General features: G+C 37.0%; 2 protein-coding genes and 2 pseudogenes across 8 annotated transcripts in view; 1 reads left to right on the forward strand and 3 right to left on the reverse strand.

Moving 5' to 3' along the window:
* Nucleotides 1-480: 480 nt before the first annotated feature.
* Nucleotides 481-161,571, reverse strand: CNGB3 (cyclic nucleotide gated channel subunit beta 3). The gene is made up of 18 exons (XM_055286685.1): nt 161,443-161,571; nt 157,525-157,606; nt 144,427-144,553; nt 88,994-89,148; nt 86,090-86,242; nt 84,996-85,204; nt 71,981-72,031; nt 65,731-65,817; nt 62,564-62,628; nt 61,692-61,814; nt 50,689-50,830; nt 46,853-47,012; nt 43,904-44,001; nt 29,594-29,677; nt 23,108-23,226; nt 4,177-4,323; nt 3,762-3,936; nt 481-909 (listed from the first exon to the last, which is right to left on the reverse strand). The coding sequence occupies exons 1-18, from the start codon at nt 161,569-161,571 to the stop codon at nt 604-606; spliced, it is 2,412 nt and encodes an 803-aa protein (XP_055142660.1). The 3' UTR covers nt 481-603.
* Nucleotides 75,358-78,279, reverse strand: LOC129486573 (golgin subfamily A member 2-like; annotated as a pseudogene).
* On the reverse strand, nt 78,327-84,272 carry LOC129486991 (ubiquitin-conjugating enzyme E2 Q2-like; annotated as a pseudogene).
* Nucleotides 161,572-271,142: 109,571 nt separating the features above from the next.
* The window catches only part of CNBD1 (cyclic nucleotide binding domain containing 1), a 757,690-nt gene continuing 740,474 nt past the window's right edge, over nt 271,143-288,358 (forward strand). For 5 of the 7 annotated variants that reach the window (XM_055286698.2, XM_063643392.1, XM_055286704.2 and 2 more), the window contains exon 1: nt 271,144-271,310. In XM_055286698.2, the coding sequence (XP_055142673.1) occupies nt 271,223-271,310 (88 nt within the window). In that variant the 5' untranslated portion in view covers nt 271,144-271,222. Of the gene's footprint in view, nt 271,311-288,358 lie in introns of all 7 variants that reach the window. The other 2 variants (XM_055286700.2, XM_055286699.2) reach the window with 1 other exon arrangement.

A 288,358-nucleotide genomic window follows, 5' to 3' on the forward strand; every position in this document is an offset into this window, starting at 1 on the left:
GGTCTTCAGGGGACTGTTCCAAAAATCAGACTTCTCATTCAGGAGGCTTCATGATCTCTGCTTCCCTTCCGTCCCAGCTGCTGGGGATTTTTTGATATTACAGTGACTCATCATCCTCATTTGAATGAAAACAATCTGATTTTTGACCTATTACATTAAAATCTTATACCCCTTACACGTGTAAGAGGTGAAATTCATAAACCTAGAACAATTAGCCAGGCTTAAGAGTGCCAAAGAAGAAATTAAACACAATAAAAATTAAGAGAAAAGGTTAGTGAATCACAGCCAAGAGCAAGCTAATAAAACTGGAAGGAAGAAACATCATCAGGAAAGAACCAAAGGAAAAGGAAACTTACTACATACAATTAGAAGATATAGCAATTGCATAAAGTTAATGAAAACGGAGAATAAGGATGGCTTTTAATAATCTTCTTATTACCACTGCATGAAATCACACTCTCAGATAAGTCCTAGAAACTAAGCTAGGGATTTGCTTATCGTTTCTCAAGGGTCCCAGCAGGTTGTTTCCCCTCATTTAAGTTACAATCCTAGGTACGATCACTTTGGGAACTAGCTATATCACATCTAAAGATAATCAAATATTTATTGCTTAGCCTTTTCTTTGACTTCAATAGTAAGAACCTCTTCTCCGCCCTCAGCAGAAGGAGCCATGCTGATGATGAGTGATTGACGGGAAGTCCCTCTGGGTAAAACTGTCCTTCTAACTGACTGGGGCTCTTCCTCCACTGCAATAGGACTTGCTGTACATTCAGGTCTGTCCAGTGGCTTCTCTTCTGGCTCTCTTCCTTTATCTTTACCTTCATTTTCTTTTCCTTTATCTTCATTTTCTTTTTGTTTATCTTCACTTTCTTTTCCTTCTACCTCTCCTCCTTCAGAATTTTCTTTTTTCTGGAAGGAGCAATTACAAAGAACTGGTGTTGAAATCATAATTAAAAACATTGGATTGGATTTTGATTAGCATGCAGTGGCTAAGATCACCACCAAGACAGACTGTCTGAATTAAGTGAATCCAGGAATCATGTCTGCTTTGCTTCTGACTATCATTTGATGAAGTTCCTAGTGTACTAGAGAATGGACTTGTTGCCTTTGACTCATGATGTTAGTCTGAATTGCATTTTTTGTCTCTGCCAAGGAATTCTCTTCCTATTGGTCCTTATACTCTCTGAATTATTAGACTCAGTGCTCAGGACTCTGTTTTTGCTTTTTAAATATTTATTCTGTAGAGATAAAATTTTAAATATTTATTTTTAATAAAAACGTATTAACCAACACTATATAAAAGTACTGTAAAAAGTAGGGTTTTCCTCTTGCCTAAGCTCATGGGAGAACCTCAGGGAGAAACTTATCCCTTTCCTAGTACAATCTTTTCCATTTGTCCCACAGGTGCTTGACCTGTCATGTTTGTACCTATTGTGTTTAGCACTAGCTATAGAAATTTCATAGCAAAAGGTACACTATGCTCTTTACTGGTAATGCTTGGGATCAATTTGAGAAAGGCTTGCCCGAGATATGAATGTGCACAGATAAAGTTGAGATTCTTAACACATTTACTTATATATTTCTTTACTCTCATACATTTTTTATGCAAATTACTATTTCTATGCTGATGCAAATGAAGCATTTGGTTTATATTGGATCCCTAATTTTCACCACAGTGTTGTATGTGTGGAAAAGGAAAAGGCAAGTTTTCATCTTTTGTATGTGACTGACTTTATAATATGTGCTTTACTCATTTTCTGAAAGGTCCACAGCTACCCATTTCTACAGTTTTAGGGAAAACATAATGACTAGGTTCAGAAAACCTGAATCCCTGCTCTGTTTCTCACTATCTGCCCTCATAGACTAATTATGAGAATCAAAGAAATATGAAACCAAAAAAAAGAGAGAGAGAGACAGAAAAACAATAACATTTGAGTTTCTTTACATTTTTAGGAATTGAAAGGCAGCTTGGTGTAGGCCTGTAAGTCTGAACACCTGAGTAATAGCTTTCTGCTCTGTAACTAATTATGATCTCATCCAAATTCCTTGTCTGGTTTTCAGTTTCTTCATCTATAACATGAAAAGCTTGGATGAAACTTACAAAGTTATTTCAGGCTTTAAACATTTGTGATCTATAATAATTGAATATTTGTGAAAATGTTGATAAAATGGGTTATTTATTTATATATCCATATGTATGTCTGTATATATACAGTTGATTCTTATTATTCATGTAGTTTTGTTCTATAAATTTTCCACAAACAGCAAATTAGCAAGTACTGAACCATTGTTCTTGGAGGAAATACAGCATTAGGTTCCTATGAGATATTATGGTTATAATATTTTTGTCAATTTGTCAATATATAACTTTGTTTCATGTGTGTTTTTGTTTAGAGATACCCTATTTAATTTAATCAATTGATTAATTTGAGGTATTATTGATTCATTATATTGAACTCATGGAAGCAATACTGTAATGCCTGAATGCTCTAGCACACATACTTTCTCTGGAAGGCACATCACAGCATTTTGGCACTTAGGAGCACTAGACAGTATTTCAGGACTATGCTTGGGGGCTATTTTGAACAGCAAAATCACACACATGCCAAAAGCACAAAAACTTGGAAACCATGGCACTAAAAGGGTCACTCTTTTTTGTTGTTCTTGTTTTGGTTTGTCTGTTTGTTTGTTTTTTGAAACACAGTATCACTCTGTCGCCCAGGCTGGAATGCAGTGGTGTGATCTCGGCTCATTACAACCTTTGCCTCCCGGATTCAAGCGATTCTCTTGCCTCAGCCTCCCAAGTAGCTGGGACTACAGGTGTGTGCCACCATGCCTGGCTAATTTTTTGTGTTTTCAGTAGAGACAGGGTTTCACCATGTTAGCCAGAATGGTCTCGATCTCCTGACCTCGTGATCCACCTGCCTTGGCCTCCCAAAGTGCTGGGATTACAGGTGTGAGCCACCGTGCCCGGCCAAGGGTCATTCATTTATAGTATCAGAGCTGAAACAAGAAAGGAGAGTGCCTCTTTGTTCAACCTCAGCTGAAAATGTATGCATCAAGCAACTTAAAATTTTTTTTTTTTTTTTTTGAGACAGAGTCTCGCTCTGTCGCCCAGGCTGGAGTGCAGTGGCATGATCTCGGCTCACTACAAGCTCCGCCTCCCGGGTTCACGCCATTCTCCTGCCTCAGCCTCTCCGAGTAGCTGGGACTACAGGCGCCTGCCACCACGCCCGGCTAACTTTTTTTTGTATTTTTAGTAGAGACGAGGTTTCACCGTGGTCTCGATCTCCTGACCTCGTGATCCGCCCGCCTCGACCTCCCAAAGTACTGGGATTACAAGCATGAGCCACTGCGCCCGGCCAAGCAACTTAAATTTTTTGCCACCCTGCACGTGCTCTTGTGCACAAATGACCACAAAAGCACCATGAGTATTGATTTTAAGTTACTAATAAATTATAGTAAGTAGATTCACCAATATAGAATCTGCAAATAATCTATGAATAATGAGGGTATACTCTATTTATAAATACATGTATATGAAGGCCATCTATAAACATCCTGTGAGGGTTAAATGTGATGATATATGGGAATTCAGCAGTTTAAATAATAATGTACTATATATAAAGCAGGAATGATTAGTATTAGATTAGTCCAAATCATCCCAGTGTCTGAAATGGAATTAGAGTAGGCGTTTGTGTGTATATACTTAGTCTGGGGCCTTCTCCATGACAGCCCCTCCATTCATTCCACCTTGTTACCTGAGCTGCTTGTTCTCTCTTCAATTTGAGTAGTCTTGCAAGACTTGCTTTTCCTGTGCCTCCTAGGAGAGTTTTAAACAGTTTGGGTGTCTCTTCTTTCGGTGGGAAGAGGAAGGCAAGATCTTTTCTTGGAGGGGTTGCTTCTGCAGTCTTAGCCTTCTGCTTTAAAAGCACTCTGGATAGGAGAGAAAAGCTGTTTCAGGTAACTCTGTGAGAGTTCTGGCAAAATCTACCAGAAAAACTGCAATTTATCCTAACCTGTGTAGTTTCAATGGGTACCTACATTAATAGTTGTTTATTAAGCATATCTCACTGTGATCAAGTTTATCACAATCATAATATGGTTCTCCCTATCTCAGAGTTTACAAAGTAAAACCAACTCCATCCATCTCTAATGGGGTTTTAAAGGTTGTACCTGGCTTTCTTCATGAGGATCCTTTCAGAATCTGGGTAATGCACTAGAATTTCTTGGAGGGTCTTTTTGTCTAGAGTTAAAAGATTGGCAAACCCATGGGCCACCACATTGGCAGTTCGACGATTTCCTCCTCCTGCTGCTAGAAGGCTGTAAGAGAGAAAAGTAAGTCTTTGCCACCAGTTTCACTTTGCCTCCACTGAAATCTCTTTAAAAAAATAGCAACTATTATAAGTATTTATACTGCTTCAGAAATCATTCCCTAGAGGCGAGGGTCCAGGTGATTGTGCAGAGAGTGTCAAGATGTGGGAATAGAAATGGCTCGGTTTTCAATATATTTTTTTCTCTAACTCTCACCTCTAAGTCCCACAAATCAAGGATTTGTGGCTGTCAGTATCCTGTCAGATCCTTCATCCCAGATTCCAGAAATGCAGAATCCTTTTGGACTGGGTATCCCTCATTTGCTCCTTCAGATCCACTTTTCACCTCTACCCATGCTCTTTTGTTTCCCAGGAAGCTGACCTCTGTAGGCTTGCCCTCTGACTTCACTTGGGCTCAGCCATTGGAAAAGACTAATAGGAAATCAGAAAGCAGCAGAGAGTGGAATCGGAGCATTTATCTCCCCTGTTATTTTCCTGCCAAGCCTTAGGTTAGCAGTGGCTGCAGTTCTCTACCAAAATCTACAGTTCCTGACATATGGATGTCTTCTAGAAGTGAAATTCCCATCATTCTTGATGAGTTCTGGTAACTATACTCTCTTCTTTTCCTGTTCAGGCCTCACTGTAGTAACAATTCCTTTGCTGTTGCTAAATTTGAGATGCATTGCCACCTTTTGTTGGTGTAGTAGTCTGTTTTCACCGTGCTATAAAGATACTACCTGAGACTGGGTAATTTATAAACAAAGGATGTTTAATTAACTCAATTCTGCATCACTGGGGAGGCCTCAGGAAACGTACGGTCATGGTGGAAGGCAAATGGGAAGCAAGGCACATTTTATATGGCAGCAGGAGAGAGAGCAAGGAAGTGCCACACTTTAAAGCCAACAGCTCTCCTGGGAACTCATTCATTACCACGAGAATAGCACGGGGGGAACTGCCTTCATGATCCAGTCACTTCCCATCAGGTCCTTCCCTCAACATGTGGGGATTACAATTTGAGAAGAGATTTGGGTGGGGACACAGAGCCAAACCGTGTCAGTTGGGTACTCTTAGACTTTTCCTCGCATCTGTCAGTAATCCCTTTATTAAAGTTTACTCAATTGCCTCACTTGAGTGTGTCTGTTTCCCACCTGGGCTCTGGCTGATACAGCTCTCAACATCAAATGTGAAAGCCAGCCCTTCCTGAGGTCCTGGTCACCTCAGGTGCATCCAATCTCATCTCCTACTATACTCCAAAATCATCTTGTTTCTCAATGTCATAAGCTATTCTATAATACAGTCATTCACATACATCTCCCCACCTGGAATGCCAGGGCATTGTGGGCTTTATGTCTTGGAGGGATATAAAAGAGCATTTTGCATTTGAGAAATAATCAACAAAGAGTAGGGGAATAAACAGAAATGAATAAGATAAATGAATAAAAAGTCCGTCGTTACCAATGATCTGAGAAAGAAGGGTTGGTCTGCAAAAACAGAACAAGGGTCTGCATTGAGAGGATAACACAATAGATTGAAACCCTTGGAGTTAATCTGTTAGAAATTGAGAAAGAAGGATCACATTAACAAAAACAGTCTCTACAGGTGGAGAAGACTGAGAAAACACTCTGACCTTTGGAAGCGATGAGATATGAGAAGCTGCATGGGCCTTGTGCCTGAAGATTTATGTTATACAGTATGAACAACTCCCACTGTTGTTGCAGAAAAGGGGGCCTTGCAGTTGGCTGTTAATTGTTAAAAAAACTAATGCAGGGCTTTAGCTCTGACAGGTTAAGAGCTTGGAAGTCATTACTCCTGTCCTTACAACAAGAAAAAGCTGCACAATTGAAAAATTAACGACTTTTCTTAGACCCAGCAGAGGACTGAAGTCACAGGGCAAACTACCACCCCCAAATCTGGAGAGAGAGGTGAATCCATAAAACTACAGCCGTATCTGCTTATTGCAGCAGAAGCCCCTGGAGTCATAACTGGTAAGAATGCTTAAATGCTCATTTTAATAAATTGTTGGAGGCTGAATGTGGACTAGCATGAGAGTGAGAAACTCTCGGCGGCCATGCTTATAAAGTCACTCACAGTTTTGTGGGATTTACCACCAGGAACCTCATCAGGTTCTTAGGGTGAAGAGCCAAGGAAGATCCCCTCTTGGCTCTGGCAGGCGTAGGGGAAGATTAATCATTGTGAAATATACCCAGAGCATATTTGTTCTCCATACCGCAGGCCTACTACTTAGAGAAAAACACTTTACCAGAGCTTTGTGTTACCTGAGGGAAGAACATTTTTCCCAGTGCAGCCCCTTTAAGCCTTCCTGTCTTATCTAAGGGAGGTGGAAAGCTAAGAAACTCCTGTGAATGTCACAGCATTGGGACATACAAAAAACTGAAACTTAATCACAGAATTATAAATTGTTTCCCCTTCTCCATACCTTACCTCCACAGCAAGTCTCCTATATAATACTAACGAATTACAGCTGAAACAGCAGCAAGATGCAAACCCTCTCTGAGAAGCCTCTCTAAGCCCAGTCAACAGCGGAGACAAAGACAGGGAACTAGAAGGAGTTTGAGGCCTCTGGCACCAACCGCTATACCAAACGTTAAACACAGCCCGATTCCTAGCCAAATTACTATAAAATGTCACACTAGAGGCCTGTTTACCTCAGTCCATATAATTTGTTACATAATGTTTAGCTTTGAACCACAAAAAAACAAAAAAATATAAGGAATTCTAAAAGGGAAGAAAAAACAGTCCAAAGAAATAAGCAGCAGAAATAGACTGAAATATGACACAGATATTGGAGTTATTAGACAGGAAATCTTTTAAAACTATGATTAACATGTAATGCCAGCACTTTGGGAGGCTGAGATGGGTGGATCACTTGAGCTCAGAGTTCAAGACCAGCCTGGGCAACATGGTCAAACCCCCATCTCCACTAAAAATATAAAAATTTAGCCGGGCGTAGTGGCATGCCCTGTGGTACCAGCTACTTGTGAGGCTGAGGAGGGAGAATCGCTTGAGCTCAGGGGGTGGAGGTTGCAGTGAGCCAAGATCGCACCACTGCACTCTAGCCTGGGCAACAGAGGGAGACCCTATCTCAAAAAAGAAAAATGGCCTAGAACTCTTCAAAATTAATGTCAGATACAAAACCATAGATCCAGGAAGATAGGAGAACATTAAGCAAGATAAATACCAAAAGAAACAAAACAAACAAAAAAGCCCCAACTTCTGGGCATATCATATTCCAACTGTAGAAAACCAAAGACAAAACCTTGAAAGAATCCAGAGGGGGGAAATACCTAAAATAGAGAGAAACAAGGATAAGAGTTGTAGCAGATTTTTAAATTAGAAGCCACCCAAGAAAGACAGTGGAGTACAGTGTTTAAAGTGTTGCAAGAAAAAAACTACCAATTAGAATTCTATATTTAGGGAAATGACCCTTCAAAAGTAAAGAAGAAACAAAGTCATTGTCAGAAAAACAAAAACAGAGGGAATCAATTGCCAGTGGCCTTGCCCTGCAAAAAACGTTTAGAGTTCTTCAGGGAGAAGGAAAATTATATAGATCAGAAACTCAGGTCTACACAAAGAAAGGAAGGACATTTAAAAAGGTATAAATGAAAGTAAAATATTTTGTCTTTTTTTTTTTTTTTTTTTTTTTGAGATAGAGTTTTGCTGTTGTCACCCAGGCTGGAGTGCAATGGTACAATCTCGGCTTACTGCAACCTCTGCCTCCTGGGTTCAAGTGATTCTCCTGCCTCAGTCTCTTGAGTAGCTGGGATTTCAGGTGTCCACCACGACGCCTGGCTACTTTTCATATTTTTAGTAGAGACGCAGCTTCACCATGTTGGACAGGCTGGTCTTGAACTCTTGACCTCAGGTGATCTGCCCACCTTGGCCTCCCAAAGTGCTGGGATTACAGGCATGAGCCACCATGCTCGACAATTTTTTCTCATTCTTAATTGTTGTAAAAGACAACTGTTTAATAAAGTGGTAATGTGTTTGGTAATTATAACCTATGGATAAGTGAAATGAATGACAGCAGTGTCATAAGGGCTGAGAGGGAAGAATTGGAAACATTCTGTTGTAAGGCACCACATGTGAAGTGGCATAGTGTTATATGACGGTAGGTTCAGATTAGTTCAAAATGCATATTGAAAACTTTAGAGTAACCATTAAACTTTAAAAAATAAGTATAATTATTATGCTAAGAGAGAAAAAGAAAATGGAGTCATATAAAATGCCCAAAGCCAGAGAAGGAAGGAAAAAAGTGGGAGGAAACTGGTGTAAGGCCACTCATGGCTTCAAACTTGGCTTCAAACTTGGCTTCAAACATGGCTTCAAACTTGGCCACCTGCACCTAGCATTAATGACAGGGTCCAGGACTCTCCAGGCCACTTAAAAATTGACTTAGACCTGGCAAGGTGACTCACGCATGTAATCTCAGCACTTTGGGAGGCTGAGGCAGGCAGATTGCTGGAGCCCAGGAGTTCAAGACCAGACTGGCCAACATGGCAAAATCCCATCTCTACAAAAAAATACAAAAATTAGCTGGGCATCGTGGCACACGCCTGTAGTCCCAGCTACTCGGGAGGCTGAGGTAGAAGGATCACTTGAGCCTGGGAGGTCGAGGCTGCAGCGAGCGCCATGGTCACACCAATACACTCCAGACTGGGTGACAGAGTGAGACCTTGTCTCAAAAAAAAAAAAAAAGGAATTCTTCTTCTAAGGCAGAAAGTATATATTTGGAATCTTTAAATATGTTCTCAACGATTTTTTACATTTCAAATTTTTTCCTTTGTGGAAAACCACTAACTTTAGTCTTTTCCTAAGGTACTCTTAAGACAAGCTCCGCCTTTGTCAGAGAATACAAGGGAAATAAATTAGACCCCATCTATCTATGTATCTACATATCATTCTGTCTGTCCTCTGTTGTCACAACCATATCTTCACTCATTCATCTACTCAGGTTTCTTCTATCTACCTTCTTCCCTTTCTATGAAATTGATGTTAATATTTGAAGGACAATGATTGGATGAGTCTATTTCATTCACATTCCTGTTGTCATGGACACAGGGTAATCCAGTAGTTATGCAAGGCTGGATGGGATTGGGGAGGTTAATTTGAACCTGAGAACATCTGTATATGTATGTTAGACTATGAGAACAGAATGGAAATAACATATTTAAATGTCAGGTTATTTTGAGATTTCTCAAGTTTTAATTAAACTTGCCTACAGGTTACACGTTTGGAGTGCTTGATGGGTTTTTAAACGGAAGAAATAGTCTGTCTGCCAGATGGATTTTGCCCAAATTCTTTCAGCAACGTTTAAAATAGCATCTTTTTTTTTTTCATCTTGTCCACAAAATGCTTCTCCAGCATTCCACTCATGGAAAGTTTCACTCATTAAATAGCCTAAATATTCTCAGCCCCACATAGAGTTTCTGAAACAGCCCATGCTGGAGGACAAAGAGTTGAGGTTGCCATTGTTTCCCTAGGTGAAAATAGAGTGAGCAGAGCAATGGACCAGGAAACAAAGAAATGATTCTAATCCTAGAGTCACCTCTATTTGCTATGACCTTAGACAATAACATAAAGACTTTTTTGAGTTTCACTCTAATCATGTAAGTGTTTATTAAGTGCCTACCATGTATTCAGTACAGTGAAGTGGGGAAAAAGGAGAATTATTAAAGCATGGTGTGGTTTTGTGAAAAGAATACATACTTTGGAACCAGATAATCCTACCATCTATTGTGTTTCTGAACAGATTACTAATCTCTCCTATAGGAAACAAGGCCATATTTAATACCTACTATAGGTATCTGATTATCTTTAAGAAGAAATAGTACTAGTGTGCCAAAGTTGAGTACTAGTGTGCCAAAGTTGGGTGAATGAACAAAAGCAGGTGTGAGAATGTCATGGAGAAATGGTGTATTCAGGGACTATGTAAGATAACTTGTATATGCAAAACTCAGTAAATGTGAGGAACAAGTATACACACACAAACACACATACATTTTCACATATATATATAAATAGCATATATAACAGACATTTATATACATATACATTTGTGTGTATGTGTGTATATATATATTTATATTTTTTTCAGACAGAGCTAGAATATTAAGATAGTTCCTGATCAGTCATCCATTCCAAGCTTTGTCCAGGGCTGCCACATGTAGGATTACACATTGCGTGTTACATACAAACTGTAATGTGATTGGAGCCCTCTGGAATTGTGCAGTGTACAACCTGCACAGCTCTTTTCGGTACAGCTACTGTATCCAGAAAGAACTCACAAGGAAAAGTAGAATACAAAAGAGCATAAATTGAATGTAGGAGCAAAACAAAAACAAGAATGGGGACATAAAATGGAATTCATAAAAAAATGAACACTTTGTCACAGTGGGGCTTCAAATTTAGATGTAAGCCTTCTGTACCATAAAAATGGATCCAGTGTTGGCTTAAAGACAGGCAGAAATATCTCCTGAAGGGCTTAGTAAAAGGGCCATTCTGCGAAGTGGTAGAAAACTTCATATTCTTGCAATAGACACAACAATAAGCTTGCTAGGAGCATTTGTAATAGAGCCCCCGGTAAAGGTGATCAATCACTTTCAAGTAAAGTTCAGTAAGAGTGAGTTTATGGATGGAAGGAGATAGGTCAGTACAATGCATTCCAGATACCCAGCTCTCTCTTTGTTGCTCAGACATGATCAATGGTATACATTTAGAATATTCAGAGAAACAAACAATCTGTTTTAAACATTGTCTTTCTCAGCGAGGCTTTGATAAGTACTTTTTTGGATGCATCCGATATTGTACAGATGACTGTGCTTTGAAGGTCAGTCATGCAAGGGAAGATAAAGAATTCACTGTATAAATTGAAAAGAAAAGGAAAAAGATAAATTAGGAGTACATAGAAATAGCATAGTCTACAATGGGCTAGATACTCTGCCAACTTCTGGGGCTATAAAGATGATTAACACCTGCCCTCAAGCTGTTTGTAATCTAGGCATGGGCTAAGTGTGTATGCAGATAGCCAATTAGCAAATATTATTACTACTAAGAATATTGTAATAGTAACATTAATAGATAATATTATTGAGTGCTTACTATGAGCGAGATATTTTCCCAAGTTCTTTTTTATGTATTAATACACATAATACTTTTCAGTCTTATGAGGTGGTCATGTATTAGTGTTTCTCCATTTTGACTGATGAAGAAATGAAGTCTCAGTTGAGTAACTTGCCTGGAGATACATAGCTCATAAGTTGTGGCACATGGATGCAAACCTAGTCAGGCAGCATTCTTAAGCAGATGCAATTTAGAATGATTAATGCTTTAATAATTGTAAGAAATGAAAATGTTTCCTAAAATAAAGAAGGTTCTGGTCTAAATTCATTTTATCATGTAGAACTATTTCCATATATATATATATAAACTAACTCTACATGCTATCAATGGAAAGAACATCACATTCAATGCCGTGTAAGGGATTAAAACTCCAAATATTTGTTCTCATTAAGCAAATTTCCAACTGGGTTTTATTTGGGAAACATGAGGTTAGATAACCTGTGTAGACTTTTTCTGAGATATCCTTTTATCTTTGTCAACATTAATAGGAAACACTTTATTCCTTGACAACTTTAAAACTTGACTAAAAATAAATTCTAGCAAAACTTTTATGGCTAAGCAAATATCAGAGGATGTTCTAAGGCCACCTCTGCCTGGGATTTTTGCTCTTTGCAGATACTTTGATATTCATAAAACTACTGAATGGCAAACACATGTTAGCCTAGATTTTTTTTCTGTAAAACATTTTGGGGAATGTCTGCACATACAGATTTTTAACAAAATTAGAGAGTTTAGATATTACAGATGTAAAATGCTTAGCCCCTTTTCCCCTTAGCAGGTCTCGATTTCAGAATTGAATTGGCCTTAGAGAAGTGGATGAGCGATGAAGAATCTGGGTACAACTTCTAAGGAAGGAAAGAGGAGAAAAAGGATAATGTGGATGCTTTATTCCATGCTCTGTTTATTTATCTTCCTTCGCGTGCCCAGAAGAATACTTAACTATGGTACTTTGGCTGGAAAATACTGTATCAAAGAAGCCTATACTAATACACTAGCATAACTAAACGTTTCTTTGGAGTAAAAACCAGGTAACTATATCAAATATTTGACAAAGTTTACAGTTTTAAAGTTTTTTTTTAAAAGTAAATCCCTTTATTTTCCTATGTAATGACCATATCACTTTGGTGAGCTAGGTTTTTTGTTTTGTTTTGTTTTCTCTCTCCTTTGAGGTCTTTATTGCCACTAGGTACAAATGGCCATGAGAGGTGGTGGCTATAAGGGGCGAGTGGGGTTCCCCACTGAGGTGGAGCCTGATGGTGGCTGTCTGCCCATGGCTAGACCTCACCAGGCACGCTGAGGGCCAGGCCTGTCATCCAGCAGTGGTGAGGGTGGCAGGAGCATCACCAGCTTAGGATGCCAGGGCAGTACTTATCAATGAGCCCCTGGTAGTAGGGCTGCAGCTTGTCCACGTCTGGCAGCTCAGGGAAGTTGGTAAAATTGAACTCCTGGACCCAGGGCAGCATGGCCAGGTCCTGCTTGCTGCACCACTGCTAGTAGTCACCGCCTGTGTGCCAGGGCAGAAGGAGTGGAATCGGATCTTGTAGGATGCCTCCAGTGGGAGCGAGAACTTGTTGAACATCGTCACCTGGTACAAGTACTCATTATGGCCCCAGGACATGAGGACCCTGCCGAGCCCACAGTGGGGCTAATACATGCCCAGTTTTGTGCTGTATCGAGGATCCTGGAGGTCGGGATTGTCCTGAAAAGTAGAGTTACAAAACCACGGAGGTCTGGGGACAGCATCCAACGGGGAATGTGTCTCCAACGATCGCCCACTGGGGCTCCCCCAACAGGGCCAGGACCTTCCCTAGGTCATAGAAGCCCAACAAGCTGGAACCAGTCCTTGCCTGGGTGAGCTTTTCCGATGTCCTCCGCCATCTGGAAGGCTTGGAAGGAGTGGGGGAGTCTACACCTGAGTCTGATTCGTCCACCAGCCCATGTAGCAGGTCCACGGCCTCCATGACCTTCATTTTCTTGTAGGAAAAATCCCCAAACCAGGCGTGCTTGCTCCTGACGAAATCCACTGTGTGGTGCATGTGCATGAGCTTGTAGGTGGTAAAGACATGGTCCAGGAGGGGACCCAACACGTAGTTCTGGAAGCCGGCCTTGTCTTTGGCAGCCTCTGGGTCCACTTCAGATTGGTAGACCAGGGAAGCGTCTGGGTCCACTGTCACCTTCACCCTGAGAGGGATGCAAAGCGCAGGGCAGCGAGTGTGTCCCTGACCGGGACACCTGCTGAGGGATGTCTGCAGGCCCAGCCTCCCGCTTGCCCCTGGCTTTAGACAGCTTTTTTGTTTGTTTGTTTGTTTTGAGATGGAGTCTTGCTCTGTCGCCAGGCTGGAGTGCGGTGGTGCGATCTCGGCTCACTGCAACCTCCGACTCCCTGGTTTAAGCGATTCTCCTGCCTCCGCCTCCAGAGTAGCTGGGATTACCGGCACGTGCCACCACGCCAAGCTAATTTTTGTATTTTTTTTTTTTTTTTTTTTTAAGTAGAGACAGGGTTTCACCATGCTGACCAGGATGGTCTTGGTTTCCTGACCTCATGATCCGGCGGCCTGAGCCTCCCAAAAGTGCTGGGATTACAGGCGTGAGCCACCGCACCCGGCCGGTGAGGTAGGTTCTTAACCTATACTTACAGACATGGAACTGAGGTCCAGAATCAGTTAAGTGAATTGTTCAAGAACAAATACTTAAGAATTTCATCACTGAAATTAAAATCTAAGACAAGACCTGACTTCAAGTCAAGAGGTCTTTTCTTTAACCATAACTCTAGTGATGCCAATGAAGTTATTGCTGTTGTTTTAATGATACAGATTTGCCCATGGATATTAGGAAAAATAAGGGAGGAATCCAAACAGGCTGGTGTGATAATTCACGTCAAGGTATGACTCTCAGAATCTTTACTTCCTCTCTGCTGTTCCAAATGGTGGCAAAAAGCCTTGATTTAGCACTGGATAAAGTTACTTTAGGAGGAATCCTGAGGATATTTGAATGAATATTTAAGCAATGACACTGATGTATATTTGTTCAGTGGGATACTGTGGGACTTAGATGAGGTATGCTTTTCATGCTAAGCAAAAAGCTGCTATACAATCAAAGAGACTATATTCAAAAGGATGTAGTGAAAATGTAAATATGTATTCTTAACACAGGTAGTGCTCACAGGTTTGAGATAGGAAAAAAATGAAAATGAAGTTTTCTCTTTGAGTATTAATCAAGTCTTATCTCTGCTCATACTTTTAATCTCCTATTGTGTCTACTATTTCTGCCTTTTAGGAAAGGGGAAAAAAGGAATAACTGAGTTATTCTGATGAAGAGTAAGAATATGGAATTAAAATAGTCCAAAGACCTAGAAGTCTCCTCTTGTACCCCGATTTTAAAAACTGCATATTCAGAAGAAATAGACAATAATGGTTTAAAGGCTAAAATGAGTTTTAAGATGATTTGTCAAAATATTTGACCATTTCACATTGATATAAAGTAAATATCAAAAAAGAAATTCTCAGATAGGTGATTTGACTAATGTAATAGTGGAAAAGACAATTTAAATGTTTTGAATGACAAACAGATATCTAAAACATACAAGAATATATCAATCCCTGAATTCTACTCAATAACTTGTTATCTGTGATGAAAAAAGGATGGTGAACAATGAAAGAAATGCAGAAGGTAAATGATCACATTTATGAAAATAAACAGGCCCATAGGAAATTAATTCATTTAGCAAATATTTATGGAGGAACTATTATTTCCAGGCACTATTTAGAGAACTGCAAATTAAAATAACCTATTAAAATGCAATGGCAATGGGGATAATAAAGTAATATCAGTAATACTAAAGAAAAATAGCTATACATTGTGGTTTGTAATGCAAATTGGTTCAATTTTTTTCTGGAAAATAATCTGCCCATATATTACAAGAGTTATAGAAATGCTTCTACCTTTTGGCCTACTTATTCCAATTTTTGGGAATTAAACCTCAAATAAATAAAAGAAAAGAAAGTAATTTTACAAAGATAAGTATAGCAGTGTTATTCTTATAATGAAAACTGACAAAAAGGGCACAAGGCTGAATATGCATATTCACGACAAAAATGAATGTGCATTTGTACATTCACAAAGATAGAAAGATAATTACATTCACTTATTTATTCAATAACTATTTATTAGGCACTTATGTGGAAGAGCCACTGCCTTAAGGGCTCGGGATAGAGTATAGAACAAACCACACATGGTGTCTACCAGGACCCCTGGGGGCCTGTGTAAAGTGTCTTCATGCAAACTATAAAAATGGGGCTTTTCATGCACACGTATGTTTATTGCTGCTCTATTCACAAAAGCAAAGACTTGGAATGAACCCAAATGTCCATCAGTAATAGACTGGAAAAAGAAAATGTGGCACAAATACACCATGGAATACTATGCAGCCATAAAAAAGGATGAGTTCATGTCCTTTGCAGGGACGTGAATGAAGCTAGAAACCATCATTCTTAGCAAACTATCACAAGGAGAGAAAACCAAAACCGCATGTTCTCACTCATAAGTGGGAGTTGAACAACGAGAACACATGGACACAGGGAGGGGAACATCACACACTGGGGCCTGTCAGGGGGTGGGGGTCTGGGGGAGGGACAGCATTAGGAGAAATACCTAATGTAAATGAGTTGATGGGTGCAGCAAACCAACATGGCACACGTATACCTATGTAACAAACCTGCATGTTGTGCACATGTACCCCAGAATGTAAAGTATAATAAAAAACAATGTGGCTTTTCTGAGCATGTGCAGTCCTGTGCTTGGCTAGAAGAATGCCTCCTTTCACAGAGTGAAAGGTAACTGTGCATGAGAGGGAGCACAACAGCCAGGGCTCATGGCTCAGAAGTGGAGTGAGAACCGGGTTCCTGCCCTCCCGGTTCCTCTTCGGACATTCTGGTGCAGAGAACATTTGGCACAGCCATAGGTGGTAGTTCTGGTGCTTGCAATTTAGGAAGGAAGAAAAACATTGAAGAAATAAATAAATGCACTAATGCATGTATAGTTACAAAGATAAGTGCTCCAAAAGAAAGGAACATCATTGGATGAAAGTGTACAGCAAGGAGACCTGGGAGGGCCCTATAGTGGGGAATCCAGGAAGGCCTGAAACAAGTTGAGATCTTGGTAAAAGGGTGGGGAAAGCATCCAGGCAGAGGTAATAGAATGTGCAAAAAACTCCCTGTGACTGGATAGAGTGTGGTGCATTCAAGGAATGGGAAGACAATGGGTGTCTGGATTAAAGAGAGCAAGGATGGTTAGGCGCGGTGGCTCGTACCTGTAATCCAGCACTCTGGGAGGCCGAGGCAGGTGGATCATCTGAGGTCAGGAGTTCAAGAGTAGCCTGGCCAACATGGTGAAGCCCCGTCTCTACAAAAACACAAAAAGCCACGCACGATGGCGAGACCTATAATCCCAGTTACTTGGGAGACTGAGGTTGCAGAATCGCTTGAACATGGGAAGTGGAGGTTGCAGTGAGCCGAGATGGTGCCACTGAACTCCAGCCTGGGCGACAGAGTGAGACTCCATCTCAAATAAATAAAATAAAATAAAAAAATAAAATAAAATAGAGCAAGGCGAGTCAGGTGCAACCTGAAGTAGAGAGGTAGGCAGGGGCTAGACTCTACAGGATCTCATAGGTAAGGAAAATCACTTTGTTCTTATTCCTAAAAATGGCATGAAAACATTCAATGGTTTTAAGTGGGAGGGCAGTGATACGATCAGATCTGTGTTTCCAAAAGATCCCTCTGGCTGCAGAGTGGAGACTGATTGTGGAGGATATGGTTATTGGATTTGAGTGACTTGAAGTAAGCCACTGCAGTTGTCCAGTGAGAGATGGATGAACTGAAGTAGTGGCAGTGGAGAACATAAGATACAAATGATTTGAGACTTTCTTCGGTGGTAGGATTGACAGTTGTTGGAGGTGCAGTGGCCATGTAGGGTGAAGTAGAGTGTTAAGCATGCTTTTGTTTATCCCCAGTAAAATTTTGAAAGTGAACAATTTCAATAATTTGGTATTGTATTAGTTTTCTAGGGCTGCTATAACAAATTATCACAAAACAAGTGACCTACAACCACAAAAATTAATTATCTCACAGTTCTGGAGGCCAGAAGTCCAAAATCAAAATATCAGCAGGGCTGTGTTTCCTCTAAAGACTCCAGTGAAAAATCTTTTCTTGCCTCTTCCAGCTTCTAGTGCTGCCAGGCATTTCTTGGCTATGGCTGCATTACTTCAGTTTCTGCCCTCAGTCTTCACATGGCCTTCTCCTCTTATTTCTTTTATAAAGACACTTATAAAAAGTGTCCTTAGGAAAAAGAATGCTCTTTGTCATTGGACTTGGGGCCCTTCAAGATAATTCAGGATGATCTCATCTTGAGATCCTTAACTTAATTACATCTGCAAAGACCCTGACCCTTTTTTTCAAGTTGGGTCACATACACAAGTTCCTAGGATTAGGATATGGACTTATCTTTGTGGGAGACACCATTCAACCCACTACAGGCATCATGTCAATTATCCTTTACATAACCCTCAGTAGGGGTTTATAGGACTGACCTGTGTTCACACATCATTTGAGGACCACTGAAGTTTTGTTGCGGGAAGTCAGGGGCCCCAAACAGAGGGACCGGCTGAAGCCATGGCAGAAGAATGTGGATTGTGAAGATTTCATGGACATTTATTAGTTCCCCAAATTAATACTTTTATAATTTCTTACGCCTGTCTTTACTGCAATCTCTGAACATAAATTGTGAAGATTTCATGGACACTTATTACTTCCCCAATCAATACCCTTGTGATTTCCTGTGCCTGTCTTTACTTTAATCTCTTAATCCCATCATCTTCATAAGCTGAGGAGAATGTATGTCGCCTCAGGACCCTGTGATGATTGCGTTAACTGCACAAATTGTTGTACAGCATATGTGTTTGAACAATATGAAATCTGGGCACCTTGAAAAAAGAACAGGATAACAGCAATGTTCAGGGAACAAGAGAGATAACCTTAAACTGACCGCCGGTGAACCAGGCGGAACAGAGCCATATTTCTCTTCTTTCAAAAGCAAATGGGAGAAATATTGCTGAATTCTTTTTCTCAGCAAGGAGCATCCCTGAGAAAGAGAATGCATCCCTGAGTGTAGGCCTCTAAAATGGCCGCTTTGGGGGCAGCTGTCTTTTACGGTCACAGCTGTAGGGATGAAATAAGCCCCAGTCTCCCGTAGCACTCCCAGGCTTATTAGGATGAGGAAATTCCCGCCTAATAAATTTTGGTCAGACCGGTTGTCTGCTCTCAAACCCTGTCTTCTGATAAGATGTTATCAATGACAATGCGTGCCCGAAACTTCATTAGCAATTTTAATTTTGCCCCAGTCCTGTGGTCCTGTGATCTCGCCCTGCCTCCATTTGGCTTGTGATATTCTATTACCTTGTGAAGCATGTGATCTCTGTGACCCACACCCTGTTCGTACACTCCCTCCCCTTTTGAAAATCACTAATAAAAACTTGCTGGTTTTGCGGCTTGTGGGACATCACGGAACCTGGCGACATGTGATGTCTCCCCTGGACACCCAGATTTAAAATTTCTCTCTCTTGTCCTCTGTCCCTTTATTTCTCAGACCGGCCGACACTTAAGGAAAATAGAAAAGAACCTACAAGAAATATCGGGGGTGGATTTCGCCCGATAAAAGTTCAGCTTTTGATTCCCAAATAACCTCTAGTAATTGCCAAATCCAAAGGATGCACTGGTCTTTGTGAAAACTTTGTCCCCAAAGCATCCTGTACACACTCTCTTCCTGGGACACAATCCATACATTTAATCACCTGGTATTGAAGTCTCTTCTAAGGCCCTTGAGGACAGTGATTGTTTCTTGTTCTCCTTTGTACCCTCATGACTGGCACTGTGCCTGGCAAAGAAGGAATACATAGCCTTCTTTGAGTCACTTTCACACTATGCCATAAGGGGACCCAAATATAATTTTCTTTTGTTTCTATCAAATCACAATTAAGTACTTAATTAATTAAAAATTGCTGAAGAGCTGTTGCAAATTATTTTTGAATGGAGGCAAGATATAAGTAAAAATCACCACTTAGTGTATAATGTTTATGTAGGTGCTGGTGATATGAAGATGGATAAATTCTAGTTCTTTTTTTTTTTTTTTTTTTTTGTGACAGAGTCTTGCCCTGTCACCCAGGCTGGAGTGCAGTGGTGCGATCTGGGCTCACTGCAAGCTCTGCCTCCTGGGTTCAGGCTATTTTCCTGCCTCAGCCTCCCGAGTAGCTGGGACTACAGGTGCCCACCACCACGCCTGGCTAATTTTTTTTTTTTTTTTTTGTATTTTTAGTAGAGACGGGGTTTCACAGTGTTAGCCGGAACGGTCTTCATCTCCTGGCCTTGTGATCCACCCGCCTCAGCCTCCTAATGTGTTGGGATTACAGGCGTGAGCCACTGCGCCCAGCCTCTAGTTCTTATACTTTAGTAGCTCAGTCTGTTGGAGAGACCTGTCTGAACAAATTAATTGTAAATCAGTAGTAATTACTGTAATAAATGCATGAATGAGAGGCTATGGAAGCATAGAATAAAGAGTAACTAGTTGTTTTAGTGGTTAAAGATGGCTTCAAAAAGGTGGCATTTGAAGGAGGAATGAAAAATTTCCAGGGGGAGGATATTCCAAAGAGAGATGAAACCAATAGAAAATCCTATTGAAATCATAGTGGCAACACAAGAATAAAAACTCAGATGTGTTTTAAGGAAAATGACATTTTAACAGAAACAGAATGCAGACAGGAAGTGGTTAAATACATTCAGTGAATAAGACTTGGGACTAAACGTACGTGTAAGGAAAATGATGGAGTTGGAACCACCACAAGGCCATCTCTCAGTAGACCCTGGGTCTCTCTTTTAGAAATGGGGTATCTGCACTCTTCAGATGATAATTGGAAATGTGGTCTGGGTTTTCTCAATGACAGGCTGTAAATCTATATTTTAGTCAGGGTTTTGCTCTTTTGGATTAATATATAATGTCCTTGAAAGCCCTTAATTTTTTTCTTTATTTTTTTTCTCCTGAGGAAAAAGAACTCTTTTAAAGGCTCCATGATAGTGCTGCATTTAGCTCATTTTAACAAAGGTCACAGCATTTTTGAGTAGTAAACACTATTACTAGATCTTTCCAGTATCTGGATGTTTGGCAGGCATACCTCCAGCTCTGGAATAAATGACTAGAGCTTCAGGGGCGTATGACAGCTGTGGGCCTGTGAAGCCTGTGGGTATCTGGAAATAGGCAGATGCATCCTGTTTCCCCATAACCACAGCCAAAAAGAGAATCAAGGCAAAAAGCTCCCTTTTACTTGAATCAACCAAACTACTGAGCAAGTTTAAAGCTTGTCTGTTCTACTGGTTTCAATTTGGCCTTAGAAACCAAATGGGTAATAGGAGATTTATTTGAGAAGCTGCTGTCAGGAATCTAGGATTACTTTCAGTTGCAACTCAGAAACACCTGGATTCAATTCCTAGGGTATTTCCTCCTGTGATGATAATATCAGCAATTAACATACTTGTATTTATAAAGCTTATTCTTCAGGGAGTACTCAACCCTTGGGAAAGGTCAGCTAATTAATTTCTGCAGTGTTTCAGATTAAACTGTTGTATGTTTCATGACCTTGAAGATTACAGTGATTATTAAGTCACAAAATATTAAATCACTTTTGCAAGGACTCCCAGGAAGGAAATGATAGAAAACAGGCAAATAACTCAGGTCTTGTACATTCTGAGAAGTGTTTCCACCACTGCCCAAGAGCAAGATCCTCAGAGGATCACCTTAACAATAATCAGTCGTTAAACAAGGAGAAAAAAATTAAAAAGAGAAGCCACATTAACAACAGAGAAATAACATGCTTCAACATTCCAAAGAAACCCTAATGATGCTAATATGAAGTCATCTAAAATTATCCATATTTCTGGAACACGAAGATAACTTCTTAGCAGCTATGAAATTAGAGACTGGAAATTTCTTCTGTGATGTGGTATAAAGATCACTGGACCCCGATCCATGGAGACCCAGGTTTGAATGTTGTCCCTATAATTCATTAGCAATGGTGTCTTTGGCAAGATATAGTAGTTGGCATCTTGGGATAGCAATTTTCTCAGTTATGAAATGAATATATTAATAACTGCCTGACAGGGTACTCTTCTGCTCATCATATGAGCCAGTATCCCAGTTCCAGACACCATCATCTTTCGCTTGAGCCACCGCAGTTGACTTCTAACTGGTCTCTATTCATTCTTGCTCCTCTACTGTATCTTTTCCGCACAGCTGTTGAAGTCGTCTTTTAAAATAATAATTCAGAGTGTGCCATTCTTTTGCCTAAAACCCTCTACTGGCATTCATTCATATTTAGAAAAAGACATACATTCCTATCATGGCGTAAAAGACCATGTTATCTGGGTCTTGCTCACCTATTTGGCCTCATCTCCCCAGTGTTCTTATTCACTGTACTCCAGCCATATTGACCTTTCTACCCCTTGACCAGACACACTTGCTTTACCTCTAGCCCTTTGGTAATCAGAGAGGCTCTTCCCCCAATTCCGAATGGCTGATCCTTTACTCTTTCAAATCTCAGGTCAAATATTATCTCCCTAGAGAGGTCATTCCTGACCACTGCATCTGAGTTGTGTCCTGTTACTTTCTAACCATTTTTTCCTTCATAGTAGTTACTACAATGTGAATTCATCTTGTCTAGCTAATGAACTATTTATTATCAGTTTTCCCCGACTGGACTATAAGCTCTGTCAGGGGCCATATCTTGTCTAATATTTTTATATCGTTTATTCCTAGAGTTAAGAGCAATACCTGACAATCTAGCACGTACTAGGCACTCAATGAATATTTTTTGGTTGAATAATGAATAAATGTGATAATGCATATAGAAGTGTTTAGCCCACAAAATGCTTAAATTTGCTGTCTATATTTTTCCTCTTGGGGACTTTCTTATTCTGGGATAAACTTTTCCTGGCCAATAAGAAACAATGGTAAAAATAATTAATATTTATTGAGTTCTTAATAGATGCCAGGCAGTGTTCTAAGTGCTTTTAGTGAATTAACTCATTTACCAACACTTTAAGATATGTTCTATTATTATCCTAATTATTAAGGTGAGGAAACTGAGGAAGAGTGGGGACAAGTAACAGAGGAAAAAAGCCAGTAGTGGTGAAACTGGAGTTTAAACTCAGGAAATTTGGTCCGACAGCTATGATCACAGCACTAGCCTACTCAAGACCCCCTTGTTAGCAAGGCATTCAAGTCTTCCAACAATCTGGTAAGAATGAACCCTCCAAACCTCTTCTCTCATTAACTAATTCATTTGCACATCAATTCAACATATACTGGGAACCTGCTTTATGCCAGGCACTGCTCTAGGTCCTGGACTAAAGAGCTGAATGACCCAGTTCTTTTCCTCAAGTCTCTTTGTTGAAGGGATGAATAGAAATATGAAAATCCTTATTTTACGAATGCTCTCAGCACAATCAAACCTTTGATAAATCTGAGCAGGAACTTTACTTATTTTACTACCTAAGACTTTTCTTTTATAAGAAATGATGGACTTCAATATTTATGAAGTATCTTTCAGATACCTGATTTCTCCAAACACTGACCCAGCTTTCAGAGTAACCAGAACTTTAGTACCATCAGGGCCTCCAAGAACTTGGACTTCTCCATGCTTGATGATATACATTTCCTTGCCAATTTCTCCCTACATTTTAAATATAAAGAGGAAATGGTAGTTATTTTATTCTTGATAATTATGCTGTAAATTAAGAAATATAAACTCTTTTAGAGGAGTAAATATAAACGAAGGAAGCAAAGAACATTAGTGTAAAATTAATTATCTTAAGACTTAAAGTATTTACAGACATTGGTTGAACGTATCATGTGAAAGAAAATGATTGGGAAGATGATACTTCTCAACACGTGAGTACTGTTTGCCTCCCTTGGATACATGAAGATATTTCAGTTAGCACATTGCTTTAGGAAGGACCCTGTGTAGAGGAAGTAATTGATTTTAAGCATGGTCGAACCTGGCTTTGATGACCACCACTATGCTTGGAAGAAGTTGCTTGGTCTAGCCAAAGAGCATAGACTGCAGCCTTTCAAAGGTCAATTCTATTCTTCTACCCATGGCATTGAGGTCTGATTTGGGGAATTGGGGCATAGGAGATCTTTGAGTTATTATTAGTATTCCATAATGAGATAAAGCATTGATGCAACAGGTTGTTTTACTCAGTTATTGCCTATCTTTGGGGACTCTTGGGACCAGGGCAATGATCTTTGTTCAAGCCCTAAGAATTAAACTCCTGGAATGTTCACATAGCCACTGGTTAATGGTGTTATTCTGTATTCCTGAGCCAGTATAGCAGGATGTATCAGGCTGTCAACACTATTTAATATAATCACAAAGATTTATGATGTGTACCTCGTACATAGTTTGAAAGTCTGAATCATGTCTGGTAATGCAGCTATATGCCCCATTTAAGAACATTGGACCCAAGACTAACATGAGCTTCCCCCGGTGGAGATATTTTGCTCATGTTTCTGTGGTCCACTGGAGAGAAAAATGCATCTATGTGACCCTCATAGAAACAGGACCTAGTAAGCCTGCGTCTGATTTCTCTCGTGTTTGCCCATGTATATCTTTTTCTTGCTATTCCTGCATTTTATCCTTTGCTATAATAAATCTTAAGCCATAAATATAACTTTATTTTGAATTGTATGAGTTCTTACAAGTAAATCACCAAACTAGTGGGTAGTTACCAGGCCCTTGGAACACATCTTCTCACTCTAACTTCCAAAAAGAATAAATGTCTTACAAGAGACCTAAATGGCACTTAGGTCAAGAAAGGCTGTTAAACTCTAAATAGGCCAGATTGCATAACACTAGGCAAACTATTTGGCTAGTAGTACCTACATGTCTGAATGAGTAATGCCTTGATCACCTTGAGCTATTAAAAAAAAAAATAGCATTAATACAATAAATTCACTTACTTGGCTTAGGAGGGGACTGGGTTATTTGAGTTAATCAAATATTATCATTAACCATACTTTGAAAGAATTAGAATACACTAAAATCAACTCGAGATTAAAAGATTTTTTTATTTTTTATTTTTAAAAATATTTAGCCTACATCATTCTTCGGAAGAAAAAAAATATTGATTGTAGTTTACTCTCTGAGATGGCTGAGAGAATGTCTACTTTGTTCCAGTGCTGAATGCAGGCTTGACATATAGGATACACTCATTTATGAATAAGGAAAATATAACTTAACTGTTCTCTAGGAGATTTTAAAGTCTTTCCATACACCTAGGTTTATTTTCCTGAACATCAACTATTGTTGCTTTATAATTGCCGGGTTGTGTTTAAAGTTATCAGACTCCACCTTTTAGTTAACATCCAGGAAGCTGAAATTCTTATTTTATCTCCGCATTACTCTTACAAGGAAGGTAGAGTAAGTACTATTATTTCCTTTTTACAAAAATTAAAACAAAGGCACAGATTGGCTTAGCCAATTAGCTAAAGTTATATGACTCAGTAATTAGAAGCGAAGGAAGCCTAGAACCCACATCTCCTAACTGGGCAATGCAAGAGATATGTTTAAGTTTTGCACTGTGCAAAATACATTTTTAAATTAAAATTTTGGTTTTTTTTTTTTTTTTTTTTTTTTTTTGAGACAGGGTCTTGTTCTGTTGCCCAGGCTAGAGTGCAGTGGCATGATCTCAGCTCACTGCAACCTCTGCTTCCTGGGTTCAAGTGATCCTCCCACCTCAGCCTCCTGAGTAGCTGGGACCACAGGCATAAGCCACCATGTCTGGCTAATTTTTGTACTTTTTGTAGAGACAGGGTTTTGCCATGTTGTCCAGGCTTGTCTTGAACTCCTGGACTTATGTGATCCTGCCTCCTTGGCCTCCCAAAGTGTTGGGATTACAGTCATGAGCCACTGCACCTGGCCTGTGCAAAATATTAAGCATATATTTATACTGAAAAACAGATAAAAGTAGAAATTCCAATATAGATGGATCTTATATTTATTTACATACTATTAATGCTAATAACAATATCATGTCTTTGCATATTACTTTAAAAAATCATTACATTATCTGACATTTACATAGCTCCGTATTTTAATTGCTATATTTGTTCTAGCAGAACATGCTTCTTTATAGCTGTAAAGCATTTCATAGATATTAATTCATCTAATTCTTGCAAAAATCCAAGTGAAGTCAAGTAGGAAAGGTATCATTACTCTTATTTAAAAATTGGTAGTCGAGGTTTAAAAAATTAAGTGTCTTGAGCAAACTTATAAGGCTCGCAGGTGACAGCCGCCAGAACTAGCAGCACCTATGTCATCTGACTCTATATAATACATGAAGACAGACCATATCTAACGGTGATTCCAATATCAGAACTGATCTCTTAAAAACCAATAAAATAGCCATGAATGAATTAAGAAATAAGTCAAGATGTCGGAAAATCAGTTTTCCAAGAGATACTTTAGGAAGTAATGATGAGGACAGGGTCATATTCCTTATTCTTTGCATGAAGTAATTCTCAAAGAACTGGAATGATTTTTCAAAGGCAGTTATTACAACTGACTGGAGGTAGAAGTACATAATGGGTACTTAAATACGGTTCAGCTCTTTTAATTATTTTTTAATGATCATTTCAATAATTTTCCAAGGAGATCTGGCATAATCAACGAACCAAATCTTCCACTATTTCTTGCATATTTCTAGGCTAATTTAAGCCTTTTCTGCAAGTTTAATTAGCATTCAAATTAAGTAGACATTCCTCAGAGAATAAGGGCTGACAGTATGTGCAAAATAAGATTGAACCAAGCTCTGGTTGTTAGTGTGTGGACTAATTTGGAGAAAGTATGAAAAACCAAGAGCTTCATGTAGAGTGAGGTAACCCCTGGAGATAGTGCCCTTCAAAATTTCAGCGTTTCTGTGTAGGAAGCTATTTCTAAGGCTCATGAGGGCTTTATGACACTCAAGGGTACCCCATCAGAAAAGAGCAGTGCTACTCAAAGTGCGGTTCCTGGGTCAGCAGCATCAGCATCACTAGGAGCTTGTTTGCAGGTGCAAATTCACAGTTTACTGAGAATTCTTACTGCAGAAATATGAATCAGGATTTTGGGGAATGAGGTCCCAGAAATTTGTGCTTTAACAAGAGCTCTAGGTGATTTCTGCCCTGCCATATAGCATCTGAAGAAAACTCCCACTCTTTCAACCAGCGCAAGCTACCACTCAGTCAATTTCTGAACCATCCTGGGGATTAAGTAGGTCAGCAAACTTGGCCCCAAATGCTGTCATCTCTTAAATTATATAGATAACCTCAAATTGAACGTATTTTTTTCCTTCCCCTTGCCTTCAATATTTTGTGAAAACAATAAGCAAAACAAAGCTGAATTCAGCTGTCTCAAGTCCTGTAAGTAACAGCCTTTCTTCTCTGTCAATATCTACTATCATGTAAATCCACTCTTAAAGAAATGTGACTTGTCATTCTAGTGTCCCCTTGTTTCTCCCACCTACGTATTCCTTTTCCTGCCTCATTTGTCTCCACTGATGTTTTTGTTACTGAGTGATGAATGTGATATGAAGAAGAAATTAGAAATGAGAAGGCTGCATCTACTCTGCATTTCATACTTTGTTAAACAAATTTGCACTGCTTAGGGGCACAGGTGCTAAAGTTTATGTGAGTAATCACAATTTTCAATCTCTGTTGCCACTGGCCCCAAATGAAAGGACATGTTTTGGTGCATTAAAGTCATGTCATTTCAGTACACCACTGCCCCCAAGGGGTTCTTGGACTGCACTATGGCTTGTATTTCCCATTTTAATAAAATTGATTTCATATCACCAATCTGCCTTCTTTTAACTTGGACTAATTTGTGTGGGATTATATATTCTTGGTTCCCATTTTATCATAATCTCTCTTCCATTTTCCCCCTTCATCTCTGAAAGCTCATTCTCAGTTGCCTTCTCTGACTTTTCTTCATTGATCTCTTCCACGAACAACGGAGCTCTTCAAAGTTAGAGGCAAGGCCCTCTTCTCTGACCTTTCCTTGAGCTTTTCTTGAAGTCTGCTTCTTTTATATTACAGTTCCCAGTAACCCCTAGTTCCATCCTCTCTCATTAGACTGATTTTCACTGTGTACTTGGCATCTCCACCTGATGCCTTGAAGTACCTCATACTCCATTTGACTTTGTCTTTCACCACAGTCTCCATCACTCACTTGCTTTTGTTCCTTGGATATGCCAAGCTCCATCTTGCCTCTTGGCTCATGGCTCCAAGTCCTCATAAAAAATGCCATCCTGTCCACTTTTTTTTTAAACTAAAGAACTATTTATCTTTAGATTTTTCAAAGGTCACTCCTGACAACCTAATAACCTCCCCATCTCCCAACCCTGGATCTAAATTAAGTGTCTTTGCCACTACATACTCTTCTGGCAACTTCTATTTTCCCTTTATACAACTTAGCAGATTTTGGAATCATGCACTGACTTAATTTCACTTGTTTATTGCTTGTCTCTCCCATGAAGCCAGTGGTTCTCAGTTTTGGCTGCATTTTAGAATCACATAGGAGCTTTTAAATAATACTGGCATATGGCCTCCATCTAGACCAAATCAATCACTGAGGGGTGGAGCCCAGACATCTTCATTCAGGTGATTCTGATGTGCACTGTGAATTGAATACCACAGCACTAGAAAGGTAGGCCCGTAAAGGACAAGAACCATCTTTTTTTTTGCTCAGTGCCCGCCACTGTTTCTGGCTCATCATATTGAGAAGTATTTACTGAGTTTTGTGGAGTAAATCATTCTAAAATTGTTCTAACATTTACCTTATTATAGTTCTCTGCACTCCCTCTATAGACACAGTTCCTTCCTTTTTGCCTTAGCTCACACTTCTTTCCTCTACCCAGAATGCCTGTTTCCTCTTTTATTTGGTTTACTCCAATTCATTTTTCAAGACTTAGCTCAGAAACCATCTTCTCTAGGAAATCTTACCAGTAACCAGGAAGGACAGGTGCCCCTCCTTTATGTCCTACAACAGCTTGTGCTTGCTTTGACCATAGCATTTAACACATTATTTTGAAATGATAAAAGTGCCTCTCATCTTTATTCACTTGTGAACTCACCAAGGTCTTCGATCATCTTGCATTTTTTGAACTACTCATTTTTCTTTTTAAATTTTGATTATTGAGTTTATCTTTGATTTAGTCTCTCATGATATAATTCCCAGGGTCATCATTCCTTTCCTCTCCCTTCAAGTTAGTGATCAGAAATATGCAAAAATATTTATCTGAGAGGATGTTCATTTTATTTATAATAGCAAACATTTAAAAATTGATCCTGATACATCCATAGACTGAAATATCATGCAGCTTTAAAAAATCATATTGTAGATTACTTAATATATAAAGTGTTCATGTGATACAGTTACATGATAAAACATGTTTCAAAACATATGTACACTATGATGCCACTTTTATAACACAAGCTTTATCTATCTATCAGTCAGTATAAAAAGATAGGCCAAAATATATGAAGAGTGGTTATTACTGGATGGTGGTATTTATGTCCTTATGTTTTTATGTGTTTTCTATTTTAAAATAATGAACATGTATTATTTTGTAATCATAAAAAGCACAGTACAGTTTTTTAAAATGTGGCATTGATTATTCACTACTTGGGAGAGCAAAATGAAGGTAAATGATATTTTGCCGAAGACATAAAAAAGGCTGAACCTATCGCTTCTGTAACTTTTTCCTCCACTTTAAATATTTGAAATTAATAAGCTGTGACGATTGATAATTAACATTTATACAAAGCAGTTTTTCAGACTACCCACACTTCTATCCTATATAAGTAATGAAATCCATATTGTCTTGTTCCTTTGTGAACTCTGAGAGCACATTATTGCTGTACAGAGCTATGTATCATAATTATTTCTATACTATGGAATTCACCCTGAACAAATTTTGTTTAAACAATGCTCTTGACTTATGTCTGAAATCCTCAAATGCATTTATTAGTTGTGCATTTGAAAAATAGCATGCACTCACCTTTTTGCAGACAAAGTCACCAGGCAAATAGAGAATGGATTTCAATCTTAGCAACATGTCATAAATCATCTGTGTATCACAACCCTATATAAAAAGAAAAATAATTCTTATAGAAACAACTAAAAGGCCAATATTCCAAATGAATTCAAAACTCAATGAAAATGAACAGTAATATATATTGTTTGCATTAGCATAAAAATATTAACTGCCATTGGCTATGGACTTGTCATGACTCAAAATTTAGAAAAAAATACCTATAGTATAATGGCAAGAATTTAGAGCTTGCTCAGATAGACTTGGGTGTGAATCCTGCCTCTATTACATATTGCTACATAACCTCTCATGCCTCAGTTTCCTAACCTGTAAAATGGGGATAAAAATGGTACTTATAACAAAAACTTAATGTGGTACTTAATGATAGCTATTAATGATAATATACTAATAATAGATTGTTAGTATATTAGGACCAACATAGATCAAAATCTTTGCTAGATATTTTTCTTTCTTAAAACATGTTTCACACCATTGTTAGATATTATTATTTAACCTTGCAGGCTGGTCTATCTTTCTTCTCCAACTCAATTATCCTCTTAAGGCAGGGAAAAAAAAAGTACACAATAGATACAAAAGCAATATCTGTTGAGTGAATGATTGTTCATATTCGCTTTAATAGTGTAAGAAACACTGTTTGGCTATAGGTCTATATTTGTCATCTGTTTAAATAATTATATCTGTATGAGCTAAAGAAAAATCTTTAGGTGCTACAAAAAACTCACTTATATAGTACTTTTGAATCTTTTGCTTTCAACAAGTATATATTTTTTCATTTTCTCTCAGAGCTGCTAACATGTAACAGCTTTCCTCTTGTGGGTGGTCCTGTCCACCTCTTGAGGGAATTATGATTTTGCTGTGAACTAATTGTAGAGTCAGTGGCAGAGAAAGGAGAAGCAAAGAGTCTGCTTCCAATTTGTGGATCAGACAATCGTTCCTTTAGCAATCACCAGTTTTCTGTAATAGCTTCAGTAGCAGACGCTTGACCTAGATCCATATGAAATTTAGACTTCAGGGTTGCTTGACTGATAAGGCAAGCTAATAATTTATGATTGAAGTATCTCCAAGTAGCCATTGGTGAGAAGCATTCAGATGAATGTGGTATTAGAATTTTTAAAAATCACTTCAGAAAGTATAGCTTTTGGTTCTCTACGATAGAAAAAAAGGCCAAAGCCAGAAGACATATCTTCTTAATACAGTCTAACAAATACTGATGAGAAGCTGTTTTGAGCAAGGTTTTGTATGATAACCTTGGAGGAATTAAAGATGAAATAAAGTAAGTCTAGTTGGGGTGATCTTGTAAGTAAGCAGAAAAGCTGTAATTGATGGTAGAAGATAATCATGTCATAAAACTTTCCACAGATATCCGTAAAACTTATAAGATAAAGAGAGTTAATTTTGCTTGGGAGTGGGATGGGAGAGGGGGGAAGCACCAGGAAAGTGCTCGTTTGGGTAACAAAATTTGAATCATTTGAGGATGAGGATGATTTGTATTTGCAAAGATGCACAAAGGCCCTTTTATGCAGAGGGAAATTTACATTTTCTTTGCTTGTTATGTATTTGCTTTGGGCAAAGTATATACGTTTTATTTATATTTGTTTTAGTCCTACTATGTCTGATAGGTTACCATATTTGCTAAAGCAAATTACAAACATAATTTTTTTTCTAAAAGGCATGGTTCTTTTGTTTTTACTAAAAATTAAATAAATGGCCCAAGTGCTTAATTTCTTTAAATGCTGTCATCATTTCGGAATAATTTCACTTCAGAAATTGGTATTCTGATCCATTTAAAACTCACTTAGATAAAAGGCAAATAGACTTTGAATTGATTTTTGGATCTTCTCCACTAAAGAAAATTTGTGTCTTTGATATGGTAAAGAAAATCCACTTGAAATATGCTTGGAATTTCTTGAACATGTACATGTCTGGAATATTTCTGCAATGAAGGTAACTCTCAGTCACTCATGTCCATGGAGAAGATTTACATTGTAAATGATCAGAAATAGAAGATCTCAAAAGACCCACTTATATTTGTTTTCATATAAATAATTTGAATTTTTGGCACTAATTTTTAAGGTTTTAATTATAATTTGTAAATCAAAAATGAAATTTTTATTCCTTGAACAATGCCTATCAGAATGTATCTTAATGAAAATTCCCAACTATATTAAGCTGTATTCATGGGAAATATTAATGATTTTAAATATTGTTTTCCTGTGGCAGTAATTCTGATTTTAGATAAGTATATATATAATATAAAATTATACATGTATATATAATATGTACATATAATATATAATATAAAATATATATTATAAAAATTATATATAATTATTATATATAATTATATACATATAAAGTATATGTATTCTATTTTATATGATATAATTATATACATATAAAATCAGAATTACTGCCACAGTAATCAGAATATATGTATATACACACACATGCAAATATGTGTGTGTATAGTAAATTCTTATAATTTTACGTTGCCTTGGCACCAATTTTGAATATAAGTTTAACTTCCTCATACTGGAAGCGGGATCAGTCACTCTTGACAAGGTTTCCAGTTCTCTGCCTCTTCCCAGTTCCTCAGGGTGGTTGATCCAGATACCTGCTTTATACCACTGCCTCCTGGTGACCGTCTCTCTATGGTACAGCTGGATGCAATTGACTAGAATTGCCCCACTGACCCCCAGAGCCCACGTGGACGAGCAGATATTCCACAGTGACTACCTGTCAGTCACAGCAAGACCCCATGGAACTCATGTCTGCTTGCTGTAAACCAGCCTGTTAGAACTTCCCCTGGGTGAAACCTCCCTGGGTAACACCCTGGATCCCAAAAAGGCTTTGGCCCATTCTCTGTCTCTCCCCACTGGTTGAGCATGAGTGTTCCCCCTTCCCATTGGCCCTGTGAGGCACGCTGCCCTCTTCTGTCTGGGATCTGTAAGTAATAAAAATGCTTCTACTACTTCATGGGTTTTGTTGTGCTGCTTCCTCTGTGTCTCACCTGACTGACACATCCAAACCTAACTTTTTTTCCAGTACAGGGTTTTCCTAGGGAGTGGCTATCTTATAGGAATAAACTGGACACAGGTCAGATGAAAGCCACAAGGGCGTCGACCAATATAAACAAATTCTCTGTGAGAGAAATGTCTGTTCATGGTCAACCACCTAGGCATGAGCTCGTCAACCGGGATCAAGAAGTATCCCATGAAAGGCACACTGTGAACAGCCACCATCCATCCTCTGGAACCCCGTGAAGGCAAGGCTGGAGTTTATGGCCACTCTCCCAAGACAGAACCCAAGACCAAATGAGAGGAAATCCTAAAAATGTGGCAGCACAGTTGGCCTCCATATCCATGGATTCTACCTCCACGGGTTCAAACAACTGTGGATGGAGAATATTCAGAAAAAAAAAAAAAAGCAATACCACAATAAAATAATACAAACAAAAATACAGTATAACTACTATTTACATTGCATTTGGTATTATAAGTAAGCTATAGATGAGTTAAAGTATACAGGAGAATGTGGGTAGGTGATATGCAAATACTATGCCACAGATTTTGGTTTCCTCGGGGGTCCTGGAACCAATACCCTGTGGATACCACGGGATAGACTGTATTTTTTTCAATACTGAAAAAATTGGAAACAACATACTGTCAATCTATGGGCAGATAAAATATTGAATATTTGTAGATTGGAATATCATAAAGTGGTTAAAGTAAACTACAGATCGGCCGGGTGTGGTGGCTCGTGCCTGTAATCCCAGATTTTGGAGGCTGAGGTGGGCAGATTGCTTGAGCTCAGGAGTTTGAGACCAGCTTGGCCAACATGGCAAAACACCATCTCTACTAAAATTACAAAAATTAGATGAGTGTGGTGACACGTGCCTGTAATCCCAGCTACTTGGGAGGCTGAGGTGGCAAGATCGCTAGAACCTGGGAGGTGGAGGTTGCAGTGAGCCAAGATTGCACCACTGCTCTCTACCCTGGGTGATAGAGCGAGACCCTGTCTTAAAAAAATAAATTAATTAATTAAAAAATAAAAATAAAGATAAAAATAAAATAAACTATATACATTTAAATATATGATTAAACTCAACCAATAGTGTGTCTGAATATAGAATATATTCAGTACAATTCCACCTACAAAAGTCTAAACACACTACTAGCAGTTTATGTTTATATGGCTATAAAGTAAAATGATAAAGATGAGGAGTGGCAGGATATCCTCAGATGAGGGTCATCTTAGTGGCCACCTCTAGGGAGGGAGGAAGGAGAACGGGTCTGGGGAGAACTGATGAAACTTCAACTTTCATTTTTATTAATTTTAAATTTTAATAAAATAAAAGTGTCTCCCTTTGTGGAGAAATGTGTTTAGTCTTCTTTCCCCTTTTATCCTTTAGGTGGGCTCAGGGACAGATAGCACCAGTGAAGGAAATTGGATCAATGGGAAGCGTGAGACCAACCTAGGAGATAAGCCTGAACATAGATAAGCAAACAGTTAGCACTTTTCTCGGCAGGAATACACACAAGCACTTACATCAATAGCTTTCAGCTGATGGCTTGGATTTTGTCAGAGAAAAACATTTGAACCAATCTAAATATGACTTTTTATTAACATACTTGGATAGCACATGGATCAACTCGTGCAAACTGAATCTAGCAGCTGTATATAGTAAAAACTTAGAATTTAAGTTTCACCAATTAAGTGATTCTTTCCCTTAATGATTACTTCATGAAAAGATGCCACTAGCTTTGGGGCAGCTTTGGTTTAGGAGTAAATCTTTCTTATTTGGATTTAGGCCTAGTGAAATAAAGTTTGCATTATGATGTCATTATATTTTATAATGTGTTTGAGAACTATTATTATTCTCTTTTATTTCCTCCAGAAAAATGATTATTTTCTTGAGATATACATTGCTTCATTATTGTGTGATTAAAAATTACATCCTGGGGCTTTTCTCTCGGTAACCCAGCTCCATTTTGTTTACAGTTAGGACATTTTCTGATGTATGAAAAGACAGGATTGCTTTGTAAATGTCTCTTTTTTCTATAAAGTGAGAGTACCTGAGAAAGTATCAACATTAACATTATATTAGTACATAATATTTATATTATGTTTTACTGTCTTATCTTTACCTGTTTAATTCTTCCAGCCTCCCACTGATGCCTGGCATTAATGAATATATGGTCATCCCTCCTGGTTTTAGATAAGGACTGGAGTCCCAGGAAGCCTGTCGACTTTCTCTAAGGCCACACATGCGGTAGGTATTGGAGGAAGAGTATCACCAGAGTGTGTGTTTTTATCTACACTTGGAGCAACTTGAGATCAAAGTGTTTGTATTACTCACTCTTGTATCCTTAGTGTCTCACCAGGGTTTAGGGCATGTTGGATGCTAAATAAAAGTGGGCTGACATACAGAATGAAGCTGTTAGAAATTATTCCATTTTGGACAATGAGAAATTCAGTGCTGTATAGCTGTGTTACAGGTTTGAATGAGGATATTGGAGATTTGAATGGAGTTGGGAGAAATGTTATTTTGATTCATAACAGAGCCATGGGTTAGATGGTGGTTCTTGTACCCAGGAAATTCCACTTTTAATAATGGCAAGCTCTGAATACAATTGTAAAGTTGGTAAAATTTTTCCTTGGAATGCGTACCTTCTTAGTCCTATAGAATTTCTCCATTTCTAGGCTCATTTCTGCTTTCTTTGAAACAGAACTTAAGATATCATCAGTATTTTATAACTCACTGTGAATTTAAGTCACTCTCAAGTATAAGCAATGGTCTTCAGGGCTTTTTCCATCTCAGCCTGTTTATTACAAAAGGACGTGCTTTGTTCTATCTTAAACCCCTTTCTCATTAAACAAGTAAGTTATAGGTGATATGACTAGGGCAGGGAATTCTGAATTCAGTGCTTCATGCCATCGACTATGCGAGGCATGATACTGATTGGTGGCTGTTGGGACCAGCAAAGTCAAATGTGATAAAAAATTTGCAAAGTGCTGTGATGTCATAATTTTTAATATTACTTCTAAGTAATATTAGACCTAAACTTACAGTCAATATTTGCAACATTAGTAAAAATCACCTTCATCAAACTTTCTCTGAAAATTGGCAATAGTTCTACTTTTCTAGGAGTTTGGGTCAAAGTGGGAAGTCATGAGTTAGACAGAACCCTGAGGATGAATCTAATCCAGCAGTCCCCAGTCTTTTTGGCACCAGGGACCAGTTTTGTGGAAGACAATTTTTTCACCGACGGGCAGTTGTGGGGATGGTTCGGGATGATTCAAGCACATTACATTTATTGTGCATTTTCTTTTATTATTATTACATTGTAATATATAACAAAATGATTATACAACTCACCATAATGTAGAATCAGTGGGAGCCCTGAGCTTGTTTACCTGCAACTAGACAGTCCCATCTGGGGGTGATGGGAGACAGTGACGAATTATCAGGCATTAGATTCTCATAAGGCAAGTGCAACCTAGATCCCTCGCATGCATAGTTCACAATAGGGTTCTGCTCCTATGAGAATCTAATGCCACTGCTGATCTGACAGGAGGTGGGGCTTGGGTGGTAATGCCAGCAATGAGCAGTGGTTGTAAATACAGATGAAGCTGCTCTCACTGACCCACCACTCAACTCCTTTGCTGCCCAGTTCCCAACAGGCCACCAACTGGCATTGGTCTGTGGCCCTGGAGTGGGGATGCCTGATATAATCAATTTTTCTATGATCAGGCAGGGCCACAGGAAGAATCTGATTTTACCTGTGTAGAAACTCCCACATGGTTGCATCAGTTTTATTTCTCCATTTAATAATAACTATGTAATTTACTATATGCCAGGTCCTGATATAAGTGCTTCATATGTTTTGAGTCCCTTACAACCAAGTATGTTATCTCATTTATTTAGCGTCTTCCCTCCCTATCGGAGGGCTCCAGAGGGCAGAAACAACATGGCTGCAGTAGCTAGGCAGTAGCCCTCCATGTCTGGCTCAGTGCTTTAGACAGATCAACTGCTGAGGATGTATAGTTGAATGGAGTTCATTTAGATTATAAACTCACTATTCAAAATACTTTTTAAAAGTCTAGCAACAATGCTTTATTTCTGATACCATTAGGGTAAAAATAAAATTGGTAGAAATGAAGCACGAGTCTCACTGTAGTCTCACTCTCACGTTCTGATTTCAGGCCCTGTGGAGTAAATATGTGATGACATATCAGATGAGTAGGATGTCACTGCTGGGGATCTGCATGTGAGGGCTAGAAAGCATGCTGCCATTCCGGTTCTATTCCTGGCTCAGTCTGTCACTCACACACAAAACACCTTCCTTCTCATCCTTCCGTCCACAGAGGTCACAGCCTTTGCAGGCTCTCTTTGCCACACAATCGCAAACAATGAGTCAGAGATCCCAGTGAGGTGTCCTGTTGGGATGGGTTCTGCATAATTACCAGAGCAGCAAATAGACACATTGTGCCTTCCTTGTCAGACTGTAGTACTTTCCAATTTTGGTATCTCTGGGTCCAATTTTGGTATCTCTGGATCTCTGGTTTCCTACTGAACTGCGGGCGGTTTCTAAAGGATGAGATTCTAATAAAAGCCACTAGGTGGCGCAACAGAACTTTTATTAAAGTGTCTCTCATTTCTGGTAATGCAGTAGCAGAGGCAAAATGTGATTTCCCTAGCATTTAATTTGATAAAATATATTTAAAAATCGAGATCGAAATAATAAACCATCAGAAATGAGGTGAAATTGCCCAATCTCATAGAAATGAATCGCTCCTTATTAGCTTAATACTTGTGCTTGGGCCTGGAATAACGTGAAATCTGCAAGGAAGAGGAACCATTTTTGCGAAAAATTAATATATATATATATATAATTTGACTGTTCATCTCTGAGCTATTTCAAATCTCTGATCACACATGTTGAAGCAGCAAATCTTACTAATTAACCACAATTTATTGAAGCAAAGTTTTAGTGAAAATCTGTGACTCTAATTCCACCTGCTTTGATTAAGAGGAGAAAAAACCTACATGAGATTCAGAGGCTTTTCTTAGCAGGAAAGTAGAAAAGTGTATGTGACTGTAGGTATCTATCTGATGTGCCAAGTCTTAGTCTGTGAATATCGCCAAAGGATTGCCTTGGTCTTGATCTTTTTTTTTTTTTTTTTTTTTGAGACAGGGTCTCGCTCTGTTGCCCAGGCTGGCACAATCATGGCTCACCGCAGCCTCAACCTCCTGGGCTCAGGTGATCCTCTTGCCTTGGCCTCCTGAGTAGTAGGGACTACAGGCACCTGGCTAAATTTTCTATTATTTGTAAAGATGAGGTCTCACTATGTTGCCAGGCTGGTTTTGAACTCCTGGGCTCAGGCAATCCTCTTGCCTCCACCTCCCAAAGTGCTGGGATAACAGCCATGAGCTACCGCACTGGGCCAGCTTGACTTTTGACTCTAGTGAAACTTTTCCAGTTCCTTCCCACCTTATCAGTTATCCAGATAGGGTTGGTAGGGAACTGAAGGTAAGAATGATGGAGTGCTGTAAAGAAAGTCGTGCTCACACTGTCCCAGTGCTTAGAGCTCAATGACCTCAGTTAGGTAAGTTGTTTGCTGTCCGTAAAATGGGATAGTAACAAAGCTTTCATTGGAAGTGTATTAGATTGTTAGGGCTGCCATAACAAAGTTATACAGGCTGTGTGCTTTAAACAACAGAAGTTATTTTCTCACAGTTCTGGAGGCTAAAGGCTTAATTAAGATCAAGGCATCAGCAGGTCTGGTTTCTTCTGTGACCTCTCTGCTTGGCTTGCAGATGGCTACCTTCTCACTGTGTGGTTACTTGGCTTTTCCTCTGTGCACTTGCACTTGTGGTGTCTCTGTGTGTCCAAATTTCCTCTTCTTATAAAGACACCAGTCAAATTGAATTAGGATCCATCCTCCTAGCCTCATTTTAACTGAATCACCTGTTTCAGTAAACAGGTTAATACTTTTACACGCTTATGAGCTTTCGCCCAGGTGCCTCTAGTTTCTCACTCCATAGGCTCCTACGCGTCCTTCTAGATCCCACACCTGGACCATTCCCTCCTTTGTGCACTCAGCTCCCTGGGTGCATAGGTGGCTTTCGGTGAAGGGAGGAGACTGGTTCAGAAGCAGTGCAAGGATCAGTCAGGTATAAATTATGAGATGTAGGGTGGAGGATCACTCTTCATCCTATTTCCTTCCTAAGAAAATAAATTTGTGTAAATTGCTAAGACTATCTCTATGAAAATAAATTTAGAAAGATTCCATACCTACGTATTTTCTACTTCACTTGGCTTTACAAAAAAAAAAAAAAAAACTTTTTCATGTAACAGAAATATAAATGTAAATGGGTTCTTTCTGGAAAGAACTGTATCTTTAACAGAAATGTCAGGAAAGAATGAATCTAAGTTATATACAACATTAGCAAGATGTAAAGATTTAACCTTTTTTCTCAATCAGATGTTGCTGATTTGGTGGAGTACCAAAAAGTACGCATAGAAAGAAAAAAACTATGAGGCAAAAAACTGATATCTTCCCAAATAGGAGATAATCCCATAAAAGTCATTGGTATCTAATTTAAAGCATTTGTTTTCCTTTAGAAAAGAGTTACTGTCACTTACTCTCAATTAAGTTTGTCATTCAGGTATAACAAGTTTTATAATATTTTAAAACACTGTAAAGATAATTTAGCTTGGTGGCTTTCATACATTTCTGACCATACCTATAATAAGACATACATTTTCACTGTGCTTAGTACACACATAAATATGTATATGTGATTTTAAAAAGAAAACATACAAAAATTTTATAATACCTACTCTTATGTATGAGGCACTGTACTATTTTCTTTTTAAAATTTTTTATTTACTTTTTAATTTTTATTTAATTTCAATAGTTTTTGGGGAACAGGTGGTTTTTGGTTACACAGATAAGTTCTTTAGTGGTGATTTCTGAGATTTTGGTGCACCTGTCACCGAAACAGTGTACACTATACCCATTGTGTAGCCTTTTATCCTTCACCCCCTTCCCACCCTTCTCCCTGAGTCTCCAAAGCCCATTATATTATTCTTATGCCCCTGCATCCTCATAGCTTAGCTCCCACTTGTAAATGAGTATATACAATATTTGATTTTCTATTCCTGAGTTACTTCACTTAGAATAATGGTCTCCGGCCAGGCGTGGTGGCTCACGCCTGTAATCCCAGCACTTTGGGAGGCTGAGATGGGCAGATTAGGAGGTCAAGAGATTAAGACCATCCTGGCCAACATGGTGAAACCCTGTCTCTACTAAAAGTACAAAAATTAGCTGGGCATGGTGGCACTACTCAGGAGGCTGAGGCATGAGAATAGCTTGAACCTGGGAAGCACAGGTTGCAGTGAGCCGAGATTGTGCCACTGCACTACAGCCTGAGTGACAGAGCGAGACATTGTTTAAAAAACAAAAGACAACAAAAAAAGGAATAATGGTCTCCAACTCCAAGTTGCTGCAAATGCCATTATTTTGTTCCTTTTTATGGCTGACGGTTATTCCGTGGTATATTGGTGTGTATATACAAATACATCAATATGCAGTAGAGGTGTCTGCAACTTAGAAATGGAGTTTACAGTTGAGTGTTATTTTGCAGAACAATGTAGAGTAAGTCTCATTCCTTGTTCATATAACAGACTTTAGTATATGAAACTTCTGCTGCCCTTGAATTTATTTATTTTTCTCACAACTAAACATCCTCAGCATCTACACATTTTCTTTTCTGACCATTCTTTTTTTTTTGAAAATGGAGTAATAATTTACGTAAAATGAAATATACAGATCTTAAGGGACAGTTGGATCAATTTTGATAAATGTATACTCTTATGTACCTTCCCCGGCAAGACAAAAAACATTGCCATCACCATACAAAGTTCCCTCATGCTTCTTCCTAATCAATCTCCTCATCCCCATTCACCACCAGAAGCAATCATTAATCTGACTTCCACCATCACAGAACAATTTATGTTGCCCAGGCTGATCTTGAACTCCTGGGCTCAAACTATCATCCTGCCTCCACCTCCCAAAGTCCTGGGATTACTGGCATAAGCCATGGAACCTGGCCTGCAATATTTTCCTTTTGGACCTAGGTTTAGAATTTTACTTTTATGCTTGTTGACGTTAATCTTGTTGGCTTTGCTTATTGTTTCAAGGTATTCGGTAATTTTAAATTTTGTAATACATTTTATTATATTCCTTCTTTCTTTGTGTCATCTGCCATTTTGAAAATCACATCTTTTATATGATCATCAAAATATTGATGGAAATCTAGCACAGGACATAGCCAAGAAAAGAGTCCTAGAAGACTGACCTAACTCTAATAACTTAGAGTCATGGGTTAACCTAATGCTGGGGCTGACTATGCCTAACCATTCTACTATACAGCTTCTGCTTCTTCGTCTTTTTTCTAATATTATTGATTATATAATTTTAAGACATATCCTTCTGTCTGGATTACATTTTTTCTTCTTTCCAAACTTACATCTTAAGTGATCACATTGAGTCCTTTGACTTAAAATACACCAATATGCTGACAGGTCCAAATGTATTGCTCCAGCTTGGATGTCTCCCCTGAACTCAGATTTATAAACCAAACTACCTACATGAAATTTTCAGCTGGAATCTAACAGTCACCTCATCAAACGAACACATCTGTTTTTGTGCTGATATTAAAAGGACACCACAGACTGGGTAATTTATAAAAAATAGAAATTTATTTCTCACAGTTCTGAAGACCGAGAAGTCCAATATCAAGGCATTAGCAGGTTTGGTGTCTGGTGAGGGCTGCTCTTTCTTCCAAGATGGTGCCTTGTTGCTGCATCCTCCAGATGGGAGGAACACTGTGTCCTTACATAGTGGAAGACTAGGAGGGCAAGAGAGTTCATGCTTCCCCTTGAGATCTTTTATAATGGTGCTAAACCCATTCATGAGGGTAGAACCCTCAATACTCAATCACTTCCCAAAAGGCCACACGTCTTCATGCTGTTGCATTAGGGATTGAGTTTCCACATGATTTTTGAAGAGGACACCATTATCCAAATCATAGCAACATCCAAAAACAAAGAGTTGGTTTCCAGCCCACCCAACCTACACTTACTTTGAAGTTTCCTATTTTGCAAATGATATCTTTGTTCTTCTTGTTCCTCAGGCCTAAATCCTTGGAGTCATTTTTGGTCCCTTTCTGTCTCTTACCCTCTTCATGTAATCAAACAGGAAAAACTATGGGCTTTTTGGGTTTGAATATACCCAATATTTGGCCACTTCTCAAAAACTCTGCTTCAATAACCCTGGGTCTGTTCACCATCATCTCTTCCACAGATGGTTGTGATAACTTCCATTTGGCCTCCCTGCCTTCCACATTTACTTCCTAAGGCCTTTTCTTCACACAGCAGGAAAGATCCTGTTAAAACTGGTCTTGAATAGGTCATTTTCTGCTCAAGAGCCTCAGTGTCTTTGCAACTCAGAGTATAATTTAAAGTCTATAGATGGCTGGGCACAGTGGCTCATGCCTGTAATCCCAGCTACTTGGGAGGCTGAGGCAGGAGAATCACTTGAACCTGGGAGGCAGAGGTTGCAGTGGGCTGGGTTTGTGTCACTGTACTCCAGCCTGGACAACAGAGCAAGACTCTGTCTCTAAATAAATAAATAAATAAATAAATAAAGTCTGTAGATCCTCCAAGGCCCTCCATTAACTGCCACCTGCCTCAGCCTCCCTTTTTTTTCACTCTTCTCTGACTACTCCCACCACTCTGCCTTTGCTCCAGCCACTCTGGCTTCCTTGCAGTGTGTTTCCAGCTCAGGGCATCATGTCATCCATCCTCCCGTAATATTCCCTCCTGTCCTCGTTCCTTTCTCTCCTCTCCCATCTGCGTAGCTCACTCCCTTGCTTCTTGCAGTCCTCTGCTTAAGTGCTCAAATGCGTCTAATCAGAGAGGCCTTTCTTGCCAGTACCACCCTCATCCTTCTTAATCTGTGACATGGCTGGGATCTGTGTCTCCACCAAATCTTTTGTCGAATCGCCATCCCCAATGTTGGATGTGGAGCCTGGTGGGAGGTGATTAAATCACAGGGGCAGATTTCCTATGAATGGTTTAGCACCATCCCCTTTCGTACTGTCCTCATGACAGTGAGTGAGTTCTCACAATATCTGGCTGTTTAAAAGTGTATGACACTGACCACGCCTGCCTTGGTCCTGCTCCTGCTATATAAGATGCCTGCCCCTGCTTTGCCCTTTGCTGTGATCAAAAGCTCCCCGAAGCCTCCCCAGAAGCAGATGCCGCTGTGCTTCCTGTACAGCCTGCAGAACCATGACCAAATAAACATATTTTCTTTATAAATTACCCAGTCTCAGGTATTTTTTTTTTAATAGCAATGAGAGAACAACCTATACAACCTGCTTAACTTTGTTCATGGCGTTATCACCTCCACACATTTTATGTGTTTGTTTTTCATTCCCTTCTTCTGGAATTTAAGCTCCACTTGAGTAAGCATTTGTTTTCAACTATTATGTTCCCAGTGGCTAAAGTGGTGCCTGAAACATGGTGGGAACTTCATAAATACTTGTTGAATGAATTAATTGAATGGATGAGTCGGTGAATGCTATACCCAGAAGGAAATATTAGGTGAGAAAAATTTATATGTGATATAATGCATAAAAAGAGTAGTAAGACTTAAAACATTCAAAAAGTTAAAAATTTCTTTGTTATACTTTTTTTTTTCCTGAAACAAAAAGCTTCTAAATTAAAATTTGGCCATTTTAAGAGTCTAAATCCAAAGTATTTGTAACAGAAGACATGATTAGGTATAATTCTCTGATTGTCAGGCCATTTCAGAGCTATTCTGGAGCCTGATTTGTTGTGAATTGCCAAGGCACATTTATAGATGGGAGGTGATACATGTACTAGCAAAGACATAGAGCCATATAATTTAAATTATATTTGAATTAATGCAAGAAGAATCTGAAGAACTCTTCTTTTTTGACACTAATTAGAAGAGAAAGAGGGTTCTAAAGAATAAGCCGTCTGCTGAAGAGAGACCTGTAATTTATTTGATTCTTTAATTCCACATAAATTCTCTAGGTTATTTTGACTTTGTTAAAACATAAGGCAAACAAAACTCATAAATGCTGTATAAATCAAGAGCTTAGATTCCATAGAGAAATAGATACAGAGTCTTTCTATTAATTGTAAAAGCACTTGCCTTGAACAAGTCGACTTTGCTGATGATGCTGAAGTTCACATCGATGGCGAGGGCTAACTGGACTGTAGTTGGCAGGGTCTTAAGCAAATCAGACTCATCTTCATAAAGATAAACACATCAAACCCCAATGCAGAAAAATTAATGAAATAAGTCGCCAAGGTACAAGCAGAAAAATTTTAAAAATAAAGGAAACAAAATGCAAACACTTTTTATACATAATTAGATGCATCAGATTCTATATTTTCATTACTTCTATTGGACCTCCATACCTATTACAATAACACTATTATGCTTATGCAAGAAAAGAAGTATTTTTAACTCTGGATGACATACTGAATAATTCCAGAACATTATGCTTGCTGAAACTTTAGCTATGAAACGTAATGATCATAGCACAAAGGCTAGTGAACAAGCTAGCATGGCTGAAGGATCTAGTTCTTATTTTCTGATTCTATTGATTCCAGCCTTAGCATTCAAGGGATGGCAAATAATAATGAGCACCATGTGGCACTGGAGAGCTTACAGAGCTCTGTCACACCCATTATCTTATTTGACCCTTGTGACAACCGCAAGGGTAAATGTTCTCATTCCTACTTTGCAGAAAGAAGAAAAACAAAAAGAACTGAAGCCCTGAGAAGCTGTAAGTGACTTGCTCCATTGTGCATAATTAGTAGGTGGCTCAGCTGGGATGGAATCTAAAGGAAAAATGTGCTAGCAGAGTAAATTCAGATTATTGTTATTTACTTGCTTATTAACTCAATGAAGAATGTGAATACATTACAGATTTTCTACATGTGAATTAAATGATGGGCTTCAGGCTAATAAAATGTTCCGTAAACAAAATTGCCTATTCTTTTATTTTTCTTTTTTTAAAACCTTGTATTTTAAGTTCTGGGGTACATGTGCAAGTTTATTATATAGGTAAACTCATGTCACGGGGATTTGTTATACAGATTATTTCGTCACCCAGGTGTTAAGCTTAGTACCTATTCATCGTTTTTCCTGATCCTTTCCCTGCACCCAAACTCCACCCTCCGGTAGGCCAACGGTCTGTTTGTTCCCCTCCAGAAAATTCCCTATTCTTAATGTTTAGAATGCCAAGGGTTTCTGAGAGTTGATTTTTTTAAATGTTTTCTTATATTATTTAGAAAAGAGAGAAATTGCTGTATTACATCCCTATTTTGATTCAAATATAGATTCTAAATATGAAAATCCTTCATATATAAACACAGTTTATTGTTTCCGAGGGCTGTCTCTAGTTACCTCCTAAGCCAAGGAGTTGAATCATTATCTACCTTCGCTAAGGGGTGCGAGGGAAGAAGCCTGGCACCACTCCTTTTGTTGCTGTGCCTGCCCACTTCAGATGCCCTCAAGTAGCTGCAGATGTTCTAGAGAGAGGCATGTTGTTTGGTCATTCAGGAAGAGAGTCTAAACACGAGGCTGGAGTTTTAAGAGACTTAAAAGTGTCAGAAAGGTGAAGAAAAGACCCTACCATAATAACCAGTGGTTTCCGTCTGCTGTTAGGAACCTTTGTGATTTGAGAATTTCATTGTAATTTGCACTCTGGAGAATTTTTGGCTTCTTAGTAGCGCTAATTCCTATTTCATATGGTAAGAACAAACTAAAAGTTGAGTTTCATTATTGTCAACTAGCAGCACATTATCTGGAACTTATTTTACATCCCTCAGTAACAATTATTTTTAACTGCAGTAGTATAGTGGTATAGTTGTAGACACCATTAATTATTTAGCATCTCATGGAAGCAACTGTGTGCCCTGAGGCGGGATGAGAGTGGCCTGAAAGGTTGCTGCTTTCTATTAGTACAGTTGACCCTTGAACAACACGCGTTTGAATTACACAGGTCCACTTATACAAGGATTTTCTTCCGCCTCTGCTACCCCTGAGAGCAAAGCCAACTCCTTTTTCTCCTTCTCCTCAGCCTACTCAACAGTGAAGATGAGGAGGATGAAGACCTTTATGATGATCTACTCTCACTTAATGACTAGTAAGTATAGTTCTTTTCCTTATAATTTTCTTAATAACATTTTCTTTTCTCTAGTTTATTGTAAGAATATGGTATATAATACAGATAACATACAAAATGTGTGTTAATCGACTGTGTATGTTATCAGTAAGGCTTCCAGTCAACAGTAGGCTATTAGTAGTTCAGTTTTGGGGGAGTCAAAAGTTATATGTGGATTTCTTTCTCTTATTTTGAGACAGAGTCTGGCTCTGTTGTCTAGGCTGGAGTGTAGTGGTGCGTCACCACATTCTGCTAATTTTTGTATTTTTAGTAGAGATGGAGTTTTGCCATGTTGGCCAGGCTGGTCTTGAACTCCTGACCTCAAGTGATCTCCCTGCCTTGGCCTCCCAAAATGCTGAGGTTACAGGAGTGAGCCACCACACCCAGCCTCAAATGTTATATGTGGATTTCTGACTGTGGAGTGAGGGTTGGCATTGTTAACCCCCACTTGTTCAAGGGTCAACTGTACTGTGTTCTGGGTAAGAGTGATATTGCAGTAAGAGCAAGACTTTGGAAGAGAAGAGATGCAGGTCTGAGTTCTAGTTACACTGTGTGCTGGCTCTGTGTCTTTGCCCAAATTTCTCAGTTAGTAGCCTCCATTTTCTTCCCTTCAAAGGGATAGACAATGCCTAATTTTCCCACTTCCTTTTTTGTATGTGTGACTATATGAGACAATGTGTGTAATACCCAGCATCCAGAAGATGCTGATTAAAATTTAGCCTTTTCTCTTCCAAGGTTTTCAAAACCAGTAAGATATTTATATTTCAGGAAAAAAAAAAAAACCTGTAGCATTAAACGAATGCTTTAAGGATCATTTAGTTGTTTTTCAACCTTTTGTTCAAATCCAATTAGTCTCTGCTACCTTACAGAATTTTCATCATATGACAAGGTTTACAGGAATTTAATCGGTAATCTGCCATGCTTACCTAGCATTCGTTGAGAGTCCCATGTATATTCATACCAAGTCCGAACTCGCTTTTGCACAAGTTTAGGAATGGAGTAATTGTTCATGTAGGCAATGGTATCATCCATGCAGGCGCGGAAGTAGTTCTGATTGGCTGTAGCTGCTCCAATCACATCTCTCATCTAAAACCACAAATATGGTCACTCCATGCCCAGCAGAGGAAATGAGTTAATAAAAGTCAAATTACATGTTTTCCACATGATATACTCCCTTCTAATGCCCTGATTACTTGATTTTATTCATTCATTCATTTTTATTTTATTTATTCTTGCCCAGACTTAACTTTTCAGCAGTGGATCACTTGATTTTAAACATACTGATATTGGGTCCTAATATCACCCACTTCCATAAAATATTGGGCAAATTATATTCTCTCTCTGATCCAATAAGGACAACAATAAGACCTGTAGGACAAACCAAGTGAGAATTCAGCCATGTAATGCATAGGACTACACGTAATCTTCTTTGCAAACTTCTATTTTACTGCAGAAATGTTAGTATACATTGAAAAAATTATACAGCTGTGCTTATGCAAGGAATGTGCAATAAAAGTTGAGCAATTGTCTGGCAGAAATGGCTAGTCCATTTTGGTGAGTCTTACTTGGAATGCATCCTTCATAGATTATCCAGTGTGGCTGGCTATATAGACTCAATTCATCATGAAATTGCAACCTCTGTACTTCGCTTTGTGTTGTTTAGACAGATAAAATCAAATCTCATCATGCTTAAGGCACAGTATTCAGCAGAAGTTGAAATGTGCTGAAATTACTGAAGCATCATCTACTGCTGTGACAATTCTTAAGAAACTGTCAGGTTTTAGTTCTTGGATGTTTATAACTCACCCATAAAAACCCACTCTAGGTTAAAAGCTGATCTTTAAGGTCTCAGCACAAAAAAGATACATAGCTCGACTCTTCCTCTCACATAGAGGGAGGCAAGTGGCTGTAAATATGCTTTGACTGTGGGTTTATAATAGGGAGGAAAACCACGGCCTCACTTTCACACTCCTAAGACTTTGCTTGTTCATTTTAGTAGCTGTTGAGCCTTTTCTGCTTATGGAAAAACGACTCATTCTTTGAAGTCTAGCTCAAATGTCTCTTTTTAATTGTGATGCCCTCCTCAGTTTCCATTTTTAGAGTCAATAAATTCTTCTACATATTAAAACTATCTGCGGAGGAGCTATGCAGCTAGTCCAACTGTATATATCTTTTTGAGTCTCTTTCTCCTCAGTGGCTCTTCCAAATATTCCTCAACAACCTCAATTCCTAGATCTCACTTTTCCATGCTGTTCTTGGCTGATAACTTACATTACCTAGTCACCTAAAGCTGGGAGACTTGGTATGTTAGGAGAGGGCTTGGGAGATTTAATAGAGTATTAAGCTGGGAAGTAAGGATTATTAAAAGCATTATTGATTGCTGTTGAGGCTCCAAGAATTTGTAGTGACAGTAATTTGAATGGTTTGTGTGATATCCTTCAGCAACGTTGGGTTTTGTTGTTGTAGGAGTTGAGGAAGATGTATATTCTATAATGGATTCCAGGCTAGGGAAATACATGACAATATGAGAGGAAGAAAAATGTCAGTTTCTGTGAGTTGCGTCAGAAAATCGAATATTGTAGTTAAAATGTGATGATTGGCTGGGTGCAGTGGCTCCATGTCTGTAATATCAGCATTTTGGGAGATGAGGTGGGAGAATCAGTTGAGGCCAGGAGATCAAGACCAGCCTGGGCAACATAGTGAGACTCTGTTTCTACAAAAAATAAATGAAGAAAAGAATTAGCCAGGCATGATGGCACGCACCTGTAGTCCCAGCTACCTGGGAAGCTGAGGTGAGAGGATTGCTTGAGCCCAGGAGTTTGAGGCTACGGTGAGCTATGATTAAGCCACTACACCCTAGCTGGGGCACCCAGACCCTGTCTCTTAAAAAAAAAAAAGTGATGATTATTTCCATCGTATAGTCTTTATATGGGAATTTGGAGTGAGTGGAGGGTTTTTTTGTCCCAGGCTTTTAAACTTTTATTTCTATCTGTTCCCCTGCTCAGCATCTTTTATTCACTATGAGAGTTTGAGGCACATATCTGTGTCTCTAGCCTCAATCTTTCTCTTGTGCTCTACTACCACATTTTCAGTGACTTGATATTCCTTCTTGTTCCTACTGGAACCTCAAATCCAATTTAAAAGCAGATGTGGTGTGGTGTATAAAACAGCACTTCTCAAACATTCGTGTGTATATGAATCGCTTGACGATTTTGTTAAAATGCAAGTTCTGACTCACTGGTCTGAGGTGGGGCTTGAACTCTGAATTTCTCAAGTGCTGCTGCTGCTGCTGCTTGTCCAAAGATTACACTCTGAGTAGCAAGATAATTGAACTGGTGCTAGAAATAGTATTTTAGTCTTGATGTGAAAATCGTCTTGCACATAGTAAGTGCTCAATACATGTTAAATTTTACTGTTATTATCAGTGTTACTGTATATGGTTCTACCATATGACCATATGAACTACATGTATGAATCAGGGATGCCTCTTAATCTCTTTAAACCGGAGTTTTCTCATCTGTAAAACAGAGAAAAAATTGACTGTGATACGACAACTTCACGTTGATTTTACTAGAAATTATAAAATAATGTGATTTTTGCTATTTATATTCAAATGGATTTGAATTTAGTATCTCTCAAACCAGCTTCCTATTTCATTGTTAATATAATCTCCCCAGCCATGAAGATAATGATATTTTATGCTTAACAATTTTTAGCTCTTAGTGTTCATCTTCCTAAACCTAAATATTTTCTACATAGAGTTTTCTTTACTACCCCTCTCTGTATTACATTAACACATGTTAAGGCTGGAGCTGCCATATCCCCGTGTGTCTGTATTAACCTGTTTTATTTTCTATGTTTTGATGTGTCAATATCAGGGACCTTGCTGACCGAGGCCTTGCTTGTTTCTCCCAGGGTTAGAGATGGTGGCCAAACCTCCTGAGAGTGTGTCTTCCATATGTAAACTAACTAATCTGGAACCCATATCCCAACTGCCTTCTGTATCAGGTTCTTTCATGGGCTCCTACACTTAGGCCACTATCCACCTGTCCTACAAAAAAATTAGCTGGGCGTGGTGGGGTGCAACTGTAGTTGCAGCTACTTGGGGGGCTGGGATGGGTAGATCACTTGAGCCCAGGAGGCTGAGGCTGCAGTGAGCCATGTTTGTGCCACTGCTCCCCAGCTTGGGTGACAGAGCAAGACCCTGTCTCAAAAAAAAAAAAAAAATGGGCTCTATCCTTTGTGAGTGCCAACTATCTTCAATACAATAATTTATGTATTTAATTTCTTACTAGACTGACTTTTTTGAGAATAAATAAAGGGAGATGCTATAGTTAACATTTGTGAAACAATAACTTATTAATTATTTTATATGGCATTTTGTAGCCTCTGGTTTAAATGACCTCTGAAGTCTATTATAACCCAGTGATTTTATAACAATATTTGAAATTTAAGTAAATAAAACAGATTTTAATGGTTTTCGTTAGGGTCCAAGTAAAAAGTTAACTTAGAAACAACTTTCTCTGAGAGTTCAAACTAATGCTATTTGCTGACAGGTCTTTTGATAGATTTAATGGCTTAAAAATGGAAAAGCACTGTTGATCTGATCACATCCTCCTTCAACTCATTAAAATAGAGGAAAGTTCATTCAAAAAAAGAAGAACCAGACAGATTTTAATTTTTCCTCCACAAAGTTTGCAAAGACTTGTTAGTCTCTCAAAAATGACAGCACTGTGTATCCAGTTATTCAGACTCAGCTTACCTGACCAATTAAACTGGAGAACACAAAAACTCCAGAAAAAAAATTCAAGAGTTGGAAAACAATTTCAAATAAAGTTTGTGGTTCTGGAAGGCCACCAATGGTAATTAAAGTTCGAACTGCCCAATAATAACATCTCAGATACCTGTGAAAACAGAAGATATACGTTATGCTTTTTTTCTATCTCATTGAAAGACCACTGTTCTTGGGAGAATATAGTACTATTATAACAAATCTCCTACTAATCAAGATTTTCTTTCTCTAGACAGCACTGGCAAACACCATGTGTGCTAATGTAAACTTCTTAATAAACACTGTGAAATGATGAAACAAGCCCAAGGAGGGTGTTTACTAGCCGTTACCAAAATGTGTTGGTCTGAATAACCACCATTTTTATTAGGCTTATAGTTTTATGGGTCAGAATTTTGTGCAAAGCCCAACAGAGATGACTCATCTATGTTCCATGATGATTGGGCCCTCAGCTGGTATGAGTTGAATGGCTGGAGATCTCTGGAAAGATTCGATTGAGGCCAAATGTCTGAAACCTTGATTCTGACTGTTGGCCGGGTTCCTCTGTTCCTTTCCACATTATGTCCTTTTGGAATGCCCCAGGTAGCTCCTTCCCTCACATGTCTGATCCTGAGCTGGCAAGATTGGAACAGTAGGGGGTGGCTGGGTATCTTTTTTCATTCAGCTTCTCAATGTGACTAGCTTGGGCTTCCTCATAGCATGGACGTCTAAGGTAGATAGATTTTTACATGAGAGCTGTTTTTCCCCAGAGCAATAGCAGCCCAGGTGGTAGCTTCCAGGTTTCCTATAACTTAGAAGCCCTATATCATCTTATAGTTGTCACATTGTATTTGTCAGGCAAGTCACTAAGGCCAACCTAGGTTCGAGGGAAGAGACATTCGAATCCACCTCTCAATGAGAGAAGCAGCAAAAAATTTGAGGCTGTTTTTAAACTACCACACTATTGATTTGTGGGAATATTATAGAGATCAAAAGTATTTATGCAGATGGGAGAACCTTCTATAGTTTAGATCCAATTGTTTTTACTAATGGAAAACAGAACAGATGAATATCTCTTCTGTTTTTCACCCACATATTATTATATTATTGAATACGTAAAACATGGCAGAGACAGAGGAGAGCTGAGCTCCATCTTAATAGGGAAATTACTGTTGATTGTAATGGGCAACTGATCTAGAAATTTGGTATTGAAGAAAATCAAGTATGCTCAGAAATGTACTTGATAAAATTTCTGTACTTGAACAATTGCAAATGAAGAGGCTGAGGTCATTACAGACCAGATAGGAACAGGATGAGAAAAGAATATGATAAGGATTAGTAAAGAACATATAACATTCACTTAGCTATCCAGAGAGTCCTTAACGTACTATGGTTTGATTTTATGACGGCATAAAAGCAATGTCCATTCAGTAGAAACCATACTTTGAATACTCATACAACCATTCTGTTTTTCACTTTTAGTATGGTATTCAATAAATTACATGAGATATTCAACAATTTATTAGAAACTAGGCTTTGTGTTAGATGATTTTGCCGAACTGTAGACTAACATCAAGTGTTCTGTGCGCATTTAAGTTAGGTTAGGCTAAGCTATGATGTTTGGTAGTTCAGGTGTATTAACTGCATTTTTGGTTTACAGTATTTTCCCGATAGGTTTATTGTGATGTAATCCCATCAGAAATCGAAGACATCTGTATATATATTTCATAATTCTCGTGCAGCTAGGCATACTATTTGGTAATTCTACATAGCTCTGATAACGTGGTCTGTATCAGGCATTTCCACTGAATCCTTTAAAAAATCATTTATATAAAGAACGTCTCCAGGTTTTGTTATAGAGGGACATTTAGATTTCGTGTGTCCCACCTAGCTATTTCAGCATCTTGTGCAGACACAGAAAAGGAATACTTTTTATGGAATCCTGCCCTAGTCGAGCTTTTATTTCTTATCTAGGTATGCCACATATAACATTAGCACTTTGGGTAACTGGGCATTAATCTTTGCACAAGGGTGGTCTTTTCTTGTAAAAATAGTTTGAGATTTTAAGATCTTCAAATAGTAAGAAGTTGAGGTTTACAAAGAAAGAAACAAACTGCAATTGAAGTTAATATTCAAATAAAAACAGATCTAGAAAGAAATCACTCATTTTGAAATTCAATACCTTTTGAAGGACATAGGACTCTTTTTTTTAACCTAGTTCCTTGTTACAGGAAGAGAAAAAATAAGTAACTCTTTGGTAGAGCTTGAAAACCACTACGCCAAGAGAATAAAAATATTACCACTGTATAATTTTTTTTCTAGCAGGCTTCCTTGGACTTACTAATATTATAGTGAACTTGATGTCAAAGAGAACCACCTTGAAGAAGTCTGGAATTAATTTTATGGACTGCATTTTAACTTTCCAAATTCCAATTTATAAGTTCCTATTACCTGATTTATTTTGGTCACAGGTTTTGGACCTGTGGGTCTCTTTAAATTACGGAAATTTATTAAACCTGACATTACCCAAGAGTGAAGAGAAACAAGATTCTCTCCCAACATGGTCAATTCCATGATAAGTGTTGGGATTATTTCCCCTCCAAAGTCACTCAAAATTTTGTCCTACTTTAGCAGGAACAAACGTAAGAATTACTTTCTCCCATTTTCTTTTTTATGATGTTAAAAAATAACAATCAAATGTGAAATTTTGGCATGGATTTTCCAAATCTCAAGGGTTTGGCTCGAACTATTTTTTTTTGTATATTAAATAGTCTGCTATGTTAGTTGGAAGTTTTCTGCCCTGATGCTTTGAGATTTATTTTGGGATTCTTTTCTCAGTCACATCTTACACCTAGACATGCATAACCAAAGGTAAGATTTGTAATTTAATTAGATGGCCTCTTATTGATTTCCTACGATTAGCTTAATTAGTCAAGTGTGTCCATCTCTAATATCTACATCCCAGTCAGATAGATCTTTTCAAAGAGATTCTATCTGGCTGGATTAACACATGAACTATCTAACTATTAACTATACAATGCATCAACTATATAACACGTGATATATATATATATACGTATACTTAGGCATACTCCAAGTTAAAGCAGTAAGGCAGAATTTGACATAAAGCCATAAAAAAATATTTAGTATGAAAATAGAAAGCCTTTCTCTGTGAAACAAACATGACATGCAATTTCCCCCTATATTTTATTATGAAACATTATCAACAAACAGAAAAAAGAATTTTACAGTGAACACTCATTTTACAGTGAACACTCATATGCTCACTACCTAGATCCTACCATTAACATTTTATTATGCCTGCTTCGTCACATATTCCTCCACTTATTTATCAATAAAACCTTCTTATTTTTTGGATGTATTTCAAAATAATTCTAGACAGGCAGAAACTTTCTCCTAAAAACAGTACTTCAGAATATATATGTTAACTGGAGTTCAGTATTTGTTTAGAGTTATGTTTTATTTTGAATATACAGTTAAAGCACTAATGAGGCCGGGCATGGTGGCTCACGCCTGTAATCCCAGCGCTTTGGTAGGCTGAGGTGGGTGGACCACTTGAGGTTGGGAGTTTGAGACCAGTCTGGCCAACACGGTGAAATCCCGCATCTATTAAAAATACAAAAATTAGCCGGGTATGGTGGTGGGTGCCTGTAATCCCAGCTGCTCAGGAAGGCTGAGGCAGGAGAATCGCTTGAACCCAGGAGGCGGAGGTTACAGTGAGCTGAGATGGTGCCACTGCACTCCAGCCAGGGCGACAGAGTGAGACCCTGTCTCAAAAAAAAAAAAAAGGCACTAATGTAAAGTAGGACCATTTGGTGAATTTAAAGAAAGTACAGTATTATCTATAGGCATTACGCCATATAGTAGATTTCTAGGACTTACTCATTTTGCATAATGGAAGCTTTGTACCCCTTGACTTACACTTCCCCATTATCCCTTTCCTCCAGCCCCTGGTAAACCCCATCCTACTCTCTACTACTATGAAATTGACTCTTTTAGATTCCACATATAAGTGAGGTCATATGAGGTCAGACAGTATTTCACTTTCTGTGTCTTGTTTATTTTGCTAGGCATAATGTCCTCCAGCACTATATATATTGTCACAAATGGCAGGATTTCTTTCTTTTTAAGGCTGAATGATATTCTATTATATGTGCATATTTGCCACATTATCTTTATCCTTTCATTAGTTGAGAGAAATTTAGGTTCCTTCCATGTTTTGGCTATTGCGAATAATGCTGCAATGCTGCAATGCTGCAATGAGCATGGGAGTGCAGATATCTCTTTGAGATACAGATTTCAATACCTTTGGGTATATTCACAGAAATGGCATTGCTGGGTCATATGGTAGTTGTTTTGTTCTTTTGTTTGTGGATATCCAGTTTTCCCAGTACAATTTATTGGAGAGACTATCTTTCCTCATTGCATATCCTTAGCACCCTTGGACAGGCAGTTGACCATCTATGTATTCATTTATTTCTGGGCTCTCTATTCTGTTTCATTGGACCATATGTGTGTTTTTATGCCAGTTTCATACTGTTTTGATTATGGTAGCTCTGTGATATATTTTGAAATCAAGAAGTGGGATGCCTTTGGCTTTGTCGTTTTTGCTCAAAATTACTTTAGCTATTCGGGGTCTTTTGTGGTTCCATACGAATTTTTGGATTCTTTTTCTGTTCCTGTAAAAAAATCATGGAGATTTTGATAGGGATTGCATTGAATTTGTAGATCATTGTGAATAGTGAATATTTTAACAATATTAATTATTCTAGCCCTTGAATACAGATGTCTTTCGATTTATTAGTTCCTACTTTAATTTTTTTCATCATCATTTTGCAGTTTTCAGTGTACAAGTCTCACACCCCTTTGGTTAAGTTTATTCCAAATATTTTATTCTTTTTGATGCTTAATTTCCTTTTCAGATAGTTTACTGTTGGTGTGTAGAAATGCTACTGATTTTTGTATCATTTAATAAATTTTGACAAATGCATACACCGGTATAACAAAACACATGTTAAGATATAGAGCCTTGCCATCACTTTAGAAAGTTCTCTCAATTCTTTTCCCAGTCAATCCTTACTCAAATGTGCCAGAGGCAATCATCTGTTCTAATTTTTTTCTACTGTGGATAAGTTTGCCTGTTTTAGAATTTCACATAAATGAAATCGTACAGTATATATGCTTCTGTATAAGATGTCTTTTACTCGGTATGCTTTTGGGAGTTATTTATGTTGTGTATTGGTAATTTATTCCTTTTTATTGCTGTATAGTATTCATTATATGTTTATACCACAGTTTGTTTATTTATTCACCTACAGATGAATACCTAGCCTGCCTCAAGTTTTTGGTTTTGATGAGTAGAGTGTCTATGAAAATTCTTGAACAAGTTTTATTCTGTGAACATATATTTTCATTACTTTTGGGCAAAATATCTACATTGGAATTTTTGAGTTGTAAGGTAGATGTGTTTAGTTGTAAAATAAACTGCCAGATCTTTTTCCAGTATGGTTTTATCATTTCACATTCCCTCTAACAATATGTGAGAGTTCCAGTAACCCCATGTTATGCTAACACCTGGCATTGTCATTATCCCAGCCCTTGGTATTGTCAGTCTTTTAAATTTTAGCCATCGTGGTGAATCTGTAGTGGGATATGCAACTTTTAGAAGTACCCCTTCTATACTTATCTTTCTATGTGGACCTTCCTAACTACCTCAACCCATCTTAGTCCCTGGTTTCTGTAAACTTATTACTGGAAGCAATGGCTATGAGGGAGAACGGTCTTATTAGAATGTAAGTGCTACAAAGGTAGGTATTTATGGGCCTAGTAGCACACAATAGGAATTCACTAATATTTGTTAAATGACTGGAATGGATGAGTGAATGCATACCTAGACTTACTGAAATGAGAATGTAGGAAGACTGTATCTGTGAACACATCTGTTGAATCTCCTTCTGAACTCTCCCCTGTCATGCTTCTCACTGCCCTTCACTTCCTTCTGATCCACCGAGTCTTTGCTTTGGGTTTTTTTGTTTTGTTTGTTTGTTTTTGTTATATTCCAAGGGTGACCCTCTAGGAATTGTAATATAAATATCCTCCCTCTCCCTCTCCCTCTCCCCCCTCCTCCCTTTCCTTCTCTCTCTCTGCCACTGTCTGACCTCAGCTATGAGGTATCTAGGACATCCTGAATAAATATTTTCATCTACCTAAGTCTCATCATCTTTATCTGTAAAATTAAGAAGGTAGATTACCTAAATTTTTCTAGCACTATGATATAGTAATTCTGATTCCTTCCTTATTTCAACTAAAGTCAATAATTCCCGTGATGCCTTGTTTACTTCTCCTTTTTCCAAAGAAAATATACATCAGGGATTGGGACCGTGGATTTGTTAAAAAATTTTGTGTGCAGTGGGAAATTTATGTCAGAAAATACATAAAATTGGGATATATGTGGACAAAAATACATTGGGAACATTTTTAAGTATCACATAATCTTAGGTACTTACTTGTGTTCTCTTTTTGAACTAAACATTTGCATTCTTTGTCACATTTTACAGTCTAAAGAAGGATGTCATTCACTCAATATAAATAAAAATGCCTTTTATTGAAATGAATAGAAATTGCTGTTCTGATGAGAATTAATGGAATAATAATAAACTTGACTTCTTTTAAATGTTCACAGTGTTCCATTTATGCCCCACAGTCTGCTGCCTAATTCTAACTAGGGCAAAATTTGCAAATCCAAAAGCCTAATAAGCAACCTTCAATTTATAGGTCACCAGGACCATCACAAGGGTTAAGTTAAAAAATACTCTAGGTAATTATTGCAAAAACTTGGCTTACAAGATCAAAGGGTAACACGAAGCAATAGAAGGAGAAATTGATGTTAAAAAAACTGTTAGGATAAGTATACTAGTAACTGACATATGCAAATTATCTAAAAAGATAAGTAAAGAGGCTGCTTTTAAAAGCATTTTCATTGCAAGGGTGGCAACCTGTGTCCCTGACAGTTGGTAACAGGATTGTTGGAGCTTTGGTTTTGAGTGAGAATGCTTCAGTCTAAATGAGCAGAGCAGAGTTGATGGGATAATATTTATAGTCAGAGAATGTGAGTTGTATGATAAGAAGGCTGTGGAATTTATTGAAACTAGTTTTGGGCCTAGAAAATGATCACTTTTAGTAGTTTTTCTGTGAGTGATTAAGAAAAATCAGTAGTTTCTAATCCTTGGGTGCAAGATTCTATTTGTACCCCTGAAATCAAGCTTTTTATTTGGGTTATCAAATCTTTTATATGTTTATTGTTTTTGGTTACTTGACCTGTCAATAATTATGTTTGGTGTCTCACACTTTGATGATATATTGGCCAATTTCTCCTGCTTCTATCAATTTTTGCTTGATGGTTTTCTTTGAATGATTGTAAGTATTTTATTAGGTGCATACACATTTAGAATTGGAATATCTTGGTGGTAGTAAATAAAATTTATAGGAGGCCATTGGTTTGGACTAAACTCTTGCACTAGGCCAAACAGACCAAACCAAAATGGAATTACTCATGCTGAAGTTCTATGTCACCAAACTGAAACTAAGTTGTTTATCTGCCATTCCAAGAAATCAGGAGAGAGAGAAAGAGAAATAGTAAATCCCCAAACAAGCCAGTTTTATCCAGCATGGTAAGGAAGTCCCCTCTACTTTAACCTTTACAAGGAAAGTAACTTTGAAATGACCAATCCGTTTTTGCTCTCTGTTTCTGCTTTCTTCAGCCCTTTTCGGCCTATGAAGCCAATCTCCTTTCCCAGCTCATCAGAGCACTCATTCTATTTTATAGAATTGAGGTGTTGCTTGATTCTAGAATTGCAAATAAAAGTCAATTAAGATCATTAAAATAAATTTGTTGTAATTTTGTCTTTTGACAATCATGAATCAAAACTTGTATCATTATATGGTGAACTTTTTCTCTAAAATGTCTTTTGTTTTAAAGTTTATTTTGACTAATGTTAATTGACAGTCTCTATTAGCATGTGAGTTTAGTTCACATTAATCTACTGCACATATTTGTCAGAGGTGTTCGAACCAGAGTGACTCCCTCTTGAAAAGGGGCTGGGTAAAATAAGGCTGCGACCTACTGGGCTGCCTTTCCAGGAGGTTAAGCATCCTAAGTCACAGGATGAAATAGGAGGTTGGCACAAGACACGGGTAACAGAGAGCTTGCTGATAAATTAGGTTTCAGTAAAGAAGCTGGCCCAAATCCACCACAACCAAGATGGCGATGAAAGTGAACTCTTGTCATCCTCATTGCTCATTATATGCTAATTATAATTCATTAGCATGCTAAAAGACACTCCCACCAGAACCATGACAGTTTACAAATGCCATAGCAATGTCCAGAAGTTACCCTATATAGTCTAAAAAGGGGAGGAACCCTCAATTCTGGGAATTGCCCACCCCTTTCCCTGAAAACTCATGAATAATCCACTCCTTGTTTAGCATATAATCAAGAAATAATTATAGGTATTCTTAGTCAAGCAGTCCATGCCACTGCTCTGCCTATGCAGTAGCTATTTTTTTATTTCTTACTTTCTTAATAAATTTGCTTTCACTTTATTCCATGGACTTGCCCCAAATTCTTTCTTGCACAAGGTCCAAGACCCCTCTCTTGGGGTCTGGATCAGGACCCCTTTCTGGTAACATACTGATCTATTTTAAATTGTCCTTACCATCTTATGTTGTGTCTTCTATTGTCCTGCCTTTCCTGTACTTCTCCCCAAAACTGCCACTCCTTATCTTTGTGTCTTTTTTTGTATTGGTTTGCTTTTAAAATTTCCTTATTCATTTTTTTCCCCTTACTAATTTAGAAGTTATTCTCTCTATTTCTGTTCTTTAGTGGTTACTCACACTCATTTCCTACTGTACTCCAGGTTTGGTACATACGTTTGTGTTTTAGCCTTTGGAGATACTTCTTACTTTCTAGGGAACTCAGCAATCACTGAAAACTGTTATAATTGTATTCATCTAGAAACTTATAACAAATAATTATAATAAGTAACTTAACAAAATTACAACAGGTAATTTATCTTGTATTTTACAGAGAGTATCTTGGCTACCTGGTCTATAATGTAGCTGGAATTAGAAATCCAAAACACTAGCACACTTGAAGTTTCTTATGGGCTGAAGCTGAGATTTCTTTCTTCTTGTTACAATGAAGATTTGGCCATTCCTTCCATTTTTCCTTACTCCCCCTCTCTCTTCCTGCCTTTATATACCTAATATATTGTCTATTATTATATACTTAACACTGAGCTTGACACTGGGGACAAGATATAGTCCCTAGAAACTCCACAGAGAGGCATCTAGGTGTAAAAGGAGAAATAGCTTCACTTTCTGGAGGGCATTCTGATGCAATCCTATATTGTTTTGCTAATTTGAAAAAAACAGCTATCAGCCACAGTCATCTAATGATGTTGGATTACATATTCACTTTGAGGCAATTTTACTGTAGCTGGTATTTTAGTCAATTTTTATATAAATTAGTCGTTTATATCAAAGTAAATAATTCACATTCTAAAGGGAATTATTTATTTAGTAAATTTTCTGGAAATAGAGTGTCTGTGTGTGTGTGTTTCCCAATCAGTGGCCCTTCTGACTTTAAATTCTTTAAAATCGGTTCTGGTTGTTATAATCTTTTATGCATATCCAACTCACTCTAGGTAGTGTGTAATTTTGTAAGTTATTTTCCCTCTCTTTGCTCTATCCTATAACTGCTCTCCATCCCAAGGCTGCAGTGAGTTGCCCTTCAAAGTAATGCTGGGACCTGCTTTTTTCCAGTTTGGACATTGCCTTATTATATGTTCAATGTCATTTCACTGGAGCAGAAAGTTAGTGAAGTCAACTTTATGCCAGTTCTTTGTATTTTACCAAAAGGAAATTTCACTATTAAATGACCCAGTTGCCATTTCTGAGTCCTGATTCTACTGTTCTAAATTTTTCAAGTGATCTTTTTTTATTTCTGGGACACTTGCATACCTAGTTGTCAAGTTTAATTTATGATCCTCGTTACTCTCTAAGTGTTTAATTGAGTTAGTGGTTATAGCTGACTCATAAACCCATAAAACCCTTCACTGGTAAACTAATTAGCCACTGCACCTGCCCTTTAAATAATTAACATTGTTCATTACTAACAATCAGCATTGGAGTTATTAAAAGTTACCTTACTGCTCAGTTGTCTAAAGTAGAGGCTTTCAAACTTTTTTGATCATGATCCAGAGTAAAAAATGCATTTCACAGGCCAACTCAGGATACACACACATGCACACACACGCACACACACACACACACGCACACACTCCCCTATCTATCAGACAGACTCTGATATTTTCTATTCTATTATTCTCTATCCTCTTTCACTTAAAAATGTATGGACTTACTAAAGAGGTTTTTCAATTTAAAAAAATTTTTGTTTGGACCAATTCATGGGGTACTTGTGCAATTTTGTTACATGTATACAATGCATAGTGATCAAGTCAGGGTGTTTAGGGTGTTTATTACTCAAGTACAATACATGTTTTGAAACTATAGTCACCCTCCTCTGTTGCAAACATTGAGTATATTCTTACTGTATGTTTGTATCCTTTAATCCATTTTTCTTTATGCGCTCCTCTCCCCACCATTCACCCTTCCCAGTCTCTGTTATCTTTCCACTCTCTGTCTCTATGTGATCAAAATTTTTAGCTCCCACATATATGTGAGAATATGTGATATTTATCATTTTGGGTCTGGCTTATTTCACTAGGATAATGACCTTCAATCCCATCCATTTTGGTGCAAATGACATGATTTTATCCTTTTTTTATGGCCAAATAGTATTTACCAGCCATTGAATGCGTTATGACAGCTTCAAAAACATTAACTCTCATAAATTCATACAATGAAACAGAATGTTAAAAAAATCAATAAAGGTTTCTTTCAAAATCAGAACTTACTCGTTTCCTTCCCCATCATACACCCATCTAGTAGTGCCAATTCCTTCATAGTTTGAAGCCCAGTAATAAACACAGGCATTAATATGCAGAATAAATAGCAAGTATCCAGTTGTTCGAATAACTCTGTCAGAGAGAATAGATGCAAAGTAAGATTCATGTTGTTTCTGAAATACAGCCTATTTTAACATTTTCTTTTCCTTAAAGTCACCAGCAAACCCCTTGCTTTGGATTTGTGAACTGTTAACTCTCATTAGTACAGTACAAAGTGATGGTGCCATTGCATGTTTTCTGATGGCAATGTCTTGACTGGGATTGACAGAGTGTAAAAAAAAAAAGAAAGAAAGAAAACTTCCTCTCTTTTCACAGATGTTGTGAGTCAACTCCGTGAAAGACATGCCTCAAGGGTCACTTCTTCAGTTTAAGTCCCATAAAATACACTATCCTAATTTAGCTGGATGTCTCTGGAAAGCTCATGAGACTTTATGCTACGATGAATGGCAACTAGGGGTTTCGGTGCAAGTAAAATTTAGAACAACAAACGAATGACATTCAGATTAGGATGAATTATCATGAGAAAGGTTTAAAGTTAACTTGCAAAAGAGTATGTTTTTCTGTACTTGTTTTGACAGAAGCAGATAATAAGTCCTATTTTCTTAGTCCAGTACTCTTCTAAAATCTGATATGATTTTCATACTTTCATTTCACTTAAAATATCCACATCTGTTCTAGAACATAGTCTTATATTTTATATAGCCAAAGCTGAAATTATATCCTTTTTTTGAAGAGGGAGGTCATATCCCTGCCAAATTCTGTCTAAAATGTTGTACCATTGCTTTTTCCACTTCCCCCAAGTATACTGAGTTATACTTTACCTGTAGATATATGCTTTGTCCATTATAGACTCTAGGTGATGATTAAATTCAAAAAATGAAGTGTACTATATAGAAAAGCAAAAGAAATCCGAAAGCATGTTAGTCTTAAATATATATATTTAAATAAAACTATATGAAATAGATTTTATTACTGAAAATAATTTTATTCATATGTCTTTTAAAAAAACCAAGATCCTGTTTAGTGGTATTTTCCTCTGGACAGTACATTTTATAGCATGGTATTACACTTCCAGAGCTTCTTGCTTTATTTTATTTCTACCCTCTAGTTATAGTCTTATTTTTAATGTTTGTTGAAAATGAAACTTAAAAAACATTGTTTTCCTTTTTGTTTTGAAAGCATGTAGTAGAACTCTATTTCCCAACAATTGAAGTCACACTCTCCAAAAACATACATAAGAGAGGAAAAGTGTAATGCATTAAAGTTATAAATAGGTGTTAAGTCTTATTGCTCACCACTAGCATTATTTTTCAGCGAATTGCATTAAATGTGTATTTGTTTAAACAAAATTTAAAGTTCAGTAAGTATTAGCATTGGCTGTTCTTGACATTATTCAAAGATGCAATGAGTTTATGTGCATCTAATACAAGCAGAGTTACTATTTCCCTCAAGGTTTTTTCTTGCTTACTTCTACTTTTATCTCAAACTTTTCTGCCTGCATGCACTCCTACTTCCTACTTCCTACTTCCTCTTTTATTTCTATAGGCCGTAAAGTATGGAATCCAGAGCCAAAGGCCAGTTCTATCTCTATCACTTGCAACTGTGTAACCGTGGAAAAGTCTCTTGCTATTTCCGTGTCTTGGTTTCCTCATCTGTAAAATGAGGTCAATAAGAAAAGATGCCCCCCAAAAGGGTTGTGTGCATACATGAGTTAATATATTTAATGTGCTTCAAATCACAGACTCTTACAGATAGAAGGCACCACAGAGATTACTTAGTTCAAAATTCTGCCCAACGTAGATATGACTGCAATAGAACATTTAGAATTAAAAATAGTATATGTAATAGTAATGACTATTTAACTAGAAATATACACAAATGATTTGTTTTTCCAGAGTTCCTAAGTAGGAAAAAACTTCTTAAACACTCAGATTATAATTTAAATGTGTGGTAATTTGTTTATTGTGCTCTTAATACAAGTTTGCACAAAGGCATGGTTTTAAATTTAGCTTAAGTGTTCACTAAAAATAAAATGTATATTCATTTGTTTTCTCATTTATAACTTGGAGACATAGATGATAAATATTTATCCTAGGAAATTGTGCATTAAGATGACACCCTTATAAATAAGTTAAATGAATGGACTATGGGGCTTTGAAAAGAAGATTAATGTTGACCGTCAGGATCTCCTATATTTAAACATCTAATGGATAGAGAGGGCTTTTGGACATTTTAGGGTTACAGAGATGTGGAATGAAGAGTTGGCATTTTACAAGCTTTTATCATAATGCCAGATAAACTCCTAAATCTATAGAAACCTGAGAATTTCTGAAAATTGGTTATCTTCAAGCAGGTACCTTCTGAAATTTCCATGTGAGACTGAAAATTTGATAAGGGATGGCCTGATCACTAGACTGCTTGGAACATTATTGTGTTCCACCTCCATTTATTCTCACATTCCATGGTCAAACCAGAAGTCTCTAGAGTTGTCTCAGATGTTTGGAAATATGGGATAAAGAACCTCTGAAGTTTAAATATCAGAGCAGAGAAAAAAAAACCCTTTCATCCTGAGGCCTATCCAGTCAATCTGATTATAATAAAGAATTTGGAGGTAGATAAATGTGATAGAGTTCAGACACTGCCCCTCATATGCAGTGTGTCTGGACAGATTTTTCTACCATGCTGATTCTCATTTTCCTCATCTCTAAAATGAAGTTGTTGGGAGGAATCAGTGAGATAATGAATATAAAGTTTTAGCAAAGTATGTAGCCTCAAGTGTGTATTCAACAGACAGCTGTGACTATGATTGTCGTTGTTGTTGTCAGGATCCACTGGTGTTACCAGGTTATGTTATCTTGTCTTCCCAAGATGCAAAATAGATAATTACCCAAAATTTATAAAGTCTTTTGTGATCCCTTTAAGAGGGTTGTTTTTGGAAATATATCATTGCTATTGTTAAAGATTTAATGAAATTTCAATTTCTGACTCTCCTCAAATTCTTTTTAGGTATCAAATGAAGCTATGAGTTATAAAGTATTTATGTCTTATAATCATTTTGAATAGGTAATACATTCACATAGTTCAAAAACAATATGAAATATATACCTCCAAAAGTTTCACATTTACTCTTGCCCCTATCCGTCCTGATTTTCCTTCCTGCTTTCCCTTCCCATCTCAGGTAACCACTTTGATGAGTTTCTTTTTGTAGCTTTTCAGTGTTTATGTAAATACAGAAAAATTGAATATTTTTCCTTTTTTGTTATACAGAAGGTAGTATTGTTCTATAAACTGTTCTGTAACTAGCTTTTTTACTTAGCAATTTATCTTGAAGTTTTTTCCATATCAGTACATAAAAAGCTTCCTCTACTTTGTTTTAAAGCTACAAAATGTTGTACTATATAAATTATATAAATATATTTCAGTATATTTAACTAGTTCCCTCTTGAGAAACATTTGAGTTGTATTCAAGTATATAAGTAAATGTGATGTGAAAGTATGTGCTCACATACTTGTGAAAGCATGTCTATGATGTAAAAGTATGGTTTTTTTTTTAGAATTACAGAATTTAAGATAAGTAAGATAATTTAGAGTAATCTAACCTAACCCCTTAATTTTACATCCCATATACCATGCATTCAGCAACTGAAAAACGACAAATAGAAAAAAACAAAAAGTATAAAATACTCATTTGTAATTATAGCTAAATTTAGAAATACAAAGCATCCCTATTTTAGATTATAAAAACATCTGTTATGAGATATGAAACAAAAACCAGGAGCAACTTTCACCAGTAGACATTTTTTTCTTCATTCATTAAAAAAAATTATAGCATTGATGAGGGCAGAAAGATGGAGAAGAGTTTGGGAAAAATTAAGAATATTGGTATTGTTAATTTTAAGATACTTTAAGTTGTTTCAAGATTTCCATTATAAGGAAATAGAAATATTTCCATTATAAGGGAAAAGACAATTAAATATAGTTAACTTACCTTTAACATCCTATTTGCTCTAAGTATTAGATTAAACCCAAAGAAGATGTAGCAAATATCAAATGGTATTATTGATGCGACATCCAACTGTTGAAAAAACACATTTACAAATACGTTGTATTTACATGTCTTTCTGGGAATGGATGCATTTATGTTGATGTCTGTAAAAGCTGACCAGTCACAATGCATTATTTGTTGTTTAATCCAAAACTGCTTTCAATTAACTATGCATGGGGCTTTTTAAGGCGTATTAGCACCATGAAAACTATTTTGTAGCCTCCTTCCAACATATTTCATTTCCACCTCCATGCATCTGATCTCTCCTTAGGCATTGCATTTACTGGGATTTTTATTGAGCTGTCACATATACAATGGGCATAGTTGCTAATGTTAAAATACGTTTTAATAGTGTTTTTAACATGGGGCTCTTGGACTAAAAATCAAGTCCATTCTTGATTTTATTTGAAAGCATTGTACTTTCATTGTAGTGATATATTTCTATGCTTCAGCCAATTCTCCTGTGTTCAGAGTTGATTATATTGTGGTTCATTTAGGCTCTTCAATGCTTTCTACTCTTGTCTACTTTGAACCATTTTGCTACAGATAAACTGCTTTAAAAGTATCTATCAGAGCCTGTGCAGGCTGAGAGAGGAGAGCAAAGAAATCAATAATGTTTGCAATTAATCAGCAGCTCTGATGGGAGAAGGTATTGAAAATACTATTATAGCTAAGAAATTTTCAAAAATTGTCATGTATTAAAATTGTTTTGGCCTTCTGTTACCCTGGTCATTATGAAATGACAATGTCATACTTCATACTTTCTTGATGGCAACAACAACAAGAAATTCTTTTATGTAAAATAATTATTCATTTTTATTAAATTTTACATGGTCTTAATAGAGTATACGAAAAACTTTAAGACATTTTAAGACAATTAAGAGCAGTTAAGAACATATTGTAAGGCCACACATATAAAATAGAGAGCTGAGGAAGTCCTAGACAGAGGAATCCATCAAGAGAAAGAAATAAAGGGCTTTCACATCAAAAAAGAGGAAATCAAAATATCAGTGTTCACTGATGATATGATCGTATACCCAGAAAATTCAAAGACATCTCCAAAAGACTCCTAGACTTGATAAACAAATTCAATAAAGTCTCAGGTTATGAAATCAATGTACACAAATCAGTAGCACTGCTATACACCAATACACATACAAAAATGACCAAGCTGAGAGGCAAATCAGGAACTCAATCCCTTTACAACAACTGTAAAACAACAACAATAACAAATCCCTAGGAATATACTTAACCAATGAGGTTAAAGATCTCTATAAAGAGAACTACAAAACACTGCTGAGAGAAATCATAGATGACACAAACAAATGGAAACACATCTCATACTTATAGAGTGGAAGAATCAATATTGTAAAAATGACGATGCTGCCAAAAGCAACCTACAGATTCAATGCAATTCCCATCAAAATACCAACATTTTTTTCCACAGAATTAGAAAAAAAAATTCTAAAATTCATATGGAACTAAAAAAGAGCCCTCACAGCCCAGGCAACCCTAAGCAAAAAGCACAAATCTGAAGGCATTACACTACCAAACTTAGTTAGCAAAACAGCATGGTACTGGTATAAAAGTAGTACATAGACCAATGGAACAGAATAGAGAACCCAGAAATAAAGCCAAATACTTATAGCCAACTGGTGTTGAACAAAGCATACAAAAACATAAATTGGGGAAAGGACATCTTGTTAATAAATGGTGCTGGGAAAACTGGCAAGCCACATGTAGAAGAGTGAAACTAGATCCCTATCTCTCACTTTATACAGAAATCAACTCAAGATAAATCAAACACTTAAATCTAAGACCTGAAACCATAAAAATTGTTGAAGATAACCTTGGAAAAACTCTTCTGGACATTGGCCTAGGCAAAGAATTTATGACTAAAGCCCCAAAAGCAAATGCAACAAAAATAAAAATAAATAAATGAGACCTGATAAAAAATGTATCCTCATATAAAAACAAATAATCATCAGAATAAACAGACAACTCACAGAATGGGAGGAAATACTCGCAAACTATGCATCTGACAAAGGACTAGTATCCAGAATCTACAAGGAACTCAAACAAATCAGCAAGAAAAAAACAAATATTCTCTTCAGAAAGTTGGCAAATGCTATGAATAGACATTTTTCAAAGGAAGTTTTACAAATGGCCAGAAAAACAGGAAAAAAACAACCCCCCCACCCGCCCAAATAGCATCATATCATGAAAACTCATTGATTTTACTGTACAGGTATTGATCTTTGTAACAAGTTAAGAAGTGTACAGAGCAGTAATTAAAATAATGTATTTAAAATAAAAAAGCAGTTACACTGTTGACCTGTCTAGTGCTACTCTAAAACCTATAGTTTTTGGCTCAAATCATAACGATCTTTTTACTTGCTTTCTATTCAATTGCTCAGCTCCCCTCTCAACTCCTCTATGATGACAGTCATTAGTCATTAGCCATTTTAATATTAACACATTGGCACAGATTTCTGTAGATCTACCATTTGATCCAGCAATCCCACTACTGGGTATCTACCCAAAGGAAAAGAGTCATTATATGAAAAAGACACATGCACATATAGGTTTATTTCAGCCCAATTCATAATTGCAAAAAATATGGAACCAACTGATGTTTGTAACAAGACTTGTACAGAACACTAATTAAAATAATGTATTAAAAATAAAAAAGCAGACACCCCGTTGACCTGTCTAGTGACCTGTCTAGTGACCTGTCTAGACATTAAGGAAATGCAAATTAAAACCACAATGAGATACCACCTTATTCCTGAAAGAATGGCCATTATTAAAAAGTCAAAAAACAGTAGATGTTGGCATGGATGTGGCGAAAGGGGAGTGTGTATACACTGCTGGTGGAAATGTAAATTAGTAAAACTTCTATGGAAAACAGTATGGACATTCCTTAAACAACTAAAAGTAGATCTAGCATTCGATCCAGCAATCCCACTACTAGGTATCTACCCGAAGGAAAAGAAGTCATTATATGAAAAAGACACATGCACATATAGGTTTATTTCAGCCCAATTGATAACTGCAAAAATATGGAACTAACCTAAGTGGCCATTGACCAATGAGTGGATAAAGAAAATTTGGTATATGTACACCATGGAATGATATTTAGACATAAAAAGGAATCAATGTCTTTTGCAGCAACTTGGATGGAGCTGGAGGCCATTATTCTAAGTGAAGTAACTCAGGAATGGAAAACCAAACACTATATGTTCTCACTTATAAGTGGGAGCTAAGCTCTGAGTATGCAAAGGCATAGAGTGATATAATGGACTTTGAAGACCAGAAGGGGGGGTGTGTTTGGGGTGGGACAAAAAAACTGCATACTGGATACAATGTACACTATTCTGGTGATGGGTGCACTGAAATCTCATGATTTACCACTATATAATTCATCCACGTAACCAAAAACCACTTATACCCCAAAAGCATAGAGTTGAGATAATTAATTGCCTAACAATTTCAAAGCCTGCTGATATTGAACAAGAATAGAACTTCTGGTGTGAATTAACCAGACTAGCTATTATAAACAAATTACTTACTAAAAGTATTGGTTTAGAAATTGCATCATATCATCAAACTTCATTGATTTCACTGTACAGGTATCGACCTTTGTAACAAGTTAGGTGCCCAGAACAGTAATTAAAATAATGTATTTAAAATAAAAAAGCAGGCACACTGTTGACATAGTGCTACCCTAAAACCTATAGGTTTTGGCTCAAATCATAACGATCTTTTTGCTTGCTTTCTATTCAATTGCTTAACTCACCTCTCAACTTCTCTATGCAGACAGTCATTAATCATTAGCCATTTTAATATTAACACATTGGCACAGATTTGTGTAGACAGAGATAATTTATTTCTCATTGAACCGTAGAAAATTGAAGTATTGACCAACAGTAAACCCTGTGCAAGACAATTTGCAAAGCATGTTGGGGTTGAAATAGGAGTAAGATATTGTTTCTATTCACAAGAAGTTAACAAACTAATAGTGGAATGACCAAGTACAAAAATACAGTCATTTGTCACTTAACAACAGGGATATATTCTGAGAAATGCATTGTTAGGTGATTTCACCATGTGAATATCATAGCATGTACTTACATAAACCTAGATGTATTGCCTACTACACACGTAGGCGGTATGGTATAGACATACAAGCCTAGGAGCATGTTACTACTGTACAGCATACTCTGTATATTACAGTATATTATTGTATGTTACTGTACAGCATGTTACTGTACTGAGTACTGTAGGGAATTGTAACACAATGGTAAATATCTTTGTATCTAAACACATCTAAACATGGAAAGGTACAGTTACAAATATGATATGAAAGATAAAAAATGGTACACCTGTATAGGATACTTACCTTGAATGGAGCTTGCAGGACTGGAACTTGCTCTGGGTGAGTCAATGAGTGAGTAGTGAGTGACTGAAGGCCTAGGACATTACTGTACACTACTGTAGACTTTATAAACACTGTAGAGTTAAGCTACACTAAATTTAACAATTTTTTCTTTAATAATAAAGTAACCCTAGCTCACTGTAACTATTTTACTTTACAAGCTTTTGAATTTTTAAAAACTTTTTTACTCTTTTGTAATAACTCTTAGCTTAAAACACTCATTGCACAGCTGTACAAAAGTATTTTCATTATATATTTATTATATAAGCTTTTTTTCTATTTTAAAATGTTTTTATTTTTACTTTTAAGCTTTTTTTGTTAAAAACTAAGACATAAGGACACAAATTAGCCTAGGCTTACACAGGGTCAGGATCATCAATATCACTGTCTTCCACATCCACATCTTGCCCCACTGGAAGGTCTTCAGGCTCCATAACATGGGTGGAGCCATCATCTCCTATAATAACAATGCCTTCTTCTGGAATACCTCCTGAAAGATTTGCCTGAGGCTGTTTTACAATTAACTTTAAAAAAATTCATAGGACTACATTCTAAAATAACAATAAAGAGTACAGTATAGTAAATACAGAAGCTAGTAACATAGTTGCTTATTGCCATTATCCCCAATATTATGTACTATACATATTTGTATGTACTATACTTTTGTATGACTGGCAGCCCAGTGGGTTTGCTTACACCAGCATCACTGCAAACAGGTGAATAACACATTGCACTGTAATGTTATGATGGCTATGATGTCACTAGGCAATAGGAATTTTTCGGCTCCCTTATAATCTTATGGGACCATCACCATATATGTGGTCTGTCATTGACCAAAATGTCATTATGCTAACACAAATTAAATATATAAATTAATTTAGCCCTTATTCAAACTCAGGAAAGTAAGTGTTTGGAATAAGCTTTATGGCATTACAAAAGTATTTATCCTCTTTGTAGAATTCATCAAAGCAGCATAGAGATCTTTTATGAATATGCCTAAGTATGTGGCAATATTTAATAAAGAAAATTAGTTGGAGATTAAAAAAAAAAAAACAATTGAAAGGGATGTTAATCATTGTAGATTTCCAACAGGGATAGTTTGAGACCTAAACCTAAACCTAAACCTAAACCCAGATTTGTATTTTTAAACAAACTCTGAGGCCACTAAAGAATTGTCTTTGAAGTGAGAGGCTAGAGTTCACTCCGATTGGGTAAACCTAAATAACCCCTGACCTCTGCCTATTTCTCAGAGTTAGAGAACAAAGTACTTAGAAAATAATTGTGGGCAATAAAACGTATGTTTTAGGAAAGGAAGGTTCCATGTTATCTAAACAATTGCTTCTCTTCTATTAATAATATTTATTTTGAATATATGAGAACAAGAAAGAAGCAGGAGTAGAAACAATTTTGCTAACCTTTACAACATCATGCTACATGAACTGGGGGCTAGAATTTTGTAGACAAGACAAAGAAGTATACAACCCATATTCCTTTACCGATGTGTAAATTAGAATTCAAATGTGGGCACTAACTTATTTTGGTCTGCTTAATAAGGGCTTATATGTTGAATTACCCACTTGCACATACAAGGAAATATATCAGGTAATTATTGAGAGGCAGAAACTTCAGGCTTATCTTTGTCTGATAAAACTTCATATGTATAAACTTTGTATACAGAAATCTATAGATGGGATTTAAAGTCAAAATGGTAATAGATCACGTGAGCAACTTTCAAATTGTTTGTGAGTCACCTACCTGAAATTTTGTAGAAGTCCTGTAGTGTTTCCTTAGCTCATTTGAATCCACCTGAAACATATTTGTATTTTCATTAATTTTAGCCAATGTCATTAATTTTAGCCAATGTCATCAATTATTTTTTTCTCACTTTTAAATTTATAACTATTTCTCTTGGCTGGTCCCTTCCAATCTCAGCCAATAAATATGCTCCATATTCCCAGGTATTAAAACAAAAAATGTTTGGCTCTAGTTTTCTTATTATTGCCCTATTGTTTGCCACAACCGAGCTTCTCAAGAGAGTTGCCTACCTGCTTTACTCTATATCCTTCCCTCATATTTATCCTTAACTCATGGCAATTTGGTGGCAATTTGGCTTCTTCCCACTTCTCTCATTTCATCAAGGCTAATAGTGCAAAGGCCACCAATGACCTCCTAATGATCACACCCAAGATATCCTTTATGGCACTTAGCATCCTGTTATGGCATTCATCATAATTTGAAATGACACATACATTGCTTGGCTCGTTTATTTAAAATTAGTCTACTCCATTAAATGGTAATCTGTCTGAGGACAGGTTTGATTTTGTTTAGCAACTATTTTTAACTAGTGCCTAGAATATACTAAAAGTCCAATAAATATTTATTAATTGAATAAATAAAAAATGGAGAGATGAATACAACCTTTGAAGCATTAAAAATTTTTTTTGGACAATTTTTTTCCATGAAACTTTTTCTTTTCAAAGAATCTGTAATCCCAATCTTAGTTTACTTTATATCTTCACTTCCTACTTTTCAATGTTCTTCTTGGATTCTTGGGCTAGTCATTTCAAAGTCAACATTCCCCAGGATTTAGCTCTCTTCTCTTTTCTCTTCTTACTTGCTTCCTGGGAAATCTCACCCACGTTTATAGTTTCAGAGATTACCATGTGGCTTGATGCTACCAAATCTCTACTTCCACCTAATATCACTTTCTTGAGCTGTTGATGGGTAAGCAACTGCCCATTGTCCTCTTCACTTAGCAGATCCACTGCACCAAACCTGAATTCATCATCAATCTTCATTCCCCTTGAGCCAAACTACTGCTCCTCCTGCTTCCGAGTATCCTGTGAGCATCCTCATCTACACTGCTTAGTGGTCCTACACTGGGCAGTCTCCCTCAGCCCTCATACAACCAAGAGCCAAGTTCTTCTCATTCTTCCTAAAATTTTCTCACGTCTATTCTCTCCTTTCTGGCACTGCTATCTCTGCCTTTAGTCTTGTTCCCCTTGATCCATTCTACAGTGGCAGCCAGATGACCTCTAAATCAGATTACTTAAAATCCTCGTTTATGTCAAATCCTGCAACTCCACATGATTTAAAGGAAAAAAATGCAAGCACCTTTTCAGGGTATACAAAGCTCTACTTTCTGTTTACCACTTGCTTCCCGGAGCATCCCAGAAACAGAAGCCACTCTGTTCAGCATTTCCTCAAATGCATCAGAGTGATGCCTTTGCCCATGCTGTCCCAGAGCTCAGAACATGTTTTTCCTTTTTTCTTGTGGAGGAAAAAGGTGCAGGTAACTCCAACTCATCCATCAAGATTTGGACTAAGGGTCTTCTCTGTCGGATGGTTTTCTCTGAGCCTTATAGCACCCTGGGCATGCATTTTCACGACTCACAACATAAAATCCCACCATTTTTCTTTTGTCGGTCTGTCCTAGACATTCCGAGCTATGTAAGAGAGTAGGGTCCAATCTTTATCTTCTATTTCCTCAGTTCCTAACACAGTGTCTAACACATAGTAGGTATTCAATAAATGTGTGACGAGTGATAGATGACTAGAGTGGCATTTGTTAATATTCAGACCTAAAAGAATTAATGTGAATATTGGACTTACATGTTTCACTTGTATGTAGTAAGGGATTTTCTAAGGGCTCTTAATTAGTTGACCAAAGCATTATAACTTGGGACACATGGAAGTAGCATCTTCTAACAATTATCATTCAGGCTGTCTGGAAGTTTTAAACTGCTGCTTGAGCAATGTTAAAGATCGGTTAGTCAACTCCCTAGTTACTCCCCACACTACTGACTTTTTTGGCTATAATTTTTACTCATATACACATACTAAATTTTACAGAAATATATTAGAAAATATATGACATGCTCATTTAATGATTTTTACTGTGAAACAAAATGGCTTACTGAGCCACAGGTAGCCATAGATACAGGTTCAAATAAATAGCGTTATAAATCATGTACCAAAAGAGTAAAATCAGTGACTTCCCTCAAAGTTTATATGGGACAGCCAGATAGATATGAAGTGCTAGACAGTTAAGTTAAAATACTACCTCAACCTTGCACTCAGGAAGAATGTTCTTAGCACATTTGTCTATTTACTTTCAAGGTTGTCTATGATTCTATGATTGAATAAATGTAAATGAAACTAAAACTTGCTAGATTAAATTAAATATGATTTAGTGATTTTAAAATCTATCTTCTTTAGAGCAGTAAATAAACTTGGCATCATTAGCCTTATGAGGATCAGCATGCTTACCGGCAACCGTTAGGTACTTATTTTTAAAATGTCACCCCACTTAATTCCCTCTCCCTCTTTTAAGCCTCATCATTATGCCAGCGACATTTATTCAGGGGAGGCTTACTTTAGGAAGGATGTGCCAATTGCATCTAAATCCTTTCCCAACGGATAGCTTTTGAAGAAGATCTACTCAGGTGTTAGCATATTTACTTAGTATTCACCTCTTCTTCCCCGCCCCCCAACAATGGCTAAATCCATTTATTCCAAAATAAAAAGCGAAATAAACAAAAGTTGCATCACCAGGGCGCCATGACCCCATCCTTGCCTCCTTTCTCTGTCCCATGCTATCAATAAAGAAATTTCCCAGCCCCAAATAATTACTAGAACCTCCTCCCCATGTACCAGCTTCAACCTCCTCTATGTAGGGGTGGCCCTACCCTGGAATATACAAAATGTTACACAGATAGAATATGTACATTGGGGAAGGGGAACTACCCCCAGCAGCCTGTTCTCTTGCCTGGTCTACATTTAGCCCCACTGTCCTGCCTCAGCTGCCTCTCTAAGTAAGAAGATGGGAGCCCCCGTGAGGGAAAAGTTGCTTTAGTGAGTCAGGCCATCAGGGAGGCCACCAGGCCTCCTCCAAATAAATCAACTCCATGAGCCTCTAGCTCTTAAATAACAACAATAATCATCCAGAAATTAAGGACTCAGGCCTGGCCAAGGTGGCAAAGGGTCTGCACTTGTTTGTCTCCCCCCATCACACAGGGGTCTTACCTTGCTCCTCTAAGGATAACGGGGTGACTGGGAAGGGGTGGTAAGGACCTGGTGGGGATGCAGCCTCTGGCCCCACTTCTCCAAGCTTTGCTGACAGTGGCTGGCTTTTAGATGACGGTGATCTTCACCTCATTCTTGTCAGCATGATAGAAAAATGGAATGCAGGGGTTGCTGCCCAAGCCTGGGTGCTCCTGGGTATTCTGTGTCTCAGGAAGCAGTTGCATAATCTGCTGTGCAGTGGGATTGTCATGGGGAGAACCCTCCCTGGCCTCTTCTTGTGCAGGCTCCACGCTGTGGGTGAGGCTCATCTTGCAAAGATCACCCTGTTTGTTGGCAGCCCCAAGCTCCTGTGGGAGCTGGGGCACCTGGAGCGGGCTCATCAGCAGGGTTCTGGGCAGCTGCCAGGAATTTGCCATGCCACTTGCTGTGATTGCCCACAAGCTGCAACACCAGCTCCTGCAGCTCCAGCAGCTCCAGCAGCTTCACCTTCATCTCCTCCTTGTCCTGGGCCAGGCTGCTGATGTATTTCTTCTGGCGCCACGTCTTCAGCACTGCCCTCTAGCTCTGGTACAGTGTGATGTACTTTGCTGCGGGAGGACAGGGTTCAGACGCTGGGACCCCTCTGACCACCGTGCAGCTCCCCCTGCCATGCCCTGGCCTCCCGCTCACTGATGATGTCTGTCTCTCCAGACAGCTGGATGCAGCGACGTTCCAGTTTTTCCATCTGCTCCTTCAGGTCTACCTTCTCCTGCATGAGCTCCATAAAGTGGCTCTGCAGCTTCTCCATGGCCCCCTGCAGGGCCCGGTGGGCCTCCTCACACACAGAATCACCTCCAGTCCCTGGGACTAGGGCTGCTGCCTCTGGCTCCTTCTGGACTGAGGCCACCAGGTGAGCCAGACACTGACAGCTCACCCTTTGCTCCTTCAAGTGCCCACGTGGCCATGCCTGCTTCTCCTCAGCACTGGCCACAGCTGAGTTTAAAAATGCCACCATGGCCTCCCAACTCTCCAGCTCCTCCGGGATGCTTGGCATGAGCGGAAGCACCTCCTCCTCACTGTCCAGTCCATCTCCTTCCCCATGGAGAGCCATGAGGGTCAGCTGGGCCTGTAGCTACTACTTCTGCTGGCTGGTAGCTTCCAGGTGCTCCTGGGTCTCCTGCAACTCTTGGCAGGCCATCTCGGCCACCACTTTGCCCTGAGCTTCCTCCTGCTGCAGCTGGTCTATGAGCTGGGTCTGCAGCAGTAACTGCTTGTGGAGCTCCTTCTCATAGGGCACCTGCTGATAGGTGGCCACGTACTGCTGCAGGTGACCCAGGTACTGATCTCACTACTGCTGTAGACTCTGAGCCTCTTGGCTCTTCAGCTCTACCATCTCCTTCAGCTCGCCCACCTTCTCGCCCGGCTCCTTCTTGATGTGCTGCTCTGACTGTGGTGTGCTGCTGATCTCCATATTCTCATTGTTCAGCTTCATGAAGCCAGTCGGCAACTCGGCCAGCTGCTCCTGGAGCTCGCTGTTCTGGGAGACTGCATGACTGATGGTGGTGAGGTCATTCTGCATGGTCTCCAGGGTTTGCCTGTGCACCTCCGCCTGCTCCTCCCAGAGCTCAGCCTTCTGCTCTAGCTCCAGCAGCCTCTCCTCCTGCTCTCGGTTCAGGCGACTCAAGCCCTCATTGTCTTGCACCTGGGCTTGGAGCGGTCCTGCCAGACGCTCCAGCTCCTTCTGCAGGTGCTCGGCCTCCACTTGTAGCTGCTGCTCCACCTCAGAGGGCCCTGCTGGGGGCTCCAGGAGCAGGGATTCAGCGATCTGTTCCCTCAGTTTGGCCAAGCTTGTCTCCAGCTCCTGTACCCGAGTCATGCTGTGCTCCTTCTCCTCCCTCAATGTGTGCACCTGCTCTGACATCGGCTGCATCCTCTGCTACCACATGGCGCTCCTCCTTTCAGATTTTCAGTATATTGATCTTTCTCCATCTGTAGCTGTTTCAGCAACTCCATAACCTGCCCCAGGTGTGCTTCCAGCTGTGCCTGCTCCTCCATGGCCTGCTGTAACTGCTGGTTAGCATCAGGGGGTTCACACTGGCTTGAGGACTATTGAAGCAGGAGCTTGGCCCTCTCCAGCTTCTTTTGCAGATCCTCCAAGTTGAGCTGGATCCCTGACTTCTCTGTCACTAGGACTCAAATTTCTCTTTTAATTCTGAGTTCTGCTGCTTCAGATCCTCATATAACTCCAGCCTGAGGGCATCTCTCTCTTTGGTTAACTCTTTGTTGTACTTGTCTGTCTTCTTCTGCTGTGTAGAGACAGCAGAGAGAGCCCACTCCAACTCTCCCACATGCTGCCAGGAATACTGCAGGTGGCTGGCCAGATCCTTTGACTCTCCTTCAAACTGCCTGGCAGCACGCTGAGTGTAATACAGGGCTGTCCATAACTCTGCCTTCTCGGACATGAGGATCCCTATGGTCTGAATTTGAACCTGTAACCACTCAGTTTGACTCCCTGCTTTCAGTTGCTTGCTTTCTTTTCTTCTTCTAGTTGATCCAGAACTTCTTGGTTTTGTTGTTTCTCCAGATCCTTCAGGTTAGCAGATGATGCAGGGCCCTCTCCATTGACAAAGGATGTAGACTCAGGGCAAGACCATTGAGCTGTTGGAGAGTTGTCCTGGGCTCTTGGTCAATGAGAAAGTCTTGGTTTAATCCATGAGATTGGGACCAATGTCAGCATCATGATTCTGAGGTGCCGCCATGCTAGTGAGACTGGCACCAGGGGAAGAGACACCACCAGCTAACATGGTGTCATGAGCAGACAGTTGTAGGGGAGAAGCGTGGTCTTTGCACATATCCTCAGGTGAATGACAACCACCAGAAGTGGTTGTCTCAGGGTTGCTGACATTTTTCATTTTCTCCTTTTTTGCTCTTGTACCTACACCAGGGTTGTTTATATGCTGATATTATCTTGACGTTTTCTTGGCCACAGCCAATTTACTCTGTAGGGTTTCTTCTGACATCAAAGGGCAGGGTGGGAGGTGGGGTTGGGGCCATATCAGCACGATCCTGGCAACCACTGCTAAACACATCCAGTCATCTACTGGGCAGATGTGCAACTGAGCCAGAGGAGAGTTAACCAGGGCCACACTAGAACGCAGAATAGGGTGTGGCCTCAATGCTCCAAGCCCATTGGTCGATGAGAAAGATGAAAGGGAAAGGAAGCATGGCCAGGTGGCAGTGTGTCCAGAGGGACCATTTTTCTCATGCATCTGTACAATGGAATTATAGGATTGTTGGGCTCTTGCTAGATTATATTGATTCTTATTTGCTCCAAACTGCACTGTGGCTTTGTCTCTGACTAAGATGCCATTTACTTGCATGATGACCAATTCTTTTGTGTAGGCACAGCTACAGCCCTGTTTTGTGAGAAGTTCCATACACAGTGCTCCCCCACCCAATACATATCCTCCTGAGAGAACAGGTAACACCACTCGAACAAATAGAGGATAAAATGGAAAATTATCCTGCTACCCTCCAAAGTCTGTGAATACCAATACTAATAACTTGGCAATTCAGTTTAAGGTCCTCTTCATGAGGCCAGTTAGCTCAAGGCAATAACATTCTTCCCAGGCCTCTTAAGAAATACTCCTATCCCAGAAAAGGCCCTTCTTTCTGATGTCAGGAGCCATGGTCCAGAAATGCAAATCCAATAGAATTTCAGCCATTTACCTCTCAGATCGCCTCCTCCCTGAAGTTCTACTTTCCTGGGTTTTTTTATGTTTTGTGTTTTGTTTTTGGCCTTGGTGCTTCATTCGTTCCCCCATATAAGTCAGTAAAAATGTAGCCATTAGCAACTTCAGTCAATGTATAACAGATTCATAGTTTAGGACAACAACCCATTTGACAACCACAACAGTTTCTTAAAAGATATGTTAAACAAAATATATTCTATGCTTTATCTTTTATGATCTTAAGATCATTGTGCAAAAGACTATCAGGGTCGACCTTCTGCAGTTTAACATGCCAGTCATGTACTGTCATTTATGAGTTCCACTGAAAAAATCCTTTTCAAGCAATATTGCTCATGCTTTTGCCAGAAGATAAAAATCATGTAAGAGTTAATTCTCTATCAGGAAGAAGACAAAAAAATGCCAGCAGACCTGTTTTATGTTTTATAACTCTGTGATCTGCATACGTCCCTGAGCTCTTTCATAAGTCTATCTGAAGCTTGCACTGACCCAAACACCACATCACATTTAAATGGCCTTGACTTTGAGTCTTCCTAATTTTCTCTAATATTGCCAAATTTTCTTTTCCAATTCCTTCATCCTCCGACTTTTTCCCACTAATAAGTTCTTCCTTCATCTTACAGTGATTTAAGTATTTTATATCTCCAGCCATCTCTTCTTCCTCTTCTTCTGAAGTCACTTCTGTTTTCCCATTCTGACCCATGGGTAGTGGTTGATCTAGCATCTCAAACATCCAGGTGCTTAGGAAGGTTATATAATCTGCAGAGTTCGCGTATCAACGACTTCAATTGCTGACAAAGGTAATTGTTGTTCTTAGTATCTTCTAGACGTTCCAGAACTGATGTCAGATTTGGGTCATCAGAGTCCACAAACCATAGTGGTGAAAAAGATGGATAGGATTCTTGGAATCTCTAGGTACGAGAAGAGGCTCAACCCATCATGGAACAGACTTGGCCTCCGTGGTGTTTTGTCCACAGGAGATTTGGCAATGTGTAAATATTCAGAAGACTGGCCCAGGTGCAGGGCTGCGCGGGTGCACTGCTGTCCCCGTCCCGCCGCCGCCAACTCAGTCTGCAAGGCTGAGCATGGGGTGCCACTGCAGCTCTTTGTGAGCCTGCGCCAAGCCGCACACCAGGACCCGTATTCACTTCTTCTGATAAACAATTCATAGAAACTTCATAATTTTACACAGGACAGATGGAAGAAGTATTTTAAAATAATATTACCTGAAACAATTATAATGCAAGTTAAATAATTATTCAAGGAAATAAAATCCTTGAACTGAGATTATCATTCATTCACTCCTTCAAACATTTCTTGAGTATACTCTAAGTTCCTACGGTAGATGAATAAGTGAATCGAATACTGTCCCTACTCTCAAGAAACTTATCCTCAGGTAAGAAAGAGAGATACATAGACATATAGGAGACAAGAGGGAAAAGTGAAGTGTGTGGACATCCATTCATTTAATTCATTTAACAAGCAATTGTGTATTTTCTATATGCCAGACCCTGAGCTGGGTGTCTTATTCAATCTTCATAATAGGTTTATGAGGTGGGTACTGAGATAGCCAGGTGGGAGGGGGTTGCTGGAGAAACCCAACCAGCCTGCCCACTGAGGTGGAGCCTTGGAAAGTTTGCTACATTTGCAGTAGGGAGGAGCCTGGCCCCTCCTCTTCCTGTGTGGAACCTGGAATTCGAACAGTGGGCAGGAAGCACTCTAGCAGGGGGCTCTGGCCTTGTGGAGGATCCCTGTTTCCCCCCTTTTTAAAAACCTTTCACCAGATAAAACCTTTTCACCAAATAAAGCCCTGCTTCACTCACCCTTCAAACGGTCTCCGAGCCTAAATTTTCATGGCCATGGGACATACAAGGACCCTATCTTTAGCTGAACTAAGGAAAATCCTGCAACAATACGGCTATTCCCATTTTGGGGGATGAAAAAGATTGTATTCAATGAAAGGGTAAGTTTAGTTTCTTCAAGTTAATGCTATTGGCAAATTTCAGAAGTGAAATTTGACCCCAGACTGTTTGTTTCTACTACTTCATAATTAGCCTAATTGATATTTAATGCTATTAGCAAATTTCAGAAGTGAAATTTGACCCTGGACTGTTTGTTTCTACTACTTCATAATTAGCCTAATCGATATTTAATACAATTAAATAACAGAACTATGAGTATAGTAAACACAGAGAAGGGAGTGGTTTTCTTCAGATTGGTTTATAAAGAGCAATTGAGAGGATTAAGTACCAAAAGCAGTTGATTATAAAGGAAGGCCTAATTGACCTTGTAACTAGATGACACGGAGGACTTCTGTGAATTTCGTGATTGGTAGTTTTAGCAAAGGGTTGTGGATGTGAGTGTCTCTTATCTAAATAATCTTCACTGTCATTTCCAATTCAATTTCTGCTATCTATAAGGAAATTACATACAAGAGACTTTTTGTTCGACTGCGTTTCAAAATTCTGTTATCTTTGTAGCACCACTTTTAGGAGAAAGATTTTATAAATAAATGCTGTGAAAAACTTGTAAGGCCTCCTGGTTTCTATTGTAGCTGTGAGCACCTCAATCTGTTGTCTGTTACTTGTTTGTTTTCCTTCAAGGCCTTGGGGAATTCATATTTCCATCCTCCAGTTATGGTGCATTTATTTAATAAATAAATTAGGTAGATGTATCTACCTAGCAACTGTAGGTATTTAATAAATGTTTCTTGAATGAATGAATGAATGAATGATTCAGTGGTGTTACCAATGGTAGCATAGATAGCTAAATATAGTGAGACCTTCAGGTTGGGTACTCAATGTGCATAGTCTTCTTACCAAAATGTAATCAAGTTTCAAAGGCTGCAGCTACTTACTCTAAATTAAAGAAACAATTAAACTTCTTTTGAATAAACAAAGCAATTATTTCCTGCTCTATATTTGTAGCTTATGATAATGCATTTTGAATAGCACCTGTTGAGTGTGTTTTTTACTGGTAATTTTTCTTGGTTTTAACACTTCATTGTGTGCAAAGGCCTCTTAGAAAATTGAAAAAAGTCTCCCTTTGCTGATTTTGTCATTTTCCATTTGTCAAACATTGATTTTCTCCCCCCTTGTGAGTCTAATGGAGGTTGAAATTAGTGTTCCTTTTTTTTGTTGTTGTTTACTTCTTATTTGTACACCATCATCACCATTCATCAAGCTGCCAGGTTGCTCTCGGGATGGTGCTGGTGAGTTAACTAATGCTCTAAAGTCTGCATAAGGAATTTTTTGAATAGACTTTTGGCATAGCTTTGGCTTTTGCCTTTAGTATTTCTTTCTAGGAAAGATTTCAAATATAGAAAACACTTCCCAGAAAATGAAAATTATTTTAAGGAAGAAAAAAATATTCAAAGCTATTCCTTTCAGCTTTTTGATAATTTAAGACCTTCTGAAGATTCAACAGAAAATATTAAGGAGATTAAGCGACCTGTCTTCTTCAAAATTCTACATGGACCTAAGATGCCATACAGGCAGTCAGTCTGCTCTTCCTATTGTGACATTGGAGGACATGTTCTGTGCAGCCCTTGCTGAGCCTTGGGAGGAGGATGGCACATTGGCCACAGTTGGAAAGGAAGCATCTTTCTAGTTAGCTGGGGAAGGGGCTTGGGGTAGTGGTTATAAGATTTGGGTTTGTGCTTGTGAAAACACATTTTTCTGTTTCTTAGATTGATTCGATTGACAATAAACTTCCCTCAAGACTGAGAATAAATCCAGGAGAAGATAATTTCTCCTAAGGGTAAGAATGCTAATTTCTTAGGAAGGGCACTGCATTTGGTCATGAGAAATAGGATGTGATGAATTTGGCAAGTAAAGAATAAAAAGATAGACCTGTAGAGGCCATATTCATTAAAAAACAAAACACCAGTGGAGGTGTTCTACATACTTGTGATTTGCCCATATCTGTGAGGGGTGTGGCTACCTCTCTGTAGTTTGGCTGTATTGATGGAGATATGGATGGCTCATTGCTCTTTCATTCTCTTACCACACTGAATAATAGTATATTTTGCAATGGTGGAAATCTTCTGTGCTGTCCACTAGATATGTGGTTGTTGAGTTCTGGAAATATGAACAATGTGGCTGAGAAACCTGAATTTTTAATGTTATTTAACTGTAACTAATTCAAATTTAAATTTGAATGGACGTATTTGCCTCGTGGTCACCATATTGGACAGTGCGGTGAATCTATATTGACTAAAATGGTCATGACCATACAATGACCAAAAAAACAAGTGAAAAAATGCTCCACATCACTAATCAGAGGAATGCAAATCAAAACCACAATGCGATACCATCTTATACAAGTCAGAATGGCTATTACTAAAAAGTCAAAAAACAGCTGATGCTGGCAAAGGCTGCAGAGAAAAGGGAGCATTTATAAACTGTTGGTGGGAGGTAAATTATTTCAGCCACTGTGGAAATCAACTTGGAGATTTCTCAAAAAGCTTAAAAGAGAACTACCATTTGACCCAGCAATCCCATTACTGGGTATATATCCAAAAGAAGACAAATCTTTCTAACAAAAAGACACATGCACCTGCATGTTCATCACAGCATTATTCACAATAGCAAAGACATGAAATCATTCTAGGTACCCACTAACAGTGGACTGAATAAAGAGAATGCGGCACATATACACCACGGAATGAGATCATGTCCTTTGCAGGAACATGGATGCAGCTGGAGGCCCTTATCTTAAGCAAATTAATGCAGGAACAGAAAACCCAATACAGCATGTTTTCACTTATAAGTGAAACATTGGGTACTTACGGACATAAAGATCAGAACAATAGAAACTGGGGATGACTAGAGGGAGGAGGAATGCAGGGAGGAAGTGGGGAAGGTAGAAAACCTAATTATTGGGTACTATGTTCAGTACCTGGGTCAATTGTACCCCAAACCTCAGCATCACCCAAGATACCCAGGTAACAAACCTGTATGTATATCTCCTGAATATAAAACAAAAATTGGAAAAAAAAAAAAGGGTCATGAAAGCTTTGCTTTCTAAGTTAGGTTTTCCCAAAGTGTCCAGGCCTAAAACCCTGTGCTTGATTTCTCTACTACATGCAGGCACTTCACTCGGTTCCTACTACACAAAGATAAACAAGGCACAGTCCATGTCCTAAAATATTACAGCCTAGTACTTTCTCATAACACCAGGCTGTCTCCTAAGAAGGTTGAGTAGGTTCTAATGAGTGAAATAATACCTATCTTATTTTTAAAGGTATTGAAGTGAATGGTAGACTGTAATGTGACAGAAAACAACTGCTTCATAGACTGTTTGAGGCTTGATTATCAGAGGAATATATATTAAATGGTTTCTTCTTTTGGTATTGATAACTGATCCATTTAAAAAACATTATTTAGGTAAAATATGTGGACAATTTCAACATTTCAGACTTGGCACTCTCTTTGTATGCTCAAGTATTGTCAAATTCTGAAACACTTGCTAACCTGAACCTGTGTGATTGCAGAGGCAAGGCCTGAGTTAGGCTCCTGGCTCTGCTACTATCTAGCTTTGGGCTTTGAGCAAATAACCTCCCTCTCTAAACCTCAGTTTCCTCATTTGTAAATGGGGCTAATTACATCTTTTTCATAGTGTCATTGAAAGGATTAAGGGAGGTCTTATAAATAAGTTAACTAGAGCAGTAATGCTAGCTGACATTTAATACTCATTCATTATGCACCAGACACAGTCTAGGCACTTCACAGGCCTCAACTTATTTAATCTTTCAATCAATATTATGATGGTGTTTTTGTTATTTTCACTTTAAATATGAGGAAACTAAGGTACAGGGAGATGCATGTTCTCCAGCACATTGTGAACACTCAATGGCTGTTTTGTAATTGTTTTCTTGTTATTATTGCTCATGACTTCTTGCAATTATCCATGCAGATAGCCAGTCAAACATTAAATAAAACAATGCTGTTATTTTTTTGTAGCCCAATTAGATGTTATTCACGTTTCAGTTTCTGCCTTTCCCGAACCCCACTTACTATTATGTCTCCTCCTCTTACAAACTGGAGTCTGGGCTGGATAAATAGCATATCATAAAGGTAGATGATATCACATATGATGTCCACAATAAGCCAGTAGTGTATGTTGTTCGGGGTTTGATATGGGAAGACGAGGCGCAGTGGTATAAACCAGCAGTTCCAGTTATAGGCAAGGGTGACAAGCAAGAGCCACAGGAGATAGAGTCGATCTGGAAAAACAGCAAGTGGTGCAATCCAAATGACATAGAACAAACACAGAAAGAATCCTCTTGCTTAGTTTGGGGAGGTTGGGGCACTACCCTCTAGAGAGCAATTTGCCATAGGAGGCTCTATTAAACATTCAACACAATTCTGCCTCCGGACTGTGAGGCTCCGGGCTTTACAAGAGATGTTAAATGATCTTATCACCTCTTCCGAAAGTGGACAGTTTCCTTCCAGCCTCCTTAAGAAGCGGCCACTCTGAGTCTGTCCGCACAGGTAACTGTACTATTTGGATCAGGAAAAGAGAATTTCAAGAAAAGTCGGAAGGACTTTGCACAGACATCACTGCAGCCACAGATCTTTAGTTCCTCAGTAGTTAAGTCGCAGGATTGATTGCCCAGGGCAGGTGGCAGAAAGGCCACATCCTGCCAGAAGGAGTATGGCACTGAATGGGAGGGCAGAGGGTCAGCCCATTAACGTAGTCCATGTCCTTTCACACATATGGCTTCTCCGCCTATGGGAGGCCGCAGGAAAGGATTTGTTCAATTAGAATAATCAACAATGTGAAGCCATGGAAGAAGACTGACACTTTATAACGACGTGTGAGTGTGTCAGTGCACATATTGTGGAGTGCTTTGGGCCTTCTTTTCAAAGGTAATTAGGGGCAGGAGAGGATCTGTACTGCCTTTTAAATATAGGCAGGAATATTGTATTTCTTGTTTTCACCAAAGATGGGCAAATGATCCTTTGCAGGTTACATAATTTAAATTCTGCTTCCTAGTTAGATTGATAATATGAAGTAAGGAAAATAGAAGCTATCTATGACTTTGAGTCACAGGGTTTCTTGGTGATAGCTAGCCCTCCCACTACAACAGTTCACCCTTTGATAATACCTGTGTATGAATCTATGCTGTTTGGAAGTTTAAGTCGCTTTAAGTACTCTGTTAAAGGCATCTTCTTGACTTTGAAACACAACAGCCTGTAGTAATGTTCTTCTGTTGGCTTATCATCACTTTCTTTTACTGGTGGTACAGCCGTGGGCTTTGCTTCATAGGAAAAAAAAAAAGATGAAACATTTGAAGAGGTTAAGTTAGCTTAGTTAAAAACTTGAATTTCTTAACCAAACACCACATGTTCTCACTCATAAGTGGGAGTTGAACAATGAGAACATATGGGCACAGGGAGGGGAACATCACACACTGGGGCCTGTCAGGGGACAAGGGGAGGGATAGCATTAGGAAAAATACCTAATGTAGATGATGGGATGATGGGTGCAGCAAACCACCATAGCACATGTATACGTATATCTATGTAACAAACCTGCATGTTCTGCACATATATCCCAGAACTTAAAGTATAAAAAAAACCAAAAAACTTGAATTTCTTTAAGTCAGAACATTTATGAATCTTCCTCTTTTGATACAGACAGATGAAACAAAACCTTCATGACATTTAAAATAGTGACATTTATTTCACTGTGTGTGTGTTTGTATAAAGAAAAAATATGTCAATGTAAAAAATTGAAGGAAAAACAATTTTTAAAATAAATGCTAATAAATTTTTATCAAAAAAAAAAAACAGGAAAAACTACTAAATGATGACAAAATTCAGGATAGTGATTACCTTGGCAAGCGGGCTTTGTCACCTGGGGAGACCGGAAGTTTTCTCTAGTGAGGGAAATGTCCTTTATCTTGGAGGGTGGTGATGGTGATCCAACAGGACTATTCATATGTAAAACTTATCCAGGCATGGTGGCACACGCCTTTAGTCCCAGCTCCTCTGAAGGCTGAGGCAAGAGGATCATTTGAGCCCAAGAGTTAGAGGCGGCAGTGAGCTATGACTATGCCACTGCACTCCAGCCTGGGTGACAGAGCAAGACTCTGCCATTAAAAGAATAAAATAAGATTAAATAAATATATAAATAAAATGTTTATCTACACTGAAATATTTATGGATGAAATATAGTGTCTGGAATTTGCTTTAAAAATTCATTGTGACTCCAATGTTACAGGAAATAAAATCTTAAAAAATGAAAAAAGAGTATGTTAAAATAATTGAACTGTACACTTAATATTTGTGGATTTTACAGTTTTTAAACTACGTCTCAAATAAAAATGTAGAGTATAAACTAAAGGCATTCTCACATTAAAAAAAGAAAACAAATCATGTTGTATATCTTAAAGTATACAATAAAAACAAAATAAAATAGTAACATTTATGAAAATATACAGGTAATGAAAACATTGGAATCTGGAAATATGTAACAGGTTTAAAGCTCACAAATAAGGTGTCACAAAGGTGTTACAAATAGAATATTTTAAATACAAGCTTGATTTTCACATACTTTGGAGCATCAATAAAGTCAGAGATCAAAAACACTGCAAATGTACATCATTCCACAGGTTTTGGTTTGGTGCTTCTTTACCCTCACACATGTCACACACAATATTCTTTTCAATATATCTTTATCAAAGTATAATGACTATGATTCCTTTTAGCCTCTTCTGTTTAAAAAGAAACTGTTATACAATACACAGTTTATTTTGAAAACCCACATTCTCTTATACAGAACTATAAGGAAGCTCAACTCCATCCCATGTAATTATCAACTTGATTTGCATTTATATGTTAAACAACCAAGCTTTGTTCTATTCTTTTTCTGTATATATATAAATATTTTACATAGATGTAATCATAGTATATATTACTTTTGTGCTCTATATTATCATATTGATTTTTTTTTTTCGGAGTCTTGCTCTGTTGCCAGGCTGGAGTACAGTGGCGCAATCTTGGCTAACTGCAACCTCTGCCTCCTAGGTTCAAGTGATTCCCCTGCCTCAGCCTCCTGAGTAGCTGGGACTACAGGCACGCACCACCACGCCCGGCTAATTTTTTGTATTTTAGTAGAGACAGGGTTTCACCCTGTTGGCCAGGATGGTCTTGATCTCCTGACCTCATGATCCGCCTGCTTTGGCCTCCTAAAGGGCTGGGATTACAGGCAGGAGCCACTGCTCCTGGCCAATTAATTTTTCACACACACATTTTTGTAATTATTAGGGTGGTTGATAATAGTCCCTCCCCTTACGTGATTGGTTTGTTGATGTCCTTTGCTCTGTTGGATACCCAGGTAATATTCATGTGTTTTTATAATATGTACTTTGCATAATATGGGTATTTTCAATATTTACAATAAAATTTGCTATAGAAGATACTGTTTGTGTCCTACACATATACCCTGAGCCTGGAGATCACCTGTAGGAGGCTTCCCTGCATCTGTGGGGGACTTCCTCCAGCAGTTTTACTTAAAGTGCTGGGGAGGTAACAATGTCAAGCTCCAGCACCAACCAGTTTCCTTCTCTTCCATTCAGGTAATTCTCAAGTATGATCCACACAGCTTTTCAGCTAGATAAAGCCCCAGTGGCACAGCAGTGATCCTCTTATTTTTTTTCTTTTTTTTAATTAAAATTTTTTTTAAGAGATAAGGTCTCACTATGTTGCCCAGGCTGGTTTCAAACTCCTAGGCTCAAGCAATCCTCCTGTCTTGGTCTCCCAAAGTGCTGGGATTATAGGTGTGAGCCACTGCATCCGGCCAGTGATCCTTTTATTAACCCATCTGTACTGTCTTAACTTTCTTCTCTGTCTCACCACTCATACCTTCCTGGATCACTCTCAAAATAAACTGTACATAAATCATTTTCTCAGGGTCTGCTTTTGGGAGATCCAAACTAAAACATCTGCAAAACACAGGTCCCCTCATCACTTCCTTCTTCCCAGTACTTGGAGGAAGCAATGCTTACCAGTTTGTGGGCTGGCTTCAGGTGAGGAGAGATCTCCCTCTACCAACTTTCTCTTGTAGAGGGCTGTTCTTTGACGCATTCTTTTCACCAGGTTGTGTAGCTGGGTATCAGCGTACTCATTTATAACAGGAGCTGCAGGCGGTTTGTTTTGTGGGCTAAAGGAGAAAAACATGGCAATACAGATGGGCCCACGAAGAAATAGATATAAGGGAAGGATTAAATCTTTTCACCTTCCTTATATATTCAAGATTATTAACTTCTCCTTTTTTGCAATTGAATAGCACAATTCAAACATTAGGTTTAATGGAAATAGTGCTGGTGGAATACAGATTTGTTATTAAAAAAATTAGAATCCTCAAATATCAAGTGGTAACTCTTGACCATATTGGATCTTGATGACAGTGATTCTGTCATTACATTATATCACTAGGACAAGTAAAGCTACAGATGGTGGGGCAGGCAGAAGCCTAAGATGGCCCCAAGATTCCCTGCCCCTTGGTATACATGCCTGCATAATCCCAGGGACAATAAATATGGTGGTTTTATTCCCATCAATAGTCCATGTTATGTGGCACAGTTGATCAGGAGATTATATAGGTAAGCCTGATCTAATCATACTAGGCCTTTAAAAGTAGAGTTTCTCCAGCTGCTGACACAGCAAGAAGGCAGAGATTTGAAGTACAAGGGAAATTTTACTTGAGAGAAATCCTCCATGGCTGATCATGAAGAAGAGGGTCACCTGGTTAGAATTTCATGAGGCCTCTAGGAGGCTGAGAGTGATTCCTGGCTAGCTGTTCACAAGAAAACAGGGACTTCAGAGGTACAGCTGCAGGGAACTGATTTTGTCAATAACCTGAATGGAGCTTGGAAGTAGATTCTTCACCAGAACCTCCCAGTGAGAGCCTAGTCTGGCCTGTCCAACACCTTGATTTCAGCCTTGTGAGACCTGAAGCCAAGAACCCAGCTGAGCCCACTCAGACTTCTAATTCGGACCCATTTGCTAATAGCTGGGTGGTTTTTAATTTAATTTAATTTATTTGTTTTATCTTCAACTTTTATTTTTGAGTGTTGTTTTAAATCACTTAAGTATGTGGTAATTTGTTATGTGGCAATAGAAAAATAATGTAGCTGCTGTGCTTCAATGAACTTCCTTTTGTTTTTTTTGTTTTGTTTTGTTTTGGCTGAGTCTCACATTGTTGCCCAGGCTGGAGTGCAGTGGTGTGATCTTGGCTCACTGCAATCTCTGCCTCCCAGGTTCAAGCAATTCTCACGCCTCAGCCTCCCAAGTAGCTAGGACTGCAGGTGTGTGCCACCACGCCCAGCTAATTTTTGTATTTTTAGTAGAGACGAGGTCTCACCATGTTGGCCAGGCTGGTCTCGAACTGACCTCAGATGATCAGCCCACCCCCGCCTCCTAAAGTGCTAGGATTACAGGCGTGAGCCACCGTCCCCAGCCAATGAACTTTCTTTCTGAGAAAATATACAAACAGCCTAGCAGGGAGCGTAGAGAGAAATTAGGATGCTTCATCAAGACCTGAGTTTCCTCACAGATTTCCCTCAGAGCTCTCACTGTCTATCTTCCTTCCAATGTCTGACACTGGGTGTACATGAGCCCACGTAGGCTCCATCCATTCTCATCTCCTCATATCTGCCCTTCCCATCTCACCTCCAAGTGGCAGCCCATGGGGTTCACAGTGCATCTGCATAACTTGTAGTTTCCACTTAAGAAAATCTCAGTATGAGTATGAGCCCCTCTCCATAACTCCTTCCCTACATGGCCCACAAATATATCACATCTATAAATGTTTATAGATTCCCAAACTATCAGTGTTTTTTCTCTCTTCCCTTCTTATTATCATAGTACAATTTATACTTCTTTCAAAAGTAAACGGTCCTGTCTCAGAATCAAGATCTCCAAGTACGTCACATTAAGACATATAAAAGCCTACTTAAGGATGGTAGAGACCAAGGGGCAGTGAAAATAGTTCAGATTCATCTTAAGCAGTTCAGAAATAGGTGGACACTAGGTCCATAAAGCCAGAATAACTTTTTTTTCTGATTAAGACTTGTTGTCATAGATATAATTTCACTGATTCCTTCTTAAAATCTTAGTGTGCTTAGAAGTTTATTCATCCATCAAGCAGTTATTGAGTTTCTATTTTATGTATCCCAAATAGAAATATAAGTTAGACAGCAGCAGGCCTGATAGTTGTTCATAGTTTAATGGGGGAAACAAGAATGTCAATCCATAGCTAATGGTAAATAATAAAAACATGTGCAAAGTACTTTGCTCCACACTGAACTTAGCCTGGGGTGTCAAGGAGGGGCTTTGTAGAGGAAGTGCACTGTCTTAAGGGACTAGCATATCTTTGACAGATAAACGATACACTGTCTTTTAGGCATAGAGAGTGATATGTTCAAAAGTAAGAAAGAACATGGCATGTTCAGCAGATTTTGGTGTGATTGGAACAGAGTATATGTGTGTGTGTGTGTGTGTAGGGGGCCAGGTGGCAGAGGGTGGCAGGAGTGATGGTGGTTGGGTCTGGAAAGGAAAGGTGAGTGAAGTCAGGTTATGATGGTCCCATGTGATCTGTTGAGGAGTTTAGACATTAAGCAGTGGGCAAAGAGAGCTAATGCAGGGTATGAAGCAGACGAAAGGCCTCAGCAGACAGCTTTGAACTTTGGAAAATTAGCAATAGTGAGAGGATAGGTTAATGAGCTGTACATGGAGCTTTTGGATAATTCAAAGAAGAAATCAAGAACAACTGTTTCTATTACAAGAGACTAGACTCATGAAGATGACATCAATATAAATAGGAATTCAGGAAGCAGATGTTTGTATGAAGTAGCTACATGAAAAAATTATTTTTTTGTGTATCTTCAGTTTGAGGTGTTTGTAGGACCTTGTGTGATAAAACCTTGTCTGTGATATTCAGGAGACATTCAGAAATACAGTTCTGGCAATAAGAACTCAGTGTTCATCCGTGATTATGGAATATTTGAAGTGATTTATGTGTATAACATCATCAGAGACTGTAAGATTCTCAAAGCAAGGAACTATGTCTTTTCTTCATACTCCACAAGACCAGCACAAAGTAGGTTTTTAATAAATGCTTATTGAGTAAATACACCCACTACTTCTAACAACTTGTTTGACCTTAGTTGATGTGCCTGAGTGCTTTAAAATATATATAAAAAGCTAAGTTGAAGGTTGGTGAATCATTAACTGTAAAGTCAGGTATTCAAACTGTCAAACTCTCTAATGTCCCAAGATCTGAGGAGAATATTTTTTCTTTCCCTGAATTATCTATAAGCCCTAATTGACCATATAATTGACATTTAGTTATATTACTTTGTAGTGTGCAAACCCACCTCATGGTTAAAATGCTGAAATTCATATGAAAAAGAATGCAAGTATATCAAATACATGCCTATATTTTAACTGCTATGCGTTTTTGTCTTTATGTTAGCTGGAGCATTATGATGTCCTTTTATTTCATCTTCTTGTCTTTCTCCAGCTTCTTTTCTAGGATCCTTGCCCTTCTCCTCTGCCTATATACATATGGAAGCTATGAATGTATTTTTCTTTAGGTATTTTTGTGATGGAACAGGAAAGGCAAATAGAGAGGAAGAAACATACATCATGAGATAAAACCCAAAAGGGATAAAAGAAAGAACCAATGGATTTACCTTATGTAACTATGCTTCATCTGAGCTCTGTTTGCTATTTCTTGTTTATATTACCAATTTTATGTTTTTTAAGGAATTATTCCTCATAATTCCGTGATGAAAGTTTTGGTAAACAGTAAAAATATCCTACAATTTAACTTTTTTTGTGTGTGTGAGATAGGGTCTTGCTCTGCTGCCCAGGCTGGAGTGCAGTGGTACAATCATAGCTCACTGCAGCCTTGACTTCCCTGGGCTCAAGCCATCCTCCCATCTCAGCCTCTTGAGCTGCTGGGACTACAGGTGTGCAACACCACACCTGGCTAATTTTTTTTTTTTTTTGAGACAGGGTCTTGCTTTGTCACCCAGACTGGAGAGCAGTGGCGCGATCTTGGCTCACTGCAACCTCTGCCTTCCAGGTTCAAGCAATTCTGCTGCCTCAGCGTCCCGAGTAGCTGGGGTTACAAGTGCTGCCACCACACCTGGCTAATTTTTGTATTTTTTAAATTAGACAGAGGGTTTCATCATGTTGGCTAGGCTGATCTAGAACTCCTGACCTCACGTGATCCACCTACCTCGGCCTCCCAGAGAGCGGGCATTTCTTTTGTGTGTGAGTGTGTGTATTTTTTGTAGACATGAGGTTTCACTAAGTTGCTCAAGCTGGTCTCAAACTCCTGGGCTCAAGCAATCTGCCTGCCTCGGCCTCCCAAAGTACTGGGATTACTGTTGTGAGCCACTGTCCCCGGCCAATTCTACAAATTTTGATAAACATAGGAGGAAACTCATATTGGATAATTGTCTTCCTATTCTATTCTGTTCTGTTCTGTTCTAGAGATGGGGTCTCACTCTGTCACCATCATAGCTTACTGAGGCCATAAACTCCTGAGCGCAAGCAATCTTCCCACCTCAGCCTCCTGAGTAGCTGGCAAGGTGTGTGCCATCATGCCTTGCTAATTTATTTATTTTTTGTAGAGATGGGGTCTTGCTTTGCTGCCCAGGCTGGTCTTTAAGTAGGAGCTCCTGCCTCAGCCTCCCAAAGTACTGGGATTGCAGACGTGAGTCACAAAAGATGGCCTAAAATTTTATTTATATATCTCTCTATGAGAAAATAAAGGATTGGTTATTGTTAGAATAAAATTTGTGACTTTTTTTGATAAAGGTACAGGGAAACTCACTTTTTAAAAAGCCGATGAAAAAGAAAAGAACTATAGTAGTTTCCTTATTTCTTTAAATTCAGTCAGAGGCACAGGCCAAAAAAATTGTATAATTAACAATTAGGGTTACAGAAGCTTTTACCCTCTACGGCAATGCTAGTAAGATTGGAATGGGTAAGGCGAGTTAAGTTTTTTGTTTTTTGGGGTAAAGTGGTGGGGTTGGGGGTAAGTCCATTGTGAAAGGGAAGATAGGAAAGAAAAACACGTGGTCTGCAGCTGTACTCAATATTATTAGTTTTAAGAAAGAGAATATTTATAAGATGTGGATCTTGAAATTGGTTCTTTTAAAACTATCTGTGTTTGTTAGGACTCTAAGAAAATTTTGACGTGCACGCAGGGATAACATATTCTCGAGTTTAAGATTGCTGCTTTAGTATAACATGGAGAGATGACTAATTTTGATGAGCACAGTAACACGAGTGGGTGGTGATCAACGGTGAGTTCACAGCAGAGGTAGTTTCCTAGTTGAATCGTGAAGGATGGACAGCACTTTGATAATATAAAGGGAAGGTATTCAAGGCAAAGGAAACAGCTTTAGAAAAGGGGTGTTCATTGCTGCCTAATAGAATACAATAAAGGCTCAAACATTTTAATATAAGATCCCAAGTGACCTAAAATTTGGCTTGAATGGTCAGTTGAGGTTGACGGCGAACCATGGCAGAATTTTAAGCAGAAGAGGGATGTGATTAACTATGCTTTGGAAAAATAATTGAAAAAAGATAGAAGATAATTAGTTGCAGTAAGGAGGAAGTGTGACTTGAAGAAGGGAGAGAATCAACTTAAAATATGTGGGTTAATGTCAGAGTATGGAATTCCATGTTTGGTCATTGTACTATATTGAATATATTCTGCCAACATTCATGTCCACCTGGAACCTCAGATGTGACCTTATTTTAAAATCGAGTCTTTACAGATATAACTATTTAAGTTAAGATGAAGTCATACCGGAGTAGGGTGGGCCCTCAATCCAGTGACTGGGGTCTTTATAAGAAGCCTAAGTGCTGGAGTGGCCTATCAACTACAAGCCAGTACCCTTACACTAACACTGCCTTTCCTATTTTTCATCTGCTCATGAATATAGTAATTTACATATAGTTATTTATGTTTGCCAAGTCTCTCGGGTACGCTGATGATGAATAAATCAGAACAGTATGAATTTTTTTTAAAAAGCCTAGTTGAAGACAGAGAAGAGACACAAGGAGAATGCCATGTGACAACAGTGGCAGAAATTGGAGCACTACATCGCTACATCAGAAAACACAAAGGATTGTGGCGATCACCAAAAGCTAGGAGAGAGAGCATGGAACAAATTCTCTCATCTCTTTCAGAAGGACCAACCTTGAATTCAGGCGTCTAGCCTCCAGAACTGCGAGAAAATAAATATCTGTTGTTTTAAGCCACCCAGTTTGTGGTAATTTGTTATGGCAGTCTTAGGAAACTAACAGAGTTAGCAAAGCAGATAATTATGATAACATATGGACAACTCATATGGAAGCATAAGTTGTAAGAGAAATAGCAATACATTCAGTTTAGTAAATGTGAAACGTGAGTCGTAAGTTAAGAATCAAGGTCTCTTTCAATACATTTGGTACAGCAAGCAGTTGAGAATTTAGGTCTGGAAATCGGAAGGGAGGACGGAATGGTAGATATTGAACTAGGTTGAAATCACCTGTCTAGAGGATGTGGTGGGAATGATACAGTGGATGAGATTACCAGTAAAAGCCTGCATAGAACAAGAAAAATTGGGAAGTCACAACCTTGGAATTTACTGACATTTACGGCATAGCGTAAGAAAAGGAACTGAGAAGTAGCAATTAGAGAGATAGATCTAAAAGAGAAATATGCCACAAAAAATCAGGGAAGGTAAGAGTTTGAAAAAGGAGGTCAGTGGCATCTTATGCTCCACACAAAGTGAGTAGGATGGGGGCTAGAGGATGGGGGCAAGCAGGAGTTCACTGGTCATTTTAAGAACATTGGTTAGGGAGATGTGTGATGCCATCAAATTTTGTCATTTTCTCCCCATTTGTCTTAACAAGTATTTTGTAAAACAGGTATGTAGAATCCTGTGTTTGTTCTCTAAATAGTATTTTGAATTTCTATTCATTATTTTCTTTTGCAAACTTTGCTAGATTTCTTTTAATTCTTAATTAAGAATTAATTCATTTTTCAGTGACTTAACTCATTTCTCAAAAATCCCAGTTGGTTCAATTTTTTTAAAACCCACTATTTCCATCCTGTTGAATAACAAGCAGGAATTAGGCAAAGAGTATTGTATTCTAATTTGGGAAGTTTTTAGGGGAGAAAGAAGCAGGTCCTTTCTCTTTTGCCATGTTTAGGTAATAATTAATGATAAATTCAGACAGCTGCCCTCAAAAGTTACATGTGAAAAAAATCTCACTTTAAATACATGAGTATTTTTGGTTGGAATACATTTCTGAGTGAAAGTAGCACAAAATTATGATTTTTTGCCAAAGTATGTGGCAGTCTACCATAAAGCCTATACATTTTAGGCAAATTTGGGAAAGTATAGATATAACTCAACCGAGTCTCACTTCACTCCCTTTGCACATTCACCCCTAAGTGCTGTGAAGATTTTGAGTTGTTTACCACATTTCACTTGTGCATTATGGTATTGTTTGTACACATCAGTTTGTACATATGATAATGTACATATGGATGTTATGATGCACAATTTCCTAACCTAACTTATTCATGATCTATGTAGAATATGCTGCAAGGCACTTATGGTTCCAACACTTATTTCTACACCCCCTGTTAGCAGCCTACTCTCTAGATCATTTCTTTTGTTAATCTGGAAGTGCTGGAGGTGTGTCTCTGTTGTTTATTTTTGTTAATAGTGAATCATATTCTATTGTCTCAAAAATGTAATGGTACCTAACCCTGTTTAAAGTTAGGCAGCTATGTTAAGGCTAAAGTAACAACAAAAAAAATTTCATAGATTGTGAATTTATATTATACACCCATATGTACACATACCTGCCTATATACACAAAAATCAACACACATAACCAGTGGCAACTCTTCCAAAATCTAAATGCAATTAGAAAAAGAATGAATAAACATATCATCATAAACATAGTCATTATACTAATATATTTAATTTCAGTAAGCATTTTAAATTCCCCAGTGGCTTCGGTTATTTTTTGGAGAGTAGGAAAGTAACAAGTAGAGTGACTGTGTTTTTACCATTTTTTTCCTCTGTAGAGTAGCAGCCTGAAAGAGTCAAAGAATGTTTGACACAATGTTCCTGAAAATTGGTGTCTTGGGGAAGTTATGAGGTGCATTTTGAACATCTCATTCTTTTATTCAACTAATATTTATTGTGCACTTAGTTTGCACCAGGAAAGGTCATCATATTCTGTATTCACTTTGAAGATTTTTTAAATTAACATTCCTCTCTTTCATTTTACACACACTCTTACATTTATTAGTTTATTTATTTGTTAGTTTATACTCTTCCTTTATTTAAAACCTGTTTCATGAGAACGTGTTGTGGGCTAAATTTTGTTCCCCCAAAATTCATATGTTGTAGTCCTAACCCCTAATGTGACTGAATTTGGAGATATGACCTATAGGGAGGAATTAAGGTTATATGAAGTCATAAGGGTAAGGCCCTAATCTGATAGGATTGATAGGATTAGTGTCCTTTTTTTATGTTTCTTTCTTTTTTTTTTTGAAACGGAGTCTTGCTCCGTCGCCCAGACTGGAGTGCAGTGGCACAATCTCAGCTCACTGCAACGTTCGCCTCCTGGATTCGAGCAATTCTCCTGTCTCAGCTTCCCGAGTAGCTGGGATTACAGTTGCCCGCCACCATGCCTGGCTAATGTTTGTATTTTTAGTAGAGATGGAGTTTTGCCATGTTGGCCAGGCTGGTCTTGAACTCCTGACCTCAGGTGATCCGCCCACCTTGGCCTCCCAAATTGTTGGGATTACTGGTGTGAGCTACTGAGCCTGGTCAGGATTGGTGTCCTTATAAGAAAAGGAAGAGACGCCAAAGAGCACGTTCTTTCATCTCATGCACAGCGGAAAGTCCATGTGAAAATACAGCAAGAAGGCAGCCATCTACTAACAATCTACAAGGAAGAGAGACGGCTTCACCAGAACCGAACCTGACAGCACCTTGATCTTGGATTCCTAGCCTCCAGAACTGTGAGAAAATACATTTCTGTTTGTTAAGCCTGTGATATTTCAGTCTGTGGTATTTCATTATGGAAGCTCAAGTGGACTAACCTGGAATACATACATATCAAGAAAAAAGCGGTAAATCTATTTTAAGAAGCAGGTGAAAAATTAGATCAAGATATTAGGCCAATTGCCATAAATCCCGAGATGACAGAAAAAAATATTGTGAAAACTCTACAATGCTGGAAAGCAAGACATTGCCACCAGTAAGCCAGAAAATTTGAGACATTTCTGAAAGATAGAAAGCATATGGGTTCATATGTTAGCTCATTTAATGCTCACAGTTGTAAAGTGCTCAGAACTGTGTTGATGTTAATGAAAAAAACCATCATTCAAAACCATCACCTGAGATGTTCGTCACAAAGTGAGAGGGTTCTGGGAGAGTTTTACCCTTGGAGGAAGTGAGTACAAGGGGCCAGAAGGGGCCATGGTCAAACATTGGGGTGATCCCACACCAATTGCATCCAGAGTAATGAAGTAGGTTGTTCTCCTTTTGACCAAACCTGCGTTCAGTTGATAAGTACAGAAGCATTTTCCTCTAGGTGGTGAGAGGGATTTGGACTAGAGAAGCAGAGCTGTGTCTTAGCAGGATGGCAGCAATCAAAAGGAATAGGAGACTGTATGCCCAGACAGTGAGTTGGTCTTATACTACTCTTGACAGCGGTTTTCCTTCACAGTGTAGAAAGAATACGGTCAACTGAACATCATCTACAGCAGTGGCATACCAAGTTGTGGGGTGAGGAGGGGAGGTGGAGTGAGAGGAGGTTGTGGGACTCATCTTCCCCAGGTGTAGGCAATAAATGGGGGATATTGTCTGTAAGAAGTTTAAAAAAACTCCTAAAACAACTAAAAGTTTGTTTGATTTTTATTATCACCATGTGCTAATACTTCTTAAAAACACTGATAAAATGCTTCTACCTCCAAGGTAAATTGCTCCTACTGTCTGCTCTCTGTCCACTACAGATCTACACAAGTTATAGGGGCAATTTCAAGTACAAAGATGATCACACAAACCCCAAATTACCAAGTGATTGCACGAAATCACTACTATGAGAAGCACTGCAGAAAACAAATAAAAAAAACCCCAGTATCTAAAGAAACAGAATAACAAAGCTGATGATATTTTTAAAAAGCTTGATATCTTCATAAAGTTAAGAAAGGATATCTATTATATGTTGATTGGGATAGATTATTGCGAAAGGGAATAGATAAGAGACTTGAAGAGAAAAAATTTGATTACCCAAAAAACAAAAATAAACAACAAAAAAAGATACGAGATTAGCTAAACTGCAGAATGAACGTAACAGAAGAGAGAATGAGTTGAAGAATTCTCCCAGAGCGTAGCACAGGACAACAGGTGTAAAACTACGCAACGAAAGTAAGACAGGACTGAAGTTATATCAGGTAAGAAAGGCATATGGAGAATAGATCTAGAAGTTACAACACCCGTATAAATTCCCAAAGGAGAGAATAGAGGAAAAAGAGAAGATAAATCAGTCAAAGAAACTGTAGGGAAACATTATGCAGAGCTGAAGAAATGTACAAGTCTCCAGATTCAAAGAGGTCACCAGCGGTGAGTGAAATGAATAAGAGAAAACTCAAACCTGGCACACTGTCAGAAATCTCAGAAAACTAAAATTAAAAAGAAAAATTCTAAAGGCTTCAAGAGATGGAAAAAAACAACCACCTTATAAAAACATTAGATTGGCTTCAGATTTCTCCTTGACAACCCTGAACACTAGAAGCTAATGGAGCAATATCTCAAAATTTCCTGGGGAAAATAAATTTTCTTTGAACTCCATGTTGCCAAACCCTAGATAAGATTATCTCTTTGCTTTGCTCAGGAAGACTTCACCTTCCAAGCACAACTCTTCCTTGCGAAGAAAGCAGCAAATTCCATTTTTGTGTCAGCTATTCAGTGGTTGCTTCTTCCTTTCACACTAGGAATATCATGTAAAAGGTAAAAATGTTAAAAAAGAGAAAGCAAATGAAGGAGTTGAAATTTTTCTTGGTGTAGCATGTAGAGCTCTGTAAAAGTTTTATTGAGAAATTTAGTATAGGTCTTAAGGCTAAAGTAGATCTGCTGACCTTTCCCTGAATCTAAATTTTGGAACCACATGCTGAAGAGAAATATGCTATTTCCACAGGTCAGGCTGTGGGCCTACTTACCCACCTACCTATCTTGAGGGAGGACTTCCTCTAAAAAGTAATTCATGCCCAGATGGACTTTCTGCATGACAGAAGGAAACACCTAGAGAAAAATAAGTCCTGATTTCCTGCTTTTGAGGTGAAGCAATCCCAACCACTACTAAAGAGGGGTGGATGAATATCTTGGCTTCTGACCAATTAGGTCAGTGACTTCTCCAGCTATGAGTTAACTGGGAATGAAACAGGGGATAGCAAGAGGCCAGTTTGACAGGGGGATTATAGAGGTACTTCAACACCCCAAAACAAATATCAGTGTTTCTGAGGTTGATTTGTCATTGCCTGGGTAGCAGGATGTGTAGCTGGGGTCTGGAGATGAAAGCGGAAGTACATGATGCAGAGATTGGCTTCTTTCATAGCAATGCCGGGAGAGATGTGTTGAGAGCTCCTGGAAGGGAGGGGTTCCATTCAAAACAATTCAATCATCTAAATGCAAACGGAGGGTATTTGTAGAAAGGGGAAACCAAGAACGTCCAAGTCAATAGCGCAAAATCGCATGTGAGCCTTAGAGAAACCAGAAAGAGCACAGACAGAAGGAAATCAGAGTAGGGAAGGGGGAAGAAGTCAGGGTGCCAATAAACAGAAATGTGGAGTAAGGTCCTGCTTCTGCACATTGGGATTCAGGACTGTAAGACAGAGGTCTAAACTCTGGTGACCTGTTTGTGGTTGAGGTCAGCTGTCAGAGCCCTGGAGCACCAGGCTCCCAGTTTTTGACCATCTAGAAATTAAGAGCTTCAGTTCCTGGCTGGGAAAATTCTTGGGTCGATTCTTCTTTAAGAGTGACTGGGTAGTAAATGGTTATCAGGAATACACTTCCTTGACTGGAAAATATTTACACAGCTTCTTTCTCCAAAAGCATAGAGAGAGACATCATTTTAATTTCAGGTAAAGAATTAACAGCACCTAATAAAGAAAGAATGGAGAATGAATATTCAGTTTGATGTTGAAATAAAGGAGGGTGCCGTGTATATATTTAAGAGATACTCTGAGTGCCAAATTAATGTCTATTTCTTTTTCTTCTCCTAAACAAAAAGCCAAGAAGATACATTGAGTTGGTCTGAATGCACTAAAGAGCCAAACTAAGCATATCCAAGCAAGTGGCTGGGTATATGGGTGAAATTTAAATGATTTTTGACCTTCAAACCACTAAATGAAGGATGATGGAAGTGTCTATTAGAAGTAGATTAACAAAAAAGAGTAAGGTGAAATTAAACAAGTTGCTGATAACTGCTGAAACTCAGCAAGAGAACTGTACTGGTAGTCTGACTGTATATTGAAACTTTCCTTAAGATGCAAACAGATGGTAATAACTTTTCTTTTTTAAGGAATTATACTTTCATGAAGACTTTTATACTGACTAGGTCACTGCCATAAGTCTTGATTGGTGTCAGCTGTCTACTGCTGGGGACAGACCTGCAGGATATTCATGTACCATTAAAAAGCTACCAAGTGATTTTTGACAAAGGTGCAAGAGAAATTCAAAGGAGAAAAGATAGCCTTTTCAACAAATGGTGCTGGAGCAACTGGACAGCCATAGGCAAGAAAAGTAAACTTCAACCTAAACCTACACCTTATACAAAAAATTAACTCAAAATGGATGATGGACTTATGTAGAGAAAATAAAACTATATTTATGTTTTGGAAAAATAGGGAGAAGGTCTGGATCTATGGCTGGCAAATAATTCTTAACTTGGACGCTAAAAATACAGTCCATAGGCCGGGCGCGGTGGCTCACGCTTGTAATCCCAGCACTTTGGGGGGCCGAGGCGGGCGGATCACGAGGTCAGGAGATCGAGACCACGGTGAAACCCCGTCTCTACTAAAAATACAAAAAAATTAGCCGGGCGTGGTGGCGGGCGCCTGTAGTCCCAGCTACTCGGAGAGGCTGAGGCAGGAGAATAGCGTGAACCCAGGAGGCGGAGCTTGCAGTGAGCTGAGATTGCGCCACTGCACTCCAGCCTGGGCGACAGAGCGAGACTCTGTCTCAAAAAAAAAAAAAAAAAAAAAATACAGTCCATAAAAGCAAAAATCAATTAGATTGCACTAGATCAAAATGGGAAACTTTTGCTTTGTGAAAGATATTGTTATGTTAAAAGCATGAAAAGGAAAGCTACAAGCTGCAGAATGGGAGAAAATATTCACAGACTACCTATCTGACAAAGGTCTAGTATCTGGAACGTAAAGAATTCTCAGAATTCAACAGCAAAATACCAAAATAATCTAATTTTGAAGTGAGTAAAGCATATGAACAGACATTTCACAGAAGATGATATGCAGATGGCAAATAAGTACATGAAAAGGTGTCTAGCATCATTAGCTATTGGGAAATGCAAATTATAACCACAATGAGCTATAACTACACATCTATCAGAATGGCTAACATAAAAAATAGTGACAACACCACATGTTGGCAAGTCTGGGAAGAAACTGGATCACTCAAACACTGCTGCTTGGAATGTAAAATGGTACAGTCACTCTGGAAAACAGTTTGATAGTTTCTTATAAAGCTAAACATGCAGTTATCATACGACCCCTATAATTGTACTCCTGGGCATTTATCCTGGAGAAATAAAAACTTTGTGTTTGTGCAAAACTTGTGCACACATATTCATAGATTTATTTGTAATAACCCCAAACTGGAAGTAACCTGGATGTCTTTCAATAAGTGAATGGTTAAACTGTGGTACATTCATGTCATGGAATACTTAGCCAAAAAAAAAAAAACGGAATAAACTCTTGGTGCACACACAATTTGGAAAGATCTCTGGAGAATTATATTGATTAAAAGCCAATCTCAAAAGATTATGTACTGTATGATTCAATTTATATAACATTCTTGAAATAACAAAATTGTAGAGATGGAGAATAGCGATTGTCAGGGATCAGGTTTGGGTGTGGTTATAACAGTGCAACGTAAGGGATCTTTGCAGCATGGAATTTTGTATTTTGACTCTGATGGGGGGGATACATGAGCTTGCACATGTAATAAAATTGCACAAAACTAAATATGCCATACACAAACACACACGCATGGATGAGTACAAGTAAAACTGTAGAAATATGAATAAGATCAATGGATTATCATTGTCAATATCCTGGTTGTGAATTATCATTGTGAATATCCTGGTTGTGAGATTATTGTACTATAGTTTTGCAAGATGTTACCATTGGGGAAACTGAGTGAAGGGTATATGGGATATTTCTGTATTATTTCTTACAACTGCATGCAAATCTATTCCCAAGTTAAATTTTTAATTCATAAAAAAGGCCTCACTAACCTGAGGGCAGGCTGTTTACTTATTTATGCTGAGCATACTTACGCAGAACCTGAAGTTCTATAACCTTGCCATTCAGAGTGGTCCACAGACCTGTCACATTGGCATCCCCTGTGAACTTGTTTGGGCCCCTTCCTAGGCCTATTGAATCAGAATCTGCATTTTCACAAGCTCCTCGGTTAATTTATATACACATCAAAGTTTGAGAAACATTGTTTCATAACAGTAGTCTTGCAATTTTACATTGTAAAATGTTGGCAAGAGCCACACTTCCTCCCCACCAAAGCTTAAACATCCTCTTTTCTTGAGAGATGGGTAAAAAGTCCTGAGTTTTCTAGAATGCTAGCTGTGTCTATATCACTAACGATTCTCACAAAACTCACTGGCTTTGTTAGGTCCCTTTCAGATGAATGAACCAAAGCCCAGTCTATCTTACTGAAAAGTCATATTTGCAGATAGGTGATAGAAGGTTATAAACAAATTATGACTGAGCTAACAGAGGAGAGAAGTGAAAATAATTAGAACTCAATGTTTATTGAGCCTCAAATAGTGATTTTTGATTTTAAGAGGCATTATTTTGATTTTAAGAGGCAGAACTAGTCTTATAATGAATATCTTCTCTTTAAAAAATGGAGAACATTTAGAATACATGGAACACAACTAAATAAGAATATAGTTATCAGGGTTTTATGTTAGCAGTATGTGCCAGAAAGTGAATTTGTTAATATTTAAACTGAATGACACAAGCTTAGTTTGCTTATATGTAAAGTAAAGCTAATATTTTACAGAGGAGAATAATGTATTAATAATAAACTATTGGAAAACACTTTGAATCTTCAAGAGGAAAATGTAGAAATGAAGAACACCATATGGTACTATAACATAAATTTCTAAGGCTATTCAGAGACGAAGGCTACTCTCCTGATGAACATTGTCATCAAATTTTACGGTCCAAATTACTTCCATGTCTTGTGCAAATAATTTGTATAGTCTGTCACATACTGTATTACACTGAATATTCAATTCAAATAGCCTAGTTTCTGAAGGGCATAACAGCACATAGCTGTAAAACTCATAAATCATATGGGCATGGTTAATGGAGCTCACTGTTCGATCTATTTGTAGTCAGTACAGATCTTGGATGTGCATCACAGATTTTTATATAAATTGAGGACATCAACAGTCATATAAATTTGCATTTGCAAGTTGATTTCTCTTAGTGAATGTGACAGAATCATCCTATTGGCTACAAGCAAACTGCAAAAGCAGTGTAAAAGATTACATCCTTAAAGTATTGCAGACATCCTACGGATCTGTTCTTTTTAATTTGATATTTGAGAAGAAGAGATAATTGTAAGCAAAACTGTGTAAGAATTCTTTTGGAAACTGAAATGTGTACTTGGCTTTCTAGCAGTAACCTGAATACAGGGTGTTCTGCAATTGATAAGAGGCTGGGATTACTATGGTTCCTACCGTGTTATCTGTGGTACTAGGTTCTTAAACTTTTTACTAAGGTGATAAGGTATTTGTCATAAAGGCTTTAAGTGTGACTATGGTGACATTGGAAGTAAGAGATCACAGTACTGTGTCCGGAATTGGTGGGTTCTTGGTCTCACTGACTTCAAGAATGAAGCCGCGGACCCTCGCGGTGAGTGTTACAGCTCTTAAGGTGGCGCGTCTGGAGTTTGTTCCTTCTGATGTTTGGATGTGTTCGGAGTGTCTTCCTTCTGGTGGGTTCGTGGTCTCGCTGGCTCAGGAGTGAAGCTGCAGACCTTCGCAGTGAGTGTTACAGCTCTTAAGGCGGCGCGTCTGGAGTTGTTCGTTCCTCCCGGTGAGCTCGTGGTCTCGCTGGCTTCAGGAGTGAAGCTGCAGACCTTCGCGGTGAGTGTTACAGCTCATAAAAGCAGTGTGGACCCAAAGAGTGAGCAGTAGCAAGATTTATTGCAAAGAGCGAAAGAACAAAGCTTCCACAGTGTGGAAGGGGACCCGAGCAGGTTGCCACTGCTGGCTCGGGCAGCCTGCTTTTATTCTCTTATATGGCCCCACCCACGTCCTGCTGATTGATAGAGCCGAGTGGTCTGTTTTGACAGGGTGCCGATTGGTGTGCCATCCCTGAGCTAGACATAAAAGTTCTCCCCATCCCCATCAGATCAGTTAGATACAGAGTATGACACAAAGGTTCTCCAAGGCCCCACCAGAGCAGCCAGACACAGAGTGTCGATTGGTGCATCCACAAACCTCTAGCTAGACACAGGGTGCTGATTGGTGTGTTTGCAGTCCCTGAGCTAGACATAAAGGTTCTCCACATCTCCACCAGACTCAGGAGCCCAGCTGGCTTCACCCAGTGGATCCTGCACCAGGGCTGCAGGTGGAGCTGCCCGCCAGTCCCGCGCCGCGCTGGCACTCCTCAGCCCTTGGGTGGTTGATGGGACAGGGCGCCGTGGAGCAGGGGATGGCGCTCGTCGGGGTGGCTCAGGCCGCACAGGAGCCCACGGAGGGGGTGGGAGGCTCAGGCATGGCGGGCTGCAGGTCCCGAGCCCTGCCCCGCGGGAGGGCAGCTAAGGTCTGGTGAGAAATCGAGCGCAGTGCCCGTGGGTCGGCACTGCTGGGGGACCCAGTACACCCTCCGCAGCCGCTGGCCTGGGTGCTAAGCCCCTCACTGCCCAGGGCCGGCAGGGCCGGCCGGCTGCTCCGAGTAGGGGGGGCCCGCCAAGCCCACGCCCACCCGGAACTCCAGCCGCCCGCAAGCGCCGCGCGCAGCCCCGTTTCCCGCTGACGCCTCTCCCTCCACACCTCCCTGCAAGCTGAGGGAGCCGGTTCCTGCCTTGGCCAGCTCAGAAAAGGGCTCCCATAGTGCAGCGGGGGGCTGAAGGGCTCCTCAAGTGCCGCCAAAGTGGGAGCCCAGGCAGAGGAGGCGCCGGGAGCAAGCGAGGGCTGTGCGAACTGCCAGGACACTGTCACCTCTCAGTACCACAGCTGGAGAAAGGTATATTGCTGTTATACTCATGAACACTAGATATTTGCATTTGCTTGTATGCAGGGAAAATTCAAGTCTTGTAGTGCCAGGAACTTATATAATTTTTATGTCTCTTTTAAAGAAAACGAATAGAAAATTATAAATTCTAATTTAAACATAGAATCTTCACTGAAAGAATCTGAAGCGTAAGCTTTATTAGCTTCATAGTAAAGTCATCTCTGAAGATGTTAAAGATTGTTCAAAACACCACAGTGTTTTAAAACCTACCATCCAGGAGTACCACTTCACACTCACTAGGATGGCTATAATAAGAAAAATGGACAATAAGTGTTGGTGAGTTTGTGGAGTAACTGGAACCCTCATACCTTGTTGGGAATATGAGATGGTTCAGTCATTAAACTGTAAAAAACAGTTTGGCAGTTTCTCAAAAAATTAATCATAGAATATTCATAATAGCATTATTCACAGTAGCCAAAACGTGGCCACCAGCCAAATGTCCATCATTAGATAAACATACAATATATACACAATGAAGCATTATTCAGCCATATAAAAGAATGAAGTACTGATACATGCTATAACATGGATGAACCTAGAAAACATTATGCTAAGTGAAAGAAGCTAGACACAAAAGGCCATCTATGGTATGCTTTCATTCATATGAGATAACGAGAACAGACAAGTTCATAGAGACAAAATGCAGATGTTGAATACCAGGAACTGGGAGAAGCAGAGAATAGAGAGAAACTGTTTAATGTGTAAAAGATCTTACTTTAGAGTGATGGAAACTTTTTGGAACTAGACAGAGGTGGCAGTTGCACTAAATGCTACTGTGAATGTATAAGTGCACTTTGGTTAATTGTGTGTTATATGAATTTCCCCTCAATCAATTATTTTTTAAAAATCCACCACTATTCATTCACTCAATAAACATTTATTGATGTATTAGGCCTTTGACTGGGAGCTGGAGATACAAAGACCTTGCCCCCAAGAAGCATAGTACAGTATAGGACAACCTTGTAGTATGCTGAGTTCCAAATCAAGTGTTTATAGAGTGCCTGTTATGAAATAGATATCCAAATATGTTAAGAAGGTAAATCACATTACTTATTCTTAAATAATTCAATATCAAAATGAAAAACACAATTACAGAATTGTGTGACATTCACAATGAGTAATAAGAAAGGAATTATCTGGCAACCTTCAAAAACCAAACGGGGCTTCAGATTATTGCAAAAGGTGTATGGGTTTAAGAAATGGAGAGTACTATGGGATGAAAATGAACAGAAGCATGAGGGTATGAAGGAGTTTGGATCTTATGGCAGCTAAGAGAGGACCAGGAGAGATATGTTTTGGGTGGTACTTGTTTTCTTTTTCTCTCAACTGGGAAGATTTTTATTGTGAACCTGAACTAAGATGATACTCAATAAATTTTGTACATTGATCCTTAATTTGTTCTCTAAAACTACACAGCACAAATCTAACCCCTCTTCCATAAAATGGACAAATATTACCTGAAGGCAATCATCATTTCTTTCCCATCATGAGCTTTAATTTTTTTTAGGGTGCCGTGTTACTAAGGATATTTTTATGCAGCGTGATATTGAGGCCCCTTCATTATCATTGTGGGTGCCTTTCCTGGAAGCACTCCTTTTGTCAGAGTTCCTTTCAAGATGCCAAGTAGGAAACAGAATACCACAGGCCTGGTTTATTTTATTTTATTTTTTTGAGACAGTTTCTTTCTGGAATTTATCAATTTCTTCTAGATTTTCCAATTTATTGGCATATAGTTCCTCATAGTAGCCTTTAATGATCCTTTGAATTTCTGCAGTATCAGTTGTAATGTCTCCTTTTTCATCTCTCATTTTATTTATTTGGATATATTTTTTTCTTAGTCTTGCTAAAGGTTTGTTGATTTTGTTTATCTTTTTTTAAAAAAACCAACTTTTCATTTCATTGGTCTTTTTAAAAAAATTCTATTTCATTTATTTCTGCTCTATTTGTTTTACTATACTGATTTTGGGTTTTGCTTTCTCTTGCTTCTCTTGTTCTTTAATATAGTTGTTTACTTGAAGTTTTTCTACTTTTTTATGTAGATGCTTATTGCTATACACTTTCCTCTTAGTACTGATTTCACCATAGGCCACAGGTCTTGGTATGTCGTGTTCCCATTATCATTTGCTTCAAGCAATTTTTAAATTCTTTTTTTTTATTAACCCATGAGTCATTCAGGAGCATTTTGTTTAATTTCCATATGTTTGTATAGTTTCCAAATTTCCTCTTGTTACTGATTGTCAGTTTTATTCCATTGTGGTCAGAGAAGATTATTGATATAATTTCATTTTTTTTTTCAATTTTTAAGGACTTGTTTTGTGGCCTAACATATGGTCTACCCTTGAGAATGATCCATCTGCTGAGGAGAAGAATGTGTGCTCTGTAGCCATTGGATGAACTGTTCCATAAAATTTCATTAGTTCCGTTTGGTCTGTAGTGCAGGTTAAGTCCAATGTCTCTTTGTTGATTTTCTGTCTGGAAGATATATCCAATGCTGAAAGGGGGGTGTTGACGTCTCCAGGTATTACTGTATTGGGGCCTGTCTTTAACTCTGATAGTATTTGCTATATATATCTGGGTATTCGAGTGTTGTATGCATATATATATACACACACACAAACCAATTATATATATATATATTTTCTACTTTTTATTTTTATTATTTATTTTTATTTTTATTTTTTATTATACTCTAAGTTCTAGAGTACATGTGCACAATGTGAAGGTTTGTTACATATGTATACATGTGCCTTGTTGGTGTGCTGCACCTGTTAACTCGTCATTTAAATTGGGTATATTTCCTAATGCTATCCCTCCCCTCTCCCGCTACCCCATGACAGGCCCCAGTGTGTGATGTTCCCCACCCTGTGTCCAAGTGTTTTCATTATTCAATTCCCACCTATGAGTGAGAACATGTGGTGTTTGGTTTTCTGTCCTTGCAATAGTTTGCTGAGAATGATGGTTTCCAGCTTCATGCATGTCCCTACAAAGGACATGAACTCATCCTTTTTTATGGCTGCATAGTATTCCATGGTGTATATGTGCCACATTTTCTTAATCCAGTCTATCCTTGTTGGACATTTGGGTTGGTTCCAAGTCTTTGCTATTGTGAATAGGGCCACAATAAACATATGTGTGCATATGTCTTTATAGCAGCATGATTTATAATCCTTTGGGTATATACCAAGTAATTGGATAGCTAGGTCAAATGGTATTTCTAGTTCTAGATCCCTGAGGAATCGCCACACTGTCTTCCACAATGGTTGAACTAGTTTACAGTCCCACCAACAGTGTAAAAGTGTTCCTATTTCTCCACATCCTCTCCAGCACCTATTGTTTCCTGACTTTTTAATGATGGCCATTCTAACTGGTATGAGATGATATCTCATTGTGGTTTTGATTTGCATTTCTCTTGATAGCCAGTGATGATGAGCATTTTTTCATGTGTTTTTTGGCTGCATAAATGTCTTCTTTTGAGAAGTGTCTGTTCATATCCTTCGCCCACTTTTTGATGGGGTTGTTTGTTTTTTCTCTTGAAAATTTGTTTGAGTTCATTGTAGATTCTGGATATTAGCCCTTTGTCAGATGAGTAGATTGCAAAAATTTTCTCCTATTCTGTAGGTTGCCTGTTCACTCTGATGGTAGTTTCTTTTGCTGTGCAGAAGCTCTTTAGTTTAATTAGATCCCATTTGTCAATTTTGGCTTTTGTTGCCATTGCTTTTGGTGTTTTAGACATGAAGTCCTTGCCCATGCCTCTGTCCTGAATGATATTGCCTAGGTTTTCTTCTAGGGTTTTTATGATTTTAGGTCTAACATTTAAGTCTTTAATCCAGCTTGAATTAATTTTTGTATAAGGTGTAAGGAAGGGATCCAGTTTCAGCTTTCTACATATGGCTAGCCAGTTTTCCCAGCACCGTTTGTTAAATAGGGAATCCTTTCCCCATTTCTTGTTTTTGTCGGGTTTGTCAAAGATCAGGTAGTTGAAGATGTGTGGTATTATTTCTGAGGGCTCTGTTCTGTTCCATTGGTCTATATCTGTATTTTGGTACCAGTACCATGCTGTTTTGGTTACTGTAGCCTTGTCGTATAGTTTGAAGTCAGGTAGCATGATGCCTCCAGCTTTGTTCTTTTGGCTTACGATTGACTTGGCAATGCGGGCTCTTTTTTGGTTCCATATGAACTTTAAAGTAGTTTTTTCCAATTCTGGTTTGGTATAATTTTAAGTTTTTGTTTTTTTTTTTTTTTTTTTTTTTTTTGAGACGGAGTCTCGCTCTGTCGCCCAGGCTGGAGTGCAGTGGCGCAATCTCGGCTCACTGCAAGCTCCGCCTCCCGGGTTCACGCCATTCTCCTGCCTCAGCCTCTGCGAGTAGCTGGGACTACAGGCGCCCGCCACCACGACTGGCCAATTTTTTTTTTTGTATTTTTCAGTAGAGACGGGGTTTCACCGTGGTCTCGATCTCCTGACCTTGTGATCCGCCCGCCTCGGCCTCCCAAAGTGCTGGGATTACAAGCGTGAGCCACCGCGCCCGGCCCAATTTTAAGTTTTGTTTGTTTTGTTTTTGCACCTGTTGTAAAAGGAGTTGAGTTCTTGATTTCATTCCCAGCTTGGTTGGTGCTGGTGTATAGCAGTGCTCCCGATTTGTGTACATTGATTTTGTAATCGGAAACTTTACTGAATTCATTTATAAGATCTAGGAGCTTTTTGGATGAGTCTTTAGGGTTTTCTAGGTATACAATCATATCATTGGTAAACAGCAACATTGACTTCTTTACCAATTTGGATGCTGTTGATTTCTTTCTCTCTTCTGATTGCTCTGCTTGAGACATCCAGTACTAGGTTAAATAGAAGTGGTGAGAGTGGGCATCCTTGTCTTGTTCCAGTTCTCAGGGGAAATGCTTTCAACTTTTCCCCATTCAGTATTATGTTGGCTGTGTGTTTGTCATAGATGGCTTTTATTACCTTCAAGTATGGCCCTTCTATCAGGTATCAGATACAGAACTGTATCAGTTGTAATATCAGTATCAGTTGGTATCAGTTGTAATATCTCCCATTTTGTTTCTAATTGAGCTTATTTGGATCTTATCTCTTCTTTTCTTGGTTAATCTTACTAATGCTGTATTTATTTTGTTTACTTTTCAAAGAACCAGCTTTTTGTTTCATTTCTCTTTTGCATTTTTTGTTTCAATTTCATTTAGTTCTGCTCTGACCTTGGTTATTTCTTTTCTTCTGCTGGGTTGTGGGTTGGTTTGTTTTTGTTTCTCTAGCTCCTTGAGGTGTAGCTTTAGGTTGTCTCTTTGTGCTTTTTCAGATTTCTTGTTGTAGGTATTTAATGCTGTGAATTTTTTTCTTGGCACTGCTTTTGCTGTATCCAAGAGGTTTTGATGGGTTATGTCACTATTATCATTCAGTTCAAATAACTTTTTAATGTTCACCTTGATTTCATTGTTGACCAAGTGATCATTCAGGAACAGGTTATTTAATTTTCATGTGTTTGCATGGTTTTGAGGGTTCCTTTTGGAATTGATTTCCAATTTTATTCCACTGTGGTCTGAGACAGCACTTGATATAATTTTGATTTTCTTAAATTTATTGAGACTTGTTTTGTACTCTATCATGTGGACAGTCTTGGAGAATGCTCCATGTGCTTATGAAAAGAATGTATAGTTTGCAGTTATTGGGTAGAATGTTCTGTAAATATCTATAAAGTCCATTTGTTGTAGTTTATAGCTTTAAGTCCATTGTTTCTTTGTTGACTTCTGTCTTGATGACCTGTCTAGGGCTGTCAGTAAAGTATTGAAGTCCCCAACTAATATCGTGTTGCCATCTGTCTCATTTCTTAGGTCTATTAATAATTGTTTTATAAATTTGGGAGCTCCAGTGTTAAATACATATATATTTATGACTGTGATATTTTCCTGTTGGACTAATCCTTTTATTATTATATAATGTCCCTCTTCATCTTTTTTAACTGGTGTTGCTTTAAAGTGTTTTTTGTCTGTTAGAATAATAGCTACTCCTGCTTGCCTTTGTTGTCTATTTGCATGGAATGTCTTTTTTCACCCCTTTACCTTAAGTTTATGTGAGTTCTTTGTGTTAGGTGAGTCTCTTGAAGACAGCAGGCACTTGGTTGGTGGATTTTAATCCATTCTGCCATTCTGTATCTTTTAAGTGGAGCATTTAGGCCATTTACATTCAATGTTAGTATTGAATTAGTATTCAATGTGAAGTAGGTACTGTTCTATTCATCATGCTATTTGTTGCCTAAATACCTGTTTTTTTCTTGGTGTTATTGTTATAGGTTCTGTGAAGTTTTTGCTTTAAGGAGGTTCCATTTTGGTGTATTTTGAGGTTTTGTTTCAAGATTTAGAACTCCTTTTAGCAGTTCTTATAGTGCTGGCATGGTAGTGGTGAATTCTCTCAGCGTTTGTCTGGGAAAGACCGTATCTTTCCTTCATTTATGAAGCATAGTTTCACTGGATGCAAAATTCTTGGCTGATAATTGTTTTGTTCAAGGAGGCTAAAGATAGGATCCCAATCCCTTCTGGCTTGCAGGGTTCCTGCTGATAAATCTGCTGTTAATCTGATAGGTTTTCCTTTAAGATTACCTAATGCTTTTGCCTCATAGCTCTTAAGATTCTTTTCTTCATCTTGACTTTAGATAACCTGATGACTGTGTGCCCAAGTGTTGATCTTTTTGCTATGAATTTCCCAGGTGTCCTTTTAGCTTCTTATATTTGGATGTCTAGATATCTAGCAAGACTAAGGAAGTTTGCCTTGATTAGTTCCTCATATAAGTTTTCCAAACTTTTAGATTTCTCTTCTTACTCAGGAACAACAATTATGTTTTGTTGTTTAACGTAATCTCAAATTTTTTGGAAACTTTATTCATTTAAAAAAAATTTTTTTTCTTTGTCTTTGTCAGATTAGGTTAATTCAAAGGCCTTGTCTTTGAGCTCTGAAGTTCTTTCTTCTACTTTTTCAATTCTATTGTTGAAACCTTCCAGTGTATTTTGCATTTCTCTAAGTGTGTCTTTCATTTCCAGATGTTGTAATTGTCTTTTCTTTATGATATCTATCTTTCTATAGACTTTTTCATTCATATCCTCCTTTTTGTTTTTAATTTCTTTAAGTTGGTTTTCACCTTTCTCTGGTGCCTCCTTGGGAGCTAGACCACAGTGATTGTTATTTTTCTTCTGAATCCAGCCACCCAGTAGGGCTACTGGGTGTCAGGCTGGTGCTGGGGAATGTCTGAAAAGTGTCCTGTGATGTGATCTATCTTCAGGTCTCCCAGCCATGGATACCAGCACTTGCTCTAGTGGAGGCAGCAGGAGAGTAAAAGGGATTCTATGGGAGTCCTTGGCTATAGTTATTTTTTGGTGTGCTGGTTTTCTTGAATGCTGGTTATGCTAGCAGTCAAGTTGTCATGTGGATGGACTCAGGACCTCTGATTAGCCAGGGTGTTGTGATTAGCCAGGGTATTGCAGGCAGTGGAGTTATCTATTGTTTTCTCCTTCTTTGGAGCAGGGTTGGTCTGTTATGAGTTACTGTAATGGCTTGAGTTGATTGGCCTCCTGCCAGTAGGTGGTGCTTCCAAGAGAGCACAGCTGCAGTAGTAGAGGGGGATATAATCTTGCCCTAAATTGGCCAGGATGAGTACTCAGGTTTCTCAGGTGATGGGTGGGGCCATAGAGCTCCCAAGAGCTTATGTCTTTTGTCTTCAAGGTTTTTTGGCTGTTTTTTGGGGATCTGTAGTGACAAGCCACTTCTTTCAAAGGGTCTGTGAATTCTTCCAGTTTTTCCAGTATGTTCCTACAGTGGCTCTTGGAGCAAAAGTTCACAATGTGAGTCTCCAGACACTGTTCTATCCATCCAAGTGGGAGCTGTGTGTTAGTCCTGTCTTCTATCCACCATTTTTCCTACGATTGTTATATCCTCTTGTTGAATTGACTCCTTTATCATTATATAATGACCTTCTTTGACTCTTTTTAGACTTTTTGTTTTGAAATTTATTTTGCCTTATATACATATAGCTACTCCTGCTTTGTTTTGGTTTTTAATGGCATGGCGTATCTTTTTCCATCTCTTTATTTTCAGTCTATGTGTGTCTTTACAGGTGAAGTGTGTATGTTTTAATCCATTCAGCCACAGTATGTCTTTTGGTTGGAGAGTATGGTCCATTTACATTCAATGTTATTATTGAATATAAAATAATGAGTTATAATATATTATTTGCAACCCTCATGATAAGCTCAAATCAAAAAACATGCATGAGATGCAAAAAAATGAATTAAAACATACCACCAGAGAAGATCACCTTCACTAAAAAGGAGACAGGAAGGAAGGAAAGAAGGAAGGAAGAGAAGACCACAAATCAACCAGAAAACAAATAACAAACTGGCAAGAGGAAGTCCTTACTTATGGATGATAACATATTTTGGGTGGATAGTTGTTCAATTGGTGTTCTTGTAGGGAGTAAGATTGCTGGAGGCTTCTATTTGGCTACCTTGCACTGCCTCCAAAATCTGGTTGCATTTGTTTTACTCTGTTATTTCAATCTGCTACTCTTTTTATCCCATCACAGATATCTTAACTATCCTATCTTATTTTATTTATGGATTTGGAATCTATGAGTTTATCCTGGTCCTGGCAAAGAATTGTTGATCTTCACAATATAAAATATAGATTCTGTAGTTATATCATTAGAGATCAAGTTAACACTCTTAACACAGAGTCTGTAGTTATGTCATTAGAGATCAGGTTCATTTATTAAAATTCAGTAGGCATAATTGTTCAGCATCCTATGAATTCACTGGTACACTTCTCCAACTGTATAAAAAGATATTACAAGACATTTACAAATTATTTACTAAAATGATATTAATTGGAATTTAAAAAAATTTTAGCAAAACTCGTTTGCTATCTAGGAACTATTATTTTTTTTTTAATTATACTTTATGTTCTAGGGTACATGTGCACAACGTGCAGGTTTGTTTCATATGTACACATGTGCCATGTTGGTGTGCTGCACCCATTAACTCATCATTTACATTAGGTATATCTCCTAATGCTATCCCTCCCCCCTCCCCCTACCCCATGATAGGCCCTGGTATGTGATATTCCCCACCCTGTGTCCAAGTGTTCTCATTGTTCAGTTCCCACCTATGACTGAGAACATGTGGTGTTTGGTTTTCTGTCCTTGCGATAGTTTGCTCAGAATGATGGTTTCCAGCTTCATCCATGTTTCTACAAAGGACATGAACTCATCCTTTTTTATGGCTGTATAGTATTCCATGGTGCATATGTGCCAAATTTTCTTAATCCAGTCTATCATTGGTGGACATTTGGGAACCTTTTATTTTCTAAGTGCTCAAAAATCACATTTAGCCATTGATTCTGGTGTTCTCAAAGATCTGATAAAGCTGTGTGACCGATAGTTTCCAGATTCTATATCATATCCCTCTTTGAAAATGAATTCATTTGTTCATTTGTATACGGCAGATTCAAGTTATTAGTAAATGAAGATTCTTCTAAATGTCATTTGTTATTTAGATAGTCTTTGAAAACCAAATAAAAGTATCATTTTCATCAGGGCCAAATAACAGATTTGAATCTACCTTTGTATGAATGTTATTATGACTTTATAGTCTAGGGTAGCTAATTCTCTTTAATGAGTGGAATAAAAAGCACATGTCAAGCTTGTACTTGGTGGAGGCTTTAATTGGGTCAAGGACATTTTTATACAAAGATAGAGAAAAGAATCGCCTATGGAATTTGATTCCTTGCTCCATTCCCTTGCTAGCACCTCTCCACATGCTTGATGATATTTAAAATTTCTTCATAGGGAAAAAGCTTTTCATCCCACAATTAGAATCAGGCTTAACTTGCTTTTTGAAGAGGTAGCAGGTAATTTGTGTTAAGATATAAATTACCAAGATTTTTATATCTTGAAACAGATTTAGATGATAGAGTGAGGTAGGTGGTGGTGGTTGGTGGGAAGGGGTAGTTTGTTAGAGAGGGTGTTAAGAGTTGGGATTTTCAACGTGAGAGAGGTGAAGGTTTGAAAATAAGTAAGAAACGCACTAAAAGGATGAAGTCAAGGGCCTCTGAGAGCCAAGATGATAGATTCTATTTCACAGTTTAACACAGGATCGCCATAGACCAAAGCTAAGGCAATGAAGATCATCTGTCTCCTCCCTTCCCCATTAATTGTGAACTTCAGCTTTATAAGCTCCTAAGAGGCAGAAAACAAGTTGGAGACCCGTCGTCTATTTGGGAGCATATGGCATGTATTTATTGTCCTAGGTTCTGGGTTTATTTTTTTCAGTTAATGACAGTTTTGTTACAATTATTAATCAACGATGGAGGAGGTGATCATTTGAGTACACCTTTATATTTTGAAAGTTAGTAAAGTTACACCCACAACTGGATTTTTCTTCTGAAAGCATGTTTTCAAGATCCTTATGATTTGAACCTCTTTTTAAAATTCCGTCTATTGCACCTCAGTGTCAATTGGAAATTATAACAGAATTTTTAAATCTTCTTCATTATAATCTTATATAATAGTTAATAATTTAGATATAAATTAATTGGCCATAATTTTATAAGTAAACAGTAAAATCAAGACTATTGAATGTTGGCCAGGTGCAGTGGCTCATTCCTGTAATCCCAGCACTTTAGGAGGCCAAGATGGAGGATTGCTTGAGGTGAGGAGTTTGAGACCAGCCTGGGCAACATAGTGAGACCCCATCTGTCTCTCTTTCTCAAAAATAATAAATAAAAAAGACTACTGAATGTTAATATATTGCATATAAGTACCATTTCCAATGAGCCATTTGTTGGTACTTATGGATTCTTGCTGAATATGATATATGATGGTGGTTCATGACAATGTCCTGACATCCACAACAATCAATAAAAGGAAAAACTCCTGAAAGCTTTCAAGTTTTTCATTGTCTGAAAACTGCAGTTAGTTTGGATAGAAATTTAATTGCCCATACTTTCAATCTCATTGTATTAGATCCCTTTTGCCAAATTTATAGGGTTGTCCAAGTATTGTATTTGAAAAATGCTCATAATTTCCAATATCTGCAGGTGGTGAATTCTTTAATCTTTCTTCTTAGCCTCCCTAAGAGGACAGACAATTGGAACCTAAAATATAGTTTATTTCCTTTCCTACTTTTTTTCTGCTTCCCATCCTCCCTTCCTCTCCTCCCTCTATCATCCAATTGCTCTTTCTTTCTTCTTTTGCTTTCAATCCAAATCAAGCCAAATAAAATGGCAAGACCCCCACAAAATTTTGTTTAACATGTTCAGTTTCTTGTTTGAGTAATACAAAGATACTAAATTGTTATAACTTTTTATTACAACTTCAAAGAAACGAGACTTAAGCATTTCCAAAACTAATTACTGCAGATTAAGAGCAACATTGTATAAGAAGCAATGTTCTTTTTAATTGATTTAATTCAGTTAACTAATACATACATCTGAAGCTCTTTATGCTTTTTTTTCTTATTTGTCAGTGATAAACTCAGCTCTATCTGAGGCATTTGTGTGACATCTTAGGAATTATTAAAATATATTGCCTGCCATTTTCAGTTTTTTTAATACTAAGAACCATTCAATTAAACGTATGAAAATTTACCACTAGGACATTTCCATGAATGAATACTTTCAACTAGTTGCATTTAAGTGATAGTCATGGTAAAAATTCTGGAAATTTTTCTTAGAGTAAGACTTCTTTTTCTAATGTTATTTTCTATTTACAAAATGTCTCTTGGTTACAATTAACAAGATTAAATTGTTTAAATTCGACTTCCTTTTCTCCTCACATCTCCAATATTGTCAGGTTCTGGTGTGAATCAAAACCAGTGGACTGAACTGAAAGTAGATGGACTGGTAGACCAAGGTGAAGAAATTTTATTTATTTATTTTTTTTTGAGACAGAGTCTTGCTCTGTCACCCAGACTGGAGTGCAGTGGCATGATCTCGGCTCACTGCAACCTCCATCTCCTGGGTTCAAGTGATTCTCATGCCTCAACCTTGTGAGTAGCTGGGATTATAGACTGTGCCACCACACTGGCTAATTTTTGTATTTTTGGTAGAGACGGAGTTTTGCCATGTTGGCCAGGCTGATCTTGAGCTCCTAAGCTCCTAAAAGGCAGAAAACAACCTCCCAAAGTGCTGGGATTACAGGCGTGAGCCACTGTGCCCGGCTGGGAAGGAATGTTTTTGAATCATTCCCAATCTTAATAGCTTCTGGATAATTATCATGGTCAATATAGTTTAAAATATAAACAATATTGCAAATATTGAATCCTAGCTCCACTAAAATCCCTGCCTCTGCAGCCTAGAACAAATGCTTTAATTTTTTATACTTTGGGAAGGTATGCAAATGAACCTGTTATTTTCTATTTTAACAGCTATGAGTTCATAATTCTTTCAATTAAAATTTATGCACATAGTACCTATCCCTCCCATCTTTTAGATTCAGCTGTTCCTTGGCTTTAGAAAAATCTCTTTGGCAAGCAGAAAGGTAGAGAATATAAACTGGAACTTCAAAATTTTAAGTTTAAATTGGCAAAATATGTCAACATTGGTAATATTACAGAATTTATGGAATTTAATTTCTTTCAGTGTTGAAGTATTTCTTGAAATAAATATGGGGCTCTAACACCAATAATATGCCATAATTTTTGTGAAGTAGGGCACAGAAGACAAGCTTTGGAGGACATCTCAGAAATCTTCTAATTCAATTGCACTTAAACAAGAATCCTCTCTACATCATATCTAGATAAATAATTAGTTTTTGAAGATAGGCTCTCTGTGGACTGCTTGAAGTAATTTAAAAGATTAGAAAAACAGAAAGATAACTGTGCAATAATGCATTTGCTTATTATTTTTAAAATTCTTTCCCAGTGAAAGCCTGAACAGTGCAATAATATATTTAAAACACAGCTCTCTTACTGGACAATCACTATTATACTATCTCATGGTAGATTTTATTTTGTAAATAATTCAATAGATAACTACTGGGAAATGGTCACTTCCCCTGCGTATTTTTATACTCATTTGTTATGAATTTTACCATTATAAGGACCTTAAAAATTACTTTTTAATGGTCAAAAATGAGTAGTTATTATTGGGGACTTAGAAAATACCAAAAAGGTGAAGGAAAAGAAAAATATGAGTTTTAAGTCTACTATTCAAAGGAAGTTATTATTATAATTTTGGTGCATATTCTTTAAGTCTTTGTTTTATTTATCAGTTTGAAAATATATATTTGAGATTAGTTGATATGGCAGCCCTGTATTCTTTTTGTAAATATTTTAATGGTTGTGTAATAAACACATTTTAATATATATATTTTAATATATGCTATAAAAAGTTCTTTACCTTTTCCTCACATTATAGCACATTGGAAAGTAACTATTTTTAAGGCATTAAGAGGTAAACAGATGAAGCTGTTTGAGGCTAGAGGCAACTGTCTTGTGGCACTGGCTGCACAGACAAATCTTGTTATCATTTTTGAGGGCTCAGAAGATCAGTGAATCAGTAATCTGTTCTGCAGCGTGGCAGAATCCACTAGTGGGACAATTCTTCTTAAGGCTATTCTGTATTGTTCTATCATTGGGCATTTAAGATGAATACACATTTTATATTATTATAGGTAATGAACATATTTTGTATTAATACAGATACTGCAACAAAGATGTTTTAATATCACCTTTGACCATGAAGATTTTACACATTTGAGATTATTTCCCTGTAATAAATTCCCCCAAATAGTAGCATTGAATTTTTGGATATAGATATTTCTTTCTTTTTTTTTTTTTGAGACAGAATCTCACTCTTTTGCCCAGGCTGGAGTGCAGTGGCGCGATCTCGGCTCACTGCAAGCTCCGCCTCCCGGGTTCACGCCATTTTCCTGCCTCAGCCTCCCGAGTAGCTGGGACTACAGGTGCCCGCCACCGCGCCTGGCTAATTTTTTGTATTGTTTTAGTAGAGACGGGGTTTCACCGTGTTAGCCAGGATGGTCTCGATCTCCTGACCTCGTGATCCACCCGCCTCGGCCTCCCAAAGTGCTGGGATTACAGGCGTGAGCCACCGCGCCCGGCCAGCTATAGATATTTCTAAGAATCCTGATACCTACTCATTGGTTTTCTAAAGAAGTATCGTTAACATTTGAGAATGTTTATTTTATCTCCCCTTCTCTAGCACTGAGTAGTATTTTAAAAACATTTCTGCTAATTTGGTAGCCAAAAATTGGCATGTGATTTTAATGAGCATTTTCTAGGTTACTCTCAAGGTGAATGCTTGCACATTTACTTATAAGTCACGTTTTTCTAACTTGTGAATTTTTGGTTTTGGAGTCATATTCTTTTTTAAAAAAATCTCTGTGTAAGCTTTTAATATATATATTAAATATTTTCTCTGTTTTTCATGTCTTGTTCTATTTTTTAAAATAGGAGAGTTTTTATTTTGATGAAGTCTAATTATTCATATTTGCCTTTGTCATTTCTTCCACCTTAGAAATTTCTCCATATATTTGATGAAGATTAATTTTTATATAATTTTTAAAAATTGATTTTACTTTTAACTTCATCCATGAAAGCTATTTGGCTTTTTGGTATGCCATAAGGAGCTAAATACAATTTTCTTTCTTTCATGTACAGTTTACCATCTAACACCATTTTAAAAATAATCTTTTATTTTCTTGTGATTTATAATGTCATCTTCATTTTTCTTTAGTACGTCGCGCTTTTTCTGTTAATTGGATTCCTACTTAAAACAAGACTAATTAATTTTTCCTATATATCCAAATATTTATAATAACATGGAATTCTTTATTTATAGCTTTATTATAGGGACTATTTTCCTTCCACTTTCAGGCAAGGTTAAAATGAAAAAAAGAGTTTGTCTATTGTGTTGGTAAAGAAAGATAGAAGTGGGAGGAGGAGAGGAAAATAAGTGCTTTATGATAATTTCTTTTTCCCAGAATAGGAATTCACTGGGTGCACACAATATAATTCTTTCTCTCATCATTTCTGTCTACCCCTTAGCCATTGTTTTCCTTTGATCTTTTTTCAGCTTTGCAATTATTGTGTGTGGCTGCATGATGTCTAGTGGACTGGCACTAGAGGGCAGTGTGAGTGCATGTTTATGGGTGTAAAACTTGACGCTGTTCAAAGGCCGTTCTAAGCAGAGTTCAAGCTTTGTTGTAACTGATTGCTACTGTGCCTCTTTTTTCTTAACTTAATCTATGCTTTTGTTCAGCAGCCTGTACAGTAGGAGCCAGTGCTGGGGAGACTATTGCATGTTGCCAGGGAGCTTGTACAACCAAGTAAAGCCTCATTCGGGTCTTATACTGTGAATTTATTCATTCAGTGATTTGTATTTTTCAACAAAGGATCAGTAGGTATGGTGTTATATCTGAGTGATTATAAGTCATTTTTACTTTTATTTTGTGGTATTTTTCAAATTTACTATTGTGGACGTGTAAATTACACTATAAGAAAGAATAAATATTATAAAAACTAATATTTCTTATTATTTCTAGCAGTCAAAATTTATTGCAAATTACAGTTGGCCCATAAATGATGTAGAGGTTAGGGGCACCAGACCTCCTGTGTAGCTGAAAATTGCATATGACTTTTGACTCCTCCCAAACTTAACTACCGTTGGCCTACTGTTGGCCAGAAGCCTTACTTGTTCATATTGATGGGCACATATTTCATGTTATACGTATTACATACTGCATTCTTACAATAAAGCAAGCCAGAGAAGAGAAAATGTTATTAAAATCATAAAGAAGAGAACATATATTTACTATTGCCTAAGTGGAAGTGGATCATCAGAAAGGTCTGCATCCTGTTGTCCTTATGTTGAGTAGGCTGAGGAGGACCAAGAAGAGGAGAGATCGTGTTGCTGTCTCACAGATGGCAGAGAAGGAAGAAAATCCAGGGATAAGTGTTACCACAGTTCAAATTCTTGTTGTTCTAGGGTCAACTGAATTAAAGATTGTGTTTATGATGGGAATAGAAAGAGAAGAAAAATTCCTTAGGCTGTATTTTCCTATCCTGTTAACTAAGGATGATAAAAATATGGCTGTAATAGAAATGGAAAATCTTGTTGTTTTTCCCACTTCTCTTAAGGCAATGCTCTGAAGGACTTTCTGCCCAGGCTTTGGTAGCTACATCAGGGACTTGGAGGTTTCTCTCTAACTGATTGGCACTTGGTCCACCAAGGGACGCTGAGACAATGTCAAGGGCACTGTAGCAGTCATATGTTTCAAGCTGGAACTCAAGAGTACAATTTCTCACAGATTAATTCCATAGTTCTTTTCATACAGCACTGGTCTTAAATAAATTATAATCTAAATTGAATTCTTTAGGCTCCCTTGTCATCTGACTGTCATTTTTAACATTGTTACAATGGAAAAATGCATTAGGAGTTTCAAACAACTAGTGACTTTTAAAATACCATCTATTTTTTTCTTTTTTTGAAGTGACATCTGTATCATCAAATGACAGAATGCTAGTAGGTCTCTTTCATTCAGAGGTCACCAGCAACCCACGAACTAGAAATGTGCTGTTAGAAGCTGTAGTAGAGGGCTGATTGGCACCAAAAATTAGATTTAGAATTAATGTAAATTAGCATGTCTAAGCATTTAAAGCTGACAGTCAATAAACTCCTCCCCACAACTCCCAAAATACATCTTGGGAGAAGCAAATTGCCTAGGAATTCTAATTAACTGCTGAAGTCCTTTGCCAATATTTCACTTTAAGTTGAGTTCTCATATGTATTTCTGTTAGTGAATAGGCAGCTTTCTTCTTTCGCCAATTAAACCTAAGGTCTTGGAAGTTTTCATTTTCATCGTTTAAACTTTGTTTGGTCCTTTACTGTGTTTACCAGTCCAAATTATACTATGGGCCAGTAAACTACTTAAATTCTCCAGAGCAAATAAACTTCAGGTGTGAGTAAAAATAAGCAGATGACCCGCCCCTCTGCCCCCAACCCACCCGCAAATATCCATGCTCCCATTGCTAGAACCTGTGAATATGTTACATTACATGGCAAAAGGAATGTTGCAGGTTACAGAGTTTAAAATGGGGATATTATCCTGGATTATCTGGGTGGGCCCGATATAATCATGTAAGCCCCTAAAAACCGAAAATACTCTCTGGCTGCAAGCAGAAGAGACGCTGCAGAAAAAACATTGTCACACCAAATACCAAAGACAGGCTGGATATCAGAAACACGGCCGACATGAGCGCTGGGGGTTCAGAGAGGAGTTATAGCCTGAGTTATATCCTTCTGGGGTGGAGCTGCAGGTGGTTTACATATAGCAGCACAGGCTTTGGCCTTAGGTTGGCAGTGAGACAGTAAGTTGCTGGGCTTTCTAAATTTGTATTTGCACCAACGCATGGAGTTAGTTTAAATGATGTGGATTATAGTATGACACAGACTAGGAATAGTGGGTGATGCAGAACCAGATGCTCATTTGAAGAAACCAAGACAGAAACTTTTTGCTGCTGCTGTGACACCTGGATAACTTTTCACCTGGTCATTGATGAGGAAGAATTGTTAACTTCAGAACTTTCTTTACTGAGGCCCTACACTGACAGTGAGCTAAGTATGGTAATTTAATTGTAGTTTCTTATATAAGTTACCTGTTAATAAACAAAACACAATTCCTTTCATAATGTAGTTTATATCCTTTAGTGAATCTTTGAAAAATTATATTTATAAAGTAGGGAGTGAAGTACTTTCCCAGGTCTCATTAAAACCCAATGTGCTGATGTAAGAAGAATAGATTGATGATTGAGTAAAGATTGCTGTACCTAAGGAGGCGAACCAGGCAAACAGCCCCTCTTTTCCCCTTAGATTAATGTCTGAACAAGACCTATTTAAGTCTACATGAACCATATGTTACATTTTCAGTTCCTTTCAAAACACATGTTGGTACAGTTTAAGCAAAACATTCATTACTTTAAAAAATACCCTCTGCTTCTAATTTTAAAAGCATGTGAGTAAATGCATTGCTCATTAGTGTGAGAAAAGCACTGTATTGAGCTCCAAGTAGGTAAAAGTGCAACAGCCTTGAGAGCTCTTTCATGTGGCCACCAGTTGTATCTTAATCCTGGGGGAAGTAAAACCTTTCTCCAATTAGATTTGCCCTGAATAGAAGGCTTGCTGTGTCCTTCAGCCTGGTACTTTTGTTATGTGGACTGATGTCTACTGAAGTCCAGACTTAAACCATTGTTTTCCTTTCATTTGAGTCTTAAATCGTGTCCTAGACTCTGGAGGTGAACACTTGGTGCAATCAATCCCTGATTACAGTGCTTTCTCCAAATCTGGTTATCATATGGGTCATTAGAATAATTGCAGTTGAAACCAACAATTGTAGAGAGGAAGTCAAATGCATAACTTCTACTTCTTGTACTTGTGGAATCAGTTAAAGCTTGAGGGTTCAATTTTGTTCTTGACCTCAAATAGCTTAAAAGTACATTAAATTGTGAATTTTCTATGAACCATTCAAAAACACTTGGTGATATTTTGTGATAAAAATATTATAAAATCAGACATGAAGCTTGATCAAATAAATGTGTTCATGGAAGAGGCTCAGAGTTACTTAAGAGATATTAACTTGATAATATTTTACATTTAATAATTTAAGAATAAAATCACACATTTATGGAAGAAACATTATCTTCCCTCCAAAGTTACAAGGCTCCCATCCATCCATCCGTTCATTCAAACATTCATTCAGAATTTGTTTATCATAGGCCTATTATATGCCAGAAAGTCTTTTAGGAATTGAGAATATAGAAATAAGCATAACAAAGTCCTGTCTTTATATTTGAAGATACCTTACTTTTTAATAAAGAGAGACAGATAATATAAACTTAAAAAATATAGAATATGTCAAGTGATGATAAATGCTATGAAGGAAAACAAAGTAAGGAAGACAAAGAGTGAAAGGTATTGGTATTTTCTACAGAGTGGTCAGAAAAGGCTTCTCCAGTAAAATAACATTTGAGCAGAGACTTTGAAAGGAGTGAGGGAAGAGTTATGCAGGTATCTGGGGGAAGACTGTTCCAGAGTGGTTGGGTCAGAGTGAGAGAATGAGAGTGGTAGGAGCTGAGGTTAGGGAGGCAGTGGGGGTTAGCAGGTTGAAGGCAGATAATATGTGGCTCTGTGGGCCATCATGAGGACTTCAGCTTTTACCTCGGCATGAGATAGAAAAACACTGGAGAATCTAGAGGAGAAAGGGATGCTCTGCCCTTCAACAGGATCATCCAGGCTACTCTGGTGAATATAGACCATATGAGAGCAAAGATTGGAAGCTAGGTGAGCAGTTAGAAGGCTACTGCAATAGCTATGTGAGAGAGATTAACTAAGAGAGTAGCAGTGGAGATCTGAGATACGGCAAAGATTAGATATAACACAAAGGAATAGCCGACAGAATTTGCTTTTGGATTGGCTGTATTGTAGGAGAGAAAAAGTAGGGTGGATTTTTGGGTTGAGCAAAGGGAAGAATGAAGATTCCTTGTACTGAGATGGGGAAAACTGCAGGAGGAGTGGGTTTGAAAGAGGTAAGGGAAATCAAGAGTTGGTTTTGGACACATGCATTTTGCCATGTCTGATTCTTCCAAGAGGAAATTTTAACTCGGCAGTTGGTAATTCAACTCAGGGCTCTGGGCAGAAATACCAACTGAAGATATAAATTTGGGAACCATCAGGGTATCAATGTTGCTTACAACCATGGGACTGAATAAAATCACTTACTAATAGAATCTAGGGATCTGAGGATTGTGTTTGTGCCCTTTCAAGTTTAGAGATTGGGGAGGTGAGGAGGAGCCATTAATGAATGGCGAGGAAGAGAGTGGGCAGTGAGGGAGGGCAGCAGTCAAAGGAGTGTGCTCTGGGAAGCCAGACAAAGATAGAAAGGAGAAGGAAATCAACTTTGAATAGATGCTGATAGATGGAATAAAGCAGAACTGAGCAATGGCCATCAGTATACACTTGATCTTAGCCAAAAGGCTGAGAAGCAATAGTTATCAGAGTAGAGGGCATTATTGACCTTGGGAAAAGTGGACAGAAGCCAATAAAAGCTTTTTTTTCTTTACTTTCTTTCTTTCTTTTCTTTTTTATTTATTTATTTATTTTTTTGAGTCAGGGTCTCACTCTGTCACTCAGGCTGGAGTTCAGTGGCATGATCACGGCTCACTGTAGCCTCGACCTCCTGGGCTCAAGTGATCCTCTCGCCTCAGACCTCCTAGTAGTTGGGACTGCAGGCATGTGCCACCGTGCCTGAAGAATTTATTTATTTTTTTAAAGATGGGGTCTTGCCCTGTTGCCCAGGCTAGTCTCAAACTCCTGTGCTTAAGTGATCCTCTTGCCTTGGCCAATAAAATCTTTCGTAACAGTAGAAGCTGTGGAATGAAGCAATAAAATCCTGGCTGAAACAGATTCAGAAGAACATGGGAGTAGAGGAAGCAGAAAAAGTGAATATAGGTAACTGTTTCGAATAAATTTGCTGTAGTGGGGAATAGAGAAATAGGGTGTGACTGGTCACTCATGTGCAGCCCAGGGAGGCATTTTGTTGCTATTGTTTAAATGTGGAAAATGCTACATGTTTACATGCTTATAGAAATGATCCAACAAAGAGAACAAGCTAGGTGTTGTGGGAAAGAAAGGGTGCAATTGCCACAGTGGTGTCTATGACTAGGCTAGAGGGGATAGCACACTAACAAAGGAGGTGGCCTTAGATGCAAGTTTGTTCAGTTCATTCATTGTTATAGAAGTAGAAGCTGATAAAATGGGTACCCACACAGACACATGTTACATTTGCTGATGAAAGCATGTGAATTTTTTCGTCTAATTGTACCTATTTTGTCAACTTGTCCCCTGGCTACGTTTTCCTCTAGCATAGAGTAACACAGTTGTTTCTCTATTGTCTGTCAATGTCTTACAATCCCTGGCGCTTGGCTGAGCTCAAACAGCCCTGTTTCTGTGAGCCTGCTGCCCACATAAAGAGCACTGGTGAACAGTTGCAATATGAACAGCTGCAATGAAATGAATCATTAGGCTAGCTAGAAGCAATTTACCTAGCTGATTGTTGGCATGAAAATGAGTTGCTGGACTGTTACTTGTCTCAGCAGAGTTAGGGTGAACATTTATTGGTACAGAATTATTAGACATTTAAGCTCTCAGTTTTATGTTTTACTGCATTGTACAACAAACTGTCCTGACACTGTGGGATGCTGGAAAAGTTAAAAAAAATGAAAACATTACCTTTCACATAAAGGAAGAATGATCAAGACATTTTATGGCTAATGAAAACAGCCATATTTGAAAAAAATTCCTATATTTAAAATAAGAACAATATTTAAAGCTAAAACTATACTCATAAAATTTCCATCAGAAATTTAAAAAATATGTATATGTTTTCACTTTGTGATTCCTCTTCTAGGAATCTACTAGAATAAAGCACATAATGTTTTATTCACAATGTGATTACCTTCAACGGTATGTATTAAGTGCCAGACCCTGTGCTAAACAGTTGAGATAAAATGATCAGTCCCTCTGGGAATTGCCTCACTTTGGCAAATGAGTTAACCCCCATACCTTGGTTTGCCAACTCACAAATCTCTTCCTTTCCTGTAAAGGAAGGAGACAGTGTGGGGGTTTCTTGTAAACTGCCATTCTCCACCCTGGCCACCACAGATTAGCTTACTTTTAGGTTGCTTGTAAGTGGTTTTCTCGACTTATCTACATAGTATTTGTGCTGCTTCTTGAAAATCTGTGCACTGTAAATCAATGTACTACTTTTGTTATTTCCCATGCCTGAAGTTATCTCCCACTAGGTGGAAATCTGTTTTCTTTTTCAAATGACTCAACCTTTTTGTCTGCTATTGCCACCAGGTAGGGAGAGATCCCCTACACCCCACACCCATCTCTACTCTTTTCCTCTCACCTTGTTCTTGTCTCCTGCTAATTGCCAGTCCTATGCAGAGCAATCACTTTCCTCCTCCCAAGAGGATGAAGATCTTAAGAAACACAGTAGTCATCATTTATTCTGTCACCATGGGGAGCTTCCCTTTTACCTGTTAGCCAGCTCTTCCAGCCATCATCAACAATTAACTTCCAAATAGAATCAACCAGACCTCTTTTCTAATTGATTCATATTTGGACTACTATGAATGAATTAAAGAGGTTGGCTACAAAAACATTTTATTACCACGGAAGACTGCTTATTAAATACTGTCAGACAAAAAATACCTAAGATATAAACATCTAAAAAATTACAGTATAAAACAAAACCCTAAAAGCAACACTTATGAAAATAAGCTGGAAGGAAATGCAATAAAGTTAATTAAAATATAAAAATGATTCTTCATATAGTTTTGGTTCGTTCTTCTGTAACTGCTTTGTATTGGAAACAACATTAATGAATGTTTTTCCTGTTGACCACATGCCAGATTTTATAATGAAATTACGTGGTTTGACAGTGAACTTGTTTAGAACTTATCTATTCTTTCAAGGGAGAAATGCTAAACTGGTGACCTATAGCTGTGTTTTGTTGGATCTATCATTTGAAATAATTTTAACTTATTTTGGTAGTATTGCAAAATATATACTTCTAGATATTGGAGGTTTTTTGAATAAAGAAGATGATATGGTATCAGTAGGCTCCCTTTTCCATTTGGCAGCCTTCAGCTACATGGGCTGTTTGCGAAAGGAAGGACTTTTTGGTGCACTTAAGTTCACCTCTGTTTCTCTTTTCTACCTCCTGTCTCTTTTGTTATCAGGTTAACTCTGTTGTTTTAATATCCCCAATGTGCTTTATTCATGGATTTTTGCCTGCCTGCGACATAGAAATCTGAGATTGTTCGCTCTTGTAATTTTTGAAAACTTTCAATCAACCAACCAACCAATCATCACATGGCTCTCCTCACTTTGCTAGGAACACAAGAAGACCCATTTTTTGAAAGTCTTAATTTAAGTGTCATAAAACAATACAGTAATTGTCCAATTTCCTTCTTTCTATGCCAAAAGAAAGGAAGGAGACTCAGAAGTTCTCTTAGCTCCGGTTTTTTATGGCAACAGGCAACCGAGCTGTCATCTCTCCATGATAAATAGTGAAGCAATTTTTGATAGGACCACAAACTGCCTGTAGGCTGGTTCCTCTCTCAGGGCCACTGCACACACTCATAAAATTTTTGTCTTTTGTCTGCTGACTCATGTCTAACCACCTACCTGTAAAGCACTCTTGCTGTTTCTGATCCTAGCCTGCTTCATCTTGGTACATCTAGTTTTTGGCAGCATTATTAATGACTTTTAAGGATAGAAAGCACAGATAGAGGCTCTAGCAGGTAGTTTACCACTCTATAGAGATATATATATCTATATGACATATAATACATAGTATATAAATATTATGTATAATATATGCTTATATTTGTACTATGAGCAATTACTTTTTTTGAAGTAAGGCCAGACTTTCAGATTGCACTGTTTTGAGTACCAGGATCACTGTTTTACTTCTGGGATTACCTGATATATTGGTTACTTTAGGCTATCAATTAAAGTACACTGTGCTTCTGGTATTGAATTTTGAAAAAGGGAAAATGAAATTGTGGTAGTAACATGTGAAAGATATCAATTTAATTAAATCATTAACAATTTTAAAGTACCTTAATAGCAAAACAAAATTTAAATATCTGTTATCAATCCCAAAATAAAATTATCAGTCATCAGAGAAAGTGGCAATGAGCATTTTCATATCTGGATATTTTGCTGATTCTTTCTTTTTTATTTTGGTTATGATTTGTTTTGTAATGCAAAGTCTTTTTTATTTTTTAGGTAGTAAAGTTTATTAAGCTTTTTTATTGCTTCTGAATTTTGAATTTTAGGACATAATGTATATTTCTAGGCTGTAGAGGAATTAGCATTTTTCCCCTAGTATTTGTATGGTTTTATTATTTTACATGTAAATCTCTGACTCATTGGGAATTTATTCTGGTGTGTGGCACAAGGGACAAATTCAAATTTAGATTTTTCCATATGGCTACTTAGTTACTCCAGCACTACTTACTTAAATCCACCTTTTTCCTACAGATTTTAGATGTTAACCTTAATATACTATCTTTTTATATGCAATTAGATATATTTCTGTATTTTCTATTCTGTTCTATGGTTTGATTCATGTGCCAATATCACACTTTTTAAATTATAGAAGTTTAAATAGGTTGTAATATCTGGCAGGAATAATACTGTATCTATTAGTTTTATTTTTCAGGGTTTTCCTGGATAATTTTTTTTTTTTTTAGATGAGGTCTTACTGTGTTGCCTACGCTGGCCTTGAACTCCTCTGCTCAGGCAATTCTCCCTCTACAAACTCCCAATTAGCTAGGATTACAGGCATGTGATATTGCGCCTGGCTTTTTGTCTATTTTTGCTCATCTGTTTTTTTTTTTTTCAAATGAACTTTATAACCAACTTAACTAGTTTAAAAAAAGAAAAAAGAAAAAAAAAAGGAGAGAGGAAAAACCTCCTGAAACAGGCAAAAACAAATACCTGATACTATATGTATTATTCCTCAAGTTTGATGTTCATTATTTTCATTGTTGTATTTCCAATTTCCCTTTGATTTATGTTTTGACCTCGGAGTTACTTAAAGGTGTTTTAAATTTTAACTATAGGAGATGTTTTCTAAATTTTAGTTTTAAAAAATTAACCTCTTTATTGCATAGTGGTTACAGAATATATTCAATATGATGGGCAATCTTTAAAATTTGCTGAGACCTACTTTATGTTCTAGAAAAATGGTTCTCCAGCCTAGATTTACATTAGAATCACCTACGAAGCTTTATGATCTGCTCATGCCTAGAGCCCATTCCAGACCAATTAAATCAGTATTGCTGGGGATAGAACCCAAGCATTTGCACTTTTAAAGAGTTCCTAGGAGATTTTACAGTGCACTTTGGGCATAGTATATAGTCAACTTTTATATATACTCTATGTAAACTTGAAACAACTTTGTTCTTTAGGAACTAGCTACTGTGATGTTCAAATATACTGTATCCTAAATGAATTTTTAAATCCTTGATCCATTCATAAATGAAGATAAATATTTTAAAATCATCCATCCTAAGAGTGTGGAATTACCAATTTCATTTTGTAATTAACAGAATTGCATGCTCTCTCTCTGTCATCTCTGATCTTACAATATTAAAACCATATAAGTTTAGTATTTGGAGGTTAAAAATTCTGTTTTAACCTCATATTTTTCAAAGATATTTAACATGCATGTTTACTTAAGAAATTCTAAAATTAATCAAACTTAATTTTTTTGAATGTCAGTCACCCCTCTTTAGAAGGGACATTTTATTCTTTCGCACTTAAAAAAATATACTTCATTGTTTAGAGCAGCTTTAGGATCACAGCAAAATTAAGTTGAAGGTATACAGATTTCTCATATACCTTTGAGCCCACACTTGCATAACCTTCCCCATTATCAACATCCCCCAAGAGAGTGGTACCTTTGTGACAATCGGTGAACCTGCATTGACACATCATTATCACCCAAATTCCATAGTTTACATTACGGTCCACTCTTGATGTTGAACATTCTGTGAGTTACGACAAATTTATAATGACATGTATCCATTATCATAGTATCACACTGAGTTGTTTCACTGCCCTAAAATCCTCTATTTTCTGCCTATTTGTCTTCCTAACCCCCCAGCCCCAGGCAACCACTGTTTTTCTTTCTTTCTTGTCTTCACAGTTTTGCCTTCTCCAGAATAGCTGTAATCATAGAGTGTGTACAGTGCGTAGCCTTTTCAGATTGGCTTCTTTTTCTTTTGAGATGGCGTCTCACTCTGTCACCCAGGCTGGAGTACAGTGGTGCAATCTCAGCTCGCTGCAACCTCTGCCTCCTGGGTTCAAGTGATTCTAGTATTTTAAATTATATTCACCCCAAATAATGTTCTATATGTAGTTTGCCATATTGCTAGAAGTATGTTAGCAATAATGATTAAAAATGAATTGACGGGGATTGTGGAGAAGATGGGAGATAGGAGGCAGGACAAGTTTGCAGCTCCTGCTAGGACAGACAGAACAGCATGTGGAGACTCACATAATGAACTTTTGCTCCAAGAACTGCCACAGGAACATATCAGGAAAGCTGAGAGAATCCGCAGACCCTTTGAAGGAACTAGATCACTGCTGCAGGCTCCCTGAGATGCTGAAAAACTGAGTGTGTTTGCTTTCTCAACGAGGAGACTAGTGGTCTGGGCAAGTTCTCAGCCCTGGTCACCGGCTGCCTGGAAATAGACTCAGAGCTACTGGTAGGGCACTGCGGGAGTGAGACCAGCCCTTAGGACTGTGGGCTACGTGGGAGCAAGTGAGGCCTGTGACTGCTTTCCCCCACTTCCCGGGCAACATGTATGACTCAGCAGAGGCAGCCATAATCCCCCTGGGAATATAACTCCTTTGGCCTGGAAACCACACTCACATCCCCTACAACAGCCACAGCAAACCCCACCAGAGGTGAGTCTGAGCTCAGACACACCTATGCCTACCCCCACATGGTGGTCTTTCTTTACCCACTCTGTTTGCTGAAGACAAAAGACGTAATCTCCTGGGAGCTCTATAACCCTGCCCACCACCTAAGAAACCTGAATACTTAACCAGGCAACCCTAGGGCAAGTTTACATCCTCCCTATACCCTATAGTACTGCAGCTGATGCACTCTTGAAAGCACCACCTCCTGACTGGAGGCCAACCAACACAAAATTGGCACAACTGAAAAAAATACAACCAAAGACCTGCACAGATTCCACTTCATTCCCCTGCTAACTCCACTGGAGCAGGTGCTGGTATCCATGGCTGAGAGACCTGAAGATGGATCACATCACAGGACTCTTTTCAGACACTCCCTAGTACCAGCCTGAAGCCCTGTAGCTCCACTGGGTGGCCAGACCCAGAAGGGCAAAAACGATCACTGCAGTTTAGCTCTAAAGAAGCCCCATCCCTAGGGAAAGAGGGAAATCACCACATCATGGGAGCACCCCATGGTACAAAAGAACCTGAACAGAAGCCCTTGGATCCCAGATCTTCCCTCTGAAATACTCTACCCAAATGAGATGGAACCAGAAAAGATCCCACCAGTTCACCAGCAATGGATCTAAACCAAGATGAAATCTGAATTGCCAGAAAAAGAATTAAGAAGGTTGATTATTAAGCTTATCAAGGAGGCACCAGAGAAAGGTGAAATCCAACTTAAAGAAATAAAAAACATGATATAGGATATAAAAGGAAAAATATTCAGTAAAATAGATAACACAAATTTTAAAAAAATCACAACTTCTGAAAATCAAGGACACACTTAGAGAAAAGCAAAATGCACTGGAAAGTCTCAGCAATAGAATGGAACAAACAGGAGAAAGAACTTCAGAGCTCAAAGACAAGGCTTTCAAATTCACCCTTCTGACAAAGGAAAACAGAATACAAAAATGAACAAAGCCTCCAAGAAGTCTGAGACTATGTTAAGCATCCAAACCAAAGAATAATTGGTGTTCCTGGGGAAGAAGAGAAATCTAAAAGTTTGGAGAATATATTTGAGGGAATAATTCAGGAAAACTTCCCTGGCCTTGCCAGAGATCTAGACATCCAAATACAAGAAGCTCAAAGAACACCTGGGAAATTCATCACAAAAATATCATCCCCTAGCACATAGTCATCAGGTTATCTAAAGTTGAGATGAAGGATAAAATCTTAAGAGCTCTGAGGCAAAAGCATCAAGTAACTTATAAAGGAAAACCTATTAGAGTAACAGCAGATTTCTCAGCAGAAACACTTCAAGCTAGAAGGGATTGGAATCCTGTTTTTAGCCTCCTTAAACAAAACAATTAGCAGCCAAAAATTTTGTATCCAGTGAAACTAAGCATCATGAAAGAAGGAAAGAGAAAGTCTTTTCTAGACAAACAAATGCTGAGGGAATTTCCCACTACCAAGCCAGTACTTAAAGAACTGCTAAAAGGGGCTCTAAATCCTGAAATAAAACCTCAAAATATACCAAAAAATAGAACCTCCTTAAAGCATAAATCTCATAGGGTCTATATAACAATAACAATAAAAAAGCCAATGTATTCAGGCAACAAATAGCATGATGAATGGAATAGTACCTCACATCACAATACTACATTCATTTACATTTAATGTAAATGGCCCAAATGCTCCACTTAAAATATACAGAATGGCAGAATGGATAATAACTCACCAACAAAGTGTCTGGTGTCTTCAGGAGACTCACCTAATACATAATGACTCACATAAACAAGGTAACAGGATGGAAAAAGATATTCCAGCAAATGGACACCAAAAGCAAGCAGGAATAGCTATTCTTACATCAGACCAAACAAACTAAAGCAACAGCAGTTAAAAAAGACAAAGAGGGACATTATATAATGGTAGAAGGACTAGTCCAAGAGGAAAATATCACAATCCTAAATACATATACACCTAACACTAGAGCTCCTACATTTATAAAACAATTACTACTAGACCTAAGAAATGAGATAGACAGCAACACAATAATAGTGGGGGACTTTAGACTGGGCATGGTGGCTCAAGCCTGTAATCCCAGCACTTTGAGAGGCCAAGGCAGGAGGATCACTTGAGGTCAGGAGTTTGAGACCAGCCTGGCCATTGTAGTGAAATGTCGTCTCTACTAAAAATACAAAAAATTAGTCAGGCATGGTAGCATGTGCCTGTAATCCCAGCTACTGGGGAGACTAAGGCTGGAGAATTTTTTGAACCCGGGGGTGGAGGTTGCCATGAGCCAAGATTGTGCAACTGTACTCCAGCCTGGTGACAGAGCGAGACTCTGTCTCAAAAAAAAAAAAAAAAAAAAAGGAGGACTTTAATACTCCACTGACAGAACTAGACAGGTCATCAAGACAGAAAACCAACAAAGAAACAATGCAGTTAAACTATACCCTACAACAAATGGACTTATCTACCCAACAACTGCAGAATATACATTCTATTCATCGGCACCTGGAACATTCTTCAAGATAGACCACATGATAGACCACAAAACAAGTCCAGTAAGTTTAAGAAAATCAAAATTATATTAAGTACTCTTTCAGACCACAGTGGAATAAAATTTGAAATCAACTCCAAAAGGAACCCTTGAACCCATGCAAACACACAAAAATTAAATGACCTGTTCCTGAATGATCACTGGGTCAACAATGAAATCAAGACGAAAATTAAAAAATTCTTTGAACTGAACAATAATAGTGACACAACCTATCAAAACCCCTGGGATACATCAAAAGTGGTGCGAAGAGCAGCATTCATAGCATTAAAGGCGTACATCAAATAGAAAGAGAACAAAGTGACAATCTAAGGTCACACCTCATGGACCTGGAGAAATAAGAAAAAAACAACCCCAAACCCAGCAGAAGAAAAGAAATAACTAAGATCAGAGCAGAACTAAATGAACCTGAAACAAACAAAAAAGATACAAAAGAGATGACACAAAAAACCGGTTCTTTGAAAAGATAAATAAAATTCATAGAACATTAGTGAGATAAACCAAGAAAAGACAAGAGAAGATTCAAATAAGCTCAGTTAGAAATAAAACAGGAGATATTACTACTGACACCACAGAAATACAAAAGGTTATTCAAGGCTACTATGAACACCTTTACACAAATAAACTAGAAAACTTAGAGAAGATGGATAAATTCCTGGAAATATACAACCCTCCTAGATTAAACCAGGAAGAAATAGAAACTCTGAACAGACCAATAACAAGCAGTGGGTTTGAAATGGTAATAAAAAATTGCCAAGAAAAAAAAGTCCAGGATCAGGTGGATTTACAGCTGAACCCTATCAGACATTCAAAGAAGAGTTGGTACCAATCCTATTGACACTATTCTATAGGACAGAGATAAAGGGAATTGTCCTTAAATCATTATATGAAGCCAATAACACTCTACCACCCAAACCAGGGAAGGACATAACAACAACAACAAAAACTACAGATCAATATCCCTGATGAACATATATGCAAAAATCCTTAACAAAATACTAGCTAACAAAACCTAACAGCATATCAAAAAGATAATCCACCATGATCAAATGGGATTTATGCCAGGGATGCAGGGATGGCTTTTCATTCATAAGTCAATAAATGTGATACATCACATAAACAGGATTAAAAACAAAATTACATGATCATCTCAGTAGATGCAGAAAAACCATTTGACAAAATCCAGAATCCCCTTATGATTAAAACCCTCAGAAAAACTGGCATAGAAGGTACATACCTTAAGGTAATAAAAGCCATCTATGATAAACCCACAGCCAACATTATACTAAATGGGGAAAAGTTGAAAGCATTCCCCTTGAGAAGTGGAACAAGACAAAAATGTCCACTTTCACCACTTCTATTTAAAGAAACAAGGGCATCCATACCAGTAAAGAGGAAGTCAGACTGTCGCTATTTGCTGATGATATAATCTTATAGGAAGAAAACCCTAAAGACTCACCCATAAAGGTCCTAGAACTGGTAACTGAATTAAGCAAAGTTTCAGGATACAAAATTAATGTACATAAATCAATAGCTCTGCTATACACCAACAGTGACCAAGCTGAGAATCAAATCAAGAACTCGATCCTCTTTACAGTAGCTGCAAAAAATAAAATAAAATACTTAGGAATATACCTAATGAGGAGGTAAAAGACCTCTACAAGGAAAACTACAAAACACCGCTGAAAGAAATCACAAACAACACAAACATGGAAACACATCCTATTGTGTAAATGACCACACTGCCAAAAGCAATCTACAAATTCAGTGTAATTCCTGTCAAAAATACCACCATCATTCTTCACAGAACTAGAAAAAACAATTCTAAAATTCATATGGAACCAAAAAAGAGCCTGCATAGCCAAAGCAAGACTAAACAAAACAAATCTGGAGGCATCACATTACCCAACTTCAAGCTATGCTATAAGGTCATAGTCACCAAAACAGCAGGGTACTGGTATAAAAATAGGCATATAGACCAATTGAACTGAATAGAGAACCCAGAAATAAAGCCAAATACTTACAGCCAACTGACCTTTGACAAAGCAAACAAAAACATAAAGTGGGGAAAGGACACCCTTTTCAACAAATGGTGCTGGGATAATTGGCAAGCCACATGTAGAAGAACGAAACTGGATCCTGATCTCTCACCTTATACAAAAATCAACTCAAGATGGATCAAAGACTTAAATCTAAGACCTGAAACCATAAAAATTCTAGACAATAACATCAGAAAAACCCTTCTAGACAATGGCCTAGGAAAAGACTTCATGACCAAGAACCCAAAAGCAAATGCAACAAAACCAAAGATAAGTAGATGGGACTTAATTAAAAAGCTTTTGCACAGCAAAATAAATAATCAGCAGAGTTAACAGACTCTGATTATTTATTTTGCACAGCAAAATAAATAATCAGCAGAGTTAACAGTGGGAGAAAATCTTCACAATCTATGTATCTGACAAAGGACTAATATCCAGAATCTACACGGAACTCAAACACATCAGTAAGAAAAAAACCAAGCAATCCAATTAAAAAGTGGGCTAAGGACATGAATAGACAATTCTCAAAAGAAGATATACAAATGGCCAACAAGCATACGGAAAAATTCTCAACATCACTAATTATCAGGGAAATGCAAATCAAAACCACAATGCAATACCACCTCACTCCTGCAATAATGGCCATAATCAAAAAATGAAAAAATAATAGATGTTGGCATAGGTGTGGTTGAAAAGGAACACTTACACTGTTGGTAGGAATGTAAACTAGTACAATCACTATGGAAAACAGTTTGGAGATTCCTTAAAGAACTAAAAGTAGATCTACCATTTGATCCAGCAATCCCACTATTAGGTATCTACCCAGAGGAAAAGAAGTCATTATAGGAAAAAGGTACTTGCACCTGCATGTTTATAGCAGCACAATTTGCTATTGCAAAAATACGGAACCAACCCAAATGCTCGTCAATCAATGAGTGAATAAAGTGTGATATATATCACAACTTACATATATATATTCCATGGCATAAATATATATGTATACACACACACACACACACATACACACACACCATGGAATACTACTCAGCCATGAAAAGGAACAAAATAATGGCATTTTCAGCAACTTGGATGGAATTGGAGAATATAATAATAATTATTATTATTTTTTGAGACAGAGTCTTGCTCTGTTGCCCAGGCTGAAGTGCAGTGGCATGATCTTGGCTCACTGCAACCTCCATCTCCTGGGTGCAAGTGATTCTCATGCCTCAGCCTCCTGAGTAGCTGGGATTAGAGGTGCACGCCACCAGCCCAGCTAATTTCTGTATTTTTAGTAGAGATGGGGTTTCACCATGTTGGCTAGGTTGGTCTCAAACTGCTGACCTCAAGTGATCCACCCACCTTGGCCTCCCAAAGGCCAATCTCCACTGGGATTACAGGCATGAGCCACCGCACCTGGCCAGAATTGGAGACTATTATTCTAAGTGAAGTAACTCAAGAATGAAAAACCAAACATTGTACATTCTCACTTATAAGTAGGAGCTAAATATTCTTATGCAGAAGCATAAGAATGATACAATGGACTTTGGGGACTATGGGGAAAGAGTGGGAAGGAGGTGAAGGATAAAAGTTTACACAATGGGTACTGTGTACACTGCTCAGGATGATCTCAGAAATCATCACTGAAGGACTTACTCATGTAACCAGACACCACCTGTTCCCCAAAACCTACTGAAATAAAAAATAAATAAAAACTGATTTGATGATCTGTTGTTTAAAGTGTTTTCAATGTTTAATTATAAAAGTATTGTTTACCATAGGGGAAAATTTCAATATGGGGCTAAAAGTAATAGTGCATTATTTTTATTATGCATCCCACAAAATCGGCAAGTGTGTAGCTGGTTTCCTTTTTTAAAAAAATGCTTATAAATTATTGAAGTATAAATTGCATTTTATTTTTGTAAACTTGATAGCTGACATTCCTTTTCTATTTCAACTATAAAGTCACATATGGATTTTTAAGCATCTTTACTGCAGTGATTCTTGCTTTTTCTAGCTACAAGACAATAAACGTCAGTGTTTATGAGTGGTGATAAGATTCTGAATTCTATTCTGCTCTCATTGTTCCTGCTGTGAAATGATTGCCTATTTTAAAACCACCCAAATAGAGACTGATTGCTGTTATGAACAAAGAAGACTATTCATAGAAATAACCTTCCTTCTCAGTATTATGAGTAACAATGGTGATGAAAAGCCATATACTATAGTGTAAAAGTCAGTCTTGCAGCACACCCTAGTCACAGGCACTGAACATTTCACTCACTTGCTGCTTGTTCATCATTTAACCACTTAACCTATCAGCCATTCGACTCTGTCTCCTTTTTCAGACATAGCTATTTGACATTTCCAGGCAAAACACATCTTCTTTTGCTTGCTATTCATTAGTGTCCATCAAAATATATTTTTATATTAAAAAATAAGGCTGGACTGAGATAAAGTGCCAGAAATAAGCTGTTTCTCTTGGTAATGGACAAATGGCATCAGTGGGACTGCACAGGGGTGAACCCTGTGTCTTTCAGAAGCTAAGTGTTTCATTTGACAAGATAATGAATTGTTTGCTTTTGGAGGTGAAGAGTGGGACCTATACAGTTTCAATTCCTTTATGTATATAATGGTGATGGCGTGATGATTAATATCGTGTGTCAACTTGACTGAGCCACAACGTGCCCAGATATTTGGTCAAACATTATTCTGGGTGTGTCTTTGAGGATATTTTAGATGATATTAACATTTGAATCAGTAGACTGAGCAAAGCAGATTGGTTTCCCTAATGTGGGTAAACCTCATTCAGTCAGTCGAAAGCCTACATAGGGCAAAGAAGCTGGCTCTCCTGAGAGAAAGAGGGCACTCCTGCCTGATTGTTTAAGCTTGGACATTGGTCTTTTTCTGACTTCAGACTCAAACTGAAACATTGTTTCCTTTTGGGTCTCAAGTTTGCTGGCTTTTTGGACTGGAACTTATACCATTGGCTCTTCTGGTTCTCAGGCTTTCAGACTTGTACTGGAACTATATCATTGGCTTTCCTGGGTCTCTAGCTTACTGACTGCAGATCTTGGGACTCTCAGCCTTCATAATCGCATTAGTCAATTCCTTATAATAAATTTATTTCCCTATATATGCGTATATCCTGTTGGTTCTATTTCTATGGAGAACCCTAACTGATACAGATGGTAATCTCTATGTTTCTGCTCCTCTTGGTGTTCACTTCTGCCCATCTTCCAAACAGGGCAGAAACTAAGGGTGTAATCAATAATATCACACTGTACTTCTCACACACAGACAGCAAAATCCACACTATGCATTCTCCCCAGTACCTATTGATCAGTCCAGACATAGTAATTCCTATGCAGCTCAAGGCTTACTTGAGAAGATAAAGTAACTGCCCTTACAATAAGAAAACTTCTTTTAAATTTTCCAAATTAAAAAATTTGAGGTGACAGCTGGTCACTCACACAGCATCTATATTTAGTTCCTGCAATCAATCAAATACTTAATTTTTTTCTAGAAAAAGAGCTTTTTAAAACCTGACCTTGCCCAAGGTTAAAGATTCTGATATTTAACAACTGAAAATACAAAGGTGATCTTTTACTCATCAAAAGCATTGTGAAGTAATAATTTCAATAATTATTTTATCATTTTATCATTGATATTTTCTTATAATGTATAAAAACTCTGTCTCTAAGATTCTAGATATGGTAACTGTTGTTGCTTATGAGATCGGAACAGAAAGCTTTGGTCAGTTCTACATGGTATTGAACTTTAAGATTCCCATTAATTTTAGTCAAAGATGATACTGGAGCTTCTAATGCGCCTTTCAAGTTGTTCCTTCAGCGCAGCTGGTTTTCACCAAATCCTGAGAAAACGTGAACAACCATCTAATAACAAATGAAGAACTTCAAGCTAACTTGGATCTACTCAGTTTGTTAATACTTCTCAAACCACTTTGCTATCTATATTGTAGCCAGGAAGACATTAAAAAGTGTTCTGACAAAATCATGTCCTTTGCAGCAACATGGATGGAGCTTGAGGCCATTATCCTAAGTGAACTAACACAGGTACAGAAAACCAGACACCACATGTTCTCACTTACAAATGGGAGCTAAACATTGAGCACACAAGGACACATGGAAGGAAACAATAGACATCAGAGCCTACTTGAGGATGGACAGAGGGAGGAGGCTGAGGGTCAAAAAACTACCTATTACGTACTGTGCTTATTACCTGGCTGATGAAATAATAAGTACATCAAACCCTTGCAACATGAAATTTATCTATAGAATCAACCTGCATGTGTACCCATGAAACTAAAATCACACTTAAAAAAAGTCTTCTGGATTTAACAGTTTTGCCATCTCAGGATAGTGATAGTGATGAAAAGCCCTGTTAGAAGAGAAGTAAGGAATTGAGAGCTTTACAGCCTCATGTTTTTTCCTCATTATCTTTGCAATATGCTACTGATTATTCTTGCTTTTATCAAGAATTCTGAGCAGGAAGGAATGGGAAGACTTGGAGAGCCACGTGTGTCTTGCTGTCTCCTCCTGAAGAAGCTGTACAGTTTTGAAAATCTAGCAGTTCAAGCAAATCCAATATGTTTGGATCAATCAATTCATTTGTTAAATATTTGTTAAATATTTACATTTGCCAGACATTGATGTAGGTACTGGGGATACTAATCATCAACAAAAACAAGCATGGCCCCTGCCATCATGAAGCATACAATTTAGAGATTGAGACTGATGGATTTTTCAGGCAGATAATCATATAAAATGCATCAGCAATAAATGCTGTGAAAGAGATCTTATAATAGGGGCACATGGCCTAGTTAGGAATGTCAGGGAAAGACTTACAAAGGAAGTATTGGTCATACTGTTATCTGAAGAATGAATAGAAGTTAATTAGGTGATCAGGGGAGGAAAGAATAGAACAAGCAGAGGAAGCAGTATGTGCAAAAGCCTGTGACAGGAGGGAAGATGACAAATACAAGAGACTGAAATAGAACAGGTGTGACTGGAGCAGAGAGGTGGGAAAGTTGTGTGTTGGGAGAGGACAAAGTAAAAACAGGTGAGAGACAGACCAGGCAGGGCCTGAGAGGTCACGTCAAGAAGTTTTGTGTTTTTGAGCTATGCTGATTGACCCCTGGGTAATTGAAAGTTTTCCACTTCCACATTTCAGAAGAGTATAAGAAATACTAGGAATGAATATGGATTAAGAAGAATTTATCCCCCAAAATGTTAGTTATGGCTTCAACTTCAGTCCTTTGAAAATCTATCAATTGCCATGGGTTATTGTAAAAAATAAACATTAAAATTAATGCTAGAAAGGGAGATTAGTTTAGAAGGCTAGGACTGTATTGGTGTGAGGAAGGTAAAAGTTCTCTTTGGGAATTCAAATCTTTTGTAGTCTAATATTAGGAGAGCTGACCCTATTACTATAGGCAAATGAATTCACCTTTCAGTATCTTGGTTGCTTATCTGTTGAGTGAAGATAACGATGATCCACTAATAGGACTGAAAATCATTCTGTAAACAACAACAGTTATAGATAAAATACAAATAATTAGTTGTTCTGTTGTTAGATTACAGTCCTTACCTCAGAGTTTAAACATCTCTCTGCCAAAATAATATGCCGACTTTTATTTTTGTCAAATAACATTGTGTTTATGTGCACATGTGTGTATGTGTGTGCGTGTATGTAGTAGAGTGAGCTTGTGTTTATTTTCATATAGCCAAATTTGTGTTTATCGAAAGGCATTCTCTCTTTCTGATGCCAGTTGTTCATTCAGCAATTCCCTGGGTCCTAGATAATCACGATGACTCCTACTGACAGCAGATGGTTTAACACAGTAGAGGCACTGCTGAGAAGAGAAGGCAGGGTGGGGTGGAGTGGAGTGGGATGGACTAATAGGTACTTTTAACTTCTTTATAAGTGACAACTCTTTTTGTCTATTAAATAAGAAGAATATGCTTTTATTGTTTCATAAACATATTGCAATTATATCAACTATAGTTAAGCCATTTAAACTGGATCAGCAGGTATGTAATACCAAGCCAAGAAGAGGCAAAATGAAAGACCTCCTTGTTGGGATTTATTGCAGATTTACTGGTTCACATTTAAATTGTTATCTCTTTTGTAGTATTTCCAGTAATCTTATGGGAAGTACTTATAAAGCTGTATTCCTTCAGTGGCATAAAGATGTTCCAGTTCTGTAATTATTCCTGGTTAGCGTGTCACACTTTCTTTAGTGGATGAAGGGAAATAATAATTAATCTTTTGAAACAATAAAATATTCACAGAATTGAAATAGCTATTTATTTGTGAGCTTGGAAAATTTTCATCATTTCTTTTTAAAATTCATGCCTAGTAAATATATAGGCTGTTTCCATAATGATACAATGACTCATACACGTAGCAGCATTATTTTTGTTGTGATTTGGCCTATAGCCAAATGGCTGCCTAGAGATACTGGTTAGTGGCCATGCCTGGCGAGTGAGGTATGATGAACTGGACAGAACCAACCTTTTAGTTCTGACACAGTTTTCTTCTGTCATGTGACTACTGAAATTTTCCTGCCCTTATATTCAGCCAAAGGGGAGATTGGATATTTGAGCTCTTTAGGGTAGGCTGAGCAATATCTCTAAAATGTGTTGTGTGTTTTATTAAATGCTCACCTGTTTGGACCTTCTTTCCCGGGGTCCACTTCCTTCTGCTCTGGCACTGTTCCAGTTGGTTCTGCTGCATTTTGAGGGTCAGGGTTTGTGGTCAGATCTCCAGAGGAATTTTTCTTGGAGAGTTTGTCTATGAAAAAAAAATCACATAGATAGAAGAATGTACACCACTCTTGACCCAGCTGTATTTGGCAACATGAGCTACAAAGATGCTGCTTGTTTTTTAGAATAGTCTTCTCATGAACACCTCCTCTGGGACTTCTGCTAAACAAAGTAGGACTTTATGCAGGAAGAATTAACCGGTAGACACCTTCAGGCCAATGAAAAAATAGTCATGTGCTATTTAATGACAGAGATATATTCTGAAAAATGCATTGTTAGGTGACTTAGTCATTGTGCAAACATCATAGAGTGTACTTATATCATACAAATCCTGATGTTATAGCCTACCACACATCAAGGCTATACGGTATACTCTATTGATCCTAGGCTACAAACCTGTGCAGCATGTTACTGTAATAAATACTGTAATCCATTCTAACACAATGGTCAGTCTGTGTATGTAAACATAGAAAAGATACAGTTTGAAATATGTTGTTATAATCTTATGAGACTACCCTCTTTTATGCAGTCTTTTATTGACTTAAACATCTTTATGCAGCACATGATTGTAATTGAAGTTGGTGTATTATGTAATAAAGAGTTCATAAGATATATTTCTTTTTGATGTTGACAAAGCTGAGAATAAGAATTTATTATTCAGAAGGCATTTCCAGTTTTGCTAAAGTATTCATAATTTTGGGCTGAAATTGATACATCATAAAATTCAGAAAAGTAAAATAGGAAAAAATGTGATTGACACTATTTAACACTTGCATTCTACATTTTTATGAAATCAAATTTTTGTTTTTAGCTTGACCATCTTTAAGTTGTGAAATATTTTCTGAAGAAACGATATAAACTAATACGTACTAGCATTATTTTGAGTACAGAAATTAATTTCTTCCCTTCAAGCCTACAAATACAATTTCTAATTAATATAGTTTAAATTGTAATTTACCCAGAGAATAATCAACTTACTGGTAAATATTTGGATTATAGAGAAGATTTTAATGAAAGCAAATTACTTAATATTAAAAGAAAATATGGCGGAAAAGAAAAATAAGAACGAATACAATTTAACAGTTATTCATTATCCACAGTTTCTAACTTATTTTTAATTGGATGTCTTGTGCTTAGGATATTAAAATGGAGGCCCAAATCATCATTTTATTTTCTTGTAATATATATAGTTTAAAGATATAAGCAAACCCAGTATTGAAAATTTGGATTTAAAAAAGTGATAAATCAGGGGATGATCACCATACCAGTCCTTTAATATGAACATTTCTAAGATCCATCTAAAAATCTTTCAAGGCACTAAACTTTTCAGGAACAAGTTTCAGGAATAAAGGAAATCATAAAATTGAATCACTCCTTAAAGTTTTTAAAAGTTTAAGACTAAGAAAGCTTAAATTCTCGGATTTCCCAAGACACTTTTATTCATTATGCATCTCCTATCTACTTTTATTTTGGAAATATAGTATTTTTGGCTAGAAGATAGAAAACACAGTACTAGCTATGGCTTTTTTATGTTTAAATGGAAAAAAAAAACAATTCTCCAATTTACTTGGGATACAAAGGTCTCAATATGATCACATCCTTGAAGCCTGCGTGTAAGATTATGTTTAGATGAAATATTTAAAGTTGTAGGATAGGGACCCTTCTGTACAGGCACATGTAGTACACTAATGAGTTTATCAGTATCCAACAGATTTCAGAGTAAAAAAATTGCACTTTCACTATGTCATTTTGTACTAACAAGCTTTTGATAAAAATAAGAGAGAAGGATCTGTTTTCCTTATGTGTTTGGGTCAAGTCGTATTTTTCCATTTCTCTTTACCCAATCAAAACAAAAATCATATAGATCAGATCTCTGACAAATTTCCATTTTGTATTGCTGTCTGTGAAAGTGGCAGCCTAATCTTTTTTTGTATCCACAAACACTTGGACAATTACTATATGATATTTAGAAGCAAAATTCTTAATTGCTGGCCATGGATGTCTAGTGCATTTTTTGTTTGAAATCCTTGAAGCCATATGTTATATATACCTTTTATTACATTGAGGGGATCTAGAGTTATCATGGGCTTCTCAGAAGAGTCCGGACCAAGAAAAATGTTATGGATCATTGTGTTCACATATGTTTCTAGGAGTACTTACCCTAAAAGAAAATTAGGATTGATAAAGAACATGAAATATGAGTAAAAATCAGAAAAAAAATTGTGAATGTAAAACAAATAGAATCTGTAAAACATTTCTTAAAGGCTTTTACTGGCTATGGGTTTTTATTTTTGTTTTTGTTTTGAGACATGGTCTCACTCTGTCACCCAGGCTGGAGTGCAGTGGCATGATCACAGCTCATTGCAGCCTTGAACTCCTGGGCTCAAGTGATTCTCCCACTTCAGCCTCACGGATAGCTGGAACTACAGGCATGAGTCACCTCGCCCAGTTAATTTTTGTGTTTTCTTGTTGAGATGGGGTTTTGCCATGTTGTGCAAGCTGGTTTCAAACTCCTGGGCTCAAGCAATGTGCCTGTCAAAGTGCTGGGATTATTGGTGTGAGCCACTGTGCTTGGTGGGCTATTTCTTATAAAGCCACATGGATATAAGCTGCATCATATACCTCCTCCATCTCTCATTCAAGCTACAGCATATGTATTGCATTTTCAGCATTAACTTTTCTGCTAGTACCAATTAAATGACCAACTGTTCTGCAATAGTTCTTTTTGTCCATTCCTAACAAGAGTTTTTGTTTATCACCATGACATTTGGATAAAATTAATTCTAGGTAGATCTTAGCAACTTACCAGATCTTCTCTAGCTATTACCAAGCCTTTCTAAATTGATACTGCCTCTATTTTGACAAGCCTGGGATATTTATAAATTAATTTCAGCCTAATTTGATTTGTGGATAAGCATTTAATTACAAAATAAATCCTCATTAATAGCTTATTGATGAAGATTAGAAACCAGTTATTTCCTATTCTTGGCTTCAAAGCAGAACAACAACTTAAAAAACCCATGAGGACTTAAAACAAAAGAATGCCTGTCAACTATAGTTCAGTGTGGGTGTCTTTTTATCCATACAACATGTTATTTGTTTGTGGAAACAGATGGTCAGAGTGTTTGCATCATCCTCATCATGAAAGAGAAATCTAAAATACAAAGCAAATCTTGCTCTGGCATCTGGGTGAAGTGTTGTCAACTGCACATTGTGATTCTTCCCAGCTTCACACATGGACAGCAGGATTCCCAATTTCATAGCTGCCCAAATGAATAGTGTAAGTCTTTCAGCCAGTGGTGCTCTTTGCACATTGTATAGCAATTGCCAGAGCTCATCAGTACACTTGGTCAAATTCTGCCCTGGAATGTGTACCTGTGGCAGATAGTGAAATCTGGAATCAAAGTATTCTGACATGGTTGCCTTTATTGAATGTGCAAAAAAATAAGTAGAGTTTGCTCTCTACACACCAGGCTGATTCCATCCGGAGCCTGGCAGCGTCTCACACTGAGCCTGTGTAATATACTTCCAATCTCCTTGGCCCCTTGTAGCAGCACAACATGGAGACACGAGCAGGTGTGAAACATCTGCTTCTCTCTTCAGGTGAGGAAATAAGTGATGTGGAAATCCATTAACCTTCCACATTTTATCAGTGACATTACATAAATGCTGGACAGGAGGGATTCAAAGAAAGAACCTAATATCGGAATAAGGTTGTAAATTAAAAAGTTGGCTTGTTTTAGATGGATATGAAAAGCACAAGACTTGACAATGCCTTCACTGGTTAGAATCTTTGGTGTGGGGGATGGTACTACTTTGGTCAAATTTCCAGGTCTTAGGACATCAAAGACATGCGGGTTCTGTCTCAAAAATAAATCTCCTTTTATTAGGAGCCACCACTACCTGAGTAACTGGATGTTAGATGCATTAATAAAGATTAAGTCTGGGTACTTCAATTAGATGCATAAATGATACTATTATTTTCCATCTAAATGAACATTTGGAGTTAAGGACTAACAGTTTTAAGAAGTATATGATTAATGATTATTTTCTGGCACCTGAGATTGTATTTTTGGCTCAGCTTGTGGCTAATTTCAGAGTTGCTGGATTATCTAGTGTACTTAAAATAATTTTAACTATAACACTTTAATCACACTTGAAATTTTATTGTATGTTTGTAGATTGTCAAACAACATGGAGGAAGTTGACAACATTACAGCAGTGCACATAAAATGGAATCTGAAAGAGTGTTTTAAAATGGCATTCACAAGAACAGAAAAATGACATACTTTATACTAAAAACATGTAATCTTTAAAAAATCCAGAGAAGGACTCAGAAGGGATAAGAGTTCTGGAATCCATCTCATGTGAGAAATGGTTTGAGGAATTTAGGCTCTTTTAGTAAAGTATTTAAGATTAACTAGTGACCTAATAGTTATTTCAAATTCATAGAAAGGCTGTTACATAGAAAAGGAAATAGATTTATTTCATGTAGTCTAGAAGGCAGAAGAAAGACTTACCAATGAATTAACAAAACAAACATGCAAAACCCTCAAACATTCTAGCAACTTGTCTAACCACAAAATGCAGTGCTTCGTGAGGTAGTGAAGGCTCTGTTGGCTGGTGGTACTCAGGAGCCTCCAGCCAATCTAAGCCTGTGCTAAGGGAGCCTGTGCTGAGAGAGGACAGGATCTTTGCATGGGGTCAAAGCTAAGGTGTCCTCTAGCCAGCCTTAAAGTCCTATAATGTCCTGAAGGAATCTTTGTATTTAGGAAGATTTTTGACTTTAGGATACATCCTTACAAGTAAAGAAATATGCAAATTGCCAAACGAAAAAGAACGTGGATCCATCTAAGTTAGTTTTGTTACTGTGTCAGGATGGAGGAATCCAGTCCTCTCTCAATGTCATGCTAGTTTCAGGGACTTTTTTAAAACTGAGATTAATTCATCTAGAAAACACATTTTACATATAGGTATTAAGGAATGTGATGAGTTACCAGTGCTGGGTACTGAACAGAGACCTGTAATCCCTACATAACTAATTCTTTAGGTGACTCTGGATAAGTCCCTTTTCTATAACAGTTTCCTCATCCATAAAATGAAAAATACTTTTGTCCTGGGGATTTCTGTGAGGATTAGATAAAGACTCCATTTGAGAAAAATGCAATATAAACACAAAGTGTTCCATGAGCCAGACTGGAATAAATTGCTTAAAAAAAGAAAATGTATATTAACTCTTTCAGGTCTTCATAGCACTGACGTATGTGGGGCATGATGCAAAAACTTCCATTTACTTAACAGAGCCCAGGAACCAGAAAACCGTAATGCAATTTTCCATAAGTCAGCTATATTCTTTGGCAGAAAGAAGCCTAAAAGCTCAGAGTTTAATTGAATTATGCAAATATATTTAAATCATGCAAACTACAACATAAAAGGCCTTTTAAAGGAAAAAAATCCATCCTATCCACATTAGTTAGGGTCTCTTAAATTTTTAGCTTATAAAACATGTAATGACAGTAATTTTATCAGTCAGAATCTGTTCTCTATTCAGTATTTAAAACAGGGTATGCTTTCTATGCCAAACTTCGCTCTTTTAAGCAAGGGAGCTTTCTGCTGTATTACATGCAGGAATGGTTACCCATCACACACATGCTGGGCACCTAATCTCAAGAGGGTGGCCTGTCCACAGCTGGCTGGCAACCTCAGTGGTGGTCTGAAGGGCTCTGCTCAATGGGAAAAATGGTTGTTATCTAAGTCAGTCAGACTACTCCCTTTGGAATTTGGACTGAAAAATGAGTAAATGGAAATGAGAACAGTCCAGAGCAGATATGCAGAGAAAACACAGCGCTCATGAGAAATGAAGCCATATTCACTAAGGGAAAAGGAGAAAAAGTAATTAGCTCCTAGGCTGCCTCAGTCTGAAAGCGTCCCCTAAATGGCTTTTCAGCTCTAGTTATCCATAAGTTTTCTTACAATGAGCCCCTGCCACTGAAGGTGTCCTGATTATGTCTCTGTCTCTTGCCAAATCAGCACAATTAGGAATTTTCTTCATCATCTCAAACTAGAAAGCATGTAATATTTATCTTTTTTCTAGACTAAATTTAAAAAAATGTCACGCTAACTTCATTCATTTCTCAATTCTTTTGTTTATCATCCTATCAGGTATCATTTTAAAAGAATACTTCTGATTGTTGGCTACATAAGACTATTTGTATTTGGAGGAAGGAAATAAATACGCTTGATTCTTTTTTAAAATTTCAGTTTTTATTTTAGATTCAGGGGATGCGTGTGTGTGTTTGTTACATGGGTATACTGCATGATGCTGAGGTTTGGGATGTGAATGATCCTGTCACACAGATAGTGAGCAGAGTACCCAACATTTAACTTTTCTTTTTTTTTGTTATTATTTTATTTTTTATATCTCCTCTAAGGTGAAATAGTTTTTCAACTCTTCCCGCCTCCCCAGTAGCCTGCAGAGTCGATTGTTCCCATCTTTATGTCCATGAGTACCCAGTGTTTAGCTTCCACTTATAAGTGAGAACATGTGGTATTTGGCTTTCTATTTTGGCGTCAATTTGTTTAGGATAATGGCCTCCATCTTCATCCATGTTGTTGCAAAGGACATGATTTCATTCTTTTTTATGGCTGTGTGGTATTCCATGGTATATATGTGCCACCTTTTCTTTATCTGACCCACTGTTGATGGGCACTTAGGTTGATTTCATGTCTTTGCTATTGTGAATAGCACAGTGATGAACATACAAGACTGCATGTGTCTTTTGGGTAGAACGATTTATTTTCTTTTGGGTATATACCCACTAATGGGATTGCTGGTGCAGAATGGTAGTTCTGTTTTAAGTTCTTTGAGAAATCTGCTTGAGTAGTTTTGATAAAAAGTTATATACATTTTTTAGGAGGATGTCTGTCTTCCCACCTTATCCTTTGGCTGGTGAATAGGACTGAAAGTTACAAGGAGTGGACTACAGAACTAAAATTAGCCATAGTAGTACGTCCTATGCATGTCAATCAAACTGGTTGGTCGTACACAGCAAAGTCTTTACTAAATTTCAGTAGATGGCCTAGTTATTTTTGTTTTCCACATAGGACACATTAAATTGTATATGCTAATTGTTACTGCCAAGGACTGAAGGGTGGTTTCCTATTTAAACATCCACTACCTTTTCTGAAAAACTGGACTTTATTTTATATTTTAATTTATTTATGGTTTAAGAGACAGGGTTTCTTTCAGTCATGCAGGCTGGAGTGCAGTGGCATGACCATAGCTCACTGTAACCACAAACTCCTGGGCTCAAGTAATCTTCCCACCTCATTCTCCTGAGTAGCTGGAACTACAGGCGGGTGCTACTATGCTCAGCTAATTAAAAAAATGGGGGGATAGAGGTCAGGTCTCGCTATGTTGCCCAGGCTGGTCTCAAGAAATCCTCCTGTCTTGGGCTCCCTAAGCACTGGGATTACAGGCATGAGCCACCGTGCCTGGCCAGCTTTATTATTATTTTTAGAGTAGTTTTAGCTCCAGAGCAGTTTTTAGTTTTAGACTGCGCCCAAAGTGAGAGTTAGCTGAAATGCAGGCTATGTCAGTTTGGAGAGATGATAGGGACCTGGGCAAGGCTGGGGGCACCTCTGTAGATTTGGAATTGTGCTAGACTTGGAACCTAGGGGTCTTGGCCATGGAAAGCTATTTGGCAAGCAGTTCCAGAGAGGCCACCCTACTTGTAGTCTGCTTACAAAACAAAGACTGGGATGGAGATTATGAGTAAAGAGGAATGGAAAAGTAACAGGATCACTAAACGCATTGCCAGATTCAGAATTTTGTCTAGGGATTTCACTGTTTACAAATGCAGACAACATTACATATCCACCACGTGGTTGGTTAGAGGTCACAGAATGGTCTTGTGGACTAAATTTGATAAGAATTCAGTTATGTGTTCCCAGTGATTTAAGAAAGGGAATATTTAAACATTAAAAAAGTCAACATTTAAAAATTGAGATCTTTCAAATTAACATTTGTGTTTGTAGTTTGTCTTGACAAGGTGTAACACCTGGCAGAACTTGACCTTCATCCCCATGTGACAGTGACTAGCAGAGCTGAGTAGCCTCTGACCTCTTCAGACAGGGCATGAATGCTCCTCATTTATGCTACCTGGCTTATATCAGGGTTGGGATTTACCAACCTCAATGCTAAATGCTTTACATATATTAACTAATTTAATTCTCACTCACAACCCAACACTGATAACAGTGTTGTCCTTATTTTATACATGAGCAAAATGACACTCAAAGATGTTAAATGCCTCAACCAAAGAGCTAGAAAGTAGCAGAGTTGTGATTTGAATTCGGGGGTGTCAAATTCTCAAATGCTGTTTTTTTTGTTGTTGTTGTTGTTGTTGTTTTTGTAGTATATTGCCTTTACTATGATTTCAACATGATTGTAGGAAAACTCAATTTTATTTTTAAAATGGTTTTTTTTTTAAATGGCTTTTTTTTTTTTGGAGAGAGTCTTGCTCTGTTACCCAGGCTGGAGTGCAGTGGCGCAATCTCGGCTCACTGCAAGCTCCGCCTCCCGGGTTCACGCCATTCTCCTGCCTCAGCCTCCCGAGTAGCTGGGACTACAGGCACCCGCCACCACGCCCGGCTAATTTTTTGTATTTTTAGTAGAGATGGGGTTTCACCGTGTTAGCCAGGAGAAAAATGGTTGTATTTTATATTTCAAGTTGGAATTATTTTAAAACTGTATGTATTATAGTTTTCCATTGCTGCTGTAATCTATCACCATAAACTTAATGGCTTAAGGCAACACAGTCAGTTGTCTTACAGTTCTGAAAGTCAGAAGTCTAAAACGTGTCTGACAGGCTATCTTCCTCCTGAAAGCTCCAGGAGAGCATCTTTCCTTGTCTTTTCCAGCTTCTAGAGGTCACAGCACTCCTTGGGTTCTGGTCCCTTCCTCCACCTCCAGAGAGCATCAATCCACCTCTGCTTTCATTGTCCCATCTCTTGCCCTTGACTCTCCTGCTTCAAGTCTTATAAGGACCCCTTGATTACATTGGGGTTACCTGAATAATCTGGGATAATCTTCCTATTGCAAGATCCTTAGTAACATTAGCAATTTTCTTCAATGTAAGCTAACCAATTAATAGATTTTAGAGATTATGTTGTGGACAGCTTTGGATAGCCATTAATTGGCTTACCACACCATACTAGCAATGGGAACTCAACTTTGACCCATTTCTACACAAATAAGTTCACTTAAAAGTACCATAAACCACTAGGTAAATTACTTACATATCCTCTACTGGTACCAAGACATTTATTTAAAGAAGCATTTAACGTAATATAAATGAAATAGATGCCTAAGGAAGATGATTATAATCAAAAGAGGACCTTAGTAAGTTATCTTTATTTGAATCCAAAATATGTTGCATTCTTCATTTCCATGGCAGATATAAATTAAACCATGTTCTGCAGAAGATAAGAGTTCTATAATCAGAAATCAACATCTGCAGATTTATGACATTGCACCTGCATGTTTTGAAGTGAACACAAAAATACCAAGCACATATCAGAGGCTATCTTTAAACACTAATAATTTTGCTTTTTCAAGACAAAATATCTTAAATATAACTGTTATTCCTATTAAAGTCTTTGGAGACATGCTAAGTCTGCAGATTTAAATGAAACTACTTTTTCCTTCAACTCAAATAGCTCCTCTGTTAAATGAAACTTCCACAAAAGAGTTTTTATTACCAGCTATGAAGAATTAAAGCTTACAAATACACTTTGAGAAAAGTATGACAAAGATAAGAATAAACTTGTCTTTTCAAAGGTGTAATCCTTGGTTTTATGCCAATTAAGATTGTATTTTTCTGTGCAAAGAACTGTAGATTTAAACCATTACTATTACAAAGTAACTCAGAAAAAAAGAATTGTAGTTTGAATTATCAGAATGTTTTTCTCTTCCTTGGTACTTCCATTTGTTAATCACATTTTGGTGTATGCATTCAAGATTGTTTTATAGTCTACAAAAGGGTCTTCTCCTTTTAAACAAATTTGAAGATTGAATAATGGTCTTCAATTACTGATAAAAATAAGGCAAGACCACATTTTTTACAATGTCCTCTTGGTTTATGATTCTTGCTATTTATGGAAGTTTTATATATGTGAGTTTGGATCAGATAGAGTTTTAGGATTATTAAGTGTTTTCCTCATTCAGTGACACATTATCCTAAATATTTAAAATCAGATAATCTAGCAGTTGAACAGTCTAGCTTTAGTCATCAGTTAGGAAGTATTATATTGCATTCACGTTGAAAAATGTATTGTAGAACACTTATTTTTCTTCACCCTTTCTCCTTGGATAAGTCAATGCTGATTTTCTATTTGGAAGATACTGTTTTCCTATCTTTGTGGCAGAGATAAAAGTACAGAAGAAAGATAGTGGCAAAAACACCTGGTCTGTATAAGAACAAGTATCCTCTACATTCTAATCTGCAGAGGGAAAAAACAGGGGTGTTCTTCAAAATAAGTAAACAAACTCAAGAAAACTAAAGTGAATTTTCTTCCCCTTTTTAAACAAATTTTATTCTTGTAACTAGGTAGAGAGTAGATTGTAAAAAGTATAAATATAAATTAATTTAGGAAAAAAATCAACATCTTTATAATATTATCCTCCCAAGTGGACACGTTTTCCTCCAGTTATTTAAGTTTATTCTACATATGTCTGTAAAATTCAGTTATTTTCTTCATATAGGTTCTTTCCTTTTCTCCTAAATAGAAACAAGTAAGTATGAGAGTGGGGCCATTTGTTCAGAGCAGTCCTTTTTTTAAATTTTTCTTTATTACACAACAGGTTTAATGTAGCATTTCCAAATTAAAGTAAGATGGTACTGGAATTTGGACTTATTTAAAAATTAAAAATGTAAAAAACCTTTTAGGTTGAGGAGTACATGTGCAGGTTTATTATATGGGTAAATTTTGTGTCACGGGGGTTTGGTATACAGATTATTTCATCATCAAGGGAATACACATGATACCCTATAGGTAGTTTTTCTATCCTCACCCTCCTCCCATCCTCCACCCTCAAGTAGATCCTAGTGTCTGTTGTTCCCATCTTTATATGTGTACTCAATGTTTAGCTCCCACAGGTGAGAACATGCCGTGTTTGGTTTTCTGTTCCTGTGTTAGTTTGCTTGGGATAATGGCCTCAGTACTTTCATTGTGGGGATATTCCTTGACAGCAATTTGTGTATTTAAAACATTTCTTGTGATTTGTTTTTAAATTTATAATCTTGTAACTTTTGTGCGTTTCTTATTTTTGTTCCTTAAAGCTGAGACATTTGGGCTAGTAAAAGCTCAATTGTGCCTCAGTTCAAATATTTGTTTTAGTGCAAATAGGAAGTCATTAACAATCATCATACACAGACTTTGTCTAACAGATGAAAAGCAAACATTTGTGCTAGTTTTATGGCAATAATTTTATTTTTATTATTTAACAAAACATATGCTGTTCTAGTGATTTCCCTTTCATTTCTGTATTTTTTTGGTTAGGGGGTAGTGTTCCTACTGGGGAGAAGTAGGAGAGAAGGTCTAGAAAGGGGGTCTGGGAATAGATCACATTAAAGTCTACAAAGTCAGGTGGAGGAATTTAGATTTTGTCCTGCAGGCAATATGCAAGCACTTAAGCTTATTGAGCAAATATTGAGATCAAAGTGGTGGTTAATGGAAAATAATCTGCTAACAGTGTTTGGGCTGGGTAACAAGGGGAGAGATGAGTGAAATAGAGTTCTAAACAAAAGCAACCACTTAGCCTGGGGGTACTGCAGACATGAGCTACTAATAAGGGCCCGAGCCAGGATGGTATTGCTGAGATTGGAAAGAAAGGAAGTGGGCCGGGCGCAGTGGCTCACGCCTGTAATCCCAGCACTTTGGGAGGCCAAGGCGGAAGGATCACGAGGTCAGGAGATCGAGACCATCCTGGCTAACACAGTGAAACCCCGTCTCTACTAAAAATACAAAAAAATTAGCCAGGTGTGGTGGCGGGCGCCTGTAGTCCTAGCTACCTGGGAGCCTGGCACAGGAGAATGGCGTGAACCTAGGAGGCGGAGCTTGCGGTAGGCCGAGATTGCGTCACTGCACTCCAGCCTGGGCGACAGAGCGAGACTCTGTCTCAAAAAAAAAAAAAAAAAGGAAGCGGGTTTCAGGGTCCTTATGAAGGGAGATTTGGTGACTAATTTACTTTACAGGACATCCTAGTTAAAGGAATAAAACCTGAGTAAGGTTTTGAGCTTGGGAGGCTGAAAGAATGATAGTACCAGGGGTAGAAGTAAATCAGGAGAGGGAGCGTATTTGTAGCAGAGGATAAGGAATTTAGTTTTAGACAGGCTTTCTTTGTGATGCAGTAGAATATACCGTCGTGTACATCTAGTGGTGAGTTGAAAAATATTGACAGTCTTAAAAAAGAAATTGACCTGATACGGATTTAGAATCATCCCTGTAGAATCGAGTGTGGTAGCCTTAGGAGTAAATGAGCCTTATAATGGAGAGAGTTTAGCAGGAGGGAGCAGAGGTGTGAGTGCTAAACCTTTAAATGTGTTCAATCCACATTCATGTTAATGTCTTTATATTGCTTATCAATGTCTGAAATTGCATCGTTCACAATGTGCTTATCTATGATGTGTTTTTTTAGACTACAAGCTCTACGTAACCTCAGACTCTGCCCATGTTGCTCATTACTGCACCTCCAGCCCATGGAACAGTGCCTGGCACATGTCAGGTGATGAAAATGCATCTATTGCATGGACAAATGAGTTACTGAATGAGGATATAAAGTTTTTGAAATATTCAGATCTTCAAATAACCTCAGTGTGAGCCTAGATAATTCAACTAGTCAAGGACAAATATTTCATCAGACAGCACATTTCAGATAAATATGTATTTCACTTTTTAGTTTTTTGTTGTTGTTTTTTTTTCAGGCTGCATTCTGACCTTGTATGTTGGTGTGTGGCTCTTCAGACGTGACTGGAGTTGACTTGGTTTTGAGAGATTTATCTTCATCTTTGTTTTCTTCCTTTGAGAAAAAACATAGAGATTGTATGTGATGAATTTACATAAAAATGAAGTTGAATGTAAAATGTAACACCATTTTCCACTTAATTGTCAATCGGATTATTAAAATTGACTGTTTATGATGTGCTAAAAATTATTCTTGCATTTAAAATGGGCATTCTTGGCCTACTATTGAATAATCAACCTCAGCCTCGACAGCTTGTTAGTCACAGGAGCCCTCTGGTTTTTTCAGCGTGGATTCTGTGTTTCTCTTGTTCACATTCCTTCAATTCTGGTCTTTACTTGCCATAGGCCTAGCATTGGTCTAGGTCTTTAGTGGTAGAACTTAAAATAGTTGAGAGAAGGCAGTTTGGTCCCATTCACACAAAGCTCCCTTTCTTCTCTCCATGATTTCATGTGCTTCTACCTCATCATTTGTCTGATCATCTAAGCTTTCCTTTGAAATGCCGTTATGTCCCACTAGACATGGCCAATGTGTGCCTCAGGATGTTCCTACAGGGGCAGAGTGAAACAAGATATGAGGTTAGAACATAAAGATTGACTCCCAAGCTATGCACAGTCTAGAAGGAGAAACAAACACACAAAAATGTTAAGTGCAAGAAAATGTAGGTGACGAATCAATGTCTGTAGAGGATTAGGATGGGGCATAAACAGGAAGTGGTCAATTCTATTGGAGTAGAAGGGAAAGAAAGGAAACTATTCCAGAGAAAGTAACTCTTGACTTTATAAAGATAAGATTTTTGTTTTTTACATGGAGAGGACTTAGAAAACATTCCACGCAGATGATGCAGGTTTAGCAAAAGCCAAAGGCGTGACTGTACATAGGTGGGGAGAGACTACAGTAGGAGTGGTTGGATGGGACAAAGGGTGAGTAGATGAGGCTTGAGAGTAGGCAGGGACCAGAAGGACACTGAGAGTCTTGTGTGCCTGCTATGGAGTTTTGACATTATTTTTAAGCCTTGTGTGTCATAGAAGCATTTTAAACTAAAAAATAAATTAATTCTTTTGTAGTTACTTCTGTGAACCAGTTTACAAAGGCCAAAGCATTGAAAAATAAATAAATAAATTAATTAATTAATTGGCTGATTTTCACTTAAGCCTCACAATAACCATATACATTAGGCAAGGCAGCTATTATTATTAATATTATTATATTATTGAATATGAAATTGAGTGGCTAGTTTATATGAACCTAGCTAGAAAGCTATAAGTCCAGGACTATTTATAAACAGTGAAAAAGCCTTCTGACTTCAATCAAGTCCTTTTGCATCATTATGATGTTATTCATAAACATTTCTATCATAGTCTTTATGTGTATACAAATGTAGATTTATGTGAACGGTGTCTTCTTCTGGGAAGAGAGAGTTTGGATTAGACTGATTTGCAGTTCTTAAATTATTGTTTATTGATAGGTGAGAATTACCCATGACATTTTGGTGTGTAAATGCACTCTTCAAATGACTCTTTAAAAAACACAACATACATTGATACATTTATTCCTAGATAGTTGCTTATAAGACTCTAATCATTTATTCATAGTTCAGAGGCTTATTGTTTAAATGCCATTTTGAAAGGTCAAATTCCGTGAAAGAAAACAGGACTTTAACTTTCTGTCATTTTTGACATTTAGCGTATTTGAAATTGGAGATAAACTATTTTTTCCCATACCCACATGTTCTTGGAAAGAACAGATGCAAATAATTGCCCAAATATGACTTTTAAGATATAATGTGGCTGAGCGCAGTGGCTCACACGTGTAATCCCAACACTTTGTGAGGACGAGGTGGGCGGAACACCTGAGGCCGAGAGTTTGAGACCAGCCTGGCCAACATGGTGAAACCTCGTCTCTACTAAAAATACAAAAAAATGAGCTGGGTTTGGTGGCATGTGCCTGTAATCCCAGCTACTCGGGAGGCTGAGGCAGGAGAATCTGTTGAATCCAGGACACAGAGGTTGCAGTGAGTCAAGATTGCACCACTGCACTCCAGCCTGGGCGACAGAGTGAGACTGTCTCAAAAAAAAAAAAAAAAATCTAATGTGATGCCAGTAGACTTCGTGATTGATATCCACAAATTATGGCTGTTGGAATGGCATGGGATATACCTAAGGGGTGCTCTACCTGTGCCTAATCTAAGTACTTCTCCAATATTCATGTTTTGAAAGGAAAGACAACTCTTTAAGAAGTTTCTCTTCTTTTTTCGCCTTCTAATTTCCCTTTATCCTGCAGGTAAAGTATCTTAAAGGGTTGACTCAACTAATATCCCTCCTGTTTTGAGCAGTATAGCCTAGTGATTTAGCTCTCAGGTGCTGAATTCAGATAGGACTTGGTTCCAATCCAGGCTCTGCCATTTGCTAGCTATGTGTAAGGAGCAAATTGTAATAGGACCTGTGACTTGTGAGGATTAAATACAGTAGCCCTAGAAAAGGGCTTAGCACCTTGCTTGGCACATAGTAATTGCTGTTAGCTACAGTGTTCTCCAAGAGAATAATATATTAGCTATTAGCTATTTTTATGTGCTCCCTTGGAAAATAATCAAGTAGGCAAGGGTTAAAGATGAATGTAGTGACTTTCCCAGAGCAAAACACAGCAAGACTAGCTGAAGGGAAGTACCAGCTCAATATTTGTGACATTGTATGAGTTCTTAAACATATAAATAACTTTTAGTGTGGGATTATTTATTTTGACATAAGAATTAGAAAGAAGTCAAGGGCACGCTCACGAAGCAATACTAACACAATCCTCCTCATCTCCTCTCTACTGCAAAGCAGTCAACATTAATCAGAAAAGGAAGGCAGGTTTTCCACGGCCAATGTTAAATAATCTCAGGTTGTCTATCCTCTAGGCTCATTTAAACCCGAACCACTGGACCATGCTCCCCTAGTCCCTGAGGAGCACTCCTGCTTGTACTTGTCATCTCTCATCCAGCTGTTTCAGACGGGAAAGTAACTACTGCTCTAAAAATCTTCTGTAGCTCTTTTAGATAATTCTAGTGAGTAATTCATGAAAATTATTCTCTAGATAGTTCTAAGTAAATATTGCTCTAGTAATGATCACTTTGGACTTAAACCTGTCACAGAAACACAAATTCTTATTAATAATAATAATGGCCACTTGTAAAGTACCTACCATGTGCTTTATATATTACTGTCTCTAGTTCTCATAACAAAGCAGAAATTATCATATACATTTTGCAGATAAATATATTTAGAACTTGTGAAAAGACTTGTTTAAAGTTCCTCCATCTTGGCAGTATTAAAATTTTGTAGTGTATAATTCTAAGTTGTGGAGGGCTGTCCTGTAGTGACAGGATGTTGAGCAGCATCTGCAGACTTTACCCACTGGATGCCAGTAACATCCCCACCCTGGAGCTATGACAACTGAAAATGTCCCCAGATTTGCCAAATGTCCCTTGAGTGGTAAAATCGCTCTCAATTGAGAGCCAATAGGTTTCCTATTGCTCTAGAGAATTTGTTGTTAACATGTGGTTTATGAAGACCAGGATACTTGATGTTCTTTGTTGAAACTCAGTCAAGTAACCAATTTAACATTTGAGAAATGATTTCATTTTGGATGATGGTAGAAGCAAAAATCAGCAACGAGAAGTCTTACTTGGCTTTTCCAAATCCTAGTATAGTCTCCTAAACATTTATTATTCTTTTTATGAACAAATATGTACAGAATATATAAATTGATGAAGATAAGCCCGACACAGTACATGTACCAGATGGTGCCAGGTAAAACTACTAAACAATCATATATCATAGCAGTGATTAAATGCTATTACCAGATAAGAAATGATGAAAATCAAGGCTTGCATAGGAATGTAGAGGACATACCTGTGCTGTGGTTTGCTGAGACTGATTACTTGGATGACAGCCTTCTTCATTCCGATGAGAACTTTGTTCATTCTCATTGTTCTCTCCTATAGGCTTCACCTTGTTGACTTTTGTCAGTGATTTAAACATCTTCTCTGAGGTGGTTCTGAAAACCCTCTGTATTTATGACTGTGCCCGAAGGTAGAGAAATGTACTTTGTTTTCCTTTTCTTTAGTACACAAGCCAATTAGTTGTTTAATCAGGATTTTGTTCTGGTTAATTCCTACAGGCAACTCCTTAGCTAGTCAGGGCTTTGGCTTAAAAGCAGCAAATTACTTCAGCTTGGGTGATTTGCACTCTGTTTATGAACTTTAGGGAGTCAAAATGATCTCGTGAATAATTTAGAAGTAGAGGATTAAACACAGCTTCATATTTGATTTGAATGGTTTAAATGTGATCACACAACACATTGGTTTCTTTCTTTTTTTTTCTTCTAATTACCCACCTACTTATCTTTATCTATCTAACTTTATGCAAAGTAATATGGAAATGATTAAAAAAATAAAACATCCATGAGGGCTTGTGATTTGAAACAACTCATTCGCTCCTCAAAATCCCCTTCTCTGGTCCTGCAATGTTAGGCCACTATTTTTAAGCTTTCTTTTTCTGTTCTTCTGGTGGTTGATTTCCACATGGCTAAACAAAAAAAAATCTGCTTATTCTACTCTGCCTGTGTGTGTGTGTGTGTGTGTGTGTGTGTGTGTGTGTAAATTTTGACCCCAAACCTGTATGAGGCATAGGTACAAGACTAAGATTTGTTAAAGAGAACTTTTTTCCCCCTCTACCCAGAGCCCAGACAAAGTTGATGTTCTATGCTGTTGGATGAGATTTTTAGTGCACCAAAGATGCATGTTTTTTTTTTAAAGGGGTTCTGTTTTTGTTTTTGTTTTTAATGAGAGAACTTATCTTCTGCAGTTTCAAATTAAAACAAAAGCCTTTATGCAAAAAATAAAGGCTTTTTATGCAACAAGGCACACACCCACACCCAGGGCAGCCTAAGTCAACCCATCAAATACTTCTTGCCCTCTGTATTTTTGCAATCTGGAAATTTCCTTGAGATACTAGTTATGTATTTTAAGATAGGTTTATTACAGTTAATACAGAAAAAATTTGCCTTTAAGTATTTATGAAGAAAGCATTTTAATTTAGATTTCATATTACCAAAATTGCAGTTCCCTTATGGATTTTTAAAATAAATTAGAAGTTTTAATTTTAGATTCAACCATTTTATCAAAAATAAACTTACCTAATAAATAACATAATTGAATACATGATTTGACTTATATGGCCTGGAAACACAAAGCTATTTATTTTTGTTAAAAAATGGTAGGGGGTGTTTTGGTTCCATTATTGCTTCAGAAATAATTCTGAATAGATTATCAAATATGTATAGGGCCATTTTAGGAACTTTTCAGATAATCCTGTAATCCTATAATTGATTACATTTTGAACTTCGGATATAAGCATAGAAGCTAAGCCAAAAGAAGGGAAGGTGTTAACAGCCAGCCTGTGACTAATTTTTTCCCTTCCTAAGACCTGCAGAGGAAAAGATGACCTCACCAGACTTTCTTATAAATCTCATAGTATTTATCAGTGCAAAAATACCAGGGAGTCCCTATTTATGAAATTTTTTTAGCAGGACATTTCTGGTCTGTCTAGATTGCTTATTGTAAATAAGCCTGGAATTTAGCAGGCTGTCTGGAGAATGGAGAGAGAGGTGCTATGTAAGCTCTGTAAGAGAATGTGGAACGAAGATGTCCCCAAACCAAACTGCCTTCCTTTTGTGAGAAACGTTTTTGCAGACAATGCTCAAAAATTACTTATAAATGCAAAACTAAAATGTGCCTACTGCAGGAGAAAATGGTCTGTTTTGTTTGGATGCTGTGTCTGATGATTTGGGGTTTTTCCCAAAATGAATGTTTTGTTTATTCCTGATGGCAGCTTGTAGCCAATGAATCATTAATAAAGTTTGGTGCTATGTAAGATCTGTGATTCTGGGTAGTCTGTTTTGACAATTCAACCCTTTAGATTTATCACAGGTCAGAATAAATGGGATAGAGATATTATTAAATAATTCAAGCACCTTTAAAATGATTTAAAATACCTCCAACAACCTGATTTTTGACAATAGAGTGGCATTAACATGGGCTTTAAAATTATAAATGACTACTTTTATTTTGTCTAGATCAGAGGTCTCAAAGTTTGGAAAATGGACAACTAGAAAGAATTCTGGAATGAAGGACATGAATTTTGGATCATTCTTTTTCACTTCAGTAGCTCTGTGAACTAAGGTAAATCTCTTGCCTTAACCTGGAAATAACTAGGTTGGGAAAAAATAATGTTTGTTTTCTTCTGATTTTAAATTCTGTGATTTGTGGTCTTCTGCAGAGGAGCTCTTCTAATCAGCAAGAAGATAAGGGAAGAAGGAGGGTTGCTTATTCTGGGTGAAATGGCTTACTAGAATTTCACCAATAACAATTTATTTATTTTTTTTGTACCAAGTTGCCATATTGCTAAGGTAGTGTATGACAATGGGAATAAAAACAATTTTTCTTCAATATAACTGACTGTTTGTCTAACTGAAGCCCCTCAGCCACTCCTCCTTCTCTATGGCATAAATGTATAAACTCCTTACCAGGACATTCCCGGCCTTGTATCATTGACCTTTGCCTAACTCCGGTTTAATCTGTAACCCTGACCTCTCTTTTGGCTCTTGCCATAATCAATAATTTAAAATAGCTTGAACTCCTCTGCTTTTTCTTGCCTGTACCCATGTCTTTGCTCATGTGTACTGTTCCCCTGCCTGCAACGCTGTTCCCTTTCTTGTCTATCTAGCTTAAGCTTGGTGTTTCCTTCTCCTACCTGTCCTCTCTTCTACCATGGACAGCTATACCTATAATCCTGTCTTTTTGTTGCAATTGTATCTATGCCATACAGCGATCTCTACCTTATCACTTCTCATTTTACAGTCATGTCCAGGTCTATTTTCTCTATTAGAGCATAAGCTCCTGCAGGCAGAGACTATGCTTTGGCCACCTTCAGATTCCTGTGCCCAGCTCAGTGCTTGACATATTCTAGGTACTCCATGAATGTTTGTTGAATAAATAACAGGAAGAAGATGGTATAGACCATCTCTTAGTTCTAGATTAACAGTGAAGAGATTCTCTGTGGTAGATGCAGTATGTAAGAAGAAGTGGAAAAAATCTCCCTGGAAGAATGCAAATGTTATAGCCGCATTGTTTTTTATTAGTAGCCATTGCTGGCTGAAGTTGGGATAGGCTGAGAGAAGCATGCATAAAATAATGGTATGTTTTACAACAAATGGTGTCTTAGATACCACAGATGGTATACAAATGACACATAGGAATATAGCATATAAAATACAAATTAGATGGTAATAAAGCTATGCTAAAACAAAAAGATTATCATCATTAGCAAACAGTTCCATATTCTTGTTGTGACTAGTAATTTTATTTTCAGCAGAGCATCAGCCATCATATAGACATTGTTTTAATCTTATTGATTTTTAAGTTTTATGTTAAATTTTCAAATAAGTTTTAGCTTTATGGTTCTATAAAAATTATAAGCAAATGAAGATTATATCTAGTTTCAGGTTTGAACATATTTAAGTATTATTCTTATGAATTATTCAGATAGGATCTGTAATAAAGTTTTCACTTAATAGGAGTCAGGTTTGGGAAATGCTATCTTTCTTTGAGGGAATCTTTAATGATGGAATTTCAGATATTCCCACTGGGGGATGTCTGCAAAATTTTGAAGGAGGAGGACTTTCTTCTGGTAATTCTCAAATCACAGTCTCCTCTGCTTCTGGATGGGGTCATGGGTTGAAAACTTGTTTTTTTCTGGCAAATTATTGGAAACAAATTAAGGTTATAAAACCAACTAAGGTTATATTTTCCCCGTATCTACTAGAAAGAAACATTTAGGCAATTTTCCAAGATCTTTCTGAATTAAGTTCAAGTAGTCTGAATATTATTTCAATAAGGGAAGAGCAACCACTGAGTATAAAGGGATTAGCTGGTTTACAGTAGATAACCTAAAACAGTAATTGAAGGGAAACTCCTAGAAGTCTTCCCCCATCTCAGGTTAGGGGCTGTGTATTTTTAGGAGAAGATAATAACCTGGTAACAAACCTGAACACTGACCAAGTCCTGAAAAATTAACTACGCTGAATATACTTAATAAGGCAGGAAAACAGGTGAGTAAATTATGAGCATTTTTTAAAAAATATAAGACTTTAGAGAAAAAAGTTACTAGCAATGTCTGGTTACCTGTGAACAAGGTTTAGGCGCTCGTCTGCAAAATGGAAGCTGGAATAACAAGCTAGATTACACAGGCCAATGAATAAGATGACAGATAAAAATTACCTGCTGTAAGTTAAATTCCCAATAAATATTTGCCAAATTGAATAAAACAAATTGTGTTTTCTGAAGCAGTAAAATTTAAAATACTCTGTATATTAAAGCATATAATTCTATTGAGCAGTGAACATTTGTGTTCTTAGTGTGTGTCAGGTGCTCGGCTAGCTGCTGTGGAATATGCAGAGATGACCAAAATATGGCATCTGCCTGCGCACACTCACTTTTTGAGATGGAAAGATGGAAGGTTTATAGACAATCACAAGACACTTTCCATAATGGCAGTGTGTGAGCCATGCCACCTAAGCAGAGAAGAGCAGGTGACCAAGTCTGCCTTTGTGTGAATGGGCTGTAAAATGGGGAGTAAAGCTCCGTGGAGGAGCTAATGCTCACGACAGGTTTTGAAAGATCAGAGATATTCCAAGCAGATGTTGAAAGGTCCAGACATCAGAAACAACATCCAGTGAATTAAGGTATTACAATAGCAGTTTATGTGAGCAGCACAGTGCCCTTAATATAATAGATACATAACAAAGACTTGTTAAACTACTGTTGAATATTAACAATAAACATGAAACATATACAGTTTTCTTTATATATACTATATAGACCATATCAGTCTCAAAAGAAACTGATGGCACTGATTTTATGTTCTTTTAATTATTGTAGGATTAGGAAAATGTTAACTTTGCATTCAAAAAATAAATATTCAAAGAACATTTCTGAATATATTTATTTTTCTTGAGTTGATGACATTGACTAATGATCTTACGAAGTAGAATTATAGCAACTGATACTTAGAGGAAGTTTTCCCTCATAAAATATGTATAGCATTATTTAGAAATATTTGCCAGTGTGATTTTATGTGATGACAAATTTAGAGTATTTAGATTTTTTTCAGTTATCTGCAGGTATAATATGACTAGATAATGCACCTTAAAAATTTCTGTAACCAAGGTGATTTTAAATATAGTATTTCAATAGGTAGAAATGCTGTTTCTTTGATTATAATATTTGCATTGCTTTTAACTTATAATTAAAATTCATGAGCAGTGAATGTAACAGATATTAAGGGTAAAAATGCCTTCAGGAAATTGTTAATAACTAGTGGCATCTGTGACTAATGAATGCTATATTGGTTTAGTCTGTGACTAATAGAATAAATGTTTTGAAAAAAATCCTTATGTTAGTATTTTATAAACAGTAATCAGGTCATGATGAATTTGTTCTGTGAACATGGATGGGGTAGCTGTGAAATTTCCTCATTCTTTTACATTTTTTTTAACAAAGTTGATTAGCCTGTTTCAGTACTTGGTTCCAATTATGGACTATCATTGCTTATTTATTTATTTTTTATCATTTAGTGAACTAACTGAAAGCACTTCAGCTAATTGAACATCATGATCTACTGTTATGTAAGGAGATTAATCGTGCCATTTGCAAAGAAGATTGTCTATATACAATTAGCTTTCTAGCTAAGCTTCTTTTAACTGCATTTTTTTCTGTATTCTAAATTTATCAGTGATCTGAATCTAATGTTGTGGGAATTTCTGAGCTATACCAGAATATTCTTAGTTCTAACGAAAAATACATCCATCTGTTATTGAAAGTGGTTGTTGGTTTATGAATAATAGCTGTTGGTTACCTCAGTAATAAAAGCCAATAGATGTTAATATATGTTAATCCTTGACCCAACACAAAGATGTTATTCCTTTTCGACAATTTGAAATTTCAAATTTACCAATGGTAAAACTTTATTGGTGCCTTAAATTTGAGAGATGAATATAATATTTAGCAATTTAAAGATTTTGAGAGTGATTATTAGTTCTTTGTTTAGAAGTCAGAATCTATTTTATCCTTGGGTTTCAGCCTTATGGTTCCTACTGGAAATTTAATTCAGAATGTCTTGTAATCACTTCACAATCAACTCATTTAAAAATAAATTCATCTTCCTTACTACCAATCTAGCAGCTTCTTCTGACTTTCTTTTTTGTCCATGACATGGCCATTCCTTTAATTCTCTCCCTTATCTTTATTGTATGAATTTGGTACTTGTTTCTTTGATCCTTCCTTTGCAAAACTTCAGCTCGTTATCCCTTCTTCTATATATCCATTTTCACCACCATATTTAAACACCTAGAGAATGCTGCACTATTGTAATAACTTCTGGGTTGGCCAGAGGAAGCCTGGGAAATGCATATGGAATCCAGATGGCTAGCCCATATGTGTGGGAAGAGGTAGAAGCCCACCCCTGAGAGGCAATGAGGAATCCAGCAGAGCACTTGTTTGAGCAACGTTGTCCATATTTTTCTGTAACGGCGAGGAAGTCACTGGTTTCATTGAGTGCAAGTCCTGAAATTGATGTATAAATGTCTCTCAGGTTGAATCTACTGATGCACTTGTTAGAAATAAAAAAAAAAATTGCAAGCGTACCTCAGAGATACTTTAGGTTCAGTTCCAGACCACCACAATAAGGAAAACATGGCAAAAAAGTGAGTCACATGAATTTTTTAGTCCCAGTGCATATCAAAGTTATGTTTACACTATACTGTGGTCTAGTTAGTGTGCAATGGCATTACGTCTAAAAAACCAATGTACATATTTTAGTTAAAAAAAATACTTCGTTGACCCCGTCTCTACTAAAAATACAAAAAATTAGCCGGGCATGGTGGCATGCGCCTGTAGTCCCAGCTACTCCGGAGGCTGAGGCAGGAGAATCGCTTGAACCTGGGAGGCGGAGGTTGCAGTGAGCAGAGATCGCCCCACCACACTCCAAGATCACGCCACCGCACTCCAGCCTGGGCGACAGAACGAGACTCCGTCTCAAAACAAAACAAAACAAAACAACAACAACAACAACTGTTGATAAAAAAAAAAATGTTAGCATTCACTGAGCCTTCTGTAAGTCATAATCTTTTTGCTGCTAGAGTCTTGCTGGTAGAGAGCAGCCTTAATGTTGATGGCTGCTGACTGACCAGGGCAGCTGTTGCTGAAGGTTGGGGGGATGTGGCAATTTCTTAAAATAAGATAGCAGTGGAGTTTTCCTCATCAACTGACTCTTTCTTCCACAAAAGGTTTTTCTGTAGCATGCAATGCTGTTTGATAGCATTTTACTTCATATTAGAACTTCTTTCAAAATTGGAGTCAATCCTTTCACACCCTGCTGCTGCTTTATCAAATAAATTTGTATCATATTCTTAACCCTTTGTTGTCATTTCAACAATATCCACAGCATCTTCACCAGGAATAGTTTCCATCTCAAGTAACCATTATCATTATTATTATTATTTTCTCATCTATAAGAAGCAACTCCTTATCTGTTCAAATGTTATCATGAGATTGCAGCAATTCAGTAACATCTTCAGGCCCCACTTCTAATTCTAGTTCTCTTGCTAATTCCACCCCATCTGCTCTTATTTCCTCCACTGAGTCTTGAATTTCTCAGTCACCCGTGAGGGCTGGGATCAACTTCTTTCAAATTCCTATTATGTTGATATTTTGACCTCTCATGTTCTTATTGGCATTCAGAATGGTGAATCCTTTCCAGAAGATTTCCAATTTACTTCGCTTAGATCCATCAGAGGAATCACTATCTATGGCAGCTATAGCCTTATAACTGTATTTCTTAAATAATAAGATCTGAATGCTGAAATTACTCCTTGATCTATGCATGGACTGCAGAATGGCTGCTGTGTTAGGAGGCATGAAAACAATATTCATGTCTTTGTAAAGCTCTATCAGAGCTCTTAAGCGACCAGGTGCATTGTCAGTGAGCAGTAATATTTTGAAAAAGATCTCTTTTTGTGTGTGTGTGTGGTCAGTAGGTCTCAATGTAGGCTTCAAATATTCAGGAAACCATGCTGTAAACAGATGTGCTGTCATCAAGGCTTTGTTGTTCCATTTGTAGATCACAGGCAGAGTAGATTTAACATAATTCTTAAGGGCCCTAGGATTTTTGGAGTGGTGAATGAGCACTGGCCTCAACATAAAGTTAGCAGCAGTATTGGCCCTTAACAAGAGTCGGTCTGTTTTTTGAAACTTTGAAGCCAGGCATTGATTTCTCTCTTTATCTATGGAAGTCCTAGATGGCATCTTCTTCCAATAGAAGGCTGTTTTGTCACCACTGAAAATCTGTTGTTTAGTGTGGCCAGTTTCATCAGTGATCTCGGCTAGATCTTCTGGATAACATGATGCAGCTTCTACATCAGCAGTTGTGGCTAAACCTTGCATTTTTATGGTATGGAGATGGCTTTTTTTCCTTAAACCACATGAACCAAGTTCTGCTAGCTTCAAACTTTTCTTCTGCAGCTTCTTCACCTCTCTCAGCCTTCATCGCATTGAGGAGAGTTAGGGCTTTAATCTGTACTAGAGTTTGGTTTAAGGGAATGCTGGGACTGGTTTGACGTATTCAGACCACTGAAACTTTTTTCATATCAGGAGTAAGGCTGTTTTGCTTTCTTATCATCTGTGTGTTGATAGAGTGCACTTTTAATTTCCTTCCATAATTTTTCTTTTGCATTCAGAGCTTGGCAAACTGATGTAAGAGGCCTAGATTTCCTCCTTTCTTGGCTTTTTATATGCCTTCCTTACAGAGCTTAATCATGTCTAGCTTTTGATTTTAAGTGAGAGACATGTGACTTTGCATTCACTTGAATACTTAGAGGCCATCACAGGGTTATTAATTCACCAATATTGTTCATCTCAGGGAATAGGGAGGCGTGAGGAAAGGGAGAGAGGTGGGAAATGGCAGGTTGGTGGAGCAGTCAGAATACATACCTTTATCAATTAAGTTCGCCGTCTTATATGGGCATAGTTTGTGGCAGCCCAAAATAATTACATTAGTTACATCAAAGATCACTTATCATGATTACCATCATAAATATAATAGTAATGAAAGTTTGAAATACTGACTTACCAAAATGTGACACAGAGACACAAAATTAACACATGCTGTTGGAAAAACAGTGCCCATAGACTTGCTCAACACATCTTCAATTTATACACGATATCTGTGAAGCACAATAAAATGAAGTATGACTATCCTTTGAAATTTACAAGAAAGTTGCAAGAACACTACAAAGAAATCAGTATCTGCTTCATCAGGATTTTCTAGTTTGATAACATTTTACATTTTACTGTATTTGTGTACTCCCTCTCACTCTCTTTTTGTATAGCAATTATCATCAATCTTTTCCTGAACCATCTGAGAGCAGGTTGCAAACATGATGTCCCATCACTCTCAAGTATTCCAGTGTGATATAATCATCATTCAACCCCCAAGTCAGGAAATCAACATTGATATAACACTACCATGCAATCCACAGACTTTGTTTAGATCTTGCCAACTGTCTCAAAAATGTTCCCTTTTCCTTTCTGATCTAGGATCCAATATAAGATAAGTTCTTCTGTTCCTTGGTATCCACAGGGGACTGGTTCCAGGACCCCTGCAGATACTAAAATCATGAATTTTCAAGCTTCTTATATAAAATGCTGTATTATTTGCATATAACCTATGTACATTCTTCCATATACTTTAAATCATCTTTAGAATACTTATAATACCCAATACAATGTAAATGATACGTAAGTAGTTGTCATGCTGCATTTTAAAATGTATTATTTTTATTTTTGTATTGTTATTTTTTATTTTTATCTTTTAGAATATTTTCGATCCGTGGTTGGTTGAATCTGTGGATACAGAACCCATGGATCTAGAAGTATTGTATCTCAAATAAAATAGAGTACTGACTCTATTTTATTCGCCTGCCATGCCTCTTCAGTGTCTTTCAATCTGGAATGGATCCTCTGTCTTTTCCTGTCTTTCACGACAGTTTAAAAAAGTACCAGCCTTTCTTTCTATAGGATGACATCATCTATTTTATATATTGTGTCAAATTAATATTTCTAAAAAGGTGAATTATGTTTTTGAAATAGTCTCAGGTAGGTCCCATACTGGCTCTCTAATACCTACAGTTTAGTTTGGAGGTCAATAAGTTTCCAAACATTGCTTCTGTTACTCCTGTGACATTTATTATGTATTGCCACATATTATTCTTGTGTCTTTTTGTTGATTTATGGAGGCATTTATTCAGTATTAAATGATTCAATAAACATAATCATCAATTATATTGAAGGCCAGACACATTACATATGTTATTTCACTTAATACCTTCTCAGATTTTATTACCCTCAATATTCAGATATAAAAATTAAAACTTAAAGGAATTAAGTAATTTGCCCAAAGTTACACAGTGAATAAACAGCAAAGCTGGAACTCTAATGTCAAAGCTCTATTGCTTTTGAAAACCTATCTATTGAGCATCAGAGATATAAAAATTGAGACACCCTGTTTTTCTTTTTTAAATTTTAAAATATAATGGAATTTATAATAACTTTTCTCGTGGGCTTTCTGTAAATACAGGGAGAAATCAGAATTATGTACAGAAATTTACAAATTCACTTTTTCTTTACTTCTCCAAATTGATTATGTTGGGTAATACTTTTCTTTTCTTTTTTTTTTTAATTTTACTTTAAGTTCCAGGATACATGTGCAGAACGTGCAGGTTTGTTACATAGGTATACATGTGCCATGGTGGTTTGCTGCACCTATCAACCCTTCATCTAGGTTTTAAGCCCTGCATGCATTAGGTATTTGTCCTAATGCTCTCCCTCCCCTTTCCCCCCACCCCCACAACAGACCCCAGTGTGTGATGTTTCCCTCCCTGTGTCCATGTGTTGTCATTGTTCAACTCCCGCTTATGAGTGAGAACATGTGGTGTTTGGTTTTCTGTTCTTGTGTTAGTTTGCAGAGGATGATGGTTTCCAGCTTCATCCATGTCCCTACAAAGGAAATGAACTCATTCTTTTTTATGGCTGCATAGTATTCCATGGAGACACCCTGTTTTTCAAGAGCTCACAGTTTAGTGGAGGGTATAGGCATGCTGATGAACAATATAAGCATCGAGGTGGAGGGAATATCATCCATCCATTTTCAGTCCTTGCAGTCAGTGCCTTTTACTATGTAGGCAAATGATATGTCCAGTTAAATAAATAAGTATATTAATGAAAAGTAGTTTAAAAGCATCCAAATTAGTTACTTAATTATACCTAATATTTGCAAATGTGTTTTAACCTGAAGCATACTTTAATCTGAATATTCAGTGAAAATAGCCTGCATTTGAAACTATGTATAATTCTAAAATGATTGACACTTTTCCTATTGGTTGTAGACTAAACCTACATAAGGAGATAAATGCAGAGAATTTTGATGGTTATAGTAAACCTTTATAACAAATTTTTAAGTGACTCTTCTTGTGAGGCCTTTATATAATACTTGAGCTCAATTACTGCAATTAATTTACAAGATATTTTCTAATTTATTCACCTCATACTTTTTGTAGGGTATAACCAATTATGTAATTCAATTGATGCAAAGTTTCTGTTATGTCTATTTGTGATTTTACAGGATACTTGTAACTAAAGGGTTTATGACTATCAACTCATTCATCCCTTGGTCTCTAGACAGTGTCCCAGAAGGAAACTTGTTTATATTATTATGGAAATCGATAACAATGAGCTCACTTTCTCTTCTTAGCATTTTAATACTTACTATTTTTTTATTTGGATTAAAGTTGAAACATAATTTCAACTTTATAGAACTTTATGAGTCACTAGAAGGAGAAACTTGACCTAGCAGGGAAAATAGAGGACTTGATATTAGAGAATGTTTCCTAAAGAGCCAGTTTAAGCATTGATTAACTGTAAATTTTGGCGACTCACAACTTATATAAATTGTAGTCTTTTCCCCTGCATAAAGGAGATAGGCATGTCTCCTTTATAGTATACCCCTTCTGTAATTAAATCTCTTGATACTTAATCAAATGCTATGTTTGTGATATTGATCTACAACTTTGAAAATGCTTGATAATAGAATTTTAATCATAATTATGAATAATAGGTTAAAAAGAAAAATTAGCACATATTGAACACCTTATAGCAGGAACACTAAAAATAGGTTATTCTGGTCCATTTGCATGTAGATAACTAACTGATTAACAAGGTTTTCTTGTTAAACTTTGTTGTTGTGATACCTCAGGATATTATTTTAAAATCATTTTCATCAAGCATTTGCTTAGTATTTATTATAGAGGAGCTCAAGCTTATTCTACAAACACATATTGAAACCATGAGATATCACTAACTACCCACCAGAATTGCTATACAAATGGGAATGTAAATCTTACAGCCACTTTTGGAGACTGGCAGTTTCTAATACAGTAAAACACGTGTCTATTCTGTTGCTTAGCAATTCTACTCCTAGAAACACACCCAAGAGAAATGAATGCTTAGGTCCACATAAATACTTGTATGGTAATGTTCAGAGCAGATTTTGTAAATAATTAGTTCCAAAATGGAAATAATACAAATGTTCATCATCATGAAAATAGTTAAAATTGTGGTCTGTTTATACAAAGAAATATCTTGAAACAATCAAAAGGAACAGACAACTGATACATGCAACAACAGGAAAACATCTTTAAGACATTTTGTTGTGAGAGAGAAGCCAGACACAAAATAATATATTCTTAATGATTTCATTTATATGAAGTAAAAGAATAGATAAAGCTCATCTTTGCTGATAAAAATGAGAATACAGGTTGCGTTTACATGACGGAGTGGAGTTGAGGCTATGGGGGGAACATTGAGCAGAAAGAAGCAAGAATGAACTTTCTGGGGTGGTGGAAATGTTTTATATCTTGATCTGAGTGATGATAAAATGGGTGTATTATATATGTCAAAATACTGAAGTCTACATTTAAGATTTATGCATTTTATTGCATATTAATTACAATTCAATAAAGTACTGTGAGCACTAAAGTATTTATTTTAATTGCTTTCTACTGCTAGACATTAATCTGTGTCTGGATTAATCAGATAGAGCCCTGAACTTGAGAAGTTCACATCCCAGTGGAGGTGGGGAGTGAAAGAGTAGGTATAGGTACATAATTATATTACAACTATAAGGGAGGTATGTATACTGCACATGGCTAGCACAAAATATGGCACAAGTTATTTATTTGTTGCATGGTGTTTTCAGAAGGCTTCCAGGAGCTGATTCTTGAGCACTGAGTAGAAACTTGGGTGGAAGTTTCATATTGGCAAGGGAAGTAGACAGAAACTCAGTTGTATGGGTCTATTGAGGGGAGCATTGCAGGCAAGAGAAAGATGACTATAAATTGTAAGAGACTGAACTGAATTTGTATAAATCTTAGTTTATCCTCCAGAATTTTTTTTTTTGTGGAGTAAATTTCCTTTGTTTTCTGTCTGGTCAAATTAAGGGAAACAGCTTAAATTTCTGAGTTGGTTATTTATTGCTTTATTTAAAAAAATCACCTTAACACTTAGTATCTCAAAAGCACAATCATTTAATTTATCTAACAATTCTGTGGACCAGCTTGGCTAATCTCTGGGTTCTCTTGTGCATTCGTGGCCAGCAGGCAGGTCAGCTGGGACTGGCAGCTGGTCAATTTAGGGCAACACTACTACAGACGAGTAGTTGTCAGGCTTTTGATCTGGCTTCCTGATTCTCTTTCATGTGGCCTGGCACTCTCCAGCTGGCTTGGGTTCTTTTACACGGTGGGCTCAGGGTATCATGTGCAGCAAGAAATCAAGCCTCTGTATCCAAGTTCTTTTCACGTATTTTACAGCACTTTTGTTAATATTCCATTTTGTCAAAGCAAGTCATATGCTCAAACCATGTTCAAAATTAGAAAGGTCTTTTGGAGGGAAGGGAAATATTTAATAGAATTTTTTTGGTAACCTGTATAAAAATTTCCATTCAAGGATTTACTTTATATATTTACTTTCCTAAAGGTGTCTTTTTTTTTTCTGAAAACACTTTTTAATAGGAACTTCTAGGCAAGGTAATTTGTAAAGAGGTAGCTAAGTAATAGCATCAAGCTGTGCTATAGAATTTGTAACGGTTTCAGCTTAAAAAAAGAGAAGACTAGCTGGATTGAGTAAATTTTCAGAAAATTTTTGCAAACTGGAGATAAACCTGTTTTGGGCATATTAGAAACTTTTTCCATTCTCATATTAATTAAGGTTCTTTTTATTTCAAGTAAGATAATCCCTGTTCAAACTAGATTAACCAAATAGGGGAATTTATTAAAGGGATATTGGAGTGACTCATGGATCCCAGGGAGAGTGTTATCTTGCTGTTGGGTGGCTTAAAGGTTTCTGTCTTCTCTAATTCTTATCTGGTAAATTTTTCTTTATTTTGCTTCTCAATCTACATGACAGAAATGGCTGCCAACAATACCTAGCAGATAACATGCGTATAATTCAGATCCCTAGAGAGAGAAAAAATCTAACATGAAAACTATAAAATGATGTTACAAGACTATACCTGTATCCCAGTCAATTGGAGCTTTATTTTACTGTGGTTGAATCAATATTTGACAAATTCTTTATACATAGTAAATAATACTGCATTTAATTTTAGCTATAAACCAAGAGCCACAAATGTCAAACAATATGGAAATATATTGTAGATACTGAAAGGTCTCCAAGTTCTACTCTCTTTCCACCTTCATCCTCACCCCATCAATAGTTTTAGTTTGGCACATATTTTCTCCATTCATATATATATATATATATGTGTATATATATGTGTGTATATATATGTGTGTGTATATATATGTGAGTGTGTATATATATGTATGTATCTATATATATGTAGGAGGAAGAGAGGGAAGAATAATGACAGCAATATTAAAAGAAACATAAGAGCTATCATTGGGCAAGGTTTGACAAATGTCTAGGCAATTTTTCTATATTAGCACTGATTCTTACAAAACAACCCGTGAAGGCAGTTATTATTGTCTTTATTTCGTCTATGATGAAACAGACTAGGAGGGAACGAATAACTTATTTAAAATCACAGCAAAGGAAGAGAGCCAGGACTTTAACTTAGGCCTGTCTGATTCAAAACTTGTGCTCTTTCCACAACAATAAGAGTAATAGTCATCATTAATGAACCCTTACTATGTACCCAAACTGTAAAAGATTGTTTTTTTTTGTTTTTTTTTTGTTTTTTTTTTGTTTTTTTACAAAAACTCAATGAGATGACAATAATCATTCCTCTTTTAAAGAGGAGGTGAGGTTTGCCAATGACAGAGCCATGATTCATACCCAGGACTGTAAGTCTCCAAAGCTTCTGCTTTTTTCTCTACATTCTTATACTGTAGTATTTTAGCAAAGTAGCATTCTGTGTCTCAACACATTATTATGCATTGCATATTCTTTAAGAAATGGTTTGGATAGTCATTCAGTGGGTGTCCACTCCTGTGCTCACTCTAACAGATGGATTCTTGGGACTCTGGATCAGAACATTGAGATGTGATAGACCAGTGACAACTGTCCTGTGTATGGAAGGAGAGGAGTTGTGGCCTCAGTCGCCAGATTTGCCATCCCTGCATGATTACCTTAAGATGACATAAGATTACTAGTTATTAATTAATTATACTTCTACAATGATTGTTTTTTATTCAAATGACCTAATAAAAGAAAATTTAAAACTCTAGTTATAATAAAAGAAAGAACCATCTACAAAGACAAAGGAAGAGAGCCGGGATTTGAATTTAACCATATAATAATTCTCAGCTAGAATCCCATATATAGCCATTTTTAATATTATATATACCAAAGACAAAAATTATTCAGTATAATCAGACCAACAGCTTTATTCATGCAGCCTGCTTCATTTCATTGTAGTGTTATGCTTTATAGAAAGATAGAAAATTATCACCTTCTGCTCTAATAATTTTCTGCTCCTCAGTCTGATTTTTGTGCTGCCAGATTATCTTAACTGCTTGTATGTCTTTAAGTTAGGAATTAATTTGTAGTTAAAAGACTAACTTTAATCAGTATTTCAGTTGGGTAGAATATTAGATCTTGTTTTTATTTGGTTTGATCTTGTTTTAATTTGGTACTTTGGCTTTGTGAGTGTAGATAGGTCTGGGAAATAGAAGGAAGTTGGCATGAATATATGAGAGGGACGACAGTCCAGTATTAAAGGCCAGGTAATTGCCTTCACACGGTCCTCTCCTTGGTGCCTAGAGTGAATTGCTTTAGTTGTACTATGAATTTCAATAATTGCTTCAAGCAAAACAAGGGGAAGCTAAGCATGTTTTCCACTTGGCTACTTTGTGCAAAATAACTGGCAGAGATTGCTAGAAAAAGTTTGATTTTAGAGGGAAGAATTTAACGATTTCACTTTAGGAAAAAGCACAGGAGAGAGTTTGGGAATTAGAGTGTGTAGGTTATGGTCCTAGTTCAATAAGTTAATGCCACTGATCTTTGTAAATCATTTATAATTTCTTAGCCTCAATCTTCTTTGTCTTCTTTAATGTAAGCTGTAATATGTATGTGTGTAATATATTTAAGTGCATAAAACAAATTTTCAATCTGACAAATAAGTATAAAGATCTATGAAACCACTAACAAGGTCAACAAATAAATGTCAAAACACCCCAGAAGAACTTGCTCTTATTTGTCCCTTCCAGACAATCATCTACTCCCCCACTGTTCCACCAGGAGTGACCACTGTCCTGACTTTTATCATAATCCCTTTCTGACTTTTCTTTGTAGTTTTACCACTCATACTTGCATTTATAAATAAGAATTTTGCTGTGTTCGAACATTATGTAAACAGATGTTTGTTTGTTGAATACAATTATATATATATGATCAATTTTGTTAATCATGTTGCTCAAGTCTCCCATATCCTTAGATTTGGTGATCCTGAGATCTGTTGGGCTTTGTAAATCTCTGACTTCGTGTCTGTGACAGACAACCTCCAAATGGTTCCCAGTGATCCCTGCCTCTTGGAGTTCACACCTTTAGGCACTTCCCTCTGACATTTGCAAGGGTTGGTTTGGGCAATCAATAGAATATGGCAGAGTCACTTCTGAGATTAGGTCTTGGCTCCTCTGTTTATCTTACTCCTGCTCTCTCTTGGATCATTTTCTCTGGGCAAGTTTGTTGCCATGTTGTGAGCAGCCCCCTTGAGAGGCCCATGTGATGATGAATTGAAACCTCCTGTCAACAGCCATGCGAGTGACCTAGGAAGCAGATCCTGCAGCCCAGTCATGCTTCAGGTGACTGCAGCCCCAGCCACTATCTTGCCTGAAACCTGATGACAGGCTCTGAGCTAGAACAACACAGCTAAGTCACCTCTGGTTTTCTGATCTTATCTTTGTAAAAATAGTAAATTGTTCACTGTTTAAGTCACTATGTTTTGTTATGCAACAATAGATAACTCATACAGTGTTTTTCATAATTTCTGGAAAACTTCCAACCATATCTATTCTAGTATTGCTCTTGCTCTGTTCTATTTTCTTTTTTGGTTCTTCTCATTAAAAAAAAAAAAAAGAAATCTAGGCTGGGCGCAGTGGCTCACGACTGTAATCACAACACATTGGGAGGCCGAGGCAGGGGAATTGTGAGGTCAGGAGATCGAGACCCTCCTGGCTAACAAGGTGAAACCCAGTCTCTACTAAAAATACAAAAAAATTAGCCCGGCATGGTGGCATGTGCCTGTAGTCCCAGCTACTTGAGAGGCTGAGGCAGGAGAATAGCTTGAACCCGGGAGGCAGAAGTTGCTGTGAGTCGTGATCATGCCACTGCACTCTAGCCTGGGCGACACAGCGAGACGCCGTCTCAAAAAAAAAAAAAAAAATTCTAGATTAGTTACTTTCCTTCTTTATTTTTCATTTTGTTTTGTCTCTTTGTTCTCCATTCTATTAGTTTGGCGCAAAAGTAATCGCAATTTTTGCCATTACGTTTAATGGATAATTTCTTCTTACTTACTGAACTTCATCAAATCTAAGACACCACTGAGTTTAAGAGAAATAAACTAAGACAAAATGTTTTCTTATTACATTGATGTAAAATAAAATGTATACAATTTCAAGGATATTGAGATAAAAATAGTTTTAAAATCAATTAAATAATCTATCATTCAGTTCATAAATCTCATCTCAGCTGTGTCTTCTCTATTTTTAAACCAAGTGCAATTTTAGTTTTTAATTTTATTAAATTTTAATTTTAAAATATTAAATTTTAAAATTTAATATTATTAAAAGTTAATATTATTCTTTTTTTCAAATATCGTTGGTCACTTTTTACATTTCCCTTTTTCCATTTCTTCAGTTTTGTATTTTTTAAATGTTATAATTATAAGCGTAGTTTTTTTATAGTCTGTGTTGGAGTGTCCCCAAGACCACCTCCAGGTTCAGTGATTTGCTAGAAGGAGTCACGGCATTCTTTATACAGTCATACTCATGACTAAGACTTATTGCAGTAAAAGAATACACTACAAAATCAGCAAAGGGGAACAGGTACATGAGTAGTCTGGAGGAAAACAAGAACAAGGTTCCAAGGGTTTTCTCCCAGTGGAGAAACATGGGACACACTTCTCATAGCAATGAGTCATGACCACACATATGAATGTTGAATGTTACTAACAAGGGAAGTTCTTTAGAAACTCAGTGCTCAGGGCTTTTTAATTGGGGGTGATCATGTGGGCAACCTCTGCCTGGCACATATACAGACTCTCAGAAGGAGGACAGGAGTTCAGCATAAACCATACACAAACAGTTTGCACAAACAGTTTAAGCACAATGAGCTACTCTTACCAATGAGAGATGGTGGGAATCCTCCCAAAGTACAAGTTACCATACACCAGCCAAGAGCTAGCCTTGTAAGTAGGCCTTTCAGAGAATAGCTGTAACTGTAATAGGTTCATCACTCCATGCACACAGCAAGTCAATATGCTGAGATGCCAGATTGGAGCAGAGAAACGGGTTTAATTGTAGGGTCACCAAATGAGGAGATTGGAGGAAACCATAAATTCATCTCCCCAAGGAACTTGGGGTTAGAATTTTTAAGGACTTTGGAGTGGGTGGAAGTACAGAAACCATTGATTGGTCAAAGAATGCAGAATGAAGACATGGGACAGGCAGATGAAGAAGCTGTATTCTCATGCTGATCCTTCTGTGTAAGTTTTCTATCCGTCTGTGTAAGTTTTCAAACTGGACGCTGAAATTCAGGGTCTGAAAAACATCTTAAGCAATCCTTAAACAAAGCCTTATGATTCTAATGTCAGAGATCCTGTCTATAGGAACAACGGGAATGCAAAGCAATTTTTAAACAGTCTTACGACCTTAATGTCAGAAATTCTATCTATAGGCACAAACTGGGGATGCAGTTGGTCAGAATCTAATGTTAAGTGACTTTTAGCAGCTAAGAAGCCAGCCAAAGTGCAGCCTGATTAATGTTTAATCATATCTATATTTCTGTCCAGAACCTGGCATACAATTCTTGTCAGTCTTGTGGGGATGGCTTCATAGCACTCAGCCCTGTTAATTCTTTTTTTGCATGTAGTCCATGTCTGAAGTCTGTGTAAGTCTGATTTTGTATGTTGTTTCTTAAATTTTCTACTAATCTTTCCCATGCAATCTAGTTTTCTGGTTATTTTTGTGCTGCTCCTGGTTATCTGTATGCTGTTAATCATATTTGAACAATACTTTGAAGGAATAATTTGAAGCACAGAATAAAGTTATTTTTCCTTAGAAGGAATTTGTTTTTACATTACTTCTGTTTTGGATCATCTTAAACTAAGTTGAGAGCTTGAGGGTCTTTGGATAACTCTGGTGATTAGAACCTAAGCTGAAATTCTGGACAAAAGCAGCTTCACTTTTGGTTCATGCTTACACCCAGGGCAAATTCTTATTGTATCCCAGTTTATTGTGGCTCCTGCTTAACTAATGATCCTCTGTCGTCCCTGGGGTTCATACCTTGATTCCCTACAGAAGTCATCCAAATGGAATTGCAAGTTTTTGTGGCTAGATAAATGCCTCCAAGGCAAAAGGATCTTCTGAGCTTGTTTACTTCTCTGGATTCCCATTTTCTCTTCAACTTTGGCCCTGTAATTTCCCACAGTTTGTCAGTTATTTTTCAACACTTCTAAGAAAGTACTTTTAATACTTTAATCGGCAGGATTGGTAGGGTTTGCTTGCTTACCCTCATTTTTCTCTCCTATGAAATGGAAACGATAATATTAATGGCACTTTTGCAATGATGTAATGATCATGAGTTAACATGATAACAAAAGAAAATATTTTACAGGCTTTTAAGCTAACTCTTACTACTGTAGACAGTCTGTCAACTTCTCCTCCCCTAACTGTACCACAGCGTATTTGTTAACTTGGCTTCTGTTCAGATGCTTAAGAAGGTGCATAAGAAGTTTTCTTTTTTCAAATGCATAAGGAGAGAATAGATTTTTGTTTAAGAGAAAGCTCTTCTGACTCCTCTCCTCCATGATAATAGAAGGAAAAGAAAAAAGTGGGAAAATGGGAGAAGATGTAGGAAAGTCTCCTGGTCTAGCCCTGCGGAATGAAGGTGATCATCTGTGGGTGACCAGGAGAAACAGAATCTGCTCTGTGCAAGATGCTCTGTCTGACACTAGCACAAAATCTATGCTGAAGCCCAGGGAATGGCGTGCCTAACTCTATATGTGAATTTTCTTTCTTGAGAACCCAGAGTCCATTTATATTGGAGGCATGGGCAGTGTAGTGGTTATCAACTGTAATGGTGGAAATGAGGCTTCTGTAAGCACTTTTTGTAGGCAATTTTTTTTTATGGACAAGGGAGAGTCAGAGCAGGGAGGAACTTACAAGAAGGAAGAAGGCAAATTACTTCTGCAGACAGTCTTGTTTATGATGTACTGCTTTGGGGACAATCAGAGATCAATGGAAGACACTTCAAGAGGGGCCAAGATCCTACTACAATGCTAGAGGGGCCTCTTGAATATTCCACAGTTGAGATGATAATAATAATACCAAGTGTTGCTGCTGGGCTGTTTCACCCCATTGTATGAGACAGGTGCTATTATTATTTTCGTTTTACAGATGAGGCATATCTGAGGCACAGAGAGGTTGAGTTGGGGACAGAAGTGTGGCTCCAGAGTCTAAGTTTCTTTTTTTTATTATTATTTAAGTTTTAGGGTACATGTGCACAATGTGCAGGTTTGTTACATATGTATCCATGTGCCATGTTGGTGTGCTGCACCCATTAACTCGTCATTTAGCATTAGGTATATCTCCTAATGCTGTCCCTTCCCCCTCCCCCCACCCCACAACAGTCCCCGGAGTGTGATGTTCCCCTTCCTGTGTCCATGTGTTCTCATTGTTCAATTCCCACCTATGAGTGAGAACATGCGGTGTTTGGTTTTTTGTCCTTGCGATAGTTTACTGAGAATGATGGTTTCCAGTTTCATCCATGTCCCTACGAAGGACATGAACTCATCATTTTTTTATGGCTGCATAGTATTCCATGGTGTATATGTTCCACATTTTCTTAATCCAGTGTATCGTTGTTGGACATTTGGGTTGGTTCCAAGTCTTTGCTATTGTGAATAGTGCCGCAATAAACATACGTGTGCATGTGTCTTTATAGCAGCATGATTTATAGTCCTTTGGGTATATACCTAGTAATGGGATGGCTGGGTCAAATGGTATTTCTAGTTCTAGATCCCTGAAGAATCACCACACTGACTTCCACAATAGTTTACAGACCCACCAACAGTGTAAAAATTTCCTGTTTCTCCACATCCTCTCCAGCACCTGTTGTTTCCTGACTTTTTAATGATCGCCATTCTAACTGGTGTGAGATGGTATCTCATTGTGGTTTTGATTTGCATTTCTCTGATGGCCAGTGATGATGAGCATTTTTTCATGTGTTTTTTGGCTGCATAAATGTCTTCTTTTGAGAAGTGTCTGTTCATGTCCTTTGCCCACTTTTTGATGGGGTTGTTTGTTTTTTTCTTGTAAATTTGTTTGAGTTCATTGTAGATTCTGGATATTAGCCCTTTGTCAGACGAGTAGGTTGCAAAAATTTTCTCCCATTTTGTAGGTTGCCTGTTCACTCTGATGGTAGTTTCTTTTGCTGTGCAGAAGCTCTTGAGTTTAATTAGATCCCATTTGTCAATTTTGGCTTTTGTTGCCGTTGCTTTTGGTATTTTAGACATGAAGTCCTTGCCCTTATGTCCTGAATGATATTGCCTAGGTTTTCTTCTAGGGTTTTTATGGTTTTAGGTCTAACATGTAAGTCTGTAATCCATCTTGAATTAATTTTTGTATAAGGTGTAAGGAAGGGATCCAGTTTCAGCTTTCTACATATGGCTAGCCAGTTTTCCCAGCACCATTTATTAAATGGGGAACCCCTTTCCCATTGCTTGTTTTTGTCAGGTTTGTCAAAGATCAGATAGTTGTAGATATGCAGAATTATTTCTGAGGGCTCTGTTCTGTTCCATTGATCTATGTCTCTGTTGTGGTACCAGTTCCATGCTGTTTTGGTTACTATAGCCTTGTAGTATAGTTTGAAGTCAGGTAGCGTGATGCCTCCAGCTTTGTTCTTTTGGCTTAGGATTGACAGAGTCTAAGTTTCTAACTGCCATGCTGTGGTAAGTGAGATTGGTAAGTGCACATGAGGAACTTGTGAGCCTCAAAGTCATTTATCAATGCAGCATTCAGTGATGGCTTACATGCAGGTGTTGAGGTAGGCTCATCACTTTTACCCAAACTCAAAAAACTGTTTTTTTATTAAGAAAGAAGAAAGTATGGAAGATGGGCACCACCCTTCATAAATGGTCATTTAATTGGTTTGGGGTGCATCCCAGGAAATCTAATTTCAAAAGCTCCCTAGGTGATTCCAATGTGCAGTTAGTGTTAAGAAATACTTTTGTAAGGCTTTTTCTTTTTATATTAATTTAAATATCCATTGAAAGATAAGAACAGTTGAAACCACCTCTTCAAAATGATGACAGTAAAAGAAATCTGATATAGTTGGCTCCATCTTGCTTCTGACCTCCTTTGGTCATTCCTGGATGTAGGCCAAGCTAACTTTGGGAGGAATTTAGTTTATAGTTTAACTTTGAAGCAAGGATGATAATAGTCTCTCCCTAAAACTACTGCCCTCCTTACTCAGGGGCTGAAAATGCCTTTATAAAACTAATAAAAGGCCACAAGATTAGGATTATGGGAGGGGCCTGAGTTCTGCTAAAATGTGGGCATAGTTTTCATAATCCCTTTCTGCTCAGGAGTCATGTGGCCAGAGGTCACAATGTTTGTGACTTCCCCAATTGCTCCTATAGATAACATCACATTTTGGAACCTAAGATTGTTCTTTTGAGATGTTTTTCAGACTGACCCCACTGGACTAATGACTCATGACTCAGCTGGTCCTGTGGCCCTACCCAGAAGTGGACTCAGCACATGAGGACCATTTCCCACACTCCTGTGATTTCATCCCTAATTATTCAGCAGTACCCTTTCCATAGCCCCTTGCCCACCAAGTTGTCCATAAAAACCCTAACCTCTGAGCTTTCGGGGAGATGGAGTTGAGTAATAACTCCATCTACTGCATGGCTGGCCTTGTGTCAATTAAACTTTTTTCTTTACTGCAATAACATGGTCTCAGTGAATGGATTTTGTTTGTGCAGGAGGCAGGAAAAACCCCTTGGGTGATTACACAGTGGTTCTCAAAGTATGGACCTCCAACCAGCAGCATCAGCAGCATCTGGATACTTGCTAGAAATGCAAATTCCCTGGCCCTATTTCAGGCCTTCCAAGTTGGAAACTTTGTGATGGGGCCCAGCACTCTGTGTTTTAACAAGCCCTCTAGGTAATTCTGATTCATGTTAAAGTTTGAGAACCACTGATTTTAGACAATTACCACAACTCACGTGCATGTAAGAAAGTTTTATTTTGAAGTCATTTTGTTTAATATTAGATTGCTAGCACAATTTACAATTGCAAAGACATGGACCTACTTAAGTGCCCGTCAACTGGTGAGTGGATGAAGAAAATGTGGTATATATACACCATGGAATACTACTCAGCTATAAAAAAGAATTAAGTAATGTCTTTTGCAGCAACTTGGATGGAGCTGGAGGCTATTATTCTAAGTGAGATAACTCAGGAATGAAAAACAAAATATCATATGTTCTCACCTATAAGTGGGAGCTAAGCTATGAGTGCACAAAGGCATACAGAATGATGTAGTGAACTTTGGAGACGCAGAAGCAGGGATGGTGGGAGATAGGTAAGGGATAAAAAACTACATGTTGGGTACAACGTACACTACTTGGGTGATGGGTGCACTAAAATCTCAGAATTCACCACTGTACAATTCATTCATGTAATCAAAACCACTTGTACTACAAAAACAATTGATATAAAAAATATCAGGGAACAACACATTCTGGGGCCTATCAGAGGATGGAGGGTGGGAGGAGGAAGAGGATCGGGAAAAATAACTAATGGATACTAGGCTTCATACATGGGTGATGAAATAATCTGTACAACAAACCCCCATGATACAAGTTTATCTACATAACAAACCTTCACGTGTACCTCTGAACTTAAATAAAAGTTAAAAAATTAAAAGAAAAGGAAAATTTAAAATATATATAAAAAAATAAAAAATGAAACAAAACAATATTAGATTTTCTAAATGGTTATTTTCCACCTTTGAAAGCCAATATTGGTGTGTTTATCTTTTGTATTTATTTGTTTATTTTACCCATCTAATTTACCTCATTTTTAGTTAATTTCTCACTATATCCCTGGTAAGTCCATACTGATGGATTTAGTCTAGATGAGATTGTGTAGTAAGCTTTATGCTGCATTTTTCCTCTATGAGACTCAAATAGAAATTATGAATAATTTATCATCTACCAATGGACTGATAATATTTTGATTAATAAGCCAGAAATGCAGGAAAACAGAGTAGCTTTTAATTAAGAAACTACATATGCCTCTGAGGAATAAATCAAGAGTTGGAAAGTGGTATATAAAACCTAGTCTGTAACTTTTCTGAATTTTTTTTGTTATGTGAATTGTAGTAATTATTGCAGTTAGGGAGGTACACACTTAGGAAGCCAGCTGGTGACTTAGACAAGGTCAGAATTATTATTTGATAAGGTCATCGCATTCCTGGATCTGGTTCTCAGCTCTGTAGGCCCAGAAATTAATTTTTCAAGCTTGCCCTGGGGTGACATCCTCTGGGCATTCTTACCAAACCAAATCCCTAAGAGGCTGATGTGTTGTCCAGAATTCTAATTTATTAACTCATCATTTTAAATATTTAACTTTCAGGGACAGTAGAATGTTTTTATTGTTATACGTGAATTCTCTTTCTTCTCAGTAAAATTACCTAAAAAGACAAATTATAATCAGACGTTTGCTTGGTGAGCATGGAGTCAATCCAGGGAGAATGAATTGGATGATCAAATGTCTATTACATCCATCTTTGCTTGGGGTGCATTTGTAAGAGGGATTGGATACTTATTTCTGGGGTCGGGACATGTCCTTTCCTGGGTTGTCTTGGGTTCTTTCTTCTTAGAGACCCTTTACTGTCTTTCCTCTGGATCATTCCCATTTCGTTAACATATTCTTTCTTTATAATGAAGACAATGCAATGTATTTGATTATATATTTTAATAGTCCTTGTCGGTTGAGGCTGTGTCTTAATGAATACAATCCAAACATTACCAAACTCCCCAGTCAACAATTTATAGGATTTTTTAAGGGTAGATGATTTCTTTATTTTTTATAGAAAACCATTCTAAGTTGCTTCCTGTTGATTTCCTATAATTTTATTTACTTTCAAAGTATAATTTGAATGCTGTATGTGTGTGTTGTTGCCTGTAGGAGTGGAGGTAAGATGTTTGGCTGTCATTCCGATGTATTTTTTCAAATCTAGGACACCATTATTCATGAGAAAAAGTGTATTTTAGAACTAAGAAAAAAGAAACCTCTTCTGGTTATGATACAATGCTTTAGCACTTGGACTCTTTATCTTACACTTATAGGAAGAGCACTTTTAGACTCTCTTGCACATAGATTTTTAAAAAATCATATATCACTCCTCTTCATACTTAAAAAGGAAATAATAAAAAATATAAATTTATTGAAGTATTTCTTAAATGTCATTATATAAGGAATCCTATTCTTCTGAATCATTTCTCAACTTAGAGTTATCAACAGGCATGTTTTCAATACAATGTCACTATTAGTGCCATTAAAAGCATTTATGAACCTGTGTTTATTTAAAAGTGCTCTATCACTGATAACCATTTTACAAATTTTGATGACAGTCCATTTCGATTTGACAACTCATTTTTTTTTCCTCCATTGAAGCAAAGGTAGCTGAGCAGTAAGAACTTATCTTTAAAGTCATCAGGAAGTTTCTGACTAATGGTAGTCCTGTGTAAAATCTGAATTGATCACACCAGACTCCTAGAGCTTTGAAATTTTTCCCCATTTATTTGGAAAAAAATTGGCAATTTATCTCATCCTTAGCTGCATTGCTTGGTGTAGAGGGGTAATTCTTCAGTACCTTACAACATTGGCATGACCTGGGAGCCCATTAGCAATGCAGAATTTTTGGTTCCTCCTCAAATTTACTGAATCAGAATCTGCACATTTAGCATGATCCCCAGATGATTCCAGTTAGAAAAGCATTACTATGCATCATAGTTTTATCCACTTGTGGGATTTTTCCTTTACTAATTGCTATAATGTTCTTGGTTGCTCCTTTGCAGGAAAATTTGGATTTGTTGTTATTTCTCCAATAATGACTACTTAATCATTTCCAACACCCCTCTATTTCTGCGTCTTTATGCATACATAATTATTTGATTTTGATGAATCACCATCTATGTTTTAAGACATTGTAAAAGATCATTACATTCCTTATGCCAACAAGTACACATAATTCAATTGAAGTGATATAATATAAACAATATGAACAATAGCAGTCATGATCCCTGTTAATAGTGACTGTAAAATGACGTGACTCAATTTTAAAGCTATTAAAATATGAGCAAAATCTGTATGCTTTAGAATTGATGAAATATGTATGCTTTAGAATTGATTAACATTTTGTTAAGTACTAGGCTCTTTCCTACTCTTTGCTTCAGGCCTTTTGTCCTGCAAGCAAGGAAATGCCAATGGGGTTGGGATTATATTTCCAGCCCTATGTTTAAGGGATGAGAGCTTTCAGGCTGCAGAGATGGAAATAGTGAACAGAGCTGGGAGAATCCTGCAGGAGGCCAGACCAATGCTGTGTCTGCAGAGTCAGTCATCCCATTTTGTGAAAATATTTATGTCTTTGAGTGTTCATCCTCAACACAGCAATAACAGCTTTCCCGACTATGTACAACAAAATTCTCCAGAATCTGTATGGCTCTCCGAGTGGCCTTCTTAAACTGGATATTTGCATTACCACAAATTTAATCAGGTATAGTCAGTTGCTAGTCCCATAGAGTGGCCCAGGTGTAAGGACAGGGGTAAAAATCTGGTCAAATTAACTTGGCTAGTGTAAAATAGGGATATATACTCACTTTACTCCAGAATTGCTGGATTGCTCACTCCATAATTTTTTCTTGGTGTATTCTCAAATGGTTCAGGGCTATTGTATAGTCAAAGCATTAAAAAGTTGGAATATTGAGCATAGAACAATCCAAGTTTATCCACTTGAAAGCTTTCAGATCTTAAATGACTCCATATTTGATTTTCATACAGTCATTTTTTTCTCTCTCTGTTACCAAACATCCTCTTCAGAGACTTATGTATCATGCATTGATAGGAAATGTATTCTTCTGAACTTTAGTGTGTCTTTCAAGATCTTTAGGATAACATTCACACTGAAAGACAACGCATGTAATATTTACTAGATTTACTTATTTTTATTTTTAATTAAAAAATAGAATCAGAGCTTACCCTATTTACTAGATTTAATTTTCCTAAATAGAATGTATGATCTTTATCTGTCTCTTTAGATATTTTTGTATTTGGAGTAAGTGGTTACTTGTGAATAGGTGGGACGAGGCACATCTATTTTGTGGAAAAGGTCCTATAAGCCTCAGAGCTCTTATGCATCAAAGAAAGAGAAAGAAAGTTTTGTTTTATTTTCTTTTTCCAATAGAGAATAAAAATAAGAGACTAATTACTTGGATCTGCCTTTAGTAACCTGTAGCTTCTTGGAAAGCTAAAATGTGCCATGATATCTGTATTAGTCAGGGTTCTCTAGAGGGACAGAACTAATAGGCTAGATGTATATATGAAGGGGAGTTTACTAAGGAGAATTGACTCACACCATCACAAGGTAAAGTCCCATAATAGGCCATCTGCAAGCTGAGAAGCAAGGAAGCCAGTCCAAGTCCCAAAACCTCAAAAGTAGGGAAGCTGACAGTGCAGGCTTCAATCTGTGGCTGAAGGCCAGAGAGCCCTTGACAAACCACTGGTGTAGGTCTAAGAGTCCAAAAGCTGAAGAACTTGGGGTCTGATATTTGAGGGCAAGAAGCATCCAGCATGGGAGAAAGACAAAGGCTGGAAGATTCAGCAAGTCTGTTCTTTCCAACTTCTGTTTGCTTTATTCTAACTGTCCTGGCAGCTGATTAGATGGTACCCACCCAGATTGAGGGTGGGTCTGCCTCTCCCAGTCCACTGACTCAAATGTTAACCTCCTTTGGCAACACCCTCACAGATGCATCCTGGAACAATACTTCGCATCCTTCAATCCAATCAAGTTGATACTCAATATTAATCATCACAATATCAAAGAGATGTATTCCTTAAAGCCCTCCTACTTTCTGCACTCCTCCAATACTTCTTTATTCTGCATTGACACTGAGACTCCTGTTCTTTTTCCATGAATATTTAAAGCTTGCTTTCATAAAAATCACATTAACTAGTTCCAATTGGAACTGGAATATCAAATACTTTAGAGGGCAGACCTAGAATAGTTAAAAATTAAAAACAAAAGAAAACAAAACAACTTTAATAGAGTGGTCATTATACATAAAATTTAAAATTTGAGAAGGGTGAATTTATTGTTATTAAATTCGTTAGGAGTTATGCAGCTTTATTTTCCAAATCATTATTCTTTCACTTGAATGAAATCGTATTTACTTATTATGAGGACTCTATTCTGATATTATTTGCTTACTTTAATGCGTGTCTTCTTCTACTGTATTCACCTGGTTCTATTGAAAGATGTCTGTAAACTCTTTCTATTGTACAATTACAAGGTTACAGGACAGCAGACCTTTCTAAGATCCTGGCATAAAGCCAAGAATATACTTGTACTTCTGTTTCATCACTGTGCTTTGAAACTAAATTAACATGTAAAGAAAATTGATAGCTGTTTATAAAATATAAAGTGGGTAGCTTTGCAATATGGCTTTTTAAATAAATATTTAAAGTGCATTCAAAAGCATGTTTAGTGCAGAAATATGTGAGAAATATTAGAAATACAGGCAAGGAGAAAGGACTATAACTCAAACATCTACTGTTCAGAGAGAAGCATTGTGAAAACCAGTTTTCTCATCTTTTCTCTCTTTTCAAATGAGTAGATAGGAACATAGATATCTACTGATAAATACATATAATATTTATAATTAACTGCACATGCCATACTGCTTTTTTATTTAATAATAACATATCATAAACCTGGTTTCATGTCAGTAAATATTATAACGTTACTTCCAAGGTGGTATTCATGGTGTGGATTTAACATCGTTAATTAAGCAAATTCCTTAATGTTGGACAATGTAACATGAAGTGGACATTTACTAAAAGAGGTTCTGGTCACCTTGAACTTTGAGTATGAGGTTGTGCTTACATACACAAGGGATTGGAAAGTGCAAAGAAAAATAGGGTTCAGTGGTGAATTATATGTTGCATATCTGCAAGATATGCAAGAAAATAAATTGTACTCAACTTTAAAGTTAAGGAGTGGGGACAATATGCATATAAAATATAATAGGATATAATTTTCTTTGTCATTCATACAGACTTAAGGAAAACAACTCTGAGGACTCTTGTCACAGACTTGAAATTCTCATCTGTGCTTGGACAAGACTCTGAAACATACCAACTGTGTATTTTCCTGCCTTTGGTAAATCTGGAGCTATTAACTGATTCTAAAGAACATTTGACTTAAAAAGACTATGTAAAGCCCAAAGAATAAAGGTAACATTTTAAAAGCTGTTCAACCTTGAAACAGTATAATCATAGGTGACTGTCAACAAATACTTAGTTCATACCATAGCAATTATGATGTGGCATAAGTAGATACTAAAATGCTTTTTTCTTCCTGGCGTCATAATGAACTTTCATATTTATTGAAGGATAATATTTTGCTCAGAATAATTTCAATTTTTAATCAATATCCTACATCTGCTATTTTAATAACACATTTTAAAATGATTGGATTTAAATATACTATATAGTATTTCCTCACCTAAAGATGTACAGATGCTTCTTGAAAGCTCTTCATGATGATTTCATACACACACACACACACACACACACACACACACATATACATGCATGCTGTCTTATTTAATCTCATATAAGACTACAGCTTTTAGAAAGCTATACTACTCCATTCAATTATTTCTTCTCCCCCACTTATGTACACATTCCTCAACTTGTTGCTCTAATATAATTATAAAAAAGGCATAATCATTTTCCTTCAGGGCCTTATAATTTATGTCCTAGGGTTATACTCATGTAGACATAGAAAATACTAATAAAAAGGCAGTTTATATAAGGAAACATTATTAAAAAGCACTCTGGGAATATTGGGGTGATAAGATAAATTTAGTTCTGATTAGCCAAAGTTTCTTGAAGAAATCAAGATTCAAACTATGTCTTAAAGGAAGAGCAAAACTTCAATAGGAAGAGAAGTATCAGGAGGAGAGGTCTTATAAGTGCCCATGGCCCTACTCCTGTGACACTATCTTATGTCTCCCTGATGCACCTATGGCCTCACTGGCAGTTCCGTATAATCAGTTGACAAGGAAGAGGAGATGACTTGTTTACAGATGATTCTCTGTATGATATGCAGGCACCACCTGAAAGTGGACAGCTGCAGTACTACAGCCCTTCTCGGGGACAGCCCTGAAGGACATGGTGAAGGGAAATCCTGTTACCTAGAGATTTTAGTTCCAGAAGAAGGAATACTTTCACCCAGGAGTCACAATGATTCCATTGAACTGGAAGTTATGACTGGCACCCTGCACTTTGGGCTTCTCATGCCTCTGAATCAATAGACAAGGAAGGGAATTATGGTGTTTGCTGGGGTGTTAGGTCCTGACCACCAAGTGGAGGTAAGGAAGAGTATGCCTGGCATACAGGATATCCTTTAGTGCCTCTCTTAGTATTACCTTAATAATTAAAATTAAAGGAAAATTACAACAATCCAATCCAGGCAGGAGTGTGAATGGCCTTGAGGAATAAAGGTTTGCGTCACGCCACCAGGTAAAAAACCACGATCATCTGAGGTGCTTGCTAAAGGCCAAGGGAAATCAGAATAAGTAGTAGAACAAGGTAGTTATAAATGCCAAATATGACCAGTTACTGTAATCGTTATATGTATTTCCCCTTATTAAGTTATGAATTCATTTTTGAGTATATATATACCTAGATTAAGCATATATCTTTGTATTCTTTCCTCTCTTATCCCCTTATCATGTAATGTAAGATGTGTTGACCTTAATAACAGTATAAATATTACTAATTTTACATCATAGTGTCAAATTATGGGCTATCAGGAGGAGAGTAAATACCACTCAAAGCTTTTATCTCCTCTTCTGGGGAAGGGGTTAGTGTGTTTTTGGCTATATGCAGGATATTTGTATTATGGTAGGTAGATTGTTACTGTCTTCATTTGAAGATCAAGTATGGCTTAAGGAGCTGTGTATGGGTGCCGAGTTGACAGGCATGGATTTGTAATGGTTAATTTTATGTGTCAATTTGACTGGATTTAGGGATGTGCAGATGGCTGGTCAAACATTATTCCTGCGTGTGTTTGTGAGTATGTTTCTGGAGGAGATTGGCATTTGAATTAATAGACTGAGTAAAGAAGATACACTTTCACAATTTGGTTGGGCATTATTTAATCAGTTGAGAGCCTGAATAGAACAAAAAGACAGAGGAACAGCAAATTTGCTCTCTCTGCATGAGCTGGGACATCCATCTACCCCTTTTCTCAGACCTTACCATTACTAGTTCTCAGGCCTTTGAGCTGAGACCAAGACACTACTTGCCCTCTTGAGTCTCAGGACTATGAGTTTGGACTAGAATGACATAACTGGCTTTCCTGGGCCTCCAGTTTGCAGACAGCAGATTGTGGGACTTCTCAGCCTGTATAGTTGCATCAGGCTGTGTTCTCTGCCATGTGTCACTCTCATAATATCAGAAGCGAGTCTCAATTCTTTATTGCTTGGGGAAACATGTCTTTGAGGCAACTGCAGTTTGCCAACTTGCACATCCAGAAGTGTTTTGGGTTTTTTCAGATTTTGGAATACATGCATTACATTTACCAGTTGAGTATCTCTACTTCAAAAATCTCTAATGAGTGTTTTCTTTGAACGTTATGTCAGTATTCAAAAAGCTTAAGATTTCAGAGCATTTCAGATTCTAGACATTTAGATTGGAATGCTCAACTCGTAGGAGGCTCTCAATAAAGATTCATTGTAAGAATAAATAAACAATAGCCATGAAGTTGTAGTTTTGAGGAAGCCAGGAAAGAACACTTAGTTTGGATACTAAAAAGAAACTGGAGAGTGTAGTCAATAGAATTGGAGATAAAGAACATTGGTGATGTTTGGATATATAAATTTTTTTCAGACTAAGGTGGAGGAAAGCACAGGAAAGAAAAGCAGAATAAATAAGAACTGACTACTCATGAATCAGGTTTGTAGGAAAATAAAGGTTAGAACTAGCACTATTAGCTTAGGGGGGATGCAGTTAATGTTGGCCCTGTGCTCTTCTCATTTGTACACATTGGATAATATCATCTATTCCATGCCTTTAAAGCATGTCTATTGGAGTATGACTCTAGAATCTCATTCTAAAACTGAAATCTCTTTTAAGGTCTCAACCTATATAACCAATGACCTGTTACTAAATACCACCATTTGGATTCCACAAAAAAACCTAGGCTCAAGTGTAAAAACCTGTACTTGTTTTCCTTCCCCAAATTACTCCTTATATATTTTCTATCCTTGTGACTGGCACCTTCATCTACCTACTGCCCAAGTCAGAAAATTAGCATTTCCCACCACATTAAAAAATCCAACCATTCACTCAGGTTATAAAGGACAGAATACCACTCAATGAATGTAGCTCTAAAATATATGGGGCTTAAGGATATAAAGAAAGTTTTTTCACCCACGCACAGAAAAATTAATGATAATTCGAATGTTTTCTTACAAATAAGATGTTTAGAAAAGACCAGCTGGTACTCTAGATGAGATATTACAGATTTAACACTTTGAGATAAAAAACTCTGCTTATATTTTACACTATTATTTTCCCAATGCTTAGCACAGTGCCTGGCATATAGGAAGGGCTCAACGAACTTAACTGGGACTCAGAAGATGCTTGGTGATCACAGAATGGGAGGAAAAGAAAATACATAAACTAATGAAACATGTACTAAGAAGAGGAATTATCTTTAAAGAGCAAGGGGGTCCTATTGACCAAAATCTTAATATCCTGAAGACAGAGTTGGTATCTGTATTAGTCCATTCTCACACTGCTATAAAGAAGTATCTGAGACTGGGTAATCCATAAAGAAAAGAGGTTTAATTGGCTCACGATTATGCAGGTTGTACAGGAAGCATGGCTTTGGAGGCCTCAGGAAACTTACAATTATGGCAGAAGGTAAAGGGGAAGCAGGCACGTCTTATATGGCTGGAGCGGGAAGAAGAGAGAGAGGGGTCCAGTGCCACACACTTTTAAACAACCAGATCTCAGGAGAACTCACTGTCACGAGAACAGCAAGGGGGAAATCTGCCACCATGATTCAATCACCTTCCATCAAGGCCTTCCTGCAACAATGGGGATTATAATTTGACATGAGATTTGGGTGGAGACACAGATCCAAACTATGTCAGTATCTTACTTCTAGTGCGCCTCTCTTCTTTACATACCAACATGGATGTGTGAATCTAATTATTTCTTACTTTTCCATTGTTCACATCATGTTCCTCTTTACCTTACATTGATATTTGATTGTTCATGATAAGGTATGGGAGATATCTTGCATATTTTCAGACTCTGACTGGCATATACTCTGCCCGGAGGCAAGATCCACAGGAAGATACATTATACCATTTTTTTTTTTTTGCCTTGTAAGAGGTAGTCACAGCAGTAGTACAAAAGGAGGTAGGTGATGGTGATTTATAGCTTTAAAAAGTCTTATTAGAAAACTAGAAAGATTAAAAACAAGCCAGCTGCACATTCAATTCACAAAGTTGGGAACAGAGAATTGAACAAACCCAAATAAGCAGGCAAGAAATAAATAATAAAGGGAATAGATCTGTGAAATACAATACAAAATAATAGGGACATGTAACTAAACTCCAGACATATTCTTGAGATGATTAATGATATAATGAGATCTCTGACAAGACTGACAGAAAAAAAGAAAAATAACATGCAAATAGGCAAAACAGAATGAAAAAAACTATCATTCACAACAGATTAATAAATAATAGACTATTAAGATAATTATACTTTAATTAATTTAAAATTTAATATGAAACATATACCTACTTGAAAAAAACATAAAATACCACAAAATTAAAAGAAATCAAAAATTAAATAGACTAATAAATATGTAAATAATTTGAAATCATATTCAAAGGCTCCCATTCTGAAACTTTTGGGCCAAAATTCTAGCAAAGCTTGAAGAAACTGTTATTCCAAACATAAAAATTCTTCTAGAAAATGAAAAATTAGCAAAATCTGCCAATGTATTTTACGTCATTAGATTAAGCCTGATTTCAAACTAGATGGAGAGAGCACAAGAGAAAATGTCTACTTACAAACACAGATGTGAAACTCCTTAATAAAATATTAATCAACAGAATTTAAAAGTGTATCAAAAATAATACATCATGAAAAATAATTTACCTAGGAATACAGTAAAGTTTCAATATTAAAAAAACTCTAAGAATTAAATTTGCCCATTAATTGACTAAAGGTAAAAAAAAAAAAAAACTTAACAATTGCAAAAAACCCACATTTGATAAATTCGATTTATTATAATACCCTTATGAGATGAGAGATATTAAAAAGTCTTCATTTTGAGACATTATGTAACAAATTTTATAATTCCGCCCACTCTGTGTCTCCACCCAAATCTCATCTTGTAGCTCCCATAATTCTCACGTGTTGTGGAAGGGACCTGGTGGGAAATGATTGAATTATGGGGGGTGGGTCTTTCCTGTGCTGTTCTCATGATAGTGAATTGCCTTGCACAAGCTCTCTCTGCTTGCTTCCCTCCATGTAAGATGTGATTTGCTTCTCCTTGCCTTCTGCCATGATTATGAGGCCTCCCCAGACATGTGGAAATGTAAATCCAATAAACCTCCTTCTTTTGTAAATTGCCCAGTCTCCGGTCTTTCTCAGCAGCGTGAAAATGAACTAATACAGTACATTGATACCAGTAGAGTGGGGCGCTGCTGAAAAGATACCCAAAACTGTGGAAGCGACTTTGGAACTGGGTAACAGGCAGAGGTTGGAACAGTTTGGAGGGCTCAGAAAAAGGCAGGAAAATGTGGAAAAGTTTGGAACTCCCTAGAGACTTGTTGAATGGCTTTGACCAAAATGCTGATAATGATATGGACAATGAAATCAAGGCTGAGGCGGTCTCAGATGGAGATGAGGAACTTGTTGGAACTGGAGCAAAGGTGACTCTTATGTTTTAGCAAAGAGACTGGCGGCATTTTGCCCCTGCCCTAGAAATGTGTGGAACTTTGAACTTGAAAGAGATGATTTAGGATATCTGGTGGATAAAATTTCTAAGAAGCAAAGCATTCAAGAGGTGACCTGGGTGCTATTAAAGGCGTTCAGTTTCAAAAGGGAAACAGCACAAAAGCTTGGAAAATTTGCAGCCTGACAATGCAATAGAAAAGAAAATCCTGCCGGGTGCGGTGGCTCACGCTTGTAATCCCAGCACTTTGGGAGGCCGAGGCGGGCGGATCACAAGGTCAGGAGATCGAGACCACAGTGAAACCCCGTCTCTACTAAAAATACAAAAAAATTAGCCGGGCGTGGTGGCGGGCGCCTGTAGTCCCAGCTACTTGGAGAGGCTGAGGCAGAAGAATGGCATGAACCCGGGAGGCGGAGCTTGCAGTGAGCTGAGATCGGGCCACTGCACTCCAGCTTGGGTGACAGAGCAAGACTCCGTCTCAAAAAAAAAAAAGAAAATCCCATTTTCTGAGGAGAAATTCAAGATGGCTGCAGAAATTTGCATAAGTAATGAGAAGCTGAATGTTAATCACAAAGATAATGAGGAAAATGTCACCAGGGCATGTCAGAGACCTTTGCTGCAGCTTCTCCTATCACAGTTCCAGAGGCCTAGGACGAAAAAGTGGTTTTGTGGGCTGGGCCCAGGGTCCCTGTGCTGTGTGCAGCCTAGGGACTTGGTGCCCTGAGTCCCAGTCACTCCAGCCATGGCTGAAAGGGGCCAATGTAGAACTTGGACCATGGCTTAAGAGGGTGCAACTCCCAAGCTTTGGCACCTTCCACATGGTATTGAGCCTGCAAGAGCACAGATGTTAAGAATTGAGGTTTGGAAACCCCTGCCTAGATTTCAGAGGATGGTTGGAAATGCCTGGATGACCAGGCAGAAGTTTGCTGCAGGGGTAGGGCCCTCATGAGGAACCTCTGCTAGGACAGTGCTAAAGGGAAATGTGAGGTCAGAGCCCCCAAACTGGGGCACTGCCTAGTGGAGCCATGAGAAGAGGGCTACCATCCTCCAGACCCCAGAATGGTAGATCCACTGACAGCTTGTACTGTGCACCTGGAAAAGCCACAGACACTCTATGTCAGCTGTGAAAGTAGCCAGGAGAGGGGCTATACCCTGCAAAGCCATAGAGGTGGAGCTTCCCGAGACTATGGGAACCTACCTCTTGCATCAGCATGACCTGGACGTGAGACATGGAGTCAAAGGAGATCATTTTGGAGCTTTAAGATTTGATTGACCCACTGGATTTCAGACTTGCATGGGGCCTGTAGCTCCTTTGTTTTGGCCAATTTCTCCCATTTGGAAGGGCTGTATTTATCCAATGCCTGTACCCCCATTACATCTAGGAAGTAACTAATTTGCTTTTGATTTTATAGGCTCATATGTGGAAAGGACTTGCCTTGTCTCAGATGAAACTTTGGACTGTGGACTTTTGAGTTAATGCTGAAATGAGCTGAGACTTTGGGGGACTGTTGGGAAGGCATGATTCATTTTGAAATGTGAAGATACGAGATTTGGGAGGGGCCGGGGTAGAATGATATGGTTTGGCTCTGTGTCCCCACCAAAATCTCATCTTGTAGCTCCCATAATTCCCACATGTTGTGGGAGAGACTTGGTGGGAGATGATTGAATTATGGGGGTGGATCTTTCCCATGCTGATCTCGTGATAGTGAATGGGTCTCATGAGATCTGATGGTTTTAAAAATGGGAGTTGCCTTGCACAACCTCTCTCTTTGCCTGCTGCCATCCACGTACAACGTGACTTGCTCCTTCTTGCCTTCCACCACGATTGTGAGGCCTCCCCATCCATGTGGAACTGTAAGTCTGATATACCTCTTTCTTTTGTAAATTGCCCAGTTTCAGGTGTGTCTTTATCAGCAGTGTGAAAATGGACTAATACAGCAGGTATACTTAATGTAAAAATGACATATTTTCTTCAAGATCAGAAATAAGACAAGAATTTCCACTGTCAGTGTCAATGTTTTACACAATACTGGCTGTTTTGGCAAATACCATAAGTAAAGCAAAGAATAAAAGAGGTATAAGGATTAGTAGCAGAGAGATGTATCTGTTATTTGCAGATATTGTGATTATCTACTATAGGCTGAGTACCTCTCATCCAAAATGACTGAGACTAGAAGTGTTTCAGATTTTAATTTTTTTTGGAATATTTGCATATACCTAATAAGGTATCTTGGAGATGGGGCGCAAGTCTAGACAAGAAATTTATTTATGTTTCATACACACTTTATACAGATAGCCTGAAGTTTATTTTATATAATATTTTAAATAACTTTGTGCATAAAACAAAGTTTTAACTGTGACCTGTCACATGAGGTCAGGTGTGGAATTTTCCACTTGTTATGTCATGTTTGTGCTCAAAAGGTTTTGGATTTGGGAGCATTTCAGATTTTGGATTTTTGGATTAGGGGTACGCAACTTGTATGTCAGTATCCTAGGGATGACATAACAAATTACCACAAACTGGGTGACTTGAAACAATAAAATTTATTCTCTCACATTTCATGAGACCAGAAGTCCAATGTCAAGGTGTCAGCAGGGTTCCTTCAGGAGGCTCTGAGGGGCAGTCTGTTCTGTGCCTCTTTCCTAGTGTTGGTGGTTGCCAGGAATCCTTGACATTCTCGGCTTGTTGACACAGCACTCCAATCGCTGTCTTCATTATCACGTGGCCGAATTCTTCATCTGTGTGTTTTTACATGGCCTTCTTATAAGGACATTAGTCATTGGACTTAAGGCCCACTTAATCCACTATGACCTCATTTTCACTAATTACATTGGCAAAGACCCTGTTTCAAAAAAGAGTGACAGTCTTAGGGAGAGGGTGGATATAAATTCTGGGGGGACACTGTTCAGCCCAGTACATCTACACAGGAAAAAAATCCAACAGAATCAAGAGACAAATTCAGAATGCATGTGCAAAATTGCCAGACAGAACCTCAACATTTAACAATCGATAACATTTCTCTATACTATGACCATCTAGAAAATATAATCAGAAATAAAGTATTTACAATAGCCACAAAATTCATAGACCTCATAGGAATAAACATATTAAAAAATATAAAAAACATTTATGAAGAAAATTCAAAAGCTCTATTAAAGTATATTTTAAAATTTGAATAAAAAAGAATAATACATTAATAAATCATAAATTTGAATAAAACGAATAATCTTCAATGGGATGGCTTAATATGATAAAGATGTATATGTGCATTCTCTTATTAATTATAAATTCAATGAAATTCCAATCAAAACCTATCTTTTATAAGGAGCATGATAAACTTATTCTAAAATTGATATGGAAGAATAGAGAGCAAGAAATAGGAAAGACAATTTTGAAAGAGGGTAGTGAGGAAAAGCTGAATATTTTAAAAGAACACATGCAAATAAAAAGAAAAGCATCAAACATATTAGAATAGATGCCTATAGGAGGTGCGGGAAATGGGAATAGAGACCAAAGGTAATAAATACACACAAAAAAGGAAGGCCTTCACTCTGACCAATGGTAGAGAGTATGAATGAACTGAAGCTTAAAATAAGTTGCTCAGTGAGCACAGTATGAGAACGATGCCATTTCTTCAATGATTTCCATCTCAATAGAAGGAATAGAACATTTAACAGCATTTCCATGTATTAGAGATCTGTGTGCCAGGTCTCCGTATCTCTACAATGTTATCTGACTATTGTCTATCTAGCTCAGCTTTCTAGTGCTGCCATTAACAAATTACCACAAACTTGGTGGCTTAAAACAACAGAATTTTTTTTTCTCCCAGTCTGGAGGCCAGAAGCCTGAAATGAAAGTGAGGTCAGGGTTGGTTCCTTCTTAAAGCTTTAGGGCAAAACCATTTTATACCTCTCCTGGCTTCTGGTGGGTGCCAGAAATCCTTTGTGTTTCTTGACTAGTAGATACATCACTCCAACCTCTGTCTCCATCTTCAAATTGCCTTCTTACCCATGTTTCCTCTATTCTAGGGACGCTTGTCATTGGATTGAAGGCATATTCTAACTTAGGACAATGTCCTGAGATCTTTAATTTAATTACATTTGCAAAGACCCAATTTCCAAGTAACTGGAACATTCGTAAGTTCAAGTTAAACATGTCTTTTGTGGGGAGCAACCATTCAATTCATGGAACTATCTTTATACCTAATTAAGCACTATATCATATAATCCTTACATGTGGAGTATTGTCTGCATTTAAGAGATAGTTAATTAATGCTCAAGGAAATCTGTATCAGCTTGTTTGCATTTCTTCCTCACTCCTCACTTAAATCTGATATGATTTCTGCCTCCTTTTTTTTTGCTGTAACTGTTAGGTGCCTTGTCCAAGTAGACAAGATAAAATATTTTTTTTAAGAATCTTAAAAAAATTTAAACCTTAAAGAAAAAGATTTAAATCTTAAGAAAACATCTTAAAAGATTCTTAAAGTATCTTTAATGTTAAAATCAAACAAGCATTAATAAATGCCAAAAGGAAAACATATATCACTGTCACAGATTATAATTTAATAAAGTTAGAAATTAATTTTAAGAAACTTAAACAAAAAATGCCAAACCATTTTGAAATTTGTAAAAGGTATACTCCTAAGGAAATCTTACTTGGAAGAGATTTATAACAGTTATTGAATACAACTCCAAAAAAATTTAACTCTAATAATATATGATCAAAGCTATATTCTTAGTAACATTCCTAGTAGAAAATAATTATAATTTTGAATGGAACAACAAGGAATGGAAGCAAATGGAGAATTCCACATCAGAAGCTAGACAAATAAGACAAACTTCAATAAACAAGAAACAAAATGTAACAGATAAAATAATGAATTATGTTCCTAAGTATTTTATTATTATCATGCTACTGATTTCTGTACCTTGATTTTGTATCCTGAAACTTTATTGAATTTATTTATCAGATTTGGGGGCTTTTTAGGGTCTTTATGGTTTTCTAGGTATATGATCATATCATCAGCAAACAGCAACAGTTTGACTTCCTCTTTTCCAATTTGGATGCCCTTTATTTTTTTATCTTGTCTGATTGCTCTGGAAGGAGGAAAAAGATCTCTATAAGAAAAACTACAAAACACTGCTGATCATAGATGACACAAACAAATAGAAACAGCTTCCATGCTCTGGATGGGTAGAATCAATGTTGTGTAAATGACCATACTGCCAAAAGCAATCTACAGATTCAATGCTATTCCAATCAAAATACTATCATCATTCTTCACAGAACTAAAAAAAAAAATCCTAAAATTCATATGGAACCAAAAAAGAGCCTGCATAGCCAAAGCAAGACTAAGCAAAAAGAACAAATCTGGAGGCATCACATTACCTGGCTTCGAACTATATACTACAAGGCTATAGTTACCAAAATAGCGTGGTACTGGTATAAAAATAAGCACGTGTAATTTCCCTATTAGAGAAGTTTTCTCATTTCTTTTTCCAGGGCTTCTGGTCTCTTGCTTCCTCTGTTGTCTGTCTGTGGTACTGCAACAAGCTGATGAGCTCTCTTGTTTTCTGAGGTTCTAGGCGTCTAAAGTGTGCCAGTTCTGTAAGCAATCCGAATCAGACAAGACAGAAACCAGTTTGTTGAACAGCCCTTCAGAAAGTTGGAACATTAAATGCTTCTTCCACTCTTCTCTTTTGTTCCCAAGGGAGAAGCTACTAGCTGGGTAATTTCTCCTGATCGCACTGAGCTGTGGCAGCTTCTGTCTGTGGCATTACAATTTTTCCGGTAGTGCCATAAGCTGCTGAGCTCTGTGTTGTTTTCAGCAGCTCCAGGCATCCCAAGTAATAGCAATTCCCTATAATTGCTGAGTCAGGCGAGACAGAAACCAGCACCTCAGGAACCCCCTTGAAAATTAATTTCTACTCTTCCTTACTCTCTCAAGGAGAAGCTTCAAATTGGGATTTTACTCCCATTGCCCTGTGCTAGCTTGGGGAAGAGGCTGGCATGGCTGAAATAAAATGATTCTTCTTACCCATTTTAATGCAGCTATTCTTGGTTTTGGGCTTGTCTGGGGGTACCCTGACTTCCTAACTTGTTTCTGCAGTTCTCATAGAGGTTTTTTGGAGCATATATTGTTGTTGATTTGGTGTCTGTATGAAGGAATGAGGGCTTGGGTTTCTTATTCTTCCATGTTACTCACTTTGTCCTTATTTTTTTTTTCTTCAGCTCAAATCTTAGTAGATATATTTGGCTCTCTTTATCTTTCTTTTCTGAGATTCTCAATTCCTTTCTCGCTTGACACTACAATCTCCTAGGTGTCATACTTCTCTAAGCACTACTTGTTTCCCTTGTAGAATTCCCTTGATCTTTTAAAATCTTACCTGTTGGCATTGTCTCTTTATACTCTCCTTCTTTTGGATTTGGACATTTATGCTTGAAATTTTAGCTCAGCTAGATACAGAGATTTGGGGGTTATAATTCTTCTCATAGGCTTTCTTCTTTCTCACCATCATGACACAGTGTATTCTATCTCAGCCTGAAATGCCATTTCCCTTTAAGTCCCTGCTTAGTGTTCCCTCTCTTCCCCACCATATGCGCACGTTCCTTTTTGCCACCAGCCAAATTCTTGGCTCAAAGTAGCATTTTATAAATATGAGTCAAATAAAGAAAGGAAAGAAAAATAAAGAAAAGAAAAGGAAAAAGAGAAGAAAGAGAAGGTGAGAGCACAGGTAGCAAATGGCAGAGTTCAAGTTTAAATCTAGATCTTCCAAATACAAATATTGCTCTTTCCAATATGCTATTCATTTCCTAGCCCAAATATACCTCCTTGGGGAGTGGGTTCTGCTTTTTATATTTCTAATATCATTCAATGTATATAGTTCATTATTGACTTTAATTTCGCAAGGAGACATTTTCTAACCTCGTCCTGGAAGTCTGAGATTACATCTTACCTGAATTTTTAAAATCTTCTATCAACTAAATAAATTGACTGCCTCAACAAATTTTGTTGACTATGCCCCTTAATTATATCAAACATTTCTTAGTGATTCTAGCCAGATCAGCTACCATATTGTGCATCAATATAGTCCGTTAGCTCTTCTTTCTTTCTTCCATTAATTAATTAATTCAACTGATATTGTATACTTTCTAAGTGATAAGGAGATAATGAACACTGAATGTCACAGGAAATGAAACAGATCCAATGTCACCATTTAAGGAGTTAAGATTGAGTTTGGTGGAAAGTCAGGCAAACCATTTTTAAAAATACTACCAGATGGTGGTATCTGCTATGGAGAAAAAAGACTAGAACTTGGAAATAGAATGTGAGGTTGGAAACGGAAGGCTGCTCACTGAGATGGGAAGGGCCAAAGACCTATCTGAAGGTAACATTTGAACTGGGGCTTGAGTGAAGTAAGGGAGGAAACTCTGGATTTCTTCATGCAGGAGGAATAGCAAATGCAGTTAATTAGTATGCTTGGTATGTCTGAAGATATGGAAGAGACCAGGGTGTCTTAAATGAAGTAGGTAAAGGACAGTGGAAATTGAGGGGTAACCAAGGGCCAGCAAGCAGTAAATGGTAAGCCTCATAAGGGCTTTGGATATTTCCAACATATCAATTTTCCCTCCCTATTGGATGATTTTTATTGGCATACAAATATCTTCCTTATGAACAAAGAAGCAAAACAAACAAATGACTTTCGATTGACCTCACAGTTTTCTTTCTGTTTTTTCTCAATTTTAAGTTACCATTCAGCACAAGATTTGTTTAATACACTTGCCCCTATCTCCATTAATACACCAGAGGTCAAGCCACCATATATCTTACCTAGCTGGACTACTACAATAGTTTCCATTTGGTCTTCCTGGCTCCATTCTTCCCAATACATTGGCCTGAACCATCACCTTCTTCTATTATCTACAAAGCAGCCAGATTAATTGTATGCATTTTCTAGTCCTGCTGTAACAAATCAACACAAATTTAGTAGCTTGAGACAATACAACCTTATTATCTTATAGTTCAATGTTTTAGAAGTCTAAGATGAGTCTCACCAAGATGATGAAAAGACTTTGTTCAGTTTCTCTGCATTTTCCATCTTCTAGAGCCCACCTGCATTCCTTGGCTCCTGGCCCCCTTTCTCTGTCTTCAAGGCTAGCAATGGTGGGTGAAATCCTTCTACTGTCAAATTACTTTGATCTCCTTTTCTGCTTCCTTTTTCCAGTTTCAGGGATCCTGTAATAACACTGAATACCCCTGGATAATACAAGGTTATCTCCCTATTTTAAAGTCATCTGGTTAGCAGCTTTAATTCCTTTATGCCATTTAAGATAACATATTCACAGGTTGTAGGGATTAATGTGTGGACATCTTTGGAGGCCATATTCAGCCTACCACATTAATTTTTTTTTTTTTTTTGAGAAAGCATCTTGCTCTGTTGCCCAGGCTGGTGTGCAGTGGCATGATCTCAGTTTACTGCAGCCTCTACCTCCTGGGCTTAGTTTATCCTCCCACCTTAGCCTCCCAAATAGCTGGGACTACAGGTGCTACACCAGCATGCCCAGATAGTTTTTGGTATTTTTTGCTGAGACAGGGTTTCACTATGTTGCTCAGTCTGGTGTCCAACTCCAGGACTCAAGTGATCCACCCACCTTGTCCTCCCAAAGTGTTAGGATTACAGGCGTGAGCCACTGCACCTGGCCTACATTAATTCTTTGAAATGTAAGATAGATCATATCACTTCCCTGCTCAAACCCCTCAAGACTTCATATAAGCTCACAAGTTTTACAACGGTTTAGAAAGTTCAACATGACCTGGCCTCCCTGGCTGCAGGGTGGGGACCAGGGTGAGGTGAAGGAGGTATGTAGGGCACAAATTTGCAGCCAATGCAGCTGATGCTTCTCTCAAGTTATATTAGACTTGGATTTCTCACCTCATCTGCTGTCTTCCCTCGAGCTAACTCTACCCTATCCATAGTGGCCAGTATGTTGCTCCTTGAGCAACCAAGCACACTCTTGCTTCAGTGCCTTTACATTGCTATTTCTTCAGAGCTCTGGGACATTCTTCTAGGCATTGGGCATAGCTTAATTTCTCACTTCATTTAAATCATTGTCAAATGTCACCTTCCCTGAAAAGCCTTTTTTGACAAGTCCATTTGAAGTACAGCCTCATCACTTTCTAACCCCTTTACTCTGTTTCATTTTTTTCCCTCTTAGTGCTTATCACCCTGGGTATCATTCTTTATTTGTTTTTCATTTTTTTCTACTAGAACAGAAGTGCCATGAAGACAGAGTCTTTGCCTTACTTACTGTTTTAAAATTACCAGGGTCTGGGACAGTGTCTGGCATATAGAAGATGCTCACTAAATATTTGTTAAATGAAAACAAAGATATGGAAAATTTATTTCTATGAATGACAATGGAAACATTCAAGTGCTTTGTGTGAGCCAGGCACTGTTCTAAAAACTCTAAGTGTATTAACTGATTTTATCCTCTCAGTGTTTTCAGATGAGAAAATGGGCATGGAAAGACCAATTAACTTGACAAACTCACACAACTAGTAGTTAGGACTGCATCTGAATCAAGATATTGTGGCTCTAGAAGCCAACGCTTTTACATGTGTATGTTCTGATTGTATTTTTACTCTTTATGATTACTATAGGATGTTAAAAATGAATATATACTGCAGTATACTATTAAATTTTACAATTTGATGACTGCTTTAAACATGTTAACAACTTATTTACTTGAATAATCTTTAATATTATCAAAAGTTTTGTTAGGAATTTCTGGGTAAAAGTATGGGAGAGGGAAAATTTACTAAGCATTTATTAATTTGTCTAGCTCAGGTTATTAAAGCAGATTAAATATTGCTTTCATTTGGGTGCATTCATTGGAAATGTACTTTTAAACTGACTATTCTTTTTTCCAATAAGTTTAGAATTAGGGAATAGTAGGAGCAACTCATGTAGATAAGCTGTGTAAGGTGGCACAAGATGGCAAACCAGGCAAGGGCTAATTTTATAAATCCTTAAAAATATGAAATAAAATTATTCTCAGTAAGTAAGAGTGTTGAATTTAAAGAGATGTGTGCCAGATGGCCTGATGGAAATTCAGCACCATTTTCCCCCTCCTGTGTTTTCTCCTGAATTCTTGGTAATAACATTTTCCTGAATCTGTGCCAGTAGGGTTCTGGATTAGATTCCACCTAGGAGATGCTCTTGAGCAATATTTGGAAGGCAGAAGAGCACCAGAAGCCATGAATACTCCTGCAGGCAGGTTCATGGGTCTCAACAGATGGGATATGTGACATTCTGCCAGCAGCTTCCCAGCATCCTCTGGTGCATCACAAACTTTGAGGCTTCAGGCAGCTGAGCTCACTGGTGGTGGTGGCCTATGAGCCTGCACATCCTCATTTCTGGAAAATCAGTGGAGGCTTTTTCTGACTTTTGCTGTCCCAACCCTGTAATGGGTTTTATAAACCTCTAACTTACTTTATTAAATTTATTTCTGCATGAACTACCTACAGTGGCTTCCGTTTTCCTGACCTGAATGCTAATTGCTACACATTTTCTTAGGAAAGAAATTTTTTTATAAAAAAGGTGTTTTATAATTTTTCTTCCATCAGATATTAATTTTTTTTTTTTTTTTTTTTTGAGACGGAGTCTCGCTCTGTCACCCAGGCTAGAGTGCAGTGGCGCGATCTCCGCTCACTGCAAGCTCCGCCTCCCGGGTTCACGCCATTCTCCTGCCTCAGCCTCCCGAGTATCTGGGACTACAGGCGCTCGCCACTGCGCCCGGCTAATTTTTTTGTATTTTTAGTAGAGACAGGGTTTCACCGTGGTCTCGCTCTCCTGACCTCGTGATCCGCCCGCCTCGGCCTCCCAAAATGCTGGGATTACAAGCGTGAGCCACCGCGCCCGGCCCAGATACTAAATTTTTTTTCAGAAAATGAGTGAAACCATTAGCGTCAATTATTGCCTTAAAATATTCCACTGGGGTTGTTAAAATAGGTAAATCAAATCAGTTATTCAATAATTAATATTTATTATTAATATTTAAACTTGTTTGGTACTCTTAGCTTGTGAAATAAAGTTGAGGGAGATTTCCTTGGCACGTAAGCACTGGCAGATTTGCAACCCAAAGAAGTGGAAGTACTCTTCAGAATTATTTGGATACAAATAATCTCTTCTTCAAACACGGATATCTGCTCTGCCTCCCAATTCTTCTGGCCACTCCTACTTTCTACCATGTTCTATGCTAGTAAACAAAAGATAGAATCATACAGACTCATCTTTGAACAGGGCTTTCAGTTTACGAGGCATGCCCCATACATTGCATCATTGGATCCCCACAAATTTAAGCTCAGTTCCTGTGGGTTTCCACAATTTCCTATACTTTCCCTTATGATAGCACTTATGCATTACATTTAAAAATTTCATGTCTCTTCTACCACCCCGAGATTTCAAACTCTTTGAGAACATGAATTGTGTCCTTTAAATTAATATTTAGTTTTTTGTTGTTCGTATAAATCATGTCCTAATGATCATTGTTAGCCCTATCCTAGGGCCAAGCTCCTAGCAGATGGTCAGAAAGAATATATTTAATGGATGAATGTAAGTGGCTGAGACTGAGTTGATGTGAAACATTTTGGATTCTGAAACCCATGAGTTTTTAATGGTGCCACTTTACTTCCATTCAAAATATATTTATAATACCCCAAAGAATGGGTAAAATAATCGAAGAAAAAATAAGCTCCTAACATATTTTATGTAAACTACTTGGCGTAACCAAAAAAAGCGGAGGGCGGAATCTGGTTTTATTATTGTTTTTAACATGTATTAACCCCAGTATACATTTTCAGCCACATGTTCCTTACCTCTCCAAGTATTCCATGCTATCCAATCACTTAATTATAGGGAAATGAGTAACAAAAATAATTCATGTTCTGTGCCTGGAAGACTTGACACAAGCTTTGTTTTAAACGGTTTGTCTGAAAAATTCAAGGAAGCATAGAAAAAGTGGTGGCAGATGGAGTGGTTTATTTTGAGCCGAATTTCAGGCAATCTTTGTGTTGATGAATAAGAGTTATTTATTCTGGAACACTACTATGTGAAAAGAGCTATACTAGTTTCGAGGAGACGAATATGCATTAGATGTGGTTTTTATCCTCAAGGAGTGCACCCCCTTGTGGAATAGTCAGTTATTTGACAGGTACAGGAAGGTGCGAAGTGTTGAAGAGCGAACAGAGTAAATGATGGATTTTGATATTTAAAAATGCTCTTTATACTAAGATTGTGCTGGAAGAAATATCCCCTGGATGTCAGTCCAACAGAGACAGAATCAAGGAATAGAAGGGGATGATAGTCTTTCTACCAATCACCTGCTTCTAGGTATAAAGTACAGCTTACTGCAGAGGTCATTGCCTTCAGAGTTAGGCATCAATTCTGAAAATTGAAGACTCAGAGGTGAAACAGTGAAGTGATAAGCGAAAAGTCAGATATAAGTAGCAGAAATAAGATTAAAATCCCAGTTTCCAGAGTACCAGTTTAATGTCATTTCTAATACTTTGCACTCTTTGGACTTTTTTAGACTTCAGGCATAAGAATTTCAATTCCCACATCTACGTTTTCCCCAAGCAAGATTAGCAAGATTATTCCACGTACAGAGAAATTCATTACTGAGTCAGTAGCCCAACTTCTTTTTAAGGTAAAGATAAATTAATGTAAATCTTCCTGTCCTTATTGCAGATAAGAATGAATGTATATGAAAAATATGTTTATTTATTTAAATATTTAGTTTGTAGGGATAGTGTCCAAGAACGGGCATTGGAGTGGGTGGGAAATGTGTTAAAGTAAAGGTGACTTGGATTCGGGAATAAGATTCCTTCATGAATGCAAGGCAATTTGATATTTTTCTCTTATACTGAACTGAATTCATGCAGGTGTGTATGCTAATATTACATATTTTGGTTTATATATCTAAAGTATAGAAATTTTAAAAATTAGACATTATCTTAATTATACCAGTCAAAAAATTTTGCCTAATTTAAACCAGTATATTTTTTTCCAAAGCAGAGTGACTTTTTATTTTGGTTGATGTTTCTTACCAGATAAATCACACATTCATCAAGAATTGCTGTGATTGCCTCACAGAGATGAAAAAAAAACTTGCCCTAAATTAAAAATAAAATCTATCTACTTTAATTATAAAATGGGAATGATTACTACTATTTACTGATTACTTAAATATTCATGAGAAAGAGTCTCCAAATTTAGATGGCTGTATATTTAAAGATAAGGGTGTGCTCATATTTCTTATTAGGAGATGGAGTTAATTCTTATCCCCATGGTGGAGCTCCCAGGGAGTATGGTAGATGCCTTTGCTGATTTCTGTACATTTAAAAGGTATTGAGTAGCAGTGAGGGAGTTTCTCTCTGAGTCAAATGGAGTGGATCAGGATGATTTGCCTTGGATGCACAGAAACAATTTATTCTGTTACTTCTTTTCATCGGACATGACACCTCAAATATTGAATGGATGAATTCTGAAAATTGATATATCTATTTGGGCTTTAAAAAATCTCCACATAGAGAAGAATTGAACACTGCCAGGTGCCTGGGGGTAATTCTGGTATTACTTGGAAAATATTGGAAGGAAGGGCAGAAAGATCTCCTTCTACCTGACACACCATGGATGGCTTGTTGTTTCGATGCCTGAGTGTCAGAGCTGGAGTGAACTCTATGGATAATCAAATCCAAGCCATAATTTTACTGATAATGAATTGACTCAGAGAGGTGAAGTGGTGAAGTGATAAGCAAAAAGGCAGGCATAATTAGCAGAAATAAGATCAAAATCCAGGTGTCCAGAGTCTCAGTTTAATGTGATTTCTGATGCTTTGCACTCTTTGGAGCTTTTTTGACTTTAGGCATAATAGTTTCAACTCCCACATCTAGCTTTCCTCCAAGCAAGATGAAAAGATGTGTCTCTGCTCGCAGAATCCCTTCCTATGACCTTTATCCCAGTCTACTTTCTGACCCTGTTGGCTTATTCCTCTTTCCCTTGAAACAAAAAAAACCTGCCACCTCACTATAAATTTGCCTTAGAGATTGCCACTTGGTTCATTTACAAATAAGATGGGATGGGATGAGAGGGATGGAAAGGTGAAAAGGAGAGAAAGCCACTCATCCTCTTACTGACATGGATGTTTTGTCATTTTTTGGTCAGTATTTTTTTCTGCATATTACTCTCACTTATCCTACTAGGTTTTGTGCATTTGGGGCAATAGCGATGGCATTTTGTCTGTTTTCTGTTTATTTGGCAGAACACCATGAATATAGTAAGTTTTGATACATTTTGGGGTAGTTCCTTCCATCGAGGCAGCAGGCAGAAGACATAACACTGCTAAGACAAGCTCAGTATGATTCTGTGGTCTAACCAAGTTATAAAGCAAAGGACAAATTTTCATTAATCTACCTTCCAGCTGATAAAATCTGCTAACAAGCCATGTGCCATCTCAGAAAATTATAGCATTTATGGTCCAAAAGTTGATCAGGAACACAAACAGAGCACTCAACTTATATAAACAGAAAAGGACTCAATACAGGTAACTAGATGCTTTCAAAACCATTGGCAGGGTTAGAGGCATGAAACAGAATGTGACCACTTACTCTCAAGTGTTCTAGTTTCCAGAAAGTCTCTGGAATTATAAGAAACTATTGGTTATGTTCCGAGCTGCCTCCACAACTGAGCTAGGTGATTCTCGAAAAACCATCCAGAGACCGATGCAAAATATCCCATTTGCTGAAGCCCGCAAGTTTGTGGCTGTCTTTTCTAATGGAGAAACAACAATACAGTTTCTGTTTCTTTTGCCTCTCAAACTTCATGCAAGCGCCTCTGGCTGGCACATTCTAACCTGGAACCCTGATGATAAGAATTTTGAAAAATGCTGTTTCCAGGCTTCTAGCATCTAGAAATAGAGAAGAGCATTGGGAAAGGTGGGTAGAAATGGTGTCATCTCTAAAGACAGTCCAATACATAAACATTTCTGCAACTTTTAATTATTTTGCTTTTACCAATTTTTTATCTACTAATTTAAAAAAAATCCCTTGGTGTGTGTTACTTATTTATTCATCTGATGAGTTCAGTATGTAACTGACATACACATGACATAGTTCTGTTTTTTTGTCAAGAAGAGTAGTTTGAGGAATTATTTATCAGTATATTGTATAAGAGTGAACATGGCATTTGGGTAATAGAACAAATTCTTCAAATAAAAAAATGTTATGACTATACTCTGACAAAAACTTACCTCAGGGGTATATTTTGGTTTGAGAGAATTTTATTTTTAAAAGGAAAGTGTGAAGAATGCAAATCACTTTTTAAGATATTCAATTTGCTTTTGGGAGAGACGGACTTTGGGGTCAGAGTTTTGGAATAAGTTAGTAGTATGCTTATAGGTGTATGATCTTTCTTTGCTTATACCAATGATAATTATCTAAACATGATCCATACCTCAAACACTTACATAGTAATAAATAAAAAACTGCTGATACTTGATGAAAAGAAAAAGCTTTTTTTTTGTAGAAATAATACTGTTTTCCACCTACTAATAATTACCTTCCTTTGCAAATATTTAGAAATCTACATATTTCAATATTATCAACATATAAAGTTAGACATGTTTTATTTCCTAGAGAATTTATCATTTTGGCCAGGGATAGTGGTTCATGTTTGTAATCCCAGAACTTTGGGAGGCTAAGGATCGCTTGAGCCCAGGAGTTCGAGACTAGCCTGGGCAACATAGGGAGATCTTGTCTCTACAAAAAATAAAAAATTATCTAGGTGTGGTATCACATGCTGTGGTTTCAGCTACTCAGGAGGCTGAGGTGGGTGGATCACTTGAGCCTATGAGGTCGAAGCTGCAGTGGGCCGTGATCGCACCATGCACTCCAGCCTGGGTAATAGAGTGAGATTATGTCTCGAAAAAAAGACAGAATATATAATTTCATCATGGATTTAGGAAGAGATTCACCAAGAAAGGTGAGACTACCTTTATGAATAACAATTATCTATAAATAGGGAAGGAAATAAAAAAATGATATCCTTCTATCATTGTTATTCTTGGAAACATTTTACATTTATAGGCATGATAGGATAAAATGTATTGATATTGTACTGATCACAGCACGTCACATTGGCTGGCTTCTAATTGTCAGTAACAGGTTAGGGAGATTATATCCGTAAATACTGCATAGGAGGTCTAGATACAAGTTCAATAAATGGTGCTGGGATAACTGGCTCACCATATGTAGAAGATGGGAGCTGGACCCCTTCTTAATACCATATACAAAAATAAACTCAAGATGGATTAAAGCCTTAAATGTAAAGCCCAAAACTATAAAAACCCTGGAAGACAACCTAGGCAATACCATCCTGGACAAAGATTTCATGACAAAGCCACCAAAAGCAATTACAACAAATGCAAAAATTGACAAGTAGGATCTAATTAAACTTAAAAGCTTCTGCACAGCAAAGAAAACTATCAACAGAGTAAGCAGACAACCTACAGAATAGGAGAGAAAATGTTTGCAAACTATGCTTCTGATAAGGAACTTAATCATATTTATAACAGAAAAACAAGGAACCTCATTAAAAAGTGGGAAAAGGACATGAACAGACGCTTCTCAAAAGAAGACATACATGGCCGGGTGCGATGGCTCACGCTTGTAATCCCAACACTTTGGGAGGCCGAGGTGGGCGGATCATAAGGTCAAGAGATAGAGACAATCCTGCCCAACCAACATGGTGAAACCCCGTCTCTACTAAAAATACAAAAATTAGCTGGGCGTGGTGGTGCATGCCTGTAGTCCCAGCTACTCGGGAGGCTGAGGCAGAAGAATCACTTGGACCTGGGAGGGGATGGTTGCAGTGAGCTGAGATTGCGCCACTGCACCCCAGCCTGGCAACAGAGTGAGACTCCATCTTAATAATAATAATGAAAGACATACATGCGACCAACAAGCATATGATAAAAAGCTCAATATCACTGTTCATCACCAGAAAGAAGCAAATCAAATTGACAATGAGATATCATCTCATATCAGCCAGGTTTGTAATTATTAAAAAGTAAAAAAAATAAGAGATGCTAGCAAGGTTGCAGAGAAAAGGGAACACTTATACAGTGTTGGTGGGAATGTAAATGAGTTCAAACATTGTGGAAAGCAGTATGGCGATTCCTCAAAGAGCTAAAAGCAGAACTACCATTGGACTCAGCAATCCTATTAGTGGGTATATACCCAGAGGAATACAAATCATTCTACCATAAAGACATGCACGCGAATGTTCATTGCAGCACTGTTCACAATAGCAAAGATATGGATTAACCTAAATGCTCATCAATGACAGATTGGATAAAGAAATATACACCATGTAATACTATGCAGCCATAAAAAAGAACAAGATTATATCTTTTGTGGGAGCATGTATGGAGCAGGAGGCTATTATCCTTAGCAAACTAACACAGGAACAGAAAACTAAGTACTATAAGTATTTAGTTTTCTATGTAACTGGGAGATAAATGATATAAGTGGGAGATAAATGATAAGAACTTATGAACACAAAGAAGGAAACAACAGACAGTGGGGTCTACTTGAGGGGAGAGGGTGGGAGAAGGGAGAGGAGCAGAAAAGATAACTATTTGGTACTGGGATTAATACCTGAGTGATGAAATAATCTGTACAACAAACCTCGTGACACGACTTTGCCTATATAACAAACCTGCACATGTACACCTGAACCTAAAATAAAAGTTAAAAATAAATAAGTAAAAACAAAGTAAAAAGATAGCCTGTGATTATTTTAAAGATAGCAATAGTAACTGGTACTATACAGAGGAAATATATTTAAAAGATAATTTTCCCGGAAAGAGGCAAGAATTACCAAGTGGCTATTGGAATCAGTAGTTGCAATTAGCATCGATTTCTTCATCAGATCAAAGTTTCAGTCAGTTTTCTTTTGCGAAAGGCAAAGGCCCCAGTTTCATTATCTATACATTTGTAATAACAATAGCTCCACCTAACCTGTAGAGCTATTGTGAGGATTAAATGCATGTGAAGTAATGGTACATAGCAAATAAAAACCATCATGACAGACACAGAGAGAAACTAGAAGAAAGGAAAAAGTCTTATTTTAGTACTGTTGCTGACACTTCTTTTCTGCTTTTTGAACAAATAGCCCCACATTTCCATTTTGCACTGAGACCCACCAGTCCGGCTCATATCCACTCTTTCTCTTTCACTGCCATTGCCACTCCCCCTGCACCCGCATCTTTGTAGCAGGTTTCTACCTGGCCTCCCTGTCGCCACATTCTTCCCTATCTCCATGGTGTACATCATTTGTCATTTGCCGTTAATATAAGTGGATATTATTATTATAACTACTAGAAGGACTTTCAATAATATGATAAAATAAGTCGCATTAATAATATGAGTTGCCAAAAATAACTATGACTTATGTGAATGACTGCTATAGTGAAAATAAGTTAAATATTATGATGCTAATGTGCTAATGAAGGGTTTAGAATGAATTTCTGTGCAAATTTGTAAGTATATGTAAAAATGTACACGTGAAGAGTATTCTGAATAAAAGCATCAACATTAAATTCAGGACATGTGCCCTCAAAGTGCTTTGGATGTTGCTTGGGTGTTAGGCCTCTTAAATCAAGATATAAACCAAGAAGATAACTTGAGATTCAAGGAGAACCAGTGCAACATGGTAAGAAACAGACTTCAGGATAGGAAAGGTTAGTGCTTAAATCTGCTGCTCCACCAGTACCACACGATAACCTTGGAGGAACTGCTTAACCCCAAAATGTCAATTCTTTCTTAAATTTTTTTTTTCCAAAAAAAAAACTTCCTAAAAATTCCTACCATCTCCTTCATAGATCTGTTTTAAGTGCTGTGTTAGATAACACATGCAAATTTACAAATATGTTGCCTGGGAAAGAGAAAATGCAATAAACTATAGTTATTACCACAGCAACAATGATGTGAAAAATAACTGGCAAAATTTTGACATTTTCCTGGATGTTGGAATACTAAACCATCCATATAAAATCATATTTTTAAAACAGCTTAGCAAAGAAAAGGTTTTTGCAAGATGATAGATCATCTTTACATGCAAGAAGGAATGTATGTCACATCTCTGGATTATGAACAAAGATCCTGGAAATGGAATTTGATGAGAGCATGCTATTGAAACTATAAGTGGAATTTTCTTTCCTTTCTCTTTCTAAAATACCTAGTCATTTCAGTGAATCCACCAATCTGGACAACTTATGAACTGAATGTAGCAATGGGTATATAGAAATGAGGAAGGAGTATATATAAGTTTACATGTGTGTTTGCGAGCAATAGTTTTTCTCCATTTGGCCCTTCCCCCTTCCCCTGATGATTCTCCACTCTTCTCTGTCTCATCAGGGATGCCTGAATTCAGCTCCAGGTACCATATGCCTGAGCTTCTTTCCCTCTAGTTTTCATTTGGTTCAGGCAATGGTCTCCTGTGGCAGGAGGTGGAAGAGTGGGAGAAGAGTGAGGTGGAAGTATTTATTTTCTCTCACCCTTCTCTTCCTACAGACATTCTCTTTGGTCCGTTTGGCTGTGGCTACTTTCCTTTACTTATGGACACAACTCCCATTAGTCTTATTCCTACTGTAACAGATATCACCAAGTTCAAATAGCACAGATTTTCATTTTGCCCCTTCAGGACTAAGGTGGTTAATGACTTTCTTCTGTTGCTGGTCCCTGGGTTCCCTATACTCTGCACTGGTAATTTGTCACTTTGAAGACTATTTATACCCTGAATCTGTCATCTGTTTTCTACTAGGTCCCTAACTGTTAAATTGTTTGTGTGTGTTTATTTGTATGTATTTCAGAAAGAAAGAGAGGGGAAAAGGATGATAATTAACTTATCTGTAACCAGTCGAAGTCTGTGGCCTTTTGAGACTTGCATTAATCACTTCTTACCAGTATGTCACATTGCAAAGACTACCAGTAAAGAACAGGGAAGAAAGAAACAGAAATATAAAAAAAAAGAGGAAAAAAAAACAGAAAAAGGAAGGGAAAATGTCTTAAATTTTAATTAAATAAAAAAAACCACTCACTAGTTGACTTTTTTTTGAGTTGCAGAAATTCTTTATATATGTTTTAGATATATGCTGGATACAAACTCCTGGTAAGATATATGTTTTGTGAATACTTTTTCCAAGTGTATAGTTTGTCTAGTCATTTGCTATTTTATTTGATTTTATTCAAGGGGCACATGTGCAGGTTTGTGACATGGGTATATTGTGTGATGCTGAGGTTTGGGCTTCTAATGATACTGTTGTCCATGTGGTGAACATAGTACCTGATAGGTAGTTTTTCAATCCTTGCCTCCTCCCTTCTTCCCCACTTTTGGAATCCCCAGTGTTTATTATTCCCATCTTTGTGACCATGTGTACCCAAAGTTTAGCTCCTACTTATAAATGAGAAAATCTGACATTTAGTTTTCTGTTCCTGCGTTCACTTAGGATAATGGGCAAAGGACACAATTTCATATTTTTATGGCTGTGTAGTATTCCATGACATATACATATATGTACTATACTTCTTTTATCCAGTCCATTGTTGATAGTCACCTAGGTCCATGTCTTTGCTGTTGTGAATAGTGCTGCAACGACCATAGGAGTACCTGTGTCTTTTTGAGAGAACAATTTATTTTCCTTTGGGTATATACCCAGTAATCACACTGCTAAATCAAATGGTAATTCCATTTTTAGTTTTATGAGAACTCTTTGACAAACTGCTTTTCATGGGAGCTGAACTAATTTTTATTCCCATCAACAGTGTATAAGTGTTCCTTTTTCTCCACAACCTTGCTAAGATATGTTATTTTTTGACAGATGTTGAAAAATAATAGCCATTCTGACTGATGTGAGATGATATCTCACTGTGGTTTTGATTTGCGTCTCTCTGATGATTAATGATGCTGAGCATTTTTTCATGTTTGTTGACTGCTTGTATGCCTTCTTTTGCGAAGTGTCATTTCATATTCTTTCCAAAATTTTGATGGGGTTATTTGAAAAAAACACAATTCTAAAAGTGGGATCATTAATAGTTAAAGCAACAATATGAAGATGTTAGATTGGAAAAATACTAGGTCTGTTCATTGTCAGAAAGGTCTCAAGAAGAAATGGTGAATTGCTATCTTTTTCAAGAGATTTTTCAGTAGCAAACAGCATCTTAAAAAAAAAAAGCCAAACAGTTTATCTTTCCCATGATTTCCAATCTTTCCATGACTGAAGAGTTGTGAATGAGAACAGTAGTAATCTTTAGTCATTTAACTTCTGGAAACAGTAGGAAAAATCTGGATATAACTCTTCAGGTCAAGGTGGTCTCTACCTTATTTGTTGTGAAATACATTAACTCACACAACTGAGCTCAGATTAATAAGTGATTTCTAAATAGTAGAGGCTCTGTTTGTTAAGAGGATCATGGAAACAAAAAGTATCTTTAATACATTTCACCTATACCCTGCTGCCAGAAGCTGATTAGAAAAACCTAAATGATAATATAAATACAAATGAAGAAGTAAGCATACCTTGCCTATCCACATCACATCTCATGAGAGAAAATGTATATTCTGTGTAGAAATACTTTCTTGGAAGAACAGACTAAGAAAATTTATGTAAACAGAATCAGATTTTCCTTTCAAGACACTATAAAAGAAGGTTGATTTACATAAAATATTTTTAGTCCAAGATAAAAAGGATATTTTAGAATACAGACTTAGAATACAGCAATAAATGCTATGCAGAGATTATTTTTCCTTAAGTCTAGATGTTTTGTATGGGTAAATGGGACTGTGGGTTTGTAAGATCTTTCATGACCAAACTTCAAGTCTTTCTCTGTGCCAAGTAAATGGTCCCTAGCCTTGGAATATTTCTGCTTGAAAAGTTCATTTTAAGCGATATTTTCTAAGATGTGAACCCTACTTAGTCCTGGATAAGGCTATACAGTGACTACTGATTTGTTTTTGTTTCATCTTTGATAAAGACTGATTTAGAAACGTGGAAAAGATATCATTAAACGGAGAGATAAATTTGTTACAAAAGATGCTTTGTTGCATAGAATCCATCTCTCTCTCTCTCTCTCTCAAAATGAGTAGGAAGGTAACATTTGGTTTCAAACACCTCTTTCTCTCCTTAATAGTCCACAAGGATTTAGCCTCTAAATTTCTGTTGATGAAATTTTAGCTGTACCAAATTTTATTGGAAATGGAGTCTTCAATATGACACTTTTGATCAACTATTTTTTGATCAACTATTGATCAAAAATTGATCAACTATTTTTCCCAAAGCTTTGTCTTTCAATCTTGGTAGAGTTTGGAGGAGGAGAGTTTACCAGTGTTGGAGTACATTAGAATTTGGAAAGTCAACAGTCACCCTACCTATCTCCTTTATGATTTTATAGATTTCTATTACATTCCTTTTGGCTTTCATTTGTCTAATTTGAAAATATTCATTTTTAAAAAATATAAATTTTGCAGAGTAATTTTTATCATTCACTTAAAGGTTTTATTTGATCTCCTCTTTATTCAATTTATTAACACCCTACTTATACAGTATTATAGGGTGTTTTATGTTTCTTTCTGATTATTACAATTTTTGAAGGCTTAGATTTCTGCTTGGTTGTCTTTTTCTGATTAGAATAATATTTATATATGAGATATTTTTCACCACGTATTAATTGAACATTATATGCTATGTATATTTTTAATATATTGAAAATTTCCATAATATAATAATATATATTTTATATTATAATCCATTAAAAGTCAGAAAATATTCTTATTTAGCTCTAAATATACAATTTTTGCAAGTATATATTTTTGCCTACATGTTTAATAGATTTTTTTGGATGGTAATATTGTAATGTGGATATGAAAGTATATTTCTACAACTAAAAGGAACAAATTTGAAGACATTTTCTACAATGACTCAGTTAAAATTTACCTCTATTTAGATTGTTTAAAAAAGTCTCTTGCACACACCAACATGGCACATGTATATGTATGTAACAAACCTGCACGTTGTGCACATTTACCCTAAAAGTTAAAGTATAATAAAAAAAAAGTCTCTTGCATATTTCTTCAGTTTTGTCTGTGTAAACATATCTTCAGTTTAAGAATTTTGGTCCTACTTTTCCTTCACTTTTCATAATGTATATACAAGCAGCACTACAAAGAAGTTACAAAAATATTTTCTTCTTATGTGCCTAATAAAAAAGTAGAAATAATCCCAAGAGTCTGATTTTCAGAGCCCGTGTTACAGGGTGTTTTTTCTTATTTGAACATAAATTAGATTGTGTGTGTAAAATTTTTCTAATCTTCTATTTCATTCCTTTTTGTTACCTTGAAAATGTTTGTTTGTTTTTACAATTTCAGGTACTTTAAACCTAGTTACCAAATGATATGAGATTTTCCTAAAATTTATTGTATTTACAAAGTCCATATCTTGAAGATATAGAAAACCTACCTTATAGGTAGGCACTTTAAAAAAGAGTTGCTTTATCACAGCCTTTAAAGAAGAAACTTCGTTTTTAGAAGATTGAGAACATAGCAACCACTTGAAATATTTCAGTTTACTCTCATATTATTTTTCATTTAATTCACATAAAATTATAATTCTAAAATTATTTTAATTTGATGCTCAGTTATATTTAACAATCTGTAGTATGTTTTAATTCATATTGGATAAATCATTTAATGTTAATTTTATTTATCTTATACCATTTTCATTAAAAATAATACTCATTAATTGTAGAAAATTTGGAAATAAAGGTTACTGGGAAAAATATATAAAAGGTTGATAACATTTTAAAGTGATTAATAAAGTGAACATTCATTTTAAAGAAAAATGTTTATGCGATGGATAATAGATGGATGCAGATCTAGGCTTTTTAAGATAAATGGATATGACCAGGTTAAGAACACAGGTGGCCTTTTTGATTTTCCATTTTTCTAATGTGTCTTATAATGGCAATTATACAAACTAAAATGTTTTCACCTTGGTTTGATGCAACCATAATTAAGTAAACTCAATTTAAGAAAGCTTACATAATTAAAGAAAAGATCTTTTAAAAACCTTTATTATGTTGGCAAAGAAATCATGGGCTTTATTGGTTCAACACCTTTGATATTCTAACTCAAGAAAAATTCTAAATTATATCATTTGTAGACCATTATGCAAATGAAAGTATATCTTTTGTAGTAGGTTCTTAGAAAGCAGATGAGGACAAGTATTGAACAGGAAAATTAAAAAAAGCAAATCCATTCACTTATCTAATAAAAGAAATAATAGAGCATCTCTTACGTTGTAGATTTTGGTGGATTTGTGCTCAAGTTTAAAGCTTCATTCAAAAAACAAAAAGTTCAAAGTCAATTCTAATATGATACATAAAAATAAGAAAGTAATTCACAGCTAAACTTAATATGAAACAATGGAAGACTGCTATGAAGACTCCCATCTATTAATATTATAAGGATAAATTCTAATTTCTGTATATAAAAATGTGTACATAGCTAACAAGATGACTAATAACTAATTATTTTTAATTTGCTTATGAGGATTTGCTAGAAAAAAATTAAAGTTAAAACTCAAACATAAGTTCAACAAATTTTCTCCACAATAAAGACAATGAGCCAAAGAATAAAGCTGTGGTCAGTAACGTATTAATTAATGGGATGATTGTTCAGTATAGTTGTAAATGTTCAGTATGATACTAAAGACAAAATATGAGGATACTATATTCTCTTAAAATCTCAATAAAAGCTATATAGACAGAAAGTAATCACATAATTACCAGTGTTGATTTCCTCTTCAGTTCTCTTCACTAGAGAGGAAGGAAATACCTTCTTGAGGGACAAAAAAAAAACGAGTTAAAAGAATAGCTTTGGTCGGCCGGGCGCGGTGGCTCAAGCCTGTAATCCCAGCACTTTGGGAGGCCGAGGCGGGCGGATCACGAGGTCAGTAGATCGAGACCATTCTGGCTAACACGGTGAAACCCCGTCTCTACTAAAAATACAAAAAATTAGCCGGGCGAGGTGGCGGGCGCCTGTAGTCCCAGCTGCTCGAGAGGCTGAGGCAGGAGAATGGTGTGAACCCCGGGGGGCGGAGCCTGCAGTGAGCCGAGATCGCGCCACTGCACTCCAGCCTGGGTGAAAGAGCGAGACTCCGTCTCAAAAAAAAAAAAAAAAAAAAAAAAAAAAAAGAATAGCTTTGGTCATCCATAATTATGGTTATCTATAAGGGATGAATGTTAAATTCTTTAAAAAATGTAAAAGTGAATCTTTAATAATTTCCAAATACATTTTGTTGGAACAGTGGATGCAGTTCGATACTTCATGAATTTTCTCTACCAGTCTCATGACTATACTATGAAATGTCAAGCCAAAGAATTACACCATAAATGTGAACATGTTCAGTAGTAGCCCATCTAAGATATGAAATCCTTATGATTTTCTTCTTTTACGCTCTTTGATTAGTTTGGAATTGGGGGAGAAAGTTGCTGTTTCTCATTGCCAATTTTAAAAAGTAAAATTCCCTATTTTGCCAATGGAGAACATTAAGAATAATTGTGTATCTTCTTATTTTTTCTTTCACATCGTTGTTGTGATTTTTTTGTTTTGTTTTGATCTCTTGCTGTCCATTCAAAAGATTGGTTTTGGTCATTTGTTCTCCAGAGATTCAGGAGAAGCAAAATAATTCTTTAAAAATCTTCATAGGAAATCATATGTGCATAAACTTTTAGAGTTGGATGCAGACATGCTACAAAGCTAGTCACCAAATATATAAGTCCTCTCCAAAAGTTTCCATTAATTCATATAGTTGTTCAAAAACACTGATTATTTCAGATGACATAGGTGCTAGTGGGTGAGTCAAGATATAACCCCTGTTCTAAATGAGGAGTTTCCAGTCCAATGCAAGGACAGATAGTTACTGCAAATATAATAATGTGCAAAAAATGATTAGCATTAGTTCTAGGGTATTATGATGGCATTAAGAAAATTACCTAATCCTCTATGTGTCTGGTGATGGGAGGGCTTCTGCATTCAGTTTTCAATAGAAATATTTAAGGCTATGAATCTTCCTCTCAGCACTACTTTAGCTTTATTACATAATTTCTAAAGCAAGTTATTTTCATTGTTATTTTCCAGATGGCTTGCAGTTTTGTTTGTTTGTTTGTTTGTTTTTTGTTTTTTTTTTTGAGACGGAGTCTTGCTCTTTCGCCCAGGCTGGAGTGCAGTGGGCGATCTCCGCTCACTGCAAGCTCCGCCTCCCGGATTCACGCCATTCTCCTGCCTCAGCCTCCGGAGTAGCTGGGACGACAGGCGCCCGCCACCACGCCCGGCTGATTTTTTTGAATTTTTTAGTAGAGACGGGGTTTCACTGTGTTAGCCAGGATGGTCTCGATCTCCTGACCTCGTGATCCACCCGCCTGGGCCTCCCAAAGTGTTGGGATTACAGGCGTGAGCCACCGCGCCCGGCCGCAGTTTATTTTTTATGTACATTTTGACTCAACAGTTTTCAAGTGGTATGTTTTTCTTTTCTAGTTTTGTTATTAATTTCTAGTTTTATTTTTTGTGATAAAGTGTATATTGCTTTTACTATTTCTACTTTTCAGAATTTGAGTTTTTGCCTAATAAATGAACAAATTTTGTTAATATTTCATAGCTATGTAATAAGTAGGTATTGTCTCTTTTCATGATATAAAGGTTGAACACACAGGGATTCTATACTACATTATTAACAATGCTTTTTAGGATTCCTATATTTTTACTTATTTTTGTCCACTTGATATATCAAGGATGAGAGAGGTGAATTCATACTCCTTACTGCTGAGACATGTAGCTATTTCTCTTTATATATCCTATACTTATTGTGTATATATTGTCGCTATGTTATTTAATCATAACTGTAATTCTGAGTTATGGATTGCACACATTTTGTTATTGAGCATACTTCTTTGTATAGCTTTTGCTTTTTATGTTTGTGTTTCAAATAAAAATGATCATGATAACTTTTCTTTTTGTTTTCATTTGCCTTGTATGTATTTGTCCATCTTTTTAATTTTTACCTCTCTGATTCATTTTAGGAGTCTTTGTGAACCAAACTATTAAGTGGTCTTAGCCACTGATGTAAAAGATATATTTAGTGCTATGTATTTCATCATATTATTGTAATTAAAAAATTTTTGTGTTTTTATTTATTTTTATAACTATTTTTATAACTCTTGCAATATGGCTTGAATTTGTTCTTTGCTGCTTTCTTGTTTTGTGTAATTTATAATTAATTTGTAATAATTTATTTGTAATTATTATACTTTTTCCCCTAATAGTTACAGTTCTAACTGCACATTTATATAATGCAATTAGTTTGCTATTTCTTAGTAATGTCTATTGACTCCTTACTTGTGATTAATAATAGCATTATAATAAAATAATCAAATTATATTTCTACATATTCCCACCTTAGCTCTTTCCTTTCCACGTTGATTTTCATTAATAATATTACTTTTCTTTGTTTTTATATTTGTATTCTTAATTATTTTCAAACTTCAGGTATAAGTACTGGGTTTATCTGTTTTAAATGACTCTTTCCCCACCCCAGCTACAAAAGATATGAAGATCATCTTGATATTAGCTTGATTAGCTTAAGAAATGCCTTGGTGTTGGATGTGTTGTCTTTATTTTTTTTCCCCTGGGATACCTTGTGTTGTGTGACTTCATAGATTTAAGCCTTGTTAAATTTTGGGGTAATTTTCTTAAATACATTTATTTTTCTTTGTTGTTATGTTGAATTTCTTCTTCAAAATAAATTTCTTTTCCACATCAATTTTGTATATATTGGGATCTCATTTCTCTTTCATGTGTTATGATTTTCTGTCTAATCACTTAACTGTACTTACTTTCTCATTTCACTTCCTTTTCCTAATCCTGTTTTCCATGTCCTTTACTGTGTTTGTGGTAGCATTTATTACTTTTGTCTGCTTCCCCCGTGGACCTCATTTCTATGATGGAATTGCCTTTTTCCCCTTCTAAGTTCTGCCATATTGTGTTTTGCCTTTTACTGTTTTTCACAATTTCTCCCCTGAGTTCATTTCTCTGTTTATAGTTTTTATGTTTATTTATTTATTTATCTATTTTTGAGACAAAATCTCACTGTGTCACCAGGCGGGAGTGCAGTGGTGCGATCTCGGCTCACTTTAGCCTTCACCTCCTGGGTTTGAGAGATTCTCCTGCCTCAGCCTCCCAAGTAGCTGGGATTACAGGCATGTGCCACCACACCCAACTAATTTTTATATTTTTAGTGGAGATGGAGTTTCACCATGTTCGCCAGGATGATCTCCATCTCTTGACATTGTGATCCGCCCGCCTCGGCCTCCCAAAGTGGTGGGATTAAAAGGCATGGGCTACCGCACCTGGCCATGGTTTGATTTTTTGGAGCTATTTATTCATTACATTAGGAAATTCATGGTGATACTTATAATTTTCATTTTGTTCTTATCAATACTTTCTGGTACATTACTCGTTTTTCTTGTTCTTTCAGTTTTTAAATTTTCTTTTGGTATGTTAGTAAAGATCTTGTACAAAGTCCTTGCATATGACTACTCATTTTATTTATAGAGGTAGATTGCACTTGGACTACATATTTTCCAGGGGTTCATACGAGAGAGACCAAGGTAATTTTGTAGGCTGGTAGAGCTTCTCATTACAGCATCACATGTGTGTGAGCAAGGTATTTTATGGCCGACTTCTTCCCAGTCATCTAAGATTGGCAGCTTCAAGGTGACTCATGATTCAGTCTCTTTCTTTCAACCTTTCTCAGCAACAGACTCTGCCTCCTGAAAATACAGTCTGCCTGTGCAATTCCTCACTCATCTCTGCTTCCAGCCTCTCTTTAATGACAAGCCATTTTGGAGATGCTCCCACAGCATTCTATGTGCTCTGTTTTTGTAGCCCCCAGATTTCTCTTACTTTCAGACAGAAGGAGTTGTCTTTCAAGATTATTTTTCCTACTTGTTTCTGAGTAATTTCTGAGAAGAGAGGGGGTCAGCACCATTTTAAAGTCAGAAGTCCCGTGTTCATTGTGGACCTTCCTTATCTAAACCTCCTGCTTCACTTTTTGCAAATCTGATGCCATGATTACTTGTCTACACTTATTGATCCATCAATGTATGCACAGTGTTGTATTGTGAAGCAGTTATTAGGTTGATGCAAAAGTAATTGCTGTTTTTGCCATTACTTTTGATGGCAAAACATAAACCTTTAGAGTGTTTACAGCTGTGCCTGGAACATAGTAGATATTTGACAAATGTAGCTATCATCATCATCAACAACAGCATCATCATTTCACTCTTGCTATGTGTGTTTGCTTCATTAATAATGAGTATAAATACTAATAGGAACCTCTGTTCACTGGGAAAGCTTTTGAAGACAGTTAAAAAGGGGGTGATCGAATTATAAATTCATCAAATTCTAAAAGGTTAACATTTATGAATCTTTTTAACACTATTTAAAGGCCTTCACAAGTCCTGAAATAACAAGATCTATGCAGAGGTCTTTGTGCTTCAGTCTTAGTCTAGTTCTACCTGGGGCTTATATCTAGCAGTCAATGCTTCCTTATTGTTTTCCGTTTTTCATTTTCATTTTGAGAAAGCATAGGTACATGTGGAAATGTGAGGCCAGTTGTGAGAGGTTACTGATTACTTTGATTGCTTAATCAAAAGAGGAAAACAAATATGAAAGTGTAGTGCTTGGGAGAACTATTTTATAATTGCTACAGAAGTGAAGTCTAAAGTTGTCATATTGCATTTTAAAATCTAATTCTTCCTCCTAACAACTTTAGTTCCTTTAAAATAGCTAACTCACAGGAATGGTGCAAGATATAATTGAGAGGTAATTAAAATCAAGTTTTAATGTAAGGTTTTGAAGAAATGATATTGAATACTAATTTGCTATAGAATATTCTGAGCATTTAAAAGATGCTTAAGAAAGCCAAATGTTTCAAATTTACCCTTGATTTGATAATGTTGAAATGGAATACATCAACAAGGAAGATTTTTAAGTAAGGAGTGACAGGGAAACTTCAAAATTATAATGATTAATAGAAAGACAATCATATTAGATGAATATCCAAGCATTTTAGAGTAGAAGTTACATTATTTATTATTTTTGAAATGATTTTATTACACATCTCCTGGTACAGGGATAATCAATGTTTATTGTGAGTTCAGTGATCACATTACCTATTGAAGAAAGTCATGGATTAACTGACTCTTAAAGTTATAAAGGTCCTTAAAATTATCCAGTACATTAATTCTCCTTACAATACTCCTAGCAGGCAGTAATTTAGCCTTTGTTTAAATTTCCATCTGCAAAGCAGACCAGTATAATTTAAGGCATTTGTAATTGTTACAGAAATTTATTGGATTAAAATTTGTGTCCCTATTACTTAAACCCTTGCAATCAATCTTTTCCTCTTCTGCCACATTAAGTACAGTCACTTTCCCACTGACACAAGAGACATTACTATGTAATAAACATGAGCTTTGGGTCACTCAGTCCTGAATTAATACGTTCTATGTTCTGTTTGCTAGTGGCATAATGGTTCATTAATTTTTCTCAGTCTCATATGACTCTGTGGCTATCTTTGATTGAAGTATGTTGTTCTTATTATGCCACAGTGGAAGCATGGCTATTTTTGCTGAGAGCGGTGAGCATAGTACTTGGCAAAATGTAGGGTACTCATGTAATGCCTGTCCACAGTAGATGATCAATTGATTCATTATTAGTTCATGAGAATCATTTGAAGTTATTTGATGTACAACTTGACTTCAACCTGAAGTCCCTATCTAGAGATATTTGCCATGATATGCAATCCATATTCATTATGAGACAACCTTATTCTTGCCACTTTCCTAACATGTAATAGCCATCTCCTTCCCTCTACCTTTTCAGATACTGTCTTTCTTCCAGGCCCAATTCAAATTCCATTATTTTCTCAGGCCTGTCTTTAGTGCTGATATTCTTAGAACTCTCCAAACTTTGAAAGCACTTTTCTGGATTGGTTCTCTAATTCTTAATAAGCTAGCTTTTAAAATTTAATATTCTAAGTGCATTTGTTTTCTTTCATCTTTCAAGTGAGAGATTTTGTGTGATATAGCATCTTAATCTTCAACACTGGAAGGTCCTGAAATATCATCTTATTTATTAAAGAACATTTCAAGAATATTCAATTTAGTTTTCATTTAATTATAAGTAAAGATAGCAACACTAACCACATCTCACCTTAGTGGGCTCAAGCTTGTACAGCTGAGCCCCTTCTGATGCCTTTGTAGACTTGTCTAGGTTTATAGAACAGTTGCACCTTTGGGTTTAACAGTTTTTTAGGTCATTGTGGAGGCTGATCATATGGCATGATTAGACCAGAACCAAATGCAATCTTGTCATATACAGGGCCACATTGATGGGCAGCCAGTAATTGAGGTGCTGCCTGGAGATAGAGTGAAGTCTTCTCCAGTACTGGTGGTTGGATCACCTGGTTTTGATCCTGAGGGTGCAGGTAGTAGGAGGTTTTGGGTGAGTGAATTCCAAGCAGGCAACATGTAAGAACTGAGCAACTGAAATAGGGACTGTTTCTTGGCCCACACACTAGACTCTTTCCTAATAGTAGGCACTTTTCCTTTTTAGGCATCTTCTCTGGAGTGAATTCTTTGGTTTACATGGCTTCTTGTGGTGAATCCCAATACTTGCTCTCTGCCTCCATTCCCATTCCCTGTCACTTCAATTTTTATATTCTTTTATTATTTTCCCCAGTAGATAATGAAGACCCCAGTAGATTATTATTAGCAAATGAAAACTGGATATCAAGAAGGGCAAAATCTTCAACCTTATCAGGAGGTGACAGGAAATAATTATACTCTATTATTCTAATACAGTAGACAGAAGAACAACTAAAGCAATTAAGTTTCCATCTTACAGAAAACTGAGTAAGATACCACCACATTTTTTGATATGTTTATAAATTTAAAAAATTAAATTCATGAGTGTTATATATCGGTTATCTAACTCCATGTATAATCTATGTATCTCTCGATCATCTACCTATGTATCTAAACTATTGTCTTTTAGTATCTATTCTCTGATCATACAACGTAAGAGGGTACCATATATATTTTTGGAATATAATTTTTAGATTATTTTCATTGGCATTATTAGCTTCTGCCTGTCAAGGAAACTGGGAATTTTGGAATAGAAAAATATCTTAGAAAGTACTTTATAACTGTTTTACATACATAATCCATATTAGTAGCAACTGTTCCCAATGGCCATCCAGAATAATTTGGGTCATTTATTTATAATTTTAATGAAGCAGACATTATTTTTTAAGAATACAGTCTGTTTAGATCTCCTTGAATCATCCTGATTTCCTAAGATTGTATATATGGGATTCAAACAATTTTTTGTTTGAGTTACTTATCTTGAGCATATCTTCCACTTCTAAATATCAGTTACTGAAGACAACACAAACCTTGGTGTTTTGATCTGGTTAATGGTGGTGGCCCCAGACTCACATCTTAAGAAACTGAGAAGACAAACTTTCTGTGATCAGGCCACAGCTTTCAAACTTTCTCTGGCTTCCATAAAATATTTCTCTATAAACTTCTGGACATAAAGGAAGATACTATATATGATATGTATATATAATATTATATATTATATATATTACTTATATATAATATTAGATATTAATTATATAATAATACTATTTATATAGTACTATTGGCTATATAATAGTACTAATATAATATATAGTATACTAACTATATGCTAATGTTCTTTATTATATAATTACATATTATATGATATATAATATTTTATATATTATATATTCACTTTGGAATTCAGTCATGGTTGATTAAAATTGTGTTATTTTATTTGGAATTTAGATTTCTATTTCTTTTTATATTTTCTTAAGGCTTTCATCAGTGAACACTTTAAAATAAAATTTATATTCAAGCTTAAGCAAAGATTGATACATACTTAAAAAATTTAAATATTGGATTTGAATGATCTAAGCTAATTTTTCTTTTTCCAGAAAGAGTTTATGTAAAAATATACCACATAGAATAACTAAAAAAATAAGCAAGTGATACCTTATCTGAGCTCAAAATATCTGTTTCTTTGCAAATGGATAAAGGATTTATTATGTAAGTTTGATGGGTTTGGGGGCACAGAACTCAAAAAGCTTTTTTTTTTTAATATCAGAAGGCAATACTGTTTCTGAAAACTGTAGGGAAAGGATTTATAATGCCTTGCCAGAAAACCTTTTTCCCTGAATGTGCACTTATGTGCTTTGTTGTACAGCAAATCTCCAAGAGTGTCTCTTAATGCTCATTGACATACTAGTTCTCAACAGCTCAGGCATATTTATCATGTTTTCTGAGTAAAACCTTGGTTTTGTAATATATCTAAAAGCAGCCGGGAGCAGTGGCTCACGCTTGTAATCCCAGCACTTTGGGAGGCCGAGGCGGGCGGATCACGAGGTCAGGAGAGCGAGACCACGGTGAAACCCCGTCTCTACTAAAAATACAAAAAAAAAATTAGCCGGGCGTGGTGGCGGGCGCCTGTAGTCCCAGCTACTCGGAGAGGCTGAGTGGGGAGAATGGCGTGAACCCGGGAGGCGGAGCTTGCAGCGAGCCGAGATTGCGCCACTGCACTCCAGCCTGGGCGACAGAGCAAGACTCCGTCTCAAAAAAAAAAAAAAAAAAAAAAAAAAAAACCAAACATCTGTCCTCATGATGACTTGCAGTGGCTTATCTGTAATGATTGCAATTTTTTTCTTGTAAAAAATATCATTTTGGGTTGGGTGTGGTGGCTCATGCCTGTAATCTCAGCACTTTGGGAGGCAAAGGTGGGCTGATCACCTGAGGTCAGGAGTTTGAGACCAGCCTGGCCAACACAGAAAGACCCTGTCTCTACTAAAAATACAACAATTAGCCGGGCGTGGTGGTGGGTACCTGTAATTTCAGCTACTTAGTAGGCTGAGGTAGGAGAATCACTTGAAACCCAGGCAGCAGAGGTTTCAGTGAGCTGAGATCGTGCCAGTGCACTCCAGCCTGGGTGACAAAGCGAGACTCCATTTCAAAAACAAAACAAAATAAACCTTATGAATCTTTAGTATATTTATGCTACATGTTAGTTCTTGTTTTTGAAGTATAATGCACATTTGTGAGCAAATATATTTTAAAATGCCCTTAGAATGAGTGGTAAGCTCATTCCCAAAATGCCTATTTGTAAGGTTTGATATAGTCTTTAAAATTTGTATCTATAGAAATGTGAGGATAAAAATATATTTTAATACTTTTTTCTTTATTTTTGACCTTTAAAAATTCTCAGTGAATAAGCTGATGAGACGTAAATTAAAGGTTTTGTTGGCATATAGAAATGAATGAACAGATGTGCAACCTAAAATAGGGAGTGACATTGTTGGGTCCATTTAGTCACCATGGAAAAACAGATTTACATGTTTAACTTCCCCAAATGGAACAAATTCCTTCTTCTCTCACTGTAACTTTTAATTATCAGATTCCAGCTCCATTTTCACTAACGTTGGGCTCCGCTTAGGGCATTGCCCTACAAATGCCTGAGGGGATTGGAAGCTTGGGAGTTATTATAGCCATTGATCAATGCAGTCAAGAGTTTTTCCATAAAAGATCAGCTTTTGACCAGTTTCATTATTAAAATTTGTTTCTATGTAGGGGGCAGTGCCTTAATCCTTTTCTTTGCCTGTCACTTTGAAACACATCAATTGAAAAATTTTTTTTGGAGTCCCTCCATGTTATAGAATTTATCTGTGTGGATAAGGAGCAAGGAAGGGAATGATGGTATGAGGAAACCCCAAGTTGAAAAGGGTGATTTTCCTCCTTTTTATGGATCTCACAGGACAGAGGGGAGACAAGGCTAAATGAATAGTTGCCATCCACTGCAATTGATAAGTGCTATAATAGCAACATGCTACAAGTGATCTCTGCCTGGGGGAGAGAAGAGAGGATCCACAGGGGGAGTTTTTCCTGGAAAAGTTTTGTATTAATAGTAATTTTAAAGTGAGTCAAAAGCAATTTGAGTCCACGAGAGAAGACACAGAATCTTCTACATAATTTAACAAGAAATGCATTGGCAATAGTTACTAATAATAGGTGTAAAATAATAGATTGGGATGTGATCCATTTCTCTTTTTGTAAACTTTACAATGTTTCACATATTTAATATGGTGCTTGCCTATCCTTGTGTCTTATGATTTATGTTTGTTTTCTTTCTTTTATAGATTATGGCATCTTGAGGACAGAGACTTTATGTTTCTAACTACCCATCCCAGCATCATCTAGTTCATTCCTATGCTGAACAGCCCCTAACACATTGTCTAAATAAATACTAACATTATATGGGTGCAATGAAGTATTCTTTTGCTAAAAGCAAAACTTTAATATGGTCTTACAATAAGCCACTTGTAAGACCAGTTTTAAATAATTACTGATACAAATGCTGCCACTACCCCCAAAGAAACCTGAATAAAATTATGTTAGGCTGCACTAATTTCAGTGTCAAGCCATTTAACTCTGCTGACAATCATTTTTTTAAAGATCTTTTGATCTTTAAATTGAGAGAGTTGAACTAAATAATCTTTTAGATATCTTCTAGTTTAATATTCTAAGATTCTAGTAAATATATTGTATTTGGGTGCGGTGGCTCATGCCTGTAATCCCAACATTTTCGGAGGCCAAGGTGGGCGGATCACTCGAGGTCAGGAGTACAAGACCAGCTTGGCCAACATGGTGAAACCCCATCTCTACTAAAAATACAAAATTAGCCGGGCATGGTGGTGCACGCCTGTAATCACAGCTACTCAGGAGGCTGAGACAGGAGAATCACTTGAACCTGGGAGGCAGAGGTTGCAGTGAGCCGAGATTGTGCCATTGCACTCCAGCCTGGGCAAGAGAGCAAAACTCCATCTGAAAAAAAACAACAACAACAAAAAACAAAAAACAAAGGAACACTATATATATAAAATTTATATATACATAATTTATGTATATAATTTATATATACATAATATATATAAATTATATATACATAATTTACATATATATTATTTGCTTTGTGAAATTTAAATTATAGCTTAAAAAATAATGTGAAAATAACATACAGATTTGTATTCTCTGGTGTTTATAAGAAAGAGAAGTGTGATTGAATCATCTTAAAAACTAATGTCTACAGTGCTTTATGAATTACTTTCACAAAAGTGACTTCATTTCTCATTGATGTAGATATTGTTATTAAGTGTGGCTTTATATGTTAAATAACTCATACAAGCTTCCTCTGTAGAAAGCAGACAGGTTTTTTCCTGTCAAACCAATGCTGGTGCCTCAGATGACTAAACCCTAAAGATACTGTAAGTCTGCCCTTACTGTCATTGAAAGCTCTTGTTTTCCCTTCGACTTCTTTTTTCTCTTTTCCAAAGTGAATATTATGTTGTGAAGAATGTTTAGCTCCCATGGTGATTTCTAAATGCAGTGTGTGCCGCACTGATGTGGCTGGATGCACATAGGATAGAGGATGCTATCAAGAGCTGATAAAATCCTTTCTAGAAATAGAGAAGAAATATTTATAAGCTTCTGGGGATATCATCAAGAAATTCTTCTAGGGCAGGGAATTAGGTCATTGGTGAAGAATAGATTTTGCCAAGACACAGTTTACTGCGGGGCGGGGCACTGATAACAATATTCTGAAAGATTATAAACTCTTTTCCCTACAAAAGAATTGTATATTTTAACAGATTGCTGGAGCAGATGGAGATATGACATTCACTACTATAATTTACATTAACATGCTACAAGACAGATTTGCCTTAATCAAAAAAAAGCCTAAACCACTTCAAAGATTCAGAAACAGCTTTTCATCAGTTCATTTCATCTCATTGAAACTTGATTTAATTTAGTCAATTTTGAAAAAAAAAGACACACTATAAATTTACACCAGGTACAATGATATACTGTAGCAAAATCCTTTGAAATGTTTCATCTTCTAAAAATTTAATTCATAAAAATGATGATGTCTTGTTGCCAAATGTGTCTGTTTATTTCATGATGATGTTGCCTGCTTACTGAAATAGAACAGTAAATGATGTATTCCATCTGCTTCAGGAAACAGTAACATTTAAACATCTGTCTAGTATTGTCATATATGTTTACACCTGTATGATTTTTTTTCTTTAATCCTGTGTCCTCATTTTAATGGAGTTAAAATGTTTGTTTTGTATATACTCCATCAATTAAACACAGAACTTTCTATACTTGACTTTGATTATGTATGCCTCACCTCCGAAAACCCAATCTAATTCAAGGAAATTATTTGGCCAGCATTAGTAGCCTGTTTAGACCATAATTAGTTGTTCTATATAATTGTGTTTCTTATAATACATTCTCAACACATATTAGTTGATTTTGGTTTTCTTCTTATTGATTGGGCATATCACCTAAAGTTTAGCTAAATGAAGTTTCTTGGACTTTAGAGTTAACGATGGGCTAGGAATACATTTCTCAGTTTAAACTTAGAATATAGTACACACAATGTTTGGGGGGGTCTCAGAAATATGTAGCTGTTTCATAGTGTAGTTTTAATTGCTGTTTCACAATGACCTTAAATTAATTTGCACAATAATGAACTCTGGAATTTATTAAGTTGAAATATGAAAATCCATTTGTAGTAGTTGATTACTATCAAAAGAAAATGTATATCCAAAAATCACATGCACTTTTATTCTCCATTGCATACAAACTCATTTTTATTCAATCAGTTGAATCTTGTATTTGCATTATCTTTTTTAAAACAAAGCAAGATTTGTGAACTTTGATGCAAACAATGACAGGTGGTGAGTCAGAATAAGACTAAGTAAATTAGTGTGTCCAAGTCAATTTCACATATGGTCTGAGCTTTTATGAAGCTGTGCATAGCTCCACGATAATATGTAAAAACTTCTAGCACTTTATGTAAGGAAGCTATTAATTATCACCAACCACAGGAAAATGTTTTCATGAAACAAAGAATTAACAAGATGACAAAACTCACAACTCTTTCAAGGACTTGGATAGAAAATGAGGTATATTCTGGATAATCTTTAGGCGATAAAGAAACATGGTTTTCCTGCCTAGAGTCACAGAATATTTCTGTTTAAGAAGTCATATTTTAAATGAGTGAAAGAGAAAAATCCCTGAAGTATCAATTAGAGTAGCAACATTACTTTTTATGGCATATGCTAATAAACTATTTTTAAGTGCATTTTTTAAGTATAACCAGGACATCAAGGATTGGAGTCAAACAAAAATCTGTTTTTCTAAGTAGTGGAACCTAAAATATGATCAAAGAAAATATGGAAGGGAAATGATTTGGGGCTTTATAAGGAAATATGGACCAGCGTAAGGATGATTAAAGAAAGCTGGAAGGCAGAATCCCCAATTAAGTCCTTTAATTTAAAGGAGAAATGTCTGAGTTACTGTTATAATCTGATTGTGGTGAGACCCCGCCCCACAGACAGTGAATTAAGAAAGGCTAGAGAAAGGAGCAAAAACAATTTAGTGGTACAACCTGGTGCTTCCATTGGCTAATCCTCTCCCATCACATTTATTAAGCACAACACAAATTGTAGCCATCATTATTGTCAAATAAAAAGAAGACTTCATATGGGGATTGTATGGATGATTACAGATAAATGGGTAAAATTTTCGCACCGTGTGTAATGTGTGTCTGTATGGGTGCATGAGGTGTATATTGGAAACAGGTGGGTTGGAAAGAAAACGGGGTGGAGGTTTGATATGGTTTGGCTGTGTCCCTACCCACATCTCATTAACAATTGTAATCGGACCGCATAATCCCTACGTGTGGAAGGAAGGAGGTGATTGGATTATGGGGCAGTTTCCTACATGCCGTTCTCGAAATAGTAAGTTCTCACGAGATTTGACGGTTTTATAAGACGCCCTTTTTCCTTCGCTTCCTCCTCTCTCTTGCAACCTTGCGGAGAAGGCGCTTGTTTCCCTTTCACCTCCCACCATGGTTATAAGTTTCCTCAGGTCTCCCTAGCCATGTGAAACTGTGAGTCAATTAAACCTCTTAAACCTAATTTTATAAACTACTCAGTCTCTGGTATTTCTTTGCAGCAGCGTGAGAAAGGACGAATACAAGTTAAACCGTGAGTACCCTGGGGCTCTATCTGCTATAATATTTGGAGTGAATGAGAGCTATGGTGGATGTTATATGACAATCATTCTCTTCCCAATGCACAATTCCTCTTTCTGTAAAGAGCCAGAGACTGAAGATGCATTTATGCCGTTGCCTCCTTATTGGCATCTCTGCAATTTCTCCATTTTTTCATTGACTCTGATGTTGGACATGATAAAAATTTCTTGTGAAATGCTTACCATTTCTTCTTCTATAGCTGCTTTAATGTTTGGCTAAAGGTAGTTATTTTGTTATCCCCGGAAGAGTAATACATGATTCTAAACCGGGCGTATGTCACTTAGCCAAGAATTGTTTCCAGCTCTCAACTAAATACAGACTGATTTAGGTATACTGCTTCTTTAAAGTGTTTGTCACAGCACATAGAATATCTCAATTGTTGTTTATTTTATTGCATAACTATTCTGAATTTTTAGTTTTTGGTCTGAAATATTTGGTTTAGTCCTTCATTGTGGATTTCTCCTCCAAAGCTGCTAACATTACAATAGTAGGCTATCCAAATAGTGATGGTGATCTATCTATCTACATATGACCTACCTATCTAATATTCAGTGTGAAGAAATCCACACAAATATCACTATAAATTAATGCATGAGGTGTCCATGATAAAGAATATTAATATTGATTAATAAGAAAGCAACAGTCAAACATCCTGCATTTAACTAGTTTGTAGGTTTGTGTTCTTGGGAAAACTGCTAACCCTTTGTGGGCTTTGGTTTTAAGAGTGTAAGAAGGTACAAGATAGTAGAATCATGATGGTGTGGAAATGGGAAAAAGATGACTTAAGGAAGGTTTAGTAAACTTGATTGGGTAGGATTTAAAGATGTTAGATAAGGAATAGTTCATGGGAGGTGTGTGTTTGTGTATGTGTCTGTGTATTTCCATGTGAACATGAGTAGGGTTGGGATGGAGAGAGGGCTCATGGGAATGGACATAGCTGTCTTCGAATGTTTGAAAAACTGGTACCTGGATGACTGGATGAGGGATTAGATTGTTTTTTGTAGTAGGAAAAAAAAACAACCCAGCTTTTCCCAGTAGGTAGAACTAACAGAGATAACTCGTTGTTGTTGTTATTGTTGTTCAATATAAACACTGGCAGACTTATTCTTATCCTAAGACAGAATGTTCAAATATAAGCTGGGCAAGCACTTGAATCATTGATAGTGGGGCACTTGTGCATATGGACTTTGGTTTAGACAGACATCAATTTGAATACTAGCTCTAATACTCACTAGTTTTGTGACTTTTGGCAAATTCCTTAGTAGCTCTCAGGTTTATTTTCCAATTTTATAATATGAGGGATAACATATATATTAACCACTCGACTTTTTGTGAGATTTAAAAGAGGTAATTACTCAGCAAAGCAAGTACTCAATAAGTTTTTATATTTAGGAATGAGTGACTTAAGGATTGCATGGGAAGGTGTTTGGATATCATGTAGATAAATAAGAATAAAACCCAAATATGGCCGATCTCACCACCCTAAAGACTCATATCAATATGAAAAAAGTAATTTAATGCATATTTTTAGATAACTCAAACAATACAAAAAGATATAACATAAAAAATAAGTTTCCCGCCTCTTCAATTCTTTTACCTATGGTACCCACTAACATGAATCCTCCCAGAAAACTTTTAAGTTTTGTATAGAAAGTTTAGGATGCTTTTGGATGCCTTTGGTTGCAAGCAACAGAAAGCTCAGCTTAAACTGGCTTAAATAATACTTTACAAATGTATAAAACTAAAATATTTAGAAGAAGGAGACGTTTAAAGCAAGGGATTAAAATGAGGCCCCTGGGTCTCAGCTTTTGGGGTTCTCAACTTTCTTCTTCACATGTTGGGCCTGTTTTGGGTTTGGCTTCCCTTATGGTTAAAAAAATCAAACAACTGTAGCAGCTCCGAATTGTTCAGACAGAGAAAACACCTTTTACAGAGAACTCTAAGCAAAAGTTGTAATATTCACCCTGATTGCTAGAGTCTGTTTTAGTTCAGATGCCCCTACGTGAACTAGTCTCTGTGGCCAGGGGCTTGGCATTGCTGTTTGGATGATACTAAATTATCTATTGTACCCATGAAGTTGGGGGACAACTTAGCTTTTCCAGAACAACATGAGCCCCACATGAACTGGGGATATTTGGAAGGTGGAAAGTAGGATATGGAAGATGGTAAAACCGCCCCAAAGTTATGTGGTTTAAAATAATTGCCACTTAATCAGGCTCACTGATTCTGTGTGTCAGGAATCTGGAAAAGTCAAAGTGAGAATAGCTTTTCTTTCTAATGCCTGTGGTGTCATCTGGGAATATTTAAAAGGCTGGAGGATGAAATCTTTAGAAGGTTTCTTCACTTATGTTTCTGGAACCTGGGCTGGAGAGAAAGAATTCCAGGGAACCAAGTAGAAGCTTTATGACCTTTTCTGACAGAGTCACAGAAGTCACAGTCCACTTCCATTGCATCATTGCAGTGACTTCTGTTGGTCACTAGCAAATCACTAAGGAGATCAGATTTAAGGGGCAGGGGATTAGACTCCACTTCTTGATAAGAGATGGCAAGGTCACTTGTCAGAAGAATAAATAGGATAGAAGATATCGTGAAAAGTTTAGGAAATAAATCTGCCACCAGAAACAACCAACTAATGAACATTACATGCATATGCTATTCTTTAAAAAGCTTACCAATGCAACAATGCTGCACGTTGTGCTTTTTCCTCCTTAATATTTAATCTTAGAAATTTCTCCCATATTTACTCTAGATCAACCTTATTCATTCTAATGGCTTCAGGGAATTCTGTTTTTTATATATATATATATATATATATATATATATATATATATATATATATTTTTTTTTTTTTTTTTTTTTTTTTTTTTTTTTTTTTGAGATGAAGTCTTCTTCTGTCACCGAGGCTGAAGTGCAATGGTGCGATCTCGGCTCATTTCAACCTCCGCCTCCCTGGTTCAAGCAATTCTTCGGCCTCAACCTCCCTAGTAGCTGGGAGTCACCCCTTCTGGCTAATTTTTGTATTTTTAGTAGAGACAGGGTTTTGCCATGTTGGCCAGGCTTGTTTCAAACTCCTGACCTCAGGTCATCCACCTGCCTCGGCCTCCCAAAATGCTGGGATTACAGGCATGAGCCACTGCGCCTGGCCAAATCTATCTTTTTTTAAAAACTACTTTCACACTGATGAACATTTAGATTATTGTAATTTTTTGCTGCTAGAAACAGTGCTGCGATGAAGATCCTTTCAGATATTTTTACATACTTCTGCAAAATTAACCTTAGGATAAATTCTTGGAAATGTAATTGTTGAGTCAAAGCATATGTGCTTTTAAATTTGTGATAGATATTGCCAAATTGCCTTTCCAAAGGCTGTATTAATTTACATTTTCATCAACAGTGAATGAAAGTACCTTGTCCACTTTGATCTATGTTTGGTATCATCCAACTTTAACATTTTTACCAGTCTTATAGATGGAAAACAGTATCTTATTGTTGTTTTGATTTAAATTTCTTTATAGTTGAGTGAGGCTGAGAATTGTTCCCTGAGTTTATTGGCCTTTAAAGTTTTCTTTTTGTTGGGCAGTGGGGAGGTGATTATCTGTTCATATTATCTTTTCTTCCTATTAATGTGAGCCTTTTTCAAAATAAAAAGAAATTAAACTTTGGTCTGTTGTATATTTCACACTTTCACCCATTTTGTCATCTGCTTAAGGTATTTATTTGCCATAAAATGCTTTTAATTTGCTATAATTTATTAATCTTACACTTTAATGTATGGGTTATGTCTAAGTTTTTCTTATCAAAATCATAAATATATATACTCCCATTTCTTCTCTAGAACATTAATGACTTCATTTCTATGTTTAAATTTTGATACATCTACAATTTGTTTCTACTACTAATTCATTGATGAGGAAAACATAGCCCAATGAAAATAACCTTTAGTTACACAGCTAGTGAGTGGCAGAGCCAGAAAAAGAACCACACATGTCTAGAGTCTACTATTTTTACTAACAGAAAAGACAGAATCCATTTTGGAAAGTTTAAGTGGCAAAGTAATTTATTAATGAAGCTTGCATTGCTCACAGAATCTCTAGGAGAGGCACAGAGATGCCATGGAAATTTGGCGGTCATGATTGCCCAGTCGTACCTTGGGGCTTCTGTAATGATAACACCATTGCTATTGCTGCTCTTTGCAGGTGACAACTGGGGCTGGACACCAGAGGCTCTTTTACTAATGCTCCCAGGAACCAAATCCTTTCGCTACGTCTCCATCCAGAAGATCAGTTCCCTAGAGTGCAGCCTCTGTTTTAACCTTGCTTAATTGCAAATCTAACGGCATATGGTGCATTTGATTGGCAAAACCTAGGCCACGTGGTAATACATTAGGTGCAAGGGAGCCTGAAAATGCAGAAAGTTGGACTTAAAATGTGGGAAAATACCAAAATGCAACAAGGGTGTTAAAAGATTTTTGGCTGTTGCCTCTAGGATGCAGATGAGACAAATAGTCCTCATGACAGACTTTTTGAGCTGAATAACTTGTCTGAGGTTATGCTTTTAGAATTTAGCATGAGGAGAGTTAATTCACATATGATTTAGTTATTTTTACCCAAAGCTAAATATTTGAAACTTAGATCCAATTTAATACACCCTTGGTAAACATCTATCATGAAGCCCTGTGATGCTATCCACATTCACTGGAGTTGAAAGAATTCTTTTATATCCTGTAATAAAATTTTCAAGTTATATAGTTTACTATTCAGGGAGAGGATGAGAAAACACAATTGTTCATATTAAAAGCATCTAATTTTGGCAATTTCCTACTGGTCTTTTGAACCAAAGTATATTTACTTGCTGCCATAAAATGATTGAAAACAGCCATAAAGAGAGAAATTACACATATGAAATGAAATAAAAATGATGAATCTCTTAAAGCACGCTACTTGTATATTGAATTATTGAATGAAAAAAGTACTGATAGTATACATAACACCTTTAAACTATACTTTGTAGAGCTTTGTAGAACTACTGAACATGAAATATTTTTGAGAATTTTTAGCCTCAGAGGTCATGCTTCAGACATTCAGTTGGCATATGAGGTTTTTTAACCTTATATTTATTACTTTGATTATTTTCATTTGTTACTTTGAGTACTTTTCTGTAAACATGAACAGTTCTTAAAGGGCATCACATCCAGGTACACGGAAATAGAAATAGTCTGAATGCGACAAGAAGCTCTAATCACCTTTGGCTTTCCTTAATCTTCATGAAAAGCTATTTCAGAATTGAATATCTTTTGATTAAAAATGATTCTAATCAACTCTATTACCAACTCTAACATAGGAGTATTTCAAAGTAGGTGAAATAAAACAAAATAATTCCACGTATCTCCTTAATTTCCAGTTGTATATATTTTTATGGGGAAAGTGTACAGACGTGGGTCTGTAATGATCAGGTATACAGCTGGATGTAGAGGAAGGGGAGGAGGAGAGGAAACAGAATTAAGTCACAACATGTGACTTACAAAAATCACATTCTACTTTTAATATAAAATCATTATCTTAATAAGGATTCTGGCGGGGTGCAGCGACTCATGCCTACAATCCCAGCTCTTTGGGAGGCCAAAGTGGAAGGATTGCTTGAGGTCAGGAATTTGAGATCAGCCTGGGCAACAAAGCAAGACCTTGTCTCTAAAAAATAATTTTATAAATATTTTAAATCTGTCAGAGTGTCACAGGTAGGAAGTGGATGCCGCATAAGCCAAGCAGGGCTGTGTATTCATCCAGCCTTGTGACTTACATTCCAGAGAGATGTGTCAGGCAAAATGGTGACAAAGGGTCCAGAATTACTACTGTTTGAGTAAGACTGCTGAAATGGTTTTGGATCTTGTCCATAGTATAACCATTTTGGTGGTATTTCCACATAGTAGCCTGTGATGAAAGTATTCCAGACACTGAGAGCACCTATTTGAAATGACTAAGGTTGGAGAAAAGGGAGGAATGAGTCTACATGCTCAAAATACATTAATCATTCAGAAGGATAGGCTAGAACTGCATAGCTCTCAGAAGAGTGATAATACATAGTTGTAGATAAAATGGACTGGTGCTTTTTGCATTCTAGATCCTGTGGCCCATCTTTAGATCCATCTACTCATTCAGTCCTCATAGTGACCTTATGAGAATGGTGCTTTTATTATTCTTGTTAGAGATGGGGAAACACATTATTCAAGAGTTTAAAAATACATGATCTTAGTTCATTCCTTCTGCTGTGACAGAATGCCACAGACTGGGTAATTTAGAAATACTAAATTTATTTCTCACAGTTCTGGATGTTGGGAAGTCCAAAATCAAGGCGCTGGCAGGTTGGGTGTCTGTTAAGGGGCTAAGATGCTTATTATCTCTGCTTCCAAGATGGCGCCTTGAATTCTGTGTCCTCATATGGCAGAAGGGCAAAAAGAGCTTAGGGTGGCCAGGTACGGTGGCTCACGCCTGTAATCCCAGCACTTTGGGAGGCTGAGGTGGGTGGATCACGAGGTCAAGAGATCAAGACCATCCTGGCCAACATGGTGAAACCCTGTCTCTACTAAAAATACAAAAGTTAGCTGGGCATAGTGGCATGCACCTATAGTCCCAGCTACTTGGGAGGCTGAGGCAGGAGAATCGCTTGAACCTGGGAGGTGGAGGTTGCAGTGAGCTGAGATCCCATCACTGCACTCAAGCCTGGCAACAGAGGAGTGAGACACTGTCTCAAAAAAGAAAAAAGAAAAGGTTGCTATCCCATTCATGAGGGCTCTGCTGGGATTTAAATCCAGCTTTATAAAACTGCAGAACTCTAGCTCCAAACTACTAACTTCACTGCTCTTTCAAAAGCATACTTTTGTGTAATAAACATATCATTACTCTAAATCCCAAAAAGTAGGACAGAAAAAAAAAAAAGGAATAAACTACTTCCACTTGGAAAGCTAAAAAGTTAGTCCCTGCAAAGAATAGATTACTCTAAATAAGCTTTCTTCTGTACTGAGTATTTATTCGTTCATTCATTTAATTAATATTTACTAAACATACACTATATGCCAGACTCTCTGCATAAATTTGATCATTTTTTTTTCATGGCTTAAAAATCACTAGTGGCTCCTTTTATCATAAAGATTAAGATCTAAAACGCTTGGTTTTCATTGCAGGTTTATCTTTCTCTAACTCTTTTCTGTTTTTTACCTTTTAAAACAACCAGTTCCTGGATATTACAGTTCCCATAACATTTAGTGCTCTTCCATTCCTCCACACATTTTCAGATTCAGCTTTCTCTGCCCAGTTCCTTTTCTCAAAGAGATTATAGTCTAATAGACATAAAAACAAATAAGTATGATTGAATGTCATAGATAACATAATGCAGGTCTAATCAGAGAAAAATGAGACCAAAAGTAAAAAGTAGTCGTAAGTATCAGAATACAAGTAGTAAGGGCTGGGGATGAGGTTGGCATTTCCTGAAAAGAAAATCTTCATGAGATGGAAGCTTGAATTGAGTCTTCAAAGGCAAATAGATCCTTCTCAGGAAGACTGAAGTTAGTGAATGCGCGGAGACAATAAGCAGTGCTTGTGTGGGATATGGACAGGGCTAGGGACAAGGTCCTGGGCAGAGGCAGCTGGATCTGAAAATGTGCAGAGGCATAGAAGATCACTCAATGTTATGGGAACTGTGCAATCAAGGAACTGGATGTTTTAAAAGGTTAAAAAAAAAAAAAGGAAAGACCAAAAGATAAACTTATAAAGGAAACCAAGAGTTTGGAGCTTAATCTGTATGATAAAAAGAGCCACTGCTGAGTTTTAAGCCATGAAAAAATATGATTAAATTTATCTTCCAGGAATATCACTGATATATGAAGGAAGAATTTGAATTGTGGGAGAAGTAATATGGAAATTTAGCCTAGAAAGGAGAGGACAGATGGGAGAAATATTCACTAAGCATAAAAATAAATGGATAAATTCACTCTCCCCATGCTCTTCCCTGCCAAACCAAACCAAACCAAACATTGTGACTGTTCCTCACCTAACTATAATTAATTAATGCGGCACAATGCCTGTCAAATAATAGATGCTCAATTCGGCTCAGAATTACGACCTTGGGGGTAATTTGAAGGAAAAAAATAATTGTTTAGTGGAATGAATTTTAAAATAATTTTGAGGCATAGTGAAAACCTTAACACATTATTCTGTACAATCTTTATTACTTATTCCTGAGAAGTATACTATCAAGATGAAAGAGAACAAAATAACAAACAAATATGTTACATTGGTTTTCCAAATGTCACTGTAGGCGTCCAATAGTAAGAAACGGAAAGGAACTTAAAATAATCAATTTGTGACTTTGTTTGCAAAAGAATCCCTTTGAAAATAGCTTTTGAGTAAATAACCTTTTACAGCTAACCACTTTGGGAAATATTGTTTTCTATTACAAAATCACTTTTGGACCTGAGAGAAATAAAAGATTTAACCTATCTTAGAATCATAATTGTAAGTCTTCATATGGTACTAGTTGTGTTCTCGAAATGTATCCCCCAGCTATGTCAAAAATTGTATTTATTTTAAAAGTGAAAAATGCCTCTGAATTACAATGGAAAATCTAATTCCAATTCTCACTTATAAATGCCCGCATATCTGTTATTGTACTGTTGTTTATCAGTGAGAATGATATTGCATTGTGGGAAAATAGGTCAGGGTTTTTAGTGAGTACATAACAGCTAAAAAAGAATAAAGTTTACTAATTGTTATCTACATTCAAGTTATGCTAGCAAATAATCATTGCTTGGAGTGAATACATGACTCCCTCTGGACTCAAAGGGTATAGCCATTCAACAAGTGGGAAATTGAGCTTTTAGGTCTGCTTTCATATAATGCATAATGGAACCAAGAAGCAGCAGTATTCCTGCCTCAGTCCTTCCTGAAATCACCTCAAAATTCTAATAATTCATGATTTGGAAATAATGGTCTGTTCAGGGTGTGACCTTTTTCCTATGTTGCAAGCAGATGAAAAAGTTCATTTTAAGAAACCAGACATATTTCCATAACAAAAGAATAAACCTATTTATATAGTCACCTGACCAGGCTAAAGACATTTTCTCAGTGCTTATCAAGGTCGGGATTTTATCTTGCTTTTCCTTTAGACTTTATGTTAACAGGTTGCATTTTGAATTTTCATCTTTAATCATTCTTTCTTACCTGACCTACAGATATACTTATGTTTTGCCTATCTCAAATTTCCTTCCCCAGAGATTTTTCTTCTATTACCTACAGTTAATATTGCCCCCTCTCTTTTTTTTCCTTTACTGCCACAATTTTTCCCTCTGACTCCTTATTTCTGGGAGAAACAAGAGTTATCTGTCTTTGAAACATCAAAACTGAGTCATTTCAACTTCTTCACCTTCAAGATTTACTTCCAATCAGTCACATAGTTTATACATGTTTACATATCAATTTTTTCATGCCTGTCCTCTTATTTTTAACCTTGCTGCCCAAGAGACAACATTTGTAATGTCGGATCTGGATTGTTGTAATTGCCTCCTAACCGGTTTCTTTTCAGAAATCTTTCCCTTTAATCCTTTCTAAACAGAGCTGCAGTAATAATCCTCCTAAAGGTGGGCTTTGAGGATGTAATCTCTATGTTAATAATAATAATACTCAACAGCAAAATCCAATCGATCCTTATTTACTAAGCATTCACAACCCTTCAAATTCTGACCCAAATTACACCCACTGCTGTTTCCCCAACTTTTCTCCTTTCTACTCCTATGTGCCAGTTTTCTCATGTTATTCACTCTGTCCCACACCACAGGCTTTTCCATGTCTGTGCTTTTCTGTATGTTCTTTTCTTTATCAGAAATCCCATCAACTCCAGTCTTTGCTAGTAGAAATCTTATCTATTATTTAAGGCTCAGCCTAAATCCCATCTTCTCTATAATTCTTTCTTTAATTCCCTGATAAGTCACCTCTCTCCTATGAACTGAGTTTTGAAAAGTGTTTTTTGTTTGTTTGCTTTTTGTAAAGGCAAGGTATCTGGGCAAAAAATTTCTTCTGGTTCAGTTATTTTCTTCTGTATAAGTTCCTTAATTCTTAATGTTAATGCCCATTAAAGTTCATTAATATTTATTTGTAGAGACAGGCTGATTGCATTTGGTTGGACTAAAAAAATTTAGTTGTAAATGGAATTTTTTTGGATACATTGTAGTCATTGATCTACATAAGCTCCTGACTTGTTTTCTTTATTACTCTTCATCCCCATTTCCTTTTGCCATTTTCCTCTTCTCCTGTAATGAGTGCAAAGTATATCTTCACTAATGTCTTCTTAGAAGGTATGTACTGCTGCTCATGTGCAAATATATTTAATTTTAATAGATTCTGCTCTGCTTCTTGTTTTCTTATGTTTTCATCTATATTGCTCTGTGAAAATATAGTTCATTTATTCTAACTAATGCCTAGTACTCCATGCAGGGTTGTTTTTCAGTTGTTATGCATGTGTATGGTCATACAAGTTACTCAACTATAGAACTGACTTCATATGGATTGGCAAATATCTCTGCTTAGGGTCTCCTAAAGCCTCCTCCACTGGATCTCTGGAGCTCTCCACAATCCAGCGTCTACAGGGTTAACACTAAACCCTCCCCCCCTTTTCTTTTTGGAATGGGAGGTGAAAGGTGTCCAGGACCCTGCTTCAGTGCCAAGGCTGGTATTCATTTTGATTGCTTTGAGCATCATTCCTGACTGCTGTGAATCCACCACATTCTGATGATTTGTTCTTCTAGTGACAGACAGCTAGATTGTCTCCAACTGTCTGCCACCTCAACTTTCTGCCACCACCAGCTTTCTGCTTGATGAACATCTTTCTGCATATCCCTCTGGACATGTGTGAGAATTTGGGATATATCATTAGATACAGAATTTCTGGGTCATATGTTACACTTATCCTTAATTTGATCAAATAATATAAAGTACTATGGAGGTGTAAGGATGTAGGAACCCTATGTGCTACTGATGGGGATGGAGATTAAAAGTTTATTTTTCTCTCAGCTAGCAATCTTGTAGCTAGCTCTGCTCCCCAAGGCTATTCAGGAATACATTTTTATTTCATTTCAGTGCTCAGTCACCAACTAGGGACAGTGTAGTTGAAACTGGGTTGCTGACCCATCTGCATTCTCATGAGAACAAGGAAATGAAGGCAGCCCAGGGAAAGCAACTTTCTTTTGAGCAGTGCAGTGGAGTTTTTACATACAGTCATGCATTGCTTAATGACAGGAATACGTTCTGAGAAATGTGTTGTTAGGCAATTTTGTCATTGTGCAAACATCATAGAGAGGACTTACCTAAACCTATATGGTATAGCCTACCACACATCTACCCTATATGGTATAGCCCATGGCTTCTAGGCTACAAACCTGCACTGCATGCTACCATACTGAATAATGTGGGCAATTGTAACATAATGGTAAGTATTTGTGTATCTAAGAACATCTAAACATAGAAAAGGTATGGTTACAATGAAAATACAGGATAAATAATAAGAAAAAGGTACACCTGTAGAGGGCACTTACCATGAATGGGGCTTGTAGGACTGAAAGTTGCTCTGGTGAGTCAGTGAGTGAGTGGTGAGCGAATGTGAAGCCCTACAACATTACAGTATGCGACTGTAGATGATATAAACGCTGTACACTTAAGCTACACTCACTTATTAAATTTTTTTCAATAATAAATTAACCTCTTACTGTAACTTTTTACTTTACAAATTTTTGAATGTTTTTAACTTTTTCACTCTTTTGTAATAACACCTAGCTTAAAACACAAACACATCGTGCAGCTGTACAAAAGTATTTTTTCTTTCTATCCTTATTCTGTAAGCTTTTTATCCTACTTAAACCCTTTAAAATTTACCATTTGCTTTTTAAACTGTTCGTTAGAAACTAAGACACAAACACAGACATTAGCCTAGGCCTATGCAGGGCCGGGATCATCAGTGTCACTGTCTTCCAGCTCCACATCTTGTCCCACTGGAAGGGCTTCAGGGGCAATACCTATGGAGCTGTCATCTCCTACGATAACAATGCCTCTTTCTAGAATGCCTCCTGAAGGAACTGCTTGAGGCTATTTTACAGTTAACTCTTCTTTTAATAAGTAGAAAGAGTACACTCTGAAATAATAATGTAGTATAGTAAATATATATTTACTTGAGTAAACCAGTAACATAGTCACTTATTATCATTACTCCACTTATTATATACTATACATGATTGTATGTGCTATATGATTGGCAGCACGGTAGGTTTAACACAAGCATTACCACAAACATGAGAGTAATATATTGCACTACAATATTATGATGGCCACACCACCACCAGGTGGTAAAAATTCTTCACCTCCATTATAATCTTTATAATCTTATGGGACTACTGTCACATATGTGGTCCCTCATTGCTCCAGTTGTTTTGCAGCTCATGACTGTACATTCTAATGGAAAGAACTTAGTCACATTGTCACAATTAACTGTAAGAGAGGTTAAGAAATGTAATCTCTAACTGTCTTGCCATGTGCCCAGCTAAAACTATACTATATTTAAAAAGGAAGTAGATTTCATATATTAATTAGAAATCTGCATGCCAATTTAAAAATTGAGGTTTCTCTTTGCTTATTTTCAGAAGTTATTTATATATTAAATGGGTGGGTACTTTATAAGATAATGCTGAATGAGCTTTAGTTGTAGAAAGTTGGTAAGTCTTTTATGAAGAAATACAGACCCTGTGCAGGAAAGAGCTAACTCAGCAGGCCAGGATGGCTCACACTTTGCACATTCCCAAGAAAAGCTGGTTTCTAGGAAAAACCTTTGGTCAGCTCTTAGGAGATGAGTTCAGAGCCCTTGGAATCAGCTGCTGGATATGAGTGTTTTTGTATGCCTGAGGCCATGGGCCATGAGATACTAGTTTGATCAGACAATTTATGCAAAAATATGATTTATGGTGAATATTTGTGTTCACTCTGTTCGGTGCTACAGTCTGAGTAGCTGAGGTCAGTTATACAAGTATTGTGTGCCTATGTTACTGACTCTCTCTAAAAATCCTGTACACTGGCTGGGTGTGGTGGCTTACGCCTGTAATCCCAGCACTTTGGGAGGCTGAGGCGGGTGGATCACCTGAGGTCGGGCGGATCACCTGAGGTCGGGCGTTCAAGACCAGCCTGACCGACATGGAGAAACCCCGTCTCTACTAAAAATACAAAATTAGCCGGGAGTGTTGGCGCATGCCTGTAATCCCAGCTACTCGGGAGGCCGAGGCAGTAGAATTGCTTGAACCCGGGAGGTAGAGGTTGTGGTGAGTCAAGATCGCACCATTGCACTCCAGCCTGGGTAACAAGAGGGAAACTCTGTCTCAAAAAAAAAAAAAAAAATCCCATACACCAAGGCTTGAGTGAGTTTCCCTGATTGGAAACACTGAATACATGTTGTCACACATTGCTGCCAGGAGAATTAAATGCATCTGTCAACTTCACTGAGAGAAGACACTTATAAACTTGTGTTTTGTTTCTCCTAGAGTTTGCTTCATAAGCCTTTTTCTTTTGTTGATTTCAACTAATGTCCTTTTGCTGTAATAAAGAATAACTGAGTATAACATCCTTTCTGAATCTGGTGATCTTCCTACTGAATCATCAGGCCTGAGGGCCACCTTGGGAACACCTGACACAGACCCAAATTTCATCTCTGAAATAAAGGAAGTTCAATACTTTAAAATACTTATAACCAAATGTATAAATGTATACATTTTCAGAAAAAAGTCCTCTCCCATCCTTTTAAAAAAGTTTCTGAGAATAAATTGGGTATCTGAGAAAGTTGCATTAAGCCTTTCAAGACACAAGAATACTCTGTAACTCAGTGAATCTGTCATTGAGTCACATTTAAAATATTTACAGCATTAAATATATCAATTGATCTTGTTTAGAGTCAAATTGATCAAGATTCAGCAACTGAAGTTGTACGGGTTGGGGTAGTACACTGTCAAGCACCACCTTGCCATACTTGATAAGGCCCATTGTTCACTGCTTGAGAGAGCTACCTCAAGGAAAGAATTGGAAAAATAACACCCTTTTACTATGACGAGTTGGCATGGAAACATTGTTATAATATGTTGGCATGGTAACCACCCTTTCCATGGTCCTGAAGGACCAGAGGAGTAGGGCTTGACATTTTGGCACGTTGTTTAGGAGGTTGCTGATCCCTGATTCAACTCAATACTTTTATTTTGGATTCTTATTTATTTTTCTATTTATATTATCTTGAAAAAATTCTGCTTATGGATATTACTCTTAACTTGATCATCTAGCACAATCATTTTTCCATGAAAATTGCCTTAGAAGTCATTGAATTTATTTATATAGTGGTCATAAAAAGTTTTTCTCTTGAAATAATTCCCATTGGCCAAATAGTCTACTTCCTATTATCCATGTTTATTTTCACTCCATTAAAATGTACTCATTTTAATGATATCAGATATAAAACACACTGCACAATTATTGTTTTTAACTTTAGGTAGCAGAAATAAAGCTGAATGCTTGGGTAAATAGAAGCCAGTACTGACAAACACTCATTGCACACTCAGTTTATCATAACTATTATAAATTTGGGTGGAATGGAGGGAAATAAAAACAGAATATAAGCTGCCTATTAACCTTCAAGATGAAAATTTAGTGATTTATTAGCTGTTTAGTCTGTTGTAGACTGAACCACATAAAATTACCATTTTTATAAGTAAAAAATGAGTGATTATTAGCAATTACAAACAGTTCAACCCAATATTTTTCTGATCCTTTTTAGGATATAGTGATACAGTGTGATTCTTAAGCAATTAATTCATCTGATTGATAGAATTTATATCTGAGTCATCTTTAACACCTACACTATGTCTTGAAGATGGTGTTTCATAATATACATATTGTAGAAATATTTATGATTTATCTGGCTGTCAAACATCAGCTTCCCTTTCTAATGGCACCCTGTCTTTGTTTTGTGAAATTACCTCTCTCTCATCATGGGCAATCTTGGTGGGAGGTAATGCTGGTGATGACTGCACACCATGAAGCTGAAGTATTGAGAATCTCCTTCTCCTTGCCAGTTAATGGGCCCATGACATAAGCCAGGTCAAATGAATGCCTGGAAAACTAAAAATCTTGATAATAATGTAGGAGTTGGAAGAGTGGTCGAGTTAGCAACAAAGTAATCACCAGACAGTTTTTATGCTCTGACTGAACCTTTGGTTTCTGCTTCTTGTGCCTCTGTAGCTCCTTAGCACCTGCCCACTTTTCAACATGACCTTCTAACAATTCTGTGAGCTTTCTAATATACTTCCTATGAGTTACTTTTATTTTACATTCGAATTTGTTTCAGTTGCATATAATAAAGAACCATACTGATGGAATATTTATTGTTTTACTCATTGACTCATATGCATAAGTCAGAAATAAAAAGTGCATGAATAAATAAATCACTGTGAGATGTAAAGAAAATGCTGATTATCCAATAGCCCTCCCCAAATGCCAACTTTCCCTCTAAAGCAGTCCTTACAGAAAAATCTCAGAGGAATAAGCCACTACTCAGTTATTTTGAAGAATAATTTTTCTTGAGATTTTTTGCAGTGACCTCCTTTTTGCTATTTGCTTCTGTCAGCTAAAAATCGACAAGAGATAGATTACAAATAATTCAAAACAGCTGAATGATTAATTTTATTCCTCCTTAACATTCAATTAATCATTTATTAGACATTTATTGAGTACTTAATATGTAGCCAGCATTATACTTTGCCCTGTAGAAACAAGGTTAAATAAATAATAAATGATTATTACAATGTACCTGCACTAAGGAGAAATCAGTCTAGTCATGGAGAGAGAAATACACGGAATGAAATAGAGTAAGTTCTGTGTTTGAGTTTTGGCCAATGCAGTGAGAGCCTAATGGAGGAAAACCTACATGTCTGTGAAAGAGGAAATTACATACGTCAAAGCAGAGAAAATGATACTTGGGTTCACTATTGAAAGAGAGGAAATTTTTACAAATGGGAGGAACAAGAGGTAAGAGGATAAAGTTGATTAGTCATAGGGGTATGATAAAGTTGCTTAGTCATTGCATATAATGGGTATATCATCGATACAAAATTTAGTGACAACACAGAAATTTTTAAATGGGTAGGAAGATTGATAAATAAGTTGTGCAGGTTACACGGACATTTTAAATTAACTGTGATTTTTAAGGATTCTTACTCTCCCTTTTATTAATCCAATAACCAAACTGTGAATTTAAGTCAAGAAATTCTTTTGGCTATGTTATATAAGAACAACGCAAACATTCCTGCAATGAAAAGAAACCCTGCAATGTAAATAAAACTCAGAAGCTTACTTAATCTGAAAATGGAATTATCTGTTATGAACAATACCGAATTTGGATGTGACACATGATATTCCTTTTCTGTTTTTATCTCAGAAGACACACTTCTTCCCATACTTCTATCCTTTAGGCTAGCTAAATTACCAATTTTACATGGTTTATATATCTATCCCCATTCACAATTGCTTCAAAGAGAATCAAATACCTAGGAATCCAACTTACAAGGGACGTGAAGGACCTCTTCAAGGAGAACTACGAACCACTGCTCAATGAAATAAAAGAGGATACAAACAAATGGAAGAACATTCCATGCTCATGGGTTGGAAGAATCAATACCGTGAAAATGGCCATACTGCCCAAGGTAATTTATAGATTCAATGCCATCCCCATCAAGCTACCAATGACTTTCTTCACAGAATTGGAAAAAACTACTTTAAAGTTCATATGGAACCAAAAGAGAGCCCGCATCACCAAGTCAATCCTAAGCCAAAAGAACAAAGCTGGAGGCATCACGCTACCTGACTTCAAACTATACTACAAGGCTACAGTAACCAAAACAGCATGGTACTGGTACCAAAACAGAGATATAGATCAATGGATCAGAACAGAGCCCTCAGAAATAATGCCGCATATCTACAACTATCTGATCTTTGACAAACCTGACAAAAACAAGAAATGGGAAAAGGATTCCCTATTTAATAAATGGTGCTGGGAAAACTGGCTAGCCATATGTAGAAAGCTGAAACTGGATCCCTTCCTTACACCTTATACAAAAATTAATTCACGATGGATTAAAGACTTACATGTTAGACCTAAAACCATAAAAACCCTAGAAGAAAACCTAGGCAATACCATTCAGGACATAGGCATGGGCAAGAACTTCATGTCTAAAACACCAAAAGCAATGGCAACAAAAGCCAAAATTGACAAATGCGATCTAATTAAACTAAAGAGCTTCTGCACAGCAAAAGAAACTACCATCAGAGTGAACAGGCAACCTACAGAATGGGAGAAAATTTTCACAACCAGCTCATCTGACAAAGGGCTAATATCCAGAATCTACAATGAACTCAAACAAATTTACAAGAAAAAAACAAACAACCCCATCAAAAAGTGGGTGAAGGACATGAACAGATGCTTCTCAAAAGAAGACATTTATGCAGCCAAAAAACACATGAAAAAATGCTCATCATCACTGGCCATCAGAGAGATGCAAATCAAAACCACAATGAGATACCATCTCACACCAGTTAGAATGGCCATCATTAAAAAGTCAGGAAACAACAGGTGCTGGAGAGGGTGTGGAGAAATAGGAACACTTTTACACTGTTGATGGGACTGTAAACTAGTTCAACCATTGTGGAAGTCAGGGTGGCGATTCCTCAGGGATCTAGAATTAGAAATACCATTTGACCCAGCCATCCCATTACTGGGTATATACCCAAAGGACTATAAATCATGCTGCTATAAAGACACATGCACACGTATGTTTATTGCGGCACTATTCACAATAGCAAAGAGTTGGAACCAACCCAAATGTCCAACAACGATAGACTGGATTAAGAAAATGTGGCACATATACACCATGGAATACTATGCAGCCATAAAAAATGAGTTCATGTCCTTTGTAGGGACATGGATGAAACTGGAAACCATCATTCTCAGTAAACTATCGCAAGGACAAAAAACCAAACACCGCATGTTTTCACTCATAGGTGGGAATTAAACAATGAGAACACATGGACACAGGAAGGGGAACATCACACCCCGGGGACTGTTGTGGGGTTGGGGGAGGGGGAAGGGACAGCATTAGGAGATATACCTAATGCTAAATGATGAGTTAATGGGTGCAGCACACCAACATGGCACATGGATACATATGTAACAAGCCTGCACATTATGCACATGTACCCTAAAACTTAAAGTATAATTTAAAAAAAAAATTAAGTACTTCTTAGGTACATCTTTGTTATGAAGATATTCCAGTGCTGAAGAGTGCTGCAATGCCTGTTAAATCAGTTTGTCCGTAAGTAGTAATTCTAAAACCATTAAGTCTTATAATCTCTTTTAATCTAAAATTATATATTGGTTGGATTCTCATTTGCCTTAGATATTTGTTCTGATGCTTTCAACCCATTCTGAAACTTGCTATTATTGTAGTGAGTGTAATACTGACAATTCACTAAAACTGTAAATGCTCTTGGGAAAGAAAAAATATGCAATGGCTTCTTTTTGATTAAGAACTCAAATTCAATGGCCTAAGTTTATCGGTATTTTTTTTGTTTTTTAACTTTTCATGAATAGACAGATGTGGCTGGAACCTAACAGCAATTCCAGACAGTTTTGACAATTTACCAGGAGACTGTAGAATGACTTTGATGCTTTTGAAAATATAGCTAAGAACAGATATCTCAACTGGGGTCATCATCAGTCAACTGTTCAGCTTGACAGTCTTTTTCAATGTTTAGTCAAGACAGTATTGAACTAGCTCTTTTCTTTGAAAAATTTTTATGATATTTTCCCCAGAGCACCTGCTTTTAAAACTTAAAAATATATGTGGTATTCTAAATTTGGGGCTCAAAACATGTCTTAGATTTGATTTCAGTTCAATAAGTATAATTTAATATGAAGTAAGTGAGTATAAAATTGAGAATCTGTTTAAGATTTTAAATGATTCATATAGTAATACATTCTTACCAATGACTGGTGCTAATACAGGCTCACTTATTTTTTCTCTGCTATGTAGCTCTCTCAAAACATTTATAGCCATCATCATCATGATCATCATCATCATCATACCCAAGAAACTTTAAGATCTAATTACATGCAGCTGTATGTAAAACTTTTAAAAGCAAGTGAGGTCAGGCACGGTGGCTCATGCATGTAGTCCCAGCACTTTGGGAGGCTGGGGCAGACAGATCACTTGAGGCAATTTCAAGACCAGCCTGGGCAACATGGTAAAACCCTGTCTTTGCTAAAAACACAAAAATTAGCTGGGCATGGTGGTGTGTCCCTGTAGTCCCAGATAGGAGGCTGAGGTATGAGAATCATTTGAACTCAGGAGGTTGAGATTGCTGTGAGCCAAGATCACACCATTGCACTCCAGCCTGGGTGACAGAGTGAGACTCTGTATCCAAAAAAAAAGAAAGAAAAAAAAAAAAAGCAAGTGATTTCTCATTTTTTGAGCAGTTAACAATCTAAGAAAAACATTGCTGTAGGTTATTTTAAATGCATCTGCATTGCAATAGGACAATAATGATGGGTGCCAAGTGTCTCCCTCCATTTCACTGTGAAGCCACACCATGGCTAAGTGGAAGACAGCAAGTTTCAGTACACAGTTCATTTTCATTGTTCAAGGAAGAAGTGCATTCAAGTTTAAAGATAAATCTCATAACCTTAGTTACTCCTTAAAAAGGCATAATAGAATATTACTTACATCCTTTGAATTTGCTAAGAAGCACCTGACACAAAAGCAATTTGTGATGAAAATACATACAAAAATAGTAGTTACTATCGTTGAAAAGATAGATTTCATCAAGTGTGATAAAATACAGCAACGGTTCTGGTGAGATTGGGGGATCCTTAAGGAAGCTTTCTTCTTAAACAACTAACCAACCATTTGGAATGATGATATGTTATATCTCACACACACATATATGATATACATACATACATATATCCATATACAGTAGTCCCCCCTAATTCATGGAGCTGGGGGGACTACTGTGTATGGATTCCAAGACCCCCAGTGGATCAAACCACTGGTAGTAACCTGTATATAGTAATTCCTATATATACTTACCTATGATAAAGTTAAATTTATAAACTAAGTATAGTAAGAGATTAACAACAATAAGTAATGCTTAAAACAATTATACTATAATGCAAAGTTATGTGAATGTGGTCTCTCTCTCAACGTATCTTATTATATCATACTTACCCTTCTTCTTCTTGTGACTGTCTATCTGATAACCAAGATGGCTACTAAATGACCTTTGGGTAGGTAGTTTATACAGCAGAGATATGTTGGGCAAAGGGATGATTCATGTCCCAGATAGAATGGAGTGGGACGATGTGAGATTTCATTACTCTGTGCAGAAAGACATGCAATTTAGAATATATAAATTGTTTATTTTAGAATTCTGGAATTTTCCATTTAATATTTTCGTACTACAATTGCCCATGGGTAAATGAAACCATGAAAAGCAAAAGTACAGATAAGGATGGACCACTGTGTGTGTGTGTGTGTGTGTGTGTGTGAGATTGGACATAAGCTCCAGGAGAACAGGTGCCCTTGGTAAAGGCAGCATTTTCTGTCGCTAGACTAAACCTGTTGCTGGAGCAACAGGTCTTCCCTTGAAGGAGGATTGTGGTTGTGGATCTTCATGTTCACAAATGTAATGCTAGTGAGACAATTTAGCTGATTATCTTTGGAAAGTGCTGATTAGAAGAAACAAATGAGAAGGGAAGAGTTGCCACATTAACGATGCCATATAATCGCTGACCAAAATTTTTTTAAAAATACTGAAATCAGAAAGAATTATGTCAAATTAAAGAATGAGTCCATTTGATAAATTCTGACAGCTGTATACACCTTAAAAGCTTCCTAAGGCACTATTGTAGCCCTGTAGTATAATGTTCTTGATGATAATCCTGAATCAAGAAGTCAAAAACATCTATTCAGCAGCAACTCTCCTCAACAAATTAATTAATTAGTTAATATTAACTAGCTAATATTTTAGAAAGACTTCCATTTAAAATTGTGAAACATTTAAAAATGTTTTGGTGCTTTAAAATGTAAGTTAAATTACCTAGATAAGTTTCATATTGGGGTCTTTCTACCTCCTTATGATGCTATTATCTGAACTGGGTGTCCCAGTTTTGTGGTACACAGAATCAGTGGACAAACACAAAGTAGCCTGTCCTTAGGAGCAGAGCAAGAACCCAGGGCTGGGGTAAGATTCCAGAGCTGAGCTACTTGTGAAAGTGCCAAATTCAGACTGAGAGTCTAGTAAGGGGAAAAAAAATAGAGAAAGAGAGAGAGAGTGATCACGCAGAACTGATGAAGAAAGGGATGGGTGCTCATAGGGGCCTCTGGTGCAGTTTGCATACTAAGCTTGCATAGGATGCAGAATACATTAACAAGAGCTGGATTAAGAACATATTATAAATTATGCTATGAAATGAAGCAAAAGTAGTATATTAATGTTCTAGGGCTGCTATAACCAAGTACCAAAAACCAGAGGGCTTAAAACAACAGATGTTAGCTGTTTTATAATTCTGGAGATTAGAAGTCTGAAATCAAGATGTAAGCAGTGCCATGCTCTCTCTGTTGGCTCTAAGAGAGAGTCTCTTTTTGCTTCTTCTGGGTTCTGGTGTTTGCTAGCAATCCTTGATATATCTTGGTGTATAGTTACATCACTCTAGCCACATTATTAATTTTCTCCCTGTGTATCTTTTTTTAATGTCTTTTTTTTAAACATGTTTTAGACAGTTTTATTGGGATATAATTCACATATAATACAATTCAACCATTTAAAGTATACAATCCAAAGATTTCAGTGTATTTACAGATATGTGCAGTTATACTCACAATCAATTTTAGAACATTGTATCTTTTTTGAGACAGGGTCTCACTCTGTCCTTCAAGCTGGAATGCAGCAGTGTGATCATAACTTACTGCAGCCTCACACTCCTGGGCTGAAGTGAGGACTGCAGGTGTGCATCACTTTGCCTGGCTAATTTTTCAAAAACTGTAGAGATGGGGTCTTGCCCGGACTGATCTCAAACTCCTTGTCTCAGGCGATCCTCCCACCTTGGCCTCCCAAAGTGCTGGGATTATAGGCATGAGCCACCACACCTGGCCATCCCTGTGTGTCTTCACGTCATCTTCCCTCTGTGACTGTCTCTATGTCTAAATTTCCCCTTTTTATAATGACACCAGTCATATTAGATTAGGGACCACATGACAGACCTCATTTTAACTTGAATATCTCATTAAATACCTTATTTCCAAACAAGGAGGTCATATTCTGAAGTACCAGGGGTTAGGACTCAATAGGATTCTCATCAGTCCTATTCCACATGTTTTAAATTTTGCACAGAATTCTCTCAGATTTTGCCATTATGTTGTCTATCACTATTAATTTTTGATACTAAACATTTTGTCTTTTAAAGTATTTTTATGACTATTTTACTGAGAATTTGGAAGAAATATACAGGAGTTTGTATTTAGATACTATTTTGAATGGTGTTACTGTTCTGTTTCCTGAATGTGTTTTGGATGGTGATTTGGTAGTTTCCCTTAATATGTTTAGGGAGTCTATTTAGAAAAAAAGTGAAAATTGGATAAGTTAAAAGATCAACAATGAGATGATGAGATGGATTTGTATTGTGTTACTGTGTAAGCTCAAATCCCTATAATAAATCCCTTATTCCTTATATCTCCTAGTGGTTTTGCTTGTCTGATCAAACCCTGACTAATGTGGATGATAGAGGAAGCTGCAGTTCAGGCTCTGAAAAACAGATATTTTTTTCTAGAACCATGCACAATTTTGAAGGCCAATTTTATATATCACAGAAAACAGATAAATCATCAGAGTTGATGTGTTCCTAAGCTGTTTCAGCCAGATTTCTCTGGGTAGCTCTTCCTTTATTTGATCTAATAAAATCAGATATTTGCTTCAACTAAGCCATTTGCCATTGCCTATAAATCTGTCCTATGTTTGTTGCAGATACCATGTAACAAAATGATTAATAAAAATATTCAGGCCAGGCGCCGTGGCTTAACACCTGTAATCCCAGCACTTTGGGAGGCCGAGGCGGGCAGATCACGAGGTCAGGAGATTGAGACCATACTGGCTAACACGGTGAAACCTCGTCTCCACTAAAAAATACCAAAAATTAGCTGGGCATGGTGGCAGGTGCCTGTAGTCCCAGCTACTTGGGAGGCTGAGGCAGGAGAATGGCGTGAACCCAGGAGGCGGAGGTTGCAGTGAGCCTAGATCGTGCCACTGCACTCCAGCCTGGGTGACAGACTGAGACTCTGTCTCAAAAAAAAAAAAAAAAAAAATTCAAATAATCATTAGTAACCTTTTACCATTGGTATGTGACCTATAGTTTACTAACACATAAACACATAGGCATGTTTTTTTGTTCAAAGATATTGTGTCTAACAAGTACTAAAATAGAGTTTCAAACAACAGCAGCAAACAACAACAAAAAACCTGGAAAAGTATAACGGTAACAGGCTTTTCTTCTGAACCATAAAAATGTAACTAATAGTTCTCTGGTGAAAAAAAATGCACAACAATGGATATTTACCTAAGTAACATTTTATGCCAAAGCAGCACAATGATTTATAACATTATAGGCCATCTCTGAAGTTGTCACAGGACACCTCGTGAAGATAGTGTACTGTGTGGTACAAATTATAGTGATTTGTGGAAGTGTAGAGAAGAAGACTAGAGCAATAAAGAAAGATGCATAATGTTCTTCCATGAATCATGGGGGAAAAGCACAGCTCAACACTTGTCCCCAGGCAACTTTGAGTAATAGTACAGTGCATTGAAGTTCAAGTCTCTGAAATGTCGAGAGTCTAAATGACAATGGGATTACATTAGAAAAAAAAATCAAGATGACAAATGGCTCATTTGACCTTGTGAATGGTATCTTCATAAAAGTCACTTATGGTGTAAACTGGGAAGCACTGCAAGTGGTTGGGTGAAGAGGGAAATAATATTCACTCATGAAATAAGTGAGGAAAAGGATACTAATCAAGAGGCAGATAAAGGATTTGTGATCAGGGCTTCAATCATGACTCCCATACTAATTTATTATTTGACTTTCAGGAAATTGAACCTTGGTTGGATGAAGTAGTGAGTCCAATTCTGTTCGTTGCACAGGAGAAAATGAGAATTATATTCAGAAAACAGAAGGCACACAGTAGTTTCACCCGAAGAAGGAGAAAATGCCTTATGCCATTTCCAGGCTCTGCGAATGCTGCCATGTCTGTATCTTACTTCTCTGGCCACATGCTCCCACAAACTATAAAGTGAGAATATGTAAGGAATGGGTAGGACTGTGCAAAAAAATTACGTCATGCACACCTGTGTGATACTTCTAAGATGCATCTTTAGGCAGTTGTGAATATAGTTAAGTGCATCTTTGAGAACGTCTATGTCATACTAAAGAAAATGCAAGAAAGGGAGAAATGAAAGAGAAAGGGACATTAATTTTTGTCCTTGTATGGTTCACATCCTCCCAGGTATAAAGCAGATATTGTGCTTTTAAGTTTAAATGAATTTTAAGCACTTGCAGAGCAAACTGTTGTGAATTCAAAGTAACGTATCTGCAGAAATGTTGAGGGAGAAAATAGATTGTGAATCTAAAGAACGCATACCAGTCAGTATTCACAGCATACAAGGGCAATCAGCTAATGTACTTCTTTGTAAGAACACACGTACTCTCTTAAATAGGGGCTTCCTTCTAACGAGACAGTGACATTTAAAATAGGTCTGAGAAAATAATTGTCGAACACGTTTTCCTTTGCTTGAACTATGCTGAACCAACAGGCTGTGGAGTCAGCCCAAGTTTGAATGCTGAAACTGCATTTCAATGCAGCTGGAAGATCTGAGAAATTCTTTTAACATCACCAAGGCTTTATTTCCAAATTTATAAAATGGGAATAGTATCAATTTCTGCCTCATAGACTTTCACGAAAATTAAATTAGAAGATAATGCATGGAAATCACTTGGCTTGGCAATTAGGTTATAGTCTACAGATGTTATTGGTCATTTGATTATTACTCTTATGAGAAGGAAAATTTGAAGAGAAATGCTGTGAATTAGCTTTCTCTCAGCATGTTCTTAAGGTTAATTTTGATCAAATATACTCAAGGAGCTTGGTTATAAGTAGAGCACAATTGCGTTCGTGACTTTCTGAGTGAATTTTGAACACACATTAAAATACTAGGACACTTCAGAATCTAGTAAAATGCATGGCTTAATGTGCTGTCGTGGTTAAAATTCTTGGTAATGTAAACATTTTGTACTCTTTGTTTAGGAAAAAGCCAACTTCAATAAGGAGACTCCATCTGTTTGTGAGTGTCTATAGAGGGAAAGAATTTTAAAAGTCAGGAAGAGAAGATATTTTAAAAGTTTTGTGATATATTGAATGTGTTTCAAGTAATTTTATCTAAAAACTAGCATGGGAAGTGCTAATGCCATCAAATCTGACAAGAGTTTTTAATCTCAGTAGTTACCCCAACTACATAGTTGTTATAATGTTTAATTATTCCCTTGGACAGTAGATTTCATTTGGATGTTGTTTTCGTTTACAAACATCTACAGTTGATAACATCCTGATAAACAACTGTCCTCTGGTATTAATATACTCTGTCTTTTCTGCTGAATACATTTCTCATAAAAAGGGCTTATCAAAAATATTATTTTGATTCAGTTGGTTAAGACTACTAAGAGTCACTGAGAAAGATAGTTTATTTACAAGCTGTAAGAAAGCACTTGGTATTATCACATCTTTTGGAAAATACCCTCAGTTTTAAAAAATCACGTTGCATCTGGTTACATCTTCATGGCACTTTTGATATTAAAATGACACTCTTACTTATAAATGAGATACCAAAATTCTGGCTACTTCCTAAAGGATATACACAGGAAAAACAATTGTTGGGATTCATGAGTAAAACACAGCTTAATTATTTTCTGGAAGGAGAGGTGAGCAGATATCCTGTTTCTTGTCCTTTCCTAATCTACTTTCATGAACTACCAAGAATCCCTTTTCACATCCTCTTTTGGTCCATTTGTTACAGTTTAAAAGTAAGACCTTCTCTTCCCTTTATGATATTTTCAAGTTAATTACCTCATTGTACCTCAATTTTCTTATCTATAAAATAGGAGTAATAAATTGTACCTGCTTTATAGGGTTGTGAGGGCTAAATATGTATGGAGTATCTAAATCAGTGCCTTGCAAAAATCTACCCAATAAATATTGGCTGAATTCTTATCATTATCATCATCATCATTAGGGTCTGTCTTTTGGTTAGTGTACCTGCAGCTATTCCAACACGGAAGGCAGCACCCAAGGAATCTTGTAACTCATTCTTCTCCCAGCCTCCACTGTTCATCAACCATTCCCTCTTGTCCTTTCCTATTACCCAGCCCTAGTTGAGACCGTCATCATAACACCCTTGAACTATTCTAACAGCCTCTGGAAGGGTCCACTTTCTTTCTTCAATTTATGCTTCACTTTGTCCCAGAGTTCCAGCTCTGAAGCAGACTAGATGATCCCTTCATAAGATCCAGGCAGGCACCACCTCACTGGCCACCTTCCTTTACATATATAAATCTTTACATACTTTAGATAATTATTTCCCAATGGCTTAACCTGGAGTCTTTAAAATACAGACAAATGAATTAATGCAGCTCTGATCCTCCACATTTATTTGTTACTGGGAAGACCAGATCTCACCATCTTCTGAATGTTATTTTCATTCAGAGAATTTCTGTACTACAATGCAGGGCACGAAGTGTCATTTTCAGCAACATGAGTGGAACATGAGGCCATTATCTCAGTGAAACAACTCAGAAACACAAATACTGTATATTTTCACTTATAAACGGTAGCTAAATAAGGTGTATACATGGATATAGAGTGCAAACTAATAGACACTGGATACTTGGAAGGGTGGAAGGGAAGTGGATGATGAGAAATTACTTAATGAGTACAATGTTTATAATTTAGGTGATGGAATATACATAATTAGGGTGATGGACATGCTAAAAGACCCGACTTCATACTATGCAAAATATCCATGTAACAATATTACACTAGTACTCCTTAAATTTGTACAAATAAAAATGAAGATGATTGCACATCTTTACGTCAAGGAATCAGTGTGACCAGGACACACTTAGGTTCAAATTCTAGTTTTACTGCATTCCAACTCTATAGTTTTCATTTTCAGAGCCTCATTTTCCTCATCTGTAAAGTGGGATCATAATAGCTATCTTCAAAATTATTGTGAAAAATATCTGAAAATTTGAAATTGCATAAGCCTTTAGCAAATGCAAAAATGGATTGTTAAGCAGTGTCTCAGAAAATAAAGACGAAAGTACTGAACAAATTAGGAGAATTTGTAATGAGGATTTCTGTAATTTTGTAATAAGGACAAGGGGATTTTTCTAAGTATGTAATAGAAGTCAGAAGGTATGAAAGAAAAAAGTTGATAAATTTAACTACAAAATAATTTTTTAAATAACCACAAATTAAAAAGAATAAATCCAGAGGTCAAATGCAGAACTTGGAAAAACTGTTAGCAACCTACAAAGCGTTCATTTCTTTACTGTGTAAAGGCTTGACAATCAGTAAGAAAAAACTAACAATTCAAGAGAAAAATGAGCAAAAGATATGCGTGATAGTAAACAGACAAAATAGAAATGGCTCTTAAACATTTAAGATGCTCATTCTTACTCCTAACAAGACAAAATACAAATTAAAGTCACAAGTTGGCTGGGCACGGTGGCTCATGCCTATAATCCCAACACTTTGGGAGGCTGAGGCTGGAGGATCACTTGAGCCTAGTTTGAGACAAGCCTGGCCAACATGGCAAAACCCTATTTTTGTAAAAAACACAAAAATTAGCCAGGTGTGGTGGCATGCACCTGTAGTCCCAGCTACTCAGAAGGCTGAGGTAGGAGGATTGCTTAAGTCCAGGAGGTCAAGGCAGCAGTTATTTGAGATCATGCCACTGCACTCCAGCCTAGGCAACAGTTGGATCCTGCCTCAAAAAAAAAAAAAAAAAAAAAACAAACAAAACAAACAACAAAAAAAGTAAGTCACAAGTTGGATACCAAGGATTAATAAGGTGGCTATTGGTCTAGTGTTGAAGATGTAGACAAAGAGGCCCTCTCACACATCGCTACCTTTGGGATAAGTTGGTACACCTTATAGAGAGAAATGTGGTAATATTGATCAAAATTTACAATGCACATTTACTTTGACCCAGCAATCTCACTGCTAGAAATATGACCTGTAGATATATCCATACACATACAAAGTAAAATAAATACACAGATAAATATTAACTGTTACACTACTAACAATTTGGAAACAACTTTAATATCCATAATGGGATTGATACCTCATGATACAGATAAATATAAGTATTTTATAATAGCACTTAACTAAGAAGGGCACAAAGATGAGCATAGTAGCACTTAACTAAGATGAGCACAAATAAGTATTTTATAATAGCACTTAACTAAGATGAGGCAGGCCTATATATACTGCTGTGAAAAAACTGTTCAAGATATATTAACTATGAATATATATATATATATGTATCAATGTATGGAATTTGTAAAAAGAGAAGTATGCAGGTTTATGGTTCTATATGCATAGATTATATCTGAGGAATGAATTTATATAGCTGGATAATAAGAATAGAATGATTTTTTACTATGTATAAATACCATTTTTAAACTCGGATTTGTATTATATGCATGTATTGCCTATTCAAAACATAAATAAAAATAATTTAAAAGCAACTTAAATGTTATAAAAACTTTTATCAGCAGCCCATCTGAGGAAATGTGTATGCTGCTAGTACTTTTTGGTAAAATTTGCTGATATAATATGTCTGCTTGTGTCTTCTGGATACTTCATAGGATAGTAACATACATGTAAAAATACTGTGGAGTCTGCTATACTCAGTTAATTGTATCACATCAGTTGTTGCTGAAACCCTTAGTCAAGAATGTCTAATGTATTTTCTATGTCCTGGTTATTATTTTTTCTTGTTCTTATTTTCTAGTTTCTGAGTCAGATGCTGAGCTACTTCAGTGTTCCAAGTGAGTCCTCATCTCATTTTGGTGTATGCCAGTCCTTGTTGCACTGGCTGGTTTCTTGTACCTTAGCTTGATACGCCAATTGCAGAGAGAAAGGAAAGGAACTGGAATTCTTTTCGGAATGTATATTATATGTCAAGCACTGCATTAAATGTTTTGCATGTTTAATATAATGTAACATTTATAATCATCATCCTAAGTAGTCACTTTACTTGTTTACAGTCCTCTCAATAACCCTATGAAGTTATTCTCACTCCTATAATTTTACAAATGAGAAAACAGGGCTTAGTTAAATTAAATGACTTAACCAAGGGGCCACACCAAAGAGGTCTGGCTCAATATGGCTTCAAAGCCTGTCAGCTCTATCGTGTACTGTGCCGTCTTCCACCTCACACTGTAAGTACTGACATACTCGAAATTCCATTTTAGAAATACAATGACTTTCTAGTATAATATTTCAGGCTTTTATCAAATATATTTTATATAGCTAATTCTATGTGAAATTTCATTGCTTTATAAAAAGCAAGGATATCAAAAAACGTAATTTTCCTTGGATGTGAACATACTCTGAAATTACTCTTTCAAAATGCCTTCTGTGTGTGAATATCTTCTCCATTAACCTCAAAGTGACCAAAACCCTCTTGCTTTTGCTAGGACTTTTTGAAGCCGGTCTTAAAATGTTCTTGTACTCCCCCCCAAAACTTAAATTTAACTAACATATAATTTTTACTAAAAAAAATCTATATTTTTAGAGTGATGGAAAGTGACTTTTTTATATTGCAAAAATCACTAAAAATCCTCTCCAAATAATTTCTACTTCTTCCCCTAAAAGCCTGTCTATGATTACTGCCCACTTTTTCTCTCACTCTCTTCTGCTACTCCTCTTATTCTCTAGGCTGACCTGTCTTTTATATTATTTCTAAAAAGCATCTCAACTTGTCTACCCTACTTCACAAACTAAAACTGCAGTGTGTACAACTTCAGCAAACTAAAAGCCTCCATTTTGTACACTTTTTTTCTCCTGCAGACCCCAGAATGATCTAAATTTACCTTACTCCATATTAATTGATTATATTGTGAGATTGTTTCCTATTAATAGATTTCCACAGTTTTAGGATTCTGAAATATCTTCTGGGATATGTCTCCTGAGAGTCTATCTGCCAGTGCTCAGGAGAAGTTTTGGACTTTTGCTTGTTGCCTCTTTGGGCTTTGCCATTTAATCATTACATGCATCAGCTACAGGGTTATAAAAGCATTGGAACTATGCTTAGTTAACATTTATCCAATGAAATGACTTGGGTATATGTTATACTTGTGTATCTTCAGACCAACAGGGACATTGTTTTGGAAAATCTTTTGAGATCTCTTAATAAAATTATGCCAGTTATCTTAATTTGACATATCTTTTCTAATAAATAGAGTTAAAAATATAATACCAGAATTAAACACTCAAAATCAAAATAGGGCGTATTTGATATATTAAATATGTTAATAGTGTCTAGAAATGTTAATAGACACTAGAATAGTATCTAGAAATAGTGTCATGGTAAATTTGGTTATTATTATTATTGGTTTTTGTAATACAGAATGAATACCTAAGGTACATCCTGAAAAATGGACCTGTAATATACTACTGCTGACTGTGTAGGAGGAATAAATGGAACTCATATTAATGTACTTTTAAAAAAGTATTTAAAGTATTAAAAATATTTATGGTCTGGTTTCTCTTCAGAATGACTATATCTTTTTGCCTTTTACTAAAGTATTAAAAATATTTAATCCATATGAATTTTTCAAAGTTTACTTCAGCAATAGTAATATTATTACTAGTAAAATGGAGTTATTACTATATCTGGGTACTGTGCTAGGACCTTTTTTTCATTATTTTATTTAATATACATAATATTTGTATGAGGTATTATCATTACCCCTGCAAAGATCAGGATATTGAGGCCAAGGCAGATTAAATGACTTGTCCAAGATAATTTTGTAAGTAAGTAGTTGGGAGACAATTAGACTTTACTGTCCAGGCATTGGTAAACAATGTAATACAGCTATCTCTCAAAGACAAATTGTGTGATTATGTTATTATTCTTTGAATGAATTTCAAAAGAATTCAGAATACACTGAAAAGACTAGCAAAAAACATTTAGGGGAGCTGAATTTGTAATTTGATGGATTTTCTCTGGACATATATCAGCAGGTACTAGCAGATGCTCACACACAATTATGAATATTACAGAGACTTAGATAAAATTCAGTAAGCTACCTTAGTTGTTTATTTTGCTATTTACTCCTTAATGTTCTTGTTTACTTGCACTGTCACTTCTCATATTTTTTTTCTTTAAAGTTGTTTTGAAGCAAGGTCCAGGTTGATATGAACTATGATATTATATGGCATGCAGTGTGTAAGGTTTATTACATATGAAATACAGAAAAGAGAAAGGTGAAAATATGGAAAAGAAGGAAAATAACTAGAAAATAAACAAAAATAAGAACTGCTAACTTGGAATCAGAGAGGAAATTGGTCATCACAATTGTAGGGCCTTAGAAAACTTCCTCTGTTACATTTGTTTGATTAGAACTGTTTGTCAGAGAAAAAAAGCATTTTATATAGCCCCATCTGCTTAACATCCATGAAAAATTCACGTCTTCATTTCTTTGGGTTTTAAATGTGAGACTAGGAAGAGAATGGATCTAGAAAACCTGTGGAATGATGGCAGTAGGGATTACCAACAAAGGGACAGTTGGAATGGCAAGGAACCATTCTGAAGTGGGAGCTAGGCAGGTGGCTAGTGTGGAAGGAATACAAGATGAAGAATAGTGATGAGGCCGGGTGTGGTGGCTCACGCCTGTAATCCTAGCACTTTGGGAGACCGAGGTGGGCAGATCACCAGAGGTCGGGAGTTTGAGATCAGCCTGGCTAACATGGTGAAACCACGTCTCTACTAAATATACAAAATCAGCTGGGCGTGGTGGCACCTGCCTATAATCCCAGCTACTTGGGAGGCTGAGGCAGGAGAATCGCTTGAACCCGGGAGGTGGAGGTTGGAATGAGTCAGAATCGAGCCACTGCACTCCAGCCTGGGTGACAGAGTGAGACTTGGTCTCCAGAAAAAAAAAAAAAAAAAAAGAATAGTGATGAGACTCAACAACAAAATTGAGTCCATGGTGAGTTTGGAGTTTGTAAAACTGGAAATAGGAAAATACATTCAATTGAAAAGTTATACCAGAGTAAATTTATTGTGCAGATATAATTTAATAGAAACTGTTGCAAAATAAATTTGTTACTTTTGTAACATAATTAATGTTTTCTATTCTAGTTATTAATGTTATCTAGATGAAGTTGCTCAAGAAGTGGCTGGTTTACACTCTACTAGTCCAGTTCAGGTGTTAGCCACAGTCCTTTTGTATATCACCTGATGAAATGGGAGAGTTCCTTGATTCCCCTCACAGAATGTGTGACAGGGCTGTGGTTTGCCTGCTTGGTTGGTCATCGCTGCTGCTCAAATCCTGCGGGGAGGGGGAGCACACAGACGGACAGGTGCGGGAGCCCAAGTGGGCGTGTGTTGCAGTGTGCCCTTGTAGCCTTACCCTCTGTGGATGGCTTGATGTTAACAAGCTCAATGGACCCTCTGCCTTTTCACAAGGGTAGAGGGCCAGTGTGACAGCTTTCTGTATCCTGAATTCTTGCCCAGCATCCCAGAAGTATTGGGTCACACATGGGCTTGAAGGAAGAACTCAGGGTTTTATTGAGTGGTGGAGGTGGCTCTCAGCAGGATGGATGGGGAGCTGGAAGAGGGACAGAGTGGGAAAATGATCTTCCCCCGGAGTTTGGCCGTACAGTGGCTGAACTCCTCTCAGTGTTCAGATGTTCCTCCTCTTCTCACTTTCTCTGCCATGTCATTCTGCCATTCATCTATTTGTCTCATCTCTTCATCTGCTTCTGGAGCCTGGGATTCAGGGTTTATATGGGTACAGGATAGGGTGTGTCGCAGGCCAAAAGGCAACTTTTTAGGTGCAAAAACAGGAATGCTTGTCCCCATCTAGGGCCACAGGTCTCTAGGCTTGAGGGTGAGGCCTTTACCGGGGAACTGCACTCTTCTACCCAGTGTTTCCCTGTCTCCCGTCCGTATCACTGTAACAGTTTTGATACCAGGAACATATTTCTAAAGGCCTTGGAAGATAATACACAGCATCAAAAGATACATTAATTAGGATTCTAAACCCCAGCCATTGTAACTGTCCTTAATTATTGTGAAGCAGCAGAAAATAACAAAAAAAAAAACATGTTCCACACTCTAGCAGAATATAGTTAAATGTAAGCAGGGGTGAGTTTATTGGTGTATGATAATTAGAAGGGATGGTTTACCCTATAAATGTGGCCATGAAGAACAGTATAAATATGCTATCTCTGTTACTGCTGGTACAAAAAAGGCCTGTGAAACCCAGTGTAAACATTTGGTAGGCAGGAAAAGGGCTCTGGACTATGGAAGACCAAGAAGTGAACACTTTCATTTCACCTAGACTCATGAGTGCTGTTGATTCTGCTGTATCGGCCTTGTGGGCTACAGTTTCCTTCTTCATTACTGCTACTCCCTATAGCTCATAAAGTCCTCCTCATGATTTCCACTGGACTAAAATATAGCATAGTTCTTCCTGGTCTAGATTACCCTCTTGGAAATGCACAAATAATGGATAAGAACTGTGAACAAGAAGATTCCGTAGGATTCAACCTATCAGAGAGGACCTTGAAGTTCCGCTTTATGAGCCTGCAGGCAAAGAGTGATCTTTTACCTCTCAAGCAGCCTCTGGTCATCTGCCTTTGAGCCATCAGGATGCCGATGTCTTCTCTTCCAGCAGCTATTTTGTCTCACATGACAGCTATTAACAATGTGCCTCCTCCTCCACTTCACAGTATACCAAGTGAGTGGGAAATACTTTGATGCTCTCGTTCATCTACCATTGTTTTCAGTGGTTCTTACCCCAGCTATGAAAATTGGGGATATTTCAGGATTGATAGGGACATTGGGAATCTTATTGACAGTGCTGAGGAATGGAAAGAACATAGATGTGTAAATCCTGCTTGGTCTACTTGAAGTCATTTCAGTACTCTAGGTCTTAAGTATTTTTTCTTTGTAAAATGAAGATCTTTATGAACTCTTAGAGCTTCAGGTACATTGAAATATTTCTAAAGACGAAAGAAAACAAAGGCTTAGAGAGGCCACATGTTCCACCAGCTATCAGGTTCCTTTTTCTAGCAGATCTTCTACTCCATACCAAGAGTTGGTCCTACTACCCTTAATGGGATAATTAATACTTAATATTCTCTAGGAGAATTCCCATTTCAGTTTGACAAGTAAAAAAAGGTAATTCCTACTATTCTGACTGTGAAATTTATTCCTATTTAACTTTTTTATTTTCTACTCTTATAAGAATTAAGTATAGAACTAGATATTTCAAAGTTTATATAATTGACAGTATTTTCTCATTTTATGTAATTAGTCTAAACCTGTAACATTTTCTTAAGATTGTAAACACTTCTTATGGCCATCGAATTTATAGATTTAGTATTTGAACACCATCATTCTGACTAGCAATATGTATGAGTTCCAGTGTTAGTTAAGATTTTTAAAAAATATCTGGATAACAAAGGTAATAATTGTGATCCTTTTCAACTTCAATAAAGCATTAACTCTTATTTTATTATTCATTGGGCAGATTTATAGTATTGATTTGAAGAAGCTAAGCCATCCATCCTTTTCCCTTCCTGTGAGAGTTAATTTCTCCAAATACATTTTAAAAAATTAATGCTCATAGTCTCCAGGTTAAAAGGTATCACAGGTGGCAGTTGATACTCCTTGAAGGGGTACACTGATGTCTTGAATAGTGTTAGACAAAATCCTTATGTTAAACAAAATTAATTCCATTTGTATTATTGTGAAAATAATCTTGCATCTGGTCAAAGTTTTCTATTTCTACTTGAGTGGAAATAAGAATTAAGTGCAATTTTGCTGAAAAAACACAGCTTCTACTATTCATGTTTTATTTGTGAAAAAGAAAATAAAAGTCACCATAAAATAATATTTTTTAAAAGCCCAGGAAACTCGGTAGCTGGGAGTTAAAAGATCAAATTAATTTAGAATCAATGAGATGAGATTTGTGCTACCCTCTGTAGTGCCTCCCAAGGACACTTAACTTCTGTGAAGTGATTAAAAGATGAAAAATCAGCAGCAATTTAGATCTCAGAACTGAATAGAGCATAATGGAAAGCGGTGGAGCTCCCAGTGTTCTCTTTAGAGGTTCCCACTTGATGTTTCTATATCTGCGACTTCTCTTTGAGGACGTGCCCTGCTTGCCTTAATAACTGTGTCTTTTTGCTAACTGTAGCAAGACAACAATTTTCCTTAGCAAACTAAAATAAGTAAGAATGAAAATTCCAAGAAGGAATAACAGGTGGGAAAAAGGTTGAATGTTTGTGTCCATTTCTGTGTCTATATGGTCAATGATAGTCCCAATGGAATGTGCCATCATAAAATTCAGAAGTATTGAAAAATTTTTTTCTTCACCTTAATTTTTTAGGATAAAAGTCAAAATTTTAATCCCAAGGAGGAAAGATGGATGTTTTATTGTAAAGCAAACGTTTAGTCTTTTTTTTCCTAATACTGTTATAACTATTTTGATGTACTTTTTGTCAAACCATTTTGAGTGGCATTTAGAAATTAAGCTATGGGAACTTAAATGGGAGCTTGATGGTACCTGGGACTTCAGGCAGGAAACAGGAAATGGTGAAGTAAATTGCCATGCCTTGCAAATCACATCTCTCCACTAGATGTCAGGCTTGGTCTCCCCTGAGTCTCAGGCTACTGCTCTATCTGCCTATTTCAGAAATTAGTCCTGTTATTTGTTCCATGTTACCAATCCTTCAGCCAACTGAAGATGCTGGTCCTCCAGCATCTTTCACAGAACTGATCTCTGGTCTTCCTTCCAACATATATTGTGAACTAGATTTATTTGTCTGATAGGATGATTAAACTTTTTGATCACTTTACACTCAAAAGCTGTCAGGGTTCTACTCTCCTTTAAAACTTAGATTACAATCTATTTTCCAGAATTTGGCATTTAAATCTTTCATGATTAAGCTAAAATCTGTCTCTCGTGCTCTAGATCTCATTCTTCCATTGATGTAACTCTCCACTACAGCTAAAACACTTTGTTATTCCTTAAGCCTATCTACCAATACTGATTAGAGGTACAGGAAGATTTCAAAGGTTAAATTAAACATTCAGATGGACACACTTGGCAAATATGTAAAGTTACACCTTTCCATAAGGACACTGTTAGGGGTTTCCCTTCTGTGGAAGAAGTCTCCAGATGCCTAGGCTGCAGCCCACACAGCTAGCCCTCTTTGGCCACCCACATAGTAGCTCAGGTTCAAGGTAGTGAGAGTCACATAGAGCAGATGCTGAATTGCCCTGGCTTAAAACCCTCATAAACCATCGTTTTTAATAAAAATTCCAAAGGCACTGCTTCCAAGTTTCCTGTAAGAAATCTCTCAATTACAAGAGTTAAAGTACTCAGGGTAGCTCATTTCAGTGACTGCTCATCAGGTATTCGTATATCATCTGTAGTGCTTCCTAGTCCAAATGCAAGTCATCGATCTAAGATCATTGTTATCATAAGCAATGTTGCCTAACAGCACTGTTAACTGTACCTTAATCTGGCCTATAAGGAACAGAGCTGGAGGGTTCTCATGCTGACAGGAAAAATATTCCTTTAATTACACCATCATAATCTTCACCATACTGTCATGCCTTAGCTCATGTTTCCTGTGTTTGGGGTTCCCTTTGCTCTTCCTCTATTTGTTCTTATCATTTCAGTTCTTCAGAGTTTTCCTAAATTACTTTAATCCCCCAAAGACTCTCCTGGCTTTTCCAGTATGAAGAAATTATATATACTATTTTAATATATTTGTATTTATTAATTATAGTCACATTTTGTATAATCACATTTATAAAATTTTTATGTAGTCACTATAGAGGCAGAAGTAGGATTATTGGATCATATGGTAATTCTATTTCTAATATTTTGAGGAACTTTCATACTGCTTTCCAAAATGACTGTATTAATTTACATTCTCACCAACAGTATATCAGGGTTCCCTTTCCTCCACTTTCTCTCTAACACTTATCTTTCGTTTTTTTGATAGTAGCCATGTTAACAGGTGTGAGGTGGTATCTCGCTGTGGATTTAATTTGTATTTCCCTGATGACTAGAGATATTGACCATTTTTTTGTTGGCCATTCATAGGTCTTATTTCGAAAAATGTCTGTTCAGGCCCTTTGCCCATTTTTCAAGTTGGACTGTGTGTTTTCTTGTTACTGAATTGAGTTCCCTGTATATTTTGGATATTACCACTTTATCATAGGTATAGTTTCCAAATATGTTCTCCATTCTGTGGGTTGTCTCTTCACTTTGTTAATTGTTTCCTTTTCTGTGCAGAAGCTTTGTAGAGTGATGTAATCTCATTTATCTACATTGACTTCTGTTCCCTGTGCATTTGAGAAAGCTGAGGCAGGAGGATCGCTTGAGCCCAGGAATTTGAGGTGAGTTTCAGTGAGCTACGATCATGCTACTGCACTCCAGCCTGAGCAACAGTGCGAGACCCTGTTTTTGTTGTTGTTGTTGTTGTTTTAGATTTTTTTTTTTTTTTTTTTTTTTTGAGATGGAGTTTCGTTCTTGTTGCCCAGACTGGAGTGCAATGGCGTGATCTCGGTTCACTGTAACCCCTGTCTCCCAGGTTCAAGCTATTCACCTGCCTCAGCCTCCCAGGTAGCTGGGATTATAGGCATGTGCCACCACACCCGGCTAATTTTGTATTTTTAGTAGAGACGGGATTTCTCCATGTTGATCAGGCTGGTCTCAAACTCCCAGTCTCAGGTGATCTACCCGCCTCGGCCTCCCAAAGTGCTAGGATTACAGGCGTGAGCCACCACACCTGGCCAAGACTCTGCTTTTTGAAAAAGGATTAATTTGTGGAGAATTGACATATTTATAATATTGGGTCTTCCTACTCAATAACTGGTATCTTTACAATGCTCAGTCTTCCTACTTCTCAGGCTCAATGGCTCACACCTGTAATCCCAGCATTTTGGGAGGCTGAGATGGGAGGATCCCTGGAGGCCAGGAGTTTGAGACTAGCCTTGGCAACATAGTGAGACCCTGTTTCTACCAAAAAATAAATCCATAAATAAATAAATCTTCCCTCGAATTTATGTAAGTGTTCTTGTATGCCACTAAATAAAATTTATTCCTGGGTATTTTATCTTTTTTCTATTATGAATGATATCTTTTTCTAACTGTAAAGTCAGTATGTGAGAAATATTAAATTTAAATTTTTAAAAAACTTTTGAAATAATCATAATCTTACAGATGTTGGAAGTTCAGATTAAACGAACTTATTTTTCTAGAGCAATTTGACATTCCATCATCCCCATATTTTAGTGTGCATTTTAAAAAAAATTGTTACATAATTACAACTATCAAGATCAGGAAAATTAACATTGATACATTACTGTAATGTAATCCTTGGACCCCATTCAAATTTGGCCAGTTGTTCTGATAATGTCCTTTCTAGTAAAACAATCCAATTCAAAATCTCATGTTTTTCTGGTCAATCTGTCTGTTTTATGCCAGCACCATACTGTTATGATAGCTTTGTATTTTGAAATCAGACAGTGTGATACTTTTAGCTTTGTTCTTTTTTCTTGAGATTGCTTTGACTCTTCAGGATCTTGCTGTCTTATCTCTTCAATTCTTTCAGTCTGGAATAGTTTCTCAGTTTTCCTTGACTTTCATGACCTTGATACTGGGAGACTACAAAGCAGTTATTTTGTAGAATATCTTTCAATTTGGTTTGTTTGATATTTCCTCATGATTAGATTTGAGGTAGACATCTTTGTCAGCAATATCACAGGAGTGATTTCATGTTCTCCTTCCATCTTATCAGGGGCCATATGATCTCAGTTTGTCCCACTCTTGATGACATTCACTTTAATAATGATTAAGGTGATACATAGAGAGCTTTCCAGTTGTAAATGTACTCTTTTCTCTTTTTAAGTTAGTATGTTTTGTGAAGATGTATTTTAAGGCGTATGAATATTCCATCTCTCATGAAATATTAAATAAATACATTGACCATTCTTTATTTGGGTTAAAAAATAAAAATTAAATATAGGAACTCTGGGGTTTCTATTTTATTCAAAGAGTTTTAAGGAGTTATTTTTATTATGTATTTTGATCACATTGTTCATAGTTTGGACAGTGGGAGCCACTTCAGGTTGGTTTGAGTATTTCTTTGCTTCTGACACGATGAGATTTTTCAAGCTCTTTTCATGCTTTCTTTGTCTGATCCCTGGAATCAGCCATTTTCCCTAAGAGCCCTGTTTTATTTTAATGAAAATTTAAGACCTGGGTGCTCTGTCCGTCATTGATCTTAGGATGCCGTTGCTCCCAGGCCCTCTCAGTGGACAGATTTAGGGAATACAAATTCACATTTATATTTGTTTGTAAATCAATTTATATATATATATATATATATATTAAAAATTCTGAGTTTACACTGATTTCTTTAATCCTAATGCAGCACCACAGGCTCATTCTTATCTTCTCCCTTTCTGTATTTCTAACTCCCATCTCTGAAGTGATAAAGCTTTCTCCTGTTAGCTTTAACATAACACTTTTGAGTAGTTTCCTTGTTTGTAATCTATCTTCCATATTCACTGCCATCCATTCTGACGTTTAGCTCTGGGACACTCCCTCTGTCTCACACCCCACAACTGTCCTCCTTACCCGGTTGTTCTGAGACTCTGCACAGTCCCACCTTAACGTGGATGCCCTCCACACCCTGGTCTTGGATGCTGTGATACCTTACCTTTCACCCCACCTACTCCTGGCGTAGATGTCTACCATCTGCTGCTGTCACATTGGTTTTAGGACTCACTGTTCAAGGAAAAGGGCAAGCTATTGAATTAGTTACTTCTGGAATAAGCCACTTTGGCAAGTACTCTAATGGGTTTCTGGTCTAGGTACTTTTTAAAATCTATATAATTACAGTAATAGCAAAAACTGATTTGTATCTTTCTAATTTCTAAATCTTGTGCATTTCTTTTATTAAATTGTGTCCTTTGGTACTTTCAGAAATTTGTAGCACTAATATATATCTTTATCTCATTCTTGAATTTATTGCTATTGCTTCTGGTGTTTCAACATTAAACATGATTCTGTCTTTTGGTTTGATCTACTTACCAGCTTAAAAAAATAAACTTTTTTCAATTTAAGCTGCTAAGAACTATGTTGAATTTTACTAAATACTTTTTCTGTATTTAGGGAGATTATAATTTTAAAAATTTCAGCTTATTGTGGAAAATTATATTGCTATATTCTCTAATTGAATTTTCTTTGATTACTTGGATAAATCTTACTTTGTTGTATGATCTTTGTTAATAGGTTGCTGGGCACCATATCCTCATATATATTTTTGGAAAATATTCATGTGTATTTGTGAGATTAATCTCTGGTTTCCTTTTTCATGTTTTGTCATATTTGCATCTAATTGTTTTGCTTGCTTCACCAAATTTGAAAACTTTTCTATGTTTCAATATTTAACAAGCATATGTATTGTCTCTTCCATGAAGATTTGATGGAATCCACTGTGATAATGCCTTGTTTGATGCCTCTGTGTGTGTGTGTGTGTGTGTGTGTGTGTGTGGTGGAGGAAAACTGCTTTGAGATTATTCCCCATTTTTTTCAAGGCAATTAATTTACTTAGGCTTTTCTCTTTCTTCTAATGTCAAATATAAGTAATATACATTTTCCTTAAAAAATCATTTTTGTTTAGTTTCAGTTTTTTTGACCTTACATCTTTGTGTAAAACATTCTTTTCTAATTTCTTTTTAATGATATATACTGTTAGTTCCCAATTTTCTTATGTTGAGTACTTATGCCATTCTTTTTGTTTAGATATGCCTGTGGTTTACTTTTTCCTTTCCAAAGAACCAGCTCTTGATTTTTACTTTTCTGTATTTTTTCTGTTTTATAAATTTATTCATTGCTTTTCTTTGTTTTCTCCTTTCCATTTTTCTTACGTATTTTAATTTTCTTGTACTAACTACTTGAGTTAAAAGCTAATTTTTTATTTTATTCTCTCTTCTTGTAATATCAGTCATTTTTTTCTTCAGAGAAATACATATTTTAACTATATTCCATAGGTTCATGAAAGGCTTCACTATTTTTACTTTATATTTTATAGTTTTAGTTTTAATATCTTCTTGATTTAAGAATAAAATTTGGTACATGATTAATATATGTAAAATCTACATCCTTAGCAATTCATTTCCTATTTGATTTTTGTTTGATGACAAAGGGAAGTTATTGGAGTTTATTTTGCCTCCATTTATACCTGCAATTTTTGCTTTATGAATTTTGATGGTATATAATTTGGGAACAAAAATGTTTAATAGCTTGATTCTATACCTAAATCAAATGTCTATTTCTTGATTTATCAACTTTAGACAATGCATATTTATAACCTAGTATAAAATGAGAAAAATTTCCCTCTTCACATGTTGATTTTGTTACAACAAATATTTAAGTCTTTGGTCAGTTATATTCATATCTTTAAATATTATTAAATATTATTTTTAATATTTCTTAAACTGTAACTATTAATTATCTACTTTGTAAGGGAATATGTACAGATATATATTACATTTTCTCCTCTTCTCTGCTGAAACTTCACATTTGTTACTCATTATTTATACTATCTCCATTATAACCTATGAATAAGTTATTTATGTTAATGTTTACAAAATTTGCCTACACTTTATTAGTATATTTGCATCCTATTTAAGTCTTAGTTGTATGGGTATGTGATTTCTTCACCCAGTGCTTACTAGGCTAAATTTGATATCCAAATAATATCTCTGAGGTTTCATATCTATTAGTTGGGGAATAAAATTCATGAGTCATATTTTTTTCTTCCCTGAGGTTGCCCTACTCTTTGCCAGGACATTGCTGTGAAGCCTGTGACCAAAGTTTTTCACACTTGTAGAAGGCTTCCTCTTTTGGCTTGCTGCTAAAATAATTATTTCTTTATCTTTGAAATATGGTAACAATTAGTTGCTAATCGAGTAACACCTAGAACATCTCATCTTTTTGTAAATCATGTATCATGATTTCTCTTTGCCTTTCTGAGTCATGGTATTATATTTAATTCTCCAGATTCAAGTGTTTATATAAGAAAAGTATTCTTGCATTATATCTGAGCATTTTTTGTCTACTCTTATTTCTGTTTGCTTACTCAGATATCATTTTTACATATAGTATCTGCTCCCTATTTTCATTTGTTATTTTCTCCTTTCTTTATATATTTCCTATTTATTTGAATGTATTAGCCTCTGTGTCTATGGCTATATTTTCTTAAATCTTTGTCATTTTTGCAGTTTCCCATGTGGATTTTATTCCTGTTATTTTATCTTCCTCTTATTTCCTGAATATTGCCTGCTTGTAATTTCTTTCTGTTTTCCTATTTATGGTTAATGCCATGTAATCTTGTTTTTCTTTCATCAAAGCTGTGTGCGCGTGTGTGTGTGTGTGTGTTTGTGTGTGTGTGTGTGTGTGATGGAGAAGCACAGATTTTTGCTTATTTCCTGGCATAATTATTATTCTAGTGCATACTGCATACTATTTGATTTTTATTTGCTATTATAAATTAATCATTTTTACCTTTTCCCTTAGAGCATATTGTGCTTAGGTTCCAGGATTATTAAATGGTTATTTTTTGAAGGCAGATTACTTGTTAGAAAATAAATGGTGGTGGAGAGTGCACTAGTTCAGCAGTCAGATGGAATTTTCTTGAATGTTAATGTTGAACACTTTTCATCAACTCTGTTCTGTTCTCTTCCCTAAACAATATGCTCCTAATTTGTGCTGTCATCATTTATATTCCAAAGGTTCTGTGTAGTTATTTGGCCATAATCTATTTTTTTTTCAGTGACTGAGATCAGCTGCTTCTGTGTTGATTGCCACTTAACATTGTCCCCTGTATTATCACAACTTTATTCTGAAAAAAAAAAAATGAGTGTTATGTGGGACCGTTGTTTAACCCTGCCTTTCATGAATGTCACTGGTTCAAGGATATCCCCTTAGACTGTCCATGTCTGAGCATCTTCCCATTTCAAGTAAGGTTTAGTGGCTGCATCCTTCAGAGCTGTATCAGCTTCCCCTGGAGAACTCTTCCTATTTCCTCAAACAAGAATAGCATGCATTTTCTCTTGTACTTCTTTTACAGTTTATTGATGTTTCACTATTTGGTTGATATTATTCAGAATTCATAGTTAGAAAATATGGTTAATCCTCAGTTTTACTGAAGATCAGGCTCCTTCCCCAAATTTTTATTTTTTACTCTTTATGTTATTTAGTGGGCTGTTTGTCATGATGAATAGATTTTCAATGCCAAAAAATGACATTGACTTGATGTTCAATCTCATGTAGATGGGAGATAAAATAATTAAAATATGATCTTCTGCAAGAAGCAGGGTGTTTTTAGATTTTTGAAAGTATTCCTTTAATAACATTTTTATTTCCACTTATCTGCCGTTGTTATTTTTCCTTGATTTGATTTTCATTGCATACAACTGATTCTCACCTGACAAATTAGAGTCACATTATTATTATTTATTCATTATAATTTACTAAATATTATTTAAATCCAATCATTATGGTAAGTTCTAGTGTTTTGGTTCAAGATGAATAGAAAATGGACCCTGTTCTAAGGGGATCATCATAAATCTGAAGAAATATAGATATAAATTAAAAAGTCATAAAGATATTTTTGCTTTAGTGCAGGTATTCTTGTGGTGCTATAAAAACACAATGGAAAATACATTTACCTTTTTCTATGGAAGATGAGTTTCAAAAAGTGGCACTGGTTAACTTCTGAGGTGGATCTAAAAGTATGGATGAGTTTTTTAAGTTGAGTAATGATCCAAAGAGAACATAATATCAAAAGGACAAGATATGTTAATGGAGCACCTAGAACATGTGTCGTTGAAAGATGGAGAGAATGAGGCTGGGCACTGTGGCTCATGCCTGTAATTCCAGCACTTTGGGAGGCTGGAATCCCATTATTTGGGTATATACCCAAATGAATATAAATCATTGTATTATAAAGACACATGCACATGGATCACGAGGTCAGGAGATCAAGACCATCCTGGCTAACACGGTGAAACCCTCTCTCTACTAAAGATACAAAAAAATTAGATGGACATGGTGGCAGGCGCCTGTAGTCCCAGCTGCTTGGGAGGCTGAGGCAGGAGAATGGTGTTAACCCAGGAGGCAGAGGTTGCAGTGAGCCGAGATTGTGCCACTGCACTCCAGCCTGGGCGACAGAACGAGACTCCGTCAAAAAAAGAGAAAAAAAGAAAGACGGAGAGAATGGGGGAGGAACTTAGCGGGTAGTGTTCAATGAGGTCACAGAAGTTAATTTAGGTACAATTATAAAAAGCATGTATTACATACAAAGGGATTTAAAGCAAGAAAGTTTAACAATCACATTAGAATTTTAGAAAGTACTGTGAGAGTAGACTGGAGGATGTGTTGGGGAGGAAGAAGCTGAAGTCAGGGACATTAGTTAGGAGATTATTGCAGTATTACAGACAAGATTCAAAGAGAACCTGAAATAAGATATCGAGCTGTGGCAGGCATGTGAATAATACTACTTCACAATGTACATGTCACACGGCCCTACTTGGTGACTTCTGATTAACGACAGTCCTTATTGTCATTGGGATTACAGGAGACACACAGTCAGTCTTTTGTATCTGAGGTTTCCCCATGCAGACTCAAACAACTTGGGATCGAACATATTAGAAAAAATAAAAAAAACTAGTAATACTACAATAAAATAGCATAAAATACAAAACAATACAGTATAACACTATTTAAATAGGATTTATATTGTATTAAGTATTAAAAGTAATCTAGAGAAGATTTATACTATATGGGAAGATGTGCATAGGTTATCTGAAAATATTATGCCATTTTATATGAAAGACTTGAGCATCTATGGATTTTTGTATTGGAGGAGTGAAAGAGGTGTCCTAGAACCAACACCCCATGGATATTGATGGAAAACTGTATTTTGAAAATATTTAGGATATATTTAAAAAGAGGTGGAATTGACAGTCTCTATAACACTTTGGCCCTGAAGAGGAAAGGGTAGAATAAGATCTCAAGATTGGTTATAGATACAACAACCAAAAGAGAAAACTTCAGGCCAATAACCTTTATGAACATCAATGAAAAAATCCTCAACAAAATATCGGCAAACCCAATCCAGCAGCACATCAAAAGCTTATCCACCATGATCAAGGAGGCTTCATCTCTGGGATGCAAGGTTGGTTCAACATATGCAAATCAAGGAATGTGATTCATCACATAAACAGAACTAAAGACAAAAACCACATGATTTCCTCGATAGATGCGGAAAAAGGCTTTTGATAAAATTCAACATCCCTTCATGTTAAAAACTCTCAATAAACTAGATATTGAAGGAACATACCTAAAAATGATAAGAACCCTATATGAAAAACCCACAGCCAACATCATACTGAATGGGCAAAAGCTGGCAGCATTCCTCTTGAACACCAGCACAAGACAAGGATGCCCTCTCTCACCACTCCTATTCAACACAGTATTGGAAGTTCTGGCCAGGGAAATCAGGCAAGAGAAGGAAATAAAGGGTATTCAAATAGTAAGAGAAGAAGTAAAACTATCCCTATTTGCAGATGACATGATTCTATATCTAGAAAACCCTATTGTCTCAATCCCAAAGCTTCTCAATCTTATAAGCAAAGTCTCAGGATACAGAATCAATGTGCAAAAATTGCTAGCATTCCTATACACCAACAACAGGCAAGCAGAGAGCCAAATCATGAGCGAATTCCCATTCACAATTGCCACAGAAAGAATAAAATACCTAGGAATACAGCTAACAAGGGAGGTGAAAGATCTCTTCAAGGAGAACTATAAACAACTGCTCAAATAAATCAGAAATGACACAAACAAATGGAAAACCATTCCATGCTCATGGATAGGAAGGATCAATATCATTAAAATGGCCATCTGCCCAAAGCAATTTATAGATTCAATGCTATTGCCATTAAACTGCCATTCACATTCTTCACAGAATTAGAAGAAACTGTTTTAAAATTCTTGTAGTATCAGAAAAGAGCCTCAATAGCCAGGCAATCTTAAGCAAAAAGAAAAAAGCTGGAGCCATCATGCTACATGACTTCAAACTATACTGCAGGGCTACAGTAACCAAAACATCATGGTACCAGTACAAGGACAGACACATAGACAAATGGAACAGAGTAGTGAACCCCAAAATAAATCCACACATCTATAACTATCTGATCTATAACAAGCCTGACAAAAATAGGTAATGAGAAAAAGATTCCCTGTTCAATAAATGGTACTGGGAAAACTGGCTAGCTGTAAGCAGAAGATTAAAACTGGACCCCCTTTTTTAACAGCGTATTCAATACTTAACTTAATATGGATTAAAGATTTAAATGTAAAACTCCAAACTATAAAAACCCTGTAAGACAACCTAGGCAATACCATTCAGAGGCATGGGCAAAGATTTCATGATGAAGATGCCAAACGCAATTGCAACAAAAGCAAAATTGACAAATGAGATCTAATTAAACGAGTTTCTTCACAGCAAAATAAACTGTCAGCAGAGTAAACACACAGCCTACAGAATGGGAGAAAAATTTTGCAAACTATGCATCTGACAAAGGTCTAATATCTAGCATCTATAAGGAACTTAAACAAATTTGCAAGAAAAAAAACAACCGCATTAAAAAGTGGGCAAAGGACATGAGCAGACATTTCTCAAAAGAAGACATAAATGTGGCCAACAATCATGGAAAAAAGCTCAACATCACTGGTCATTAGAGAAATGCAAATCAAACCACTGAGACACCATCTCACACCAGTCAGCTGTTATTAAAAAGTAAAAAAATAGGCCAGGCGCGGTGGCTCACGCTTGTAATCCCAGCACTTTGGGAGGCCAAGGTGGGCGGATCACGAGGTCAGGAGATCGAGACCACAGTGAAACCCCGTCTCTACTAAAAATACAAAAAATTAGCCGGGCGTGGTGGCGGGCGCCTGTAGTCCCAGCTACTCGGAGAGGCTGAGGCAGGAGAATGGCGTGAACCCGGGAGGCGGAGCTTGCAGTGAGCCGAGATTGCGCCACTGCCCTCCAGCCTGGGCGACAGAGCAAGACTCTGTCTCAAAAAAAAAAAAAAAAGTGAAAAAATAACAGATGCTGGTGAGGTTGTGGAGAAAAAAGAACACTTACACCCTGTTGATGGGACTGTACATCAGTTCAACCATTGTGGAAGACAGTGTGGCAATTCCTCAAAGACCTAAAGACAGAAATACCACTGAACCCAGCAATCCCATTATTTGGGTATATACCCAAATGAATATAAATCATTGTATTATAAAGACACATGCACATATATGTTCACCGCAGCACCTTTCACAATAGCAAAGACATGGACTCAATCTAAATGCCCATCAGTGATAGACTGGGTAAAGAAAATGTGGTACATAAATACCATGGAATACTATGCAGCCATAAAAAGAATAAGATTATGTCCTTTGCAGGGACATGGATGGAGCTCGAGGCCATCATCCTTAGCAAACAAACTCAGGAACAGAACACCAAATACCACGTGTTCTCACTTGTAAGTGGGAGCTAAGAGATGAGAACACATGGACACATAGAGGGGAACAACATACACTGAGGCTTACTGGAGGGTGGAAGGTGGGAGGAAGGATAGGATCAGAAAAAATAACTAATGGATACTAGGCTTAATACCTGGGTGATGAAATAATGCATATAACAAACCACCATGACACCCGTTTACCTATATAACAAATCTGCACACCCTGCATGTTCCCTGTAACTTAAAAGTTAAAAAAAATAGATTGGTGACAAAGTTATTATAAGTGGTAGGGATTTTCTTAATCCAGACAAAATTCAGGAGAGGATCATGTTTTATATGGCAAAATAAACATGGGAGAAATTTTGAGTGAAGTTTTGGTTATCTTGAGTTTGATTTTCCTGGGCAACATTCACGTGAATATTAGTGGAGCACTGGTTAGAGATCTGGGTTGGAGAGTTGGATTTGAGAATCTTAAGATCAGTGTGATCATTGAAGACATGAATGCAGATAAGATTATGCAAAAAGAGGATCTAAGCTGAGAAGAGAAAACAAGGGTAATGAGAATGGATTCTTGGCCAACATCAATGCTTAACAGAAGAAGATAGCATTCAATGGAGCAGTCTAATAAGGGGAAAGCAAGAAAGGAGAGAATGGTGTCACAAAAACCTAGTAAGAAGAAACTTCAGTGTCAAACATCACACAGGGCGTAGTAAGATGAAGACTGAAGAGGTTATTTGACTAGAATCTACAAGGTCTCTGATGATCTTAATGAAAAAAATTTCAAAAAATAATGAAGATTAATTATAGTAGATGGAAGAGTAAATTTGGGTTGGGGAAATAGAAAAGATAAACGTAGATTATTTTTTCCAAAAATGCTGGGTATAAAGAGAAGTTATTTTGATAATTTGTGGTAAAACATTGCCCCTTTCCCTTTTGTATGTTCCCCACCACTCCCCCACTGCCCCCATTTTCACTTCTCAGGTAATACAGTTCTATTTTAACATCTTAACCCACCCAGTCAATGAACAGGGACAATCTAGGCCCACTTGGGAATTGTCCCTGTCAGTGTGCCAGCGTTTATTAATAGAAGACTTTGACTGGGCATTATTCTTTTGCCTCTGAAGGTTTATTTAGTCACCCTTTTTGGGTGCCTGATGCCTATCTAATATTATATTATTTAAAGAAAAATTACCTTTGAGATTTTAGAAAACAAAAACTAGTTGAAAAATGGATAGATACACTACGAACCATTAACATAGGTATGTTTAGTGACCTCACTAGATAGGTTTAGACTTATTTTAAAACATACTCCTCCCTGTAATTAAATCACTAATTCAAGTATATAGGAAGACTTAGTCATGCTTATTGTCTCTGAAGGATCCTTTTCTTTATTTTCTCCCATCCAGCTTCTTGTTCAGTACTTCAGTCCTGTGCTAGAATTCACCTTCTACTTATTATTGTATAAGGGTTGCTATTCTTAATACAAAAAAGTTTGTTGCCAGTATTTCTGTTGCCATGGCTGCTGCTGAACTGCTTCTTTGTGCTCTAAAAATCATATTAAGCAAGGTTCCATTTATCATTGGATTATTAGAATATGTACTCTAAGTACTTTGAAGCCATTTTATGCTGTGTTTTCCAGCTAACTCTGCTCTGACATTGCTGCAGGATCATTGTGATATTTTTTTCTAGGGCTACGCTGTCCATCTCTTTCTTGCCTCCTAGCCACTCAGATAAGCCTGGTCTCTGAGTAAATCGTGGCTATGTATTTACAGAATTTCTAAGGCTTCACTTATTCTATTGCTTCCTCTTAGCTTTTTGCAAAAGGTATTTATATACCTCTTAAAGGAAAGCTTGTTGGGGAAAAATAGTTTAGTTACATGTAACACAAAAACCATTTCTAACTTCCATCACATGCATACTTAATTTACTATATGCACACATATGAAGATATATCTACCTTAAATAATCATTAACACATATAAATGATCATCAATATAACATTCAAACAAAACATTGGAATTTAATTGTTCTATTCCAATAATATACAGTGGGCCTTATATCAATAAAGATAATTGGTTTTTTAATTGCACAATGGGTTCCTAGTTAAAGATTAATTTTCTAACCCCTTTCCAGCACTCTTTCAAATATACTGTAGTCTAAACCCTTGATTTTAACCCTATTATAGGGTTAAGTCTTTTCTGCTTCTGTCAAAAGCCAGGCTAAGGCAAATTCATCAGGAAAAAGAAGACTGGAAAACAAATGTAAACTTTATGCTCTTTGAACCTCTTTAAACTTTATCCCTGTATTAAATTTGATGATAAGAAAAGCTCAACATCTGGTCTTTACAAAGTTACAATTTCATGTTGAAACCTTTGGCTTTTTTTCTTTTTAATGAAACTGCTTTCAAAGGCAAGATCCATTATGTTGCTCAACACCCTCCACAGAAAGAGCCTTGCAACAAATACCTCTCAGAACTGAGGATCAGCAAAGAGATGTTTTGATGAATTAAAGTGTTCTTCTACTAGGCTGTGAGTGCTATCCAGCCCATTCTAGTTTTGAGTTTACTTGGCTATTCCAAGCCTACTATGAAGCCTTGACCTCTACTGCTATAGCTTTTCTCAGGCAATGTTAATGTTAGATAAAAAGCAAAGTAGTAGTTTAATCTTTCTATTCTTTGCTAGCAATTCTTAATCTTATTTTCTCTGTTCTATAATTCTTATTTTTTGTCACCTGCTTTAAATGAAGAATAAAGAATATTTACTTTTTTAAAGCCTCCCTTTTTTGGTCAGAATTCCTCAAACCTTGACCTTTTTCCAAATCTCTGTGGCACCATCTCCCTTTCCTGTCCATATCATTCATCAGAGCTATTACTGACACTCTTCTTGAACACGATTAGAAAAATAGGCTAAATGAATACCTCATAGAAGTTCCTTCCTAATCTATGTATATAAAAATCTATGATTAAGATTTTATATATCAGAAATATTACTAGACTAAAAGGTAGTTTAGATTTATCTAAACTGACAGCTTGGTTCATTTAAAATAAATTATTCCATATGATGCTAAAACACAATTTGGTAATTTTTTTGTTTCTTAAGGCTTACCTGAGCAATGTGGGTAAGAAAATGCCTAAATCATGTAATCAGTATTTCCAAGTTTATTATGATA

Source organism: Symphalangus syndactylus, chromosome 7 (genome assembly GCF_028878055.3).
Source record: "Symphalangus syndactylus isolate Jambi chromosome 7, NHGRI_mSymSyn1-v2.1_pri, whole genome shotgun sequence".
Lineage (NCBI taxonomy): Eukaryota > Metazoa > Chordata > Mammalia > Primates > Hylobatidae > Symphalangus > Symphalangus syndactylus.

Bases quoted from the DNA above. Each gene is read 5' to 3' on its own strand.
- CNGB3 (XM_055286685.1), bottom strand. From the start codon at position 161,571: ATGTTTAAATCACTGACAAAAGTCAACAAGGTGAAGCCTATAGGAGAG. The intron at 144,554-157,524 runs GTCAGAATGCAG...TTTTTTTCATAG, and splicing joins GCCACACACCAACATACAAG to ACAAACTCTCCAAGAAAAAT. The intron at 910-3,761 runs GTAACAAGGTGG...TGCTCCTTCCAG, and splicing joins AGAGAGAACAAGCAGCTCAG to AAAAAAGAAAATTCTGAAGG.